General features: G+C 49.1%; 16 protein-coding genes and 1 pseudogene across 44 annotated transcripts; 11 read left to right on the plus strand and 6 right to left on the minus strand.

Moving 5' to 3' along the window:
- Positions 1-14,928: 14,928 nt before the first annotated feature.
- Positions 14,929-18,938, plus strand: SPN (sialophorin). Of its 2 annotated transcripts, XM_053894578.1 has the most exons (3): positions 14,929-15,074; positions 15,457-16,194; positions 16,246-18,938. In XM_053894578.1, the coding sequence occupies exons 1-3, from the start codon at positions 14,944-14,946 to the stop codon at positions 16,904-16,906; spliced, it is 1,530 nt and encodes a 509-aa protein (XP_053750553.1). In that variant the 5' UTR covers positions 14,929-14,943; the 3' UTR covers positions 16,907-18,938. The 2 variants fall into 2 exon arrangements, with proteins under 2 accessions (XP_053750553.1, XP_019291914.2); XM_019436369.2 differs by having other exon boundaries at positions 15,457-18,938.
- A 3,029-nt stretch (positions 18,939-21,967) lies between these two features.
- QPRT (quinolinate phosphoribosyltransferase) lies at positions 21,968-37,369 on the plus strand. The gene is made up of 4 exons (XM_019436360.2): positions 21,968-22,108; positions 35,907-36,442; positions 36,759-36,890; positions 36,972-37,369. The coding sequence occupies exons 1-4, from the start codon at positions 22,096-22,098 to the stop codon at positions 37,188-37,190; spliced, it is 900 nt and encodes a 299-aa protein (XP_019291905.2). The 5' UTR covers positions 21,968-22,095; the 3' UTR covers positions 37,191-37,369.
- On the minus strand, positions 24,667-25,252 carry LOC109258959 (40S ribosomal protein S27-like; annotated as a pseudogene).
- A 12,616-nt stretch (positions 37,370-49,985) lies between the features above and the next one.
- On the minus strand, positions 49,986-100,234 carry CUNH16orf54 (chromosome unknown C16orf54 homolog). Of its 5 annotated transcripts, XM_053894579.1 has the most exons (3): positions 100,071-100,234; positions 79,875-79,995; positions 49,986-51,836 (listed from the first exon to the last, which is right to left on the minus strand). In XM_053894579.1, the coding sequence occupies exon 3, from the start codon at positions 51,834-51,836 to the stop codon at positions 51,162-51,164; it is 675 nt and encodes a 224-aa protein (XP_053750554.1). In that variant the 5' UTR covers positions 79,875-79,995; positions 100,071-100,234; the 3' UTR covers positions 49,986-51,161. The 5 variants fall into 5 exon arrangements, with proteins under 5 accessions (XP_053750554.1, XP_019291843.2, XP_019291841.2 ...); XM_019436298.2 differs by lacking the exon at positions 79,875-79,995; XM_019436296.2 differs by lacking the exons at positions 79,875-79,995; positions 100,071-100,234 and adding an exon at positions 52,542-52,669.
- Positions 64,442-66,719, plus strand: LOC109259015 (zymogen granule membrane protein 16). Its single transcript, XM_019436301.2, has 4 exons — positions 64,442-64,465; positions 65,246-65,307; positions 65,492-65,624; positions 66,294-66,719. Exons 2-4 carry the CDS (start codon positions 65,253-65,255, stop codon positions 66,607-66,609), a joined length of 504 nt encoding a protein of 167 aa, XP_019291846.1. The 5' UTR covers positions 64,442-64,465; positions 65,246-65,252; the 3' UTR covers positions 66,610-66,719.
- ZG16 (zymogen granule protein 16) lies at positions 85,862-88,291 on the plus strand. The gene is made up of 4 exons (XM_053894580.1): positions 85,862-85,916; positions 86,825-86,886; positions 87,071-87,203; positions 87,883-88,291. The coding sequence occupies exons 2-4, from the start codon at positions 86,832-86,834 to the stop codon at positions 88,184-88,186; spliced, it is 492 nt and encodes a 163-aa protein (XP_053750555.1). The 5' UTR covers positions 85,862-85,916; positions 86,825-86,831; the 3' UTR covers positions 88,187-88,291.
- Positions 100,235-100,382: 148 nt separating the features above from the next.
- On the plus strand, positions 100,383-114,517 carry KIF22 (kinesin family member 22). 2 transcript variants are annotated; one of them, XM_053894531.1, is made up of 14 exons: positions 100,383-100,478; positions 106,532-106,727; positions 108,261-108,388; positions 108,479-108,633; positions 108,871-109,080; positions 109,161-109,391; positions 109,728-109,881; positions 110,011-110,146; positions 111,913-112,081; positions 112,602-112,770; positions 113,141-113,208; positions 113,921-114,133; positions 114,236-114,295; positions 114,385-114,517. In XM_053894531.1, the coding sequence occupies exons 1-14, from the start codon at positions 100,421-100,423 to the stop codon at positions 114,430-114,432; spliced, it is 1,995 nt and encodes a 664-aa protein (XP_053750506.1). In that variant the 5' UTR covers positions 100,383-100,420; the 3' UTR covers positions 114,433-114,517. The 2 variants fall into 2 exon arrangements, with proteins under 2 accessions (XP_053750506.1, XP_053750507.1); XM_053894532.1 differs by lacking the exon at positions 100,383-100,478 and adding an exon at positions 105,920-106,188.
- Positions 112,920-122,308, minus strand: LOC109259017 (potassium/sodium hyperpolarization-activated cyclic nucleotide-gated channel 4). 3 transcript variants are annotated; one of them, XM_053894538.1, is made up of 4 exons: positions 121,346-122,308; positions 118,749-120,660; positions 118,166-118,255; positions 112,920-113,628 (listed from the first exon to the last, which is right to left on the minus strand). In XM_053894538.1, exons 1-2 carry the CDS (start codon positions 122,069-122,071, stop codon positions 120,409-120,411), a joined length of 978 nt encoding a protein of 325 aa, XP_053750513.1. In that variant the 5' UTR covers positions 122,072-122,308; the 3' UTR covers positions 112,920-113,628; positions 118,166-118,255; positions 118,749-120,408. The 3 variants fall into 3 exon arrangements, 2 of the variants coding, with proteins under 2 accessions (XP_053750513.1, XP_053750512.1); XR_008419375.1 differs by lacking the exons at positions 112,920-113,628; positions 121,346-122,308 and adding exons at positions 117,817-118,031; positions 120,752-121,274; XM_053894537.1 differs by lacking the exon at positions 112,920-113,628 and adding an exon at positions 117,817-118,031.
- MAZ (MYC associated zinc finger protein) lies at positions 115,219-120,379 on the plus strand. Of its 5 annotated transcripts, none has more exons than XM_053894534.1 (6): positions 115,219-115,331; positions 115,975-116,061; positions 116,145-117,001; positions 117,403-117,466; positions 117,743-117,914; positions 118,729-118,931. In XM_053894534.1, exons 1-6 carry the CDS (start codon positions 115,296-115,298, stop codon positions 118,929-118,931), a joined length of 1,419 nt encoding a protein of 472 aa, XP_053750509.1. In that variant the 5' UTR covers positions 115,219-115,295. The 5 variants fall into 5 exon arrangements, with proteins under 5 accessions (XP_053750509.1, XP_053750510.1, XP_019291840.2 ...); XM_053894535.1 differs by lacking the exon at positions 118,729-118,931 and adding an exon at positions 119,265-120,379 and having other exon boundaries at positions 115,222-115,331; XM_053894533.1 differs by lacking the exon at positions 115,219-115,331 and having other exon boundaries at positions 115,561-116,061.
- PRRT2 (proline rich transmembrane protein 2) lies at positions 121,546-126,299 on the plus strand. Of its 4 annotated transcripts, XM_019436281.2 has the most exons (5): positions 121,546-121,651; positions 122,308-123,274; positions 123,664-123,796; positions 125,428-125,515; positions 126,188-126,299. In XM_019436281.2, exons 1-4 carry the CDS (start codon positions 121,635-121,637, stop codon positions 125,478-125,480), a joined length of 1,170 nt encoding a protein of 389 aa, XP_019291826.1. In that variant the 5' UTR covers positions 121,546-121,634; the 3' UTR covers positions 125,481-125,515; positions 126,188-126,299. The 4 variants fall into 4 exon arrangements, with proteins under 4 accessions (XP_019291826.1, XP_019291827.1, XP_053750511.1 ...); XM_019436282.2 differs by lacking the exons at positions 125,428-125,515; positions 126,188-126,299 and adding an exon at positions 123,975-125,232; XM_053894536.1 differs by lacking the exons at positions 125,428-125,515; positions 126,188-126,299 and having other exon boundaries at positions 123,664-123,968.
- On the plus strand, positions 125,529-128,070 carry PAGR1 (PAXIP1 associated glutamate rich protein 1). The gene is made up of 3 exons (XM_019436283.2): positions 125,529-126,394; positions 126,585-126,667; positions 127,781-128,070. Exons 1-3 carry the CDS (start codon positions 125,913-125,915, stop codon positions 127,978-127,980), a joined length of 765 nt encoding a protein of 254 aa, XP_019291828.1. The 5' UTR covers positions 125,529-125,912; the 3' UTR covers positions 127,981-128,070.
- Positions 128,071-128,190: 120 nt separating this feature from the next.
- MVP (major vault protein) lies at positions 128,191-152,250 on the plus strand. 4 transcript variants are annotated; one of them, XM_053894527.1, is made up of 15 exons: positions 128,191-128,720; positions 134,767-134,899; positions 135,083-135,278; positions 142,831-142,954; positions 143,055-143,186; positions 143,423-143,517; positions 143,816-144,052; positions 146,233-146,514; positions 147,344-147,588; positions 147,725-147,922; positions 148,739-149,125; positions 150,193-150,309; positions 150,465-150,591; positions 151,093-151,281; positions 151,988-152,250. In XM_053894527.1, the coding sequence occupies exons 2-15, from the start codon at positions 134,775-134,777 to the stop codon at positions 152,204-152,206; spliced, it is 2,673 nt and encodes an 890-aa protein (XP_053750502.1). In that variant the 5' UTR covers positions 128,191-128,720; positions 134,767-134,774; the 3' UTR covers positions 152,207-152,250. The 4 variants fall into 4 exon arrangements, with proteins under 4 accessions (XP_053750502.1, XP_053750503.1, XP_053750505.1 ...); XM_053894528.1 differs by having other exon boundaries at positions 128,191-128,688; XM_053894530.1 differs by lacking the exon at positions 128,191-128,720 and adding an exon at positions 128,773-129,139.
- A 7,470-nt stretch (positions 152,251-159,720) lies between these two features.
- CDIPT (CDP-diacylglycerol--inositol 3-phosphatidyltransferase) lies at positions 159,721-163,526 on the minus strand. 2 transcript variants are annotated; one of them, XM_019436334.2, is made up of 6 exons: positions 163,220-163,526; positions 162,991-163,125; positions 162,123-162,276; positions 161,578-161,659; positions 160,930-161,011; positions 159,721-160,784 (listed from the first exon to the last, which is right to left on the minus strand). In XM_019436334.2, the coding sequence occupies exons 1-6, from the start codon at positions 163,260-163,262 to the stop codon at positions 160,639-160,641; spliced, it is 642 nt and encodes a 213-aa protein (XP_019291879.1). In that variant the 5' UTR covers positions 163,263-163,526; the 3' UTR covers positions 159,721-160,638. The 2 variants fall into 2 exon arrangements, with proteins under 2 accessions (XP_019291879.1, XP_019291881.1); XM_019436336.2 differs by lacking the exon at positions 163,220-163,526 and adding an exon at positions 162,391-162,580 and having other exon boundaries at positions 162,991-163,079.
- A 101-nt stretch (positions 163,527-163,627) lies between these two features.
- Positions 163,628-168,304, plus strand: LOC109259032 (putative protein T-ENOL). 7 transcript variants are annotated; one of them, XM_019436340.2, is made up of 6 exons: positions 163,628-163,857; positions 164,663-164,759; positions 165,056-165,203; positions 165,470-165,500; positions 165,691-165,748; positions 168,107-168,304. In XM_019436340.2, exons 2-6 carry the CDS (start codon positions 164,667-164,669, stop codon positions 168,140-168,142), a joined length of 366 nt encoding a protein of 121 aa, XP_019291885.2. In that variant the 5' UTR covers positions 163,628-163,857; positions 164,663-164,666; the 3' UTR covers positions 168,143-168,304. The 7 variants fall into 7 exon arrangements, 3 of the variants coding, with proteins under 3 accessions (XP_019291885.2, XP_019291884.2, XP_019291882.2); XM_019436339.2 differs by lacking the exon at positions 163,628-163,857 and adding an exon at positions 164,217-164,235; XM_019436337.2 differs by lacking the exon at positions 163,628-163,857 and adding an exon at positions 164,243-164,368.
- Positions 168,305-169,911: 1,607 nt separating this feature from the next.
- Positions 169,912-188,957, minus strand: SEZ6L2 (seizure related 6 homolog like 2). Of its 4 annotated transcripts, none has more exons than XM_019436217.2 (18): positions 188,176-188,957; positions 187,116-187,247; positions 186,155-186,454; positions 185,654-185,793; positions 185,184-185,385; positions 180,626-180,811; positions 179,809-179,977; positions 178,774-178,937; positions 176,601-176,801; positions 175,974-176,112; positions 174,940-175,136; positions 174,605-174,799; positions 172,294-172,485; positions 172,019-172,210; positions 171,492-171,530; positions 171,196-171,313; positions 170,973-171,094; positions 169,912-170,495 (listed from the first exon to the last, which is right to left on the minus strand). In XM_019436217.2, exons 1-18 carry the CDS (start codon positions 188,252-188,254, stop codon positions 170,479-170,481), a joined length of 2,784 nt encoding a protein of 927 aa, XP_019291762.1. In that variant the 5' UTR covers positions 188,255-188,957; the 3' UTR covers positions 169,912-170,478. The 4 variants fall into 4 exon arrangements, with proteins under 4 accessions (XP_019291762.1, XP_019291763.1, XP_019291764.1 ...); XM_019436218.2 differs by having other exon boundaries at positions 170,973-171,069; positions 188,176-188,954; XM_019436219.2 differs by lacking the exon at positions 171,492-171,530.
- A 1,179-nt stretch (positions 188,958-190,136) lies between these two features.
- On the plus strand, positions 190,137-193,605 carry ASPHD1 (aspartate beta-hydroxylase domain containing 1). The gene is made up of 3 exons (XM_019436223.2): positions 190,137-191,248; positions 192,501-192,614; positions 193,143-193,605. The coding sequence occupies exons 1-3, from the start codon at positions 190,369-190,371 to the stop codon at positions 193,250-193,252; spliced, it is 1,104 nt and encodes a 367-aa protein (XP_019291768.1). The 5' UTR covers positions 190,137-190,368; the 3' UTR covers positions 193,253-193,605.
- Positions 193,552-206,680, minus strand: KCTD13 (potassium channel tetramerization domain containing 13). Its single transcript, XM_019436225.2, has 6 exons — positions 206,236-206,680; positions 204,758-204,927; positions 197,106-197,195; positions 196,964-197,016; positions 196,108-196,303; positions 193,552-194,385 (listed from the first exon to the last, which is right to left on the minus strand). Exons 1-6 carry the CDS (start codon positions 206,477-206,479, stop codon positions 194,149-194,151), a joined length of 990 nt encoding a protein of 329 aa, XP_019291770.2. The 5' UTR covers positions 206,480-206,680; the 3' UTR covers positions 193,552-194,148.
- Positions 206,681-243,963: the final 37,283 nt, after the last annotated feature.

The following is a 243,963-nucleotide window of genomic DNA, read 5'->3' on the forward strand; positions in this document are numbered from 1 at the left end:
GAGAGAGAGAGAGAGAATCTTAAGCAGGGTCCATGTTCAGCATGGAGCCTGATGCGGGGCTTGATCCCACAACCCTGGGATCACGACCTGAGCTGAAATCAAGAGTCGATGCTCAGGGCGCCTGGGTGGCTCAGTCAGTTGAGCGTCCGACTTCCGCTCAGGTCATGATCTCGCAGTTTGAGTTCGAGCCCTGTGTTGGGCTCTGTGCTGACAGCTTAGGGCCTAGAGCCTGCTTCCGATTCTGTGTCTTTCTCTCTGCTCCTTCCCTGCTCACACTCTGTCTCTCTCTCAAAAATAAATAAAGATGAAAAAAATAAAAATAAAAAAAGTCGGAAGCTCAACAGACCAAACCACCCAGGCACCCCGGGATAGTTCTTGATTGTATTGTATGTATGTATGTATGCATGTATTTATTAAAAGCAAGAAGGGATTTACTGGCACAGGCCAGAAGAATATGGGACATAACACCAAGGAGTTTTTATTTTTAAGTAATCTCTACACCCAGTATGGAGCTTGAACTCACAACCAAAATCAAGAGTCACATACTCTACTGACTGAGTCAGTCAGGTGCCCTTCTTGATCTTATATTCTAGCACTTTTATAATTCAGTATCACAGTTTTAATTTCTTTTTTTTTTAATTTATGTTTATTTATTTCTGAGAGAGTGAGAATGCAAGCTGGGGAGGGGCAGAGAGAGAGAGGGAGACACAGAATCTGAAGCAGGCTCCAGGCTCTGAGCTGTTAGCACAGAGCCCAATGTGGGGCTCGAACTCACAGACCATGAGATCATGACCTGAGCCGAAATTGGACACCTATCCGACTGAGCCACCCAGGCGCCCCTCACAGTTTTAATTTCTAAGAATTCAGTCTTGTACTCTATTTATTTTTCATAGCATCCTGTTCTTATTTTAAGGAAGCAATATCTTCTCAAAATTCTCCAAGAATATCAGATCTTCCTTCCTTCCTTCCTTCCTTCCTTCCTTCCTTCCTTCCTTTCAACTTCTGTTTTCTCAAAGGTTATTTTTCATTTTGTTTATATACTTATGATGCTCTTAACTACAAAAAACTGAAGATCCAACTACTAGGAAGACCACAGAAGGGGACAGGTGGTATTCAGGGCTCACTGACCTACCTCTTACAATGCCTCAGGGATCCCATGCTGTCTCCCTGCCCTGCCACTCACAACACTGTCATCATCCTAGTGTTGGTTCCTTTCAGAGCTGTTGGATGTGTCCTTAATCATGTCTAGAGGGAGAGAGAAGTCAGTGCCCTGGTTTTCTTTTAAAAGTAAGGAAGAGCTTTCTGGGGCACGTGGATGGCTCATTCTGTTGAGCATCTGACTCTTGGTTTCAGCTCAGGTCATGATCTCACCGTTTGTGGGATCAAGCCCCGTGTTGGGCTCTGTGTGCTGACAGCATGGAGCCTACCTGGGATCCCCTCTCTCTTTCTCTCTTTCTCTCTCTCTCTCTCTCTCAAAATAAATACATAAACATTTAAACAAAAGTTAAAAAAAAAAAAAGGAAGGAAGGAAGGAAAAACTTCCCAAGAAGCTTCCCTTCTTTCAGTTTAGTGGGCTAGAATCGGGTCACATTTCCCTTTCCAATCATGGGCAAAGGTGAGGGTAGTTCCTGTAGATTAATCAGACTTTCTTTTTTTATTCTTTTTTTATTTTTTATAATTTTTTTAACGTTTATTTATTTTTGAGACAGAGAGAGACAGAGCATGAACAGGGGAGGGGCAGAGAGAGAGGGAGACACAGAATCGGAAGCAAGCCCCAGGCTCTGAGCCATCAGCCCAGAGCCCGACGCGGGGCTCGAACTCACAGACCGCGAGATCGTGACCTGAGCTGAAGTCGGATGCTTAACCAACTGAGTCACCCTGGCGCCCCAGACTTTCTTTTTTTAGATATTAATTAGGGGCGCCTAGGTGGCTCAGTCAGTTAAGTGTCTGACTTCAGCTCAAGCCATGATCTCATTACGGTTTATGAGTTCGAGCCCTGTGCCGGCTCTGTGCTAACAGCTCAGAGCCTGGAGTCTGCTTTGGATTCTGTGCCTCCTTCTCTCTCTGCCCCTCTCCCACTCGTGCTCTGTCTCTGTCTCTCTCTCTCAAAAAAAATAAACATTAAAATATTTAAAATCTTAGTTAATTTATTTCTTTTTAAGTAATCTCTACACCCAACATGGGGCTCAAACTTGTAACCCTGAGATCAAGAGTTGCACAGTCTACCAACTGAGCCATTCAAGAGCCTCTAATCAGACTTTCTTCGGGAGCTGAAGGAGGGGTCAGTACCCCTGATGTGCATGGAGAGTGGGCTTCTGAACAAATTGGGGTTCTGTTAGGAAGGAGGGAGGCAGAATGGTTGCTGAGGCTGTTTCATTTTGGTGCTTTCTTTTCACCTTGCAGCGCTTCTTTGAATATCTGGTATTTCTTTAAAGTCCTTTCAGCATTCAGAGTAAGCTAATAAAACACTAATTGAGGCCTTGCTTACTGGAGTAGGGCTTTCTAACGCAGAGGCTGAATTTTCAAATCCTCCCCCCACCCCTTTTTTTTTTTGAGAAAAACTCTTGGATTAGCATCAAACTATTCATCAGCAAAATCAAGTATCCAGATCCTAGAAGAAAAGAAGATAATGCTTCTAGGTTCTAAGGAAATAATTTTTAGCCTGGCATTCTTAACCGACTGAGCCACCTAGGTGCCCCTAGCCTAGCATTCTATATCAAGCAGGTGTAAGAATGAAATAAAGACCTATGAAGGTGAAAGATTAATCAGAAAGTTTACCTTCTTCCTAAGAAGTCCCCTTTATTAGAAAATGACTTGAGGATATGCTCCAGCAAAAATGAGGGGCTAAACCTAGAAAGAGGAGGATGTGGGGTGCAGGAAATAGGGGACCCCACCTGGGAGCACAATACCACTGGTTCTAGGATAAAGCTGTGTAGCAATAGGGAGGAGCAGGGGGGCAAGGAAGCCTCTTGGAACAAGGAATTATGAGAAGCAATTAGAAACTCTGGGAAAAATTAAAAGATGTATGAGTTAGGGGAGATAATCACAGTAAAGTGTTGGTTGTGCACTGAACAAAATTATGTAATCTTTAAAAGGAAAGACAACTGATAGTTTTTCACTGTTAGACTCAAATTCTGGACGAGCCAGTGAGATGAGGCAAATATTCTACTGAGACGATGTAAATATTCTACTGAGACGATGCATATATTCTGCTGAGGTGCTATCCAGTAAGGTAACCATGAGCTACATATGGTTTTTGAGTATGTGAAATGTAGCTGGTTAGTTGCAATGGAGGACATGAATTTTAAATCTTATTTAATTTTAATTGATCGAAATGCAGATAGCCCCATGTGGCTAGTGACTGCTACATGGGACAGTATAGCTCTAGACCATGCAAAGAAGAGAATGCAAGTATAATCTACCCAGATCTTTATAGTTTTGTTTTTTTTTTTTTTTTTTTTTAATTTCAGAGAGGGAGGAAGAGGGGCAGAGGGAGAGAGAGACTCTGAAGCAGGCTCCGCCCTGGAGCCCACCGTGGGGCTCAATCCCACGACCTTGGGATGACAACCTGAGCCAAAATCAAGAGTCGGAAGCTCAACCGACTGAGCCACCCGCCCCCTACCCAGAGCGTTATCAAAGTAAATGTACGCGTAACAGAAACTGGGCAGAAGAGAGCTAAAGGCAGGGAAGACACAAAGTGACAACGGAGGATTTGTTACAGCCAACGTGGACACCGCGTACAGGTGGTTAGAGGCTCTGGTGGTGTTCCGAGCCCCGTCCGCGCTCATTTAATCCTCAGGACAAGGCCGTCTGCCAGATGCTGTTGTTGTTAGCCTCTTCTCGTGGCTGAGCAGCCTCAGACACGGGAAGGCCACATCTGTTGCCCGGAGTCTCACACTCTCAGTCAGGGGCTGAGCCCGGATCTGACTCAGGACATCTGGTCCCAGAGTCTACTCCCTGAACCACTGTGCCTCTGAGCTTAACTGATACCCCCAATGACCATGGCCAGCTGTTATTTAAAGTAACAAAAAGCAGGGGCAGCTGGGTGGCTCGGTCAGTTGAGCGTCCGACTTCGGCTCAGATCATGATCTCACAGTCTGTGGGTTCGAGCCCTGCGTCAGGCTCTGTGCTGACAGCTCGGAGCCTGGAGCCTGCTTCGGGTTCTGTGTCTCCCTCTCTCTCTCTCTGCCCCTCTTCTGCTCATGCTCTGTCTCTCTCTGTCTCAAAAAAAAAAAAAACAACTAAAAAACATTTTTAAAAAATTAAAAAAAATAAAGTAACAAAAAACAACTTTAGTTACAGTTACAAAGGGCCTAAAGAGAAGGATGTAGGAAACCTGGGAAGTGAGACAGGGCCAGTGGGTCAAATGTTCATCTATTAAGCTGGAAGCCCGTAGATTCAGGCAAAACGGATACATTAAGAAATAGTTGAATTAGCATGCTGTTTAGGGATATGGACCCATCAGAAGAACTGAGACCAGAATAAGTTAAAAGCATTAAAAAAAAATTTTTTTTTCCAGGACCATGACTTGGCAAGGAAAGGGGAGGAGGATTGCCATTCGTGATAAATCCTCTGTACTTATAATATCATTACTTGGATAAAAATTAAAAAAAAATTTTTTTTAATGTTTATTTGTTTTGAGAGAGAGAATGTGAGCAGGGGAGGGGTAGAGCGAGAGGGAGACACAGAATCTGAAACAGGCTCCAGGCTCTGAGCTGTCAGCACAGAGCCTGATGTGGGGCTCAAACCCACGAACCTTGAGATCATGACCTGAGCCGAAGTCAGATGCTTGAAGAACTGAGCCACCCAAGTGCCCCTTGTATAAAAATTTAAAAAGCAGTTGTGTTCAGTGAATGAATTAGTACGTAAACCTCTCTCTGGCTAAATGGAAATTCCTTGGAGGACAGGGATGTCTGCCTGTCCCGTTCCTGGACAGGGTGATAGATGGGAAGAAAGGGCCCCAGGTCCCAAAGCAAGTCCAAATCCTGTAGCCCTGGAGTCTGATGTGGAAGATCAGAATGGCACTTAACTCGTTTCTTATTACGTCAGCTATTAGGCATTAGGTTCTGATGAAGGGCCCCACACGATCTAATTTAATCCCCCCAAGAACTTTGAAAAATAGTATTATTTTCCCTATTGTATTGTATTTATTTTTTAAAATGTATTTACTTACTTATTTATTCATTTTTTATTGACATTCAAGTTAGTTAGCATGTAGTGCAATGATGACTTCAGGAATAGATTCCGGTGATTCATCATCCCCTGTGGATAACACCCAGTGCTCATCCCAGCAAGTGTCTCCTTAACGCCCCTTCCCCATTTAGCCCATCCCCCCACCCCAACCCCTCCAGCAACCCTCAGTTTGTTCTCTATATTTAAGAGTCTCTTATGTTTTGTCCTGCTCCTTTTTTTTATATTATTTTTGCTTCCCTTCCCTTATGTTCATCTGTTTTGTATCTTAAATTCCACATATGAGTGAAGTCATATGACATTGGTCTTTCTCTGACTGGCTAATTTCGCTCAGCATAATACCCTCCAGTTCCATCCACGTAGTTGCAAATGGCAAGATTTCATTCTTTTTTGATTGCCGACTAATACTCCATTGTATATAGATTCCACATCTTCTTTATCCATTCATCTGTCGATGACATTTGGGCTCTTTCCATACTTTGGCTGTTGTCGATAGCACTTCTATGAACATTGGGGTACATGTGCCCCTTCAAAACAGCACACCCGTATCCCTAGCAGTACAATTGCTGGGTCTTAGGGTAGTTCTGTTTTTAGTTTTTTGAGGAACCTTCATGCTGTTTTCCCAGCTTGCATTCCCACCAGCAGTGCAAAAGAGATCCTCTTTCTCTGCATCCTCGTCAACATCTGTTGTTGCCTGAGTTAATGTTAGCCATCTGACAGGTGTGAGGTGGTATCTCATTGTGGTTTCAATTTGTGTTTCCCTGATGAAGAGTGATGTTGGGCATTTCTTCACGTGTCAGTTGGCCATCTGCATGTCTTCTTTGGAGAAGTGTCTATCCGTGTCTTTTGCCCATTTCTTCACTGGATTATTTGTTTTTTGGGAGTTGAGTTTGGGAAGTTCTTTATAGATTTTGGATACTAACTCTTTACCTGATACGTCATTTGCAAATATCTTCTCCCATTCCGTTGGTTGCCTTTTAGTTTTGCTGATTGGCTGTGCAGAAGGTTTCTATTTTGATGAGGTCCCAATAGTTCATTTCTGCTTTTGTTTCCCATGCCTCCAGACACGTGTTGAGTGAGAAGTTGCTGCGGGAAAGATCAAAGAGGTTTTTGCCTGCTTTCTCCTCGAGGATTTTGATGGCTTCCTGTCTTACATTTAGGTCTTTCATCCATTTTGAGTTGACTTTTGTGTCTGGTGTAAGAAAGCGGTCCAGGTTCATTTTTCCATGTGTCGCTGTCCAGTTTTCCCAGCCCCACTTGCTGAAGAGACTGTCTTTATTCCATTGGATATTCTTTCCTGCTTGGTCAAAGATTAGTTGGCCGTATGTTTCTGGGTCCATTTCTGGGTTCTCTATTCTGTGCCATTGAGCTCAGTATCTGTTTTTGTGCCAGCACCATACTGCCTTGATGATTACAGATTTGTAATACAGCTTGAAGTCTGGGATTCTGATGCCTCCAGCTTTGGTTTTCTTTTTCAGGGTTGCTTTGGCTATTCAGGGTCTTTTCTGGTTCCATACAAGTTTTATTATTGTTTTAATGTTTATTTATTTTTGAAAGAAACAGAAGCACAAGCGGAAGAGGGGCAGAGAGACAGAATCCAAATCAGGCTCCAGGCTCTGAGCTACCAGCACAGAGCCCGATGCGGGGCTTGAACTCACAGACCACAAGATCATGACCTGAGCCGAAGTCAGACACTTAGCCGACCGAGCCACCCAGGTGCCCCTGGTTCCATATAAATTTTAGGATTGTTTGTTCTAGCTCTGTGAAGAATGCTTGTGCTATTTTGATAGGGATCGTATTGAATATGTAGATTGCTTTGGGTAGTATCGACATTTTAACAATGTTTGTTTTCCAGTCCAGGAGCATGGAACCTTTTTCCATTTTTTCGTGTCTTCTTCAATTTCTTTCATAAGCTTTCTGTATAGTTTTCAATGTGTAGCTTTTCACCTCTTTGGTTGGGTTTATTCCTGGGTATTTTATGGGTGTTGGTGCAATTGTAAATGGTTATTAGCCCTATTTTACAGATGAAGAAACTGTATGGAACCTTTTTCCATTGTTTCGTGTCTTCTTCAATTTCTTTCATAAGCTTTCTGTATAGTTTTCAATGTGTAGCTTTTCACCTCTTTAGTTGGGTTTATTCCTAGGTATTTAATGGGTCTTGGTGCAATTATAGAATGTTATCCCTATTTTACAGATGAAGAAACTGAGGCAGAGGGGATGAAATCACCGACCCTAGGCCGCACACAGAGGAGGCAATGCAGCTCAGTGCCAGTGTCCCGTCCGCTCTTCTGTGGCTCCCCTGGTGCCTGGCTTAGGAGCAGGGAGGGGCAGGCTCTCTGGTGCCAGCTCCTATCTGCTGTGGTGTCTGGCTGCAAACGGCCCCTCACAGCCCTGCAGAAGGTCGGAACTGCAAGCCCAAACACTGGTGAGGAAGGGGCTGGGAGGGAAGAGCTTATCTTCATAGAGCACAAGTTGCTCGAGTCACTTGGAAGCCTGAAACCCTTTGATGACCCGGGATGACCTCCTGGATGTCTGCGGGCTGGGCGGGGGTGGTCGCAGATCCAGACCCTTCGAATGCCCGCAGCCCCCACCCCTACCTCACCCCGTTCTGCCCTGCAGGACACCCTCTCTTTCTCTGGGCTGGAGAACTTTGCATCACCCTAGCGCCTACTGTGTACGAAGCACCTTCCAGGGTCTGCCGGGACAGCAGACAGAAACACCTTGCACCGTCACAGAGCTCACGTGCTGGTAGGGCCAGCCAGCCAGAAACAAGATAGGGAAGTAGAAGATACAGCATTCGAGAAGGTGAGAAGTGCTGTGGAGAGAAACGTGTGGGGGGCGGAAATGGGGGGGTGCAGACCAGGGGGTGGGCACAATTTGAATAGGGTGGCCAGACAGAGCCAGAAGCTATTATTTGAGCAAAAACTTGTGAGGAAAAAAAAACAACCAACCAACCATAGCAACAAAATAAACAAACAAACAAAAACCCCAATCTATGAAAAAAGGAGCCATCTAGATATCTGGGTGAAGAGCCTTCCAGGTGGGGCCATGACAGCACCAAGGCCCCAAGGCTCACATTTTTCGGAAACAAATGGAGGCCTTGGTGGTAGGAGCAGGGGGAATAAGGGCAGGAGAGGGAGGGAGGGAGGGGGGGAGGGGGGGAGGGGCAGATCAGGTATGGCCTCGTTGGCCATTCTGGGGACTTGAGGCGGTGGGCACTGTCTTCAGGTGTAGAGCAGCTGAAGGGTAGGATCAGATGTGTGATCTGGGGCCCTCTGGCTGTTCTGTTGGAAAGAGAGCTCCAAAGGAGGATGAGGTCACAGGGAAGGAGACTGGTGCATGTACCGGGTGAGAGTAGGAGAGGTTTGGACCAGGGGGTAGTGGTGATGAGGAGAGTAGGCAGACTCTGGATCTTTCTGTGTTGTTTTATTTTCGAAATTTTGGGGCCACCTAGCCGGCCTAGTTGCTGGAGTGTGCAACTCTTGATATGGGGGTCATAGGTTTGAGATCCACATTGGGTGAAGAGATTACTTAAAAATAAAAAATTTTAGGGGCGCCTGGGTGGCTCAGTGGGTTAAGTGTCTTTTTTTTTTAAAGCTTATTTATTTCGACAAAGAGAGAGAGAGCATGAGTAGGGGAGGGACAGAGAGAGAGGGAGAGAGAGAACCTCAAGCAGGCTTGAACTCATGAAACGTGAGATCATGACCTGAGCTGAAATCAAAAGTCAGATACTTAACTGAACCACCCAGGCATCTGACTCTTGATTTTGGCTCAGGTCATGATCTCACTGTACCTGAGATCAAGCCCCAAGCGTTCTCTCTCTCTCTGTCTCTCTCTTTCTCTCTCTCAAAATAAATAAACGAACTTTAAAAACAAAAAAACATGTCCCCCTGCTGTATGCCTAAGCGAATAGACGGGTGGTAGAATTACATTTTCAGTACGGCATCTGGATACATCATAAAAACTTTGTAGTTCTCAGAAGCCTCCTCTGGGTTTTTTTGTTCTTGCCCTTGGGGAAGTGTGATGACCCCATCCAGCGTTTTTGTTAATGACCACTAATTAAAAGACTTCTTCAGGGGCCTGGGTGGCTCAGTTGGTTAAGCATCTGACTTCAGCTCAGGTCAAGATCTCGCGGTCTGTGGGTTCAAGTCCTGCATTGGGCTCTGTGTTGACAGCTCAGAGCCTGGAGCCTGCTTTGGATTCTGTGTCTCCCTCTTCCCCTTCCCCTCCCCCTCCCCCATTCGCACTGTGTGTGTGTGTGTGTGTGTGTGTGAAAAATAAAATAAACATTTAAAAAAAGACTTCTTTCTCTTCTTTTATGAGTAACTGAGTAGAGAATTAAGATTTGGAAGACATTCTTTCTCGCTTTTTTATTCCATAGTTGTCTTCTCAAATCTCAGGGCAGGTGCTAAACAAATGAGGGAAATGATGGCCTAGGAAAATGTTAAAATATATGAGAATATAGGAACAGCCCCACGGAAGAGGTGCACAGGGCATCAATGAGGGAAGGGGGTGGAGCTTCTGTGCCTTCTGGGAGCGCACGGCTCTCCTCGAATCCCCACAGCTCACCAACCCAGGAGCTTCTCCACTATCTGTGAACATTTTGACACATACGCTTCATTTTTATCTCCTCCATTATTACTTTTATTGTTATTACTGTTATTTGTGTGGAATCGTTTTTTAAATTTTTTTATTAAAATTTTTTGTTTTATTTTCATTTTTTACATTTACTTATTTTTTTGAGAGACATAGAGCACAAGTTGGGGAGGGGCAGAGAGAGAGGGAGACACAGAATCCGAAGCAGGACCCAGGCTCCGAGCTGTCAGCACAGAGTCCAACGCGGGGCTCAAACTCACAAACTGTGAGATCATGACCTGAGCCGAAGTTGGATGCTTAACCAACTAAGCCACCCAGGCGCCCCAATGTGTGTAATCGTTTAAGAGGAAGTTGCTGCATTGTGCACCTTCACTCCTATGTGCTTCGACGATGTATTTTCTGCAAACTACAACATTCTCTGTTGTAACCAGCATGTACTTATCAAGTTCAGGAAAGTGAATGTGAATTCAATATTACCGTCTACTCTACAGTCTGCATTCAGATTTGCCAACTACTCCCGTGGTGTCTTTGATAGCAACTTTTCCCCCTGATTCCGGGGTCCAATCCATAATGCGTTTTGTTGTCACATCTCTTCACTCTTTCAAGATCTGGAAGAATGTCTCAGGCTTTCTTTGTCCTTCCCAATGCTGACATTTTTGAAGAGTACAGGCCTGTTATTTTATAAAATGTCCCTCAATTTGATTTGCCATATATATATATATATATATATATGTAATTTGAGAGAGAGAGAGAGAAAGAGAGAGAGAGAGAGAGAGAGAACATGAGCAGGGGAGAGGGGCAGAGGGAGGGAGATTGAGGATTCCAATCAGACTCCATGCTCAGAGCGGAGCTGGATGTGGGGCTCATGACCTTGGGATCATGACCTTGGGATCATGACCTGAACTGAAATCAAGAGTTGAACGCTCAACTGACCAAGCCAGCCAGGCACCCCTTGCCTGATGTCTCTTAACAATCAGGTTCTGCATTGTTGCTGGGACTACCACAGATGTGATTTTGTGTCCTTCTCAGTGCACCATATCTGGAGCCTCCCAATGTTGGTTTGCCCCATGACTGGTGATGTTAAGTTTGATCACTTGGTTGGAGCACCTAGCTAGCTCAGTCAGTGAAGCAGTGACTTTTGATCTTGGGGTTGTGAGTTTCAGCCCCGTGTTGGGTATAGAGATTACTTGAAAATAAAATCTTAAAAAAAAAAAAAGTGCGATCATTTGGTTAAGATGATGTCTGCTAGATTTCTCCACCGTGAAGCTGCTAATTTTCCTTCGTAATGTGTATATATCTGGTGGGGAGATATTTTAAGCCTGTAAAAATATCATATATGCACCCCGCCCCTGCTGCCCCAATTTTACTCCACAGTTCATTCTTACTTGAATCAGTTATATGGTGGCTGTAGATTGGTCATTTTAAAACTCTACATTCCTTCTACAATGATCCAGTAGCTTTTCCTACTGGAAAAGCTTTCCTACCACTCTCCCTCCTCTCTCCCATCTTCCTCCCTTCCCCCTTCACTCTGTCTTTCTGGTAGTTTCAGGAGCCATATGAACTCATGGGTTCTTTCTTTATTCAGTGCATTAATCGATCACTACACTTATTCATTTTGATGCTCGAAGTGTCTCTGCTTTGGCCCCAGGGAAACTCCTTCAAGCTAGTTCCTTGTCCCTTTGACCCGTTCCTATCATTCTTTGAGCATGTCCTTACTTCCTGATGCAACAAGATATTCCAGGCTTACCTTGTGCTTTCCCTGCCCTGGCTTTGGAATCAGCCATTTTCTTAGGAGCCCTGGTTCCTTTCCAAGGAGAGAAGTATTTAGGAGCCAAGATCTGGGTTTCAGGTGCTGGCCCCATTTTGAAGGTAGAGATCGCAGGATGTACAGACACATTAGATGTAGGGTATAAAGGAAGGAGCGGAGTCCCCATTCCTTTCAGCTTTTGAAGACATTGCTTCTCTGAAGTTTTCCCAGGCGCTTCCCAAGGCTGACTCTAGCCCTTATTTTAGCAGGTCTTCTATTATTTGAATCATTTATACACAAACATGTCTCTGCATGTAGCCCAGTAACTAAATTTCCGATCCTGGTACTACCTGGGAGATCCTTATCCTTGGCCTTGGGTCCTTAGACCAACCTGGTTTTGAAGCTCATCTCTAGCCCTTGCTGGTTGCCTGAGCCTTGACAAGTCTCTGAACTGTTCTGTTTCTTAGTTTCTCCACCTGCAGAATTAGGGGTGATGATCGGTATCTCACAGGGTTGTTGTGAAGAGTAAATACTATGTAAATGTGAAGTGCTTGGCACTGAGCCTGGCCTGTTCTAGGACAGGTCACTTAATGTCTCTGTACTTGGCCTTCTCACCTGTAAAGTGGGCTTGCTGTGAGGAGCAGCTGGGACCATGCACAGAGAACCTTTGGTTCTGTACCTGGCAGAGTGCTGCTACCAGAATTTTCGAAGTAATGCCCTTCTGTGATGTCTTTTTCACATTTTCATGATCTCTCCCTCCACCCCAAGATCTACAGTCTTTCAGATAGGTCCCTGTTTCTTGAGTGCTTCAGGCTAGAGCCCGGGCCCAGCCTGGTTCTCTCTTCTCTCCCCGGAACTGGGGCCCCGCATAGAGCCTGGGGAACATCCAACTTTGTCAGCAGCAATTTGGTTGAAATGACATTTTTGTCAAAAATGCATTGTGCTTCAGCAATTGTTTTAAAGATTCAGAAACTGGGAGTCTCTGTGTAGTCTTACAAATATTTTGGTTGATTTTTTAGAATAAAAAGAAAGAAAGAAAGAAAGAAAGAAAGAAAGAAAGAAAGAAAGAAAGAAAGAAAAAGAAAATTTTAACCTGGGCGCCTGGGTGGCTCTCTCGGTTAAGGGACCAACTCTTGGTTTCAGCTCAGGTCATGGTCTCACGGTTCGTGAGTTTGAGCCCCCCGTGTCAGGCTCTGTGCTGACCGTGCAGAGTCTGCTTGGGATTCTGTCTCCCTCTTTCCCTGCCCCTCCCTTCTCGTGCTCTCTCTCTCTCAAGATAAATAAATCGACTTAAAAAAATTTAACCTCCAAGTACTTCTCAGCCAATTGTTTGTACTTTTCTATTTGCCATAGTAAAATGTTAAAATAACCTAAATGTCTGACAATGGAATGGCTTTTTTCTTCTTTTTTTTTTCTCTTCTTTCCTTCCTTCTTCTGTTCAGTTAAGCGCAGAACAGTATGTAGAATAAGATGTAATATAATGAAATACATGCATATATGCTTGCGTAAGCACAGATGTAACACCCAACTTTGCTCTGAACGTTTATCTGGTGGCAGGGTTTGGAGCTTTTCCTCCTTACACTCTCCTGTCAGGAGAGGCAATCTGCCAGGGCGCTGAGCATCCCCGCACACTCCTGCTCGCATGCCAAGAACACAGGTCCCAGCTGCTCTACATCCGGGCCATTTCTTGGGGCTGTTCTCTGGGCTGAGTGAGGGACACAGTAATGTTGCCCTGAAGAGCAGGCTTGCTTACCACCTGCTCAAACAGGGGGAAATGCCCCAAGCTCAGAGTTCCTTAGCGGCAGGGCAAGCCCCTTGTGTGTGTCACCCTTGTGGGACGTGGGGGCGAGGGGAACTAATGCAAACATTATGCTCCTGCCTGCTCTGCTGTGAGTGATGGATTCCCCTGTCTGGGACCCAGGTGTCTCATGTATCTGTGTCAGACGAACTCCTTAGCTTGTGCGTGGCATATAACCCCAGGCCTTCACACGGACCTGTTCAATCACTTATCACGTACATATACTATTACTTTTACAACATAAAAATCAGTTTGGGGTCACCTGGGTGGCTTAGTCAGCTGAGCGTCTGACTCTTGATTTTGGGTCAGGTCCCAGGGTCATCAAATTGAGTTCCATGTAGGGCTCCGTGCTGAAAAGTGGAGTCGGCTTGGGATTCTCTCTTTCTCTGCCTGTCTACCCTGCTCATGCATGCTCTCTCTCAAAAAAGTAAATAAATAAATACATACATACATACATACATAAAAATAAACATGGTTTTGATTTTTTAAAATATTTATTTTTGAGAGAGAGAGAGAGAGAGCTAGAGAGAGAACGAGTGGGAGAGGGGCAGAAGGTGAGAGAGATGCAGAATCTAAAGCAGGCTCCAGGTTCTGATCTGTCAGTACAAAGCCCGATGCGGGGTTCCAACTCGTGAACCGGGAGATCACGACCTGAGCCGGTCGGATGTTTAACCGACTGAGCCACCCAGGCACCTCTGGTTTTGATTTTTTTTTTTCTTTTAAAGAAAGGCAAAAAGCCAAAATTACACTCATGCAGAAAGTCAAAGCTTACAAATTAGAAGAGAGAAACAGAAATAAACAAATAAATAAATAAATAAAAGAAGTGAAAAAATATGTGTATACACACACAAAAAGAAAGAGTAGGAAAAAGAAAACAATTAGAGGAAATTCAGAAAACAACAACTATCAAAAGAAGAAAATAAAGGACCCCCTACTCATACCGATCCAAAGAAACTTGGTTAATGCCTCCGTACATATTTTTCCAGACTGTTTTCCATATAGCTTCCCACATCTTTATTAATTTTCCCCCCAAATAAAATCATGACGAATGAGTGCTTCGTAACCACCTTGGTCTAGTTAAGCACCCCACAACTGGGACCCCACGTGGTGGCCCCCCAAGCCACCAGTCTTGAGATGTCATCCAGAGCCCATCAGGACTGCACGCGGTCTGCAAAGGCTTTCGCGGCCCCCCCAGCCAGAGCCGAGGCCTCTTACCCTGGTAGTTCCGGGGAGCTCTCGGGGCAGGAAAGGGTGCTACCCTGCTCTCGGGGGCAGGAAAGGGTGCTACCCTGGGTTTGGGCCTAGCAACTTGGGAACCACAAATGCAAAGGAAGCCACCCTCCCCTCTCATGTCCTCCTCCGCACCCCCTGTTCTAGAGCACGGCTTTGCCTCACACCGGCTCTGACCCTCATCCCTCTGCCAGCCTCACCCCTCGCCGTCCCGGCTCCCAGCGAGGTCCCCGTTCCAGACCTCCCCCCCCCGGCACCCGCCGTGACCCCACTTGCCTCAGCCAAGACCCCAGAGCCCCTGGCATCATCTCAGACCCCAGCAAGAGCGAGTGATGGAGCTGTCATCACACAGCAGCTGTGGGAGCAGGGCGGGTGGGGCAGGATGCCGGGGTGGGGTGGGTGGAGCCAGGGCCACTTCCTTTCCCCCTGGGGCCCATCTGCCCAGTCCTGCCCCAGCCTCAGGAGGAGTTGGAGTGGTCTGGTCCCAGCCCTGTGCCCTCATCAAGCGAGCTGGTATGGGGCGCGGCCTGGCGGGGCGGGAGACTTCGCGGCCGCGGGAGATGTGCTGTGGCTTGAAAAGGGCCTGGTAGATGACAGGAAAAGATCAGGAGCCGCCGGGGCTGAATGGAGTCAGGGAGGGCCAGGGGGCTGGCCATCGCTGGAGCACGAGCAGCCAGGGCTCAGGGAGCCCGCGGATCAGGGCTGACGGCAGAGCGGCCAGCATCTGTGCCCTTGTTCTTTCTGATAATAGTAAAAGCGAGGGTGGAAAAAGCCGTTAAGCCGCAAGTTAGGCCTGGCAGTTAGCAGGGAAGTGGGCAGACGGGGAGGAGGGCCCGGCCAGGTTCTCCCCCTCAGTGCTTTGTGTGTTGGTATCTCTCCACTTCCCCTCCCTCAGGTCTCTGCTCCTGCTCACGCCTGTGGCCATGGGAATGATCCTGCTTCTCCTCCTCTTTGGGGGCGTCTGGACCCAAGAGATGAACACAGAGCTTGTGGACATCACGACCACTTTGGGGATGTCTGCACCCACAAGACCCTCTGCTTCTTTGACCCCAACTTTCTCTGAGCCCCCAAACTTCAGCGTAGTGACCCCCGGTCCTGCAACAGCCAGGGTCCGCGAGGAGAGCAACGGCACCGGGCCCCAGATCTCCCCACCTTCTTCAGCTTCCTATACAGCCAATGAGGTGTTCTTTCTCGGGGCGTCCACTACTGCCGGTGGTGACCTCCATGTACCTGAGCCATCGGTCTCTGGGGAAGTTGCCACCAAGAAGTCATCAAACCTGGAAACTAATGCTCAATCACTAGAAGACTTTCTGGAACTTCACATTATGACTGATGGAACCACGGTAACTGGCTCTCTGGAGACCTCTGATGTCACCAGGGGGCCCTCCGCCACCATGGCGACTGGCCCTCCGGAGACCTCTGATGTCACCTGGGGACCCTCCGTCACCATGGCGACTGGCCCTCCGGAGACCTCTGATGTCACCAGGGGGCCCTCCGCCACCATGGCGACTGGCCCTCCGGAGACCTCTGATGTCACCTGGGGACCCTCCGTCACCATGGCGACTGGCCCTCCGGAGACCTCTGATGTCACCTGGGGACCCTCCGCCACCATGACGACTGGCTCTCCGGAGACCTCTGATGTCACCTGGGGACCCTCCGCCATGGCCACTGGCCCTCCGGAGACCTCTGATGTCGCCAGGGGACCCTCTGCCACCATGGCGACTGGCTCTCTGAAGACCTCTGATGTAGCCAGTGTAACCCCTCTTACCATGTCAACTGGCTTTCTGGCGAGCCCTAAGGGGCCCAGTGGCTTCCCCACCTCCTTGGCAAAAGCAACCCCCATTTCTACAGGCACAGTTAGTAGGCATCCCTCATCAGTTCCCAAGAAAAATGGCACCCTGCTGGTGGCTGTGCTTGTGGCCCTGGTGGTGTTCACAATCCTTGTGACCCTACTCCTGCTGTGGCGCCGGCGGCAGAAGAGGAGGACAGGGGCCCTGATACTAAGCAGGGGAGGAAAGCGCAACGGGGTAGTAGATGCCTGGGCTGGACCGGCCCAGGTGTCTGACGAGGAGGCCCTGACAGCAGCAGCAGGCGGGTCTGGGGGCGGGAAGGGCCCCGGGGTCTCCGAGGGGGAAGCGTCTGGCCGGCAGCCCACACTCACCACTTTCTTCGATAGACGCAAGTCGCAACCGGGCTCCTTGGAGCTGGAGGAGCTGAAGGCCAGGCCGCCCCCCGTCCTAAACGGGGAGGAGGAGCCGCTGGTGGGCAGCAAGGATGAGGCTGTGGAGGCCCCTGCTTCCCAGGGGCCAGAGGCTGGAGATGTGGAGGCCCCTCAGTGCTTGTGAAAAACAGGAGCGCAGGTCAGAATGGCTCCCGGCCTTCACCACCTTCCCTCGTATCATCGCCTCCAGCTTCCTTGTCACGCAGCATCGTCTGGGTCCTCCCCCGGTATGTTCATCCCGAGCCCTCATCCGGCTTCTCAACCCCAGGTCTCCCAGCCGGCACCCACACCCCCGGAACCAACAGACTTTCCTCATCGATCCCAACTGGTCCTCATCACCCTCTTCTCCGCGTTTTTGTCCTTGAAATCAGCTGCTGAGTCTCCACAATGCCAAACTTCCTTGGCCAATGCCTTCTCAGAGGACTCCCCAGGGACACCGGAGTCTAGGAAGGAAGATGGGGACAACCCAGCAAACTCTCGCCGAGGATTGCTCTGGAAAGTGCTTTTGGCCCCATAGATTAGGACAGTCCTACCGGCTCAGCCCACGAACTTGACACTGCGAAGTGCTCCGTGCCCAGCTACTGGCCACCAGAGCAGGGACTGGGGGTGGGGGGGCATCACCTAGCTGTGCTCTCGGATCCTAGGCTGGCGCCTGGCCCACACTCCCCACCCCCTACCTGTGGATTGAGGTGGCAGCTCCTTCTCTTCCCCGGGGCAGAGGTGAGAAAAGTTTCCCGGCCGGTGTAGTCCTCCAGAAACCCTGGCACCCGCGTGTGTCCTGTCACGGGCGCAGCTTGCGTGCAAGAGGCCAGGCCTTGGCTGCGTTTGTGCAGGTGGCGGTGAGTAGGGCCGGCGTGTGGAGGGGACGGGAGCTGCCAATCCGAGGAGCCCCTGAGAACATCTGTGTCCTCATCTTGGTTCAGGTGGGGTGGAGGCGGCAGAAGATTAAGCCATGTCTGTAGCCCAATAAAGAGCGTGGGGCTTGATGGACTGCATGTGTGATTCTTCAGCTCAGCCACTGTTTCCCGTGCCCAAAGCCTCCCCTACTCCAGCTGGCTTGCTCCCAAGGCAGAGGAGAGGAGAGCTGAGGTGGTGGGGGGGGGGGTGCTGTTACCCGTTTAATGTGGATTTTAACATTTTAATTATTTGAGAGAGAGAGAGTGCAGGAGGCAGAGACGGAGGGAGAGGGGGAGAATCCCAAGCAGGCCCTGCACTAGCCCAGTGCAGGCCTCAAACGCGGGGAGCGTGAGATCATGAGATCGATCGTGACCTGAGCCGAAATCAAGAGTCGAGAACACTCAACTGACTGAGCCAGCCAGGCGGCCCTCGTTTAATGTGTTTGTATCTCCTCTTCCACTGGGGGCGGGCTCCTTCCCTTCTCCGAGAAAAGTCCGTGAGACTGACAGGCCCATAGACGCTGGAGCTTCCCCTGCGGTTCTGGGATGGGATGGTTGGGAGCGGGGAGAAGACCCCACCCCAGGCCAGAGCCCAAGGGGCCACAGGGCGCCAGAGATAGTCGGTATTTCCCCAGGACAAAGAGGAAATTTGCAAAGAGGAAGTTGTTGAGTCAGAGGGTGCAGTGGCTGAGAGGAGACAGGTTGACCCACAGAAAGGCCCTTGGGAAGTTGAGTGTGTGACTGCCCGTGGCCTGACCTTGAGGGGAGGGGAACAGCTCAGGGGTGCATCTGTTCCTGTGGTTCGGGAAGGGGAGGGGAGAGAAGGGACAGAAAGTGGCCACGGAAGATGGGGGTAGAAAGTGACCATGGGTCCACTTGGCCACCGTGGCTTGTGCCACCTGTGCTTGGACTGGGGACAGGCTGAGCTGGGACGAATGCAGCCCTCGCCAGTCATGCCGCCATGGCTGGGTGGAAGGTGTTTGCCAGGCTGAAAAGGGGGGAAAGGCCCCCTCAGCAGAGGGGGCAGTAAACGCAAAGTTGCCATAAGGGCCGTGTGACTATGGCGCACGTTGGAATGGGTGCAGGAGATACTATAAGACCAAAAGGAGGCCAGGGTGGGGTGGGGAGAGAAACAAAAGAGAGAATTATCAAGTGTGGTAATGAAAGGGCCAAACATATCGAGTACGAAAATGTTTGTAAATGGCTTATTACACCATGTGCTCCAAAACTATGCAGTAAAACGTCTATAATATAATGTCACCGGGGAACAAAGAGCTAGTTACTAATCTGTAAATACGTATGAATCTAGATTTGTAATGAAAATGCAAAAACATGGACGTTTGTGGGAAAAAAAAAAGAACTTGAAGGAAATATCCCAAATGTTCGTTGTGGTTATCTGTCAGGTGAGAGGTTTACGAATGATTGTTACTTTGTTTCTACTTTTCTGTATTTTCCCAGTTTTATGTAATAAATACCTATCACTTTTATGATTAGAAAAAAATAGTACCAAGAAGGTATTCGCTGGGGGGATGGGGTGTCTGGTTCAAGAACATGAGGTGGGAAGGGCGGGTTGGAGCCCCACTGTGAAGGACTAGGGAGTATGGATTCAGTTCTGAAAGCAGCGGGGAGGTCACCAAACCTAAGTCTGTTCTAGACTCTTCCAGGGCCTCTCAGACCCATCATCAAACCTCACTTCTTCCTGTCTTTGCCTCTTGGGTACCAAGTCCCCCTGACTCTGCGTCCATGGTCCCTTAGAGTCTTTCCTTCCCCCAGGCCCCAACACACCTTGCCTGGGTCCTGCCCAGACTTCTCTTTGGGTTTCTTGACCATAACCTCTTCTACCCTCTGCCCATGATGCTCCCAATGACTCTTCTACAAGGGTTCAGATTCCCTCCTAATGAGGTCAAGACAGAGCCTTAGCTTGAAGATAAGACCCCTTCGAGATCTGGCCCTGACTGGTCAGTCCTTGGTGCAAACACTCTATGCCCTCCAGCCACATCACATTCCTTGTAGGTCCCTGAATAGGCCATGTGTTTTTCTTGATGTGTGCTTGAGGGTATAGTTCAAAATGTTAAAAATATTTATTTTGTCCAGACAGTAACAAGTTAATTACCAGCACATTCCAGTTTCTTTTTTTTTTATTTAAAAAAAAATTTTTTTTTAACATTTATTTATTTTTGAGACAGAGAGAGACAGAGCATGAAGGGGGGAGGGTCAGAGAGAGAGGGAGACACAGAATCTGAAACAGGCTCCAGGCTCTGAGCAGTCAGCCCAGAGCCCGACGCGGGGCTCGAACTCACATACCGCGAGATCGTGACCTGAGCCGAAGTCAGACACTTAACCGACTGAGCCACCCAGGTGCCCCATTCCAGTTTCTTAATAACAGGATTCACACACACACACACACACACACACACACACACACACACACACACGTACACATGATGTACTATACTTCATCTTATATTTTCTTTTTTCTTTAAATTTTTAAAGTTTTTTTTATTTGGAGAGAGAGAGTGTGCATGAGCATGAGCAGGAGAGGTGCAGAGAGCAAGGGAGAGAGAGAGAATCCCAAGCAGGCTCCATGCTGTCAGAGCCAACAGCCCGCTGTGGGGCTTGATCCCATGAACCGTGAGATCATGACCTGAGCCGAGATCAAGAGTCGGACGCCTAACTGACTGAGCCACCCAGACACTCCTCGTCTTATATTTTCAAATACGTTTCCATTTTGTTTGCAAAAGTGCACTCAAGATTATGGTTACAAATAAAGCTGTGTCATACAAAATGACGTTTCCAGGTGGTAAAAGGATTTAGAGAAAGTCTTGAGAAATCTATTAATGCAATTCATTTTTGCAGACAGGAGAAAGAGCCCCCATGCATTCTTCTGAGGACATTTCATTTCTGAAAAGGGATATTTACACCTAAATGTCCTCTGCATCCCTATTTCTGACCCTGGACCACGTTCAGTTCGGCAGGCGGAACCTGTGATGGGTGGGATACAAGTAGAGGTGACACCTGTCAGTTCTGAGTCCTCTAAGCCCTTGGGCTGAGGGAATGAGAAAGACCCCAGCCCTGAGCCCCAAGCTCAGTGACTGTGCCAGGAAGCAGATTAAGCCTGGATTGTTAGCAAGACCAGAGAGGAATATAACCAGAAGATGCTAAGATTCCCAAAGTATTTGCAGGAGCAGACTCCAGCCAAACGTAGAGAGAAAACTTTCAAACTCCACAAGGGTATCCTACACAGTGGGTGGCTGTTGTCCTCTAGGGAGGTTCAGGGTAGAGCTGTTAGACAAAGGAAACCCAGGGTACTTTGAAGACAGTCTACTTGCTGGGGACAATGAGCTGCAAATGGGTGCCTGTGTGCCTCAGTTTCCCAGGGTGCTCAGTCCCTGCCTGGCCAGCTTGTGGCCTCTGGATAGCCTAGCTGGACTATGGGCCAGATCCATCCCAGGAGGGCTGGTCCTGAAGAGAGCCACCTACTCAAGACTGCACGCGCTCTGCCTGAAGCCAGCCCACCCCCGGCCTGCCCCATGACGCACACATCTTGATTTCGCACCAAACTCCTCAACCGTCAAGATTCAGCTCAAATGTCACCGCCTTTGTGAAGCCGCCCTTGCCGCTTCCATCCCCAACAGACATGGTATTTCTTCCACGGCACCTCGTGTGACCGCACGACACCCGGGCTGTAACTGTGTGATGGTGTCCCTCACTCATTAGAGTGTGGCCCCTCCAAGTCCACGTGTCATCTTTGTGATTCCAGGGTCCAGGGCCCGGCACAGTAGCTACCTGATATGTGTTTACTGAATGGAGGGGTAAATGAATTAGTGAATGAAAAAATGACGATTTCAAGTACACCTGTGGCAAGCTTGGATCTGTCTTTTGGGTAAACCGGGCATCCAGGAGGATGGCCTGAAGGGAGTGCAGCCCAAAGTGAGAGCGTTATTCTAGTTCAAGTTGGATATAGTGGGGGGTATGGCCTAAGGGGGGGAAAATAGGTCAAGTGAGAAATACACTTATTCAGAAAATCAGATTTTAGAACTAATTGGGAATTGGGATCTGAACCTAGGACCCAAGCCCGCGATTTTTCCAGGGCACCCATCAAAGAAGCTTTCCAGCTGTCACCAGCAGCCTCACGGCCTGGGGAAGGCTGGCTGTGTGGAGGGAACGGGGTGAGGACTTCTGAGTAAGACAGGCAAGAGCTCTTCCAGTCCAGCAGAAAGTGGAAGGAGAAGGTGTGTACCGCCCCAGGGGTCCTGGCAGAGGGGAGGAGGGAGGGAGCCCCAGAGAATCTGGGAAGGGCTGGCTGGACCAGCCCCTTCCTTCTTCCTCTGGCAGTCCCACCCCCTCCGGCCTCCGGCCTCCGAGGAGAAGGGGAACCGAGCAGTGCACGCCGCCGGTCCTGCAGCTTCAAGCGGTCATGGACCCGGAAGGTAGAGGAGGCTCCCAGGCCTGGCTTCCCCTTCCCTGTCTCACCATGTCCCCTATCCTGCCTCCCTCCTCATCCCAACACATCTCAGTCTCTTACCCCCTTCAACTGCGCCTGCCCCCTATTCTCCTCCCTCCCCACTACTCTCTGCCCCCAACCTCTCTGAACCCCAAGCTCTTCTTCTGTCTCCAGGAGTCTACTTCTTACCCTTATTTCTCTTTCTATGGTTCCCCAACGAGTTCTGGGGAAGAAAGGGGCAGAAAGGGGCTGGAGCCCCCGGAAAGGAAAGGTCAGGGTGGTCTGGAGGAGGCCGCTTTTGCGAGCAGCTCTGGACTTTGCCCCTACATAGCTCGCGGGGGAGGAGGGGAGCAAAGTCCGGTCCTTTGTGCAGCCAGGTGGGGGAGGGGGCTGGAGCCCAGTGACTCTGCCTGGGGTGGGGGTGCTGTCGCTAAGGAGGCCGTGTGCACTAGGATACGGGCCAGGCTCTGGAGTCCAAAGGCTCCTGTTTGAATCTGGGCTTCACCAGGAACAGGCTGTGTGACGTTGGGCAGGTCACCTGACTTCTCAGATCCTCATTTCCTTGCATCTGTAAAATGACAATAATAGTTCCCAGCTCACAAACGACAGACTCCTGGAAGGTATCTGGCCAGTGCCTGAAAGACAGGAGGCCCCTTCCTGAGCTCTCTGCATTTTCTCTTTCCCCACCCTGGGCTGTTTCTCTCCGGCTCTGACCTGCCTCCCCTGGTCTGAGGTATCTGCTGGCCCCACACACCTGGCACCTCTGGGTTGGCTGTGGAGCCAGCTTTTGGGGTCCAAGCCAGCTTTTGGCTTAGGAATGACCTCAGAGTCAGAGCCTGGGTTCAAGTCCTATCCCTGCCACATGCTAACTGTGTGACCTCGGACAGAACCGGGACGCTTCCACTCACTGTGCCTCAGTTTCCTCATTGATGAAGTGAAAACACTGCCTTCGCTTGGGTTGTGGTTCAGATTAAATGAGATAATACTCATTGTGCCAGCTACACAGAAATCACTTGATGTCGTTATGCCGGTGATGGTGTTGATTCCCCATGTGTGTCTGTCCAGCTCTGCGCCCTCCCAGATTCTGGTCCCATCTTTGGAAGCCTTGTGGGGTCCATTTGCACCTGGACATCTCCCTGGTGTGTCAGACTCAAAGACCTCCCCCCACATCGGCTCCATTTCTTTCTTTCTTTTTTAAATTTTTTAAAATGTTTTTATTTATTTTTGGGAGAGAGAGAGAGACAGAGAGAGAGAGACAGAGAGAGAGAGAGAGAGACAGAGCATGAGCAGGGGAGGGGCAGAGAGAGAGGGAGACACAGAATCCCTAGCAGGCTCCAGACTCTGAGCTGTCAGCACAGCACCCAACGCGGGGCTCAAACTCACAAACCGCGAGATCGTGACCCGAGCCAAAGTTGGACACTTAACTGACTGAGCCACCCGGGCGCTCCATGTTGGCTCCATTTCTGTCCTTACCTCACCATCCTTCTACTTGACCTCAGGGTCATCTTTGCCCATCCTCCCTCGCACCCCAATATCCAGGCAGCTGCCGTGTCCTATGACTTGCCTTCACCAGAGTGTCACCTGAACCTCTTCCTTTTCTGTTCCCACCTCCCTCTGGGGGCGGAGCCTGCTGGAGGCTTCCTTTGTTTCAGTGCCTTCACTCTGGTGATGTTGGTGGACCTCTGGGCCAAGTCAGAAGGGTTGGCGGGGATCAATGCCCCGTGGAAATTAAGCCAGGAGGGAGCAGGCAAATTAAAGGGGTGAATCAAAAGCTGGGGACATGGGGGAAAGGGAGGGCAAGGACAGAGTTGCGGCAGAAGCAGGTGGCAGGCTGGTGGGCAAAGATGGAGAAGTCAGGCTCAGCCAAAGTGTGAGCAGGGCGGGCCAGAGCGGGCCAGTCTGGGTGCAGGGTGCTGGTGCTGTGTTCTTTCCTTACAGCCTTGGGGTAGACACTTCTCACATACACATCCTGGCTCAATGTTCCTTGCCCAAGCTGTGGCAACAGCCTCCCATCTTGCATCTAGGCACAATGTAAATATTTAAACGTCAAAGTGACTTCCGATCGAAAGTTTTAAGTGCTTTTCCCATTGCCCGTTGAACAAAACCCGAACTCTTTTCTGTCATTCAAGGCCTGCTCGGTCTGGCCCCTTCCTGCGGTTCAGCTCTCTACTCTTGGGTCACTCTGAAATTCTGTAGATCGATTTCCCACTTGTGTGATGGGCGGTCCCATGTGGCCCTATTTGGAGGTAATTTCTCTTTCTAGGGAGAGAAGGAGATAAGAAAAGAACTTTATCTAGAAACTGCTGTGCTCACCAGCCTCTGTCTCCATCTGGCGTTGGCCAAATGGATCAACAAATAAATAGATGGAAGAACGAAGCTGCCAGGGTCACCCACCTGGGTTCAGAGCCATCTGGCCAGGCATCGGCTCAGGCACTCTTTGTCAGTTGCTTCACCCCCTCCTCCCTGCAGCCCTGTGATTTCTTCTCTTTTCTCTTCTTTCTTTCCTTTTTTTTTTTTTTTTAATCCTAAAGCTGTTTGTTGGGATAGTTCCCCACTCATGTTGACTCAGGGCTTTTAGTACTGCTTCCATCTGAAGGAGCATCCTTCCGTGAGCCTTGCTTGTCCTTCTGTCGGCTGGCACAGGACGGTGGAGCAGCCCCCAGACAGCACCACGGTCTGCACGTGGCTGAACATGGTGGTGATTTTTTGTAGCGTCCTGGGCACTTCACGCCCGTGAAGTAGGAGTTGGGGCTCTGTGCCAGGTGCTGCTTCTTGGGCTTCCTCTCCTCCTCTTCCGGGGATGGGGGCAGGAGGTCCTTGGAGGGGCATGTTCTTGTGGGCGGATCTTCGCCTCCGGAAAACCTGTGATTTCTGCGTGAAACTGACCCTCAGGTTAGCAGATTGCCTCAGGTCGCTCAGCGTGTAGGTGGCGGAGTAAGATTCCAACCCAGGTGTTTCTTTTTTGTTTGTTACTTTATTTTGAGAGAGAGAGAGAGAGTGCACACTCACGTGCGCGCACGCACACACGAAATGGGGATGGGGAGAGAGAGAGAGAAGGAGAGAGAGAATCCCAAGCAGGCGCCACACTGTCAGCCTGGAATCCAACTCGAGACTTGATCTCGGGAACCATGAGATCATGACCTAAACCAAAACCAAGAGTTGATACTTAACCGACTGAGCCACCCAGGCGCCCCCACCCCCACCCCTGGTGTTTCTGACGCCCTGATCCAGGGTGTTCCGAGGTCAGTAGGGAAGAGCCCTGGAACCGTGGGCGTGGTTTGCAGAGCTCTGAATGTTGACGTAATAAACATATGGCAATTTCAAAATATAATTTTGTGCTAGATTATGGCAGTGTGTGGTGAGGTGGGGTAAGTGAGGGGACTCTGGAGCCATCCTGCCTGAGTTTATGATCCTGACTCCCCATTCCCAGCTGTGTGAAATTTGTGAACTTTGGGTGCTACTTGCCCTTTCAGTGCCTCAGTTTCCACAACTGTAAAATGGAGGAAATAATGGGACCTATCTCAAAGGGTCGTTGTGAGGATTGAATATGTCTATATATACATGTAAGATGCTTGGCACAGTGCTTCAGAAGGACTGTGAAAGTGTTAGCTGTTGTTTTATTTTATTTAAGTAATTTTTACCCCCAACATGGGGCTCAAACTCACAACCGCGAGATCAAGAGTTGTGTGCTTCACCGACTGAGCCAGCTAGGCACCCCCATCCTTTTTTTTTTTTTTTTTTGTAGTATTTATTTATTTTGAGAGAGACAGAGCAGGGGAGGGGCAGAGAGCGAAGGAGAGACAGAGAATGTCAAGCAGGCTCCGTGCTGTCATCACAGAGCCCGACCCAGGGCTTGAACCCACGAACCGTGAGATCATGACCTGAGCCGAAATCAAGAGTTGGACGCTTAACCGACTGAGCCACCCAGGAGTCCCCTGACTTGGGTTTAGGTGGAACACATACCACCCCCATAGCTGCCGACACAGTCCACATTGTCACACACAAAAATAAGAACACACTTGTTACACTCATCTTGGGTGTGTTCGCAGGAGCAAGTTAAACGACCGAAGGAAAGAGGAAGGTGTGGAAGTTCTCATTTTGGCCTCGTCCCTCACGACCAGGAGCCACCATCCACTTAGGGCCACACAGAAGCACAGTAAGAATCAGTCCACCGTCCAGACAAGAACAGCAAAAGTGCCCATGGGGGGAAATCTTCATATATTCTGCCAGGGTCATCGCTTTATCTGTATCTTTTTACATGATTTGTAAAGGAAAAAGGTGCAAGAGGGATGCCTGGCTGGCTCAGGCGGAAGAGTACACGACTCTTGTCATGAGTTCGAGCCCCATGTTGGGTGTAGAGATCACTTAGATAAATAAAACTTAAGGAAGGAAGGAAAGGAGGGAGAAAGGAAGGAAGGAAGTGGGAAGGGAGGGAGGAAGGAAGTGCAGGCAAGAAATATGCCATGATGCTTTGCATCCCCTCAGGAACAGGGATGCCAATTATTTTAAATTTTATGTATTTATGTACTTATGTATTTATTTTTAATTTTAAATTTACATCCAAATTAGCTAGCATATAGTGCAACAATGGTTTCAGGAGTAGATTCCTTAGTGCCCCTTACCCATTTAGCCCATCTCCCCTCCCACAACCCCTCCAGGAACCCTCAGTTTGTTCTCCATATTTATGAGTCTCTTCTGTTCTGTCCGCCTCCCTGTTTTTATATTATTTTTGTTTGCCTTCCCTTATGTTCATCTGTTTTGTCTCTTAAAGTCCTCCTATGAGTGAAGTCATATGATGTTTGTCTTTCTCTAATTTCACTTAGCATAATACCCTCCAGTTCCATCCACTGAGATCATGTGAGATCAGTTGCAAATGGCAAGATTTCATTCTTTTTGATTGGCGAGTAATACGCCGTTGTATATATATACCACATCTTCTTTATCCATTCATCCATCGATGGCCATTTGGGCTCTTTCCATCCTTTGGCTGTTGTCGATGGTGCTGCTATAAACATGGGGGTGCATGTGCCCCTTCGAAACAGCACACCTGTATCCCTTGGATAAATGCCTAGTAGTGTAATTGCTGGGTCGTAGGGTAGTTCTATTTTTAGTTTTTTGAGGAACCTCCATACTGTTTTCCAGAGTGGCTGCACCAGCTTTCATTCCCATTAATTTTTTAATGTTTACTTATTTTTGAGAGAGAGAGAGCCCATGCTTGAGCAGGGGAAGGGCAGAGCGAAGGAGACAAGATCCTAGGCAGCCTCCACGTTGACAGCAGAGAGCCCGATGTGGGACTTGGAGTCATGGAACCACGAGATCACGACCTGAGCCAAAGTCAGACGCTTAACCTACTGAGCCACCCAGGTGCCCCGAGATGCCAATTTTAATGAAATTCTGGACAGCCAATTAAGAGATCTAAGTTACAGCCCACAGGATAAAACTATAATCTCTGAAGTCTGGGCACCTTGAGAGAACTTTTACATATGACAACCGCAAGGGTAGAAGGCGGGACAGGGCGTTACAGCCGCCCTCTGGGTGGCAGTTTCTAGGCAAGGTCTCCTCTGGCAGTTGCCAAAACAGCTCTCCCTTCTCTGAAGTTCCTTTCAGTAACAGCTGCTTCCCTCAGGAATCCCTTTCGTTGGAAATGCATGGGGTGGGGAGGCTGAAGCAAACCAGAGGTATTTGTTTATTTTTCACAAACGGAACACGGAGCCTGTAACATTCTCACTCAGCGATTCACACGCCGAACGATGGATCTCAAAGGCTCCGAGAGAGTAACCCCTGCTGGCGGAGGCTTCGTGGGGTTCCCAAAGCACCCGGCCTGGAGAGGGGAGACCTGGGTCCACCCTGGTCATTGTCCTGCTTTATCATTTCCTGGCTCTGCTCTGTAGGTAGTTTCCTCTACATTTCTGGGTCTCAGATCTCCACCTGTAAATATGAGTGAGCTCGAGCTTGAGGAACTGGGGGTAGGATTTGTGACAACGTGCCAGGCCTGTAGGCACGGACCCATGGTAGAGATGATTCTTTTCCTGCACTTCAGAAGCTCTCAGCTTTACTACAAATTAAAATTATGTTACCACATTGCAGTTAGAATCTTGGGGTGGGGGGAGGGCAGCCAAGGCATCAGCATCTTGCAGAGCTCCCCAGATGATTCCATTGGGCAGCCAAGGTTGAGCAGGACTGCCTTACCCATCCTAAAAAAACTTTCCTTGGGGCGCCTGGGTGGCTCCGTTGGTTAAGCATCCAGCTCTCGATCAAGCTCAAGTCCTGATCTCACGTTTGTGAGTTCAATCAAGTCGGACATTGGGCTCTGTGCTGGGCGTGAAGCCCACTTCAAAACAAAACAAAACAAAACAAAACAACCCACAACTTTCCTTGACCCTATGTCAAATGACGGTCCTCTCTTCCCCTTTCTCTCTTTCTTTTTTCCCTTCCTCTCTCTTTCTTTTTTCCTTCCTTCTTACCTTCCTTCCTTCCTACCTTCCTTCCTAACTTTTTTCATTATAAAGATTTTTCAAACAAAAATAAACAGAAAAAGATAATGAACCCTCATGTACCCATCATGCAAGCCTCAACAACCACCAACTTTTGGCCAGCCCAGCTCAATCCACACCATTTCTACTTTCTACCTTTCAGAATTACCTTAAAGTAAAGCCGGCTCTCCAGTCTTTTCATACGTGAACATCTTGACGTGTATCTCCTAAGAACACATAAGGATGTTTCTTTTTATTGCAACCACAATACAATTATCACAACTAACTTTTCTTTACAACGAAGTTAAAAAAAAAAGATCCTTAATGTGGGGCGCCTGGGTGGCTCAGTTGGTTCAGCATCAGACTCTTGATTTCAGCTCAGGCCATGATCTCATGGTTTGTGGGGTCGAGTCCCGCTTGGGATTCTCTGTCCCTCTCTCTCTGCCCCTCTCCCCAGCTTGTGCTCTCTGTCTCTTTGAAAACAAATAAACTTAAAAAAAAAAAGTCCTTAATATTATCAAACATCCAGTCGGTGTCCAAATTTTCAGTTGTCTCATTAATGCTCTAATTTGGTTTCACTTTGTTTGAATTAGGATCCAAATAAGATCTGTATGTTGCAGTCGATTAGCATGTGTTTTAAGATTCTTTAAAAAACTTTTTTACATTTTATTTTAGTTTTTAAAAATGTTTATTTTTAAAATTTTTTTTTAATGTTTATTTATTTTTGAGAGAGATAGAGACAGAATGTAAGTGGGTTAGGGGCAGAGAGAGAGGGAGACACAGAATCCGAAGCAGGCTCCAGGCTCTGAGCTGTCAGGACAGAGCCCGATGTGGGGCTTGAACTCACAAGCTGTGAGATCATGACCTGAGCTGAAGTCAGACGCTCAACTGACTGAACCACCCAGACACCCCGAAAAATGTTTATTTTGAGAGAGAATTTTGTTTGCCAGCACGTGAGCAGGGGGAGGGGCAGAGAGAGAGAGGAGAGAGAGAATCCCAAGCAGGCTCCATGCTGTCAGGGGCTCGATCCCACAAATCATGAGATCATGACCTGAGCCCAAACCAAGAGTCAGACACTTAACCGACTGAGCCACACAGGTGCCCTTACAGATTTTAGTTTTAAGTAATCTCTGCACCCAACATAAGGCTCAAACTCACGACCCCGAGATCAATGCTCTACTGACTGAGCCGGCCAGGCACCCCTGTTTTAAGATTCTTTTAACCTTTTCTTTTTCTTGCACTGTACTTGTTGGAAAAATTAGACTGTCCTCTGGTAGAGTTTCCTATGGTCTGAATTTTGCTGGCTGTATTCCCATGGTAGAGTTTAACATGTTCCTCTGCCCTCTGGTTTTCTTGTAAATTGGTGGTTGCATCTAGAAGTCTGATCTTACTCTGGGTTGCCTATTTGGGCAAGAGTATTGCTGGGTGGTGATGTGCTCTCCTGTCAGAAACGCCCGGTATCTAGTTGTCTTTCTTCCTGATTTTCAGTGCCCAGAGTTCACTGGGGTGCAAGGTGGTGCCTGTCTTTTTTTTTTTTTTTAAAGTAGGCTCCCCAGCCAGCACGGAGCCCAATATGGGGATTGAACTCACGACCCTGAGATCAAGTCAGATGCTTAAGAGTCAGATGCTTCACTGACTGAGCCACCCAGGCACCCGTGCCAACAGGTCATTGCCATCCTTCCAACCCTATGCCATTTAGAGTTCAGTCCCAACCCCCGACAACCACTATTCTGATGTCTGTCTCTTTGATTTGCCTTTTCTGGACATTTCATATAAATGAAGGCAGGAGGTGGGGACTTGTGTGAGCACAAGTGAGCATAGGTTCTTTTTTCTTCCTCTTCTTCTTTTTTTTTTTTTTAATAATCTCTACACTCAACATGGGGCTCCAACTCATGACCCCAAGATCCAGACTCACTTGTTCTACTGACCAATCCAGCCATGCCTTGGAGCATGGGTTCTTAGCCCTTATGTGCATCTGAATCACAGGGGAAGCTCTTCCAAAACTTGGATGCCTGGGACCCACCCAGAAAGATTCTGATTCGGTTGGTCTGGGCTGGGGCTGAGCAGCAGACTGTCTGAAAAGCTCCCCGGGGAGCAGGGCCCCCTGCTCTCTCAGCTTCTGCCAAGTAGAGTGGTCACACCCACCGCCACCACTTCCTCTCCTCCCATGCACTCCTTGACCATGACCATGTGGCTTCTGCCCCCACTACCCAGTGCTAAGACTGCTCTGGCAATGGCCTCCCAGCTGCTAAGTCTTATGCCCATTTGCAGCCTTCCTTCTATTTGCTTCTGCTCACATCCTACTTCTTGAAACCCTCGGCTCCAGACGCCCACTCCCTCCTGGTGCCACTTCTCTTTTTAAATACTGGTGCTTCCCAGAGCCCTCCTCTTCTTACCTGACCTGATGATCTTACGAGTTGCTATGCTTAGTCATCACCCATGTCTGCTGGTGGCTCCAAAATCCCCGTTCCTCACCCAGTGTCTCTCCGAACTCCAGGTCCCACCATCAGGACACGGCCACGCACGTTTTCCTGCTGGCAGCGCAACCTTAACATCTGCAAAGCCGAAGCCACTCTTTCCCCCCAGCTCTGCTGCTTATTTATATGCTGTGGCACCAGGGCACGATGCAGGACGCTCCTTGACATCCAGCATCTGTACTTGTAAAATGGTAATAATTCCCTGTGGTGGGTTTCCGAGGAGAGAGCCTGAGAGAAGTGCGGTGCCCACGGCGGGCACGCGGGCTGCTGGTTTCTGCTGTCCCCATCCTCCACCCTGAACTTCTCCTTATGTCAGTTTTCAGCTACTCACGGCAGAAACCCAAGGATTCTGCATCTCATGAGCTGCTAATTCCGGTGGCTCCTACAGCTTTCACGTTTGCCCCTGTTTGCTATTCCTATGGTTCCTGCCCAAGTTCAGGGCTTCGTCTCTTTTTTTGTCTGGCCAATCGCCTCAGCCTCCTTTTGCCTCCCAACCTGTCTCCAGTTGGTGGATGAAGTTATTCTTCTAGAACAAAATCATAATTCTATAATTTTCTTGCTTGGGGCACCTGTCTGGCTCAGTTGCTAGAGCATGCGACTCTAATTAAAAAAAAAAATTTTTTTAATGTTTATATTTATTTTTGAGACAGAGACAGAGCATGAGCGGGGAGGGGCAGAGAGAGAGGGAGACATCGAATCCAAAGCAGGCTCCAGGTTCTGAACTGTCAGCACAGAGCCCAATGTGGGGCTTGAACTCGTCAACCGCGAGATCATGACCTGAGCCGCTCAGACGCTCAACCGACTGAGCCACCTATCCCGTCCTTAAATTTTTTTAATGTTTATTCATTTTTGAGAGACAGAGTGTGAGTGGGGGAGGGGCAGAGAGAGAGGGGCTCGAACTCACAGACAGTGAGATCATGACATGAGCTGAAGTCAGACACTTAACCGACTGAGCCACCCAGGTGCCCTTTCGAGCACGTGACTCTTGATCTCAGGGTTGTGAGTTCGGGCCCCATGATGGGTGTAGAGATTACTTAAAAATGAAACCTTAAAAAAAATAATAATTCTCTTGCTTAAAATTCCGTGATGGCCCCTAAGTTCTGTCCAAATTGCTGAGCTAAATAATTCAGTCCTTCTTCACTCTGGCCATCCCTTTTCTTCCCTGAAGTCCTCCCTTACAAACTTTCTCTCTTTTCTTACTTTTGAGCCTTGAACACCTGCTTTTTCAGCCTGAAATGTCTCCCCACCCCCTCCCTACCTCATAACTCTGCCTGGAAAACATTACTCATCCTTCAAGGCCACTAAAACCACCTCCCCCTTCCTCCTGGACACTTAGTCATTTCTTCATCTTTGCTCCCACGACCCTTGGTAAATGTTCAGCCACCCTTTGGCAAACACATCTGCTATGTGCCAGACAGTGTTCCCGAGGGCTTTGCAAATATTAACGCACTTAGTTTCCATACAACCCTGTGAGGCGATTATTTTTGTTATCCCTGTCACAAAGGAGGCACCCTTGAGGCCCTGGAGATGTTCAGTCACTTGCCCAAGATAACTCAGCTGGAGGCGGCTGGGGCAGTATTGGAACGCAGGCCGTATGGCCCCAGTCTGGGTTCTGGTTCCTCGAACTGGGCGGCCTCTCTACTTGGATGAATATCATTGAACACCTAGTGTGAAGCTAAATAACATGAAATCGCCAATACGTGACCATCTTTGACCTGTAAAAGCGGCACATTTGTATGGTTTGGTGTGTTAGGCACTTGAGACAGAGCAGAGAACTCTCTGGATGGACACACTTCTGTCCCTAGAGAGACAACAGTAGAGCGTGGATGAAGAACAAGGAGTCTGCGCATGTGGCCTGATTTAGGAGGTGTGTGAGCGCCCCTGCCGAGGAACTGATGCCCCAGAGAAGACCTGAAAGAGGTGTAGAGGAGTTTGGGGTGAGGGGAAGAAGGGAAGGGACTTCCAGGCAGAGGCACAGGCTTGGAACAACACAGGCTGAGGCCCAAAAGCTAAGAGGAAGAGCTGCCCATTCTGTCACCCCGAAATTACTCCTTGGCGCAGAGCAGGTGTTCAATAAGGACTTGTCAAAAAAGTAAATGAAAACGGGGGTGCCTGGGTGGCTCAGTTGGTTAAGCGTCCGACTTCGGCTCAGGTCACGATCTCGCGGTCTGTGAGTTCAAGCCCCGCATTGGGCTCTGTGCTGATGGCTCAGAGCCTAGAGCCTATTTCGGATTCTGTGTCTCCCTCTCTCTCTACCCCTCCCCTGCTCATGCTCTGTCTCTCTCTCTCTGTCAAAAATAAAAAATAAACATTAAAAAAAAAGACTAAATGAAAACAACGGAGAGAAGGGTCAGCTGGAACTGACACAACGAAAGTGGGGATCTAAGCAGGAGAGTGACGTAGTTTTTTATTGTCTTCAAGTCAGGTTTAATGAGGTATCATTACAGAGAGCAAAATTCACCCTGTTTTATGTTTAGTTCTATGAGTCTTGACAAACGCATCAGTGGTGCAGCCACCATCAGAGACAAAATATAGTTCAGTCCTATCCAAACCCCCCCCCCCACCGCCCTCCGGGGGGGGGGGGGGGCTGCTCCTTTGTGGCCCGCCCCTCCCCCACCCCGCCCCGGGAAACCACCAGTCTGTTCTCTTGCTGTGGTTTTTGCCTTTTCCAGAATGTCATGTGGATGAACTCAAATACCATGTAGCCTTTAGAATCTGACTCCTTAGAATACATTGGAAACGTGTCCCTGTCTTTTGTGTGTTTGTGTGTGTGTGTGTGTGTGTGTGAGTGTGTGTGTGAGTGCTCGGTTCCTTTCTTTGTTGCCCAGGAGAATTACCCTGCAGGGGAGTCTCACAGCTTGTTTACCATATACTCACCGGGTGATGGATTCAGATTCACTTTAAAAAGCAAACACCACTGCATCTGGTATGGATGGAGTGGGAGCTTCCGCGTCTCTGCCCTACGTCCGCTGGCTGGACGGTGAACGGTGGAGATGGAAACCACGTCTTTGTCGGTTTTACTCTAGGCTCCCAGCACCCGCCAGGGCACAGACGGTTCTGAGGGAGGAACGGAAGCCACATGGGGCAGAGTGTGGGACAGAAGGGCCAGGTGCAATCACTGAGAGTGAGGGTGGGGGGTGGGGGGCGCGGCGTGCAGATTGGGTGCTTGGCGTTGGGGGAGAAAGGCTGGGCAAGAAGGGCCTTATTCTGAGAGTAGAGCAAACCAGAATGCCTGGTCTTCGACTTGGAGCAAAATGAGGAAGCAAAACAAAACCCTGCAACGTGCTATCCAGCCTTCTCCCCCCTCCCCCAGAGGGGCCACGAGTTCTGTCCTTGGCTCGAGCACCGGAGGCTTCAGGTCTCCTCCTGGCCGACAGATGGCGATGTCGCACCGTGTCTGAGCTCGGCCTCTGCCGTCACCCACTCATTCAACAGACATGAGGGGCCCGTTAGCGGCTACACGCTGGCGGGAACTACCACCTTGTCCGCAACTCTTTTTTTTACAGGGAAAGGACTCACCCACACTCCTGAAGCTGTGCCTCATAGAGCAAGGGCTCAAACCCAATTTTCCCCTGCACCTTCCTCCTTGTACCGCCCCCATCTCTAGAGAGAGGACAGTTTGTGGAAACATCAGGCGTGGGAGGAGTCTACAAGCAAGAGAGCAAAGGCAGAGGGGCCGGGTTGGTCTGACCCTGCCACCAATTTGCTGTGTGACCTCAGCCGACCTGCCTCTCCCCAGTCTCCACATCTGTAAAAAGCCGAGCTTCCAGCTGGAAAACCCTTGGTGCTGTGGAGCACACACATTCTGCTGGAAGCTTCCACTCACAACTAATCCTCCTATGCCAGGCAGACTGGAAAGGCTGCTGGTGACTTTTAGGTGCCTTCTCTTCCAGTTGATAAATAGCTGTTGATCTAGCACTAGGTTTGACACATAAAATACAGGCCACTCAGTTAAACTTGAATTTCAGATAATCGGATAAATTTTAAGTGTAAGTATGTTCTAAATATCACCTAGGATATATTTATACTAAAAAAAGGGGGGTGCCTGGGTGGCTTAGTCGGTTAAGTGTGCAACTTGGGTTCAGGTTCATGATCTCACGGTTCGTGGGTTCGAGCCCTGCATGGGGTTCTCTGCTGACAGCTCAGAGCCTGGAGCCTGCTCTGGATTCTGTGACTCCCCCTCTCTCTGCCCCTCCCCTGCTCACTCTCTGTCTTTCTCTCTCAAAAATTTTTTTGACAAGTTAAAAACAGGGGCACCTGGGTGGCTCAGTCAGTTAAGTGTCCGACTTCGGCTCAGGTCATGATTTCATGGTTCAGGGGTTCAAGCCCTGCATCGGGCTCTGTACTGACAGCTCAGAGCCTGGAGCCTGCTTTGGATTCAGTGGCCCCAACCCCCCCCCCCCCCCCCCCCCGCACTGTCTCTCTCTCTCTCAAAAATAAATACACATTACAAGTAAAACAATTTTAAAAATTTAAAAACAAACTTGATGTTTGTCAGAAATTTAACTAGGTGCCCTGTATTTTTATTTCCTTAATGGGACAACCTTGTCCTGCCCACAAACCCCTCTTCCAGGACCCCCACGTCTTCGTCCTGATTGGCTAGTCCCCAATGTAGCTGGTTGTTAAAAGTTCTCTTTCCCCCCCTAAGGTTTTATTTTTAAGTAATCTCTACACCTAGCACTGGGCTTCAACTGGAAACCGGGAGATCAAGAGCCACAGGCTCCCTGGCTGGAGCCAGCCAGGCGCCCCACTGGTCGTTACATGTTTTGACAACCACCCCTGACTACGGGAGAGGGGGCCAAAGCATAACCTGTTCTCTGTTTTTCCTTCCCAGGCCTGGCGCTGCTGCTGCCCCCCGCCACTCTGGCCGCCCTGGCAGACAGCTGGCTCCGAGAGGACTGCCCAGGTCCCAACCACGCAGCCTTGGTGACGGGGGCAGCCCCCGCGCAGGCGGCGCTGTGGGCCAAGTCCGCCGGCGTACTGGCCGGGAGGCCTTTCTTCGATGCCATCTTTGCCCAAGTCAACTGCCAGGTCTCCTGGCTCCTCCCCGAGGGCTCCAAGCTGGCGCCCGTGGCCCAGGTGGCCGAGGTCCGGGGCCCCGCCCACTGCCTGCTGCTGGGGGAGCGGGTGGCCTTGAACGCGCTGGCCCGCTGCAGCGGGGTGGCCAGCGCCGCGGCCGCGGCAGTGGAGGCCGCGCGGGGGGCCGGCTGGGCCGGGCACGTGGCGGGCACGAGGAAGACCACCCCAGGCTTCCGGCTGGTGGAGAAGTACGGGCTCCTGGTGGGCGGGGCCGCCGCCCACCGATACGACCTGGGAGGGCTGGTGATGGTGAAGGACAACCACATCCTGGCAGCCGGTGGTGTGGGAAAGGTGCGTGTCCAGCCGGGCCCCTGCCCCGCCCCGCTCCCACCTCCCCCGCTGCAGCCCTTCCCCTCTACCTGAGACTCCCCGACCACGCCCTGGGGGGTTGGGGGGTCTGCTAGACCCCTCACGCGGTCCCCCCCCCCCCCCCCCCCCATGTAAAAGAAGCGATCCTGATGCCAGACGTTCTCTTGAACCCAAGCTTGTTATCCCCCCCGGGGCCCTTCCAACACCAGGCCCAGCTCACTGTGCCCCGTGTCAAGTGCCCCTGTCCTCGCCCTCACCCTCCCGTCCCTCTGCCCCCTCTGCCCCCTCTGCCCGACAGGCGGTTCGAGGCGCCCGGCAGGTGGCCGACTTCGCCCTGAAGGTGGAAGTCGAGGTGGGCAGTCTGCGGGAGGCTGTGGAGGCGGCCGAGGCAGGCGCAGACCTCGTCCTGCTGGACAACTTCAAGCCCAAGGTAAGGTGGGGTCTGCTTCCCGGGAAGGGGCCGCCGACCCGCGCAGTCACCTCCCCACCGGCTTGTGTTTGTGTCCCGCAGGAACTGCACGCCACGGCCGCTGCGCTTAAGGCCCGCTTCCCGAGTGTGGGCGTGGAGGCCAGCGGGGGCGTCACCCTGGCCAACCTGCCTCAGTTCTGCGGGCCCCACATTGACGTCATCTCCCTGGGGATGCTGACCCAGGCTGCCCCGGCCCTGGATTTCTCCCTCAAGCTGTTTGCGGAAGGCGCCACTCCAGTGTGCCACGCCTACCGGACCTAAAGCCAAAGAGGGGGCCCCTGGCAGGGGAATCACACGGTTTCTTGGGCCCCGGGAGTCTGCAGTACAGGACTCTCCGGGCGTTAGCCTGGGCTGACGTCTGGCTCTGCGTATGTGGGGGTGGAGGGGCTGATTTCACCTCTGCTCATCTGTAAAATGGGTCTGATAAATGATCAACCTTATGGATTTCTTTGGGTGATAATTAACACATAAGAAGTGTTCAGTAACTCTTAGAAATTCCCATAGTCCGTCGATTCTGAGATAGGCTTTTTTTCACATATTACCTTCTCCCGCATCAAAGTGCGTCTTTAACCAATGGCGTCTAGTGGTCACCGTCAGCCAGGCATCAGTAATCACATAGCCATGCATCATGGCCCTAGCATGCAGCTTGTAGATAAAACATGATAACAATCTATGTTTGAAATAAGTCCCAGACAGCTCTTTTAGCAAATACAAGAAAGAACTGGTACATAAGAAAACATTGGTCGAAGTGTAACTGACAAGTCTCTTTTCCAGTAATGTGTGTGTTTTAAGGTCAATGGCAGTTTATATTTGAGGGTATATGGCATCAGGTCTGGTATTCAGCTAGAACATTCCACTGGGTTGATGCCCGTGTTGTACTGGGTATTCAGTATGTTCCCTCTCTCCTCTGACTCCTGTTACCACCTCCTTGGAGGAGGTGAGAACCTGACCATTCACTTCCAGGGTTTCCAACCTAGATGTGTGTCGCCATTGGGTGCCGAGGGCCTTTTAGGTTCTGGTCCCATAGCACTATCATCAGCTGGGAAAGGAAGGTGGGCAGCTGGGGCCAGAGCAGAGGTCACCTGAGGGAGGAGGGATGGGGCAAGTGGAAGTCCATGTTCAGACATCAACTTTTCCTGCTAAGTCAAGACTCAGGGGTCTAAGCAGAGGATATAAATCCAGCTTCCTAAACACACTCACACACCTGAGGTATCACTCACTTGTTTGGCTACTGTACCCTCACTTCAAGCCCGGGGAGCTCGCCTCTCTCTAACCCTTCGGGCAGGAAAGGACATGAGGGGTCCCTCAGGGCAAAGCGGCTCCTGAGGTGACTTTCCAGAAGGGCTCCCTTCTGGAGCCACCTCTTCCCTCCTAGAACCCACTGTCTTCTCTGCCCTTTGCCAGGAGGAGAGAAAAACAGCTTGTCCACAAAGCCCCTTCCCCAGGGAGAGCCTGGGGGGTCCCAGGCTGCCTTGAGGGTGGTAACCTACCCCTTCCCCCCCTCGTCAGTGCTGGAGACCCCTTGCTGGGAAGGGAGCAGATCAAGAAAACAATGAGCTCATCTCAGATGTGAAAGCCCCAGACAAGCCAAGACCATCATTCACACACTAATTATGCACTGAGTGCCTGCTGTGGCCAGGCTGAGAGCACAGAGTGGAGAATAATCTAGCAAAGATGCCGGGCGGAAGTGGTAAGCTGCTGCCTTTGGTGATGCCCTGGTCTGAAGGGACCATTCTCACAGGACACAGCCCAGTCGTGCCACCTGGGGCCGCACCTGTTCTCTTTAATACACACTTCCACCCCTGGGTCCTCCTGTCCTTTCTCCAGGGAAAACAGTCATGGTCGGCTAGGCAGACTTCCCGGCTCTGGAAGAATTTAGATCTCTGAGCCTCAGATCCCCAGACCCGGAGAGGCATAACTGAAAACCGATAGAACTGGGGGGATGGGGGGGCACTTCTGAATATCAAAATAAGGAAGTCAGGATTCCTGGATGTGCTGGGAATGGGAAGGCAAAACCCTTGGGGTCCAGGAGGGAATCAGTGCCTGACAGAGGCAGAAGGGAGAAATGTACCAGGAATCTCAAACTCAAAGCCTCCGGGACCTAAGCTGATAAAATACTTGGGAGAAGCTGGAATGAGACAAAGCTGAGTGGGCGGCGGCCAACGGCCAACGGCACCCACCAAATCCCAATTAAGACAGAAAAAAGAAATCTACCAGGCTGAGTCTCAGGCTGCCTTGAAGGCAGAAATGGGTCAGCCCTACAGGCACCTCCAGATCGGAGAGCTGGGAGAGGATTCCATTACCAGAGGAAAAGGAAATGGATCCTGAGCAGGCAAAAACAACACATGCCTTCCTTGCCAGGGAGTGGATTTCCAGGCAGAGGGGAGGGCAAGGGCAAAGGCTCAGAGGTGGGAAATGACTTGGATTGTTTGGTGGAAGATTTGAAGACGGGATCAAGAGAGGCGAGATGGCTGGGAGCTGGGCTGGGTCCAGACCACGAGATGGTAGGTCAGAGGACTTGGACTCGGTCCCGAGAACAATCAGACCGAAGCTGGAAAGTGAGATAAGCATATTTGCAGTTTAGACCGAGTCCGTGGCACAAAGATGCGTTCGAGGGGGCTGCAGTGGCTGCAGGGAGCCCAGGAGGAGGCCGATGCAGCCCCTCAGAGCTCTGAATGTGGGTTGTGGCAATGCGGGTGGAGAGAAGGGACTGCGGTCAGAGGGAACAGCATGCGCAAAGGCTCAGAGGGCAGGTGGAGCCCCATGGGTTCGTGGCAGTAGGAAGAGTTGGGTGTGGCTGTGGGAGTTGGGGGGTGGGGTGGAAGGAGCGGGGGGTGGGGGGCAGGATTGGGAGAAGAGAAATCTCACACCTCACCTGATATCACCCTATCGGGTACACTTCCTTCTTGCCTGGCCAGCCTGGGATTGGGTTTGGATGATTTCTCCCAAGCTGCCCATGCCCAGTAAGACCCATGCTCATCATGGCGAGTGTGCCCATCAAATCGGGTGCTGCAGTCAGCATATAATGCACCATCAACGCTGGCTGGTGGGTGGGCGGGAACACCCATTGCCTGAGCGCAGTTGCTCAGCCCGGGTAGGTGGGTCTCTTTCCCTCAGTGCTCATGAGGGGTGGGGGTGAGCGTCTCTATTTTACCCGTGAGGAAGCTGAGGATTTATGAAGTTGAGAGAGCTGCTCAGGGTCGTACATCAATAAAGTGGCGGAGCCGGGTTTGAAATCCGTCAGCCACTCATTCAATAAATATGTATTCAACACCTACTATGGTGCCAGGCACAATTCGAGACGGTGGATATACAACAATGAGTAAACAGACAAAAATCCCTGTCCTTGTGGAGTTTATATTCTATCTGGGGGGGGGGGGACGCGGCGGGGGGGTGGGGGGTGAGGTGGAGACTAGACAATGAAAATATTTGTACCGAAGAATACCACATGTCGAGTCCCCTCTTGACCACCAGAGGGCACTGCGATCACACCGCCTTTCCTTTCTCTGCTTCCATCTTCCTTTCTGGGCTCCAAAGATACCGGCCAAGGAGGCTATGAATACACAGTGCAGCTGCTCAAAGATGGAAACGGAGGAGAGGTGTGCCACAGTTCCTTCTTCCACCCACTTCCCCAGCTTACTCCCCTCACCACATCTCCATCCGACCGCTCGAGGTCTCTCAGCGATTTTATAAGGCCCTGTGGACTCCAGAGGTTACCCAAGTGTTATTCACTCACCAACCCATCCACCCTGCTTCCATGTCCTCGTCCCTGTTCCCAGCCCTCCACCCGCCAACTGGGGCATCGAGTCCAGCGGGGGCCGGGGCCGGGGAAGGCAAAAAGGTCACACCAGGCTGACAGAGTCAGTGAACTCAGTGGGCATGAGTTTTAGCGTGCCAAGGCCAGTTAAAAACTGAAGGCATTTAAAAACGGCAGGACATTATTAGCAAACCAAACCGTATCTGAAAGCAATTCAACTTCGGATCTTTAAAAGATCCCACTGTGGCATTATGTGGTGTGGACACATGTATTAATTTATCGCCAGCCCTTCAAGACAATATAGTAGGTAAAATTCCATAAATATTTCAGTACCTGTGGACTCTGTTCCAGTCACTTCCCGAGTAATAGATCATTTTGGCAGTTACTTGGCAACATTTTAAGACCTGCTTTCTGAGGCCCTAAGTAGCTCAGCTTGTAAAACCAATCTACAAAGTACTGAAGGGAATCTGACCGTAAGGCTGTGAATAACGTCTCCATTGATCCCTGTACACCCCAGATTTATGCCAGATGATGAGGGCTTTCTTCATTTCAGGTATGTAGTGCTGTTTAGACCACTGGAATCCAGTACAGCGCTCCTGGAAAATGATCAGAAGCAGAGATCCTCAAACATATCTCTATTTGGTGGGTTGCCGGGTAACCTCTTTTCCTCTCTCCCAGCAATTCAGCTGAGGGATTCCAAAGCCTTAGACAGTACCAACAAAGAGCTACCCCGCAAGCCACTTGCTTCTTGATATTTGGTTGCTTTTTAGCCAAAGGAGAGCAGTTTTGCTCGAATAATATACCAGTATGTGAAGGACAATGCTGATTTCCTAAAGGCTGGATAAAAATCGTTCTTCCCATATGAACAAACAACAATAAAAGCCCCTTAACTGTAATCTCACCAAGAACCAAAACTATGTCATTTTTAGTTTTTGCATGATTTGCTTTGTTTTCTCGAATGTTGCGAGCCGGAAGGGGAATTTATTGAGATTTGGCAGTTTTTTAGGTAAAGGATTGTACTTGACACAGTTTTGTATTTGTGGTAAAGTAACTACCCAAATAGACGGATGATTTCGGGGGCTAAACCAAGACTTGAATTTTTTTTTAATTCCAATCTAATTAATTCTAATGAATGAAAAGTGTATTGGGGAAGACAGAGAAGGTGCAAGAAAACTGTTTTCCATGACCTGTCTGTGGCAACAATTCAGGGAAGCTCATACAATAATTAAAAGAGAACCAACAGTTAATTTATCTTCACCTTTATTTTTCATTTGTTAATTAATTCAGGTACCACGGTATAAAATGAAGAAGTGAAAATCTCTATGCACTCCCATTCCCTGGAGAGAACCACTTTTAAGAAGTTTATAATTCTTCTGGTGGCTCTCTTGAATTGTAAAGATGATCCTTTATAGCTTTTAAAGCTCTATGGACTCCCTGTATGAAGGAGAAAGAATTTAGCTTATACACACTTTTTTAATTTTTGTTAGTTTTGCTATTTTTGAAAAAATGTTTATGTTTATTTATTTTTGAGAGAGAGGGAGAGACAAAGTATAAGCAGGGGAGGGGCAGAGAGAGAGGGAGACACAGAATCCAAAGCAGGCTCCAGGCTGTGAGCTGTCAACACGGAGCCTGATGTGGGGCTCGAACCCTCGAACTGAGAGATCATGACCTGAGCTGAAGTTGGATGCTTAACTGACTGAGCCACCCAAGTACCCCTTTGTAAAGTTTTTTTTTTTTTAAGTTTATTTATTTACTTTGAGAGAGAGAAGGAGCACTCATGGGAGGGACAGAGAGAGAGAGAGAGAGGGAGAGAGAGAATCCCAAGCAGGTTCCCACTGTCAGCGCAGAGCCCGGTGTGGGGCTCAAACTCATGAACCATGAAATCATGACGAGCTGAAATCAAGAGTTGGTCACCCAACCCACTGAGCCACCCAGGTGCCTCTGAAGTTCACTTATTTTTAGAGAAAGAGAGAGTGTGCGCACATGAAAGCAGGGGAGGGACAGGGAAAGAGGGGGGAGGAGAGAGAGAATTTCAAGCAGGCTCCACCCTGTCAGCGCAGAGCCCAACGCGAGGCTCAAACCCAGAGCCTCATTTTAATTCCAATCTAATTAATTCTAATGAATGAAAAGTGTATAATGACCTGAGCCCAAACCAAGAGTTGGACGTTCAAATGACTAAGCCACTCAGAGGCCCCATACAACTTTAAATAACAGATCTAATCCCATCTTCTTGATGTATTAACTTCTGAAAATTGAGAATTTGATCCCATAAAATTCACCCTTTCAAACTGTTCCATCCAGTGGTATTTAGTATATTTATGGAGTTGTGAAACCATCCCCACTGTATAATTTCCACTATATAATACCCATTCCCTATTCCCTCATCCACTGGCAACCTTTATTCTACTTTCTGTCTCTATGGATTTTCCTCTTCTGGACATTTCATGTAAATAGAATCATACAGTGTATGGCCCTTTGTGTCTGACTTATTTCACCTGGCATATTTCCAAGGTTCATGCACATTGTAGCACACATCAGTAATTCATTTCCTTTTGTGGCTGAATAGTATTTCATTTTGTGAGTAGACCACATTTTGTTTATTCATTCATCATTGGTGCACATATGTCTTGCTTCCACTTTTTTGGCTACTATGAATAATGCTGCTGTGAAGATTCATGGGCAGGTTTTGTGTGTGTGTAAACTTATGTTTTCAATTTCTCTTGGGTATATACACCCAGAGAATTTCTGGATCGTGTTTAACTTTGTTGTTGTTGTTGTTGTTTTAAGTAGGCTCCATGCCCAGCATGAATGACTGAATTCACGACCCTGACATCAAGACCCGAGCTGAGATCAAGCGTCCAACGCTTGACCAACTGAGCCACCCGGGCGCCCCAATGTTTAACTTTTTCAGGCACTTGTCAAACTGCTTTCCAAAGCTGTTGAGCCATCATTTTACATACCCACTAGCAATGTACAAGAGTTCCAATTTCTCCACATCCTCACCAATGCTTCTTGTTATCTGTCTTTTTTGTCCTAGCCACCCTAGAGGGTATAAAGTGGTGTCCTTTCCAATCTAGCCTGGACTATTTATGTTTAATGTAATCATTGATATGGTTAGAATTGAATCTATCATCTTGCTACTTGTTTTTTATGTGTTCTTTGTTCCCCTTTTCCTCTTTTGTTGCCTTTAAAACATGTTTTTAATGATTATTTTCAAGAAAGACAGGGACCGAGAGCAAGCAGAGGTGGGGCAGAGACAGAGGGAGACACAGAATCCAAAGCCGGCTCCAGGTTCTGAACTGTTAGCACAGAGCCCGACGCAGGGCTTGAACTCATGAACTGTGAGATCATGACACAACCCGAAGTCAGATGCTTAACCGACTGAGCCACCCAGGTGTCCCTCCTTATGCTTTTTGTTGGAGGTATTTTTTAAAATGTTTTTTCCCCCTCCTTTGTTGAGCTATAACTCTTTGCTTGTGTGTGTGTGTGTGTGTGTGTGTGTGTGTGTGTGTGGTTGCTTTAGGGTTTATAGCATTCATCTTTAACATTCATCAGTCTGCTTTTGATGGGCATACACCACATCATATATATTATAAAAACGTTACAACTGTAGACTTCCATTTCTCCCCTCTTGGCCTTTATGCTATCATTGTCATGTATTTAACTTATATATATATTCAACCCCCCACGATATATTATTCTTTTTGTTGAGAAAATCAATTATCCTTGAAAGGCACTTAAATAATAAGAAAATAAGTCATATATGTGCGCGCGTGTGTGTGTGTGTGTGTGTGTATCCATATGTCTACTATTTACTTTTTTTAAGATTTAAAAAAAAAATTTATGTAATCTCTATATCCAATGTGGGGCTTGATCTCACAACCCAGAGATCCAGAGTCGCATGGTCCACTGACTGAGCCAACCAGATGCCCCTACATCTAAGTTTATTTATTTTGAGAGACAGAGAGAGTGGAGGAGGGGCAGAGAGAGAGAGAGGGAGAGAGCGAATAGCAGGCAGGCTTTGCGCTGTGAGCAGGGAGCCTGAGGCAGGGCTTGAACTCACAAACTGTGAGATCATGACCTGAGCTGGAACCAAGAGTTGGACGCCTAACCAACTGAGCCACTCAGGCGCCCCTACAATTTCTACTATTTCTGATGCTTCTCATTCCTTTTGTGAATCCATATTTCTTCTAAGATTATTTTTCTGCTGCTCAAAGGATGTCCTTTTACAATTTCATTGGGTGTGGGTCTTCTGGTTCAGCTTTTGTAAATCTGAAAATGTCTCTTTTTTGCCTTCACTTTTTTTTTGAATTGAGATGTAATTGACATAGAACATTATATTAGTTGAAGTGTATAATGTGATGATTCGATATCTGTGTATATTGCAAAATGATTACCACAAGAAGTCTAGTTAACATCCATCCCCACACCTAGTCACAGTTTTCTTTTCTTGTGATGAGAACTTTTAAGATCTACTCTCTTAGCAACTTTCCAGCATAGATTACAGTATTGTTAACTATAGGCACCACATGGTACATTACATCATCAGGACTTATTTATTTTGTGACTGTAAGTTTGTACCTTTGACCCCCTTCACCCACTTTGCCTACCTCCCACACCCCACCTCTGCCAAAACCAATCTGTTCTCTGGATCTATGAATTTGGGCTTTGCCTTCTTCTTCTTCTTCTTCTTCTTCTTCTTCTTCTTCTTCTTTCTTCTCCTTCTCCTTCTCCTTCTTTTAAGTAGGCTTTATGCCCTGCACGGAGCCCAACATAAAGCTTGAACTCACAACCTCAAGCCCAGACCCATGCTGGGCTCCACACTGAGCATGGAGCCTGCTTAAGAGTCTCCCTCTCTCCCTCTGCCCTTCTTCCCCACCAATGCGCGCTCTCTCTTTCTCTATAGAAAGAAGAAATTTAAACAATTTTAAAAAAGTGATCTCCAGCTGATGGGTCATGAATCACATGTGGCCCACAGCCTTGCTTCATTTGGCTTTGGTGGTATGAGGCGTGGCAGCCTGTTCCCAGATGGTCTTAAATCAGGGGTTTCCCCACCTTCACAGTATTGACTTTTGACCCAGATAATTCTTGGTGGGGGGAGACTTTCCTGCATGCTGTGGGATATTCAGCAGCCTCTTTGGTCTCTATCCGCTAGGTACCGGTAGTATCCCCCTCGATGTTACAGCCAAAAATGTCTTCAGACACGCCAAGTGTCACCTGGGTGGGGGGAAGGGGAACAAGAAACCCTGATCTATCTATACCTATATCTACATCTAAATCTATATCTATATAAAGTGACCAACATTTTCCTTGATTTTTACCTAAAAATCTGGATTCTAGCTTCTGCTGGAAAATCAAGACAGACGTGATCAGTAGAGCCTAGTGGCTGCTGTCCTACAGACAGGCATATGATCCCTTCCCACCTCTGTCCCCTGGTCCACTTGGTCACCTATGAGCGCGATGTGGGGCTCAAACTCACAAACCGCAAGATCATGACCCGAGCTGAAGTCGGACATTTAACCAACTGAGCCACCCAGGCGTCCCTCTTTCTTTCTGGTTTTATCCTGGGGATGAATACTGACTCTGTACCCAGGGATAGCTGTGGAGTGGTTCTAAGATAATCCTTTAGTTGATCGTTCTGTCTCTCCACCGCTGTTACTAGGAGTTGGGAATAATGGCAGAACACGGACCGTATCTGCCGCCGTTGGAGGTGGAGAATCAGGGACTCTCAAGTATGAGACAGATTGCCCAGGGGAAGTGCGTCAGACATCAAAAGCAGTCCAGGACTGACCTCCGAAGAACACAGACCACAAAAAGGCCAGAGAGGATGGCCAGAGGGAGGGAAGGGAGATCAGATTGTGTGAGGAGTCACAGAAGCCAAGCGAAGAAAATGCGTCAAGAAAAGAATCAAAATGTCTAACGCTGCCGACGGGAGCGTATCCAGTGCCCCTTCATTGAAATATGCAGGCCGTGATTTTGGTGAAAGCGGCCTCCCTAGAGTGCTGGAAGCAGGTGGGAGCCTGCAGCAGGGCGCAGGCGCTCCGGAGAGGAGAAAATGTAGGCAGTTAGGACAGACAGCTCTTTCTGAAAGTTCGGCTGTGCGGGAGGTGGGAGGCAACGTGTGGTGAAGGATGGAGAATTAGAGGCTGGATTGGTTGGTTGTTTTATGGTGGAAGAGATTTGAAGTTGTTCACAGAGGAAATAGTCTGGGCTTTGTGATATTGTGAACGGTATAACCTGACAAACACATGCCCACCTTGACGCGTTTAGAAATTCAGCATAAAATCAAGTAAACATCCTTAAAAATGCATAACTGCGTTTAGTAAGGGGAATCCCCGCCCACAAAGAGGAAATTGAAAACCAGAGCTGTGAGGGGGCTGTGTGGTTGTGCAGATCTTGGCAATGCAGGGGCTTGGGTTTTATACCCGCCTGGAGATTGGAGATGAGGCCCGGCCTCGTTGGGGCATTGAAAACCGAGACCCTAATTTAAAGCTCAACCCCTTAAAGGGAGACACCTTCAGTGAAAGAACAGACTAGAAATGGAGCAGCTGGGTGGCTCAGTCGGTTGAGCGTGTTCAACTCTGGCTCAGGTCGTGACTCCGGCTCCCACGGTTCGTGGGTTCGAGCCCTGAGTCAGGCTCTGCGCTGGCATTGAGGAGCCTGCTCGGGATCCTCTCTCTCTCCCTCTCTCTCCGCCCCTCCCTCACCTGCGCTCTCCCTCTCAAAATAAATGAGTAGACTTTAAAAAACCAAAAGAGTAGACTAGAAAAAAAAAATCTTTCCATTTCCATCAGCTTAGCGAGTATAAAAGAACCATCTGGTTCACCGAGATCTGATGGCAATAGAAAATCTCTGCTGAGAATCCATTACCAGTGGCTTGTCCTTACCTGGATCACCATCTGCATAAAATGATAAATTGAATCGTCAGCCCTGATAAAATGAACAAATAACATAGCTCGGGGTTCATAATACTTTTGAAGCATAGGTAAGGCCCTGCTGACTCTGAGTTCACAGCCCCAAATTAGAAAGCACAAGAGGAAACCATCTGTCATGGATGAGAGTAAGTACCCTCGAGCTCCAGACAACAGAACCATCAAGCAAAGGACGGTACAGTGAGTGTATTTTAAGCACCGAAAGACTTAAAAGAAGGACTCCATGCGCGAAAGTAATTAACAGGTGTTAAAAATAAGCGGCAGAGAGGTTTAAAACAGAGAAAGCAGTGGGGCTCCTGGGTGGCTCAGTAATTAAGCGTCAGACTCTTGATCTCCGCTTGGGTCCTAATCCCACCGGTCGTGAGTTTGAGCCCCAAATCGGGCTCTGATGGCGCAGAGCCTGCTTGGGATTCTGTCTCTCCTTCTCTCTGCCCCTCCCCCACTTGTGCACAAGTGCTTTCTCGTTCTCAAAACAAACAAACAAACAAAAAAAACCCAACCAAATAAACAAATAAACTTAAAAACAACAACAACAGAAAGGAGAAAGGGTAAAACTAACTCCTCTGTTAATCCAACCCTCAGTCATCTGTTCATTTTTTTGGGCTGCTAGTAACATGTGGCCCCTGGTCTGGGTTTGGGAATGGAAGGGGACTCTGGGCTCCACATCAGGAAGATCACTTTCAGCACTGTGGGCACACACCCCTCTCTCATTTTTTTTTTTAAGTTTATTTGTTTTTGAGAGGGAGACAGAGAGACAGAGGGTGGGGGAGGATCAGAGAGAGGGAGACAGAGGATCTGAAGCAGGTTCTCAGCCGACAGCAGAGAGCCTGATGCAGGGCTCGAACCCAAGAACCTGATGGTGACTCACAAACCTCGAGATCATGACCTGAGCCGAAGTCAGACTTAATCGACTGAGCCACTCAGGCACCCCACCCCTTTTTCATTTTATAGCATCCTTAGAGGTCACAGCTAGAAAAGTTCCCATAGGGCATCCTGTTCACCTTTCGACTTTCTCGTACAGAAAAAGAATGTGAGTCCCAGCAACGTAAAAATCACTTTTCTGAAGTCTCTGAGCGAGTGGGCGGCAAAGCCAGATGGAGAGCCGGAGCCCTGCCTCTGCCGAGCGCTTGGCAGGCCAGCATCTAAGCTCTGAACACTGTATGTCTGTTTCCCTGGTGGGCTGTGTGTTTGCTCCTATGGGCAGAGTCCCCACAACCCAGTCCCGTCAGCTGATGGCGACAATGAGAAGCGACAGCCTTATCCAGCTCCTGAGTGACCGAGATGGGACGGGGGCTCTGATCTCTATCTTGTGTCAGTTATGTGTCTCTATCTTATGGCACCTCCTTCAACCCCTGCTCCTGTCACCAGAGAGTCTGAGCTCCTTGAGAGCCGGGGCAGGCTGACGCCTCCACCCCCAGGGCCTGGCTCAGAGACGGTGCTCCGGTGTTACTTTGACTTCTGGCACCCAAAGAGCGAGCGGGAGGTCCAGGCCCTCCTGAGCAGGAAGGAAGAGCTGACTACAGGTCCCCGCCCAGCAGCATTTCCTGCGTGTGAACTTGGGAGGTTCCTGGCCATCAAATAGCACAGGGTGGTTGCTCCCCGTGGAGAACTCTCAGTCTGTCTCAGTACTTCCGGAGGAATGTCTCAGGATGGTACTCGAATGTCTAACACTTTCTTAACACTTGCTGACCCATCAATTCTCTTTTCTTTGAACATAGAAACAACACGGGGCACGTGGGTGGCTCAGTCAGTTGAGCATCCAACTTTGGCTCAGGTCATGATGTCACAGTTGTGAGTTCGATCCCCACAGAGAGCTCTGTGCTGACAGCTTAGAGCCTGCAGTCTGCTTTGGACTCTGTGTTTCCCTCTCTCTCGGTCCCTCCCCCACTCACCTTCTGTCTCTGTCTCTGTCTCAAAAACAAATAAACATTAAGAAATTAAAATTAGGGGCGCCTGGGTGGCTCAGTCGGTTAAGCATCCGACTTCAGCTCAGGTCACGATCTCATGGTCCGTGAGTTCAAGCCCCGCGTCAGGCTCTGGGTTGATGGCTCGGAGCCTGGAGCCTGCTTCCGATTCTGTGTCTCCCTCTCTCTCTGCCCCTCCCCTGTTCATGCTCTGTCTCTCTCTGTCCCAAAAATAAATAAACGTTAAAAAAAAAATTAAAAAAAAAAAAAAAAAAAGAAATTAAAATTAAAAAAAAAAAGAAAGAGCAGACCTCTGGGTCAATGAATGCTACTAGCAGGGAGGGAACAATATCTACTTAGAACATAATATCTTTGTTTAACCTTGTATTTATTTTCATGTTTTACTTTCTATTTATGGCACGTGATAACTGGTTTTCCATTTGCAGAAGTGATACAAAAAATGTTCCTTCTAAAATAAATTTATTCGGCAAATAGGAAATCATCTTAAGGAAAAATATGAAGTAAATAATAGTACAGGTGGTAAAGTGATAAGGCAAAAATCCTAACATTCGTGACTGAAGTTTGGGAAATCGGGCCCCCCCTTCCCTCCCCGTGCCGGGGCTGCAGCTCCTTTACCTCTCCCCAGCTCCTGGCTCTCCTCCCAGGGGGCGGCCAGCTGATACAGATGGCTGTGGAATCAAGGACCTCTCTGGGCTCCATTTCTACCGGGTGAGGCATTATAAATAAGCCTGTCATGGGGCAAATCTGTCTGGATTGATCCAGCAAGCTGGGAGGGAGGATGGCCAGAGGCCGCACACCGGGAGCTGCTCTTCCCCAGGGACAGTGTTCCTTTCCACATTGGATCAAACTCCGATCGCTTCGGCGGGCCTCCCTCACCCCGGAGGGGTCAGAGTCAGCGGGCTGCCATCTTCAACCTTAATGGGACGGCTGCCCCCTGACCTCCCTTGACTCGAGGTCCTAGCTGGAGGCAAGGAGGGGCCTCTCCAATTTGGCTGTCCAAGTTTCCTGTGGCAAGTTGGGGGTCAAAGCTACAGTTTGGATGTAATAAGACGCTCCTTTGCCTGGTCTTGACCTCTGTCTGTGTTTTCCTGGAGGCATGATCCGTGGCTCTGGGAGGCTGGCTTCCTGTCCTCTCCTGCTGGCAGGACTGACCCTGGTCATCTACACTCAGTCTGTTCTTCGGCAGCCACAGGACCCCTGCACGCCGATGTTGGCATCTTAGGTGCACAATGAAGGTGGAAGCTTCTGTGATGATGCTATTTCCTACCTGTTTGGTAGCTTGAGATCTTTCTTAATCTAGAACATGATTTTGGCGACTTCTGGCCCGTAGTCGGCCCCACCTCCAATTGTCTGTGCCGAGACCCTGGGCAGCCAGAGAGATACTTCTGGGCTTCCCCTGCAGCACAGGCTCTGTCCATGCGGTGCCTGCCCAGCCCCAGATCCAGGGAATTGAAATCCAGATGTAAAAGGCCTTGGGAGGGGTGTTCTTCCTTGTGGGCCCAAGTATGAACTTGGGCTCTTAGGCTGGAGCCTCAGGGTCTTAAGGCCTCAGAGAGACCCTCTGAGGTAAGGCCTTCCTCAGTGTCTCGGAGAGGCCAGTCCTCCAGGCCCTGGGGAATCAGAGCCCCACGCTGGTCCGACCTTCACGCCTCCAGAAAGCAGAGATCTGCTCCAGGGTGACCCGAGGTTGGAGGCCCCACTCCAGATCAGAGCTCCCTAGCCGCTGCCTCCGGGTCTGGGGGCTCCCCAGGTGCATGCTGGCCTCTGGCCTCTGTTCAGGCTCAGCCCAGCTCACCAGGCCTGGAGAATAGGGCCTCTCCTCCAAGGCCTGGGGCCCCCAGAAGGTGCTGCGGACTGGGGCCCTGGGTGGGCTCTGGAGGCCCAAGGAGCTGGGAGGGGAGAGTGGGGCTATAGGGGCAGGTGGGGCTGTGGCTCGGGCCTCCAAGGTGCCTCCAGAGATGGGAGGGTCTGGGGCCCCATCCATCAGCAAGGGGACCGCAGAGCCATACCAGTCTTCTGAGCGCTCTCGGGGGGTGCCCCTGGGCTCGATCCACAGTTCTCCTCCGGGGCGCCAGACCAGGGTGGGTGCACGGTTGCTGGGGTCTGGGTGCAGAGAGCGGCGGAAGAGGCGTTCGGCCAACACAGCTGTCGTTATGAGGAAGAGGGCGGCGAGGGAGGCCAGGGCCAGCATGATGGGGATGCAGGGCCCACAGGGCAGCGGGGGCCATGTAACCAGCTCCGACTCAGGGAGTCCCTCCACATGCCCAGAGGGCTGCTCTGGAGTTGAAGGCATCTGAAGAGACAGGGGGTCAGGAGAGGAAGCACATGAGACAAGGTCAGCACAACCTACAGGAAGAGAGAGGCAGCGTGTGTCCAAACAAGAATGAGGAGAGAGACAGAGGCCCGAGGGGCTCCGCATCCGGCCTGGGAAACAGACCCCGGCAGACAGAGGAACAAAGAGGGCCCAGAACGGCGAGAGATAGGCAGAAGGTTGGAGAGCCAGGATCCCACCTTGGTCAGCAGCTGGCCCTCCTGCTCTGGCTCCTGAACCTGCTTCCAGAAGCCCTGTCCCCCACCCCTACTCCCGCCGCCCAGACCCCAGGGTGCCTCAGACAAAACTGTAAGGGCCCCCAGAGATTCTTTCCTGCTGTCTAGGCTCCCCCACGTCTTGTTTGGGCCTCAGAGGAAGTGGTGGGTGCAGAAACGAGAAGCTCCCCTCCCGACTCCCACCCTGCCTGTGCGCCCCCTCCCACCGCTTGGCTGGCACCTTGGGTGCTCCTGGGCCCTCACGACTCTCCTTGGATTTGGTCTTGCTCTCTGCAGGTTCCACTGAGCTTGCTGTCCTGCCAGGTCCCGGGCGCCACCTCTGCACCTGTCCCCGCCTCTCCTCTCCAGCTCTGGCCCCGGGCCTGGCCAAACGTGCCTCCCTTGTTTGACTCTGCCTGCTTCTCTCTGCCCCCCAGGTCCGCCACCTGCAGGGGTCCTCACCACGCCTCACCTTAACTCAGGGCGGCCCCAGGGCTCCTGGCTCTCCCTTCAGAGCACTCCTCCTTGTGCAGGGTGTCAGGCAGTTGCCTCAGATGAGGCCGGAAGGGAGGGCACCACCTGTTGCTGGGCAACAGTGCCCCAACTCCTCTTGCCCCTGGGGAGTGTTTCCAAGGCAACCTGGGGGGATGTGGTCAATGTGGTGGGGAGGCGTTTCCTGGCGAGAGGTGGGGCCGGAATGGGCAGTGGTTGTGTTGAACTCACTCTCACCCCATAGCCAGGCCCCAGGCCCCTCGCTCTGCCTGATCTCCGAGGGGTGGCCCTGGCCCTGGCCTGCCCACTGCACCCCTCCGAACCCACCCCTGCCATCCAGCCCCCTCCTGCTTGACCCAGCCTTCCCCATACTTTTCATGAATATGCATCTCTTCGTCTTTAGGCCAGTTAGCCTCAGTTTTGGTTGGAAGCCATCTGTGAGGTGAGGCGTGGGCACCAACAAAGTAGGCCTCTTGGGAGAATCCTGTCTCCAAGACCATGAACATTTGCCCTCCGGCCTCCCTTCTCCTGGAGTGAGGCTCGGAGGAACCTGGGAGCAAGGAGTGAGGAGGGAGTGTTGTTCAGCCACTCGGATCCCTTCGGAGATTGTCTAGTTCCACTCGCTTGCTGACAGATGACAAACAGGCCCCGCACACAGGCGACGTTGTGCCCAAAGTCACACAACCCTTGTATACGGGAGGGACCGGAGAAGCATAGGTATAAATTCCTGGTCTGGCAAGCAACTGAACACAATCCTTACCAGGTATTAATATTTGCTTTTGCAAAATGACAGCCATTTCATGAGAAATGCTACAAAAATATGTTGCAATGTTAGTGTCTTACAAGATGGTCACAAGGGCAGCCTGACTCACATTGGTCTGTCCCGGTGGTTTTGAGGAAAGGGCCAGAAGGAGCACAAAATGTGGCATGGGATGGGGGTAGGTGGAAATGGAGAGTCCCGAGGCTCCTGGCTTTACGACATATGCCGAAACCTGATGTGATTATAATTCGATGAGATCATAAGCCTTAAAATAAAACTGGAACTTGGGGCGCCTGGGTGGCTCTGTCGGTTGAGCATCCAACTTCAACTCAGGTCATGATCTCATGATTTGTGGGTTTAAGCCCCACATTGGGCCCTGTGCTAACAGCTCAGAGCCTGGAGCCTGTTTCAGATTCTGTGTCCCCCCTCTCTCTCTCTGTCCCTCCCCTACTCTCTCTCTCTCTCTCTCAAAAATAAATAAGCATTAAAAACTAAAATAAAATAAAAAATAAAACCTGAACTTGATACCACTGAGATGGACACAAAAAATGGTTAAGATTGGGGCGACTGCCTGACTCAGTCGGAAGAGCATGTTACTTTTGATCTTGGGGTCATGAGTTCAAGCCCCACGTTGAGTGTGGAGATTACTAAAAAAAATAAACTTTAAAAAAAAAGGTCAAGGGAGCACCTGGGTGGCTCATTCAGTGAAGCATCTGACTCTTGATTCGGCTCAGGTCATGATCTCCTGGTTCATGGGTTCAAGCCCCAAGCTTGGGATTCTCTCTCTCCCTCTCTCTCTCCCCTCCCCCACTTGCTTGCACACACTGTCTCTCTCAAAATATATAAATAAAGTTAAAAAAAGGTTAATATAATAAATTTTGTTACATGTATTTACAACAATAAAAAATTTTAAGTCTAAATAAATAAGTAAATAAAATCTGAAAATTATGTATGTTCTGTTTTAATTAGTGATCCCTTAAAAAAACAAAACACTAAGGGCACCTGGCTGGCTCAGTCGGTAGAGCCTGTGACTCTTAATCTCAGGGTTGTGAGTTCAAGCCTTATGCTGGGGGTGGAACCTACTAAAATAGAATTTAAATTTAAAATTTAAACAAAACAAAACACTAGAAGGGTAAACATTATTAAAACCAGGAAGATCCAACATGATCTGGAATCCAAATGGGATGTTTTTGATTCTTAACTATCTCTTACCACTTAAAAAATAGCTTAACATTTTTGGAGGGTGCCTGGGTGGCTCAGTTGGTTAGGCATCCAACTCTTGATTTTGGCTCAGGTCATAATCTCATGGTTCATGAGCCCCGTATTGGGCTTTGTGCCAACAAGTGGAGCCTGCTTGGGATGCCTTCCTTCACTTCTGCTTAGATCCCCCTGTCCAATCTAGCCACCTGTATACCTTAACAGTTCTCTGCAGCCAAAGCTCACAGGCCCCATCGGAAGATAAAGGGACCTGGGGTACCTGGGTGGCTTAGTCGCTTGAGCGTCTGACTTTGGCTCAGGTCGTGATCTCACACTTCGTGAGTTTGAGCCCCACATCGGGCTCCTCACTGACAGTGTGGAGACTGCTTGGAATTCTCTCTCTCTGCCCCTCCACCACTTGTTTTCCCTCCCTCTCTCTCTCTCTCTCAAAATAAATAAATAAACTTAAAAAAAGAATAAGAAAAAAAAAGAAGGTAAAGGGACCAGAACGATCTCAAGGAAGCTAAGTATGTGTAGGGGCGACTTCCCACATGGCCACTTGTGAATGGCACATGGGTCCCTTTTCTCTGCCATGATGCCACTTGGAAAGTCACTGAGGTCCATTCTATACTGAGGCTTTCTGTAGCCAGCATCTGACCCCACACCCTGTGATACATGGCCGCCCACCAGATGTTCCCAGGAGAAAGGAGGGCCCAAGGGGCTGCCATAATTTTCCCAATTCCTACATGAAATGGGCCTGCCCGTACGAAGGTTCTTAGTCTGATTCTGGTGGAGATGGGTGGTCTCAAGAAAATGTTAAGCTTCATCCCCTCCACAACATACTTGGCTGTCACAGCCCCATTCATCACAAGGGTTTTACTACCTCCATGGGCAGTTAACCACTGGTGATCCAATTGGAGGATCCACTTGTAGCCTGGGTGTGGGAGACTCATCCCCATCCAAACCCACCCATTTTCTAACACCCCATCCCAATGCCAAAGGATATCAACAGGAGCCTGAAGGCATCACTCCACTGCTGTACTTTCTACATGCACAGGACTCAGTGGCCAAACTTCGTTTATTATTATTTCTATTGAACTTCACATGCTATGAAGTTCACCCAGTACAGTAGTAGTGGGTTTTAATATATTCATAAGATTGCACAACCATCACCACTATTTAATTTCAGGACATTTTCATCACCCCAGAAAGAAACCCTGTACCCATTAGTGGTCACTCCCCATTCCCTCCTCCCCCAGACCTTGGCAACGCTGTTTTCTTTTTTCAAAATATTTCTAAATGTTTATTTTTGAGAAAGAGAGAGAGAGAGAGAGAGAGAGACACAGCAGGCGAGGGGCAGAGAGAGAGGGAGACAGAGAATCCAAAGCAGGCTTCACGCTGTCAACGCAAAGCTGGATGTGGGTCTCCAACCCGTGAGCCGCCAGATCATGACCCGAGCTGACGTTGGATGCTCAACTGACTGTGCCACCAGGCGCCCCAACAACTGTCTGTTTTCTGTGTCTATGCATTTACCTCTTCTGGACATTTCATATAAATGCAATCACGTAACCTGCAGCCTTTTGTGCCTGGCAGCTTTCACTTCACATAATGTTTTCAGGGTTCATCCATGCTTAATGAATCAGTACCTCATTCTTCCTTTTTTTTTTTTTTTAATGTTTATTTATGTTGAGAGAGAGACTGTTGGGGAAAATACAAAGAGAGAGGAGAGAGAGAATCCCAAGCAGGCTCCACACTGTCAGCACAGAGCCAGACACGGGCCTCGATCCCACAAACCATGAGATCATGACCTGAGCTGAAGCCATGGGCCAGGCGTTCAACCAGCTGAGCCACCCAGGCGCCCCAGTACTTCATTCTTTTCTTTGTACAAAAGCTGAATATTTTAGTGTATGGCTATACTACATTTTTATCCATCCATCAGTCGAGGGACACGTGGATTGTTTCTGCTTCTTGGTTATTGCAAGTAATGCTGCTGTGAACAGTCATGTATAGGTTTTTGTGTGGACATGTTTTCATTTTCTCTTGGGTCTATAGCTGGGAGTCAGACCTCACAGTCGGATGGCAACAGTGTGTTCACCTTTTTGAGGAAGTGTGGGTGACCAATTTTACAACTGCTGAGTTCATCCACCTCTCCTTACTCTCTGCTCCGGGCCCACCCTCTGACAGCAGCAACGGTTCCACAACTTCTTCCTGCACCGTGTTGGGTCCACCGTGCACTTGGCTTCTAGGAAACGTGTGGAGGCCACCAACCTCAGGCAAGAGGAGAATCGACCGTCAACAGGCATGAGGGAAGACAACCCTTCAAGAAGATGGCTGCGGTCCTTCCATGCTCATGCCACCTGTCCTGGCTGAAGCCTAAAGACCTCTTCTTATGCAATGATACTGTGACCAGAGTTCTAGGTTTTGTGTTTCAAGCTGCCTTCATCCACGCACACCCAACCCTTGTCTCACCCCTGCCTGTGGAGCATGGTGTGCTCCGATCTTGCCACGCTCCCCTGGTGACAAGAGGGAGTAGCCAGGAACAGTAGGGGAGGGGGGCAAGTAGAGGAGCTCATGACTTGGGGTCCGTGTCACAACATGAGTTACAGTCTGAGGTCTCCAAGCAGAATGTCAGTAAAACGTTGCTTTGCAGGGGCGCGTGGGTGGCTCAGTGGATTGTCTGACTTCAGCTCAGGTCATGATCTTGTGTTCTGTGAGTTTGAGCCCCATGTTGGGCTCTGTGCTGACAGCTCAGAGCCTGGAGCCTGCTCCAGATTCTGTGTCTCCCTCTCTCTCTGCCCCTCCCCTGCTCACACTCTGTCTCTCTCAAAAATAGACAAAAAAAAAGTTGCTTTGCACTTCAGAAGGAGGCTCCAGCGGCTTCAGTGGATGAAGGAGCATACAGCCAACCTATCAGCCAACATCTCCTGGCCAGACAGAATTAAATCGTGTTCTCTGCTCTTGTGTTATCTGAAAGGCACAACCCCAGGTGGTGAGGAGCAGAGAAGCAGACAGCCTATAACCACATTTTATACTTGGAAACTGAGACTTAGGAGGATTGAGTAGCCCAACCGGGGTGACCAACCATTCCCATTGTGCCTGGGGCCATCCTTATTTTTATTCATTCATTCATTCATTCATTTTAAAATGTAAGCTCTATGCCCAACGTGGGGCTTGAACTCATGACCCCAAGATCGAGAGCCACATGGTCTACTGATGAACCAGCCAGGCACCCGGGACCGTCCTGGTTTTAGCACTTGAAGTTCCACATCACAGAAAACACTTTAATTCTGGGTCAACTGAGAAAGTTGGTTGTTGTCATCCAAAGTCACACAACTCAAGTCCCAGAGCTGAATCGGAACCCAGATCTGACCGTCTCCAACCTCCTGCTGCTGAATGAATGACTTAATGAGCAGGTCAGTCATAAGAAACGCCTTCAGAGTATCAACAGAAAGGTCCAGGCACTTCCGGTTGTTCTTCCCTTCACCCTCACCCCCTCTGCAGTGGGGTCTACCCTGCTGAGAGTCCCAGCCCTCACCCGGAGCTATCTTGCTGCCAGACAGGGGATAAACACAGGGCTGAGCTCAGGAGCGTTTTGTCACTGCTCAGGGCCTGCTGGGTGGCACCTACTGGCTGCTCAGGATCCCAAGAGTCAGAGATTCCAACCTTGAGAGCTGTGAAAAATGATAAGATTGGGGGTGCCTGGCTGGCTCAGTCAGAGGAACATGCAAGTCTTGATCTCAGGGTCGTGAGTTCAAGCCCCACGTTGGGTATTAGAGATGATTTAAATAAATAAACTTTAAAAAATGATAAGAATGAATTAGAAAGTTCCCAAGTGCCACCTGCGTGGGGAAATCGGGGAAGGTGGAAAGAATCCGGGCTTTGGAACCAGGCAGCCCTGGGATTAAATCTGAGGTTCCTAGCTCCACAGCTGTTGAGACCCTTGGCAATCTATTCGATTTCCATTTTTTCATGAATTCCCAACTTGAAGGGTTGTTGGAGGGTAATACTAGATAGTTTATATAAAGCACCTCTTAAAGTAGGCATTCAGCACTTCTGTCCCCTTCCATCTTGGTCTAGCATTGTTGCTCATCTTTGAAAGGCCCTAAAGGATCTGTCCCTTCACATCTGTTCACCCACCTGAAATCTTGTTACCACTCAAGATTGTTCTATACCAACCATCAGATTCCCCCAGGCTCTGAGCCTCCCTCCCTCTTCTCCCACTCCACCTGCTGGTCCATCCCATTGTACTTCTTTTCCTGGAGCCCACATCCTGGAGTCCCCTCCTGACTAGCCCTACCCAATCTCACTCCACTTCCTCTATAACCTTGACTTTGTGCTGTATTGTTCCAACCGCTCTCTTCCTGGCATTTGCCATTCCTTGGCATTTGCCTGGCATTTGCCATTCCTTGTCCCCCCCCCCCCCCGCCCCCACATACACACCTTCCTCATAAAGCTTCTGCCTGGAACCAGTACAACTACTTCCTTTTGTTCTGTTAACAGGTTGGTGAGCCACATTGGAGAAAATCACACAACTGACCACGTGTAGTGCCCCCACCTCCACCTGGTCCCTCAGTCATGTTGTCATGTGGATCTGGGCAACGCTCTCTCTCTCTCCCTTCCCTACCAGCTTTGCCCAACCTCGACTCTAACCATCAGCGGATACACTTTCTCTCTCTTGTGCAGAAAGCTGAGGCCTTCAGGCAGGAGCTCCAGCTCTCTGCCTTGTTCATTCTCAGCCTCTGAGAGTGGGGTTGGCCATGCTCACTCTTGGTTCTGTTCATGGCTTGCCTGGGGATTCTCACTGGCTTCCTCCAGTCTCTGCGGGCCCTGTCTGCCCTGATACTTTCTTCCCTCAGTGAAGGATGGTGTGGCCCACTTACTTCGTCCTCTGTGCTGATCTTCCTACTTTGTTCCAATGTCTCTATTCCTCCTAAGCTACTGCTCCTGGCCAAGGCGCTTCTATGTGCCTAGCAATTTACTAACCCCTCTTCTCTTCTCTTTTCTTCTCTTCTCTCTCTTTTCTTTTCTTTCCTTATTAAGTAATCTCTATACCCAACATCAGGCTCAAAGTCAAACCCAGAGATCAAGAGTCAGATGCTTCACCAACTGAGCCAGCCAAGCGCCCCTAAGCACATTGCTATGTCTCATTTAATCCTGTAAAGCAACCCTTGAAGTGGATCTTATCCTTCCTTTTGCAATGAGGAAACTGAGATTCAGAGACTTTAATTTGCCAAGGGAAAGCGGCAAAACCAGGCCTCAGCCCGCTTCTCTCTTTTCACTGTGCAATTCTGGCATCTGTGACCACACTTCCTGGCCACAGCCAGGATCCTTGTCCCCTCCTCTGGGTTTGACTGAATCCCTATGCATCCAGCTATGCTCCTTCCCTGCACTCTGAAGACCAGCTTGATTAGGTTTGCCCTTCAGGAGAGTGTGAGCCCCTCCAGGGCAGGACACTTCATTTCCATTTTCTCAGGGCCCTCAGTAGGTGCTTTTGATGTTCAGTTCAAGCTACACTGGCCTGTGTATCAGTATTCTCCGGTTACTTGACCATTTTGCCCTTACTCTTTTATAAGATGCGTAGACATGATGAGGTGATGATACCAGAGAAGACACGTGACATCCTCATAACCTTGATATGATAAGGCCAGAGTTGAGAAGTACTAAAATCAGCAAGTCTGGCCTCAGGTGGACACACACCTTTAGTTTGCCTGCAACATATTCAATTGGGGGGCGGGGGCGGAAAACCAAACCTCACAATGTTAGCAAATGTATGGAAGGCTAGGAAAATGTGATTTAGGTTTACAACTAAAACATGAGGGGTATTTAGGAATTTTATGATTTTCTTATTTCCACAGGATGGAGCCACTCCTTAGATGATGAGAAACAGAGAACTTCCTTGGCATCAGGCGGTGTTCTGGAACTTTACTTCCATTAAATATATCATAACCACAGCAACCTGAGGAGGTAGGCAAAATTATTGCCTTTTTGTTTATGTGTGTGTTTTCAGACGAGAACAGAAGCAGAGAGAAGTGAAATACCTTGCCCTAGGCGCCCAGCTTCTGAGTCCAGCCCCGTCTGTGCACCTCTCAAACACTCCACCCCGCGTCTGTCTTAAAAATAAACAACAACAATATGTGTGTGTGTGTGTATATATATATATATATATATATATATATATATAACAGGTTTCCAAGTGACTTTAACTTTAGTTGTCCAAATCAACCTACACAAATAGCTTTCTTTGAGGGGTGCTTGGCCGGCTCAGTAGGACAAGCATATGACTCTTAATCTCAGGGTCGGGAGTTCAAGCCCCATGATGGGTATGGAGATTACTAAAAAAAAAAAAAAAGCATAAACTTAAAAAAATTCTTTTTGCAGGGGGGCGCCTGGGTGGCTCAGTCGGTTAAGTGTCTGACTTTGGCGCAGGTCATGATCTCACAGTTTGTGAATTCGAGCCCAAATCAGACTCTGTGCTGATAGTGCGGAGCCTGCTTCTGATTCTCTGTCTCCCTCTCTCTCTGCCCCTCCTCCACTCGTTCTCTCTCTCTCTCAAAAATAAAGAAATAAACATTAAAAAAAATTCTTGTGTCAAGTTGTATGATGCATTTGACAAAGATCTCCAGGATCTGAACTAAGCTAAACCATAAAAATAAAGCTAACTGCAAACGAGAAAGAAAGCCCTTGCTCCCTCATCAACCTTATCTGAAAGAAATGAAAAAGAAAGACCATATTTTGTGAGAATTGAAGACAGAGAAAAAAATAAACATTTACTCAGTACTTATGTGTGCTAGATCTGTGCCAGGGGCTTGACACAAATTGGTTAGACTCATTATCTCCTATCGCAGATGAACAAACTGAAGTTTGAGGATCATGGAGGAAGGGCACGAACCAAGCTTTAAGATAAGTCTCTTGCTGGGGTTCCTGGGTGGCTCAGTCGGTTAAGTGTCTGACTTTGGCTCAGATCATGACCTGGTGGTCAGTGAGTTTGAACCCTGTGTTGGGCTCTGTGCTGACTGTTCACAGCCTGGAGCCTGCTTCGGATTCTGTGTCCCCCTAGCTCTCTGCCCCTCCCCCACTCATACACACACACACACACACACACACACACACACACACACACACCCTCTCTCTCTCTCTCTCTCCCTCTCTTTCAAAAATAAATAAACATTAAAAAAATAAAAATCTTACCCTTTGAGAGAGGTAGGTTTTTTTTCAAGGATTTTTTTTTTTTTAACAGCAGTTCAGAATAGGGAAGAACCTTTTATATTGTGAGTCAGTACATGCAGTATAGAGTATTTGACTGAAACAGTATTTTAGGAAATAGTATTTAGTCTTGTTACATGTGATGCTCTTACTTTCTCTATTTCACTTTTCAAATGTGTTGGTCTTGGGGCACCTGGGTGGCTCAGTTGGTTGAGCATCCGATTTGGTTTTGGCTCAGGTCATGATCTCAGGGTTGTGGGATTAAGCCCCGAGTCTGGCTCTGCACTAAGCATGGAGCTTGCTTAAGATTCTCTCTCTACCCCCCCCCCCCCCCGACCCGACTCACTCTTTCAAATTAAAAAAAAAATGTTGGTCTTGGGGCACCTGGCTGTTCTAGGGGCTGTAGGTTCGAGCCCCACGTTGGGTATAGACATTACCAAAAAAAATAATAAACTTAAAAAATATATTGGTCTTGAGCCGTTAAAATGATTTTGTGGTCCACTAGTGAGTTAAGACCTACAGTTTAAAAAGCACTGTCCTGGGGCGCCTGGGTGGCTCAGTCGGTTAGGCATCTGACTTCGGCTCAGGTCATGATCTCACGATCCGTGAGTTAGAGCTCTGTGCTGACGGCTCGGAGCCTGGAGCCTGTTTCGGATTCTGTGTCTCCCTCTCTCTCTGACCCTCCCCCGTTCATGCTGTCTCTCCCTGTCTCAAAAATAAATAAACATTAAAAAATTAAAAAATAAATAAATAAAAAGCACTGTCCTTGAGGATTTTGGTTGATCTCGAGTCCTTTAACTTCTCATGTTCCAAATGCAGAAATATAGATTCAAAGAAATAGTGACTTCTGTTTTTTAAAAATGCTTATTTATTTTTGAGAGAGACAGCATGCATACAAGTGGGGGATGGCAGAGAAACAGAAAGGGAGATACAGAATCCAAAGCAGGCTCCAGGCTCTGAACTGTCAGCACAAAGCCCGATGTGGGGCTTGACCACACGAGCGGTGAGATCATGAACTGAGCCAACGAAGTCAGATGCTCAACCACCTGAGCCATCTGGGCGCCCCTGAGCTGCCATCTTTGATATCCAGTGTTTGGTTCCATCCTGTGGGATATACTCCTCATAAGGAAGACAAAAGACAGACAGTAGTAAGAGGAGACAGAGGAGAGAATTAGAGAGAGAGCTTGGGGGAGGAGAAGAGACAGAGAGAAGAGACAAAAGGAAAAAGGTATGGAGACAGTGAATACAAAGAACAACCCTTAGAGCAGGAGATGATGGGGAAAGATCAAGACAAATGGAAAGAGAGAAGTAGGAAGGAAAGAAAACCAGAGAGGACAAGAGAGACAGAACAAAACAGCTGGAATGAGGAAGTTATCTCACCAGGACATGCTTGTTTTGAACTTGAAGCAGAGATCAAACAATGGAACCCTGGCTGCCCTCCTTGCTCCTGGAATCTCCAGGCCAAGAGCCCTGTCCTATTTCCGGCTCCTTAGGTTGGGGCTCCCTGGCTTTCCTGGGAGGAGTCCTCAGTCCTAGATGGTCTATGAAGGGTGGATACTCTATGTGTCCAGCTACTAGTCATTAATCACCAAGGCTAATGACTCCAGCTCTTCCCTGGGCTCCACCCATCTCTCTGCTTGGGAGGGCCCGCTGACTCAGAGGGTTAAAGAGCCAATCCTAGAGGAGTCAAGAAGTAGGACTCAGGAGTCCATCCTAGAGACTTGGGTGGAAGAGAAGAGCCTCAGAAGAGAAGAAATCTATGACATCAAGCTAACCTATGGGAAGGAGCTGTTGCCCTGTGTGGGCTTTATCCCCCAGAAGATTCAGCCATGGCTCCCAGGAGCCCCGAGGGCCTTGAGCCCAGAACTTCCCCCAAGGAAGGAACCATGTACCGTTACTTCCTCAGCGTCCCACATGCCTATTGGCCTGACTGCCTGTCTCTCAGGAGGGAGATCGACAGGTGTTAGTTGTCCACCTGCAGCAACACATTACCCTTCTCAGAAAAGTTTTGTAAAGTCTGGAAGATTGAGGATGGATAGATGGGGAAAAAAAAGCCAAGTACGGCAAAATATTAACCATGGTAGAATCTACGTGGTGTGCATATGAGTGTTCACTGTACATTTCTTTCAATTTTTCCCTATGTTTGGATTTTTTTCATATAAAATAACAGGAAAGAGGAAGAAAAAAAATTGTCTGGAAAATAGTAGACACTCCTAAGTACAGGGCATAGGGTGTATCATCCCTTCTCACGAGAGTTTAGATTTCAAATGTAGGACAATGAGGACAATGTTTCTCCTGAAAGATGACAGATTGCAGGTAGGAGCACCTGTAGAACACCCAAATAGGGGGGTGACAACCTTAGACTACACCCAGAAGAAATTAGTAACTTTGGCCACCCAAAGCTGCTGGCTGTTCCGTTGGTGACTGTTTCCTCAAGTTTATTCTGTCCATCCTGATACCTGGGCCTTGGCCCAGAGAGGACACCACTCTGACAACTGACCCCACGAGGCTGATCACGTTTGCTCAGGAGGTGAAGTTCACACGATAAAGAGCAGGGGGAGGGCTTGAACCTGATATAAAAGATCTGGAAGTCTCAGGGGGGTTACTTTGCACCTGGAACTTCCAGGGGAGGGGTGACAGAGGGCTGAGCTAAGGGGTGAAAGTATTGGCTAGATTTGAGTTAGGGGGAATTCAAGCAGAGCTGGACTGCCTGGAGTGAGTGGCAGGGGAGACCTGTGTGGCAGGTACCTGGGGCATCTGAGGGAGGTACAAAGATATCTGGGTCTCAGAAGAAAGACTGGAGATACCTGGGATGCTCGGGGTATCGATACAGCCAGATTTGTGTTAGTGGAGAAAGAATTATGACAAATAGACCAGGCATCTGGAATCTGATATCTTGAGCTGTGGTCCAAACTCGTTGTGCAGTTTCTCAACTGTTCCGATGCTGGTATTGGCAGTCTCATCTATAATCACCCTCACTGCCTGGGTACACAAAGACGCACCCCTAAAATGCTCCTTTCCTTCTGATTTGAGACCTGGCTGAAGCTAGGAATTTGACCTCTGTCCCGGAGATCCCCCAAGCCGGGCCCGTGTATCACAGGCAGGTTGCAGTTAGGTTTTGCTCAGAATCCTGGTTTGGTAAACTCAACCATCTCTATGGTTTGGAGATGGCTTCCACTTCTTTGAAACTCTTTTCCTGCTTTGTGCCAGGAGGGACCAGGACTTACACGGGTTGGTCCAGACAGAGGCTTAGGATTGATCTTCTGACTCAGGATGGAACAAGGGGGTCGGCTACCTCGAGACCAGGGACGACAGAGGGGTTAAGGACACCGTACCTGCCAGGAGCAGGACTAGAGACTAGGGGCAATCCTTTCTGAGCCCAAGACTGGGTCAGTTAGGTCTGAGTTGAGGGACAAAGAGGGCCAAGTCTCAGTTGGAGGTCTAACCCAGGGAAGCATGGGTAAATGAAGTCCAAAGGAAACAGAGTGAATGAACATTGACGTTCTCCTTTCTTTCCCCTCCAGCCCCAGAATGTTGACCATTGCTCTTCTTGCCCTTGTCTGCGCATCAGCCTCGGCCAATGCCAGTAAGTGAGAGGCCAGGAGCCCAGTATTAGCGTCATGGGAAGACAGCTTCCTGCTCTGCCAGTGGCCAAGGCTCACAGGGGCTGGCTTGGGGTGGTGGACGTCGAGTTGTGGGAGGTGTAGGAGCGGTGAGGAGGGACTGGAGCTCTTGAGATCTCTCCTTCTGACGCCTACTGTCCCCTCCAGTTCAGGCTAGGTCCTCCTCCTACAATGGAGAGTATGGAGGCGGTGGAGGCGAGCGATTCTCCCATTCTGGTTACCAGCTGGAGGGTCCCATCACTGCCATCCGTATCCGGGTCAACAGATACTACATCGTAGGGTAAGATTCTTTGTGTGTCTGTGGTTTGGGGATCCTCTCCGATCTTACCACACTGGAAAGTTCTCAGTCACTTTGGGTCACATTTGTTTCAGTCAACAAGTCCCAGGGATAACTTGGGATGTGAAAGGTATCAGGAAGCTGGGGTCTGAGGCTGGTGCTGCTACAGCCCTACAGCCCCCAGTGTGCACGTCTTGGGCAAATCTGTAGTACAGCCGCTGAGGAGCTGGGAAGCTGGCTACTTTGGCCCCACCTGAGGTGTAGGTCCCCTCGGGCATCCTCCATCTTGGCTGACGCCTCTCCCCAAAACATGTATCCTTCTGATCCTGGGGCAGCAGAGTCTCTTCCCTCATGAAAGCCATCCAGAAAGGCCCGTCTGCTTCTTTCACGTAGGGGTTGGGGGCACAGCGGGAACCTAGATTTCAAACTGAAGCTCTACCACTGGCCGGGGGGCTCCAGCCAAGCTACTTTTCCTCTCTGAGCCTGTCGGCAAAAGGAGTTGAATTTCCCAGTAGGACCTCAAGGCCTCCCTCATCCCTCACACACCTTGGGACTGGCAGGGGACCTGTCATCTCTGCCACCAGTTTGCAGGTCTCTCGGCTTGTAGGCCAAGAGGTCCTCAATTCCAATCACCCTGCTCAGTCTTCCCTCCCTCACCACCCCCCCCCCCAGCCTCCAGGTGCGCTATGGCAAGGTGTGGAGCGACTATGTGGGTGGCACCCAGGGAGACCTGGAGGAGATATTCCTGCACCCCGGGGAGTCAGTGATCCAGGTGTCTGGCAAGTACAAGTACTACCTGAGGAAGCTCGTCTTCGTGACTGACAAGGGCCGGTACCTGCCTTTTGGGAAAGACACAGGCACGAGTTTCAATGCTGCCCCCTTGTACCCCAACACCGTGCTACGCTTCATCAGCGGCCGATCTGGTGCCCTCATCAATGCCATCGGCCTGCACTGGGACGTCTATCCCAGCGATTGTGGCAGTTGCTGAACTGCAGCCTTGCTCTGGGCCGGGCACTGCAGTGGGGCTGTGAGAACTACCTTACCACCAACTCCACCTACAGGGTTCAATAAAAATAATAATAAAAGGACATAGCTGACGCTGGAGTGTATGTGGGTGTGTGCAGCTGGGACCCGCCTCCTGACTCTGGCTGTGGATGTGTGAATCTCCTTTCTGGCTATCTGTTGGATGTCTCTCTGGTGAAGAGTGGGAGGGAGAGAGAGAGAGAGAGAGAGGTGTAATGTCTCGGGCTTTTCTTCATAGTTTATTGAGAAGAGGAAAGATTCTGTCTTGCTCCAACTCTTTTTTTTCAAGGATGGCTCCTGACACTAGTTTATCCAAACTGGGGCTCCAAGCCTGAGAGTGCGGCCTAGCTTACTGCCCAAACCCCAGATGTCCAACTCTCTAGACCATGTCTCCCTTGAGATAGTGTCTCCCCACCAAAAGCTGTCACCTGGCTCTCTTGGCATTAACCCACTTGCTGTCTCTGAGTGGCCTGGGCCATTTTCTTTCGTGCTTTCTCAGAATCCACCTGACTCCCGAAGCTTGGCCCACGTTTGTGTCAAGAAATCTGTCTCTTACTCCAGCCTGGTTCCTCCCCACCTTTGCCCATAAGCACTGATGCTCCCTGCTTAGCTCAGCTCGCTCAGAATTGGGCTTCTTTCCCTAGGAAGCCGCTACCTCCTCAACAGCTTCTACTCTGCCAATACCATCCTCAAAAATGGGCATTCCAAGAGGGATAGATGTCCATGGTGGGTTTCCATGAACGTCGGGGGTTGGTTACCATTCAGGGGAAGCAACAGAGTGGCTGGAGAGATTCAGCAAGGATATAAAGTTGCTTTGGAAATAATTCTTGGGACTCTAGTGCCCAGTCCTAAAATTACCACAGTGTTTTGTTTTTGCCTTTTGGTGGTGGTGGTTGGGGGTGAGGGAAGTCACTCATTGCTCCCCAAAGATTTATTCACATCATGGGGAATGCCAGAGTCACATCTCTTCCCAATGAGACAAAGATAACAATTGTTTACATGTAATTTGAGGAAGAAATATTAATTAACATTACAGAAACAAACTCATGCCTAGAGAGTTTTTAGAACAATTCCTTTATTTCTCTCAAAGAATTCCATGGGATGGAGTATCATGTCAGAGTAATTTGTTTTGAGATATAAAGTACATAAAATTCACCCATTTATTTATTTATTTATTTAAGTTTATTTGAGAGAGAGCATGAGCGGCGGAGGGGCAGAGAGAAGAGAGTCAGAGACAGAGAGAATCCCAAGCAGCCTCCACACTCAGTGCGGAGCCCAAAGCGGGGCTCGATCTCACAAACCGTGAGATCATGACCTGAGCTGAAATCCAGAGTCAGCCACTTAAGACTGAGCCATCCGGGTGCCCCAATATTCGACCTTTTAAAGTGTGCCATTTCTGACGTTTTTAGTACATTCACAGATTGTGCAACTATCACCACTAATGCCAGAATTTCGTCATCAGCTCAGAAAGAAATCCCATCCCCATTAAGCAGTTGCTCCCCATTCCTCTCCCCCAGCCCCTCGTAACCACCCATCTACTTTCTGTCTCTATGGATTTCCCTGTTCCGGGCATTTCATGTAGATGGAATTTTACAGCAGTGTGGTCTTTTGTGTCTGGATTCTCCCATTTAGTGTATTTTCAAGGTTCATCCACATGGTAGCATGTTCAGGACTTCGTACCCTTGGCGGCTGAATCTGACACATCAGATACCTGGTCAACTTCAGGATCAGCTTTGCACCAGCGGGTCTCACCCTGGGCCAGTGAAGTCGCTGGCACCTGACAGGCAGCTGCCGCAGAAGAGGACGAAGTCATGGGATTCCCAGCTTTTGTGTAGTCGACACATTAGGCTTTTGTAAAAGATTTTATTTAAAGAAAACTTTCCTTTCCTTATAAAGTTCTAAAATTGCTAAATTGAGCTAATCATACGTTTATCAAATGCTCTCTGCTAGGTGCTTGGGAGTACAAAGACCACTGAAGAATTGTTTCTTTTCCTCTAGTCAAAGGGAAGACTTGGTGAAGGAAGGGGCATGTGTGTGTGTATGTGTGTGTGTGTGAGCGTACCCATGTGCGTGTGTGATAGGGGCACAGTACTGGGCTCAGGCCACAGCCTATGCAGAAATATGAACACATTACAACGACAATTGCACAGTTAAAATGCAAAGTTCAACTGGGTACAGACGAAGTCTCACGGAAAGGCAGGGACCATGCATGTCATGCTAAACTGTTGAAACTTTATTTTATGGGCTACAAGAAGCCACTGAACCAAGATTTCACCCAGGGGATTGATAAGATTTATACGAAAATCATCTTTTCTGGTATAAGTGGGGAAAATGGATTGATGGTGAAGCAGGATGAGATAATAGTTAAGAGACTAGGTCTAGATCAGAAATGATGGATGTTTGAACAAAGGCAGTGATGTGATGAAAAAAAGAGAGGGAAGAATTTGAGAGATTTGGGAGATTTGAAGACTCAGAAAAACTTGATAAAAGAACACATGAGGGTGAGTGAAAGAGGAGAGTCTAGAAAACTATCATGTCTAGTATGGGCAACTGGGAAGAGAGAGATCCTCTCTAAGATGAGGACTACAGGAGAAGAAATTAGCTTTTGGACCTGTTGCATTTTCAAATAATACTTATTTATTTTGAGAGGGAGGAAGAGAGAGAAAGAGAGCAAGAGAGCACAGTAGCAGGGAAGCGAGAGAGAGAGAATCCCAAGCAGGGTCCGTGCCACTAGTGCAGAGCTTTATGCAAGGCTCGATCTCACAAACCTGAGATCATGACCCGAGCCGAAATCAAGAGTCAGACGCTTAACTGACTGAGCCGGACAGCTGCCCCAAGGACCTGTTGCATTTTGATGTTTCTGTGGCACATCCTGATGGAGACCCAACATTACACAGAGGACTATTTAGCAATAAAGGCTTGGATACAGCTTTCAGGTAAGCCTTAGATTCAGGAGTCACAAGCACAGAGACAATGGACTTCCAGTGATGGATGTGGAAGAAGTCACGTGGGAAAACTGTGGGCATATAAAATGAGAAGAAGGCTGGCGTCAGAGGATTGGAGAATACCAAAGAGGAATTGGTTAGAGAAAAGAGACGGGAGGGGCCGGGGAGGGAATGCACTCAGGGGCAAGAGAGAAATTTCATGGAGCTGTTACTGCCATCTAAGCAAGAAAAGGACGGACTTGAGATTCTTTGCCTTTGGCAATCAGAAGGTCATGAATAATCCCGAAAGAGCTTCGGGGGGATGGGAGGAAGCTGAAACCAGGCTGCAGTTGGCTAAGGAATGAATGAGAAATGAGGAAATACAGGCAGCAAGACTTGAATATTCCAAGATGTCTGGCTCCAGAAAGCCAGAAAATAGGCTAGTCACAGTTATGGGGGATGTAAGGAAAGAGAGATTGGGTTTTTTTCCTAGACAGGGGAGACATGAGCATGTTTATATGACGAAGAAGGAGTCAGAGGGAGGAAGAGGCTGAGGATTCAGGAAAGACGAGGGAACTGATGGAACAAGTTCTCGCAGGAGATTGGGGGGATGTTTTACGTAGCTGTTGGGGCAGGAAACCTTAAGAAAGAAGAAAATGAAGATGAGTGAAGGTACAGGTTAGTTTGTAGAGGGAGTGGGTATGGAGCAAACCTTGAGGGAATTAATACCCAACCTTGACTTGTTCGGTTGCATAAGTATACCTGCCTGTTGTATGAGTCACATTCTTCCAGAGGAAAACCAGCAGGAGACATACGTACATATATACATAAAGAGTTTTTTTCTTTTAAGATTTCGTTTCATTTTATTTATTTAAATGCTTTATTTTTGTGAGAGAGGGAGAAAGGAAGAGCACAGGAGGAGGAGCAGCAGAGAGAGAGAGAAAGAGAAAGACAGAATCCGAAGCAGGCTCCAGCTGTCAGCACAGAGCCCACTAGGGCTTGAACTCGTGAACTGCAACATCATGACCTGAGCTGAATTTGGATGCTTAACCGAAGGGGCCACCCAGGCGCCACTTTAAGGTTATTTATTTATTTAAATATTTTATGTTTATTTTGAGAGAGAGAGAGAGAGAGAGAGACAGAGAGAGAGAGAGAGAGTGCACACGCTAGCAAGCGTGAGTTGGGGAGGAGCAGAGTGAGGGAGACAGAACCCTAAGTGGGCTTCAGGCTCTGAGCTGTCAGCACAGAGCCAGACATGGGGCTTGAACTCATGAACTTGAGAGCATGACCTGAGCTGAAGTCAGACGCTTAATTGACTGAGCCACCCAGGCGTCCCTTCTTGTGCCTGTTGTTGGAGGTATTTTTTAATGCTTTTTTTTTCTCTTTTGTTGACTTATGAGCTATAACTATTTCAGTGTGTGTGTGTAGTTGCTTTAGGGTTTATAGCATTCAACTTTAACCTCTCTCAGTCTGCTTCTGAGAAGCATTACACCACATCATACATAGTATAAAAACCTTGCAACTGTAGACTTCCATTTCACCTCTCCTGGCCTCTATGCTATCATTGTCATGTATTTAACTTTTATATATATTGTAACCTCCACAGTATACTATTCTTTTTTTTGAAAAAAATCAATTATCTTTGAAAGGTACTTAAATAATAAGAAAATAAGTCATACATATATATATATATATATATACACATATATATGTATATTTATGTGTATATATATATACACATATATATCCATATGTCTACTATTTTTTTAAATTTTTAAATTTTTATATAATCTCCATATCCAACGTGTGGCTCGGTCTCACAACCCAGAGATCAAGAGTCACGTGGTCTACTGACTGAGCCAGCCAAGTGCCCCTATATCTAAGTTTATTTATTTTGAGAGACAGAAAGAGCAGAGGAGGGGCAGAGAGAGAGAGGGAGAGAGAGAATACCAGGCAGGCTCTGTGCTGTGAGCATGGAGCCTGATGTGGGCTCAAACTGATGAGCCGTGAGATCATGACCTGAGCTGGAACCAAGAGTTGGACCCCTAACTGACTGAGCCACCCAGGCGCCCCTACAATTTCTACTATTTCTGATGCTCCTCATTCCTTTTGTGAATCCAGATTTCTTCTAGGATTATTTTTCTGCTGCTCAAAGGATGTCCTTTTACAATTTCATTGGGTGTGGGTCTTCTGGTTCAGCTTTTGTAAATCTGAAAATGTCTCTTTTTTGCCTTCACTTTTTTTGAATTGAGATGTAATTGACATAGAACATTATATTAGTTGAAATGTATAATGTGATGATTTGATATCTGTGTATATTGCACAATGATTACCACAAGAAGTCTAGTTAACATCCATCTTCACACATCGTTTCTTTTCTTGTGATGACAACTCTTAAGATCTACTCTCTTAGCAACTTTCCAGTATAGATTACAATATTGTTAACTATAGGCACCACACGGTACATTACATCCTCAGGACTTATTTATTTTATGACTCTACTTTGTACCTTTTGACCCCTTTCACTCACCAATCTGTTCTCAGGATCTATGAATTTGGGCTTTGCTTTTTTTAAAATTTTATTTACTTATTTATTTATTTTAAGTAAGCTTCACGCCCATCATGGAGCCCAACATAAAGCTTGAACTCACGACCCCAAGATCAAGATCCGAGCTAAGATCAGGAGTTGGATGCTTAACCACTGAGTTGGACACTTAACCATCTTAACCCCATTAAAGATTTACTTTTGTTTATTTTAAAAGTTACTTACTGTTGAGAGAGAGAGAACATAGGGAAAGGGCAGAGAGAGGAGGAGAGAGAGAGAGACAATCCCAAGCAGGCTCCTCACCATCAGCATGGAGCTGGACTTGGGGCTTGAACTCATGAACTGTGACATCATGACCTGAGCCAAAGTTGGAACTTAACCAACTGAGCCACCCACCCAGGTGCCCGTAAAGATTTTAGTTTTTAAATAATCTCCATACTCAATGTGGGGCTTCGGGCTTGAACTCACAACCCCGAGCCCAAGAGGTGCGTGATTTACTGATGAAGGCAGCCAGGTGCCCCTTTGGGAGTGCCTCGGTGGAGATTCTTGTGGGTGAGATTTGTTGAGCTTCTTGTATCTGTAGGTTTATAATTTTCATCAAGCTTGGAAATTATTCAGCCATTAGTTCTTAAAATATTTTTCCATCTCTCTGTCTCTCCTCTCCTTCAACTCCAATCATTCACACACTAGGCCACTTGAGGTCATCCCACAGCACAAGGATGCATTTTTCATTTAAAAAACTTCCTTTCAGACCTATGGTGGGGAGGAGCCAAGATGGCAGAACAGCATGGAAGTTTTTTGTGTGTCTCGCATCCATGAAATACAGCCAGACCAACACTAAACCATCCTGCACACCTAGAAAACTGACCTGAGGCTTAACACAACAATGTGCACAACCTGAACCACAGAATTCAGCAGGCATGCAGCACAGAGAGGTGAACTGGGAGGTAGAGAGCCAAGGAGGGTAGGGACCTGCTTTTGTGTGTGGAGAGAGGATGGAGACATGGGGGGTGGGGGGAGGAGGTGAAAAGCACCCCCCTCAAAAGCACCTGGAGAGAAAGTGGAAAAATGTAAACAGCCGCAGGGAATGAACTAAAAAAGGAGAAGGAGAAAGGAGAGGGTTTAAATTCCATTAAGACTCTACAAACAGGGGGAGTGCAGAGGCTGAAACTCCGCAGCTGATACCTGGTGGTGCTCTGGTGGGAAGGGCGAATCTCCAGGAGCAGAGTGGAGTCTGGGGTTCTTCAGGCCACACGGGAGAGGCGGTTCCCCTGCTGGGAGGACACCTGTGTGGTTCCCAAAGGCAAGGCCCCAGTGGACCCGGGAGAACAACCACATTCGCTGGTACTAGAGCAGGGTCGTTGGGGGTAAAGCCTGGTGCCAGACACGTGTTGTGATTTTTCCATAGTCCCTGAAATGCTGCTGCTACACTATAGTGTGAACTTTATCTGGGGCAGGCTGGCACCCGGCCGCAGTCTCTGGGCATCAGCAGCAGCACGGTCTCTCAAACGTTCCTGGGTGCGGCTGGCACCAGGCCATTGCTCGGTGAGACCCTCCACAGAGGGCAGAACGGGTCAAAGCCCCAGTCCCTCAGAAGTAAGGGGCCAGGAAAAACAACCGCATCAGAGACAAAATTCAGGAGGGAGGTGCTGCCTGGGGCTTGGTCACGAACTGCATAAAAGCGGGGAGTGGATGGAAGCCAAATACAAAGGACGGGTGTGCGATTGCTGATCGGGGAGAACAGAGTTCTGATACTAGAGAATGGGTGGCTGGGTGACGTCATTTTCACCACTCCCGTGCATGCGCAAATGCACCTACAACAAGCGCCACAACCGTCCACCCCAGCAAGCTAAGCAGTGCCATCTACTGGAGAACGGAGCCATTACACTAAGTTCCGCCCAACTGGGCCAACCTCGCTCTTCAGGAACAGAAGACTCTCTGCCTGCTTAGTTTATGGACTATAAAGTGCTTCATAGTTTGACTACTAGGAGAAAACGAAATAATTTCAGTCGTATTTCAGTCTGCTCACCATGCCATTATTCAATTTTCTTTCTTTTTGTTCCTTTCTTCTTTATTCTCTTGTTCGTTTCTTTTTCTTGAATACAGAAAAAAATAAAAATCATGTATTTTCAATTTTTATTAAGATATTTTTCTTTATTTTTTCTACTATATTTCTTAATTTTCTGTATTTTTTTCTAATTCTATTTTACTTCCATCATTTCATTTTAGTCTACTTCAGTGTATTCATTTTTTCAAATTTTCAAATGATTTCCTTTTTTTTTCCTTTCCCCTTTTTTCTCTAATCTATCAAGCCCCTTTCAACGCCCTGACCAAAACACACCTAGGATCTTGGATTATTTATTCGATTTTGTGTGTGTGTGTGTGTCTTCGTTTTTAATTTTTTAAGTTTAATATTTTTTAATTTTAGTATTTTTAAAATTTTATTTTTTTACCTCATTCATTCTTTTTCTCCCTTCAAAATGATGAAACGAAGGAATTCAACCCAAAAGGAAGAGCAGGAAGAAACGACAGCCAGGGACTTATCCAACACAGAAACAAGCAAGATGTCTGAACCAGAATTTAGAATCATGATAATAAGAATACTAGCTGGAGTTGAAAATAGATTAGAATCCCTTTCTGGGAAGATAAAAGAAGTAAAGTCTAGTCAGGATGAAATAAAAAATGCTATAACTGAGCTGCAATCTCGAATGGAGGCCACAGCAGCAAGGATGGATGAGACAGAACAGAGAATCCGTGATATAGAGCACAAACTTATGGAGAATAATGAAGCAGAAAAAAAGAGGGAGATTAAGGGAAAAGGGCACGATTTAAGAAATTTAAGGGAGGGAAAGAGGGGTAGAAGGGTTATGTGAGCAAATCATAGCGGGAAACTTTCCTAACCTGGGGAAAGACACAGACATAAAAATCCAGGAAGCACAGAGGCTCCCATTAGATTCAACAAAACCGACCATCAACAAGGCATATCAGAGCCAAATTCACAAAATACTCTGACAAGGAGAGAATCATGAAAGCAGCAAGGGAAAAAGAGTCCCTAACCTACAAGGGAAGACAGATCAGGTTTGCAGCAGACCTATCCACAGAAACTTGGCAGGCCAGAAAGGAGTGGCAGGATATAGTCAATGTGCTGAATTGGAAAAATATGCACCCAAGAATTCTTTATCCAGCAAGGCTGTCATTCAAAATAGAAGGAGACATAAAAAGTTTCCCAGACAAACAAAAATTAAAGGAGTTTGTGACCACTAAACCAGCCCTGCAAGAAATTTTAAGGGGGACTCTCTGAGGGGAGAAAAGATGAAACAAAAAACACAAATAAATAAATAAAGACCAAAAGCAACAAAGACTAGAAAGGACCAGAGAACACCACCAGACACTCCAACTCCACAAACAGCATAATGGCAATAAATTCATATCTCTCAGTACTCACTCTAAATGTCAATGGACTAAATGCTCCAATCAAAAGACACAGGGTAACAGAATGGATTAAGAAAACAAGATCCATCTATATGCTGCTTACAAGAGACCCACTTTAGACCTAAAGACACCTTCAGATTGAAAGTAAGGGGATGGAGAACCATGTATCATGCTAACGGTCAACAAAAGAAAGCCGGAGTAGCCATACTTATATCAGACAATCTAGACTTTAAAATAAAGACTGTATCAAGAGATGAAGAAGGGCATTATATCATACATAAGGGGTCTATCCACCAAGAAGACCTAACAATTGTAAACATTTATGTGCCAAATGTGTGAGCACCCAAATATATAAATCAATTAATCACAAACATAAAGAACCTCATTGATAGTAATACCATAATAGTAGGAGACTTCAACACCCCACTCACAGCAATGGACAGATCACCTAATCAAAAAATCAACCAGGAAACAATAGCTTTGAATGACACACTGGACCAGATGGATATAACAGATATATTCAGAACACTTCATCCTAAAGCAGTGCAATATACATTCTTCTCCAGTGCACATGGAACGTTCTCCAGAATAGACCACATGCTGGGACACAAATCAGCCCTCAACAAGTGCAAAAAGATCGAGATCACACTGTGCATATTTTCAGACCACAACGCTATGAAACTCGAAATCAACCACAAGAAAACATTTGGAAGGGTAACAAATACTTGGAGACTAAACAATATCCTAGTAAAGAAAGAATGGGCTAAGCAAGAAGTTAAAGAAGAAATTAAAAAGTTCATGGAAGCCAATGAAAATGATAACACCACAACCCAAAACCTCTGGGATGCAGGAAAGCGAAATTAGTCAGTCAGAGAAAGACAAATATCCTATGACTTCACTCATATGAGGACTTTAAGACCCAGAACAGATGGACATAAGGGAAGGGAAGCAAAAATAACATAAGAACAGGTAGGGGAACAAAACATGAGACTCTTAAATATGGAGAACAGAGGGTTACTGGAAGGGTGGTGGGAGGGGACATGGGTTAAATAGGTAAGGGTCATTAAGGTATCTACTCCTGAAATCTTTGGATGTAAATTAAAAACAACAAAACAAAACAAAAGAAAACAAAAACTTCCTTTCTCTGTGTGTTTCATTTAGATAATTTCTGTGGCTATGCCTTTAGCTTCACTAATCTTTTCTTCTGCAATGTCGAATCTACTGTTGATTCCATTCAGTGTAGTTTTCATCTCTGACACTGTAATTTTCTGTATTTTTTTAAGATTTTAATTTTTTAAGTAATCTCGACACCCAACGTGGGGCTCAAACTCACAACCCCGAGAGCAAGAGTTGCGTGCTCTACCGACTGAGCCAGCCAAGCGTCCCTGACATTGGAATTTTCATTTCTTTCTTATATGTCCATGTCTCTATTTAACTTTTTAAAAACATATGGAATACCATTATAATAGCTGTTTAATGTCCTTTTCTGCTCCCTCTAGCGTTTGTATCAGTGCTGGGTTGGTTTCAATTGATTGATGATTCTCCTCATTCTGTGTCATGCATAATCTGTGGTTGCTTGGCCAGCGTTGTGAATTTTACCTTGCCGAGTGCCAGATACTTTGGTAATCTGTGTGATTAGCTAGGCAGGTGCATAGTAGTGTTCAGCTTAGGGCTGATTATTCCCCACTACTAAGTGAAACCCTTCCTGAACACTCTGCCCTCCACTTTGTCACATTGTTAGTCGGGCTGGTGAGAAAAAGCCTTGAGCACAGCCACCTGCAGAGATGGCTCTCACACTAGTGCCTCAAAGGACAAATCTCGCTTGTTTTCCTTTCTCTCTGGGATTGTGAGGCATCTGTTACTGTCTTTCATTGCTTGGTGTCCACTGTTTTGAAAACCGTTGTATCGTGTGTTTTGTCTGGTTTTGTTGCTGTGGTGGTGGTAGTGGTTTCTGGCGGGAAGGTAAAGCTGGTCCCTGTGACTCCACCTTGAGGAGAAGCAGGGATCTTGGTGTGTGTGTTTCTAAGAGCTCTCAGGTGATCCAGGGTGCAGCCAGGTGAGAGCCACTTTACAGACCTGTTTTCTCTGCTTGAAATGTTTTTTTTCTCAAATAGAATCTTTGATTTTCTCCTCTCCTCCATTTTCTTGGTGCTCTCTGGAACTTCTGTTAGATTAATATGGAATAGATTGGCCCTCCATCTCTTAACTTTTCTTTCATATTTTCCATTTCGTTGTCATTTTGTTCTACATCCTGAGAGATTTTTCAACTTTTCGTCTCATACCTTCCTTTGATTAACTTTTTCTTTTTTCTTTTTTAACATAAGTAGCCTTCATGCCAAGGATAGAGCCCAACGCGGGGCTTGACCTCACACAGGTGACGCTTGGCGATGTCTGGAGACATCTTTGGTTGTAACATCTATGGGGTTACTACTGGTACCTAGTGAATAGAGACCAGAGAGGCTGCTAAATATCCTACAGCATACAGGAAAGTCTCCCCCACCAAGCATTACGTGGGTCAGATGTCAATACTGTGAAGGTGAGGAAACCCTAGTTTAAGACCATCTGGGAGCAGGCTGCCACAACTCACACCACCAAAGGCCAAGGCAAGGAGGGATCCTCCATACCCACTTCAGGAGACTTCCTGGGCACGTATTCAAGTTTGTTTAAAAGAGCTCGGGGCACCTGGGTGGCTCAGTTGGTTAAGCGTCCGACTTCAGCTCAAATCATGATATCGTTCATGGGTTTGAGCCCCATGTTGGGCTCTGTGCTGACAGCTTGGAGCATGGAGACTGCTTCAGATTCTGTGTCTCCCTCTCTCTCTACCCCTCCCCTGCTTGTGCTCTGTCTCTCTCTGTCTCTCAGAAGTAAATAAACATTACAAAATTCTCCAAAAAAATTAACAAATAAATAAAATAAAATCTTAAAAAAAAAAAAGAAGAGTGCTTGGGTGGCTCAGTCAGTTGAGTTTCTGACTCTTGATTCGGCTCAGGTTATGATCTCCTGTTTTGGGGGTTCAAGCCCCAAGTCCTGCTCCCCACTGAGGGTGGAGCTTACTTGGGATTCTCTGCCTCCCTCCCTCTCTCCCCTCCCCCAATTGCTTGCTTGCCCGTGCACACACACTCTCTCTCAAAATATATACATAAAGTTTTAAAAAAGGTTAATATAATAAATTTTGTTACATGTATTTACAACAATAAAAAATGTTACATCTAAATAAATTAATAAATAAGTAAAATCTAAATATTATGTATGTTCTGTTTTAATTAGTCATTCCTCAAAAAAAAAAAAAAATACTAAGGGCATCTGGCTGGCTCAGTCAGTAGAGCCTGTGACTCTTAATCTCAGGGTTGTGAGTTCAAGCCTCATGCTGGGTGTGGAACCTACTAAAATAAAATTTTAATTTAAAATTTAAACAAAACAATGGAAGGGTAAACATTATTAAAACCAGGAAGATCCGACATGATCTAGAATCAAAATGGGATGTTTTGATTCTTAAGTATCTCTTATCACTTAAAAAAATAGCTTAACATTTTTGGAGGGTGCCTGGGTGGGTCAGTTGGTTAGGCATCCAACTCTTGATTTTGGCTCAGGTCATGATCTCATGGTTCATGAGCCCCGTATTGGGCTTTGTGCCAACAAGTGGAGCCTGCTTGGGATGCCTTCCTTCACTTCTGCTTAGATAGTCCCTGTCCAATCTAGCCACTTGTATACCTTAACAGTTCTCTGCAGCCAAAGCTCACAGGCCCCATCAGAAGATGAAGGGACCTGGGGTACCTGGGTGGCTTAGTCGCTTGAGCGTCTGACTTTGGCTCAGGTCGTGATCTCACAGTTCGTGAGTTTGAGCCCCGCATCAGGCTCCTCACTGACAGTGTGGAGACTGCTTGGAATTCTCTCTCTCTGCCCCTCCCCACTTGTTTTCCCTCTCTCTCTCTCTCAAAATAAATAAATAAACTTAAAAAACGAATAAGAAAAAAAAGAAGGTAAGGGGACCAGAATGATCTCAAGGAACCTAAGTATGTGTAGGGGCGACTTCCCACATGGCCACTTGTGAATGGCACATGGGTCCCTTTTCTCTGCCATGATGCCACTTGGAAAGTCACTGAGGTCCATTCTATACTGAGGCTTTCTGTAGCCAGCATCTGACCCCACACCCTGTGATACATGGCCGCCCACCAGATGTTCCCAGGAGAAAGGAGGGCCCAAGGGGCTGCCACAATTTTCCCAATTCCTACACGAAGTGGGCCTGCCCGTACGAAGGTTCTTAGTCTGATTCTGGTGGAGATGGGTGGTCTCAAGAAAATGTTAAGCTTTATCTCCTCCACAACATACCTGGCCAGGATGGAGCCTCTCCTTAGACGATGAGAAACAGAAGAACTTCCTCGGAGCTCGCCTTGCATCAGGCAGTGTTCTGGAACTTTACTTCCGTTAAGTACATCACAACCACAGCAACCTGAGGAGGTAGGCAAAATTATTGCCTTTTTGTTTGTGTATGTGTGTGTTTTCAGATGAGAACAGAAGCAGAGAGAAGTGAAATAACTTTCCCCAGGGACCCAGCTTCTGAGTCCTGCCCCGTCTGTGCGCCTCTCAAACACTCCACCCCGCGTCTGTCTTCCTGTGTTTGTAGAACGTGCCAACTGCAAGAGCAGGTGACTGTTGGAGCCTCAGTCATATATGAAGGAAACGAAATCAGCTCATACTTTCAGCTGAATTGTTCCTGACACAAAGCAAGAATGACCGTGTCCTGGTGGAATGACCTCACCTCATTCCCATTTGATATTGTTATATCAATATTTGATGTTATATTGTTTTATGTTCTGGAGAATGCTCTTTGTGAGGAGGAAAACAAATAGGGGAAACAAAGGAAAAAATAAGCAAAGCAACTTTTGCAGTTGCATTACAATTGATCAAGCCTTTCGGTAAGAGATGTGGAGGCTGAAGGCAAAAAAGATAGAGGTTAGGGGCACCTGGCTGGCTCAGTCTGTACAGCATGTGACTCTGATCTCCGGGTTGTGAGGTTGAGCCCCATGTAGGATGTAGAGATTACTTAACAATCAGATCTCAAAAAAACCAACAACCACACACAAAGGCTAAAAAAAAGCCACCATGTAATCATTGCGCAATAAACGGAAATTAAAACCAGGTTCCAGGGCACCCAGGTGGCTCAGCTGGTTAAGCGGCTGACGTCGGCTCAGGTCATGATCTCACAGTTCATGGGTTCCAGCTCCACCCTGGGCTCTGTGCTCACAGCTCAGAGCCTGGAGTGTGCTTTGGATTCTGTGGAACCCTCTCTCTCTGCCCCTCCTCCACTCGTTCTCTCTCTCTCTCTCTCTCTCTCTCTCTCTCTCTGTCTCAAAAATAAAGAAATAAACATTAAAAAAATACTTGTGTCAAGTTGTATGATGCATTTACAAGCTCTCCAGGATCTGAACTAAGCTAAACCATAAAAATAAAGCTAACTGCATGGGGCGCCTGGGTGGCTCAGTCGGTTAAGTGTCCGACTTCAGCTCAGGTCACGACCTGGTGGTCAGCGAGTTAGAGCCCCACATCGGGCTCTGTGCTGATTGCTCAGAGCCTGGAGCCTGCTTTGGATTCTCTCTCGCTCTGCCCCTCCCCGTCCCCGCTCACCCTCTGTCTCTCTCTCTCAAAAATGAATAAACATTAAAAAAAAAATTAAAGACATGTCTCTTACTAAGGCACCATTCTATGCATGAATTCTTGGCAGGTTGCTATAGGTTTCTGACTTTAAGAAATGATTAACGTATTTTGCAATATATACATATGTCGAATCAGCATGTTGTAAACCCTGAAACTAATATAATGTTACGTGTCAATTCCATGTCAAAAAATAAAATAAAATAAAAAGATTATCAACATATTCTTCCATACCTGAGTCTGGGTCTCAGGAGCTGCTCTAATCATTACCCTAAAGGTGTCCCAACCCACTCTGGCCTGGCAGTTTTGAACTGTGTTGACATATAAAAAATCGTACCCTTTGATAGAGGTAGAGTTTATTTTTCTCAAGGATTTTTTTTTTAAGAGCAGTTCACAACAGAAAAGAACATTTTATATTGTGAGCCAGTTACCCGTAGGATAGAGCATTTGACTGAAACGCTATCTCAGGAAATAGTATTTAGCCTTGTTACATGCGATGCTCTTACTTTCTCTATTTCGTTCTAAAATATGTTGGTTTTGGGGCACCTGGGTGGCTCAGTTGGGAAAGCATGAGACTCTTGTTGTAGGGCTTGTGGGTTTGAACCCCACGTTGGGTAGAGTGCTTACTAAAGAAAATAAACTTAAAAAAATACGTTGTTTTTGAGCTGTTAAAATGATTTCATGGTCCACTAGTGAGTTAAGACCCACAGTCTGAAGAACTCTGTCCTTGAGGATTTTGGTTGATCTCGAGACCATTTGCTTCTCATGTTCCAAATGCAGAAATACAGGCTCTAAGAAATAGTGGCTTTTTATTTTTTAGCGCTTATTTATGTATTTATGAGAGTTTGGGAGAGAGAGCCCACACAAGTGAGGGAGGGGCAGAGAAAGACAGAGGGAGACACAGAATCCGAAGCAGGCTCCAGGCTCCGAGCTGTCAGCACAGAGACCGACATGGGGCTCGAACTGTGAGATTATGACCTGAATCGAAAACACATGCTTAACCAACCAAGCCACCCAGGCACCCTAGTGACTTTTTAAAAATCACATGGCTAATGCGTGTTGGAATGGAGGACCTCAACCCACAATTCCGTCTTTATGTACAGTATGCTACCGAACAGGGTTTCACCAGAAGGTTCAGAAATAGGAAACAAGAAAACCCAAATTCAAGCCTGCCAGAAGAGAGACACTGGCCTGAAAAGACAAAGGAGGAGTATTTAATGGAATTCGCACTGCAGACAAGGCATGTGACAGTCATTTATGGGGCACCTGTAATGTGCCAGATGGGAAGCAGGAGCCTGGAATTCAGAGTCGGACAAGACAGGCCTTCCGCCTTAGAGTGGGCTTGGGGTTTGGTGGAGAAGGCTTCTGTGTACACAGATAAAGTACAGCGCAGGGTAATCAGAGCTGAGCTGGGGAGGTAGCAAACACAGTTGGAGGCCAGAGAAAGGAATTCTGTCTGAAGTGGAGGGGCTGGAGGGAGACCCCTATGATAGAAGCCCTAGGGAGGAGTGCAGGGGGTGGTGCGTGCAAGGGGTGGTGGTGGTGGGGTAGGGGCTGAATGTCTTAAGGGTAGAAGATGGGCAGGTGAGCAGGACAGGAGAACATTTAGGCAGCCAGAGTGGCAGGAGCAAACAGCTGGCTAGTGTAGGGACTGGCACGTGGGTTACGAGGGACAGGAGGCAAGGTGTGGTGTCCCGATCAGATGGGGGCCCCCAAATGTGCAGTGACCACCTGGTGGAGGCTGGTGGCTTGGGCCGTGAAAGAATTCGCCTGAGGCAGAACAAAGGAGATAGAAGCTTATGGAATACACCGCAAGGTTGCAGAGGAGAGGCTGTCTGAGAAGAGGCAGTGCGGGGGATGGGGGACTATTTTGGAAGGGGGAAGGTGAGGACTTATGGAGATGTATGGAATTCTCCCCTTTGGTGGTGACTGTGCCTGGTTGTAAGCAGCCCATTGGTCAGTTAGAGCCTATAACTGATTCATGGAGGTGCCCCCACCCATGGGCCTGTCTGTATTCAGCCAGGGGGTCGCCGTGGCTCTTTTCTTTTTTTTTTTTTAAGATTTTTTTACTTTATCATTTTTTTAATTTCATGTTCTTAAATTTACATCCAAATTATTTAGCCTATGGTGCAACAATGATTTCAGGAGTAGATTCCTTAGTGCCCCTTACCCATGTAGCCCATCCCCCCTCCCACACCCCCACCAGTAACCCTCTGCCTGTTCTCCATATTAAAGAGTCTCTTCTGTTTTGTCCGCCTCCCTGTTTTTATATTATTTTCGCTTCCCTTCTCTTATGTTCATCTGTTTTGTATCTTAAAATCCTCGTATGAGTGAAGTCATATCATTTTTGTCTTTCTCTAATTTCGCTTAGCATAATATCCTCCAGTTCCATCCACGTAGCTGCAAATGGCAAGATTTCATTCTTTTTGATTGCCGAGTGATACTCCGTTGTATATATATATATACACCACATCTTTATCCATTCATCCATCAATGGACATTTGGGCTCTTTCCATACTTTGGCTATTGTCGGTGGTGCTGCTATAAACATTGGGCTGCAAGTGTCCCTTCGAAACAGCACACTGTATCCATTGGATAAACACCTAGTAGTGTAGTTGCTGGGTCGTAGGGTAGTTCTATTTTTAATTTTTTGAGGAGCCTCCATACTTTTTCCGGAGTGGCTGCACCAGCTTGCATCCCATCGCTGTGGCCCTTTTCTACCTCCTGTCACCCAAGCCTGTTTGCCTACAAGTGGCCTCTACAGCAGGGAGTGGAGGGACCCTCTCTGCAGCTTAGTGAGGTCACTTCTCTCTCAAGACTTTACTTTCTTCACGGGAACCATGAAGGGTGAACAGAAAAGCACTGTTCACATTTGCTTTTGTGGTAAAACCCTTTGTTCAAATGAAACCACCATTTACCCAAGGCATAAATGAGGAGACAGAGAATTTTTTTTTTTCTTAACAGGAAACAGATCTGCTATCATTTGGAAATACATTTTGAAAAATCAGTGATGGGAGTCAAGGGGCAGATTCTCCCCCCTGGGGTGTGAATTTGCACCAGGATTTAAGAGGCTTTATCTGAGAGAGGAAATAGTCCTCTGAGCAGGGGCCCCTTGAGACAAGGGTTGGGGGGTATGAGAGCTCACACTGTTCCTGCCTCCTGAGGTGGGCTCCCCCTCCCCCTTCCCCTCCACACACCCTCATTCCCCACCCCGTCCATTCTCCACTTTTAAAAGTGGAACGAAACCACTTGGTGGCTCCCCTCACCTTCAGGAGGAATCCAAACTCCTGACCACATCCTCCCAGGCCCTACCACCAGCTGCTACCCACACCTCCCCTCCGCTGGCAGCCACACTTCCCAGCAGCCACCCTGCCCTCCCCGCACACTGTTCCGCACACTTCCTGTTCAGGGTTTGCCTACTCGTTCCCACACCAGGTCCAATCTTCACCCAAACATCTGTAGTCTCTCCATCACTTCGGTGAGGTCTTCGCAAATGTTACCCGAGGAGAGGGGGGGCCTCCCAGGCAGAGGGACAGCTTTCCCAGCCCTTCTCCTGGTTCACTCTGCCTCTTTTCCTCCTGGCCTAGCCCATGGGAACGAGTTGTTCAATTGTCCGACCCCCCACCCTGCAGCGAAAGCTCCAGCAGTACGATTTGACTTCCTCTGTGGCTGTCTTTCCAGCATCTAGAATGGTGCCTCCAACATACAGATGCTCCATAAATGTGCGGACTCAGGAGTCCGTCTAGAGACTCCGGTGGAACAGAAGGGCCTCGGAAGAGAAGAAATCTATGACACGAATCTAAGGCCTATGGGAAGGAGCTGTTGCCCTGTGTGGGCTTTATCCCCCAGCAGATTCAGTCACGGCTCCCAGGAGCCCCGAGGGCCTTGAGCCCAGAACTTCCCCCAAGGGAGGAACCGTGTACCGTTACTTCCTCAGCGTCCCACATGCCTCTTGGTCTGACTGTCTGTCTCCCAGGCGGGAGATTGACAGGTGTTCGTTGTCCACCTGCAACAACACGTTACCCTTCTCAGAAAAGTTTTGTAAACAGTCTGGCAGATTGGGGATGGATAGATGGGGCGGGGGGGTGGGGGGGAAGGCAAGTACAGCAAAGTATTAACCATGGTAGAATCTATGTGGTGTGTATATGAGTGTTCACTGTATAATTTTTTAAATATTTCCTATGTTTGAATTTTTTTTCATATAAAATAACGGGATGAGAAGGAAAAAAATTGTCTGGAAAATAGTAGACGCTCCTAAGTACAGGGTGTTGGGTGTATCATCCCTTCACAAGAGAATCTAGATTTCAAATGCAGGACAGTGAGGACAAGGTTTCTCCTGAAAGATGACAGACTGCAGGTAGGAGCACCTACAGAACACCCAAATAGGGGGGGTGACAACCTTAGACTACATCCAGAAGCACTTAGCTACTTTGCCCACCAAAAGCTGCTGGCCCTTGGGTTTGTGACCTTTTCTCAAGTTTATTCTGCCCATCCTGAGATCTGGGCCTTGGCCCAGAGTGGACCCACCCTGCCACATGAAACTCTTGTGGGGAGAGGCAGGATATGGTATTCCAGGCCCTGCCTGACAACTGACCCTAGAGGCTGACCATGTTTGCTCAGGTGGTGAGGTTCACACAATAAAGAGCAGGCAGAGGGCTTGGACCTGCTATAAAAGATCTGGAAGTTTCCAGGTGGTTACTTTGCACCTGGAACTGCCAGGTGAGGGGTGACAGAGGCCTGGGCTAAGGGGTGAAAGGGATGACTGGATTTGAGTTGGGGGGAATTCAAGCGGCGCTGGACAGCAGCCTGCCTGGAGTGAGCGGCAGGGGAGACCTGTGTGGCAGCTACCTGGGGCATCTGAGGGAGGTGCAAAGATATTTGGGTCTCAGAGGAAGGACTGGAGACACCTGGGATGCTCGGGGTATCGATACAGCCAGATTTGTGTTAGTGGAGAATGAATTATGACTAATAGACCAGGCATTTGGAATCTGGTATCTTGAGCTGTGGTCCAAACTCGTTGTGCAGTTTCTCAACTGTTCCGATTCTGGTATTGGCACAGTCTCGTCTATAATCACCCTCACTGCCTGGGTGACACAAAGATGCACCCCTAAAATGCTCCTTTCCTTCTGATTTGAGACCCAGCTAAAGCTAGGAATTTAAACTCTCCCCCGGAGGTCCCCCAAGGCAGGCCCATGTATCACAGGCAGGTTGCAGTTAGGTTTTGCTCAGAATCCTGGTTTGGTAAACTCAACCATCTCTATGGTTTGGAGATGGCCTCCACTTCTTTGAAACTCTTTTCCTGCTTTGTGCCAGGAGGGACCAGGACTTACACGGGTTGGTCCAGACAGAGGCTTAGGACTGATCTTCTGACTCAGGATGGAACAAGGGGGTCGGCTACCTCGAGACCAGGGACGACAGAGGGGTTAAGGACACCGTACCTGCCAGGAGCAGGACTAGAGACTAGGGGCAATCCTTTCTGAGCCCAAGACTGGGTCAGTTAGGTCTGAGTTGAGGGACAAAGAGGGCCAAGTCTCAACTGGAAGTCTAACCCAGGGAAGCTTGGGTAAATGAAGTACAAAGGAAACAGGGTGAATGAACCTTGACGTTCTCCTTTCTTTCCCCTCCAGCCCCAGAATGTTGACCATTGCTCTTCTTGCCCTTGTCTGCGCATCAGCCTCGGCCAATGCCAGTAAGTGAGAGGCCAGGAGCCCAGTATTAGCGTCATGGGAAGGCAGCTTCCTGCTTTGCCAGTGGCCAAGGCTCGCAGGGGCTGGCTTGGGGTGGTGGACGTCGAGTTGTGGGAGGTGTAGGAGTGGTGAGGAGGGACTAGAGCTCTTGAGATCTCTCCTTCTGACGCCTACTGTCCCCTCCAGTTCAGGCTAGGTCCTCCTCCTATAATGGAGAGTATGGAGGCGCTGGAGGCGAGCGATTCTCCCATTCTGGCTACCAGCTGGAGGGCCCCATCACTGCCATCCGGGTCCGCATCGACAACAACTACATCATAGGGTAAGATTCTTTGTGTGTCTGTGGTTTGGGGGGGTCTTCTCCTATCCTACCACACTGGAAAGTTCTCAGTCACTTTGAGTCACATCTGTTTCAGTCAACAAGTCCCAGGGATAACTTGGGATGTGAAGGGTATCAGGAGGCTGGGGTCTGAGGCTGGTGCTGCTACAGCCCTACAGCCCCCAGCGTGCACGTCTTGGGCAAATCTGTACCACAGCCGCTGAGGCGCTGGGAAGCTGGCTACCTTGGCCCCACCTGAGGTGTAGATCCCCTTGGGCATCCTCCATCTTGGCTGACGCCTCTCCCCAAAACCTGTATCCTTCTGATCCTGGGGCAGCAGAGTCTCTTCCCTCATGAAAGCCATCCAGAAAGGCCCATCTGCTTCTTTCACGTAGGGGTTGGGGGCACAGCGGGAACCTAGATTTCAAACTGAAGCTCTACCACTGTCTGGGAGGCTCCGGCCAAGTTACTTTTCCTCTCTGAGCCTATCTGTCAGCAAAAGGAGTTGAAGTTCCCAGTAGGACCTCAAGGCCTCCCTCATCCCTCACACACCTTGGGACTGGCAGGGGACCTGTCCTCCCTGGCCACAGTTTGCAGGTCTCTTGGCTTGTAGACCAAGAGGTCCTGAATTCCAATCACCCTGCTCAGTCTTCCCTCCCCCCCCACCCGCCCCCACCCCTAGCCTCCAGGTGCGCTATGGCAAGGCGTGGAGCGACTATGTGGGTGGCACCCAGGGAGACCTGGAGGAGATTTTCCTGCACCCCGGGGAGTCAGTGATCCAGGTGTCTGGCAAGTACGACTACTACCTGAGGAAGCTGGTCTTTGTGACTAACAAGGGCCGGTACCTGCCTTTTGGGACAGACATAGGCAGGAGTTTCAGTGCTGTCCCCTTGTACCACAACACCGTATTACGATTCATTAGCGGTCGCGCTAGCATCCTCATCAATGCCATCGGCCTGCACTGGGGCTTCCACCGCGGGTATTGAACCAGTTGCTGAACCGCTGCAGCCGGCTGTGAGAACCGCCTTACCACTAACCTCACCTACAGGGTTCAATAAAAATAATAATAGAAGGACATAGCTGACGCTGGAGTGCATGTGGGTGTGTGCAGCTGGGACCCGCCTCCTGACTCTGGCTGTGGATGTGTGAATGTCCTTTCTGGCTATCTATAGACGTCTTTCTGGTGAAGAGTGGGAGGGAGAGAGAGAGGTGTAAAAGCCTTGGGCTTTTCTTCCTGGTTTATGGAGAAGAGGTAAGATTCTGGATTGCTCCAACTCTTTTTTTCAAGGATAGCTCCTGAGACTGTTTACCCAAACTGGAGTTAAGCCTGAGGGTGCAGCCTAGCTTCCCCCCCAAACCCCAGATGTCCCAGTCTCTAGCCCTTGTCTCCCCTTGAGATAGTGTTCCCCCACCAAAAGGCTGTCACCTGGCTCTCTTGGCATTAACCCACTTGCTGTCTCTGGGTGGCCTGGGCCACTCTCCTTCGTGCTTTCCCAGAATCCACCTGTCTCCCGAAGCTTGGCCTAAGTTTGTGTCGAGAACTCTTGTCTCTTACTCCAGCCTAGTCCCTCCCCACCTTTGCCCATAAGCACTGATGCTCCCTGCTTAGCTTAGCTCGCTCAGAATTGGGCTTCTTTCCCTAGGAAGCTGCCACCTCCTCAACAGCTTCTATTCTGCCAATTCCATCCTCAAAAAAAGGGCATTCCAAGAGGGATAGATGTCCATGGTGGGTTTCCATGAACGTCGGGGGTTGGTTACCATTCAGGGAAAGCAACAGAGTGGCTGGAGAGATTCAGCAAGGATACAGAGTCACTTTGGAAATAATTCTTGGGATTCTAGTGCCCAGTCCTAAAATTACCACAGTGTTTTGTTTTTGCCTTTTGGTGGTGGTGGTTGGGGATGAGGGAAGTCACTCATTGCTCCCCAAAGATTTATTCACATCATGGGGAATGCCAGAGTCACATCTCTTCCCAATGAGACAAAGATAACAATTGTTTACATGTAATTTGAGGAAGAAATATTAACATTACAGAAACAAGCTCATGCCTAGATAGTTTTTAGAACAATTCCTTTATTTCTCTCAAAGAATTCCATGGGATGGAGTATCATGTCAGAGTAATTTGTTTTGAGATATAAAGTACATAAAATTCTCCCATTTATTTATTTATTTAAGTTTATTTGAGACAGAGCATGAGCGGCAGAGGGATAGAGAGGGGGGGGAGAGAGAGAGAGAGAGAGAGAGAGAGAGAGAGAGAGAGAGAGAGAGAGAGAGAGAATCCCAAGCAGCCTCCACACTCAGTGCGGAGCCCAGGCGGGGCTCGATCTCACAAATCGTGAGATCATAACCTGAGCTGAAATCCAGAGTCAGCCACTTAACTGACCGAGCCATCCGGGTGCCCCAATATTCGACCTTTTAAAGTGTGCCATTTCTGACGTTTTTAGTACATTCACAGATTGTGCAACCATCACCACTAATGCCAGAATTTCGTCATCAGCTCAGAAAGAAATCCCATCCCCATTAAGCAGTTGCTCCCCATTCCTCTCCCCCAGCCCCTCGTAACCACCCATCTACTTTCTGTCTCTATGGATTTCCCTCTTCCGGGCATTTCATGTAGATGGAATCGTCCAGTAGTGTGGTCTTTTGTGTCTGGCTTCTCCCATTTAGCGTATTTTCAATGTTCATCCACGTGGTAGCACGTGTCAGGACTTCGTACCCTTGTGTGGCTGAATCTGACACATCAGATACCTGGTCAACTTCAGGATCAGCTTTGCACCAGCGGGTCTCACCCTGGGCCAGTGAAGTCGCTGGCACCTGACAGGCAGCTGCCGCAGAAGAGGACGAAGTCATGGGATTCCCGGCTTTTGCGTAGTTGGCATTTTAGGCTTTTGTAAAAGATTTTATTTAAAGAAAATTTTCCTTTCCTTATAAAGTTCTAAAATTGCTAAATTGAGCTAATCATACGTTTATCAAATGCTCTCTGCTAGGTGCTTGGGAATACAAAGACCACTGAAGATTTCTTTTCCTGTAGTCAAAGGGAAGACTTGGTGAAGGAAGGGGTGTGTGTGTGTGTGTTTGTGAGTGAGCGTACCCATGTGCGTGTGTGATAGGGGTATAGTACTGGGCTCAGGCCACAGCCTATGCAGAAATATGAACACATTAAAATGACAATTGCACAGTTAAAATGCAAAGTTCTTCTGGGTAAAGATGAAGCCTCATGGAAAGGCAGGGACCATGCATGTCATGCTAAACTGTTGAAACTTTATTTTATGGGCTACAAGAAGCCACTGAACCAAGATTTCGCCCAGGGGATTGGTAAGATTTATACGAAAATCATCTTTCCTTGTGTAAGTGGGGAAAATGGATTGAAGGTGAAGCAGGATGAGATAATAGTTAAGAGACCAGGTCTAGATCAGAAATGATGGATGTCTGAACAAAGGCAGTGATGTGAGGAAAAAAGAGAGGGAGGAATTTGAAAGATTCGAGGGGGAGGGGAGACTTAGAAGAACTTGATAAAAGAACCCATGAAGGTGAGTCAAAGAGGAGAGTCTAGAAGAACTATCATGTCTAGTATGGGCAACTGGGAAGAGAGAGATTCTCTCTAAGATGGGGACTACAGGAGGAGAAATTAGCTTTTGGACCTGTTGCATTTTTAAATAATATTTATTTTGAGAGGGAGGAAGAGAGAGAAAGAGAGCAAGAGAGCACAGTAGCAGGGAAGCGAGAGAGAGAGAATCCCAAGCAGGGTCCGTGCCACTAGTGCAGAGCTTTATGCAAGGCTCGATCTCACAAACCTGAGATCATGACCCGAGCCGAAATCAAGAGTCAGACGCTTAACTGACTGAGCCAGACAGTTGCTCCAAGGACCTGCTGCATTTTGACGTATCTGCGGCACATCCTGATGGAGACCCAACATTACACAGAGGACTATTTAGTAATAAAGGCTTGGATACAGCTTTCAAGTAAGCCTTAGATTCAGGAGTCACAAGCACAGAGACAATGGACTTCCAGTGATGGATGTGGAAGAAGTCACGTGGGAAAACTGTGGGCATATAAAATGAGAAGAAGGCTGGCGTCAGAGGATTGGAGAATACCAAAGAGGAATTGGTTAGAGAAAAGAGACGGGAGGGGCCGGGGAGGGAATGCACTCAGGGGCAAGAGAGAAATTTCATGGAGCTGTTACTGCCATCTAAGCAAGAAAAAGACGGACTTGAGTTTCTTTGGCTTTGGCAATCAGAAGGTCACGAATAATCCCGAAAGAGCTTCGGGGGGGATGGGGGGAAGCTGAAACCAGGCTGCAGTTGGCTAAGGAATGAATGGGAAATGAGGAAATACAGGCAGCAAGACTTGAATATTCCAAGATGTCTGGCTCCAGAAAGCCAGAAAATAGGCTAGTCACAGTTATGGGGGATGTAAGGAAAGAGAGATTGGATTTTTTTCCTAGACAGGGGAGACATGAGCATGTTTATATGACGAAGAAGGAGTCAGAGGGAGGAAGAGGCTGAGGATTCAGGAAAGACGAGGGAACTGATGGAACAAGTTCTCGCAGGAGATTGGGGGGATGTTTTAGGTAGCTGTTGGGGCAGGAAACCTTAAGAAAGAAGAAAATGAAGATGAGTGAAGGTACAGGTTAGTTTGTAGAGGGAGTGGGTATGGAGCAAACCTTGAGGGAATTAATACCCAACCTTGACTTGTTCTGTTGCCTAAGTAAACCTGCCTGTTGTATGAGTCACATTCTTCCAGAGGAAAACCAGCAGGAGACATACGTACATATATACATAAAGAGGTTTTTTTTATGATTTTATTTATTTAAATGCTTTATTTTTGTGAGAGAGGGAGAAAGACAGAGCACAAGAGGAGGAGGGGCAGAAAGAGAAAGAGAGAGAGAGAGAGAGAGAGAGAGAAAGACAGAATCCGAAGTAGTCTCCAGCTGTCAGCACAGAGCCCACTCAGGGCTTGAACTCGTGAACATCATGACCGCAACATCATGACCTGAGCTGAAGTCAGACGCTTAACCAACTGAGCCACCCAGGTGCCCCTTTAAGATTTTATTTTTATTTATTTATTTACATTTTTAACACTTATTTATTTTGAAAGGGGTGGGGCAGAAAGAGGGAGACAGAATCCATATCAGGCTGCAGGCTCTGAGCTGTCAGCACAGAGCGGGACTTGGGGCTCGAACTCATGAACCGCGAGATCATGACCTGGGCAGAAGTCGTACACTTAACGACTGAGCCATCCAGGTGCCCTTAAGATTTTATTTTTAAGTCATCTCTACCCCCAGTGTGGAGCTTGAACTCACCACCCCAAGATCAAGAGTTGCCTGCTCTAGTGACTGAACCAGCCAGGTGCCCCTATACATGAAGAGATTTACTGCAAGGGATCGGCTCCTCAACCGTGGAGGTGGGTGAGGCCAGTGTGACGTCTGTAAGGCAGGCCGACAGTCTGGAAACTCCTGGGCAGGAGTGGGTGCTGCAGTCCAGAGGCGGAATTTACTCTTCCTAAGGGAAACCCCAGTTTTGCCTTTTCTTCCTTGTAAATTAATTTATCATCAAAATTTACACTCTAGTAACTTAATTTTCTTTAGAAATTCTTTTTCCAGCTTTATTGAAGTATAAATGACAAATAAAATTGTAATGTTTAAGGTGTACAACGTGATGATTTGATACCTTGTGAAAGAACTCCCACAATCAAGTTTATTAACACATCCATCACCTCAGAGTTAGCTTAAAAAATTTTTTTTATGGAAGAATAATTGACATACAATATTGTATTAGTTTCAGGTATACAACACAGTGATTCAATATTTATATACATTATGAAATGATCACCATCTGTCACCATATAAAGTTGTTACAATATTATTAACGATATTCCCTATACTGTATATTATATCCCTATATCTTATTTACTTTATCAATTGTTACTCTTTTATTTTACTTATTTTAATTTTTTTAGAGAGAGAGAGAAAGCGCACGTGAGCTAGGGAGAGGGGCAGAAGAGAGAGTGAAGCTTAAGCAGACTCCATGCTCGGCGCAGACCCTGAATGCAGGGCTCGATCCCATGACCCTGGGATCATGACCTGAGCCGAAATCAAGAGTCAGATGCTCAACTGACTGAGCCACCCAGGCGTCCAAATAGTAACCCTTACTTAAAAAAAAATTTGGGGGTGGGGGAAGCCTGGGTGGCTCAGTCAGTTAAGCATCTGATTCTTGATCTCAGATCAGGTCTTGATCTCAAGGTTGTGACTTCAAGCCTCACATTTGGGCTCCATGCTGGATGTGAAGCCTACTTAAAATAATAACAAAAAATTAAAAAATAAAAAAACGGGGGGGGGCACGTGGGTGGCTCAGTTGGTGGGGTATCTACTCTTGATCTTGGCTCAGGTCAAGATCTCACAGTTCATGGGATCAAGCCCCACATCGGGCTCTACACTGACAGTGCGGAGCCTGCTTATGATTCTCTCTCTCTCCATCTCTCTCTTTGCCCCTCTCCTGCTTGCATGCTCTCTCTCTCTCTCTCAAAATAAATAAACATTTTTTAAAAATTAAAAATTTTGTGAGAATGCTTAAGATCTACTCTCTTAGCAAACTGCAATCATACAGTACAGTATTATCGACTATAGTTACCATGCTACACAGTGGAATGTCTGTACCCTTTTACCAACTTTCCCCATTTCCTATACTTCCCAATTCCTGGTGACCACCATTCTACTCGGTTTCTACGTGTTCAACTTTTTTTTTTAAGAAATACATTTTTTTTTTAAGTAATCTTTATCCTGAAGGTTGGGCTCAGATGCACGACCCTGAGATCAACAGTCACATGCTCTACAGACTGAGTCAGCCAGGAGCCCCTGTGTTCAACTTTTTGATTTTAGATTCCACACATAAGTGACACCATGTAGTATCAGTTTTGCTTTTAAGCCTTTGAACTGCCTAGATGATGCCCACCCAGCTTACCCAGGATCATCACTTAAAGTCAAATGATTGTAGATGGTAACCACACCTACTAAGCCTCTTCACACCAACACCTAGACTGCTTTTGACTTAACACTCTACTACAGCCTAGCCCAACTGACACAAACTACTTGTTGCACCTGAGAAAACCTAGGAGGGCTGGGGTGGGGAATCAGGACAATGGCAGGGAATGAAGGAGTTTGCTGACCAAAGTCAGATAAAAAGATTACTGAGGAATGCTGGGAACTTAGCTAATAGCTATTAGAGGTCACAGTGGGGTTGTAGAGTATTGCACAGGGACTTGGGAAACCTAAGTCCTACCCTCCACTCGGCTACATGGCCTCAGTCAAATCTATTAACCTCTCTGGGTTTCAATTACCCATTTGTAAAAGGAGCTTCTCTGGGTCACACGCTCTGTATGACCTATCCAGCTCACACATGGTAGAAATCTAACAATTTACTGTTACATGAAAATAACTGGCCTCACTGTGTGGTGGTTGAATGTTAAATAGGGATAACTGAGATATGTGTAGGAAGGAGGTCCCAGGCACATAGCCTGAGGTGGCCTGGAATGGGGGCATGTCTGAGGCCTTTCCAAGTAGGGAATACTCTGGAACATGCCTGGAATGAAGGGCCCAAAGGCCCACAAACTACAAAGAGAGCCCACAGCTTCTCTGATGGCAACTGGAGATGAAAGGCAATCTCTCAAAAAGAAGAGCCCACCCCCGGCTAGGGGCACCTGGCTGGCTGTTGGTAGAGCACTGGATTCCTGTACTTGGGGTTGTAAATGTCAGCTCCATGTTAGGTATAAAGGTCAGGAAGAAGAGAAAAAAAAAAAAAAAAGACCCTTCCCACCCTACCCTGACCCTCCCTACAGGAGGTCACCAAATTAACTGGGTGATATGACTACTTCCCGGTTTGGACCATCATGGACCCCCCAGTGGCTGGTACTGAGTCCTCAAGCTCCCACTGCAGAGTGGAGCAATGAAAGAGCCATTTTAAGGAAACGCAGGGCCAGGCCTCTTGAGCAGTCCCAGAATAGAGAAGCCCCAATATGCACAAGCTGATGCAGTCACCCAGGAGACAGCTAAGCTCAAATCCCTAAACAACCACCACCCACAAAACAACCCAACTATCCAAGAAAGAGAAGACTCGCCTTGGACTACAGTTCGTGGGTTTCAAGAAAGTTTTGAGCCCAATAAATTCAAGTCCAGCCAATGACACGATGTGATCCTTGGCGCTGTCACGTGTAACGTGATGGGGAAGGAGAGCAAATATAGATCGATTACTAACACAGCACATATGAGAGAACGTTTAAGGATCACTTCTGGTAGGAAGTCTATATTAGCAGTCATACATGTTTTGGGGCGTGGTTATTTCAAGCAAAATAGTACAGAGAGACGAAAAACGGAAGAGGGACTTACATTTATTTTGCATCCATTGTGACTTCAGGCACTCTGCAAAAAGTACTTCATTTATTTATGACAACAATCCTATCGGAAGGTAGTAAGCATGGTCTCATTCTTCAGATGAAGTCACCAAGACAGAAATCAGTTACGTCTGTGGGTGGCTTAAGAGTTACAACAGCAGATGTCCAAGGCCTGTTGTGTCTCCTCCCCCTCCAGCCTTAACCCCCTGCTTATTCCCCAGTAGGTGATAACCAAGCAAACCCAAACAGAAGCATGCTTGGTTTTTTCTCTGCTTCGGTTTGCCATTAAAGGAAACTCACCCAGAAACCCTCCAAATCTTGGTGGAGCAAATGAAAGTGAGATTTCTTGGAGTTAGTACAAAGTAGAGCTCTGGAAAATTACATGGCTTCATTCAGTCATATTACAAATATTCATTAGGTGCCTATGTGTCAAGCACTCTGCTAAATGCTGTTACTTGTCCAAAGTCACGAACATAGCATAGAGCAGAGTTAGGACCGAACCCAGGTCTTTCTGACATTGAAATGTGGGCATTTTCCACATGTCTGATTTTCAAACGTCTTAGAAACAAAGTCTGGGACAAGATTTTCCAGTCTGAAGATCCTACAGTTAGAAAACCACGCCATGATGGGGCGTCTGGGTGGTTCAGTTGGTTGAGCTTCCGACTTCGGCTCAGGTCATGATCTCACGGATCGTGAGTTCGGGCCCCGAGTTGGGCTCTACGCTGACAGCTCAGAGCCTGGAGCCTGCTTCAGATTCTGTTTCTCCCTCTCTCTCTGCTCCTCCCCATCTCGTGCTCTGTCTCTGTCTCTCTCAAAAATAAATTAACATAAAAAAAAGAAAGAAAACCATGCCATGCTTCTGCACATGAGTCCTGACAAATATATATGCCTGTGGAACCCAAACTCCTCCATCAAGATACCATCATCAAGATGTTACCATCACCGCCCAAAATATTCCTTCTGGGCCTTTCCCAGTCACTTCTTGCCGTCAACTCCCAAAAGGCAACCACTCTTCTGACTTTTTCACCATAGCCTAGTTTAGCCTGTTCTGCATTCAAACTGTTGTTATATATTAGACAGCATGGAGCACTTGGAAAACTTCACTGTATGCCCCTGAGAGAATGAGTGAAAAGGCAAATAACATCTTTGGTATCATGAAAATTGCTTTAACTCTGTAGAGGCCAGGGGTCCCCAGACTACATTTTGAGAATCCTTGCTCTAGGGATTACAAGATCTTATTTATTTATTTATTTATTTATTTAGCACGCGTGTGCTCTAGGGAGAGGGGCAGAGGGACAGAGAGAACCTTAAGCAGGCTCCATGCTCAGCCCCTAGCCTGAAGCAGGGCTCACTCCCACGAACCTGGGATCATGAGCTGGGCTGAACTCAAGAGTCTGAGCAGCCAGGCGCCCCATGCTGTAAATGTGAATGTGCCACTCCGTTTTGTCTTCTCGAGGCGTCCTCTGCAGTGAGCAGGTCACACTTGCCCATGCACAGCAGCCCTTCAGAGCCCACCTCCGTGCCTTCAGTAAAGGACCTGCGGTTCCTTTTAGGAACCTCCCCCCAACCCCTCAACCCCCATAGCTCTTATACAGAGTCTATGACGTGAAGGAAAAGGATGTCCACCTGGTAGACTGGCAAGGCTTCCTGGCCACCCGTGTGCTCTGTTATCTCTCCCAGGAGTCCTTCCCCACCTGGCCCCCCAGATCTGGTCTTTTCCAGCGCCAATTCCCTTCTTCATCACTGCTGCTGTGTCTCTCACCCCAGATGATCCTCATTTATATCTTCCCAGGCTTAAAGGACAGAACCTTCTTCCTCGCTAACTAGTCTCCTTCCTGTTGTTATGGCGTAAACTCATGACTTTCCTCTGTTCTGCTTTGCTTCCCAAGGGTCTCATCCGGAGATTAAAAAAAAAAAAAAAAAAATCCACTGCTTCTTTCTCTTCACCTGTCAGGTATTTCAGAACCTAATTTCCACCAGGCAAATGCACATCCTTAAAACCCTAGGAGGCAGATTCAACCATTAATCCCTTTAACCACCTCAGGAAATGGAGGCAGAGAGAGGCTAAACGCCTACCCTGGGTGGTCTGATACAAAGCCCTGTCCCTAAGTTATTTATTCAACCTAGGAAGTCCTGACTCCCTGACCTATGCTCTTTCCACTACTTCCGGCAGGTATCTTACCAAATTTCTGGGGACCGGCAACAAATGTGAAAACCTGAAGAGCCTTTTCTGAAGTGTGGGGGGAGACCAAACTGCCAATGGTGTAAGTCCATAGTTTCCCAAGGGTAGTCTAGGAGATTCTGAAAGTGTCTCGTCCAGGGTGGGGGTGGAGGGGGGGAGGGAGTGTCCACAAGGCCAAAACCATTTTCATAATAAAACTAAGATGCCATTTGACTTTTCTCCTTGCATCCTTACAGTTCTCGAGAAGCTATATGATGTACTGATATCACAACATACGGAATGCAGAAGCAGGTATGAGAATACAGCTATTTTCTCTTAAGCCAGACATATTTGTAAACAACAACAACAACAAAAAAAACAAAAACATAAAACAATGCCACTCTTCTCACTATTGTTTTGCTTTGGAAAAAATTTCCAAATTTATTTTTGGGGCGCACTTGGGTGGCTCAGTTGGTTAAGCATCCGACTCTCGGTTTCGGCCCAGGTCATGATCCCATAGTTCATGAGTTCAAGCCCTGTGAGCAGAGCCTGCTTAGGACTCTCTCTCTGCTCCTCCCCACTCACTCACTCTCAAAATAAATAAACTTTAAATGGTAAATCTTATGGACATTTAAAAACTAGTTATCTTTAAAAGTAAAATGTTATTTATCTTCTGTGTAATAGGTTTGTTATTGTAATTTTGGGGGAAGATTTTTAAATGGAGGTACAATTCACTTATCATTTTTAAGTATATACTTCAGTGTTTTTAGTATATTCACCATGCTGTACAACTATCACACTAATTCTAGAACATTTCTATCACCCAGAAAGAAACTCTATACCTAACTAATAGCAATAATCCTAATTCACCAACACTTCACCAACTTCTGATCTACTCTGTCTCTATGGATTTGTTACTGCAATTTTTAAGTGCATTAATAAACATTTAAAATTTGTTTTCTTTTTTGTAAAGTTTATTTATTTTGAGAGAGAGAGCAAGAGGGGTAAGGGCAGAGAGAGAGAGAGAGGTGGGAGAGGAGTGAGAGAATCCCAAGCAGGCTCCACACTGTTAGCACCCATTCCGGGCTCAAACTCACTAACCCTGAGATCGTGACCTGAGCGGAAACCAAGAGTTGGGAGTTTAACCACCAGAGCGGAGCCACCCAGGCACCCGTTTTAATTTCGAATACAATAAGTATGAAGACACAACCCATATAAACAAAAGATCTCTTGGGCCTCAATTTTTAAAAACATTTTAAAATTATTTTTAAATTATTTTTATGTTTATTCATGTTTGAAAGACAGAGAGAGACAGAGCACAAGCAGGGGTGGGGCGGAGAGAGAGGGGAACACAAAATCTGAAGCAGGCTCCAGGCTCTGAGCTGTCACTACAGAGCCCGATATGGGGCTGGAATTCAGGAACCGTGAGATCCTGACCTGAGCGGAAGTCAGACGCTCAACCGACTAAGCCACCCAGGCGCCCCTTAAACTAACTTTTAAGTAATCGCTACACCCACCCTGGGGCTGTTATTTACAACTCCAAGATCAAGAGTCGCAGGCTCTACCTACCTACAGAGCCAGCCAGCTGTCCCTGAGGCCTCATTTTTTTTAACAATGTAAAGGATTCCAATGCCAAAAAATTTGAGAACCGCTAGTCTAACACTTGTTTTGTTTAATAGTCTAGACATGTCTAACCCAGGGCTCTATCAGGAGCTCAGAGATGGGACATTCATCCCTGGTTAAGCTTCCAGAAGGGACAGGGACTTCACAGATGGCTGAACCCTTGGACACTGGGACAGTGGATGAAGCTAAGTAACAGACTGAACATGCCTTTAAGGCTCACTCCGATATATTGAGTTACAAAGCAAGGAACATCCGAGACCAGACCCCCTCCGCTCAGATTTGACGTAAGAGGAGACATGTCACCTGGTATCTGCATGGTGATGTGGGCTTAGCAAGAGGGGGAGTGTAACGCGACTGTCTACAAACCAGACAGCGCAGGTCAGACCTACAGAAGTGACCAGACGGTAAAGTACCGTGGACTGGCACTGAGTTCCAGTCCGAGAACCCACAAACCCACGAACCCACGGAGCGCGAAACAAGCTGAAGCAAGAAACTGCTGAAAGTGAAACTCGCTTTGAATAACCCGTTTCCACGCACGTCTCCCTTTTTCATGTAATCACCTCTTCTGCCACTAAAACAGCTAAAATTGTATTCAATTCAGGGAAATCTGGGAGTAAATCGATTAAGTGCCTTCGATCACTGCATGATTAGTACCAAAATTCGTGGTTGAGGGGGAAACACGAGGCGAAAAGTCTGGACTTACGCAAATCTACGACTCGAAATCCGAAAGCCAGAAGGTACAGAGAGTCCAGTGCCCAGCGGCGCTCAGCAGCTCCTCCGACCGCCACCGCCGCCCAAGCCTCGGGCGCCAGAGTTCAAGCCACGACGCGCGCCGGAGCGTCCACGGCTGGGTGGCCATCCTGCGCGCATGCGTCCTCCGCCAAGGGGAAACTTTTTCTTGCAGGACCCTGAGGCGAGCCCTAGAGGGCGGGATGTTTGCGAACCGCCGGCAGGGGCTTCCGGTAGCGAGTAGCCGTGATTGGTGGAGGCCAGGACGGGGGGCGGGGCACCGGGAAATTCGAATGGGAGAGGCGGGCCAACGGAGGGAGCGGAATGGACGCGGGGGGTACCGCGCAGCTGAGGCGACGCGAGATGGCGGCGGCGATCTCAGGTACGCGAGCCCGGCCTGGGCAGGACGCCGAAGTCTGGAACCTGGTGGAGTAATGTGCCGGAGCCTGGTCCGGGTTCTGCGGGTTGTCGGGGAGAGGCCGAAATGGCGCGGGGGCGGGGAGGGGAGGGGAAGGTGGGAGTCTCGAGCTGGTCAGCGCACCTCGCTCTTCCCTTCTCACTTGTTTCCAGCCCTCCGTGCGGGTCAATTGACCGTGTTAAAACACCCAGTTCCGATATAGAGCTTTGTTTGAGCCTAGCGCACTTTTCCTCTGTGAGCTTCCAGTTTCTTTGTAGAATGGGGACAGTTACCCCATCTCGGGAGATTATGTGAGTAAGCGAGCGAAGAGTAGCTGACACTGACCATAGGGACCAGACGAAAGGAGCTGGATGCGCATTTTGCGAGGGGAGGGTTCTGTGTATGACGTGCTGTTTGGGTGAGCGGAGATCCCTGGGAGACGCTGGAGGGCAAGCCGAGGCACAGCAGCTGGGTGTGAGTTGACAGTATAAGATGTGCCCAGATCACAAATAGGGGGAATAAGGGACTGTTTCCTTTCGCTCTAGCCGTGGAAGTCGGTGCCATTTTAGGGTTGGAAAGGCTGTTGGGACATTACGAATCTTGTATGTTGTGAGTGTTTGTTTACAGATGTCTCTGCTCTCTTCCTGTCCACTGAATTCTGGTCGTTGATTTACGGTAGATGCCATAGTAATTGATTTGAGTCCCCTGCTGTTGGTCAGGCCCCGTGGAGAAACAAAGCTGTCTAGCGGAATGTCAAACACATGTTGAGCCCTTGCTAGGTGCCAGGCACAGTTGTAAGCACTTTGCGGTGATGAATCGTTTAATTGCTACACAATGCGATGAGGTGGTTGGTTGTTATTGTCCCTGTTTTACAGATGAGGAAACTGAGGCATAGATGGGTTAAATAGCTTGCTCGAAGTTAACACAACTAGTGAATATTGGGGTCTGAATTCTCACTCAGGCAGTCCTACTCTAGCGCCTCTGCTCTTAACCATTATGCCCAAGCACATGATACTCCTGCTTTCGGAGCACAGCCTCCCTCCCCTCACTTTTCCGACACCCACTGTGCCTGGTACATAGTAGATATGGTTAAAATGCTTGAATGAATATTGACCCTTCTCCCAGACAAGTTTATAATCTGTTTCAGTGGATAATCGTATAAATATATGCTATCATGAAAAGCAATGAGAGATATGTATAAACTGTGATAGAGAGTGTAAAATCTGAAGTAAGTAAACCCTTGGATATCCTGGGAGGACCTGATTAAGGGAAGTGATATTTGAAGTGGGTTTCAAGGGTCGGATAGGAGTTTATCAGGCCTCAGCTGGACGAAAAGACCACCGAGTGATTTATTTATGATGTATAAAGAGGCCAATGATGCTGTCCTTGGCTCAATTTCCTCATCAATAAAAGAGGAGTTAAACCAAATGAAGTTGGGGAATTGTGAGAGGGAGGAAATTAGAAGAAGTAAGTGCTAGCCTTGCCCAACCCTTAAAGTTGCTTTTATGACGAAAGGGATAGACTCTTGTACTATAAGCACTTGTATACGTGTGCCTCTCCTTTCCTTCTCCCTTGGGCTGTGAGCTTTGGGACAGGAATGGCAGGGAGCCATTTTTATGAAGAAAACAGGAAACAAGACAATGCTTTATGTTCATTCACCAAAAATTTGTTCAGCAAATATTCCTTGAGAACTACTCTGTGCCAGGCACTGGGGATATAAAGGTGACCAGAGTAAGACTTGTTGTCACCGAGTTCGCAGTCAGATGGAGCACAGAGACACATCTACAGTTACAGTGGGATGTCATGAGTGCTTGGATGGAGGAGCCAGAGAGCCATGGACACAACTTCATGGGAGAGTAATTTTACAAAAGAGGGTTTTTTAGAGGAAGTAAGGTGTATTTACCTCAGTCACATGGCGAGTGGTGGTGAGAAGGAAGATACTTCAGGGAGAGAGGATAGCATGTGCAAGGGCCCAGAGTTGTGAGAGAACTGGGCATGTTGTAGGAACTGTAGGGAGGTCATTGTGGCTGAGAGCTTATAGTGCAAGGGAGGAAGTGGGAAGAGAGCGACTGGAGGGGAGTGAAACTAGAGGAAGGAAGACCAGTGTGGGAGACTGTTGAGATGATGGTTGCCTTTGCGAAGATTGTGCAGTGGGGTAGAGAGAAGTGGAGTCCTCTAAAAAGGCAGAGTTGACAGACACTGAATAACTGATGTAGAAGGCGAGAAAGAAGCTGGAGTTAAGGAAGACTCCCGTCTTTGGGGTTGGTTCCATTCATTTACACTAGAGAGCATAGGAGGAGGACCAGGTGGCAAGAGAGATGGGGAAGGGTTCAGTTTGGGATAGGTGGGGTTTGAAGTACCTTACGACTTCAAGAGGAGGTGTAAGAGGAGGTGGGGGGGGGGGTGCAGAATGTTATTGGCATGTGTGTTTAGCATAGATGTGCTAAACACCCTATAATGCACAGGACAGCCTCACTACAAAGAATTATGTAGCCCAAAATATTAGGGCCAAAGTTAAGTGACCTCAGGCTAGAGAAAGGATAGAAGGAGCCTGGAAAAATATTTAAGATTGGCAGAAACTTAGAAGGAGTAAGCAGAGAGCTGTTCACCTTGGCCCTCTGGCATGGAAACTAGGGGAAAGTGTATTTTTCAAAGGAAGGCAGATCGAGGGTGTCCGATCTTACTGGGAAGTCAAATAGGTTGGGGACCAGGCATGTCCACTGGATTTAGCATTAGGGAGGTTGTTAGTGACCCTGCCGAATGGTGAGGGCTGAAGTGAATTGCTACCTGGAGGAGTGGGTAACAAGAGTAAATAAGTAAAAGTGTAATAACAACAACTACTATTTACTGAGCCCCTGATGCCACCCACTGTGCCAAACATTGTATGTACATTCTTTTTTTGACTTCTCACAATCTTATGATACTGTTATTTTATAAAGAGAAACTGAGGCTTGCAACAGTGAAGAAGGCTTCCTAAGCTCACACAGCTACTGGGTGGGTGGAACTTGTCTCTGACTCCAAGGCCCATGGGGATACAAAGATGAGCTGAGAAGGTCTGGGGACTCATACAATGAACTTCAGAGTTAGACCTTCATTTGAAGCTCTGTCACTAGGTAGCTGTTGACCACAGGCAAGTTAGCCAACCTCTCTATACTGAGGTTTCCACATTTGGAAAATGAAAGGTGAATAGAAAATAAAACACCAAGGCTTTTACCAATGTACCAAATGCCATTCTGAGCACTTTGACATGAATTACCTCATTTATTCCCTTAGCAACCCAGCGAGTACATATTTATTCCCATTTTACAATTGTGGAAACTGAGGCACAGGAATAGACCATTATGTACCCGTTTCCTTGTAAGTGGCAGTGCTGGGCTTTGAACCCAGGCTATCTTACCTTGAATAACGAACCTACTTATTGTGTGCTGGTTACTGTGTTGGTATTTTACATGTTACTTCTTTTAATTCTCATTAAGCCTCTCCGAGGCCCACCCCACCCCATTGTATAAACAAAGAAAACCAGAGCACCTGGATGTTAAGTCACTTGCCCAAGGTCACAAGCTAACAAGTGTTAGAGCTGGAATTGAAATTCAGCTCTGTCTGACCCAAGTACATCACCACAGACTTCCCCTTCCCCTTAAACTTCCTTAAATGTGTCTGTATCTGCCAACTTTCTCTGTTCTCCCCCAAACCCTGGGAAAGATAGGCAAGGAGAAGCCCCTGCACACATTTCTGACAAGTCAGTGAACCTCTCTGCACCTTAGTGTTCTCACCTGCATGGGTGCATCTGCAGGTTTCTCTTGACTTGTTACGGACTTTCAGGACTCCTGAGGATCGAGCGAAAACTAGATGCCCAAGTGCCTTGTAAACCATGGAATGAGAAGGGGTATTACTGGCTTCGTTTGTCAGATTAGGGAGCAGAAGCCCAGGTTTTGTAGGCCATCCGCTTATGGGCATGCCTTATGTGTAAGATTCTCAGCAAGGGTAGTCTGCCCACCTTTTCATCTTGCTGTTCCTGCATTGGTCACACATACCAGCCTCTTGCCTTCTCTGAGGCCTATGGCCCTGACAACCAGCTGTAACCACTAGAAAAAGGGAGAGAGTCAGAGATGCCAAGAACTTTCCCAATAGGCAATATGGCATCCTCACTGAAAGCAGATTTTTGGAGGCAAAGAGATCCAGGTTGGAATTCTGCTGTTAGCTGTGAGGTACTGTGTGGTATCCTCCACCATAAAATAGAGAAATGCCCTCCTCATGAGATATTTTTTAGCTCATTCAGTCCTCATGAAAATAAGGAGGCTATTTGTTGTTGTTAAATTTTTATTTTTTTTAAGTAGTCTCTATACCCACTGTGGGGTGCGAACTCACCACCCCAGGATCAAGAGTCTCATGCTCTACTGACTGAGCTAGCCAGGCACCCCAAACAGGCTTTTTTTTTTTTTTTTTTTTTTTTTTTTTTTTTTTTTTTTAAAGTAAGCTTCCCGCCTAGTGCAAAGCCCAACATGGGGCTTGAGCTTATGACCCTAAGATCAGGGCCTGAGCTGAGATCAAGAGTCAGATGACGACGAGCCACCCAGGCGCCCCCCTCAAAACAGGCTTTTTTAAAAAAGTTTTATCTTGTGTTTTCTGATAAAAATATTTATAATCTCTCTTTTTTTTAATGACTTAAATTTAATTATTGGAAGCAAACTAAACAGAAAGCTTACAACAGAGGAGGATTGCATGTTAATGCCTTTTGCAGACTGAGCTGGGGCAGAAAGGGACTGGGCTGCCTTTCAACCTCATCCCTTCCAAACAAAGGTGTCCATCCACAGTGTTACTTATTTTTTTAATGCAAACATTAGAGCATCACAGAACTGGGTAACAAAAGAAACCCACATAAGCTCCATCAAGAGAAAACCATCAGTTTTGTGTACGTAACACACATGTACAGGTAAGTGTGTGTTGTAAACCTCAGGTGAGAAATAGCACAGAAGAGTCAGGCAGTTCATTGACTGGTTTTGGGAGGGGCAAATGTCAACTCTTTTAATCCTTACAAGATGCTGGTCTACAACACCTTGGCAATCCAAAGCATGTCCTACCAGCAGCATCCACACCATCTGGCAGTTTGTTACAAATGCAGAATCTCAGGCATCATTCCAGGGACGGAAGTGAAATCTGCATTTTAACAAGAGCTTCCAGGTTACTTGTGTAAACATGACAATCTACTCCCCACTGGACTTATTTGTAGAGCAAGGAAAGAACTGGGCCAAGTTGGGGACACCCACAGTACAGCCAGGGTGGAAAGAGCTTCCCCGAAACGAGCTGTGGCCCCTGGCCCTCCCATGGTGTCCCCACGACCTTAGCCTCCAGTCCATCTTCCCTGCCCCTCTGTCAAGGTTATGTGGGTCTCTAGTCTACTTAAGATGCTGGGGTTTTGTTTTGTTTTCAGGCTGTGCTTACTCTTTCGAGGAGCAAAAAGACAAAATGTAGGCTATGAAACAAGGTGCGACAGCCACAAGGCCCCAGGTGTAAAATGCCGACGTGCTCAGGAGAGCTGCTGCACCTCCATAAGCCTCTTTGTTGGTAAAATGGCACTAAGAGGGGACACCATGGGACACCATGAAGATTAAAGTGTACCTGACATGTAGCCAGTGCTTACTGTTAATGTTTGCTAAGTACATGATATGGTTTGCAACCCCTGACCTGTATGTAGGTAATCTCTGTCCTCCAACCCCCACCGTACTCCTCCTGAGACCATGTATCTGATTCATCTTTGTCTTCCATCCTGCCCTTCTCTGCTCATCCTCACTAACAGAACACAGAGTCCCACCTCACCAGTTCTCCAGGGGGCCATGCTTTCACACCATCATGCTTTTGCATATGCCATTCCTTCTGCCTGGAATGCTGGGCAAGCTGCTATTCATCCGTCAGAGCTCAGCTCTATCAAGTAGCTCTTCCTGTGAGACTCCTACCGTTGCCTCTCTGCAAAGCCGGCTCCTGCAACTTCTGTGCTACCACCGTATTTCATGCCTAAAAACTTCCCTTCTCTCCTCTAGGAGCTGGTCGCTGTCGGCTAAGCAAGGTGGGGGCTGGCCGGCGCCCACCTCCAGCTCGGGTAAGGGTGGCCGTGAGGCTGCGACCATTTGTGGATGGGACAGCTGCAGCAGGTGAGCCCCCTTGTGTGCGGGGCCTGGACAGCTGTTCACTAGAGATTGCCAACTGGAGGAACCACCAGGAGACTCTCAAATACCAGTAAGGTTCAGGCCACTCTTCCCTCCTGTCCCTCTCCTCTCTCCTAGCTCACGTTATCACTTGCCCAGACAGTTTCTCAGACGTGCCTTTTTAGAATCTCCACCTTTCATAGCACAACTTTGTTCCCCACACCTTCGTTTGGGCTTTCAGAAATGTTCATAGGTGCCCACTTGTGACCAGTGTTCTGTAGGATACTTGGGGAAAGACTGGCAGCTGAACCAGATTTATATTACTATTCACAGTCTCATGGGGGAAATAGGCACAAAGTGGGGAAGGAGTAGCAAGGGTGACCAGGGGAGCCCCAGCTAGGATCGGGGAGGTGTGGGAAGGGTGGGAGGAACATAGACCAGCCAGCCAGCCCAGGCTGCAGCTGGATGTGACAGAAGCCATCCGGATTTGGGGACAGAACTCACAAGGGCAGCTACCTTAAAACCCCACTGGAGGTAGAAAGTTGAGACTTTTCGGCCTGTCGTTCTAGGCTAGGGGGTGGCAAACTACGGCCTGCAGGTCAAATCTGACCAGGAGTCTTTTTTTGTAATAAAAGCTTTATTGGAACAGAACCACACGTGTTCATTTGCATATGGTCCACGGCTGCTTTCTGACTATAATGACAGAGGTGAATAGCTGCAAAAGGAATCCTATGGCTCACCAAGCCTAAAATATTTATTAGCCGGCTCTTTACAGAAAAAGTTTGACAACCTCATTCTAGGCCCTTGGCAATTGGACTTGTTTCTTACCAGCCTCATTCCCCCCAACACAGGCTATACTCCACTTAAAATACTAATCTCTGCTGTGGCCTCAGCCACGGCTTCTCTACCGGAGTATAGAGAGTAGACTGCAGGTGAGTGGAGTCTCTCCGAGTCAGGAGCAGCATCCTCTGCGCCATCGTGGTGTACCAGTACTGCTTCCTATATACACTGTGTTGGGGGAAAGATCAGGAAGCCCTGCTCTTTCACACCATGCCTTCTCTGTGCTATTTTTTTTTAAGTTTTGTTAATGTTTATTTATTTTGACAGAGAAAACACGAGCGGGGAAGGGGCAAAGAGAGGAGAGAGAATCCCAAGCAGGCTCCCTCGCTGTCTGTGAGATCTCACGAACAGTGAAGATCATGACCTAAACCAAAATCAAGAGTTGGACACTTGACTGACTGAGCCACCCAGGCACCCCTGTGTGCTCTTTTTGATACGTGGAATATCTTTCTCCTCTGTCTCTGGCAAAATCCTCTTTGCTCAAGCAGACTCACTTATTCTTTCTAGTGTGTCCTCCTCTTCATTTCCTGAATCACAACAAAGGATGGGTATCTTTCTATCCCACCAGACTACAGAACTCCCAAGATCAGGGCATCAGATTCATCTCTTTATTTCTAACACCAGTACAGAGACAGGAACAGGACAGGTGTTCAGTGGGTGCTTTCTAAGGTCTTTATGCAAGAAAAGGGATAGAGACTCTTTTAAATCCGTGGCTAGTATTACCCTGTAAGTCTGGGTGAGAATGGAACCCTCCACTAATTCCCTCCATTTTTCCTGCCTGCAGGTTTGATGCCTTCTATGGAGAGAGGAGCTCTCAGCAGGACATCTATGCGGGATCAGTGCAGCCCATCCTGAGGCACTTGCTGGAAGGGCAGAATGCCAGTGTGCTTGCCTATGGACCCACAGGGGCAGGTGAGGGAGCCAGATAGGGAATAGCCATGGGTCAGAAAGGGCTTCAGAGTGGGGAGGAAGATCTCACAGCGATCTCCACTCTTTCCCCAGGGAAGACGCACACAATGCTGGGCAGCCCAGAGCAACCTGGAGTGATTCCCCGGGCTCTCATGGACCTCCTACAGCTCACAAGGGAGGAGGGCGGCGAGGGCCGGCCATGGGCTCTCTCTGTCACTATGTCCTACTTAGAGATCTACCAGGAAAAGGTGAGCACCCCCCCCCCCGCCCCCCACTCTGGTTGGGGAGGGAAGAGACAAAAGTCAGAATAAGATCCAGTTCTTAAGCATGAAGCTCTGCTCTAGCAAGGAGGCAAGACCCGGAAAAACAGGTTGAGGTAGCAGATGGTACAACTCTGACAGCCCAGCAGAGAAAAGGAGACTGGTGCCCAGGAAGTAAGTGGCCTGTGTCTGCAGAACTCGCCCTACCTCTCACTGCTCCAATAGGTATTAGACCTCTTGGACCCTGCATCAGGAGACCTGGTGATCCGAGAAGATTGTCGAGGAAACATCCTGATTCCGGGCCTCACACAGAAGCCCATCACTAGCTTTGCTGATTTTGAGCGGCACTTCCTGCCAGCCAGTAGAAACCGGACTGTAGGAGCCACCCGGCTCAACCAGCGCTCCTCCCGCAGTCATGCTGTGCTCCTGGTTAAGGTGAGGCCCGCCGACAGGGTGAGGACCCGGGAAGCCCCTAGAACCTGAACTAAGTTGGGGGTCCTTGCTCTTAACTCCAGGTGGATCAGCGGGAACGTCTGGCCCCATTCCGCCAGCGGGAGGGTAAACTCTACCTGATTGACTTGGCTGGTTCAGAGGACAACCGGCGTACGGGTAACAAGGGTCTGCGGTTGAAGGAAAGTGGAGCTATCAACTCGTCCCTGTTTGTACTGGGCAAGGTGGTGGATGCGCTGAACCAGGGCCTCCCTCGTGTACCTTACCGGGACAGCAAGCTCACTCGCCTGTTGCAGGTCAGGCCACCCACCTCAGGGTGAAAAGGGGCTGGAGAAGGAGGTTCTTAGGTGTGCTGGGAGGGTGGGGAACAGCAGTCAAGAAATGAAAACGTTGGGGGATGCCTGGGTGGCTCAGTTGGTTGAGCCTCCAGCTCTTGATCTCACACTTCCTGGGATCGAGCCCTGCTGACAACAGCAGAACCTGCTTGGGATTCTCTCTCTCCCTCTCTCTCTGCCCCTGCCCTGCTTGCACTCTCTCTCTCTCAAAATAAATAAATAAACATTAAAAAAAAAAAAAAAAACCAGAAATGTGGGGTTTCTGATCTGCCTATCCTGCCCATCCCCATCCCTCAGGATTCTCTGGGTGGCTCAGCCCACAGCATCCTCATTGCCAACATTGCCCCCGAGAGACGTTTCTACCTAGATACAGTCTCTGCGCTCAACTTTGCTGCCAGGTCCAAGGAGGTGATCAATCGTCCTTTTACCAACGAGAGTCTGCAGCTTCGTGGTGAGGACTGGGGTTGGCAAGAGTGGAAAAGCCAGATCTGGACAGCTGGGGAGTTTGCGGACTCTGCCAAGCATCAGCATAGAGGCTAACCGCTACCCCCCCCCCCCCCCCGCCCCACATCTTTCCTAGTCTTGGCACCCATTAAACTGTCTCAGAAAGAACTGGTAGGCCCATCAGAGGCAAAGAGAGCCCGAGGCCCTGAGGAAGAGGAGATTGGGAGTCCTGAGCCCACAGCAGCTCCAGCCTCTGCCTCTCAGAAACTCAGGTGAGCGGAGTGGGAGGGGCCTTGGGTATATTCCCTGTTCTGTTGTGTCTGGGTTGGGTGCAGGGCAGTAGTGGGTTTAGCCTGTGAACTTGTTCCTCATTGAATTCACCCCAAATCCTACTCTACCGAATTCACTGAAGTGCTAAGGTCAATCTCTGTCCTTGGTGCTGCTGCCCGGGGCCTGAAGGAAGCCTCCTCCTTGAGTTCCTAGCCCCTCCCTTTCCATTTTCCAATCCCTTTAGGCAGTCAGCAAAACCTCACATTTGGGGGCAGCTCTTTCTGGTTCAAGAAGTAATCTAGATCAGGTCTTTCAGGTCTAGAGGATAAGTGCAAAGCAGAGAGACAAGGAGGAGGTGAAGAGCCATGTGTCCCTGAGACCTCTCAGTCTGTGCGTTAGAGTCCAGCATCTCCAGGACCCTACAAGGAGCCCGTTGCTATCTAACTTTGCTTCTAACCTCAGTCCAGAGTCACTGAGTCCCTCCCTTCTGTGTGTATGGCGAGTCTCCCTAGTTCTGATGGCCCCAGCTCATGGCCCAGTATGCTTGAATCCTTAGGTCACTGCTGTTTAGTGGTCTAGCTTTCTGTGTCTGGCCACCTGGCCCCCCCTAATAATTCTAGGGAGCCAGCTGCAGTTTTTACTTTGCCCAGTTTCTACCCAAGCCCAAGTACAGTCTCTCTAAACTGTAAGTCTAAAGACTAGTGAATAGGGGTGGCCAGAGGTCAAGGATTAGTACATCCTCTGCCCTGGGGAGGCTGCTGTAGTTGAGGATGGATGGCATATAGCAACAGGTGCTTGCTTGCTTAGAACTCCATGTCAGTTTTGTCTCTCTCAAGCTATTTGTCAGCAGAAATGTACACCCCTGCACATGTGAATAGGCAAAGCTCAGAGATGGGGCACATCAGACCTATTCAGACCTTGACCTCGGGCTCTAAAGGAAAGAAGACTAGAACGTCAGTATATGATGGAGGGTAGGTAGTACAGGGTGCAGTAAGGAAAGAGGAGCTGCTTCTGTGAGAGCCAGGAAGGAAGAAATGACTTCTGGTATTCACTCATATTTTCTGATCCTGCTCTTCCTAGGCACTTGCACACAAAGAACAGGGCAGTCCCTGTCCTTGAGGAGCTAGTTCACAGCATAGGAAAGAAGATATACAATCAAGCTGGGTTTTACGGGAAAGGTGATATCAAATTGACTTTTGAATGATAATTGTGAGGGGAAAACTTCCAGGCAGAAGGAACAAATGTTAGGCATTATGCTCAGATTAAGTCAGGACTCAGCTCAAATATGCCTTTCCTACTGCCCATGGGAAGAAGGCTTGGCATTTGAGGTCTGCAGTGGCTTTCAAAGCCCTGCTGAGGATGACTTCCTTTGTGAACCTTTCCCCACATGCTCCTCCAATAAAGGCACACAGCCCTTGCTGTCACCTTATCACAGTCTCTTCTTCCCCATTAGACTGTGAGTGCCTATAGGGCAGGGAGTGTCTTAGAGCCTGAACACCTACAACTCAAGTGTTCATTAAATACTTGTTCTCATCGGATCTCCTAGCATCCCTGAGAGGTTACCTGGGCAAGTAGTGATTGATCCTCACTCACTTAATGAAGACACTGCACCCAGAGAGTCTGAATGACTTGCTCAGGGTTGCCCAGCAACTTAATAGCAGAATCTGGAATCACAGAATACACCAATTTAAGGCATAATGAAGGGAATCCTGCTGTGGAGAGGGCGATAAGAGGAGAGGTGGGTGCGGAGTAACCTTTGTCTGCTCAGCCCCCTACAGAAGCTGAGCAGCATGGACCCAGCTGTGCTGGAGCGCCTCCTCAGCTTGGACCGTCTCTTGGGCTCCCAGGGGAGCCAAGGAACCCATGGGCTGAACACCCCGAGGCGAGAGCGGATGGTGCTCATGAAGACCATGGAAGAGAAGGATTTGGAGATTGAGGTAAGTGTTGGGCAGGTGGGGGCTGGGATTCCTACTGGCCTTGAGAAGCAATCTGAGGATCTTCAAATAGGGAAGGACACTGAAAGGCTGGACCAGCATCCGATTTCTACCTAACCGGGAATCCCTGTTCTTCAGCTTCGGCTTGAATGTCCTTAATGTGACTGGACTTTGAAAATAATTGATCAGCTGTGAGGAGGTGAGGGGGGTGGAAATCCAGGTAAAAGGAACAATAGAAGAGACTGTCATTTTGTAACACCAGCTCAAATTAAGTTAGGACTTTTGAACGGTCTTTCCCTTCAGTGTTTCACAAAGGGGCCCATTCCACCTCTGAGCATCCCTGATCATTAGAAAGCCCTTAATTACCGTGGGCTCCAGTTGTCTCCTGGTAGCTTCTCTCCTTGGTCCTTGCCCTGCCTGCTAGGGCGTCAGAGCCCTGTACTCACTTTCCTAATCCACTGCTATTCAAGCTGCCTGAAAGTTGTTGGTTCTAGGTGACATGTCCCTTGATCCTTTCCAATAGAGGCTGAAGATGAAGCAAAAAGAACTGGAAGCCAAGGTTTTGGCTCAGGAGGCTGTAGACCCAAAGGATAAAGAAAACTCCTCTCCTGCAGTGCTCCGACCGCTTGCACGCCGCACAGTCACAGTAGCTAAGCCCCTCAAAAAGGCTGTGGTGATGCCCCTGCAACTGAGTAAGTGTGGCGGTGGGGACCAGGAGGGCCAGATAACAGCTCTTGGAAAGGGAAGAGGTGTTTGGAGCAGCTTTCATCATGCCATTTGTGTGCTCCCACTATGTTGCAACCCCAGGGAGGGGTGAGGACTGTCTGAAACAGAGCTTGAGTGTTCTGTTCTCAGGCATTTAGTATGTTAACTAACATACAGACTAACAACAGACTACTTTCCAATACAAGAAAGGTCACATGGAAACAACAAAAGAAGAGGTTAATTTGGGATGGAGGGGACCGACCCAAGGAATCAGAAATGGGAGAACCAAGTGGCCACCAGGGAGGGTGAGAAGAAGTAGCCTCTGCCATGATTCTGGTTCACAATTCTTGCCTTCAGTTCAGGAGCAGGCGGCATCCCCAAATGCTGAGATCCATATCCTGAAGAAGAAAGGCCGGAAGAGAAAGGTGAGAGCAGCTGGAGGCTTCGGCTACACTTAGAGCGGAAAAGGGTGGGTGGTAAGCTCTAGTGAGAAGAGCACTGGCCATGGAGTCAAAACACGTACCAGCAATTTACAAGTTATTTATCCTCTGAATATGGAGATACCTCATAGGGCACTTAGGACGAAATACAGTATGTACCTAGCGGAGAGCGTGTCCAACACCTGTTACTCCCCTTTCTTCTTGATGGCTCTCACCCTCAGTCAGTAGCTACTTGATAGGTACATTGGGTAGCCTGAGTCCCACTCTCTACCAACTTAAGAGCCCACTTAGGGAAACATGACCTAAGCATTCAAGAAATGAAACAACACTGAAAAAATATCTAAAAACTGAGATGATATGTTGGGGGCATGGGTATCATTTATCACGTGCCTTCTGTGTTCCTCCCTAGGAGTGAAAGATGATTTTTGGAGATGATGCAGATTTACGAGCTTACTATGTGCTTTGTCCTCAGCAACAGTCCCCACTCTTTCACAAATCAGATAAAATGAGAATCAGCCCAAAGAGTGACCGGGGAGGAGGGTTTTTGGACAAACACTTGAAGGAAAGAGAGGCTAGGAAGGGCGGGGAGGTAGCTGCTGTTAGGTTCCTATCCTTGGCAGAGGAGTCTAAAGCAGTTTGCTGCCACAGGCTGAATAGCAAACTCTGTTTCTGTCACTCACCTCCCCCTGCCTCATAGCTGGAGTCCCTGGATGCCTCAGAGCCAGAGGAGAAGGCTGAGGACTGCTGGGAGCTACAGATCAGCCCAGAGCTACTGGCCCATGGGCGCCAAAAAATACTAGATTTGCTGAATGAAGGCTCAGCCCGGGATCTGCGCAGCCTGCAACGCATTGGCCAGAAGAAGGCCCAGCTCATCGTGGGCTGGAGGGAGCTCCACGGCCCCTTCAGCCAGGTAACGAACGGCCCCGCGAGGGTGGCCTGGAATGGGGGGCGGCAGAGAAGCGCGGCAACCCCCCTCCTCCCCTGCCCCTTCCTATCGCTGCTGTCCTGCCAGGTGGAGGACCTGGAACGCGTGGAGGGCATATCCGGGAAACAGATGGAGTCATTCCTGAAGGTGAGCCCACGGCCTGGCCCCCTCCTCTCCCTGGCCTGTGCCCCGCCCCCAGCTCTAACGCTGCTCTCCTCTTCCCTCCTGTGTTGCAGGCGAACATCTTGGGTCTCGCCGCGTGTCATCGCTGCGACACCTCCTGACTGCAGGCTCCTTTCCTCACTTGGCCATTTTTTTTTTAATTCTCGTATAACCGCGTGTCGTGTAAATACAGTTTTTACTCTGGTGCTTCAGCCTGATTCTTGGGACTACGGGGGTGGGGCCAGGGGTATAATTGCCCTTGGGATGGGCCACAAGCTCCGCCGCGTAACCTCTTTCGGCGCCATCTTTGGGAAGAGCAAGCAGGAAAGAAGCGGGGCAGGATTGTAAATAAACCGCTGGAATGGGGGAGAGGGGAAGGACGGTGGCCGACAGGAATCAAAACACTAACGCAAAAGCCCCAGGACGACGACCGTTAGGCGGGCGCGCGCTTCGTGTTTAGCCCCGCCCCATCCGTACCCCCGGCGCGCGCTCCCCTGTTCTCCCGCTCAGCGACGACAGCGGTTTTATGCGCGTGCGCGCGAAATAACGGCCGCTGGCGGAGGGAGGAGGGGGGTGGAATCTTTGAAGGGGGGGGAAGAGAGAAGCCGCCCTGTCTCCCGCGCGCCCACCACCTGCGCCATCGTCAGCCAATCAGCGGCCGTCTCAGGGGTCTCGCGCTTGGGGCGACTCGGGCTGCTGGGTGGCTCCCCCGTCCCTCCTCCCGCCAAGAGTCCCTCTCGTACCTCCCCCCTCCCGCTGGCCTCGCGCGCGCTCGCGCTCGCGCCCGCTCCAGCCTCTTGTGTGTCCTCGCGCCCCCCGCCCGCCCTCCCCGCGCGCAGTGTGCTCCGCTCCCCCCACCCTCCTCCTCCTTCCCCCCTCCCGCCCGCCCCGCGCGCCTCCTCCCTGGGTTCCCCCTCCCCCACCGCCGCCTCCTCCTCCTCCCGCCCCAGGGTGAGCTCGAGCCACCTCCCTCCCTCCCTCCGCCATGGATCCCGGCAACTGGAGCAGCTTCATCTTCCAGGTAACAACCCCCTCCCCCCGCCCCCCCACCCCCCCTTCCCACACCCCCTCCCGCCCGCCCTCCCTCCCGTCCCACCCCCCCTCCGCGCGCCCGGTGCGCGCGCAGCTGTCCCCCTCCCTCCCTCGCGCCCTCCCCCGCCCTCCCCGAGGCGCCGGCTGGGCGCGCGCGCGGCGGGGGCCGAGGCTGCTCCCTCGCTCCCCCCACCCCGCCCCGCCAGGCTCCAACCGCCGCCGCCGCCGCCGCCGCCGCCGCCGCCCGGGCCCCCGCCCCCTGCCCCCGGCCCCCGGCCCCGCGGGGCCTCCCGCCCCCACCCAGGGGGCGTCGCCGCCGCCGTCGCCGCCGCGCTCCGCGGCCCGCCAGGCGCCCTCCTTCCCTCCCTCCCGCCGGCCGGGGTGCGCGGGCGGCGGGGCGGCCCGCGGGCCATGCGTTCGGCGCGGCCCAGCCCGGCCGGCCGGGGGCGGCGCCCCGAGCCCGGGCCCCGCGCGGCCCGCGCCCCCGGCCCCCGCTGAGCCCCGGGGGCCCCGCCGTGGCCGAGGCCATGTTCCCCGTGTTCCCTTGCACGCTGCTGGCCCCCCCCTTCCCCGTGCTGGGCCTGGACTCCCGGGGGGTGGGCGGCCTCATGAACTCCTTCCCGCCACCTCAGGGTCACGCCCAGAACCCCCTGCAGGTCGGGGCTGAGCTCCAGTCCCGCTTCTTTGCCTCCCAGGGCTGCGCCCAGAGTCCATTCCAGGTGAGTAGGGGCCGGCCGTGGCGGGCCGGGCCGGGAGGGCGCCGACCCGCGGCCGCGGCCCACACGGCGCCTTGTCTTCGCAGGCCGCGCCGGCGCCCCCACCCACGCCCCAGCCCCCGGCGGCCGAGCCCCTCCAGGTGGACTTGCTCCCGGTTCTCGCCGCCGCCCAGGAGTCGGCCGCCGCCGCGGCCGCCGCCGCAGCTGCCGCCGCCGCCGCCGCCGTCGCTGCTGCGCCCCCGGCCCCGGCCGCCGCCTCCACAGTGGACACAGCGGCTCTGAAGCAGCCGCCGGCGCCCCCGCCGCCGCCCCCGCCGGTGTCGGCGCCCGCTGCCGAGGCCGCGCCCCCTGTCTCTGCCGCCACCATCGCCGCAGCCGCGGCCACCGCCGTCGTAGCCCCAACCTCGACGGTCGCCGTGGCCCCGGTCGCATCTGCCTTGGAGAAGAAAACAAAGAGCAAGGGGCCCTACATCTGCGCCCTGTGCGCCAAGGAGTTCAAGAACGGCTACAACCTCCGGAGGCACGAGGCCATCCACACGGGAGCCAAGGCCGGTCGGGTCCCCTCGGGTGCTATGAAGATGCCCACCATGGTGCCCCTGAGCCTCCTGAGCGTGCCCCAGCTGAGCGGAGCCGGCGGGGGAGGGGGAGAAGCGGGTGCGGGCGGCGGAGCGGCCGCCGTGGCCGCGGGTGGCGTGGTGACCACGACCGCCTCGGGAAAGCGCATCCGGAAGAACCACGCCTGTGAGATGTGCGGCAAGGCCTTCCGCGACGTCTACCACCTGAACCGACACAAGCTGTCGCACTCGGACGAGAAGCCCTACCAGTGCCCGGTGTGCCAGCAGCGCTTCAAGCGCAAGGACCGCATGAGCTACCACGTGCGCTCACATGACGGCGCTGTGCACAAGCCCTACAACTGCTCCCACTGTGGCAAGAGCTTCTCCCGGTGTGCACGGGGCCTCGGCCGCCCACTGGGCGGGTGGGGAGGGAGGGACGGCTACGGAGGTGGCCTGGCCTTGGCTGGCGGGGAGGGAGGAGGTTTCTGAGGACGGAGACCGGGAGCCACTCCCCGGGAGGAGGGAGGAAAGCCTCTCCTGGTTACCAGGGAGCAGGGGGTGGTACTTAGCCAAGGAGGTGGGTCCTCCGGTTGTAAGAAAGCTTCGCGTGGGAGGAGGACCAGCCCGCCCTGCGTCAGGGGGAGGGATTTCCTGCCGCGCCAGCGCTCCGAAGCCTTGGGCTTGGGCGAAAAGGCAGGGATCTTTGGAAAGGCCGGTCGTGCTAAGTTGGGTAGAATTGGGGGCGCGTCCGCTCCCCAGGCCCCTAACCCCAACCCCAACGTGTTCCCAGGCCGGATCACCTCAACAGTCACGTCAGACAAGTGCACTCAACAGAACGGCCCTTCAAATGTGAGGTAGGAAGCCCGCCGCCTCCTGTCCCGGTTTTCATGATTTTGATCCTCATTGTAGCTGTCTGAGCTCAGCCTCTCAGACCCCCTTTTTCTCTCTCTTCTTTTTGCTTTTTCACTCCATTTTCTCATCTCTTCTTCAAGACCCTGTCATCTCACTCCCATTTCCTACAGATCAAAGATCCCCAAGGCTCTGATTCCTTTAACCTCTTGCCCCCCTCTCCCCACTCCCCAAAGCTTTAACTCTCCTGACACCCCCCACGCCCCTCCCCCCTTCCCCAGAAATGTGAGGCAGCTTTTGCTACGAAGGATCGACTGCGGGCGCACACAGTACGACACGAGGAGAAGGTGCCATGTCATGTGTGTGGCAAGATGCTGAGCTCGGCTTATATTTCGGACCACATGAAGGTGCACAGCCAGGGCCCTCACCATGTCTGTGAGCTCTGCAACAAAGGTACATGCTGAAGGATGCTGGGAGGGCCAGGGACAATGGGTAGGGGACAAAGCCAGAGGCCCTTCCACAGACGTGGGTTAAAGGTGTTGTAGTCCAGAGCTCATGGCATCTAGAGCCCTTTAGGAAGCAAATGGAACAACATCAGGAGGACTGAACCTCATTAAGTTTTGAGAGGTGTTGACTGGAGGAGATGACCTACCCGGAAGAGTCAGTCTCTGGGGGTGGGTAGGGAGGGTGGGAGCAGGACTCACTGCCGTGGGGAAGGAGTGGTCAAGAGCCAGTTCCCAAGGGTTGGAAGCCAGGATTTCAGCTGTGTGGCCACATGTTCTGCTCTTCGGCTCCTGGGGCAAGCAGAGCGCGTTGGCAGGGGTTTAACAAGCTCGCGCCCTGCCCCAGGAGCAGAAAAAGCTGCTTTTAAACAGATTCACATATTCACGGAGTAATTGGGCTGAGACTGTATGGGGCCCTGGAGGGAGGGGACACAGCCGTCTCTGCTGAGGGTCAACTCTTCAAGTGGCTAGGAATCAGTGCGCTGTCATCCCGGAAGAGGTCCCCCAGCCACGGAGAATAGGCTCTGTGGGCACCAAGGCTAGGAAGCTGACACCACTCAACCAGGCCCCAAACTTAGGGAGGGAATGTGCCCCACCAGCCCCAACAGAGTAGCTGGCCCCAGGCTACCAAGGATATGGTGGGAGGAGGACAGGGCCATCTGAGCAGGGCGTCCCCAGCCTAGGAGAACAGCCCCGTCTCTGGGGTCTCCACCTGGCTGACCCCCCATCCCCCATCCCAATCCACCCCCCCCCCCCCCCAATAGGCTTCACCACAGCAGCATACCTGCGCATCCACGCGGTGAAGGACCACGGGCTCCAGGCCCCGCGGGCTGACCGCATCCTGTGCAAGCTGTGCAGCGTGCACTGCAAGACCCCTGCCCAGCTGGCCGGCCACATGCAGACCCATCTGGGGGGGGCCGCCCCCCCTGTCCCGGGAGACGCCCCCCAGCCACAGCCCACCTGCTGAGGGGGACCCCCGCACCCACCAGGCAAGGCGTGGGGCATGGCTGGGGGGGGTGGGATGGGTTGTGTGGGACGAGGGGGCTCAAAGGGCCCAATAGGGGATCTCAGGAAGGCCAGGGATGCCCATCCATCACTGAAGTTAGGGAGACTTCTGGGGACAGGGAAGGCCCTTCAGGACAACTGGGTAAGGATGCAGGCGGAGGCCTCTGGGGACCAAACAGGAAGTGAGCAACGGCTGTGTCCCAGGGGAGGGAGTCTGGGAATGAGTCTGGGGCAGGGGGCGAGGCTCTTGCCTTTCAGATTGTACTGTGATCTCCTGGTGTTTCTCGCTGTGCAGGTACCGGTGAGGTCTGTCCTATGGCGGCGGCGGCGGCGGCAGCTGCAGCGGCGGCGGCGGCAGCAGCGGTGGCAGCTCCCCCGACAGCTGTGGGCTCCCTCTCGGGGGCCGAGGGGGTGCCCGTGAGCTCTCAGCCACTTCCCTCTCAGCCCTGGTGAGCTCCAGGTTGGTGGCGGGGAGAGCGGAAAGTGGAGGAAAGTCCCTTGGTACCGTCTCCTCTTCCCCTCTCTTCCCACCAACTCCTCACTACTTCCCCACCAACCAAGGAGCCTCCAGAAGGAAAGGAGGAAGAGATGTTTCTTAGGGGAATTCGCTAGGTTTTAACGATTTGTTTCTCCTGCTCCTCTCTTCTCCCTGTCAGACCTGACCCCACACAAACACCTGTCCCCTCGGTTGTGTTGAAGCTCCCTGGACAGTGGGCAGGGGTGGCAGAGGACAGGAGTGGCCACTGCCCTCACCCCCTCTCCTCTCTGTAACCCCCTGCCCTGCCCTTCCAGGGATCTGTGAGCCTTCTCCTTGATGGTCCTTGCTCTCCTCCTTCCATCTCCCCCCACCCCCCACTACTGTCTGCTGCCCCTCCCTGGGGAGTTGGTGCTTTTTTTTTTTTTTTTTTTTTTTTTTTTTTCAGGGGGAGGGAGGAGAGGAAGGAGGGGAATCAAAGATTCTGTCCCGGAGGGGAAAAGGTGAGATTGGAGAAGGGGCAGAAGCAGGGAAGGCAACGGTAGTACCTTCATAAGGTGGGGTTGTTTAGGGTCAGGCCCTAAACATTGTCCTACTTAGAATCTGTCGGGGAAAACACGTCAAGGGGAGCAAAAGAAGGAGCCACTAGGGCCAGAGGCAGGATAAGAGATGGAATTTTAGGGTGCCAGGGTAAACGGGGGGATCCAGGGACTAGAGGTGCTTCCTGGGGGTGGGGGGAATGCAGTCACAGTGTCTCCCCCGTCCCTCTTCCACCCCAGCTCCAGCCCTGGCCTTTTCTTTTCATCCCTCTCCCCCAAGACAGAAGCTGTGGCCCTGGCCATGTCATCGTGTTCCTGTGTCCCCTGCATGTTCCCCACCCTTCATCCCCTCCTTTTGCGCGGACCCCATTACAATAAATTTTAAATAAAAACCTGTCTCTGACTCTGGATTGGATGAATTGCTCTCACCAAGCCCTCTGTCCCCACCCCCAAGGAGTTTCTTCCCCGCCGGGTGTCAGTCCCAGCCTTGCTCTCGACCCAGCGTGGCTCTGGGGCGCTGGCTCCTCCCTCACCGGAGGCAGCACCAGTGGCTGCAGTCCAGATCCAGGGTGGGGCCGAGGCTCCAGTGACTCGAGAGCAGGTTCCAGGACTCCCAGGTCTCCGGGGAATACCCAATCTGGGCAGGCCCAGAATAGCCACTGGAGGTTTGAAGACGCCTGGGTTAGAAACCCAAACAGTTACCAGACAGAAATGCTGCTCTCCCCCCATCCACACCCCGTGCCTGCTGCTGAGACCCCCGCCGAATACCTGCACACCCTCAAGGCCCTAAGAGGTGACGGCGGGTGGTGGAGTTGCAGAAAGGACGGGGGAAGTCAGCCCCGGGACTGGGAGCAGTGAGGGCGAGAAGAAAAACCGCACTGCTCCCCACCTGTCCCTTTCACCCTAGGCGTGGCCCATTCTGCGTTTGCGGGCTCCGCGGCCCCAGCCCCCTCCCTGTTCCAGACTGCCCCTGCAGCCTCTGCCCTGGAATTCCCTTCTGAGTCCTGCTCCAGGGGCCCTGGAGCCTTCCAGCGCCCATTTCTGCTGCTGCTTCCTCGAGGGTAGAGGGACTTCCTGTACTGCAGGCTCCCCTCTCTTAAAACCCCACCCTGTTCCTCCTGAGCAGCCTCCCTAAGTTTTGCCTCATCTCCCTTCCCCTCTTTCTGCTTGTTGGGGTGCCACCACCGGGTCCCGCCTGTCTCACAGGTCCCGTCTCCTCGCAGACCCCTCTTGGTTTCCCCCGGCCCCCTGCCTCTGCCAGGACCCCCGGTGACCGTTGGCGGGAGGGGCCCGGGGCTTGGGAAGGGGGCACCCCCAGGAGGCGCGCGTGGGAAGGGGTAGGGAGGGGGCGCGAGTGGTTACCCGGCCGGTTGCCCGGGTAACGCGGGGCCTGGCACGCGTGGCTCCCTGGGGCTGGCCGGGAGGGGCGGGAGGCGAGCTAGGGGCGGGGGCGGTGCGCGGCGGCAGCGGAGCGTAGGGGAGGGGACCTGAGAGGAGCGAGAGGAGGGGACGAGCAGAGGGGAGGGGAGACCCGCCGCCTCCCTCCCTCTCTCGCTGACTCGCTCCCTCCCGGGCTGCGGCTGCTGCAACGGGGCGGCGGTGGCGGCAGCAGCGGGAGCAGTCTAGAAGCCGGCGTCGAGGTGAGACGGGGATGGACAGAGGCTGCGGGTAGGAGTGCGCGGACAGACGGCGGACGCCGGGAGGGCTGCACCGGAATGCGGGCGTCTGGCGGACTGGCTGGTGGTGCTGGGCGCGCCACGCCGATGGGAGGAGGAGGCGCCGGTTCCCCGGGGGTTGAGGGAATCCCTGAGAGAGGGGCTGAGAAGGGGCGCAGAGGAAATGCCCAGGTCCCCCAGGGAGGGGCGGGGGCGTCTGCGCCCCAGACGCGCAGTGAGAAAACTGCACCGGCGGGGCACCCAGGGAGGAGGGGAGGATGCAGAGGGAGTGGAATGTGAGTATCGGTCCTCTGCCCAGTGTGCCTGTCGGAGTGTTACGAGCGTCTGCACAGCTTGTTGATTTCGGGGTGCTGGGGCATCTGCTAGGATCTGAGAGTCTGGCTCTTAACGGGTGGACCCAGGAAGAGACCATGGGGAGGGTCCTGTTTTCAAAAGGGTTAATCTCCCCGGGGCTCTCCCAGCAGAAGACTTTGAGCAGAGCAGTCCTCCCCAGGGATGTCCCACCCTAAGGCAAAGGAAACCCCAACTTTTCTTCTTCTCCCCAGAGGCAGCCCAGGGCTGGCCCTAAGACAGGAGCATAGCCCTCTTGGGCTGCAGTGCCGAGAGCCACCGCTTTCCTCACACCAAACCTGTCTCCTCCTCTTCCAGGACTGCTGCTGTCTCTGCTGCTCCATCCACTCCATTGAGGTCCTCTCCTCTCTCCCCTCTCAAGATGGCAGCCAGCAGCTCTGAGGTCTCGGAGATGAAGGTGATAGAAGAGGGTCCCCAAACCCAAGGAGAAGGGCCTGGCCATTCTGAAGCCGAAACTGGCCCTCTCCAGGTCCCAGCTGGGGTCCCAGATGAGCCAGAGGCCCTGCAGCCCGGCCCAGACGACACTGGGGCCCCTGTGGACTCAGAAACCAAAGCTGGACTGGCTCCAGAAACCACAGAGACCCTAACTGGGGCCCCAGGAACAGCCCAGGCCAGAGACCTCAGCTCAAGTCCAGGAGGGGAATCAAATGCCAACCCCAGCCCCAAAGAAGCACGCCAAGAGCCGGCACCCAAACCAGAAGCAAATAAAGAGGCCACTGCAGACCAGGGGTCTGATCTGGGGTCTACAGCCCCACTTGAGCCAGCCTCAGAGTCTGCTCCTCAGCTGGACACCCAGTCAGACCCTCAGCCAGACTGCCAGCCAGATTCCCAGCCCACCCCCAAGTCAGCTCTTCAGCCAGAGCCCCCTACCCAGGAGGACCCCACCCCTGAGGTCCTGACTGAGAGTGTGGGGGAAAAGCAAGAAAATGGGGCAGTGGTTCCCCTGCAGGCTGGCGATGGGGAAGAGGGCCCAGCCCCTCAGCCTCACTCGCCACCCTCAACAAAAACCCACCCAGCCAATGGGGCTCCTCCCCGCGTGCTGCAGCAGCTGGTTGAGGAGGATCGACTAGGAAGGGCTCACAGTGGGCATCCAGGATCTCCCAGAGGTAGCCTGAGCCGCCACCCCAGCTCCCAGCTGGCAGGGTCTGGGGTGGAGGGGGGTGAAGGCACCCAGAAACCTCGGGACTACATCATCCTCGCCATCCTGTCCTGCTTCTGCCCCATGTGGCCTGTCAACATCGTGGCCTTCGCTTATGCTGTCATGGTGAGCCCCATGGGACCCTGGCCCAGGCCTGCTGTGGCTCCCAGCTTCCTGCCAGCACCTGGACAGAACCCCGGGAGTAGCCTTGTCTTCCCCTCTCCTCTCTGCATGGATCTCACTTCCCAATTATGGGGATTTTCCCGGCCTCTCCCTAGGACTTTACCGTCTGAGCCACCACTGCCCTACCCCGTCAGGTGGGAGGGATGCCAAGACGTGTTTCACACCACCTTGCTGACCTGTGCCCTCCTCCCCCTGCCTCCCCAACCCTCTTTCCTCCTTTAACCACTGTCCACGGGGCCCGCCTGTCTCCTCTGGACAACTCTTTCACCTGATCCCTGCTGGGCTGCCTTCTGACCTGGGCCATGGTGCCCCACCCCTCACCCTAACCCCAGTCCCGGAACAGCCTGCAGCAGGGGGACGTGGATGGGGCCCAGCGTCTGGGCCGCGTGGCAAAGCTCTTAAGCATCGTGGCGCTGGTAGGGGGGGTCCTCATCATCATCGCCTCCTGCGTCATCAACTTAGGCGGTGAGTGGGGGTCTGGGACAGGCTGGGAGGAATGGAAGGGTTGGCAAGGGCAGCTTTACTAACCCCTACCCCTGCTCTCTCCTGTCTGTCCTCCCTACTTCTCCTTTGTCTCTCCTTGTCTCCCCCTCCCCCCCCCCCCCCACTGTCTCTGTCTGTCCCTCCCTCTCCTCTCCCACAGTGTATAAGTGAGGGGCTCTGCCCCGCATTCCAAGATTTTTCTTCCTGTTGGGAGCTGCCTTGGGCCCATCCTCCCCTGGGGGAAGCCCAATCGATGGCCCAGGCCCGCACCCATAGGGACCAAGGGAGCCTGAGCGGCCTTGTTTACAGCCAGCTTCTTTCCTGCTCCTGCATCCTGCCAGGCTCCTGTGCCAACCGTAGGCCTCTCTTCTTCCTGCACTGTTTCCAACCTCCCTGCACTTCTGCCTGCATCCTCTCCAGCCTCTTGGCCTCCCTATCCCTGCACTTCTGGAAACCTCCCTGCACTTCTGGAAATCTCCCTGAAGGTCTCACAAACTCTCTCTGCTCTCACCCTCCCTGCACTCCTCCCAACTTCCCGAATTCCCTGCACCTCAGCCCCAGTGTCCCTCTTTCAACTTTCACTGTCGTGGCATATTTCTCCATTCCTTTCTTCCTTCTCCCCGGTATCATCTCTCCTTCCCCTTTCACACCTTCTTCCCCCTTCCTGCCTCATCTCCCCTCAGCATTTCTTCCTCCCCTCAGGATCCTTTCCTCTTCCCTCTTGCCACCGTTTTCTCTGCAAAAACTCCAGCACGTAGGTCAGGCTGGGGGAGGGGAGCGGTATCAGGGGAGGGCTCCCCAGCCTGGGTTCCGACTATTTTCTGCTGGGCCCACCCAGGTCCTGACGCCCCCGGGGCGCCTCTGGGTCGCAGAGCTGGCAAGCCAGGCCTTGTCTGGGGACTTGTGCAGGGTGTCGTGCACTGTTGCTAGCTCTGTTCTGAACACGCACCTGCGAGGAGGAAGGGGCGTGGCTGTTGACCCTCTCCGGTCAGCCCGAGTTGACCTGCCCCACCTGGGCTTTTTAACCCGGTCAGCGAGTTTCTTAAAGGCGTCGGGACTGGGGTCATTCACGTGCTTTGTAGCGAAAGAACCCCGAAATAGATCCAAAGCTCCCAGATGCAGGGAGCAAATGAGGGGCGGGAAGCTCTATAATTATTTTCCAAGAGGACGAGAGAGGTTTGTTGCACGCGACAGTCCGCTAGGGAGGCGGGGACCGAGCTATGACGCTGTTTGGAGTTGGCGGGTTTTGTTTTCTTAAAAAAAAAAAAAAAAAAAAAAAAAAAAAAAAAAAAAAGGCGTGGGGGAACACTAAAAGTCTTTAAAAAAAAAAAAGATACATCAAACAGATTCTCCCTCTTTGTATGCCGGATGCTGCATGAGTCTGAAACACCAATAAACGGAGACTGCATGAGACTCGCCTCTAAGCCTCAGTTGGTCCTTACGTCTGTCCGCCGCCGCCGGGGCCCGTGGCACGGCCCTCTTTCGGGCAGAACCTACTGGGTGGTGTGCGCATGCGACGACCCGGTGGCCATCTTTACTGTGGGCCGAAGCCAATTGTGCCCGAGCCTACCTGCGCATGTGCAATCCTCCCCTTGCTTTCCTTTTCCAAGTAGCTTTGGCTAGAGCGGAGCCTTCCGCGCCATCTCTGTGCGCCTGCGTACTGTGACCCTGCGCAGCCCGGGAGGCGGGTCTTAGCTCCAGGTGCGTACGGCGGCTGAAGTGGCGGAACTGCGAGGTGTGGGGAGAGGGCGTCGGATCCAGGTGTGGAGAGGGGCGGTGTGAAGGCGTAAAGAGCGGCTCCGCCCCTCTCTGGCCCGGAAAGTGGTTCCGGTGATCCCTGGGAATCTTGGAGTACCGGATCTGGATCCGTGGGGCGGGGTCCTCGGAGGGGACTCAGCGCCCCCTCCTGGGAACCGGCGGCCTCGTCGCAGGGACCGTTGTTGGAGCCTGATTGGTTGCAGAGACAATCCCTAAACTCCTGGGCAGCCCAATCCCTTGGGGGAGGGGGACGGGAGGCCCCCCCCCAGCCCCCCCTCCCCCCTCCCGGCTTACTACTCCTGCATCCCCTATCATCGCAAGGCCCCTCCCCTAGTAGCCTATGTCCCTTGTTCGGGGTCATGGCGACATTTCGGCCACCACGGCGGCGCCTCTGTCTGAAGAAGGGGAAGTGACCTCTGGCCTCCAAGCTCTGGCCGTGGAGGATACCGGAGGCCCCTCTGCTTCGGCCAATAAAGCCGAAGAAGAGGGGGAAGGAGGCCGGGAGGAGACGGAGCATGAGGGGTCCGGGGCTGAGGAGGTGCAGGGAGAAGCCCCCAGTGCTGACGGGGAAGAGCAGACCAAGGGAGAATCCGAAGACTGGTACGTGCCCTGCAGTGATGAGGAGGTGGAGCTGCCCGCGGATGGGCAGGCCTGGATGCCTCCCCCCTCCGAAATCCAGCGGCTCTATGAACTTCTGGCTGCCCACGGTACCCTGGAGCTTCGGGCTGAGATCCTGCCCCGCCGGCCACCGACGCCTGAGGCCCAGAGTGAAGAGGAGAGATCCGATGAGGAGCCTGAGCCCAAAGAGGAGGAAGAGGAAAAGTGAGGGCACACCCTTACACCTTGTTCCTGGGGCTTGCTTCCTTTGATGCCCGGAGGAAATTGGGAGGGGAGGTGGGACCCTGGAGCATGGAAAGTGTTGGCACAGAAGGGGGGGGTGGTGGGAAGACCGTCAGGGTGGGGTATTTGGGGAGACCACCCTCACCCTTCACCCTCTGTCCACCTCTCCCAGACCACACATGCCTACAGAATTTGACTTTGATGATGAGCCAATGACACCAAAGGACTCCCTGATTGACCGGAGACGCACCCCAGGTACAGACAAGGGGGGCGGGGGGGGGGGGGTGAAGAGCCTCTACTCCCACTGACCTAAAAAGTGACTGCCTAAAAGAGGCTTATGCTTGGTGCCTTGGTTGCTACACAACTTGTAGCTGCAGGAACGAGCATTTCACCCAGTGGTGACCTCCTTCCGGCTTGGATAGATACCTTATCTTCCTTTACGAAACTTTCACGAATAATTCTATAATGGTCCCCATTCCTTTTATCTGTCTCCCTAAAAGTTCAGGTCTTTCTGGTAATTCATTATTATCTAGATCCTCATCCCTCTACTACCGCGTACATCTCCTAATCTGACCCAATTTAACACCCCATGTGCCTTCCTAGAATTTACCCTTAGAACCATTCTTGATTTTCTTTCTCTTACCCCAACATTCAAGCCAGCAGCAAGTTCTGTTAGCTCTCTACCTCCATGTTTCCAAGTTCATCTGCTACTCTCCGCCTCCAATACCACACCCACATCCAAGCCATTATTTCTCTTGCCTGGATATTTGCAGTGGCTCCTAACTGGTCTCCCTGCTTCCATTCTCAGCAACTAGAACAATCCTATTAAAATATAAATCACATCACTACTCTGTTTAAAATTCTCCAAAGGATCCCATCACTGGAGGAAAGAGCATGTCAAGAGAGAATCCATACACTGCAACTCCCCTCCCCTGTCCCCCTCCCCCCAACTCTGCCACTCCCTGGGTCACCAAGGCTTCCAAGGACATTTCCACTTAAACGGAGAGATCCAAGCCACTCCTCATGACTTTGGCCTGTGAGTCGATTCTTTGGGCACATCTTTCAGTCTCCTCCCCCAGCTTTCTATCCTCTTCTTTGAACAGGCCTCCCTGCTCCTGCCTGGGGCCTTTGTACTTGTCCTTCCCCTGCCTGGATACCCTTCCCTGGTCCGCACGTTACTGGCCCCTTCTCATGGTTCAGACCTTCACTGCTTACCCCATCTGAGGCCGAGCCCTAAACCTCAGAACCTCCATGACAGAGGCCTGGAATTCTCTATGTTTAATGAGCTCCGCAAGTAATTAATTAGCATCCGGACAGGTCTGGTGCACACTGTTTCCCATCCACATTTCTTACCTTACTTTTCTCTAGGGAGCTCAGCCCGGAGCCAGAAACGGGAGGCTCGCCTGGACAAGGTCCTCTCAGACATGAAGCGGCACAAAAAGCTGGAGGAACAGATCCTTCGCACTGGCAGGGACCTCTTCAGCCTGGACTCCGAGGACCCCAGCCCCGCCAGCCCCCCACTCCGGTCCTCAGGGAGTACTCTCTTCCCGCGGCAGCGGAAATACTGACTGCCGCTCCTTCCGCCACCTTTAGGATGCAGGGTGTACACGTCCTGGGACCTGGGCCCTCCCTCCCTAACCCAGGGCACTGGGGAAGAGGACAGAGACTCCCAAGCTCCCAACACCGCACCTTGCCAGAAGGAGGACATGTGTGTATTTACGTTTTCTGGTGAACATCTCTTTGGAGAACCTGGGTTGACTTTTCTGAATCTAAAATAAAAAACACAAAGTTATCTTCTCTTAGGGGCTGGGCTGCAGCAGGAGCCCAAACAGTTGTGGGGTGGCAGAAACATATTCAGCCAGATTGGGAAATGAAAGTCACGTGGGGCAGAGGTGAACTCGGCACCTGCCCCTCTGACCCTTCCCGGTCTCATTCCAGCACTGCCAGCTGGCTCTGAGGTGGGACCTCAGCGAGAGAGCCAAGAGGCTGCAGTGCCTTCAGCTGCAGTAGAAGCCGCCCAGAGGAGGAAGAGAGAACCAGCTGCGAGGGCCCTTTAAATGGCCAGGCCCCACCCCTGAGTGCCTGCCCTGCCGGGAAGTGATCCCTAGGGCTGGGCCTGGGAGTTTCCCCCTCTGAGGGGTCTGGGGCAGGCAGCACTCCTTCTGGGTGTACTTCGTACAGGTCCCAAAGCCCCCAAACAGTTGGTGGGACCTTGTGTCCCTTAAGGCTCGCCTAGCCCCGTCCTGCCTTCTAAGGCCTTGCTTCTGCCAGGGCAGGTAAGACATCTCTGAACCGGAGGAGGAAGAAGGTGGGTAGAGGCTTGGCCGTGGGAGGTTTTGCTTTCCTTGCTGGATTTTTTTTTTTTTTTTTTTTTTTTTTGTCTTTTGAAGTAAACGTAGATCAACTTGTTATCTTGCGAACACTCCCCCACCCCCCAAATCGAAGGCCTCTTGACTTCAGGCTCCCACATCAGAAGTTAGGGCAGAGGCAAGTTGGGTCCATTCGCACTCTCTCCTGGGTCCCTGCTGTAGGCCTCTGCCTCCTCCTCCTAAGGACTTCGGCTCTGGCCTGTCCTCTCTGAGCTTTTAGAATGTGATTCCCGCCCCCCACACACTGAGATCCTTCATCTATGCCAAATGTTGAGGATTTCCCACAGCCTCACTTAAGGCTATGCTGACCGTGATCCTAGCAGGCCATTTGGGAGGTGGTTAGCAAAGTGATCTCAAGGTAGCTTGACTTCTAGAAGGCTTGGGGGTTGCTGAGCAAGGCTCTCTCATTTTCTCTTTTGGGGGGGGGGGGGCTGAAATCAAGAAACAGGAAACTCATTTGGACCCGCCAGTCTGTGATTATGGGGATCTTAGAGCTGGCTCTCAGGAGTGAAGTATGGGGGTGGGAGATGATAACTGAGGCAGATGTCCCCTGTGTTGTCTGTTTTCCGCCTGGGTGGTCCCCTGGGTTGTGAGGGGGGAAAGCTGGCTGTTACATGGGGTGCCAGTCAGTGGGCTCCCTGGAAACTTCTGCCTGTTTCTGCCCTTGGCAAACAGGGCACCCAGCCTGACCCCGGGTGAAGCTTTCTGGGTGGGGCAGCTCTCTGGAGTAGCCAGCCGATAGAGCAGCCACCCTGAGTGGATGGCCCAGGGACAGCCTGAGGGCTCCAAAGTGACTCTGGCCTCCTTGTTGGATGGAGGAGTTCCCTCCCCCCCAGCCCCCCTCCCCTTGCAGAAAATGCTCGGCTGTGAAGTGCCATTGACCCTGTCTCCCAGAGAATAATCTGCCCCACCCGGGTCCTAAGTTCTTGTTCTGTGCTTCCTGGTTTGGGAGCTCTGCAGCAGCGATCCCAGGCTGAGTTCTGGCTCTGTCCTTTGATCATTGCGTGATCCTGAGTGATGTTGCTAACTAATCTAGGTTCTTGTGAGGATTAAATGAATGAATTAAAGGTCCTTAACACAATGCCTGGCACAGTTTAAGTTCCTAATAAGTGGGAGCTGTTATTTGGGGGACTCTTGCCAAAGACACACATTCTAGAGTCTCCTGGAAACTTTGGTGTGGTGGGGCTGGATGAGGCCTGGGAATCAGCATGAACAGGAGCAACACTCTCAGCTGGTTCCTGTGATGGAGCAAGTTTAGAAAACATTGATCTAGATCAGGGGTTCTGAAGCCTGGTTCCTGGGTCACTTCTCAACTGGACAACCTTCATCTTCAATGAGTGGCATTAATTGGCAGCATCCAGGAAGTAGGGTGAAGATAGGGCGAGGAGCATCCTGAGCTGGCAGAACTGTTCTGTCCCCAGTGAGGCCACCAAGCTGCTCCTCCTCCCACAAGGTAGTTGAGCTGGAGCTCAGAGAACACTTTCCTAGGAAGAAAAGTTCCCAAAAAGCTGCTCTTAAACCTGATTGGTGGGAGACAAATTCTTGAATTTCCACTCTAGTCCCCCTATAGTAGGAAATAATCTCCCTAAACTGGGAAGCTGGTAAATAAACAGCCTCTGAGCAGTCCCTGAGTAATGTGACTCTTGCATTCTCCAAAGACTAGAATGTTTACACAGGGAAACGGCAACGATGAGCCCCTGTGTATGTTGAGCGTCCTGTACATTTCCCTAAACCTGAGCTTGATCGGGAGGATGGTGGCAGGCTGAGTCACTGACTTCCCCTCCAGCTTCAGGTCTGCTTGGGGGCTCCTTGGACCTGCCATGGACCAGGCTGAACGAAATGCCCTGCCCTTGAGCAGTCTGTAATCTGAGCTCATTTTATTCTCCCTCCTCCCAGCCACCCTCTGAGCTCCTGTGCCCTAGAGCCATCCTGTAGTCACTAATCTCTTTAGGCCCAGGAAATAGTCCTTCCTTTCCATTTCTCGGTCTAGGAGACTAAGGCTCAGAGCTAGCAAGTGGCCCCAGACTGACAGAGCTCAATCTTTGCTGTGTATCAGGGTCAGTGGGAGAGATTTTAAATCTAGCCATGTCTGCACCCCACCTCAGGCCACTGAGGTCAGAATCCCCAGAGATCAGTGCTTTTCGAAGACTTCCAGGTGACTCTCAAGTACAGCCAGGACTGAGAGTGGCTGCTTGAGGCTGGAGTTGCTGGTACTTTAATATGTGCCCAAATCACGAGGGATCTGGTTAAAATGCCGGCTGATTCAGCAGCTCTTGAGTGGGGCCTGAGAAGCCCCCTTACTAACAAGCTTCAGGTGATGCCGATGTCGCTCACTACAGACCAGTACACCATAAAGCTGGTCACTCAGACATCTGTTTGAGTCACTGTGCCAGGCACTCACAGTTGACCCTGAAGATTTCTGACAGGTAGTGACCAGAGAGGCTCATTGAGTTTTGCTGTAGTGTAAGTTTCCTTTTTGTAAGTTTCCTTTGGAGCCAAGACACTGGTCTATAGCTGCGTCTTAACTAGCGGATGAAGCAGCTTCTGCCTACAGGTTTTGTTCTCTGCCCTTCCACCCACTACCCGCCCCCCTTCTTCGTGGGTGTGGTGCAGTGTCTGAGACTTTGGGCAACAGCTGACGGATTCCTGCAGGAAGCTCATGACATCTGGGGGAAGTGTGATCAGACCAAGCTGGGCATGTATGCAGAGAGCAGACTAGGGGGCAGATCCTGGAAGCAGGCCCCGAAGGGGAGGGGATGAGTGGATTTGGAGTGCCGGGGCCAGCCCCAAGGTCTAGGCAGGACCTTCCAAAGGCCAACATCATCCTTAACCATTGTTTTTTGAGGGGCCTGCCTTACTGGAAAGACAATGTTCTGACTATCCATGTCATCTGGTACACCCCAAAAGTGTAAATCTGGGACTTGTCACAAACAAGCTGCCTGAGTCAAGTGGTTTCCCTGGCTCCCTGGAGAGGTCATACGTGGAGGCTTCTTTTTACAGATAGCAAGAGGATAAGAGCAAAGTCTGTTCTGGGGTGAACAGCAGGTGGTCTAGGTGGAAGGCACAGCTTTAGGGTATGGTAGTGGGCAGTCAGGGGGGATAAGATAGGGTCCCAGTACTGAAACAAGGGCTTGGCTTTGGAACAAGGCAGAAGCCCAGCCAGATCAGCTATAAGGATGATTCTCAGCTGAGTCACTGAGCTGGGTGAGGCTCTCAGCCCCCCTGACTGGGCCCAGCTGGGATGACAGATGGTGGAGAGGCCTCAGCCATAGGGAGTGGGGGATTGTCCAAAAAGGAGTCATTGGAGGCTGTTCCTGGGGCCTGCTTCCCAGCCCTTGCATGGCCTTCTAGAGTTCAGATCTTCCCTAGGGGGTGCCTCACGGAGCCCTGTCCACACCTCCGCTTATAGCCCTAGCCCTTCCTCTCCCCCATCTGGCTTCCTGGCCAGGCTTCTACCCTGCAGAGAACCTGGCAAAGGCTTCACTTAGCCTTCAGATGCCCCTTCTTTGCTGCCATTCTAGCCCCACAGCTGGGGCGACACAAGACTTGCCAGCTTTCTGACCACTCAGCAAGGGGGGTTAAGGCCGGGTGGGTTAGGGGGTCTCTGGTGCTAGGCCACATCCCCTAACTGATTAAGGGAGCTGGGCCTCAGGCTATTCCTGCCTCAGCAATAAGTAGCATAGTGCTTCTGAAGAGTCGGGCTCTGTTCCAAGTACTTTATGATTACCTCAGTCCTCATAACTCGGGTAGATGCCCTATCCGTTCACAGTTTACAGGCCGGGAAACGGGTATAGGGAGGGCAATGGACTCGTCTGAAGTTACCCCATCCAGTAAGGGATGCAGGTACTTCCGGCTCCTGGGGGCTCTTTGGGGGCTTCCTCAGGAAGCCACTTTGGAAGCACAGCAGAGAGAGACTGGGCAGTAGGGAGGAAGGAAAGAGAAGGTCAAGATAAGAGTGGGGAGGAGAACAGATCAAGGAAAGCAGAAAGGCAGCCCCTGTATTTTCAAACACTGCCTAAAAACAACAGAAGAGGGAGCCCTGACGTCAGAAAAGCCACTCCTACAAGTCCCGGGGAATTAACTTCACATAAACCAGAGCAACAAAAAAGTATCGAGGTCAAATCCCATACAAAGTTGCAAGATAGAGAGCAGAACATTCTTTTGATGTGGAAAGTGTACCAGGAAGACAGGTGAAAACTGTAACCTTTCAAAATGAGGTAAGATGTTAAGGAAACAGTACAAGGCAGGGAATCAGAACCGTAAGACCGGGCAGTCTGGCTGAATCTGTGCCCCTAACCACTGTCCCATGGCTGCCACCAGAGAAGGACAGGACCAAGCATTCCATGGGGATTCTCATCCCACTGATTCGCTGCGTGGCCTCTAATGATCCATAGTCCCTACCTGGGACTCAGCTACTTGGAGGTACACTGTAATGTGGGACTCACCAACCTTATTTGGCCACCTTGATGGAAATTTAATATTTAGTTCCTCAGTTCCCCTGGTCACATTGCAAGTATTCAGTAGCCGCCTGTGACCAGTCCAAAGAATCCAGATTTAGAATATGTCCATCATTACAGAAGGTTCTACTAGATGACGCTGAGTTAGAGACTTAAGCAGGAGCCAGGCAGGTGTCGTTGAGTGCAGCAGCCTAGGTAGAAGACAACAGGAACAGCACGTGGGGATTGTGGTAAGTGCACGATTGGCGGGGAGGGGGCAGGCGGGCCTGGGCGGTGGGGGGGTGTCACATCTATAGGCAGCAGCTATGACTTGACTCTAGCCAGTTTTGCTAGGTGGAAATGCAGGGTGTAGCTCCTAATTCTTCAAGAGAAGCAGGAATCAGGAGGTTGTGGAAACTCACAATTGCTAAGCAAAAAAATAAATAAAAATTTTACAGAGTGTGTAGGTTAAGTAGAATTTTTGTGCCTTTCCCTGGCTTCTGCAATTTTGGGGCTTCAGCCTCTTTCTCCTGCGCTAAGCCACTCCGTCCTCGCTCCCGCTTCTCAGGTTAGAAGTTAGTTGAATGGTGGGGCAGATGAAGTGTCCCTCCTTTTCTGCTGGTGGCTTCAAAATGGCCTGACCAAAGTCTCAGAGGGCAGGGCTTTGAATTGTCTAATAAACTTGGTTCCCTCTGTGTGACCCCAAGGGATGTATCGTCCAAAGTCCAAGGCCTGCTGGAGGCAGGGACGGGGGTTCAGGCAGGAGGCATGACCTTCCTGAACCACCCAGGATTCAGAAGCAGGTAGGATGGGGGTGGGTGAGAGACGCACTTGTTCATTCCCTTTCCCTTCCCACCCACCCCTACCTGCAAACACAGGAAACCAAGAGTGACCACAGACCAGAGAGAACTGGGGAGAAAAGGACTAATTTGGTTGGGGTTTGCAACCCAGCTGACTCTATGGGAGCACCAGTTCCGCCAGGGATCCCTTCCTTGAGAGGTGGCCCGTGTCTGAACAGTTCATCCCAGATTGCTGAAAATGTGTGTGGGGGGCATGGGTGCAAAGATAGTGTAAATATTCTTAGGCTGTGGGCTACCATTGCAATACAGCTGGGTCCCGGGATCCCCTGAAATAAACAAGCCTGTGTCTGGAGGACCCGGGGAGCCACCCAGTCACTGCTCCTGCTCTGCTGGTGAAGGCCACCTCCGGCACCTCCAGAGTTTTCATCTAAAGCCCCTTCCGGTGCTGCAGGCAGCTTGGGGAGGGAAAGGAATAGGCAGAGAACAACCTGGGCTTCCGCGGTTAATTGTGTCAAGCAGGTCTCGGCAGGGATGAGGTCTGGATGGGCTGCGTGCCCTGGGTGGGGAGAACAGAGGAAGCGGCTGGCGTGGGGCTCAAAAGGGTGAAATAATCCGAGCTGGAGGAGGACAGGCCCACTCCCCCATCTCCAGCCAGTCCTCCGGCTCGTGCTGGCCCCGTGCCGGCCCCCTGTGCTCATCTTGTTGGATCTTCTCCCCACCTGTCTATCCCCCTGCTGCCCTGGGCTCAGGAGTCACCATGGCAACCGAAGAGTCCATCATCCGCATCCCCCCATACCACTACATCCATGTGCTGGACATGAACAGCAACGTGTCCCGCGTGGAGGTCGGGCCAAAGACTTACATCCGGCAGGACAATGAGAGGTTGGTGTTGGGACCGTGCCGTGGGGTGCCTGTTAGTCTGGCTGGCGTGACCGTCCATCTCCTTCCTGTTCCCAGGCAGGATTGGCCCTGGGTTGGGTGACGCTTTCTCTCCCATTCACTGTCTCCTTCAGAAATGAGAACAGGGTCCCCCAGGTCCTCACACTGCTTCTCACCCTCCTACAGGGTCCTGTTTGCCCCCATGCGCATGGTGACTGTCCCCCCACGCCACTACTGCACAGTGGCCAACCCGGTGTCCCGGGATCCCCAGGGCTTGGTGCTGTTCGACGTCACAGGGCAAGTACGGCTCCGCCACGCTGACCTAGAGATCCGGCTGGCCCAGGACCCCTTCCCCCTGTACCCAGGGGAGGTGCTGGAAAAGGTACTTGGCTTGCTTCCTCTATAATCATTCTGCCTGTTCTGCCGCCTTGTCCTAGGGCTCTGCGCTGCCTTCTGGAGGGAAAACAAACTGGGGCTGTGGGAGCGGGTGGGGGCAACATTTGCAGGTTCTCCCCAAGGACAGAATTACTGCTTCCTTCCTTCCTCCTCGCATGCCCACAGCAGACCCGCCCCTCCTTTGAGAGATGTCAGCCCATCTCCCCTCCTGACCTTCCAGGCTCTGGAGCCTGCTAGAAGCTCCCGACCACTCTGGTGCTAAACAATTATGCCAAGTGTGAGCATTTCATCCACTCAAACGGTGCCAGACTGTTGGGCAGTCTGGTGGGCAGTGACCGCAATGGTGGACGAGATGAGTTTGGGCTTGGAGACTGGTGACCGTTCCTCAGGAAGGCATCACAGGCCTGCGCTTGTGGCCTGGCCCTCGTTTACGTGGCCCTCAGGCCCTGGCCTGAAAATCCCCCATACCCAGGTCCTACCTCGGATCAGCTCAGTCCCTCTCTGGGTGGGGAGTGGTTGGGGGGGCAGGGGGGGGGCAGTGTTGAAAGCTCCCTAGGTTCCCCAGCCCACAGCAGCTCTTTCTCTCAAACCCCACATCCTCCAGGCCAGGAGGACAGGGCCTCTCCCTCTTTGGAGCCCAATGTCATGGAGCCGTTCCTTTTCCTCCCTCTCTGCCCACACCTCTTCCCTTCTGGTCTCCACTGAGAAGGTGCCTGCCTCAGGCCTCCCTCTCCCTCCCCTTCTGACTCATGGGAGCCTCACTAATGTCCTTGTGATGACCTTGTCAATGACTTGGCCTTCTTGACCTCAATTCTTCTGTTCTGCTGCAGCCCCTCCTGGTGCCAGTCCACTCGGGACCTGGTTATTCTCCCACCTCCCCCACCTTGGAAACTCAATCCCCGCCTCCTCAGTTGTCATGACCCCTCAGGGCTTTGTCTTCTGTCCCTCAGATTCTCTTCCTGGTCTCTTTCCTACACCAACTGGAGGTTGTCATCTTAACAGTCTCTTATGTGCAGGACCTGTGGCCAAAGCCGGTCCTGGATTGCTGTGACCCCAACCTGTCCTTCCTGTCCTCATACCCAGGAGGGGCTTCCTGGCCATGGGGACAGATCCACAAAGATGACAGTATTACAAGTAGCTGATGGGTCAAGTGGCTCATTTCCAGGCCAGCTCTGTTCAGTGGTTCTCTTCCTTCCTAACCAGCTTTCTCTCCACTTTTTTTCTGCATGCCTCTAAATATTTATCATTTTCCACTCCCTTCCTATTTTCTATCCTATTTTTTAGTAGCATTTTATTTTATTTTATTTTAATTTTTTTTAATGTTTATTTATTCCTGAGAGAGGGAAAGACAGAGTGCAAGCTCGGCAGGGGCAGAGAGAGAGACACAGAATCTGAAGCAGGCTCCAGGCTCCAAGCTGTCTGCACAGAGCCCGACGCGGGGCTCAAACTCACAAACTGTGAGATCATGACCTGAGCCGAAGTCGGACGCTCAACCGACTGAGCCACCAACATTTTATCTTAATTTTTTTAATGTTGAGAGCGCCTGCGTGTGCATGAGTTGGGGAGGAGCGGAGACAGAAAGGGAAAGAGGACCCGAAGCCAGCTCTGTGCTGACAGCCCAATGTGGGGCTTGAACTCACGAACGGCAAGATCCTGACCTGAGCCAAAGTTAGACACTCAACCAATTGCGCCACCGAGGTGCCCCTTTAAGAAGCCCTTTAAAGTTTATTTATTTTGAGGGAGAGCACATACGAGTGGGGGAGGAGCGGAGAGCGAGGGAGAGAGGGAATCCCAAGTAGGCTTCACGATGTCAGCCCTGAGCCCGACTCAGGGCTCGGCTCAAACCCACGAAACATGAGATCATGACCTGAGCCGAAATCAAGAGTAAGATGCTTGACTGACTGAGCCACCTGGGTGCCCCACTCATTCTTAAACAACTTTGCCACATACTTAGAAGTCCAGGCCATCTGGCAGGATCTGGGTCTGCATTCCCTTCCCTTATTTTATATCTGTGCTCATCTCCTTTGATGAGGCCTGTTGGGGCCTCCATCAGGTGGCCCCGGGAACCTGGCTTATCCTTCTGTGTCTCTTTTTAATTTTATTTTATTTTAATCCCAGTGTAATTAACCTACAGTATTAGGCTTGGGTGTGCCATAGAATGCCATATGCTTACTCAGTGCTCATCAGGATAAGTGTACTCTTTACCCCCTTCACCTAGTTCACCCATCCCCCTCCACCTCCCCTCTGGTAACAGAGTTTGTTTGTTCTCTGTAGTTAAGAGTCTGTTTCTTGGTTTGTCTATTTTTCCCTTTATTCACTTGTTTCTTAAATTCCACATATGAGTGAAATCATACGGTATGTCTTTAACTTACTTCGCTTCCCATTATGCTCTCCAGCTCCATCCATGTTGTTGCAAATGGCGAGATTTCATTATTGTTATGGCTGCGTAATATTCCATTGTGTGTATATGCCACATCTTCTTTATCCTTTCTTCTGTTGATGGACACTTGGGCTTCCACCATTTGGCTATTGTAAATAACGCCGAAATAAACAAAGGGGTGCATATATCCTTTCGAATTAGTGTTTTCACATTCTTTGGGTAAATACCCCTTAGGGTGATGACTGGATCATACAGTAAATCTATTTTGAATTTTTTGCAAAACCTCCATCCTGTTTTCCACAGTGGCTGTACCAGTTTGCATTCCCACCAACAGTACACAAGGATTCCTTTTTTTCTCCACACCCTCGCCAACACTTATTGTTTCATGTGTTTTTTATTTGAGCCATTCTGACAGGTATGAGGGGATATCTTCTTGTGGTTTTGATTTGCATTTCCCTGATAATGAGTCCTGTTGAGCATCTTTTCATGTATCTTTTGGCCATCTGGATGTCTTTGGGGAAGTGTCTATTCATGTCTTCTGTCTGTTTTAATTTAGATTATTTTTTGATGTTGAGTTGTGTAAGTTCTTTATATATTTTGGATACTCTAACCCTTTTGGATATGTCTCTCCCATTCTGTAGGTTGTCTTAGTTTTGTCGGTTATTTCCTTGGCTGTGCAGAAGCTTTTTATTTTGATGTAGTCCCAATAGGTTGTTCTTGCTTTATCTCTCTTGCTCAGGAGACCATACCTAGAAATATGTTGCTATGGTCAATGTCAGAGACATTACTGTCTGTGCTCTTTTCTAGGATTTTTATGGTTTCAGGTCTCACATTCAGGTCCTTAATCCATTTTCAGTTAATTTTTTGGGTATGGTGTAAGAAAGCGGTACCCTTGCATTTTTTTTTTTTTTTTTTTTTTTTTTTTTTTTTTTTTGCATGTAACTGTCCAGTTTTCCCAGCACGGTTTGTTGAAAAGACTTTTTCTCATTGCATTCTCTTGCCTCCTTTACCAAAGATTAATTGACCCTGTAATTGTAGCTTTCTATTCTGTTCCATTGATCTATGTTTATTTTTGCCCCAGGACCATATTGTCATGATCACTACAGCTTTGTAATAGAACTTGAAATCTGGAATAGTGCTACCTCCAGCTTTGTTTTTCTTTTTCAAGATGGCTTTGGTTATTCTGGGTCTTTTGTGGTTCCATACAGATTTTGGGATTGTTCTAGTTCTCTGAAAAATGCTGTTGGTATTTTGATAGGGATTTCATGAAATCTGTAGATTGCTTTGGGCAGTATGGACGTTTTAACAATATTCTTCTAATCCATGAGAGTAAAATGTCTTTCCATTTGTGTCTCCTTTAATTTCTTTCATCAATGTCTTGTAGTTTCAGGGTACAGGTCTTTCACCTCCTTGGGTAAGTTTATATACTTCTATCTTTTTTAAGTTTATTTATTTATTTTGAGAGAGGGAGAGAGAGAATCCCAAGCAGGTGCCGCATCATCAGCGTGGAACCCGATGGGGGGCTCGAAGTCCTGAACATGAATGAGGTCATGACCTGAGCCGAAGTCCAACACTTAACCTGTAACCCCACCTGGAGCTTCTCTTTCCTCTGTCTTTAATTTCCCCACTACTGCTGCCTTTCTCTTGGCCAATAAATATGCTCTGTCTCTTCCATCCTTCTCTGCCCTTAAAGGCTTACTTGCAGAAGCTTTCATTCTAAAGAATACATCCAGAAGGCTGTAAGGTCCTTCGTGACTTCTGCCCCCAATCTCTACTCACCATTCGCCAGAGCCCTCTACTGTCATCCATTCAGGGTCTGTGCTTCCAGATATGTTTATGCATTAACATAAGTATGTGTAAAAAAAAAAAAAATCATATCAACTATAACCTATTTGCATAAAGCTATCACATTGTCACTTGCCAGTGTATTTTGAATGAGCTTCTGCATATTGTTATGTAAGTCTCATTTGTTCTATGTAATTCCAGATGATGCTAAAAGCTCAGCCATTTTCCTGTTGAGTATCATTCATGGTGTTTCCGATTTATAAGGAAAAACAGTGTTGCGACGAGTATCCTTGTCTGTGTGTCCTTGTTCATGTTTCTGTTTGCTGTTTGTGTGTGTGTGTGTGTGTGTGTGTGTGTGTGTGTGCTTAAAAACATTTTTTCAAGATTTTTTTTAATTAAAAATTTTTTTAATGTTAGTTCATTCTTGAGAGACAGAGTGTGAGTGGGGGAGGAGCAGAGAAAGAGAGGGAGACACAGAATCCAAAGCAGGCCCTGGGCTCTGAGCTGTCAGCACAGAGCCCGATGTGGGGCTCGAACCCAGGAGCCGTGAGATCATGACCTGAGCCAAAGTCGGACGCTTAACCGGCCATCAGGGCCTCTCAAGATTTTATTTTTAGGGGCGCCTGAGTGGCTCAGTCAGTTAAGCGTCCAACTTCGGCTCAGGTCATGATCTCACAGTTTCTGAGTTCGAGCCCCATGTTGGGCTCTGTGCTGACAGCTCAGAGTCCGGAGCCTGCTTTGAATTCTGTCTCCTTCTCTCTGTGCCCCTCCCCACTTGTGCTCTTTCTCTCAAAAATAAATAAATAAATGTAAAAAAAAAAAACAAAAAAAAAGAAAGAAAGATTTTAAGTAATCTCTGCACCCAACCTGGGGCTTGAACTTACAACCTTGAGATTGAGTTCCATGTTCTACCAACTTAAGCCAACCAGGCACGTATAGTGTTTGCTGTTCTTTAAGAGTAGAAACTATTAAGAATTGCTGGGTCCCAGGATACGCACGTGAAATTTTTTTACATTTATTTATTTTTGAGAGACAGAGCACAAGTGGGGGAGGGGCAGAGAGGGAAGGAGACACAGAATCCGAAGCAGGCTCCAGGCTCCGAGCTGTCAGCGCAGAGCCCGACGCGGGGCTCGAACGCACAAACCGCGGGATCATGACCTGAGCTGAAGTCGGACGCTCAACCGACTCAGCCACCCAGGCGCCCCTGAAATTTAAATTTAAAAGTAGGAACTTTTATGAGGGCCCTATATATAAATCCAGTTTCTAGCTATTTACTGCTGCTGCTTTCCTTTCATACTTACCCTTTGATAACTGCTTGATGTCCTCTGCCCCATTTCCTCACAAGCCCCTACATCTGGCCCCTGCCCCCGCCCCCCACCTCCACTGAACTTGCTTTCACAAGGCTCCAAGGCCTCCCAACTCCTAATTCCTAACCTGGGTGGACATTCTGTGTCTCACGGGTCTTCTTAGCCACAGCCATTGTTGACCTGCCCTGTTATTAAAACTTGTCTTTTTGGAGTGGCTCCCTTGGTTGAGTGCCTGATTTTTTATTTTGGCTCAGCTCACCATCTCAAGGTTCATTAGTTCAAATCCCGCACTGGGCTCTGCGCTAAGGGCGTGGATTCTGCTTGAGATTCTCTGTCTCCATCTCTCTCTGCCCCTCCCCTGCTCACTCTCTCTCTCTCTCTCTCTCTCAAAATAAACACTTAAAAAAAAAAAACTTGTCTTTTTTTCCCCTCCACCCGACCCCCCACTAAAACTTATCTTCCTGTTTTACTCTGTGGATATCTCTTTCCATCTTCTTCGATGTCTCCCTCTCCTCTCCTGCCCTCTGCCTTCAGATTCTGTCCTGAACCTCCTGTGAGCCCTCTCATGCTCCCGTGGCCTTGACCACTTCGTCTATGTTAGACATCCACCCCTGTACCATCGCTGGGAGCTGCTGACCTGTGAGCCCCTAGCTGCCTGTGGGAGGCTCTCTCCTGGATGTCCCGCTGCCAGTTCCTACTGGACGTCCAAACCCGACACTTTCCCTTCCCCCCAAATCTGCTCTTCTCCCGCATTCCCAATCTTATGTGGCGATACTACTGGGTACCTAGTCACCTGAGCTGGAAGCCTGCAGTGGCGTGGGGGACAGACAGGAAGGAGACCAGGGTGGCCGCCAGGAGACAGATTAGGAAGATCTTTCCATTATCCAGGCAAGAGATGGTGACTTAGGTGAGGGGAATGGCAGCGATAAAGGTAGATGTAGCTTTCAGCGGAACAGGGAGAAAATGATGATAGAGTAGATGTGGGAGGTGAAAAACCCCCACGATCCTTCCAGAAATCTCACTTTCTCCTCTTCCTGCACCTTTGTATCAAAAGCCAGCTCTTCCTTTGAGCCCCTGCTCAAAAGCCACTCCCAGAGGGCTTTTCCTGATGTGCCCTAGGTTTTTGCAACCTCTGTCCCTTGACACTGTCCATGGTGTACTTGGAGACAGGGGTCTGTATCTGTCTTATCACCTGCTGGACACTTCCAATCCAGGAAGATGGGTGTGTGTGTGTGTGTGTGTGTGTGTAGCCTGCCCCTACCACAATCAGCCAGGTGCTGTGCCCATTGAAGATGCACAAGGAAGGGCTCGCCTGCCTCCAACCCAGTGTGTGGTCAGTGGGGAGAGAGTAGAGCTGCTCGACCTTTCCGCACTGGGTCACTCTGGTCAGAGAAAGGAGCGGCAGGCAGCTAAGCTTCACTAAAGACTGAGGTTCAAGTCCGGATCCCGTTCATCACTAGTTGTGTGACCTTGGGCATATCTCTTCCAGCCTCTCTGAGCCTCTTTCTCTCCTTTCCTGCCTCCCTCAGATCAAAGACCAAGTGAAGTTCTACTCTTAGAAACCTTCCTACAAACTTCTAAAAGGTTTGGATGCTTATTGCCAGGTCCCCCTTCCTGATGAAAAGAGACGTGATGGCTGGAGCACGGTGGCCATCTTGTGACCATGAAGCGACCCTGATGACAAAGCCACGTGCCAAAGCATGCCTGTTACAGCCGTCCAGGCTTCCCACTTCCTTACTTTCCGCACTTCCCCGGGGCATACTAGGCCTTGAGGTGTGTCCCAGTTTCCCAACCTAGGTTTCTAATTCAGAACCGCTTCTAAGCACTTCCTACAGAGGATCGTGTGTTCTTGGCTCATTGGTAGTGGCTTCCTCTTGCTCGGTCAGCTGTTTTAGTTCTTCAGGTCACATGGCTTTGGGACTACCCCTACCTTGTGCATTCCACTTGGCAGCTTTTGGGGGGACCTATAAAGATGGATGCTGCGGACTCTGACCTCCAAGGTATTGGGCATGACTCCTGGAGTCACAGTACTGGATGTCCCATGACCTCCCTTCTTCCCTTGTCAGGACATCACTCCACTGCAGGTGGTTATGCCCAACACTGCCCTCCATCTTAAGGCGTTGCTGGATTTTGAGGATAAGAATGGAGAGAAGGTGGTGGCAGGAGATGAGTGGCTATTTGAAGGACCTGGTAAGTTCCTTCCGTTGGCCGGAGTCCGGGTCAGAGGCTCCTGGCCTTTCCACTATAGCTCTGATACCTGCTCACCTCCAGCCTCTTCTCCCCTCCCCAGGCACATATATCCCCCAGAAGGAGGTGGAGGTCCTGGAGATTATCCAGGCCACAGTCATCAGGCAGAACCAGGCCCTGCGGCTGAGGGCCCGCAAGGAGTGCTGGGACCGGGACGGCAAGGAGAGGGTGACAGGTGGGGTCGATAAGGGGTGCTGATGGGGGTGGACAGGCCGTGCTCTGCCCACAGGGTTGGGGATGGCCACTAGCAGCCTGGGAGGAAGTACTTCCCTGGGATCTCTCTTATAAGCTTTTGGGGGCTGCCCACTGCTGCTTTCCCTAACCCCGCCCTGTGCGGGCTCTCCCCTGACCCTGCTGTCATGTTGACATGGCTTCTCCCTCCCCCCAACCCCCACCCTTCACCCGACCCAGGGGAAGAATGGCTGGTGCGTTCCGTGGGGGCATATCTCCCGGGAGTGTTTGAGGAGGTTCTGGATTTGGTGGACGCCGTGATCCTCACAGAAAAGGTCTGTGCTCTGGGGGGTTAAGGGACCCTGGGGTAGGGATCACTCTGAGTGGCAGAGAATAGTGGCAGAGGACATGAACGTGAAAGAGAAGCAATATTTCTAAGGCCACTAAAAGAAAACTGCAGAGGTCAGTTACCTGAGGGGTATCCTGAGTCCTCTGAGAGGGTTAAAATGCCCTCCTGGGTTGGTGGAGACTGGCGGTCAGGCCTGGGAGCACTTAGTGGCCAGTGGGGCTCCCAGGTCCCCTGAGGAACTTGGAGATCGGTTTCCCCAAACGCCCCGACCTCTTGTCCTACAGACGGCCCTGCACCTCCGGGCTCGGCAGAACTTCCGAGACTTGAGAGGAGTGACCCGTCGCACGGGGGAGGAGTGGCTGGTGACCGTGCAGGACACGGAGGCCCATGTGCCAGATGTCTACGAGGAGGTGCTGGGGGTCGTGCCCATCACCACCTTGGGCCCCCGCAACTACTGTGTGATTCTCGACCCAGTGGGCCCGGATGGCAAGAACCAGCTGGGGCAGAAGCGTGTGGTCAAGGTGAGTGCCTCCATTTCACCTGGAGCTCTGCTCTGGGAGGGTGAATGCCCTTGAGTGGAGGCCCTCGGACCTCTTCCTTCCCTCCTCCCACCCCAGGTACATGTTCTAGAAGCACCAAGCTCGTTCTGGCTCCCTCTGTGTCCTTGCACGTCTAGTTCTATCTTTTGAGACAGAGTCCCCCTGATCTCCCTGGTGGCCCCCAACCTCAGTTTCCACACAGTTTCTTCTGGGAGCACCTCCCGGGTCCCATCCGTACCCGCTGTTCTGGAAACCTTGTCATCATGCATAAAACAAACCTCTTGGTTTATGCTTCTTCCCACCCCACCTCACCCCTCTCTTAACTATACATGGGACTACCAGGGATCGACATACTTTTCTGTAAAGGGCCAGATCGTAGATACTTTGGGCTTTGGGAGCACATTCCACTGTACTGTTGGAGCAAAAGCATAGACAGCTTGTAAATGAACGAGTGCCTCTGTGTTCCTGTAACATTTTACTTCCCGAAATAGCCCAAATGTCTAGCAGTGGATGAACAGATCACAAATTGAGGCATATCCACACAATGGAATATCCTTCAGCTATAAAAGGAAATAAGCACGTACAGATGCTCGTGTGCTAATGATCAGCATTCAGGGCGTCTGGGTGTCTCAGTCGGCTGAGCGTCCGACTTCAGCTCAGGTCGTGATCTCAGAGCTCGTGAGTTTGAGCCCCACATCGGGCTCTGTGCTGACAGCTCAGAGCCTGGAGCCTGCTTCGGATTCTGTGTCTCCCTCTCTCTGCCCCTCCCTCACTCACGTTCTGTCTCTCTCTCTCTCAAAAACAAATAAACATTAAAAAAAACTACATTAGTATTTCAGCTAGTACTTGGAATTGTTTAATTCCATTTATTTTAATTTTTAAAATGTAGTTTTTGGGTGGGGGAGGGGCAGAGAGAGAGAGGAGAGAGAGAGGATCCCAAGCAGCCTCCACGCTTAGTGCGGAGCCCGATGTGGGGCTTGATCCCATGACCTTGAGATCACGACCTGAGCTGAAATCAAGAGCTGGATACTCAACTGACTGCGGCAGCCACGCACCCCTGTGTGGTTCCGTTTATACAAAATGTCCCAAATGGGTAAATCCGTAGTGATAGAAAATAGATTAGTGGTTAGAGGGGGTAGGGATGGACAGAGAGGAACCGCTAATGAGTTTTTCAGGGTGATGAAAACCCTGGGATTAGATCCTAGAGATGATCGGACAACTCTGTGGATATGCCAAAACAACTGAATTGTAGACTTTAACCGGAAAAATTGTATGGTATATAGATTATATCTCAAATAGATTGTTAAAAAATAATAACAGTGGCCAGATTTGGCCCAGAAACTGAGTTTGCCAATGTCTGGACGACACCATCCCAAGAAAACAACGCATGGGAGAAATGAGCAACAAGAGGGTCATTCTTATTTTTTTTTAAGCTTTTTTTTTTAATGTTTAGTTTTGAAAAAGAGAGAGAGAGAGTGCATGGGAGGGACGGGGGTGGTGAGGAGGGAGGGAGGGATGGAGGGAGAGAGAGAGAATCCCAAGCAGGCTCCACACTGTCAGCACAGAGCCAGATGCGGGGCTCAAAACTCCCAAACCATGAGATCACGACCTGCCCTGAAATCAAGGGTTGGACACTTACCTGGGTGGCTCAGTCAGTTGGGCGTCTGATTTTAGCTCAGGTCACGATCTCGCAGTTAGTGAGTTTGAGCCCCGTGTCGGGCTCTGTGCTGACAGCTCGGAGCCTGGAGCCTGCTTCGGATTCTGTGTCTCCCTCTCTCTCTGCCCCTCCCCCACTCATGCTCTGTCTCTCCCAAAAATGAATTAAAAAAAAAAGGGGGGGGGGGGCGTTGGACGCTTTAGCGACTGAGCCACCCAGGCCCTCCAAGAGGTTTATTCTTAACGGTTGAGCTTGTGAGGGTCCAGGTCCTGACGGTTTACAGGATTTATCAAGGGCGGTTTGACCGGATGAGATCTGTGGGCATTTGTCGAGAGCCTCATGGTCCCGATAATGCTTCGCTGTATTACGGTGGGAACGTCAGGAGGGTCTTTTGGGGCTCCTGTCCTCATCACAAGCCTGTGGCCACAGGAACCAAAAGAGGCGCTATCAGAGGCAGTCACGACTCTGGGTGGCAACCGCTTCTAACCCCATGTCTTTCCACTAGGGCGAGAAGTCTTTTTTCCTCCAGCCTGGAGAGAGGCTGGAGCGAGGCATCCAGGATATATATGTGCTGTCAGAGCAGCAGGGGCTGCTGCTGAGGGCCCTGCAACCCCTGGAGGAGGGAGAAGAGGAGGAGAAGGTCTCCCACCAGGCTGGGGACAACTGGCTCATCCGCGGGCCCCTGGAGTACGTGCCCTCTGCCAAGGTAGAGGTGGTAGAAGAACGTCAGGCCATCCCTCTGGACGAGAATGAGGGCATCTACGTGCAGGATATCAAGACTGGAAGGGTAACAGCTGAGGGATGGGCACCCTTACTGTTGTGCGGCCACGGTGGTGGTCTGCTCGGGGCTGACGGGGACAGGTGCGTGGTGGAGATGGGGGAGGAGACTTCGACAGCCTTGGTGGTGGCATCCGAGCAGGCCGGCATCCCGTGGAGTATCTGCCTTCCCTTTGTCGTAAATAGCGAAGTGCAAACTTGAGAAGCTCCCCAGGGAGAAGATGAGCCAGGTTTAAGGACAGGGACTCTGTCTCCACTGCAGAACTGGCCCCAGCATAAAGATCTAACTGGGGAGTGGCCTGGGAACAGCAAGAACCAAATTCCTCCCCCATCCCCTTATCCAGGTGGAATTTTTCCTCTTTGCCAACCCCCGCCCCCCCCCCGCCCTAATCTGAAGCCTTGACCTTGGTCTGACCTAGGACCACATCTCCAACCTCTTTCTCTAAGACGCCAACCTGAAAGTAGAGCTCAGAATCCTAGGAAGTGTTAGCGAATGTTACCTAGGTCCTAGGATTGATGGCATCTGTCCCTCCGATGCCCTCCAAGCTGCCCCCAGAAGGAAAGTTCCAGAAGAAATCCTCTGAAGCCCTTACCACGTGCCAAGTTCTCAGCACTAGACATCTGAGATGTCATTCATTCCTCAACCCTGTGCGGATGAGGAACCAAAGCAGGGGTGCGCCCAAGACGACCGAGCTAGCAGCCGGTGCATCTGAATACAGCCTCGTTCCAGAGACCATGTTTGGCCACAGCGCCAAGCTACCCTCCCCCACCACCGGGCTGCCGGCTGGGTCCTTCCCCCTTCCCTTCCCGGGTGACGTCCCTCCCCGTTCTCTCTCAAGGTACGAGCTGTGATTGGAAGCACCTACATGCTGACCCAGGACGAAGTCCTGTGGGAGAAAGAGCTACCTCCTGGGGTGGAGGATCTGCTGAACAAGGGGCAGGACCCGCTGGCAGACAGGGGTGTGAAGGAGATGCCCAAGACCCCCCAGCCCTCCCCTCTCCGGAACAAGACCCGCGTGGTCAGCTACCGGGTCCCTCACAACGCTGCTGTGCAGGTGTATGACTACAGAGAGAAGAGAGCTCGGTGAGGGGCCATTCGGGGGGGGGGGCAGTTGGGGAGGCTACTGGGGGGGAGGGGGGAGGCGGGAAGGGCCACCGGGGGTGAGGGGGACGAGGCGGGAGGGGTTCTCCGTGTGTCTGACTCCCGGCTCCCTCTGCAGTGTGGTCTTTGGGCCCGAGCTGGTGTCGCTGGGTCCCGAGGAGCAGTTCACCGTGTTGTCCCTTTCGGCCGGGAGGCCCAAGCGTCCCCACGCCCGCCGCGCTCTCTGCCTGCTGCTCGGGCCTGACTTCTTCACAGACGTCATCACCATCGAAACAGCAGACCATGCCAGGCTGCAGCTGCAGCTCGCCTACAACTGGTGAGGGGTGGGGAGGGCCCGGGGGGTGGGGGAGCCAGGAGGAAGAGCCCTGGGTCCCGCAGCGCTGGGCTCACGTTCAGCCAACCACATAACTGCAAGGTCGTGAAAATGTCGGTTGGACACACCCAGTGCGAGTGGGCAGATGTCCCCAAGCACAGGCTCTGGGGCTCGCTGCCTGGGTCCCGGCCCTGCCGTTTGCTAGCTGTGGACCTAGGCCAGTGACTCGGTGCTTTCCTCCATCTCCCAATCTGTAAAATGAGAGTGACAACCGTCAGCCTCACGGGGCGGTCGAAGGGATGCGGTGAGAATTGGAACAGTGCCCTGTACGTAGTTAGAGCTCAAATGGCGGTGACCGGAGAGGGGGGAGGGGAGTCCCATACGGCGGCTGTGCCCCACCACACCCACCTCTGGGCGGAGTGGCCAGGACTGTGACAGGGGCAGATGGGGGCGCTGACCTCTCTGGGGCGGGGGGGCACTGCAGCATGGTCGCTAAGAGCATAGACCCTGGAGCCACGCTGCCTGAGTTCACCTTTCTGGCTTGCCACATATGATGTGACTTTGGGCCTGTCACTTAACCTCTCTGGGCCTCTCTTTCCTCATCTGTAAAAGGGGATAGTGCTCATCCCCACCTCCTAGGGTGGCTGGGAGAATAAGATGGTCTCTCACCTGGGCCCATGGTGGGTAGCAATTCTCGTTCTCTGTCGTGGGAGACCCTGGCCAGTGACGGGGGGTGGGGGCCGGAGTCCTTTTCAAAGACGAGAGTTGCCGTTTCCTGGAGGAAGATGGCTTCCCTGTTCTGGGCCTCTCTGTTCACAGGCACTTTGAGCTGAGGGACCGGAAGGACCCACAGGAGACAGCCAAGCTCTTCTCAGTGCCTGACTTCGTGGGTGACGCCTGCAAGGCCATCGCGTCCCGGGTGCGGGGGGCCGTGGCCTCCGTCACCTTCGATGACTTCCATAAGAATTCTGCCCGCATTATTCGCACTGCTGTCTTTGGCTTTGAGACCCCAGAAACCAAGGGGCTCGACGGCAGGGCTCTGCCCCAGCCCCGGGACCGGGCCGTCTTCCCCCAAAACGGGTTGGTGGTCAGCAGCGTGGACGTGCAGTCAGTGGAGCCCGTGGACCAGAGGACCCGGGACGCCTTACAGCGCAGCGTCCAACTGGCCATTGAGATCACCACCAACTCCCAGGAGGCAGCTGCCAAGTGAGTGAGGCCTGGGGGCAGGGCTTCCCCACTGCCCACAGTGCCCACTGCGGGCCAGACCTCTCCCGAGTCCTTCCCTCGGCCCACTGCCACGACCTGGGTAACAAGGTGCCCTCCCCCCGCCCCCGCCTACGGACGGCCTGCGATCACCCTTAGCAGATGGCATGGCCCACTGAAGAATACGACTAGGACAGGGCGCCCAGGTGGCTCAGCTGGTTAAGCGTCCGACTTCGGCTCAGGTCATGATCTCACGGTCTGTGAGTTCGAGCCCCGCATCAGGCTCTGTGCTGACAGCTCGGAGCCTGGAGCCTGCTTTGGATTCCGTGTCTCCTCTCTCTGCCCCTTCCTGACTTCTCTCTCTCTCTCTCTCTCTCTCTCTCTCTCTCTCTCAAAAAAAAAAAAAAAAAAAAAAGTAAAAAAAAAAACGTACCACTAGGTGCCATCCCCCTCCTGTGGCTTCTCACCTTGCTTGTGCTAGAACGCAAACTTGTTCCGTGGTCCTTCCGGGCACCGGGGATCCAGGCCTACCTACCCCACCTCACCTTCCAGCCTCTCCCAGGCTCACGTGCTCCAATCCCACCAGCTCCTTTCTGCCCCTCAGATGCACAGCCGTGCTCCCCGCTTCGGGCCCTCTGCGCTGGCTGTTCCCTCCGGCCAGAATGCTCTTCGCCTAGAGCGCTTCAGCCGGCCTCCTCCTCGGGCCTCAGCCCGAAGCTCGCCTCCTCGCAGAGCCCAGTTCTTTCTGCCCCAACTGAAGCAGCACCCGCTCTGCTTGGTGTCCCGTCACCCACTTTCAGGGAACTTGTCATTGTCCGAAATCAACCACGTCCCTTTGTTTCTCCCCACTGGAGGGTGGGCTGTGTGGAAGCGGGGGCCTCGGGTCACAAGTCCGTCCCTTCCCCTGCGCCTGCAATCGTGCCAGGCTGTTAGCGCGCACGCCGTGCTTCCGTTGGCACGTTGAGTGCTTCCCGCGGGCACCCCCAGCAGACTGGCGGTCCCTGCCCTTGGAGAGCTGGCTCGCATCTTGGAAGATGGCCAGCATCTTCCCAGTCCCCTCTCCCGTCCAGGCACGAGGCTCAGAGACTTGAGCAAGAAGCCCGCGGCCGGCTTGAGAGGCAGAAGATCTTGGACCAATCCGAAGCTGAAAAGGCTCGCCGCGAACTCTTGGAGCTGGAGGCTCTGAGGTGGGTTGAGAACCAGAGGAAAAGAGGGCCCGGTCTTGGAAAGCAGCTGGTGGAGGGACTGAGACGAGTGTGACTTCTGCTGCCCAGAAGTGAGGGTGGAGGAGGGCAGGGCTGGGCTTCCTCCTGGCGTCCCCTGACCCCCGCCGCCCCTCCAGCACTGCCGTGGAAAGCACGGGGACCGCCAAGGCGGAGGCCGAGTCCCGCGCTGAGGCCCTGCGCATCGAGGGAGAAGGCTCCGTGCTACAGGCCAAGTTGAAAGCCGAGGCCTTGGCCATTGAGACGGTGAGTGGGGGCGATGCCTGTGGAAGGGGGTCTGGAAGAGGCCCCATCACTGCAGCCCTGGAGAGGAGTGGGAGACCAGGTGTCCCGATGTAAAGCCCTATTTAAACACTCCGTGGTTCATAAAGTCCTTTGCCCTGTGTCTATTCGCTTAACCACCTTTCCCCTCCGGGCATGATGACCTCTGTCTTCTGTGTAATGTGCACTCACACGTTGGCCAGCTTTGTGCAAAGTGCTGCACGTGTCTTACACGCACGGTCTTATTTAATGCCTGAAGTTCCATTCAGGCGGCAGGTACTGTCTCCATTTTACAGATGGCAGAACCAAGGCTTGGATTGAGGACTCCCACCAGTCGCCAGCTACAAGGCAGCCTGGCCAGGAGTCACCTGGCAAATTGACTGTCCATTTACGGTTCCATCCCTTTGGCCTCTGTTCTCTCTGGCTTGCTGGGACAGTTCCCAGGGGCCACACAATGCTGCGTTCTCTCCCCCCACCCCCTTCCAGGAGGCTGAGCTCCAGCGGGTACGGAAAGTGCGAGAACTAGAACTGGTCTATGCCCGGGCCCAGCTGGAGCTGGAGGTGAGCAAGGCCCAGCAGCTGGCGGAGGTGGAGGTGAAGAAGTTCAAGCAGATGACGGAGGCCTTGGGCCCCAGCACCATCAGGGACCTTGCTGTGGCTGGGCCAGAGATGCAGGTCAGAGTGGGGAGGGGGCTGGTGCGTGTGTGTGTGTGTGTGTGTGTGTGTGTGTGTGTGTGTGTGTGTGTATGTGTGTGTTGGGACCATATCTGAAACCAAGAAGGCAGAGCTGGGGCAGACATATCTGGAAAGATGATGCTGGGGGCGGAGGGGAGAGGAGGTGAAACTGTCCCCGTGTCCCGGCCTGTAGCACTTGTGCACGGTGGCCTCTGCCAGGCACTGTGCTAGCTTCGGCAGGGAGCTGCAGCCCCTGGGGCGGATGGTCATCAAGTGGAACCCCAGTCCATGGCACGTGCTTTGAAGGAAGTCGAGCCAGGGATGCTGGCTGGTTTAGGGAGAGTCCCTCGGAAGAGGGGATACTTGAGGCCGATGTAGAGTTGACGGGAGCTTCCTGGGAGAGGCTCCATGTGCAAAGACACAAGGACGACAGAACTCAGTGCGTTTAAGGAACAGAAAGGACTGAATGGCCGCGACCGAGGGTGGAATGGTGAGCTTCTGGAAGCAGCTACAGTGGGGCCGGGTCTTTCAGGCCTTCTAAGCCCCGGTGAAACCTTCAGTCTCCCCTGATACACCTCGCTTATTGTCCGCGACTAATCCTAGGAGGATGGCTCGGGTGACAGCTGCAGAGTGCGATAAGTGTGGGTGGTGGCCAAGGAGACAAGAAAAGGAACAGGGGACTGACTCTTCCCTCTTGCTCCTCAAGGTGAAACTGCTCCAGAGCCTGGGCCTGAAATCAACGCTCATCACCGATGGTTCCACCCCCATCAACCTCTTCAACACAGCCTTGGGTCTCCTGGGGCTGGGGTCGGAGGCCCAGCCCCCAACCAAAAAGGCAGCCGGCATGCCCAGCCCCCAGGAGGGCTTGCTTCTCCGGTCCCCTCCTGCCCCTCAGTCTCTTGGAGACAACCATGTTGTTCCTTAGCGCCGTGCTGCAACCGACAAATTAAACATTTCTGGGCATTCTAACCTTGGGCCTCAAGTCTCTGTCACAAGGGAGCACTGTGGATACCCCTGAAATCTCAAGGTAGCTACTAGAGACTATCCTCACCTGTGAGGTGGAGAGGAAACTGAGGCAGGGAACAGTCACGCTGATGGGAATGTGACCCCAAAGTCTTACTAGTCGCACTTTTTTTTTTTTTTTTGATGTTTGTCTTTGAGAGTGAGAGAGACAGAGCACGAGCAGGGGAGGGGCAGAGAGAGAGGGAGACACAGAAACCAAGCGGGCTCCAGGCTTTGAGCTGTCAGCACGGAGCCCGACGTGGGGCTCGAACCCGTGATGTGATATGATCTGATATGATCTGAGCTGAAGTCGGAGGCTTCTCCGACCGAGCCACCCAGGCGCCATGGCCAGTCAACTAGTCGGACTGTCTTTGGTGGTCAGCTCCCTTAGACCCCAGGTGGGGGAGCTGATACCACAGGGGAGAGAATGGGGCCCCGCCTAGGCAGCCTCCCTGGGATGGCTCCTGCACTAGCTAGGTCTTTCCTCACTGGTAATTCCTCCAGGAAACTGCAGGCTGGGCGGGTTTTGGAATCTAGCCCTCAGGCTGCAGGTGCACCCACCCCTGCATCCCCTCCCCCGCCTCCCAGCACTTGGGAGACTCTCTCTCTCTGGCACCACCTGCTGGTCCCACCGCATAGCCGGCAGGCCTGTGCACTTGTCCCTCTCAGATGGGATGTCAGGATCCTGCCCAGGGGCCACAGGAACTGGAGTGCCTTTCTGGGCTTCTGATATGGGCTCTTCCCAAGCATCGAGGGAGGAGTTCCCTCTTTCCACCCTCCCCCGCAACCAGTGCAGAGCTCTTTCTGGGGGAAGGATCCAGGCATGATCAAATTTGCAACCAGTGCAGAGCCCTTTCTGAAGGAAAGATCAGGCGTGATCGAATTTGGCTGCACACAGGAGGCTGCACCAGCCCTTTGCCCAGGTAGAGCCGTAGGTACTAGGTTGATAACTAAGTAAAAAGATCCTGGGGAGAGAGAAGCTTGGGTTTACTTTCGGTATAACTGAGGAAGGCAACTTCTCTGATCTCCTCTGTCCGTGAAAGAGGCCAGGAATTCTCCTCCTGAACGGGGCTGATGCTTGGTTAGGGCCTTCTTCCTCTTCGTGCACTGAGGCCTGACCCTACGAGCCTGGTCTCTTTCCGAGTTGAGGTGCATTTGTGTGGCCAGTGGCTCCACTCAAGTCTGAGCTTGAGGCCAGGGGCTGACTGTTGAGCCCACAGCACTTGGTGGAGCTGGCTCAGAGTTGATGGGACAGGCAAGTGAATTGGCCCCTCCAGCCCAGCTTCCTTCTAACTGTCCTATATTGTCCCTTGAGAGAGGTAATGAACTTAACATGTGCCTGGTACCAGCCGAAGAGCTTTACATGCTATGTTAGCACAGCTTATGGCCAAGGGCCTCTGGGGATGGGTGACAGCAGGCGAGGTGGGTACGTTCCTACCCCTCAGCAACCGGCTCCTATGGCCGTCCCTCTGCTTGTCTTTACTAATGACCATCCCACTTCTGCCACCAACAACTGCTGCCTCACTCTCACCTTCCAAAAACCATTCTTTCAGTGACCTTGACCACCCCCTCAACATTGACACTCACCCTTTGCATGTCTGGGTAATTCACTCACTAGAAACCTCCCTCCTTAACTCCACCCTCCCCATCCCCTGGGCTACTTAGCCCTGTCCCTCCTTAAACCATCCACCGCCCTCCCTGCCCGCCCCTGCCCAGCTGCATGTTGCTGGGGGAGGTACAGCCCACATGCTGACTGATCTCATTTTAAATTCCTGGCAACACATCTCAAGGGAGACCTAGGGCCTCTGACTCCGCTTCTCCTGCTTGTGCAAGATCTCCTTCAGAACTACCACTCACACCTCTCCCCTCAGCTTCCCACATCCCCACCCACTTTCTCTCACCTCTGAGAGAAAATAGAAGCACTTTGGGCAGGAAGCCCCCCCCCCACCCCCGCTTCCCAGCAGCAAATCTAGCAAACTACCAGCACCTGGACTCCAACCGCCCCCCCCCATTCCCACTGGGGATGTGTCCCCCTGAGCCCCACTCCTCCCCTTGAGCTCTACAACCCACCAATCTCAAGTCCCTGAGTCCACTCCTCCACGGATCACCTTTCTGTCCCGCACTGTCAATCTCTCCCTCTCCCGGCTCCCTGTCACCAGCAGGTGTGCTCTACTTTTTGCCACACAGACTCAATGAGTGAGCTCCCCCTGGGCCCTCCCCTCCCTCCCGCTGCACCCCCTCCTCTATTTTCCCTTCGCAGCCACATTTCTTAGTTTCCATCCTCACCTCTCATTATCTCCTCATGTCACTCCCATCAGCTGCTGTCTCCACCCCTTCCTTCATGGAAACTGCTCTTATTGGCATCACCAATGACATCCCTGTTGCTAGACCCCTCAGTTAGATTCTCTTTGTTCAGCCTCTCCTGTCATTCGGGACAAGGGCCATCCCTCTTCCACACTGGGCTCCCATGACATGGCCTCCACCTCAGGGGCCACTCCTGTTTCCCTGGCCAGCTCCACTCCCTCTGCTCCATCTCAGTCACAGGTTGCCCTGAACCCCATTCTTAGTGACAACCTTGGCCAGTCCCATGGCTTTAGAGCATCTCTATCCCCCGGACTTCAAATGTAGTCCTCTATCCCTGACCTCACCCCTGAACTCTGGACTCCTTTCCAACTGAGTTGATGTCTCCACATGGCTCTCTGATGGCCATTGGGCTTGGCTGTATGACTTGTTCTGGCCAGTGAAATGCAAGGGGAAGTGGCATCACTGTCCTCTCCTTTCCCTTTTCCGTGGTGACAGGCAATATTCCAAACAGAGGCTGTTCTGTCAGTGTGGGTTCCCGAGAGAGAAATGGCATGAGGCAGAGTCACAGCTGACCCACAGTAGACCTGCCACAGGGACAGGAAATGTTTGCTGTGTTAGGGAACCGAAGTTGCGGGGTCGGGGGTGGGGGGTGCTACCATAGAGTAACCTAGCCTATCCTGACCACTTCTGTGTACCTCACAAAGTTGTAAAGTCTGGTAAGGTAATGGGGGAAGCTGTTCTTTAAATTGTACACATGGGGCGCCCGGGTGGCTCAGTCGGTTAAGTGTCCGACTTCAGCTCAGGTCGTGATCTCACGGCCCTTGAGTTCGAGCCCCGTGTCGGGCTCTGTGCTGACAGCTCAGAGCCTGGAGCCTGCTTTGGATTCTGTGTCTCCCTCTCTCTCTCTGCCCCTCCCCGGCTCATGTTCTCTCTCTCTCTCAAAAATAAATTAAAAAATAAATAAATAAATAAATAAATGTACGCAGGAAGACGGGCCCAGTACTGATTGTAGGGTGAGGGAGACCGGATATACCCCAATGACAGGAAAAGGGGCTTCACTGGAGATAATGTGGAGTTCACATTATCTGGCGTGAGCCGGATGTGAGCCTGATTCTAAGCCAGTCCCTTTGGACTAAATTGGACTAAATTTACCCTTGAGAGTCCCTTAAATTGCCCATAAAATACAGAACACTGTGACCTCTGATGAAGTTCAACACAACCTGTTTTCCTCCAGCAGTCGAGCAATTGGCTTTTCTTTGCTTGAATACCGATAAAGTAATTGACTTAAGGACCCTTTGAGTAGGAAAGATCTGTGTCTGGGCGCCTGGGTGGCTCAGTTGGTTGTCTGTCTGGATGTCAGTTCTGGTCATGATCCCAGAGTCATGGGATTGAGCCCAGCACTGGGCTTTGCACTGAGCATGGAGCCTGCTTTAGATTTTCTCACTCCTCTCGTTCCTCTGCCCCTCTCCCCCCCCGCCAAGTTTATTTTATTTTATTTATTTATTTATTTATTTATTTTTTAAGGACATGGTTTTTTATTTTTTTTTCAATATATGAAATTTATTGTCAAATTGGTTTCCTCTAAAAGTTTAAAAAGAAAAATGGAGCACCTGGGGTGGCTCATTTGGTTAAGCTCCCTCCCAACTTCAGTTCAGGTCATGATGTCGTGGTCTGTGGGTTCAAGCCCACAAGCTTCAGAGCCTGGAGCCTGCTTTGGATTCTGTGTCTCCCCCTCTGCCCCTTCCCCTGCTCGCCCTCAGTCTTTCTCTGTCTCTCAAAAATAAATGCTAAAAAAAAATTTTTTTTTAATTTAAAAAGAAAGAAAAATCTGCATCTTTAAATTTTTTTTTTTTTCAACGTTTTTTATTTATTTTTGGGACAGAGAGAGACAGAGCATGAACGGGGGAGGGGCAGAGAGAGAGGGAGACACAGAATCGGAAACAGGCTCCAGGCTCCGAGCCATCAGCCCAGAGCCTGACGCGGGGCTCGAACTCACGGGCCGCGAGATCGTGACCTGGCTGAAGTCGGACGCTTAACCGACTGCGCCACCCAGGCGCCCCAAAAATCTGCATCTTTAAACAGTGAAATCACACTCAGCGTGGTAAAATGTTTACCCAGTCTATTTTCTTTTCCTCCTAAGCCCACAACTAATCTCTATTTCCCAACCTCCCTTGCATAGAGATGTGGCTGCATGACTGAGTTGTAGCCAATGGAAAGTGAAGGGAAATAGACGTGCCAATTCCCTGGCTTCCCGTAAAAGCCATCCTCAGACAATCCTCCAGGCCCACCTCCCCCGCCTAGCTAACGCGAGGGTGGAATGTTCTTGGAAGTCCTGTGTTGAAAATGGCGGCTTCCCTGAGTCTCAGCTTCAGGAGAGCTGCTTCCCAGTCGGGAGCTCCTGATGAGGACTTAACAGGAGTCAGAAATCAACTTCTGTTGTGATTGAGCCACTGTGCATCTTGAGGTTGTTACAGCGGTGAGGCTTACCGGAGGGAAGAACAGATTCACGGTGCCCGGGCCGTGCCCTCCCGGAGGCTTGAGCCCGTTGAGTGGAATGAGCAAATGGAATGTCTTGCATGGTGGTTATTCGTTTATTCTGAAAGCATATACTTGAAATCCAGAAAGTTCTTACTGCACATATGATGTCTTAGTCCATTCGGGCTGCAAGATACCACAGACTGGGGGGCTTGTAAACCACAGTCATGCATTTCTCACAGTTCTGGAGGCTGGAAGTCCAAGATCGAGGCACCACCGGCACAGTCAAGTTCTGGTGAGAATTCTCTTCCTGCTTCTTCCTGCCGGCACCTTTCACTTTGTCCTCACTTGGTGGAAGGGGCAAGAGAGCTCTCTGGGGCCTCTTTTGTGAGATCCCTAATCCCATTCATGAAGGCTCAAGACCTTATCACCTCCTAAGGGCCCCATCTCCAAACGCCATCACGTCAAGCATTAGGTTTCAACATGAATTTTAGGAGCATACAAACAGCCATGGTAACATATGGCTCCACCACGTTCCTTAAAATTTTTTTTTCTTAATGTTTTTATTTATTTTTGAGACAGAGAGAGACAGAGCATGAGCAGGGGAGGGGCAGAGAGAGAGGGAGACACAGAATGTGAAGCAGGCTCCAGGCTCCGAGCTGTCAGCACAGAGCCCGATGCGGGGCTCGAACTCACAGACTGCAAGATCATGACCTGAGCCGAATTTGGATGCTCAACCGACTGAGCCACCCAGGCGCTCCTCCACCACGTTCCTTAGATCAAATTCAGCCTAGACTTTCCCCGCTGGCCTCCTGCAGGCCACTCTGCTGGGCTCAGTCCAGCCACTGGACATGGGACCAAAGGCACAGGCTGACCTCCAGGCCCTACCAGGGGAGGGGACTCACGAGTCTTTGATGCTGGGGCCTCAGGGGTGTATTCTTCTGAGTGGAGACACTCACACTCCCCTGCCCACCTCTCCCTCTTTTTTAGGCCATGGTTTGCTGGGTTTACGTAAGTTAGAGACTCCTGGTGTTGCTGTAAATGGTGAGGGTCGAAGAGCCAAGGAGGCAGGGCCGGCGGTGGAGGGAGCCATCTTGAGTGCTGAAAGGATGCATCCCTCTGGAGGGGACAGCTGGTTCACGAGGGATGAAGGACAGTGGGCAGACAGATGGGAATCTGGGAGCAGGCCAGGCAGGGGGACCCCTGAAGCATTGGAATGGCAGCTGAGTAATGTATACTAGCTTCAAGTATAAATCTGTCCCTGCCTAGACAAGTGCCCTCCAAAAGAGGGCACAGGCGATTTGCCACAGCCTCATTTGTTTTGGTGGCAGGACCTGGTGAAACAAATAATGGAATTCTGTGCCACCATTAAGCAGGCTGCCGACGTGGACGGCTGCTGGCGGTAAACGTTAAGGGTGCAGGCTCTGGAGCCAGGCCAAGCAAGATGGACGCCTCTGAGGGCCTCGACCTACTCCCTGGAAAATGGGCACAATAAAAGGCTTGTCGTGCTGTCTAGTACACAGGACAGCGTAGGCGTGGGGCGAAGTGAGGGAACAGACGCACACAAAAAGCACTTGGCACGAGGGTGGCTTGGGACAGTGGAACAGCACACCCGCAGGATGAGGTTTACGATATGGGGATGTGTGCGTGCAGACGTGGAGAATTTACCGAGACAGACATCTGAGCTCTGAGTAGCCCTGGTCACCTCTGGGGAGGAGAGGGGGCTTAAGGAGGCAGACTTGGTCACGATTTAGTATCTTTGCCGCGCGAATATTTTACCTATTATTTGGAAAGATTTCCTCGGTGGCTCCATGTGGCCCTCAGGACAAAACCCAAACGCCCTACGGGACTCCTCGGGCTGCCCCGCTGGCTTGAGGGCATCTCTTACCCGCCCCCCAGCCCCCAGCCCCCAGCCCCCAGCCCCCAGCGCTGAGTGTTCCAGGCACATCGATCTGTTTCCATTTCCCTTTCTGCAACTGCTCAGTGTGCTCTCTGGCCTCTCCAGGCTCCCTGCGAATCCACCCTCTCTGATACATTAACCCTTCCCACCCCAATCCCTGGCAGCGGTCTAGACACCCACCCGCTTCAGCCACACCTAAGCGCTCCGGGACTTCTGGACTTCCTTCTCCTGTCCCCTCCTCCAAGCACCACCAGACCACCCCCCCCCTGCCCCCAGCCGCCGCTCACATGCTCGCCTGTGACCTCCAAGAGGGCTGACCTAATCCCCTGGGCCTAGCACAGGCGTTGAGGCTCAATACCCATCTGCTAAATTTCAGCTCTCCGGGACACGAAGGCCTCCTGGCCAAGCTATTATAAGGATGAAATGAGTGGCATCCGCAACCCCCCAGCACAGGATCTGGCATATGGTAGGCTCAATATAGCCTTAAAAAGCAAGCTGGTGCCAGACAGCAGAGAAAGCTCAAATGGCAGGGCTAGGTAGCTATTAGGGACAGATGCCCAGAACAATGTCTACTACAGCAGGTGCCCAGAACTGTTTACGAAGGAACAGTGATTCTCAACATTATGGGGAAGAATCGGTCACCCGCAGTGTATTAAACTTGCGGACCTCTGGGCCCATCCCTAGAGATTCCAACTCCAAAGGTCTGGCACAAGGTCCGAGCAGCTGAATTTTAAACCAACTCTCGAGAAACCAACTGATCTGTTCGTGAATATTTATTAAGTGGCTATGATATGCCAGGTTCAGGTTAATCTTCATTGCGGGGACAGAGGAAGAACAAGAAAAGTCTGTGCCCTCAGGGAGTTTACATTCTGGTGGGGATAGAAAATATGAGGTATACAAATAAATGGAGACAGCCAGTGACGAGGTCATCAAGAAACTAGGCAGAGACAGGGTACGAGCTTGGGTGGCAGGGAGGGCCTCTGTCTGAGGTCACTGTGGAACGACAGGACAGAGCCAGACAGTAAGCAACTAGGGGAAAGCATCCAGATGAATCTTCTTTTTCCCCAAGCTCCCCTCAACCCAGGCCTTGGTCCAACTGTATCTCAAAGGAAACCAAATCCTGGAGGGTGACGTCCCCCTCCCCCTTTATTACAGAGGTTTTCAGAGCTGGGATAGACCAGACACAGGAGGCTGGGATGGGAAAGGATCTACTCGGCTCCTTCTCTCTTGGCCGTGGGACCGCAGGCTTCCTCTGGCCAGGGGCACAGGCCTGACTCCCTGCCTGTCGAGAAACCTGGCCCCTACCCCATCTCCCTCATTCAGGTGTCTCTGAAGCCTCAGGCCAAGCCAGACCCCAGAGCTGAGCCAGCAGGTGCGACAATGCCCGGCTCTCAGACAGGTCTCTTGGTGCCCTAGGAGCACTGCCCGTATGGGCGGGGCCTCCTGAGCATCCTTCCTGATTTGAAGTCCAGGTCCTGGGGAATCCTACTGGTGGGACTGGTCCTCAGGATTTCAGAGAACATGGCATCACCAAAGAGGCCGACGCCCTTCCCAGCAGGCCGGACAACACATTAGGAAGACGTGAGCCTGGGACCTCGCGGGAGTGAGAGGGGGAGCCGCATGGCACAGCGAGACTCCCAGGGCAGGTGGGCAGCCAGGGGCTGGAGGTTCCGGGGTCACTTCTTCCTGGCACGGTCCGCGGCGTCCAGGGCAGCCATGTTGCGGGCGGCTGTGATCAGGTGGACGACACTGATGAGAGACTTGAGCACCGCGATAGGGGCGGTGACCCAGAGGCCCACTCGGAAAAGACCCACAGAGCCAACTGCAGAAGGGAGCACGGGGGGGATACAAAGAAAATGGGAGGCAGGTGAGGGAGAGGCCTGGGAGCTGGCGGCCTTCAGGCCTTCGTCACCCCGGGGCAGGCCAGGCCCCCCTCCCACGCTCCTGCCCAGCCCCTCGCCTCCTACCTAAAGGTCCCTCGGAGAAATTGAACAGGTAGAGGAGACAGTAGAAGAGCTCGTTTCCAGCACACAGGGTAAACAGAGCGGGCTGCACAAACAGCAGATCGGCTGCTTCAGCAAGGGTAGTGCCACCCCTCCCCCTGCGAAGGGAGGGGGGACCAGAACCCTCTGCGGATGGGTAGCCGCCGGGAAGAACCAGACCCGGGAAATGGGTGTGCAGGGTGGGGCAAGGGTGAGAGGAAAGAGCAATCTCAGCTCTCTCTTTATTGCTTCTCTCTTGAAACATCCTTTCAGACACGACCTCCGCTTCCAGAAAAAAGCCCACACTTGACGGCCTAAGACTCCTTGCGCACTGGCTCCACAGGCCAATCTGGCTTCGCTCTCTCTCCTTCCCTCCCGGGGAAGGTTCCCCCTCTCTGGATGCACCTGCCCCTCTCTGGGTGCACCGGGCCTCCAGCCCACCTGCTGCCTGCACAAGTCCTCCTCACCAATCCTGCCCTCCCCTTCGTGCCTCAGCTTACAGGCCTCCCCTGCCCCCTCCGGAGAAAACTCTGGGTTGGTTCCTCCCTCCCGACCCCTAAGGTAGGACTAGGGCTGGGCCCCCGCAGGAGCTGAGGGAGCTGGGGGAATAAGGGAGGGGCAGGAAATGCTCACCCTGGAGGTGTAGTAGATGCGAAGCACGGGATTTCCAGACAGGTCGATCATCTTGTGACTCTCACTGCCTCGGACCACAGAACTTGGGGAGAAAGCAAGGGGAATCCATGAGCACTCCTGACCACTAACGCCCATCTAATCCTCCTATCCACCCTCACGACGTAGGTGCTGGGATCGTCCCTGCCCTACAGAGGAAGTGGGGCACAGCTGAGGACCACAGTCTTGCCTGAAGCCACACAATTACCTCGTTGGTAATTACCTAGCAGAGTCAGGATTCGAAGGCTGTTTCAAAAGCCCCCAGCTGTTATCTATTTGGAATTCTGGGACCATCCGGTCTGAAGAGTTTTAGGGATTGCTTAATTCAACTGTGAACAGGACCAAGAGCTTACCGACAGAGGATTTGCCCAGGGTCCTTCAACAAAGGAGAGCTGAAAGGGAGACCTCCCAGGAAGCCGGAAGCCGTCCCAAACACCCTCCCAGACAGCCTCCCCCCCTCCCCACTCTAGTTTCTTCTTCAGCTGGCCGGCACCCCCAGAATCACAGACCTGTGGAGGTGCAGCCAGTGGCTGGCCACATCCAAGCTCATGCTGAGCTGGAAGAGAAGGGTGGCCCGTGGGTACAGCAGGGCCAGGTTGACCAGCAGACACATGGTGGAGCAGCGGTCCGTCAGCATGTCCAGCATGGCCCCAAACCGGGTCCCTGAAAAACGGGGGCTGTTAGGTGGGAAGGGGCCATCAGGGGCAGGGACCAGGTTTGCTGTGTCTTTCTGATGCAGAGTCTAAAAGAAGCCTGAAAATGTCAGCACCTACTTGCCTGGGGAGGAAAACAGGCTGCTGCTATCTGTGCGGTGTGAGGTCAATGGACAAGGGTCACCATGCAGGAAATGCAGAGACACAGGAGCGAGTAGCAGGGCCTGAGAAGGCTAGGTCTACAGCTCATCAATCCCAGAATCAATGGTCCGGGACTCAAGACAAGCAGACTTAAAGTCTTAGGGAAAGTCTTGCTGGTGGGTTTGGAGAACAGAATAAAAAAAATCAACCCTCCAGAAACCATCCGTCTTCCTTCTCCATTCTCCCTCTAAACATGCCTTCTGGAACCCCTATTCCTTGTGCCTGGCACACAGGAGACCCCCCAGCAAACACCTGTCGAGTGGATTTTTATTCAGAGAGACCTTCAGCACTGCCACTGCCACCTCGTCTTGCTTACCCCACACCCTATCAGTGAGTTCTTCTTCAGAGCCCGCTAAAATCCCTTCGGTTACAAAACCAGGCCATTCTGTTCTGCCTTCTAGAGATGGGAATGACGGAGCCCTCTGGTTCCGAGTACCCGCCCGCCCTAAGGTCTCAGGAAGCAGGAAAAGGGGACCGAGGGTTGTCGGGCCCCAAGGCTGGTTGGGAGGAAGGTGTCAGTCACCTTGATTAAGGGCTCGAGCAGCGTGTCCATCGAAAGCGTCCAGAAGTCCGCTGAGCAAGTAGAAGGAGGAGGCCGTGAGGGGGCAACAGGGCATGAAGTAGAAAGAAACGATGGCAAAGACAATCCGGGCATAACCTTGGGATGGACGGGGGCAGAGAGGGTGGAATCAGAAACCCCGCCCGAGGCCCCTCACCCTCCCGTTCGGCCCGGAGCCGCGGGCAGCACTCACCGATGAGGTTAGGCACAAACAGGAAGATATTTTCGCCTGGCATCGCGGCGACCCCCTTGCAGCCCCGGGCCCGATCTGGAGGTGGCAACTGAGTCCCAGCCCCGCCGCGCGGCCTCCCCCTCCGGCCCGGCGCACCCGCAGCGCCAAGAGCGCGCAGCTCCCCGCTGTCCCCGCCCGGCCCCAGGTGTTAGAGCTCGCAGCCCGCCGGAGCACCGGCCGGCCCAGATGTGCGTCGGGCGCCGGGGCGCGCACACGCCGCCCTCCCCGGGGGGGCAGGCCCTCGCGCCTCCAGCGGCCGCCCTCGCCACCCCAGCTGAGCCCCACTGGGCAAAATTGGAAGAAAAAAGAAAAAAGAAATAAAAAGCTTAAAAATGGCTGCGGCCCCTTTAAGACCTGCCCGCTTCCTCTTCCCTTTCCTCCCTCCGCCCCTTTCCATCGGCGCGTACCAAAACGCAGAGGGAGGAGGGGGCAAGGAACCCATGACGCCGAGGAGGGAACCGAGAAGGAGAGGTCAAAAGAAAAGGAGGCCCAGGGGAACTGCTTCCACTCTTCCCTCTCCGGAGGGTATAGCTTCCTGGAGACGAAGACACGGAGAAAATATTCCGCCCTCCTAGACCTACGCGTCCCTGAGATACAAGGTTATTTAGTACAGCCCACATGGTTTCTTCCCCGCCCCTGTCTCGCCCTTGCTCTCGCAGGCTCCAGGGAGCGAGAGAATGGCTAGAGAGGTTGGAAGGCGGCCGAGGGCGGGGTTGTTTCTTGCGTGCCCCTAGTGGTAGGAGGACTGGGTCCCAGGCACTACCTGTGATCTTCCAAAGTTTTTCAGACTTCTGGTGCTGGGCCCAGCATCCCCAAGGAGGGACCCAGAAGGAGGTGGAGTGGAGACCAGAGGAGCGAACGCGACATGCTGGGAAAATGCTCCCCGTCCCCGGCCCCCGCCTTTGGTTCTAGAATCCCTAATATCCTGGCAACCGGGCTGCAGAACGTCCGCAGACACCAAGGGTTTTATAGCGACGGTAGCCGCACCACCCCGGTCCCCCCCTCTTTCCAACCTTCCTCCCCAGCGCCTACTCCCCGTCCCCTGAGACCTAAATAGGAGCTCCTTAGCCCTCTCCGTTTACCTCTTCCCGAGACTTCAACTCCTGCCAGGTCTGGGCCGGCAAGCCAGCTGCCTTGATTTGGGAAGGGCCTTAGGTGGGAGGAAGGAGAGTGTCCCTGGGAGAAGTGGGGGTGGGGAGAGGATTGTTGTGAGCGTCCCTATTCCACTCCCTCCCCCCAGGAAGATTTAAGGCAAGGATTTCCCCCACCCAGGGAGAGAACTGAGACAGCAGGATGGTTCACCTAAAGGCCTTATTTAAATCTGGCCCCGAGGAATGGTGGTGGGATGGGTCTGGGGGAAGTGGGCTGGTTTCTCAGCCTAACACAGGCTCCACCTGTTCCCAGGAGGATGGCGTCCACACCTACCAGGAATGAGGAGGAAAAGGGCAGCAGGATGTCCCAAGCTGCAACCTCCTTGGGTGGAGGTCCAGTGAGCATGGGGGTGAGATGGAGTGGAGAGCTCCTAGGCCAGGGGTTAGAGTCTCCAGCCTTGAGAGGCTAGCTTCAACCCTGAGCCCATAGCCCCCAGCACTAGGCCCTCAGGTCCTCAAAGAAACTCCCCCCCCCCAAAAAAAAAACAACGCCCCCCTACTTCCAGGGCCGCCTTTGTCAAATCTCAAGACTCAGCCCTCCAGTACCAGACTCCTTAGACCCAGAGCCCCAGCCTGGGAGCCCCCAGACCCAGGACTCCCATGTGGGGACTCCTAGGCTGAGTCTCTCTGATTTCCCCTTTTGCAGGTTTCATTATCCCGTTCTGAGGAATTCCTGACCCAGATCAGCACAGAACTTACTGATGAGGCCTTGTTTACCGCTGGCTACGGCACGAACCCTGTGCCCACCAAGGAAAAACAGACCCAAGACCGAGGGACTCAGATATCCAAACACGGTGACCCCACCTCCAGGACCACTGTGTCCAGAGACCCCACCATACCCCTAGTTCCAATCCCTGACCCCTCCCAACCACAGCTGAGCTCTCCAGCAATCTCACGTCTCACAGCCCTCCCTGGGACTGCTTAGTGCTTCCCCCGCACAACTCACCCAGTACCCACTCCCCACTGCTGGCCAGGAATCACCTCAGCCCCTTCCTCTCTAGCCACATCTCTTTCTGGCTACAGGGGTAGGAAATTCTCTGACTGGGGCTTCTACTTCTAGTGTTCTTCAAGACCCGAGGCACCGACACCCCGTGAGTAAATCTTCAATGGAGATGCCCTTTGTCCTGGGAAAAGGATAAGGAGCCTGGAGGGGAGAGAGGGAGGGTTTGACAACATCCTAGCGGGGCAGCGGGATTTTTAAACCGGGAAGTCCGATTCTCTTCTGGTCTGATCCTCAAATTCAGACTTCTCAGCCCTCCCCTTTCCGTCCGCCATCTCTAGTTCTGACAGAAACCGTACCCGCACCAAGACCCACCTCCTGCCATCCCCTCGTGACAAGGTTTGTACCGAGTCCATGAATGACAACGCCATTCAGTATTAACCGAACGTGTGGAGTTCACAGGCTATGCGAGTCCCCGTTTCAGGAGGTTGGGACCCAGAAACGAACGATACGGTCTCTGCCCCTGAAGAGTTCACGGTGTCGTGTGGGACCGGTCAAGTAGATGGTCAGTTACAGCATAATATGTATAAGAGCCCTGTAATAGAAGTGTAATAGAAGTGGAAACAGTGAGAAGAGCCCTTATCCCAGCTGCAGTTGGAACAGCAAGGAAAGGAATCATGGGACTTCCTGGAGGGGGTGACACCGAAAGAAAGAATCTTCCAGGGGGAAAAAAAAAAATGGATTGGTCAGTGTATTCCAAGTGGTAGGGCTTGCTTGGGCGAAGACACAAAGGCGAGTCTCACTAGATGCTTAGGGCAGGGGAGAGGGTGGGGCCAGAGGCAGTTTAACCACGGGAGGACTCAGGCAGGGTAGCCAGGGACTATTCAGAGACCTTATGTGTGCTTATTAAGATCAGAAGTCACTGAAGAGATTTGAGCAAGAGAGGCTGCAATTTTAGATCAGTCACTCTGGTGGTCAGTGGGGAGAATGACCTGGAAAGGGAAGACCGGAGGTGGAGGCCAGTTAGGAATTGTGCCAAGAGACTGAGTCGGTGATGATTAGGTCTCGAATTGTCACAGTGATAGTGTCGATGAGAAGAGGAGCAGATATGAGAAATAAAGACCAGGAAGACTGAGTTTGGTAATTGATTAGAAATGATAGGGGAACAAATAAAAGAGGGAATCAGATGACCCCTCCCTCCCCCCAGGTTTCTGACTTAGGTAACAAGTCTGATGACCTCATGCTTCTGCTCCAAACTCCACACTAGTTCCCCGTTTCAGAGTAAAAGCCATAGCCCATCATAGCTTATAAGGCCCTACATGATCTCTGTCCTTCCCCTTGTTTGCCCCTGTTCCAGTCATGCCAGCCTTCTCACTCTTCTTGGAGTATGGCAGCCATGCTCCCGCCTTTGGACAGATCCCACTCCGTGTGGAAACGTAGTGTAGATAGTTGGAAATACGGCTTCAAAACTCACTGGAGACATCTGGGCTGGCGACAGAAATTGGATTTCGGAGGGAGTTGGCAGTTGAAGGATGTGTGGTTGCCCCCAGAGGTGGGGGTTATGCAGAGTAAGAAAAAAGAGGACCCTGAGGGCAGAGCCCTGAAGAGTGTCTCCATGTAAGGAGTTGGTGGAGGAGGAGACAGGGGTCATGAAAAGGAACTGACAGCAAATATTTATTGAGTGTCTTGTTCGTGCCCGGTCCACCAGGTCTGAGGGATAGTCATTTCTCCAGGGCTGCTGCTTCAAATGTTCATGACCAAGACCAGAAGCACAAGAGAGCTGAGAACAATCCACTGTTCTTATCCTCAGGGAGCTGGCTTCCTAGTGCCTTTGGGACACTTGAGGTCTCCCAATTGGGCTTTGGTGTTAGAAGCAGCTTGAAGTAGCAGAAAAACCCTGGGTTAATCTGGTGTCAACCTAATAGTTAGCTTAGATAGGAAGCAAGTTGCTTTCTTCCTCCCCATGTGTCAAATGGGAGCCTTGGACAAGATGCTCTGTAAGGGCCCTACCTGCCGGTACAGTGGTTTCCTGCTTCTTCCCAAATGGCACTTGATTGAGAATTTCATCCTGAGCCAATACCCTCTCATCCCCCTGGGCAGCACCCCATGGTCCCAACGGATTTTTTCCTTCCTCAAGAAAGAACGTGGAAGCCTACAGACCTTTGAATTGCCCCTTGAAATATAGGTCATTGTAGGTGATCGAAATGTTGAGTGGGGGGATGGGTGAGTGGATGGAGAGGGTAGGCAAATGGATGAATGGATAAATGGTTAGGTAAATTCACTGAATGTTCATTGGACACTTTCTATGTGCCAGCAGTGCCATAGGGGCTGGAGGCTAGAAGTGGGCAAGATAGAGTCCCTGCTTTTGAGAAGTTTAAATGAGGGTGGAGTGATTAGGTGGAAGAGAGGTGAGTGAGTGGATGGATGAATGAGGGATAGGTGGATGGGCAGACAGATGAGCAGAAAGATTGATGAAGAATGATGGGTTGATATGTGGATAAATACGTGGATGGATGGATGGTGGGTGGGTGGGTGGGTGGATGGATGGATGGATGAGTGGGTAAATAGGGAATAGTGGTTGCATAAATAGGTGAGTGGGGTATATGGGTTAGATGGATAGGTGAAGGATAGAAGGATAAGAAGACATGAGCCTTGGGTCCAAAGAATCAGAAGGATTCTTAACATCTGAAGGATGACCCCAACCCTCTTCGGTACTGCTCTTGGCCTCTCAAGTCCTCCCCTATTCTGTCCTTCTAGAACGTGCATCAGAGCTCCTCTTTCATGAGTCATTAACACTTCACTTTGCTGGGACTTCTGGTCATGAGCAACATACCCCTGGAAGCTTCCTAGGTGTTCAGGAACCATCACACACCTCTCCCCCTCAACTGGCAAGAACATCACCAGAAATCAAAGGCTTTAATAAAAAGACAGAGGTCCTTCCCTCCTCCCAACCCAGGTCATGCTCTGGAGTGACTTCTCTGGGGTGGGGATATGAGAGGGTGGCCCTGTCTCCCCCCCTGCCTTCCTTCCTTCCCTCCTTCCTTCCTTTGTCTCCTCCCCCCTCCTCCTGCTCCTTTTTTTGTTTTGCCAGATGTGTGGGCATATTGGTGGACAGGAATATTCCATATTATTGGAATGGCTTTAATATAGGCAGTTAACAAACTGTTATCAGTCAACCTGTTGGCAGAGATGAGTTCATGGATCCAAACCCGGCCTCCTAGCCAAACTCCAACAGCTTAAGGTCTAGGCCTCTGGCATCTGAGAAGATACACCCTTGCTTCTGGCATCTGAGGAGCTTCTCTGCCACTAATGGCAGTGCTGAGGCCTCCCCTCCAAGCTCTGGGGCCTCATGCCTGGGGGAACAGGTCACACCCATTATAGCCAGCTTTGTAGAGTTTGCATTTAAATCTGAGGGGGGAGGGGGTTGGGGTGCACCTGGGTGGCTCAGTTGGTTCCGCATCTGACTCTTGGTTTCAGCTCAGGTCATGGTCTCACGGTTTCATGAGATCGAGCCCTATGTCAGGCTCTGCACTGCCACCGTGGAGTCTGCTTGAGATTCTCTCTCTCTCTCTCTCTCTCTCTCTCTCTCTCTCTGCCCCTCTCCCACTCGTGCTGTCTCTGTATCTCTAAATAAAATAAAATAAAATAAATAAATAAATAAATAGAAACTTAAACAAAATAAATCTGGTCCGGCCACTTATTGGAGCCTCATGAGGAAGTCCATTCATATCTCTGAGCCTCAGTTTTCTTGTGAGAAGAATGGGAATAGTTGTCCCTGTCTCACAGGGTCCTTGTAGGGGTTAAAAACATAATGCATAGAAAGTGCTTAGCACAATGCCTGGCACAGAATAAACGCCCAGAAATGCAGGCTGTTATTACTAGTAAGATCAGCTTGCATCATGTTCTCCTAAATTCAACCTCCTTTTGAGTATTTCAGTGTCCTTTCGAGTGTCCTAAGAGTGTTTATATTTAAATATAAAAATCTGAATTAAGTGAAATTCAATTAATTCGGAGATTCTTTAGACAAATGGGCTACAAATTCCTTATAATGTTCAAAAGTGGATATGCCGGAAAAGGAAGCCCACAGGGTAAAAAACAAGCTCATTCTTTGTGAAATGCTACAAATTTGACCCTTCCTTAGTAGATGTGTAAGAGCAGATGAGGGGACAAAAGAATGGTATACTTGGATGGATACAAAAGTTCTCAAAAGGAGCTTGCATTTTAGGTACACTGGTTATGAAACAAATGGAAAGCTGTTTGCCTCCTGCCTACTGTCCGCCATCTCCTGACTAGGTGCTTCTATACGAGCCTAGAAGCACCAAGCCCTGGCGGAGAGACAGCTGAGGCCCAGAGGGGGCTCAGCTTCCACAGAGGGTGAGACGAAAGCCAGGCTTTTTGACCCCTAGCCAGCCCGCCTTGACATTGCCCTGTGCCCAGTCTTGGAATGCCATCTTTTTTCCAAATTGTTCCCCTTTCCCCAGGCCTCTCTCCAGATGGGCCACCGTCACTGTGTCCAGCACTCTGTGACCCACCTTCCCACGCCCCACCAGCCCAGTTACAAATGGTGGTTTTCTGTTTATTGCTCAAAAACAAAAATCCATAAGCAAAGGCGGGGAGATTGTGGGCTGGGAGACGGCATGAAGTGGGTAGGGGCCTTGTCCCTGTTTTCCTCCTACATCTCTCTTCCTGTGACTCTCCAGAGCCCAGGGGTTAGGCCTGGGGCCAGAGCGTCTGGGAAGAGGCTTCATGGCCAAGGGAATGCAGAGCTCTCAGGCAGTCCTTTGGCAGGGGGCGGTGGGGGGGGGGGGTTGCCCTGGGCTGGAGGGGTCCCAGGAGTTGCGGGGGGGCCGAGTTCCCCTCCCAGGGTCCAAAAGCCAGTAGGGCCAGAGGGGAGGGGCAGGCCCCTTGTTTGGCAACTGAGAAGAGGAGGCTTGGGCGGCAGGATGCTGGTTTATTTACTGTAGGGTCCCCAAGGGCCATCAAAGCCCCCTCGTGGGACCAGGAGACTATTTACACATCAGGGAGAAAGGGAGCCAGAGGCAAGGTCCTGTACTCCTCCCTGCCCAGGAGGGAGAGGGGAAGGGCGTCCTGGGTCCTGCGGCCTTAGTCTTGGGGTTCAGATGGAAACTTCATACTCCCGTGTATCCTGGAGACAGAGAGGTGGGATCAGTTGCTGGAGTGGGAGGGGGATGGAGGAGGGAACAAAGTGAGAGGAGGCACCCACAAGGAAGGGGAGAGACCGTGGGCTTTTTAAAAATAACATGGATCGCGAGGTTTGGGAGCCAGGGGGTGGGAACAGCCAGGGGATGTTCGGTTTATCTTATAGTATCTTAAAATCACATACAAAATCAGAGTTTCTGGATTGTCTCGACCAACTGGAAGATCTGGCAACTGCGCCCGAGTCTCCACTACGGACCCGATGGGGTGCAAGGTCTCCATTTAGCCACAGTCCTCACCACCCTCTATTGTTCACACCTGACTTGCTTTGTTCATTGGCGTGGCCTTGGTAGGCAGATGAGGTTGAAATTCCCCAGACAGGTATTACAGAGACTTTGAGAGAAGGTTATGGAGTCCTGGGGGAGCTGAGAGGTGTGGCGCTCCGGGGGGCAGGGGAAGGGCTCACCCCAGCTTCGTACAGTGGATTGCTGAAGTCTGACTCCACAGTGATGGGGCTGTAGGAATGGGAGCCCGAGAAGCCGAAGAGGGATTTTCCCTGTAGCCTGGGAAAGGGAGGAGATAGAGGGGCTTATCGAGAGGTGAGCCCCCAACCCCCCCTCACCCAGGCGTCTGTGCCAGGCAGGCAGGACGTCTGCCCTGGCTCGAAGCTTCCCGAGTAGGGTACTTACTTGGTGTAGTATATGTAGACGCCGCTGCCGAGGACAATGACCAAACCCAGGGGCAGCAGGATAGCCAAAGCCAGGTTCCCGCCCTCCAGCTGACGCGACGGATCTGTGGTCTGGGTCACTGGGGAGAGGAGAGGCCAGTGAGCTGGGGCTGGGCCCAGCCCTGGGCTCTCCCAGCCTCCTGCCCTGGGCCTCGAACCCTGGGCCTCACCCCTCCGGGGCCTGGCCTCCTGCCCCCGGCCTCTGCCTTGCCCCCCCGACTCGGCCAGGCCTGGTTCTCCACCTGTGCCCTCACTGACCTTCCAGTTTTCGGTTGTCCAGGAGCTCCTCATAGGCCACTGCAGGGAGAGGAGGGGGAGGGGACGGGGTCTGAGCCAGGGAGGGGAGGAGGCTGGGTAGAGGCCGGGAGCCCAGGGGGGCTGGGCTGGACAGCCTGGGTCTCTCTGCCCTCTGCTCACCCTAAACTTTATCCTTCCCTTGGCGGGGGCGTGGCAGGAGTAGTCAGGGCAGGGCCTTCTTCCTCCTTCTCCAGACCCCTAAAAGTTCAGCCTTCTGGGGCAGTCTAAATGAATCGGGTCTGTGGAATTTGTCAAAAGTAGGGAAGTGGAGACTGCTCCAGAGGGCACGGGACTTCCAAGCCAAAGCCCCCTCTGCTCCATCATCCTTCAGGACAATTCTGTAATACCCGTGAGGATCAGAGCCCTCCGTAGGTGAAGGGGGAGCTCGGCAGGGTTAACCGCTGGTCTCAAATTCGCTTCCTGACTTTCCCAGCCCTGTCACTCCCCAGATACTGCTGCGCCCCCTCCGGCCCTGTCTGCCCAGGCACCTTTGCAGAGTGGGGGCTGGCTGGTCCACTGGGAGGGGTGGCCGGGCACACAGGTGATGGTGACCTCGCCGATGAGCTCAAAGCCCTCGTAGCAGAAGAAGCGCAGAGACTCGCCCGCCTGGTAGTGATGTTTATACAACGTCTGATAGCCATTCTCTGGCACCCCTGGGTTCAGGCACGGCTCATACTTCACTGCAGGGCACATGTCAGTCACAGGCCAGCTCGCTGCTGAGCAGGCCACCCAGCCACCCTTCCCAGGGTGTCCCCAGACTCACAGGCACACTTGGGGACCCGGTCGCTCCACTTGGGTGTGCCTGTGTCCCGGCTGTAGCAGGTGAGTACGGCCGCCCCCTCCAGGCTGTACCCGGGCAGACAGCGGTACTGGACGTGGGAGCCAACAGGGAAGCCAGCGTCCGAGGTGGTACGGTGCCCATTGGTGATCTCACCAGGGTCGGCACAGGTCATGACTGTTGGCAGGAGGGCAAGGTCAGGGGGAACTCGGCCCTTAAAGGATCTCCCAGAAAGCTTAGGGCTGAGCCGTGGGCCGTCTTCCCTCTAGGCAAGCCCCCCTCTCCCCCTATTTCCTCTGAATGAGGAGATCAGAAGCTGGAAAACCCTAAACCCCCATGCATTTTAGGTTTCAGGCTTCTTCCAGAAAAGAGTGGTGGAGGCAACCCAGGCCCTCACCCTAGGGTGAAATTTGAAATATGGTGGCCCCTGTACCAGAGCAGACCAGCTACATCCCAGCACTGCCAGCCCTGCATGGTGGATCTTGGGCGGGACAGCAGCTGCTCTCTTTAATTTTATTTTTGAGAGAGAGAGGGAGAGAGAGAGACAGGGGGGCAGGGAAAGGGGGGAGAGAGGGGGAGCATGAGCCGGGGAGGAGCAGGCAGAGAGAGAGACGAACAGAGGGTCCAAAGCAGGCTCTGTGCTGACAGCAGAGAAGCCAGTGTGGGGCTCGAACTCACAAACTGTGAGATCATGACCTGAGCCAAAGTCGGACGCTTAACCGACTGAGCCACCCAGGTGGCCCAGTAGCTGTCCTCTTTAGAGCCCTCCTGCTCAGCTCATCACTGTCCTTCCCAGCCCCTTGTGTGCTCCTACAGCCCGCCCTGCAGGTGCTTACTTACTTGCAAGAAGTAACAATCATAGCCATTTCTTGTACTTAGACCTGCACAAGGCACCCTGTTAAATGTTTTACATCCACGGTATCCTACACCCTGATGGTCCCGAAAGGCCAACGTGTCTCCTAGGGCTCAAGGCGGTCAAATAACTGGTCCACGGCCACTCAGCCAGGTCACAGCCCCATAACACTGGGCTGAGATTCGGAGACTTGAGTCTCAGCTCAGCTTCAGGCTCAATGTGCTGCCAGGCCCTTGGCCAGGCCCTATCCCCTGTCCCCTATCCCCTCTGGGTCCTGCCTCCGTCCCTTCCTGTCTCTGTCCCTGTCCTGTCCTGTCTGGGTTTCAGACTGGACATCCTGTGAATCCTTCCAGAGATGGGGAGCTGCGTCCTCCAGAACGTTTTCCTTGTGCGCAGCCCAAATCTGCCTTCCTGAGCTTAACCTCATCGGGCCCACCGTTGCCCCCAAGGACCAGGTAGAAGACCTCCCATCCCACGTCCTCGCGGCCGGCTTCCCCAAATTTGAAGAAAATGACAGCAACCACCCCTTTCTGCTATTCTAAGAGATAAACACTCCCAGCTCCTTTCAATGTCACCTCCTCTGCGAAATCTCCTGTCCCATCCCTGGAACAACGACCCCCCCTTCCCTTCCCTTCTTCATATTTATAGCAGCTACTACTTACTGCTGCTGACACGCGCGCTGTGTGAACTTGATTTGCTCTTCACAGCCCCTTTTCCTATCTCACGGATGAGGCAGCCAAGGCTCAGAGATGTTAAGCACTTTGCCCCAAATCATCCCGCAGTTACCACTGTGCAATATTCTGAGTTGTTTAAGCGTCTGTCCCCCTTCTGGACTGTGAGCTCCGCCAGGGTCGGGAGGGACCCCAGACCCTCTGCATAACCCTAACCCCGCATGGGGCTTCAAAGCCTGCATTGAAATAAACCGAATTCTCTGACCAGCCTCGGCCCTAGTACAGTGACTCCCCGTAAGGTCAAAGGTTAGGGACTGAGAGACTGGAGCAGGGTCTAGAACGAAAAGAGCGAGCGGGAGCTGAGAGCTGACCCGGAAGGCCGGGAGGGGTGGAACTCGGCCTCAGCAGAGGCGGGGCCAGTAGGCTGTGGGGCGGGGCCGCGAAAAGGTGAAGCTGGACCCAGGGCACGCGGGGTCAGAGCCCAGAACAGTGCACTTGAGGGATGCCGCCCGGAGATGAGAGTGGGTCCAGAGGGGACAGTTTTGGGACACCGAGGATCGGAGGAATGGACCCCAAAGGGAAAGGGGGACGGGGCCTGAGCAAGATCTGGGCAGAATCCAGAACGAAGGGATGAAACGTGGCCGGGATAGGGGCGGGGACACAAAGGGACCGAAGCGGGACGCAGAGGGGTCTGGCGGCGCCCAAGCTGAGCCGCGAAACCCAGATGGGGAGGGGCGGGGCCATGAGAGATGTGGGCGGGGCCCGAGCTCACTCTTTTGGCAGGCGGGCGGCGCTGCGCTCCAGGACAGGTCCCACTGGCAGGTGAGAATGTCGGAGCCGAGGAGCTCGTAGCCAGGCTCGCACTGGTAAGTAAGCACGGTGCCCCGGATCAGGTCCCCGTGGGAGGCCGTCCTCCAGCCCCACTCCGGGGGTGGCAGCTCGGGGCACGTGTCGTTCCTCGGGACCTCTGCAGGGGAAAGACAGAGAGTTTGGATGCTACCCTGCGAATGACTCGGGGAGCCCTTCCAGCCTCGGGGACCTCGCGCTCCTCCCGCGATCTCTGGCCTACCGGACCCCTCCCCATTTCAGGACCTTAGACCTCGGTACCTTTGAAGTGCAACACGAAACCCTGCCCCAGGCCCGGGTTTGGGGGCCCTGGCGGTGCCTGGAACTGCAGCGTGAGGTCGGGCCCAGAGGAGAGGAGGCGGCGGCGCGGTTGGGGTCCCCGCAGCTGGGCCAGGACTCGGGCGCTGGGACCGTCCCCGTCGAACAGTGTCAGCATGTCCCCTTCGCGCACATTCAGGCTGCGGGGAGTGGGACCAGATAAGGGGGCTGGATTATGATCGGCCCCTCCTATCCGGTTCTGCCCAATCCCTAACTCAGTTCATTAGTAACCCTACCTACTCTCCAGCCCTGCCCACATTCTTCCATCCAAGGCCCGGCCCCGCCTTTTGACCAATTTTGGGCTTCTCTGTGCTAACCACTCCAGGTTCCACCTGTTCTGTGGCTCTTCCCAGTTCCTGCTTCCCCATTCCCAGTCCAACTCCTTGCGAGCTCGCACTCATTGGTCCCTCTTCCATCACGCGGTGAGCCACAGTCTCGCACAAGCCCCGCCCTGACCAATCACAGGCCATGTTCATTTACCACCAGCCCAACTCCAGGCCCCACCTGAGTATCTGCAGGCCCGCTTCTGGTTCGTCACGTGACCACCTCACACCAAATCAGCTCACTGGATTCTCCCCACACCCACACGCCCCTTGGGTGCTGGTGGTGACACAATAGCTTGGGCCTGGGCCCCTGGAAGTTACTCCAGGGGCGGCCTCAGAAACAGCCAAAGAGTGGGAGACTCCAGGCCAGAGCCCCCTGTTCACTATACCCCCCCCCCCCCCCCCCCCCGCCGCAGAAGACTGCATTAGCCCATTTCCTTGTCCAAAATCGCCTGGCTAATAATTTGTACCTAGGTCTACCCGACAACGCACTCCCCCATCCTGAACCCTTAGTTGCCTCTTTCATTAGGTCGTATATTCACCAAATCTCGTGTAGACGTGCAAGCCGGCCAGGCTCAGAATGCAGGCTAGGCTGTTGTCATACCACACTTCACCGACCCACGCCCGCCGCACCCCTGCAGCACCCAAACGTACATCTCCACTTGGAGCAAGATGCGCTTCTCCTCTTGGACATGTAGGCCCCACACGCAGTCCTGGCCGGGGCTATAGCTCTGGGGCCAGTCAGGAGAGAGGACCACACCAGCTGCCTCTGACAGCTCCCCTCCACACATGGCTAGGGTGGAAGGGGGGGGTCAGATTCAGAACCCAGGTGGGAGGGCGGTCTCCAGTTCACCATAGACCTCACCTCTCCCAACTGCATGCACTAGACCACCTCACAGGTTTCCTGTTATCTATTAAGACACCTGTTTCTTGATGTACCCAGTCCTGTTGTACCCAATCCCCAGCCCTGCTGTCAATTAGCCCTGCCCATGCTCCAGCCTATGCATTACCGCCCCCCCCCCCCCCCCCCCCCCGCCAACCCATAACTTAGTTCTATTTCTAGCTCTTCAAGACATTTGGGTTGTGACCCCTAAGTTTTGTAACAAACCCACCAGTTATTTAGTTAAGAAAACTATTTCTGAAAGGGACAGGGATTTGCCCAAGGCCTGGGTTTATTAGGTTTGAAGAGGCAAGTCTCCTCCCTGAATGGCCTTCCTAAGATTCCCAGCCCCGGGGGGAGTCTGTAGACTGAAGGACCTCCTGGCGATGTCGAGGGCTCACCCTTGCAGGCTGGCTCTGTGTCGTTCCAGTGGGGCTCTGTGGGATCCACACACTCGATGGCATTGGGGGGGCCCGGGGGCTCTAGGGCATATCCTGGGAGGCACGAGAAGGTGGCCAGTGCCCCTGGGCGGTACTCAGGGTCCGTGGTGGTGACATTGCCATGTGCCAGGAAGGGGGCAAAACAGCGATCTTCTTCAAAGGCTAGAGAGGAGTCAGTCACAGAAATTAAGCATTAAGATAGGTCTCAGGGGTCTCAGACTGGGGGGACTTAGGCTGAATTCAAGTGTCGTTTGGCCATTCCGTGGTCTGTTTACAATGGAATGCTTAGGGCTTAACTTTCACTCTCCAGACTCCTCCAAACCCTAACACTTCTCATTTACACATTTCTGTTACCTTCCTGGCCTCTGGAGGAAAACTGCTAGGCTAGTCAAATCCCAGCTCCCATTCTACAGATGAGGAAACTGAGGTCCAAGGACAAAAAGTCACTTGCCCAGTGTCATACACTAGGGCAGTGGCAGAATCAGGTCTCAGACTCACATGGCTTGATTCCCAGCTAGAGACACTTGGTTTTAGAAACTGCAGAGGAGGGAGAGGAAAGGGTGCCTTTGGAGAACTGGCTCATGTAAGTGTGTTCTCCCCTCAAAAATAACAGATTCTGATTACCCCTGATCATCCATGCTGTGGCTAGAATCCAAAAGTGCAGTGAATGCAGAAGCTACTCAATTTTGATTTTGGACTAAGTCAGCAAAAATAAACATTTGGAGAGCATTTTAGTTTTGGCCCACGTGATCATATCTTAGCTGCAAAACTATACGTGAAGAGGAATCTGAAGCTCATGGAACAGCAATGACCCACAACTAGGGAGGCAGGCCTTAAACCTGGAACTCTTTTCACATTTTCAAAGACAAAATGCAAATTATTTTTTAGATCCACTGTTGTAGTTTACTGTTATTTAACCCGATGAGGTTAAGTGTCATGTCCAAATCCTATGCACCCATCAGGGCCCAGTGCCAATTCCATTTCTCCCTTGATTCATACCAGAAACCAGCCCCTCCCATCTCTGAGCATTTCATTTTCTTTATCTCTCTCCTGCTACTGTTTGCACAAATCCTCTGCTCCAGTCACACTGAAATTTCCTGTTTCCCAAACATACCAGGCCTTTCTATGACTCTTTACTATTGCTCACACTGTTCCTTTCACCTGAGATGCTCATCCCTAATCTCCCTCTTTTATTTATTTATTTTTTTAAGTTTATTTATTTATTTTGAGAGAGAATGAGTGGGGGAGAGGCAGAGTAAGGGAGAGAGAGAATCCCAAGCAGGTTCCACACTGTCAGCACAGAACCCCACTCAATGCTCCAACTCACGAACCATGAGATCATGACCAGAGTGGAAACCAAGTCAGACCCTTAACCGACTGAGCCACCCAGGTGCCCCTAATCTCCCACTTTTAAAATTCTCTCTATCCCAGAGCCTGGCCAGTAGGTAGAGTATGAGACTCTCAAAATTCTCTCTATCCTGTAAAGGTGTTCAAACACCTCTTCTCCCATGGTCGGCTGACCTCCTTGTTTCTACCTGTCCAGCATCCGGTCCCCCTTCTTCTGTTTACAGCACTCCTTTTTTCATTTTGGGATACATGCCTCCCCGGTCAATGAGGTCCGGTTGGGGCCAACTCTGGATGGTTATGTGATGTGGATCTGCCAATCCTAACACCACTTGACCCTAGCTTTAATGAGGCTCGGGTGTAGGCACATGACCTAAGCCAGGGAAATGAGAGCCCTTCTTGGCATTTCTGCTGAGAAAGTGCTATACTTTCTCTTTCTGGTTGACTTACTAAGTTGGTGGTTTATCAGTCAGAACTGCTAGGTCCACCACATATGAGAGCCTGACAATGAAGCCAACACAGAGCAAAGAACTGAGAGATTAAGGTAATTGGACTCTGGCTGTGTATCTAGAGCCAGCCATATATGAAACTTAAAGAGAAAAAGCCACTTCAGGAATTAGAAGGGGTCCATCAGAGGGGATTTTTAGAGTTTTGGGGTGGTAAAGCAAGTTAGGTTCCAGGGATCCAAACACAGAGATGAACAGGGACAGTGTTTGTGCTTGTGACTGTACCTGGCCATCAGGAAGAGGGGAGAGTGCAGGAGTTGGGGCCCCGAGAGGAGGGCGGTTACCTTCAAATCGGAGGCTTAGCAGCAGGGGATTGGCAGGTGTCTCTGAGAGCAGCTCCACATACAGGGACTGGGCATCACTGATGAGACCCCGCTCTGGGACATCATCCATGTCTGAGTCATAGATGACTGGGGAGAGGGGACTGCCCCCTGAGCGCACCATTAGCCTGAGATGGACAGAAGGGTCGTCAGGAGCTCAGTTTCCCCTCAGAAGCTGCCCCACTTCTTGCCAGGCTCTCCTCACTCATTTTCAAGCTATTGTTTTCAAAGGTCGACTACATGCCAAGTATTCTAAGCCTTTACACATTTCGTCTCATTTTCTTTTCTTTTTTTTTTTAAATTTTTTTTTAACGTTTATTTATTTTTGAGACAGAGACAGACAGAGCATGAACGGGGGAGGGGCAGAGAGAGAGGGAGACACAGAATCAGAAGCAGGCTCCAGGCTCTGAGCCATCAGCCCAGAGCCCGACGTGGGGCTCGAACTCACAGACCGTGAGATCGTGACCTGGGCTGAAGTCGGAGGCTCAACCGACTGAGCCACCCAGGCGCCCCTCTCATTTAATTTTCACAAGAGCCCTTGAGTGGGTACTCTTTATTACTCCTTACTTTAGAGATGAGGACACGGAGGCCCAGAAAGAGTAAATAACCTGCCCAACATCACACAGCAACTCGTGGCAGAGCTGCGATAGCAGTTAGATAGAGGGGGCACCAATGATGATGAGGATGCCAAGCACATTTACAGTGCTCTCTGTGGGCCAGGCACCCTTCTAAGTATTTCATGTGTCTTAACATGTATCCTCGCAGAAACCTTCAAAAGGAGGTCCTATTATTGCCACTCTACAGGAGAGGAAACTGAGGCACAGAGAAGTTCAGTGATTCATCTAAGTTGACACAGCTATACTGCCTAAGAAGGGGAAGGACCGATCTGTATTTGACACAAATTTTAACTGGGATCCACCCCAGACCTGTCTGACCACCCCCTGCAGCCTCCCTGTTTCCCAGAGGTGGGGACCTCTGACTCAAGGCGCAGATCCTCACCGGTCATTGTCCTCATCCAGTGAGACCCTCTCGAAGTGCAGGTGAAGCCGGCGTCCCTCAGCTGCTTCAATGACCCAACGGCAGGTGAGGTTGGGCCCTGCCGCTCCCCCAGGCTCAGGGGACACGATGCGGCCCAGTGTAGCATTGTGGATGGTGCCACCACAGGATGCTGTGGGGGGGGGGGGATATGTTAAGGTGACTTGTCCTCCTGTCTTCAGAGCTGTTACATCCACACCTTTGGTTGGGACCTGGCCTCAGGGTGCCCTACAGGCTCACGGCAGAGGACAGGACATTTCCAGGCCACCATTCAGGTAGGGAACCAGCCCTAAAATAGGAAACCCCAGAATGGACACCTCCTAGGATGGAAATCCTGCTAATATGAACACTCTCCAGATGTGGATACCCTGGCATCTGGAGTTATGGGGGATCCCCCAAATTGAAGCCCTCAAATGGAAAATCTTCCAGACGGGATCACCAGGATGAAGACTCTCCAGGATAGAGACCCTCTAGATATGGACCTCAAGAATGGTTTCCTTGAGGATGAGGAGTCCCTAAGAGAAGAGGCAGCCAGAATGGTGACTCCCCAAATGGAAAGCCTGTAGGCAGGACATCCCCAGATAGAGACCCCCAAGAATGGAGATTCTCAGAGGATAGGGACATTCAGTGTAAGGAGCTCCAGATGGAGACACCAGGATAGGGACTCTTCTAGGCAGAAACCACTTCAAGATGGATGTTCCCCAAAGATGGAGATGCCCAAGATAGTACCCTCCCAATGGGGCTCCCAGGACAGGCCCCATTTAGCATGCAGGAGACTCACCCATACAGCTGGGGGGTTCACCACTCCAGGCTGGCCGGGTGCCATTGAGGCAGATAAGGGTCTCCTCACCCTGCAGCTGGTAGCCCGAATCACAGTGGAAGGTGGCAGTACCCCCAGGGTGCAGGTCTGTCACGCTCACATCCCCATGGGTCGGCCGGGGAGGGAAGCCACAGCTCAGGAGATAGGCTGGATAAGGCAGAGCAGGGAGAAGGACTCTTTTCTCCAGGCCACTCTCACCAATCACCCAGCACTTCCTTCCCCCTTTCCACATCCCCCTGGAGGCACAGACTGGCTCCTTACTGGAGTTTTCACATGGCTACTTGGTCTAATGAAGAGATAACTTCAATATCTCTTATCTCCCCTAATCTTTGTAATCTACCCACTTTGGCTTCCATTTTACAGATGAAGTATCTGAGATTCAAAGACATTCTGACTGTGGTACATATTTGGTGTGTGACCTCAGGCAAATCAGTTGACCACTCTGAACCCATCCAGCTCTAATAATAACAAATAGTATTTCCAGAGCCTGTTCAGCTGCTAAGGTGAGTTTATGCAGCACTTTTGAGGTAGCCAGAGTAAGACTGCGATACGTTTTCCAGATGTAGAAATTGGCTACTAAGTGCCTCATCATGTTTTCTCCCTCCTTTAAAAGCATTTTTTTAAATGTTTTATTTATTTTTGAGACAGAGAGAGCACGAGTGGGGGAGGGGCAGAGAGAGAAGGGGACACAGAATCTGAAGCAGGCGTCAGGCTCCATGCTGACACGGGGCTCAAACCCACGAACTGTGAGATCATGACCTGAGCCAAAGTCAGAGGCTTAACCAAGTGAGCCACCCAGGCGCCCCTATGCTTTCTCCCTTCTACACATACAGACTCTCTTCCACGGAGGTGCGTGGTAGTAGGATTCCCTCAGCTTTCATCCAGAGGAGCCACATGAAACTCCTTTAGGAACTTTGACCATCTTGTCATTAAAGACCTTCATACTCAGTGCCCCCTAAATGAATCCTCCAGTGAAAGTGAAGTGCTAGGGAAAGCTTTGCTTTCCTTTGTTTCTCTCCTCCTCTCTTGCAGTGAGAACTATCCAATCTCTCTTTTTGTGCTGGCTGCTAAGACGCTCGGAACCAGATCGAGGCTTGTCCCTAGCAACAAGGGCCTGTCCATCCACGTCTATTTTTTCATCTTTAATACGCACTTCCTGGCACCAATTTTCTTCTTATTTTATTTAATTTTGCTGTGTTCTTTTTTGAAAGCCTCCTGAAAACCTTGTGGAATCCTATGAGAGAAATAAATAGAAAGTGACTTTGGGGATGCCTGGCTGGCTTAGTCAGACGAGCATGCGACTCTTGATCTCAGGGTCATTAGTTTGAGCCCCATGTTGGGTGTAGAGATTAATTAAATAAGAGAAAGAAAGAACGAAAGAAAGAAAGAAAATAGGAAGGAAAAGAAGGAAGGAGGAAAGAAGGAAGGAAGGAAGGAAGGAAGGAAGGAAGGAAAGAAGGAAGGAAAGAAGGAAGGAACAAAGAAAAAGAAAGGAAGAGACTTGGTAGTAAACAATGGACTCTAAATTTGGTCCTGACACAGTTCTGTGTGTCTGTTTCAGACCAGTCACAGTCCATCAAGAAGGGCTGCCAGGCGGAGGTGCACCAAAGCTGGGTCTCTGTAGCAGGGGTAGGCTCTGGGTAACCGTGCTTGGAAGGTACCAGTTTGCCTGGGCCTTTGTTTTTGCTAACTCTCCAGCCCTAAGTGATTCTGTCAGAGACCTGGTCTCTCCCTACTTCAAAATTCAATAAGCATTTCCTTGGCTGGGCGCTGGGCACAGAGAGGCAAAAAGGGCCCCCAGGCTTTGCCCTTCGGGAGTTCACAGTCTATGAAGATAAACACAAAAACCTTCCAGAATACAGTGCTTTAAGTACATATTAGCCTCTTGATGACTCTCCACAGTTAGCAGAATCAAGTCCAAATGCTTTGGGTTGACATTCAAGTGCCTTCCATAGCTGTGTCCAGCGCAACACTCCCAGCGTCAGGTCTTAGCACCCGCAATCCGTATATCCTACCCAATGTAATTTTGTGACTTCCGTATCTTTTCACACCATTTCCCCCACCTGCAAGGCCCTCTTCTCGCCCTTTTTCATTTCTCAAGGAGTAACTTAAGAACCACCTCTTCCAGGAAGTCTTCCTCACCCCTCCCCTTTCCAATTGAGTTCGTTTCTTTCTTGCCTCTCCACATGCACCTGCATAATCTTATCATCACATTGACTGCTGTCTATTGCCATGATGAGACAGAACCACGCCTTATTTATTTTGTCTCCCAAAAGCCTAGCCTAACTGGTCCACTGATGCAGCGGCAAAGAGGATTTTTGGAACAATACACAAGAGCACTGGATTTGGAACCGGGCAGACCTGAGTTCTGGGTCCAGCTCCAAGACTTATTAGCTGTATGACCTTGAACAGGTGATGTCACCTCTAGGGCCTGTCACCTGTAAATGGCAGTAATAACCGCTATCATTGACAACTGGCCTTCAGGTTAAAGGAAAGAAACACGCAAAGCACCTGACACATAGAAAGTACTCAGAAAAGCTTAATCACTTGCCACTCCACCTCAATTAATGAATGCCTCAGAGTCAGGGCTGGGGACTGACTGCTGACTCTGCAATGAACTTACAGGTGGTTTAGCATCCATCTGACCTTTCATCCTCTCAGAGCTGGGGGTCACTCTCGGGGGTGCTGGGAGATGCAAAGGAAACCACAGTTGGCGCAGGGGTTTTGTAAATGGGAACGCTCGCTGGGCTTGGGGCGAGCAGTGATGGAGCCTTTGGCCTTTCAGAGAAGCTAATGAGGCCACTTTGGACCAGAGGCCCCGGCTAGTGCAGACTGGGGAGCGCTTAAACAGGGCCTCGGTCCCAAAGGTGCCCTGAGAAGCTGCAAAGCAGGGAAGACCGAGGCAGGTAATGAAGGCCAATTTATGCAATAGCCCTGCTTCCCCAAATGTTCTACTTAGTCTAAAGAGTCCTATTTTCAATGCCCTAGGGAAGTGGCTGCTTAAGAGAGCCAGCAGGGAGCCATTTTGTAAAATCGGAAGTCCTGCCCTGGGCCCGGGCCCTGGGCCATGCCCTTGCTTCCTGCTGATCCGACCACCAGTTACATGGCCCCCACCTCACTGGGTTCTCCGCGAATAGGTCTCTCCACCTTGCACACATGAGCCCCTGGGGCTGGGCAGAGGCCTCAGGAGAAACTCAAAAGGGTGTGAGGAAGGGGTACGGGTGGTGTGTGAGTTGGATAAAGCCCACAAGGGAAACGGGGGGCAGCAGGGCACACAAGAGGCAGGCAAGGCCATGAGGTGATGTAAATGGGGACATTGGGCCCAAACATAGTGCCCTCTCTGTTTTCCAAGGAACACAGGGACTTTGGAGATGGCAGCAGGGTCCGGAATGGGACAGTGGGCTGGGACTGTTGCCTCATACACACGTGTATGCTAGAACATACCCTTGCACTGTGGGAAGGTTCCCGTACACACGGGTGAGCACCAATGTCCACCTGTTTGTAGGCTGTCCGTGGGTGGTTGCTCATGAATGCAGTTGTGCCTCTTACGCCCCCCAAACCCAGCAGGATCTTTCTAGGTCACATATCTGAGGCTGTCACTATCTTGCTTAAAACCTCTCAATCCGTGCCCCTTGCAGGATAAAGTCGTCTGTACTCCTTACTGAAGCTGATAAGGCCCCTCATGATCTGAATCCAACCTACCTCCCAGTCTGGTCTCTTAGAGCCTGCTTCCCGCCCACCACTTTCTGGGTTTTTCTGTAGCAACAACTGACATTGCTGAGCTCTCACTGTGTACGAGACACTATTTTAAGCACCTGACATGTATTAGTTAATTTGATCTTCCTAATAATGCCATGAACTAAGTATTATGATCCCCACTTTTCAGGTGAGAAGTGAGGCACAGAAAGGTTAAGTAACTCCCCCCAGGTCACACAGCTAAGACAATTCTGTCTTCCATGCTGAATCACTTCAACTCCTCAAGGAGGCCATGCTTTTTCATCCGTCAGGACACTTGCCTCTTTCTCCCCCTCCCACCTTCCCCTAGCAGCTCATCTTTTAGTTCCCAGCTTAGTTACCTCCTCCAAGAAGGTGTCCCTGTATCCCTTAGGAGAAATTTAGGTCCCTTTGAAATTTGTTCCCTCTGCCTGTGTTTCCTTCATCATAGGGATATAGGTCCGAATCTCACTGAATTATAATCATCCTGATTACTTGCCCATCTCTTTACCTAGATTCTGAGTTCCTTGATGATTTACATCTAGCTTGTTCATTTCTCCCTCCAGGGATAACACAGGGCCGGTATGAAACGGGTGCTCAATAAACATTTGTCGAGTGAATGGGTGAACTGCCACCTGGATGTGTGCACACCCAGACACAGGTCTGTGAGTGTGTGAAATAAGTGTATGTAGATCTCCTCTATGGGCTCTGCCCCCAGGGTCCTAGCCAGGAGGAAAGGCTCCTGGTGATGTCCCTTGTGCCCAGTGTGGCCCCTCCCCTTTCACCAGCACCCCAGACTCCTCACCCTGATAGTGGATCCTGAAGCCACCGCCCCTTGGGACCCGTGGACTCTGGAAGTGCAGGAGCAGTCGGTTGGTTGGACTCCTAAGGACCTGTCCTTCTCCCAGCATGGAGGAGTTGGCCAGGAGTCGGGGGGCCAGGCCTGGGGACCCCCCACCAGCCAGCACCAGGAGTTCCTCCTCCCGAGACAGGTTCAGCGTCTGCACCTAAAGAAGCCAGACCCAGACCCCCCGGGACAAGTCAGTGAGGGCGGGTGACCCCTAAGTCCCCCACCCCTCGCCTTCCCCTCCCTTGCGCGTGGCAGCCAAATATCACTGTGACATCGGTCAAATCATAGAACTCTAGGAGCGTCTTTGAGATCCTCGGAAAACAGGCCCGCTTCAGTTAGGAAACAGGTTCTCTGGTTCCCAGGCCAAACCTGTGCACACCCCTGGGCCTAGAGGAAAGGGCTTGGGGGCTTCAAAGTCCAGTTACCTGGATCTCAATGCCGTAGCCAGGGTAGACATGGATGCTGTATGTGCAGTCCAGGAGCCCCACGGTGCGGCTGGCTGCGCTCCCCAAATCTGGAGACTCCACGTGCCCTTCGCCCTCAGAGATGTTGTTATTACACAGAACTGAAGAGATACAAGTGGCTGGAGTTGGGAGAATCACTGGATTCTTGCCCTCCCAGCCAAGCAACTCCGGGGGTCCTCACCTGTCTTGGCCCCAGCACCCCTCACCACCTTCCGGTGCTCCCTCTCCCCCCTCGCCCTCCCCCGTGCCCACAACTCCCTTCCCCAACCATAATGGAGATAAAACACATAGAGAGGTGCTGGTACATAGCAAGGGCATATGAATGCCAGCCTTTATTATTATTGAGCGGAAGCCCAGACCCCTTCTTCCACACGTTCCCAGCAGCCTCTCGCCCTGCACACCCGCTCCTCTCCCACATTCGTACTCCTGCACACTGTCCCCATCCCCTTTCCCTCGCCTCACCTGGGCTGGTCACCGTGGTGGTAACAGTTGTCGTGGTGATGATGGTGGTCGTGGTCTCCTCCTCTCCTCCCTCGGGCCCGAGGGGTGGGCCTGGGGAGGCGGGGCCAGGAAGGGGCGGGGCCGTAGTTCCTGGGGGCGGGGTCAGCAGCTCTGGTGCGGTGGGGCCTGCCCCCCTGCCCCCTTTAGAGGTTACGGCTGTTGTCAGAGGCCCTGTCCCTGGCTCAGTGGCCCGTGGCAGGGAGGGCGCTGCAAGAGTCTGGCCGGCTGGAGGGGTGGCTAGTGTGGGGTCTGGATCAGATCCTGGGACAGTGCAACGGAAGTCAGGGCACAGAAGGAGCAAATCGGGGGGCCATGGGTAGGGAGCAGGGCTGAGGGAAACTGGGGGCTCCCCCACTGAACCCCAAAGACCTCCCCCACAAGGTGCAGCCCCCCCCCACGTCTCCCTTCCCCACCCGAACTTTGAGCCTCCTCCCAAGGCGTCCACAGCCTGACCCACCATCCCTCACCACCTCTCCGCCCAAGTCCTTCCACTCTGACAGTCTCCTTGAGCCTCTCCATGCCTCCCCCTTCAGATCTGGCTCCCCTTCCTGTGTACCCCTTTCTCTCTCCTCTCTCTTTCGCTCTCTCTGGAACTCTTCTCTGTTTAGTATTCCCGTGGCTCTCTGACTTTATGAGTCTAAATTTGCTACTCTCTGCATTTCTCTCTTTCTGTGTCTCCCTCCCCCCTGTTCCTCCGAGTCTGGTTCTCTGAGTTTCCCTCTATGTTTCTCTCTGATGGTCTGTTTTTCTGTCTGGCTCTGTCTCTTGATCATTCTGTCTCGATTTCCCTGGGTCTCTGTCTATGCCCAGTTTTGACACTCTCTAACCATCACTCTCTGAACGTCACTGGCTTGGGTTCCCATCTCCCTGAGTTTATTCCCTCCCTCTCTGTATGCCACTCGTGCCACTCTGGGGGCCTCACCCGGCAGGTAGCCCATCTCTGGACCCCTCCTCAGCAGGGCCCCATGGAGCAGCTCGGCCAAAGCCTCGGAGGCTACTGTGGGGGCCTCACTTCCGGGCTCTGGCAGTACCTCTTCTTCCTTCAGGGGCAGACCTAGGAGATGAAGTTGTGTGAGCCCTTCCACTGCCCCACACTCTTTCCTTCTCCAGAAAGATCTTTTCCAGAGCTCTTCCCCTCTCCCCAGTCAGCAGGGCCTGCAGGAGCTCAGAGGGTCCCAGACTGGGCTGAGAGCCAAGATTGGAGGAGGGGCTCCCAGCTGCCTCACACACTCCTGCACCTTCCCCTCTCCCCCCACCCCCCAGGCTGAGTGGGCCTTCAGTGAACCCTGGACAGCGCCAGCAGCGTGGCCACAGTGCTACCTTCATTTTCCCCTCACTGGTGCTCTTCCCCAACCCTGGAGCTCTGCAGAGGGTCTGGCAGTACCTCCCAGCCCTTGCTTCCGCAGTGCCCAGCTTTCTTTCTGGGTTTCTGTCTCTGCAGTGTGGTGTTCTCTCTCTCTCTCTCTCTCTCTCTCTCTCTCTCTCTGTCTCTCTCTCTCCCTCTCTGCAGTCTCTGCCAGCTTCCCTGGAGTCTGGCGAGGGGTCAGATTAGAGAACTGAATATTTGGTCTCTGGTCTCTGAGCACTGCCTCTGTTCATCTGTCTTTGTCCATTCGTCCAAGAGCGTTTGTGTGTGCAGTGCCTGGCGTTTCTCCCACCACCTCCGTGTCCCACCCAGGTACCCTGCATGCTTCATGCCGCCTCCGCAGACATCCCCCCAACTCCCCCAGCCCTTCTTCCTGGATTTAACAACCCCCCCCCGGCTCTGGTAAAAGCTCCCCTCATTCATTCCCCCACCTCTTCAGTATTGGGGGTTAGGGCTCCAGGCACCAGCGAGAAAGCCCTGGCTTGCCCCTTCCCCATCAGCTGTACCCCTCCCCTCCCCCAGAAGCTCAGAAAGCCCAGGATGTTCAGAGAAAGGATGGCAGAAGACCCAGCTGAGGACCTTCCCCGGGCCTACCCCCACGCTCCCATGTCCTTACCCTGAATCCAGGGACAGCTCAGCAGAATTAAGAACAGCAGCTGGGGAGGCGGCGGGTGCTGGACCCTGGGAGTCCCCATGGCGACTCACACCGATTTCTCTCCTCTGCGTCTCTCCTAAATAATCTGTCACCTTTCCTCCGTCTCCTTTTATCTTTCCCTTTCCTTATTTATTTTTTTCCCTGCTAGCATGGAGCAAGAAAGACAATTTCTCTGCCCCTTGGGTTGGAGGGGCAGAATTGGGCTGGAGGTTGCCTGGATCCCACCCCTCCTTGCCCAATCTCCTCTGTCTTCTGCTCTCGGGTCTGTGGGAGAGGGGGCGCGGCTCCGGCTGCAGGGGGTGGGACCAAGAAGCCCGAAGGGGCCGGGTCGCTTGGGTTACCCTCTCGCTCGGGCGCCTGGGTCCCCCCAGCTGGCTGGATCCCAAGCTGGGGGAGTGGGGAGAGGCAAGGCAGCTTCAGGGGGTCTGGGGTGGGGTCGAGGATCAGGAGGGTCCCTACTGTGCTCTAGCGGGGCTTGGCGGGGAGGGGAGGGGGTTGCGGAACCTGGAGAGCCGAAGCTCGGGCACAGGAGCTGCGGGAGGGAGAAGCTGAGAAAGGTGTCGAACCCACGTCAGATCCTGGGGACGGGCGAAGGGAGGGGCCAGGATTTATTTGGGGGCGACGGGGAGGGGGGAGGGAGAAGGAGGAAGTGCAGATGGAGGAAGGAGGGACCACATGAGCCAGACCGTAATCCTCACTCCCGCGGCCCCTAGGGGAGGCAAAGGAAACTCTGGTCCTAGCTGTAATTACAACCTCTTCCCCCAGCCTTTCCAGCACATCTGGAATCTGAATCTCCTCTTCCCAGGGTGCCGAGGGGCGGCACAGCTGGGTTCACGCTTGGTCGGCTTCCCAGTATGCCCCCTACCCACATCCAGGACCCCCACCCCCCACAGGACTTCCCTTTCTGTTTTACAATTCATGTGCAATGGGCTCCCCTCTTCCAGGAGAATGGCAAGTTTACACGTTTATGAGAAGTCGCAGGGGCGACAGGCCGGGATCTGGGGAGGGGAAACCCCTTCTCTTACATTCACGACCCCGGCCAGCGGCCAGGCAGCTTCAACTTTGATTTTTTTTCTCCTGGCCTCTGTCACCACGCCTCTGGGGCGCCCTTTTCAGCACCACCAGCCAGCGGACAGCTCTTCTCGGCCCAGCCGGAGCGGGCCCGGCCCCCCGCGCCGCCGGCGATTGGCTGAAGCCACCCTCACTATCAATCAGGCTCCCGCCGGGGGCCGGCTCTAGTGAAGGCGGAGGGGGAGGGGAGTCACAGGCCGACTGGTCAAGGGATCTGCAGACCTATGGACGGGCCGCAGTGTCCCTGTCCTCAGTCCGCGAGCGCCGGCCTTGTCCATCAGTCCGCGCGCCCGCCCCGCCCCTTGCCTTGCCACGCCCCTCCTCAGCCCCCGCCCCTTCTTTTCGCATTGCGGGGCGGCTGGAGGTTGGCACAGTGCCCCCTGCGCCCCACGTGGCGCCCCGTCGGGGCGGGGAGGCAAATCCGGAGACGACCCCCCCCCTCCCCCCATCCCGGCTGAGATGCGGCTGCCACTGGGTGGGGGCGGGGGTAGCTAAGCTGAGAGGACTGTGGGGATGGGTGACGTCAGGGTGAGTGGGAGCCAAGGAAGGAACGAGTAGGAGAGAGGGAGGGAGGGGGGAGAGAGAGAGAGAGAGAGAGAGAGAGAGGAAGAAGGAGAGAGAGAGGGAGAGAAGACCCGCGGGTCGGGTCGAGTGAGAAGCGAGGGCAGAGGGGAGAAGGGGGAGGAAGGAGAGAGAGAAGCCGCTGCGGAGGACGACTGGTTGCGGGTTCCCGGGGCTGCGGGTCCAGGTGGGGTAGGAACTGCTGTCCGGGGAAGCTAGAAGGGAGGGAGAGCTTAAAGAGGGGCGGGGAAGGGAGGGAAGAGAGGAGAAAGGAGAGGGGGAGACAGAGAGAGTGGGGAAAGGAGAGGCTGAAGGGGAGAGAGGAAACTGCCGGAAGGAGAAAGGAGAGGGGGTTGGGGAGGAGGAAGAGGAGAGTGTTGAAGGAGAAAAAAGAGGTAGAAGGAGAGAGAGATAGAAGGGAAGAAAGAGAAAGGAGGGTTGGAGGTATTTGAAGGAGGTGAGAAAGAGGAAGCTAGAAGGTGAAGAGAAGACCTCAGAAGGAGATAGAACCAAGAGTGGGAAATGTGGAGGGGAAACAGCCCAGGGGGTAACCCTGGAGCAGCCACAGAGGGAACCGGTGGAGAACTGGGGGGACAGGGGAACTGGGGTCTGGAAGATGCCCCAGGCCTCCTGGCCAGGGCCTCCCTGCCCATCGTGCCTGCGTGGCCATCGCCCCTGGCCTCCTCAGCCCTTACCCTGCTCCTTGGAGCCCTCACTTCCCTTTTCCTCTGGTACTGTTACCGTCTGGGCTCCCAAGACATGCAGGCCCTGGAGGCTGGGGGTCGGGCTGGGGGTGTCAGTGGAGGGCCTAGGGGATGCTCTGAGACTGGCAGGCCAAGCCCTGGGAGCTCTGGGGAGCCTGGGGAAGGACTCAGGACAGAAGGCCTAGTGAGCCGTCGCCTGCGGGCCTATGCCAGGCGCTACTCCTGGGCGGGCATGGGTAGGGTGAGGAGGGCAGCTCAAGGTGGTCCAGGCCCTGGGGGAGGGCCAGGGGTCCTGGGCATTCAGCGCCCAGGCCTGCTTTTCCTGCCAGACCTGCCCTCAGTCCCCTTCGTGCCACGGGATGCCCAGCGGCATGATGTGGAGCTCCTGGAGAGCAGCTTCCCTGCCATTTTGCGGGACTTTGGGGCTGTGAGCTGGGACTTCTCAGGGACAACTCCTCTGCCTCGGGGCTGGTCCCCACCCCTGGCCCCTGGGTGCTACCAGCTCCTGCTGTACCAAGCAGGCCGGTGCCAACCCAGCAACTGCCGCCGGTGCCCGGGGGCCTATCGGGCACTGAGGGGGCTGCGGAGCTTTATGAGTGCCAACACCTTCGGCAATGCTGGCTTTTCTGTCCTCCTGCCTGGGGCCCGGCTTGAGGGTCGCTGTGGGCCCACCAATGCCCGGGTCAGATGCCATCTGGGTAAGTAGATGCTGCCTACAGACAACCTGTTTGCCTTCACGATTCCTCCTCCAGACTCTTCTCTGCCACCAGAGCTTTCTACACTATGGTTCTGATCATGCCTCTCTTCTCAGAAATCTTCCATGACTCCCTGTTGCCCACAGCAGCATTTCCTGAGCTTCAGTTACCTGCGAACCATCTTCATAAGCTTTGCCATGGTCATTTTCCACCTGTACTGTTTTTCTCGATACCGATTCTCCCTACATTTTGTCTCGCTTATTTAAAAGGAATCTTTAGAGAACAATGATAATCAGTATTACTTGCTCCAAATAGAAAGGACTCATAAAAACAAATTTAAACTTAAAGAAAGAAGCAAGCTTTAAAAATCCCATCTAAATACTCTAGTCTCTCTGAGGCTGAAGCCTCCACTCTGTTCCTTTAGAAGGGAGCAGTGTTGGTGGGGTGTTAAAGTTATGGTAGCACCAAACTGAGAGTCTCTTCTTCATGTTTTAAAAGCTGAAAGAAAATGGAAAAGGAAACATTTTTTTGTTATTTAATGTGCTGTTACTTAAAACCTTGTTTTGCCTAAAAGCATTTTGTGTGCCACCAGTTTGACGTGTCCTTCACTTCGAAGCACACCGGTCTCAGGATCAAGTCCAGATTCCTTCTCTCCTCATCTCCCACCTGTTCCCTTCCTCCCCTTCCCTCCCACCATGTGTTAAATCATGAGAGCTTTCTGGCTGATCCTGGCAGATGCCACACTCACGCTATCCTCAGTCTAGAATGTCTTTCTCCCTTATCACCTCCTGGAAAAATCCTACTCAGCCTTCAGGACTCCACTTTCAAGTGCCGCACCGCCTCTGGGAGGTCTAACTATTCCCCATCATTGGAGTTGGTGCCCACTTTTCTCACAGCACTCTACTGTGTTGTGGTCCTGGGGCCAAAGTGGATCCATCAGTATTATACTAATGAGGGCCAAGCACACATTAAGTAGCTTCTTGAGTTAAATTGACAGAAGCCCAAGAAAAGATGTCACTTCCTCCAGGGAGCCTTCCCTTTTCTCTGAAACAAATATTGTGCTTTGCACTGCCTTTCCTGTATCTCCCAGCACTTCAGCTGCTACTATATCGTAATTACATTTGGGTCACCTTCCAGACAGCAAAGAGGGACACTACATGGGGTGCTTAAGACTTGCAATTCTGCATTTTGACTAAATGCGGTGGGCCCATTTGACGGAAGCAGGGGTGTTGGATGCCCGGGTCTCTTTCCACAGGCCTGAAGATTCCTCCCGGCTGTGAGCTGGTGGTCGGGGGCGAGCCCCAGTGCTGGGCTGAAGGACACTGTCTACTGGTGGACGACTCGTTCCTGCACACAGTGGCTCATAATGGTAATGGGCTCCCGTTCTGCTAGGAGGGATGAGAGACTGAGTGAAAGGGAATAGAGACTGCAGAATCAAGCCCAACCGGCCTCCTGTCCTAGCACCATCATTTTCCAGCTGCATGACCTTGAACGAGTCCTATAACTTCCCCAAACACCTGTGAAATGGGGCATCACCTTCTTTATTGGGTGACTGCAAGGATTAAATAAGTTAATGTAGGTGCATAGCCAAGTGGTTAACAGCACAAGAGTCTGGGCCTGAACCACCTGGGTTCCAGTCCTACCTCTGGCACTTACTAGCTGTGTGATCTTGGGCAGGTTACTTAATCTCTGTGCCTCAGTTACTTTGTATAAAACGGGAATAATTGTGGTACTGACCCTCAAGTTTGTTCTGATGATGAAGAGTGAACACATACAAGGGGTTAGAACAATGCCTGGCACTCATTTACAAAGTGTTTGCTGTTAGGAGCACCTGGCGAGTGCTCTGGCATATAAATAATGTCAGCTGCTCTCTTGTCTCCATCCCCATGTGCCCTAGGCTCCCCAGAAGATGGGCCTCGAGTGGTCTTCATCGTGGACCTTTGGCACCCCAACGTGGCTGGGGCTGAGCGCCAGGCCCTTGACTTTGTCTTCGCACCAGACCCTTGAAGGAAGGGGCTCCCTTCAGACATCTGGGCTGCTGCACTCAGGGATGGCTTGAGTGGTAGCCAGGACTGCCTCTCCACTGCAGGGGGTGGGGTGGGGCTGCGGGTGGGAACGGACCAGCCAACACTGAAATACAGATTTTAAATCCTCTCCTAACTCCTGACTACCTTTTTCTAGCTACCAGCCCAGTTCAAGGCTTTGGGCAGGAGCTCCTGGCCTGTCCCATCCAACTAGCCAAGTACCTCCTTAACACAAGCCATCTCCCCGATCCTCTCCCTCAGAGCCAGCACCAGACCCTCAACTCAACTTTATTCCAATAATTTAATAGAAAATTAAAATAAATAATATGAAATAGATTGAGAAGATGGCTGAGCTGGTGCAAGCCCAGGCCAGCCTAGTACAAAGTTAAGGAGGTGGGGGGGGGGGGGGGCTGGTGGGGGAAGGACAAGGGAGGGAAACTACCCTGCACGGTGGTGGGGAGGTGGCTCAGAACATGGTGGATGTCAGTAAGGGCTGGCTTGACACTTTGGCGTGTACAATGTGCTGAAAAAGCGGGGGGGACGGGGTGGGGAGAGAGAGAGAGAGAAGGGGAGAAAGGAGCTCTAAATCACTCTAAACCAGCTGGTGAGGGAAGAGCAGGACAAGAATGGGATAAGGGAACAAATGCAGGCCTCCTGAAGGGCTCTGACCTAGGGAGGGGGCTGGAATGTACCGTGCTGTTAGCAGTGAGGTGGGAATGAATGGAAAAGGGCCACAGTGAACTGTACCATGCAATGAAGGGACAGAAGATGGGCCCACGACTTGGCCAGCAAAGCCGGGGCAAAGGTATGGGAAAAGGAGGGAAAGAGAGAGGAACTGGGTTCCAGTGGCAGGAGGAAAACAGGGAGAAAGGTCAAAGGTCAGTCCTTGAAGACAATCTGTTGGCCATGAGGACGCTCGTCGTGGGTGATGTGGCGCCGGACATGGATCCTGCGGACACGGTGCTCTCGGTTCTCCTCATCCTCCCCTCGGCCTGCCCCACCACCTCCAGCTGCACCCCCTGTGGCCTCCAGGAGGGCTGGGTCTGGGCCCCGGGGAGTCTCGTAGATCAGGATGTTCAAGGTCTCCTCAAAGATCCGGGCCTCTGGGAACTCCACCTGCAAAAGGCCAGCAACCCCCAGCTGCAACCCTCTGATCCAGATACACAGACGTGCCCCTCCCCCAGCTGGCCCTGCACTGGCACACCCCTGAGCCTTTGCAATCACAGGTTCTTTGGCCTGGACTATCTTCTTTGCAAATTTTTTACTCAGCAAAGTCTTACTTATCCTTCAAGGTCCAGCTCTAAAGTCAGGCAGAGTTATTTGTTTTCTCTCCTTTGCTGCCAAGTCTTCTTGGTATGTTCTTTCATTTGACAAATTTTTACTGAGTGACTGCACTGTACCAGGTATTGTTCTAGACATTGAGAAGATAGCAGTGAACTAAACAAAGTTTCTATCTGCAGGAAGTTTACATTCTAGGGGGAGGACACAGACATACAAGTAATAAAAAGGGGGCGGGATTGTCATGGCCAGGAATGTTACAATTTTAGAGAGGGAGTTCAGAGAAAGTCTCCTGGAAAAGGTGACATTGAACCAAGAGACAAAGGAGGAGGGAAGGAGCCGGGTGGATAAGCAGAGAAAGAGCAGTCTGGGGAATAGGCAACATCAAGTGCAAGAGCTCTGGGGCAGGAGTGCACTTAGTATAGTAAGGAGGGAGGGAGTGGAGAGAGTGGAAAGGAGTGAAGTGAGGAGGTGATGGAGGGTCTCTTTGTGTGGCCTGGAGGGATATAACTAACTCTTAACAAGCTGCATTCTCATTACTGGTTTATCTTGTTTTCCCAATTACAGTGGAAACTTCTTGGAAGGTGGGTTGGTCACTCATTCATTCATGCATGCATTCAATGAATGTTTCCTAGCTTTGCTGTGTGGCAAGTGCCTGTCTAGTACTAGAGAGATAGGAAGAAAAGGTAGACCCCCTACGCTCAAGAAGCTAACCCCTTGCTGCTGGTGTGATAGCCCCCTATCTCCGCCTCTGCCTGCTGCAGACTAAGAAGGAAGTATGATCAACTCTGGGGTTGTGGGGTTGAAAGTTCATGAGCGAAGGTGTCCCAAAGAAAGCTGTGCTTGACTTGCGTCTTAAAGATTAAGCACAAGTTCATTAGGCAGACGGGGCTGAGGAAACAGTCTAAGAAGAGGGACAGTGTGTGCAAAGGTGGGGAGGTATGAGATAGCACTGGGTGCTCAGAGGGTGTGTCTGAGGCTCTTCCCTCATATCAAGGGCAGAAGGAAGTAGATGCCATGACAGAGCGCTGGTACTTAACCAGACATTTCATTCACCTTGATTTGAAGCCTGGTGCAAAGCTTAGTGCAGAGTAGGTGCTCAGGAAGTTATCTGCTGATGACTGTCATGTTAATGACTCAGGAATTATACACTCACTTGTTCTAAGAGACCTGTGTGTTCTAAGGTCCTGAGGTTTTAAAAGCCTATTTTGAGTCATGGACCCTTCTGAGATTCTAACAACTATGGTCTTTCTAAATGGAAAGATGCATACACACTCCCAAACTTGCAAACCACTTCCAGATCGCCTGGAGACCCAAATGGCCTAGGTAAAGAATCCCACTGTAATCCAACACCTTCATTTCATGGCAGAGAAACAGGCCCACAGAAGTAAGGTGACATGCCCAAGGTTACAAAAGACCCTGGAACTCGGAACTGCAGCCCTAGCTCCCAGTAACGGACTCTCCGCTGCCTGGTCTGCTGAGCTGCCTTTGTCCAGTCCAGGGTCCTGGTGCTGCCCACCACCACAGCCCTCCCTGATCAGACTCTGAACCCCTTCTGACCTTGGTCTGCTTCTTTTCCGTGGCATAGACAATGGAGGTGCAGCACACCTCGGCGATTTTGCGGCCCTGCCCGTAGAAGGACCAGCAGCAGATCTCGTCCCCCAGTACATCCTTGAGGAAAAGCAGCCGCCCATGGAAGCGCAGGGCCAGTTTGTCAAACAGCTCGATGTTCTTAAGTAGGTTGTCATCTGAAGTGCTGAGGACCAGGGGCCAGGAGGCCTCAGTACACTGGCTTCCTGCCCACTGTTCCCCTAGCCTAGGGGCCCCCCTACCCAGCACTCTGGTCCTGCCCAGGGGTTTGGTGCCCAGCAGGGAGCTTCCTCCACCCCTGGGGCCAGGCTAAGCGGGCCTCAGGGAGGACCAGCATCTGCGGAGCAAATCCCAGCACAGCGGAGTGGCTCCCAGTGCAGGCTCTGGGGCTGGGCTGCTTCACCTAACGTCCTAGACCAGCTGCTTTTTAACTGAGTGACACCAGGAAAGTTACTTCACCTCTTGGTGCCTCAGTTCCCTCATCTGTAAAATGGAGATCACAATAGTACCGACCTCAAACGACTGTGAGGATGATGGGAGTTAATACGTGTGAAGCACTGACAGCAATGCCTGTTACGGAAAAGCACTTAGTAAATGCCAGCCATTATCATCTAATCCTCACCTCAAGCCTGTTTACTGGTGATCACATTGAAGCTCAGGAATGAAAATGACCTGCCCAAAGTGCCCAGTGGGTAAGTGGCAGAGCTGGAACCCTGGTCTAGGCAGGCCTTCTCTTTGTCCCTCTGTCCCTCCCCCTGGGCCCAGACCTGGGCTGTGCTTGAGCTCAGGACTCCACCCGGTGCACCTCCCGCCCCGTGGTGGTCACCTGGTGTAGGAGTACTTGTTGTTACTGCGGTTGTGCAGGAGCTTCACCACGGGCTGTGGGCGGAGAGAGCATGGAGAAGGGTGGGGGTCAGGCTGCAAGGAGAGGCCCCCGGCCTCCACCCTACAGGGCTCAGGGGCCTCACCTTGGAGGTGCTGGCCAGGAGCTGCTGCTCCTCCCGGGGAGATGTCACCGTGGGGATGAGGCACAGCGGGGACAGGTTCTCCCTTTTTTGCTGGAGAAGAAGCGGAAGGTGGTTAACAGCACAACCAAAGGTCACTCACTCCCCCACTTAAAAGCTGTCAAAAGTTGTTGTTGCCTTTGGGAAAAAAATTCAGACTCCTTAGTGGTCCACAAGGCTCTGCAGGATTCAACCTCTCGGATCTCATCTCTACCACTCTCCCCTACTTGCTGGGCTTCAGCCCCACCCATAGCCTGTTCCTTGTGCCCACCCAGGCCTTTGCTGTTCCCACTGCCTGGAATGGTCTACACTGTTGTATGTATGGCTGGCCCCTTCATACCATTAAGATAACTCAAACGGTACCCCCCAGAGGGTGCTGGTCCAATTCCTGAAGCTCCCTGACCACTACTAGAGTAAAGTAGGCTCCTCTACTTCCTTTTCACATTAACAGCTCATTCTTCATGGCTCTTAGTTCTTCACATTTTCTCACTTTGGGGTATGTTTGCTTATGATCTGGTCTCTTCTCACCTAGGGAATTCCTAGTATACAGTGGATGCTCAGTGTCTGTTCAGTAAATGAACTTGGTTGGGTGGGATGAGGTCTGAGGCAAAACCAGATACATGGGCTTCTTTCCTCTTTCCTGTCTTTAAGAATCTTTATGCCAAAACCCCTCTCACCTCTCTCAACCAGAAGATCTCTTAACTAGAAATTCCACAAGATTTTTAAAAATTAGGGCACCTGGGTGGCTCAGTCAGTGAAGCGTCTGACTCTTGGTTTTGGCTCAGGTCATGATCTCACCCGGTTCATGTGTTTGATCCCCACATCGGGCTCCGTGCTGAAAGCACAGAGCCTGCTTGGAATTTCTCTCCCCTCTCCTCTCTCTCAAAACAAATGAACAAACAAACAAACATTAAAAGAAAAAAACTCATATGACTTTTTCTAAAATTAATATGGAAAAATAAAAGTCTATTACTTAGGTCAATTTTTAAAAAGAACCAAGAGAAAAGACTGAATCTATCATATATTAATGTATCCTACAAAGCCATACTAAAGAAAACAGTGTGGTTTTGGTTTGGGGGAACAAACAAGAAACCAATGGAACACAACAGAGAGTTTGGAAATGGGCTGGTATATATATGAAAACATATTTATAAAGAGGACACCACATATCAGTGGGGGCAAGTATGAAGTATCTATTGGTTACTGCTGTGTAATGAACTATCTCCAAACCTGGCAGCTTAAATCAACAATAAAGATTTATTATCCTAGTGTCTGTGGGTCAAGGATTCAGGAGTGGCTCAGATGGGTCGTTTTGGCATAGGGGTCTCCCTTGAGGTTGTAGTCATGTCACCCAGTGCTGCAGGAATCTGAAGACATGCCTGATTTGGACGGTTTGTGTCTGAGAAAGCTTATTCATATGGCTGGCAAATTCATGCTGGCTGTCGGCAGGAAACATCTCATCCCTGTCATCTGGACCTCTCCATAGGGTTGCTTGCGTGTCCTCACAAAATGGCAGCTGGCTTCTCCAGAGCAGATGATCCGAGAGACCAAGGTGATGGGCTCAATGTCTTTCATGACCTAGTTTTGTCAGCTCTGTTCAGTGTGGAAGGAAACTACATGAAAGAATGAATACTAGGGAATAAGAATCACCGGGGACTGCCTTGGAGGCTAACTAACTCTACAGGCCACCTTCTGGCTCCTTTGATTCAACTCCTTCCCATTGAAAAACACACTTCCTCCCTCCCAAGATCCTCCAAAGTCTCATCCCATTTCAGCGTCACTTGAAGTACAGAATCTTATCTAAGTCAGTGTAGGTTGGGATGAGGCTCCTTAGGTGTAGTTCCTAAGTATAGCTCCATAAACATTTCCACTCTATCTGAAGACCTGTGAACTAAAGAGACCACTCATCTCTCCCATATACCTACTATGCAGTGGTGGAACAGGCATTAGCACAATCACCGGGGCACTCTTGTTCAAACGGTTGGGGAGGAGGTAGGTGGCACACAGAAGTCACTGTTTCGTATCAATTCTGTAATCCAGTTGGATGAATACTGGGAGCTCTCTGATGCCTACTCTTATTCAGAAATGATTCTCTATGGCTCTTGGCTCTGCCCTGAGTCATCCTCCCTTTTCCATGAAAGATAATCCATGCTTGCAGCTCCATGGTTTCCTGCCAGTAGAACTCTGGGGGTCCAAAGGTCTTGCACGGTCTGTCACTTTTGGTCCAAGCTGGCAGTGTTTCTGCCAATATAATTCTCTTAAAAACTTAATGGGTGTCTTGTGAGTCTTGGGGTTCAGTTCATTAGACGAATGCCACACCCACAAATCTTCGTGAGATAAGCTGTCCTCTACTTTGGGCTTGTGCTGAGACTGCTGAGGGGTAACACCCTTAAGTTTCTTAGAAGCACTATTATTTGATTCAAAGGTTCTCTGAGGCATCTTGGATATTTCTGAAGTCTTAACAAAGGATTTTACAATCATATCCTCAGTTTCATCTTTAGATCATGTTTTACTGAGAATGCCCTATATTTGATCTTTTCCTGGAAGCCATTTGTTAATTTTAACATCATGCGTTACCTGGAAAGGCTGGGGACTTTCAAACCCAGTAATACCTGGCTCCTTTGTGTTCAATTGTTTTTCCTCTTGCTTACCCTCTCCTCTTCTATTTTACTATCAGCAACAATAAACCCAGTGGCACCTTCAACATTCTTTCTGGAAATCTCTTTAGCTACACCACCCAGATCATTAGGTACATTTTCCACTTTCTACATTACTGTAGGAGACAGTGTTGTTAAACTTCTGCCACTACATAACAAGGATCCCCTTTACACCAGTTTCCAGTAACATTTTCATCCCAGCAGCCTACTCCAAGGTCATCAGACTTCTGTGAACAGACCCTCTCAAGCTCTTTAGGCTTTTATTAATATTCTCCTCAAAGCCATGCCAGCTTGTGCCCACTTCCCAGTTCTAAAGCCACTCCTACACTTTAGAGTTTTGTTACCACAGAACCCCACTCCAGATACCCAATCTGTTCTCTACTGCTGGGTAACAAATTACTACAAATTTAGCAGCTTACAACAATAAACATTTATTATGACACAGTTTCGGTGGATTGGGAACTTGAGATCACCTTAGTTGGGTGGTCCTGGCCCAGGGTCTCTCATGAAGTTGGAGTCCAGACATTGGCCAGGGCTGTAGTTATCCGAAGACTTGACTGGGCCTAGAGAATCTGCTTGAGATAGTTCACCCATATGGCTGGGAGTCTGTGCTGGCTATTGGCAGGGGGCTTCAGTTCCTCACCAAGTGAACCTCCCTTGTCCTCGTGTGGCAGCTGGCTTCCCCCAGAGTGAGTGACCCGAGATAGGCAGAAATGGCAATGTCTTTTATGACTTGGCTTTAGAAGTCATACACCATCACTTCTGCAATATCCTACTGATTACATAGGTCAGCCCTATTCAGCGTGGAAGGGAACTAAACAAGAGCATGAATAAGGAGGAAGTAAGAATTGCGGGTGGGCATCTTAGACACTGGCTACCACAGAATATTTAGTAGGTGGCACTGGGAAAACTAGTTCACTCTATGGAGGACAAAAAATAGTTAAATCCCTTCATAATTTACATTTATAACAGTGAATTCCATTTAGACCCATATATGAAAGATAAAACCATAAAGCTAATAAAAGATGTAGAATGGAAAAAACAAACAAAAAACCTTTTTAAGCAAGACCCTGAAAGGATATACCATTAAGGGGGGAAAAAAAGGAGCAGGGAGGAATTTGACATTAAAAATCAAGAATTTCACAGGAAGCCTGGGAGGCTCAGTCAGTAAGCAGCCAACTTTGGCTCAGGTCATGATCTCGTGGTTCATGAGCTCGAGCTCCGCATCAGGCTCTGTGCTGACAGCTCAGAGCCTGGAGCCTGCTTCGGATTCTGTCTCCCTCTCTCTCTGTCCCTCCCCCACTCACACTCTGTTTCTCTCTTTCTCTCTCTCAAAAAAAAAAAAAAAAAAAAAAAAAATTAAAAAAAATCAAGAATTTCTCCAGTTAACAACAGAAAACGTGACTTTACAAATAACCCCAGGTCATAATGTTGAAGGAATAATAACAATTATAATTACTCCACAACCCTAATGAAACTACTGATTCACATAAGGATTCTCAACTGGTGTGTGGCTGATAGATAACTGCCATTCAGACAGTGCATAAACATTACACAGATTGCTTTACAGCTGGCACGAAGGAAGTGTAACTATAATGGAGGGATCTGACCATTATCATCTGAATCTAGGAGCCAATTCTGAGCATTACCAATGATGGGTCATATTAACAATATTATGGGTCACTTCATATAACACAGTATGAAATACATAAAATTACCTACAATGTATTCTAACCAAAATGTTTAGTGTCAAGTCTTTAAATCTACAGTCTAGTTTATAGAAAACTCAGAATAGGGTATAGTAACAAACCAAATGACACCACAGGTAAACAACCACACAAATTTGGAAAGTGGGTCACTGTGCAAGACAGCTGGTGGTCTCTTTAACAAGTCAGCATGAACAAAAAAGGGATGGTTTTCGGCTGGAAGAAGACTTAAAGAACATAATAACCAGATGTAATGCAAAGATCTAGACTGGATCCTGGTTTAGATGAGTCAGCTATAAAAGATGTTTCTGGAACAAATGGAGAAATTTGTATACCCTGGATGTTAGATAAGAAAACATTTTATTGACATGGAAAGATGGCAATTATTAACAAATAAACAAAAAAACCAGACTACAAAACAGCACATACAGCACGACCATAATTTGGCGCGCACACACACACACACACACACACACACACACACAAATAGACCCGGAAGGCTATTTGGTGCTTTTATTTTTTTTGATTATCTGTGTTTTCTAAATTTCTACAATACATATATATATACTGCTTTAAAAATAATAAATGGTTATTTATAATAAAAAAAATCAAGGATTTCTATTCAACAACAGGTGCCACAGACAGGTGACATTTCAAGAGAAAATACTGGCCACAATTAAAACTGACTAGAAATTATCTGAAACAGATTTTCTCAACTAGGATTCCTCACCCAAATCGCAAACCCAGCAAATAAATAATTTGAGTAACTATTTTCTCAATTCTTCCAAGGATGATAAGCAAATAGTACCATTCTAGCTGCACAGGAGGAGAATAAACTTATTATGTACAATATATGCCTTAGGGCTTAATTCTCCCCAGGAACTAAACTAAAATATGCAAGGCTCTTCTGCAAAGCAACAAGAAAAAGATAGGAAACTCAGTAGAAAATTTGGTAAAGAATATGAATAGGCAATTCACAGAATGGGAAACCAAAAAAGTGAGTTAAGCATATGAAAAGATGCTCAATTCATTAGTAATCAGAGGCATGCAAATTAAAATGAGATCACTCCATACGAATCAGATTTGCAAAATTAGAACACTGGATAATGCTGTGTGTGGTTGAGAATATGCAGAAACGAGATCCCTTAAGCATTGCTGATCAAGAGTATAAAGTGCTACAGTCAATGGGGAGAGTAATCTGATGATACTTGCTGAAATTTATTTGTATGTGTTCTGTGACCCAGCAATTCCACTCCCAAACATGAGAAACCCTGGCCCAGGATCCACACTCACGGTGGCAGGTGGCACTGTTTGTAGGGGAAGGAAGAAGTAGGAGGCAATCTAGGTCTCCAACCTCAGGGGAATGTATAAATAAAATATGGTGAATACAAGCCATAGATTCTTGTGCAGCAGTCAGAAGTAAAGAACTAAATGTACATAGAGCAACATGAATAGATCTTGAAAAAAGTGTTCAAACAGAAAACACAATCGATAGCTCAATGCCATTTATGGATATTTAAAACATGTACATATATAAAACAATGCTTTTAGCTTTTCAAGGGTACAAACATAATCCAAGTATATGTATCAAAACATTAGAATTGGAGGGCTATCTATGGGTCAAAGGGAAATGGGCAAGGGACTGGGAATGACAGGGAAAAAGTAAAAAGAGAAAAGATTTGTATACACCAATAATGATTAAGTACCACGCACTGAGGAGTATGATGAACTCAATTCTCTAAACCCAAATCTTAACAAAAACAAAACCTCCAGGCAAACAAGAAAACTCTGAGTGGGGTGAGGATGGGAATGGTGTCAGGGAAACCTGGAAAGGAGGCAGCTGGAGTACAGAGGAAAAAGCACTGCACCTGGGAATCTGAGCTCTGCAGCTTACTGGCTCTTTGACCTCGAAGGCATCCCCAACTTCCCTCCTTTATGTGGAACAGGAGGTACAAGATGTACACACAAATAGATAGCAGAATTGCTCCTGACACACAGTGGGTGTGAGGTAACACTGGATAAATGTAGAACTACAGAGCAGGAACCCACTTTCAAGATCATTTAATGCAATGGTTTTCAAACTGCAAGTGGTTACTCATTAGTGGGTCATGAATAAGTTTAATGGGTCCCAAAAAGCATTAAAAAGAGAACAGAATATATCAGTGTGTATTTCACTAAAAGTATCATTTCATATAACTCTTATTTAAGTTATATATATGTGAGTATAAAATGCATTTTTTCTTCTATGGGATGCAGTTTGAACAACATGGATATTGCCCAAAGGAACTCTATATTTTTGGATTTCCAGAACCAGTGAGTATTCACCAAGACAACAGAAAGTTGTTAATAGTTGCCACTTTTTAACACATAAAGGGCATTAAAAAAAACCCTCATTATCTCCTATTAATATTGTATCATAAAAGAAAGGACATGTTTAACATTGTAAAAGTAGAACAGAATAAAAGGCTTATGTAAAACTCACTACACTGTACATATTTTTCTTGTTTCCCTATCTTTTGGAACATGAGGACAGAATGCCAGAGGTAGGAACTGATTCAATCAAGGTCATTCAGTGAGCTGTGGGAGAGGTGACACTTAACCCACAGGTCCTGGCTATGCCTTCTATCTCCTCGGAATCCTAAGAGATCCATAGAAGAGAAGCCCAGCAGTTGGGGCTCTGGAACCCCCAACCTGTTGTATTGGGAGCAGTTCTGCTTCTAGGATTTCAACGCTATAAAAAAAAAAAAAAGTTAAGAAAAGGAAAAAAAACCAAACCTGGTTGGAGGTGGAATGCTGCCTCCCAGGACAGAACCAAATCACACAGGTCACTATATTCTAGTTTAAATTAGTTTTTTGTTTTTGTTTTTTCCTAGTGGCACATGGAGTTATTTAAGATTTCTGAGCAAGGAGGAGAAGAGATTGGGATTGTGTTTAAGGACCATCATTCAGGTGGTAGTGTGAGAGCTCCATTAGCCGGGTAGGAACAGCAAGAAGAGAGCAGTTATTTAACAACTACATTAGTCCTGGCATGAGGTGGTGAAAGAGGTCCTTCTTGAGGCAGCAGGGATACAGTGGAAAGCACCCCCAAATTTTCTGTGGTCATGACCAGTCACGGCCAGGCCACGGGCAGCATCTCTGGACAGTACCCCATATGCCTCTTCTCTCTCTCTCTTTTTTTTAATGTCCTAGTATCTAACTGCTTGGGCAGCTCTCCCAGGGACATGGGCATAGGGTGGGACCCAGAGACCCTCACCTGCAGTGCTAGCTGGCAGTCCTCAATCAGGCCCTGTACCAGGTAGTAGCGCGCTTCGCCTAGTAGCTCCCCCAGCTCTCTGGTACTCTCAGGCAGTGGCACGGACCCATCCCGCAGGTAGTTGAGGATTGTACCAAAGTGACGGCCGCTCCGGTCAATCAGCACCCAACCTGGTGGGGTGGAGAGAGGCAGGAGGAAGGCTGGCTTTGCAGGTGGCTCCGGAGCTGCTAAACTTTTATGAAAAACAGATTTTCCCTCTTCGAGTCTGAATACTGATCTGTCTCAGACCGCTGCCATCCCCAAGAACATCCCTTTTAAAAATCTCCAGGGAGTTCTCCCATAGGCCCCTTTTTAACAACATATTGCAGACACAGAGAATTAACTCCCTTCCAAGTCTGTCCCATGTTGAAAAACCTCTCACCGTGAGAAAGTTATTACAGATTACCGTATCAACAAACTCTAACCTTTGGTGTTAATTCTGACCATCCTACTTAATTAAAATGTCTACCCCATCCTCCAGTTCACTACCATTTTAACGTTTATATTATTCATAGAACTTATTACTATCTGCAATTACATGTATTTTTTGCATATGTACTTGCTCATTATTTTCCTCCTGCTCCCACAAAAAAGTAAAGTCCACAAGACTAATCTTGTTTGATTCATTTACCAAAGTATCTCGGGCACTAACTGGCGCTTTACAAATAATTGCTGAATAAATACATTCTTCAATTTCAGATATTTGAAGACTGAACTCCACCTCTGAAATTTTAATTCTCCTGCTCTTACAATCCTCGTTATATCCCTCTAAATCCCCCCCCGGCCCCTCACAAAAACTTTAAGGTTCCACCGGGGCATGTGTGTCCAACCCTGAAGGCAACACTCCAAGAACGTAAGGTTCACTTGCCAAAGAGAACTGTCCACCCTCCATTCTGGTGTCCTTAGCAAACCCAAAGCAGCCCTTTTCTACAATCTGCATTTACAGATGAATCCCTAGAGTGTACAAGGACCTGTGTTATAAGAACACGCTAACAGACAACTCCTCCCGGCTGGTGGTTAGCAGTGCTGAGGTAGAGAGGCAAACATAAGGCTAAGCAGTTAGAAGGAACCTGAAGGTTGCCTGGAAGGGCGCTGCTGGCAGAAGGGCTGGTTCCCAAGTCGTTTGGGCAGAGGAGTAAAGGGTGGGAGAATTGGAGGGAAGTGATAATAAAAATTCTGAAGTGACATGTTGAATCACAACCGTAGCACCTGTTGCGGGGGGGGGGGGGGAGTGATGTTCCATAAACATTGGTTATTTGCAGGGGGTGAAGGACTGAGGGAGATTATGGATGAGAAAGGGGAGATAAGACGGGATGTGGGGCTGGAGGGAGGTGAAAAGAGTTGAGTGGACGATAGAGACGAGAGAGGGGGTAGGAGGAGACTGGGCGAAGGCAGACGGGGATCTGGAAGACCACACAGGTGAGGGCGGCGCGGCGTACCTCCCGCATCCGTGAGCACCTCTGCGCGGCCGCTGAACATGGCCTTGAGCATGGTGTCCTGTCCCGTGAGGGTGCGCAGCGTGGTGTAGTGCAGCGAGCCGCCCACGTTCAGCTTCACGTACTTGCTGTTCGGGGTCAGCGGTTTCAGACCGTAGGCGGCGGAGCCAGGCTCAAGACCCGAGGGCTTAGGCGCTTCCAGGGACGGGGCCTCGGCCGCCGCCGGGCCCGAGGCCTCGGCCGACATGCCGGGGAGTGGCGGCGGACGGCTATCCTAGGCTCTCTCCGCACCCTCCGGCGGCTCCCAGGTACCCGGAGACCCAAGCCCTCGGGTCACACCACCCGGCCCGCGCGACCTCACGCCGCCGCTATTCGGCGGCACTGGCCCTCAGCTCCATCGCGCCGATACCGCCCGGAAGCCGGGGCCGAGCAACTGCGCAGGCGCCTCAAGGTCCCGCCCCCGACCTCGCGGGCCGGCGGAGCATGCGTGCTGGCCTTGGGCCGGGTTGGGAGACAGCGCTCCGCCTATGGCGGGGCGGGGCCTTGTGCAAGGCGGGCGCCCCTCCGCGAGCCCGGGACCCTGAGTGTAGGAGCCCCCCCCCCCCCCCACTCCTCCCCCGCCCCGGTCGCGAGTCAGCTGTGGAAAACGAGGTCTCCTCCGCGTCGTTGGGTCTCTGCCCTCAGAGCGCTTCGTGGGCGTGAAGGGCAAGGTTTCCCGCCTCCCATCGCCGCGTTTTTGACAAACCGAGAAGAGCTGCGAACAAAGCACCAAGGGAGATTCTTACAAGAGACTGCTGTGAGGTGGCCTTCTAGGGGAGGTGACAGGAGTGCTAGGGCACGCAGGGTGTGAGTAGGTAAGGTCTAGAGGGAGTGCGTCCCTGAGGAGGTGATGCGGGGCCGAAGCAGAGAAGAGGCGGCCACGTGGAGGTGTGAGGGACAAGAGTTCCGGGCTGTGGGAAGGGCACAAACACAGACTCCAGGCCAGAACGCGCTTGGTGGTTTTGAGGAGCAGAATGAATGTCAAGGGTGGCTGCTGCAGCCAGCCAAGGGTCTCAGAATCCCGGCTGATGTCACGAGACAGCCAATCCTGAAAGAAAGAAGGAATAAGATCGGAACACCTTGTTGACAAGAGCGTGTGTTTTATCTGACTAAATCTACTTTCCTTCTAGAAGCTGCTACTTCAGAGATTTAATAATGGGCCTTTAATGTCTAGCAGGGAAAAACGGAGTTGTAGTTTCCACCATGCTCCCAGTTCACGGAGTGATCCTAGGCAAGCCGCCTCTCTCTGGGCTTGGTTCCTTTTTTGCTCAGCGAGGGGTGCAGATTTCAGTGCCCGGGGACGGGAGTGTAAATGAGTGGGGTGGGCCATTGTAAGGCACTGGGGAGTAATGGGGCCTGGGGTGACCTAAAGAGTTCATGTTTTACCAGAAGGGATTGTCGATTGTGATTTTACAAGTGTAGCTGGTGAAAAAGAGAAAAGCAGCCCATCACAGCTGAGAGCTGGTGGGCACTCTCCCTCTAGAAGCCTTGGTATTGCCAGGAGCTGGCCTAGCACTGTCAGCCGGGCTGTGGTGTTGTCCTTTTGAGCATAAACAATTTCACAGAACTCCCAACATCAGACAAAGGCAGTCTCTGATGGATTGAAAGACCGTTGCATAATCATGTCTGAACACAAAAACAAGAACATTGTCCCAACCACAAAAATGACCAAACATAACTCTTTCTCCCCCCCAGTTTGAGTGACTGCCTTTTTATTTTTTTACCAAGTACGGCTTTAATCCTTGATCCGTTCCTCCTAAATTCTAGATAAGAATTATTAAGATAACCAAAAAGAATTACCCCTACCTCCTGACAACTTCCAACCTAGCGCAAATCTCCCGTTTCTCAAACCCTCCTTGAAAATCATCCAACACAAGCCTAAATCCTGTAATAAATAAGTCCTTCCTAACACACGCTTGCTGAGATGTCCATGATGGGGTTCCCCGTGGTGTGCCATTGCCCCTGTTTAACTACAGGTGTGTTCCCGTTGATCTTTGGCTGGAGGGCATTGTCAGAAATGGGGAATCCACAGAGATTCAGCTAAAGCCCTTACCACCGTGGACTGGAACCCTCCACTCTAGTAATAATGTACACATCTGAGATCCCTTGTGTCTCAGAGGTGCCATCCTGTCCATGACCAGGAGCCAAGTTCTCACTATATTGAGCTCTAATATTTTGTTAAGACCCTTATGTGTTAGGATTATTTTGTTTTCCTTGGTATAATGTCCCCGTTGGTTTTTTGGTTATCCAATTCGATTTTTATTTTTCCTTGGTAAAATTGTTTTCGGGCTTTTTATACCTGCTGTTATGGTCTGACCTCCTGTCTAGTGTTTTGAATGCCATTTGTCTATAACAGGAAACGTTTCTAGGGAAAGGACAGGTATACAGTCCTGGATGTCTAAGGGCATCACAAACCTGTTACTGCTCAAACTCTAATGATTGAACGTCACTTGTCCCTTTAAGAAGCTGGAGATGCCAACCACTCAGGGGTCATATAACTAGTTAGCATGCTGGAGTGTCATTTATTACCAGGATAAACCAGACAAATCACTCTATCAACCAATGCCCAATAAGTCTGTACTATAACGAGTCTTAGAGGCTATGAAATTCAAAAGGTATCCTCGGACCAGTGTCTTTTGGGTAAACTTTGCAGCAGATTGCCATTTTAAATTGCTATAAGGTCTTCTTCCTCAGTTTTGTTTGTGTCCCTGCAAACTTCTTTGTTTCATTTCTTCTGACCAGAATCAGGACATTTTCTCTGGTCCCTGTCAATGAAAATTGGCCTTTGGCAAAGTTCTGCAGATGCAAGGTTGCACAGCATCCTTATGGATCCTTGTCTCAACTAAGATTGGGCCAAATACCTGCTTCCTTCTCACAATTATACTAACTTGTACCCTTATCTCTCTGACACAGTCTCACTAGGGACAATTTAGAATTGCAGTGGCCCCTAACAAGATTATTTATTTGAGAGGTACCTTAGAACAAAAAAAAGGAAGAAAGTCTCCTGAGGAGATTATTTGTCTTATTTGTCAAAAGGAGAGATTATCTTATGGGGTGCCTGGCTGGCTCAGTTAGTGGAGTGTGCAACTCTTGACCTCAAGATTGTGAGTTCAAGCTCTGTATTGGATGTGGAGCCTACCTAAGAAAGAGAGAGACAGAGAGAGAGACAGAGAGAGAGAGAGAGAGAGAGAGGTTATTTTGTTTAACATAGGTGATTATTTCATTTCCATACTTTGGAGATTAATAAATGCTGACTTTTTAATTGTATAGCTGTATTACATTGCCAAGTGCCTCATTTATTTTTTTTTTAAATAGGCTGGAATATCACTGTGTGTGTGTGTGTGTGTGTGTGTGTGTATTATGTCAAAATGCGTTTTGTTTTTTTTTAACATTTAAACTGTTTTCCTTCTCCTTGCAGGAAAAACATGAATTAGCCTTTTAGAGTGATAATTTTATATTTGCCTTAAGTAGCTACCTCTCACCTTTTTTGCTGTCCATTTTCTTCTCTTGGAAAACTTTAGGGAATTATTCTGTTGAATGTGTGCACTCTAGAAATATCTAATCTAGTTAAACAAACATGTCTAAACTAATTGTTAAACTATATATGATTTCTTCAGTGTGCACTGAAAAGTATATTTATGTAATAGGCTTTGTTATTATAGTACAAGATAAGAAAAGGCCTCAGTTCAAAGATAAAGGAAGAGCTTTTGGCATAATCCAATGTCTTTAAATTTAAATTTGCCATGTAAAAATAATACCAGTACGATATTTTGGTTTGTATAAGATCAGTGTCAGTCTTCTTGTGATTTAAACCTTCTTATATTTTATATTGATTTTAAAAGTTAAGTAAATTATCATAGTTTTCAGATACTATTTTCCTTAAAATATTTTTCTTTTAAAAATAGTCACCATGTTGGGGTGCCTGGGTGGTTCAGTCAGTTGAGTGTCTGGCTCTTGATTTTGGCTCAGGTCATGATCCCAGGGTCATGGGATCGAGGTCCACATCAGGCTCTGTGCTCAGCATGCAACCTGCTTAAGATTCTGTCTCTCTGCCTCTGCCCCTCTCCTCCACTCACTCTCTCTCTCTCTCTCTCTCTCTCTCTCTCCCTCCCTCCCTCCCTCAAATAAAAATAAAATAAAATAGTCACCATGCTGTACATTACATCCCCAGAACTTATCATATAATTGGAAGTTTGTACCTCTTGACCACCTTCATTCATTTCCCTTTCCCCAACCCCTGCCTCTTTCAATCACCAATCTGTTCTCTGTCTCTATTAGTTTTGCTTGTTGTTGTTTAGATTCCACATATAAGTGAGGTATTATGGTGTTTCTCTTTCTTTAATTTATTTCACTTATCATAGTGCCTTCAAGTTCCATCGATGCTGTCACAAATAGCAGAATTTCTTGCCTTTTTATGGCTGAGTAGTATTCCATTGAATATACATATCAATCACATCCTCTTTATCCATTCATCTATCAGTGGACACGTGGGTTGTTTCCATATCTTGGCTATTGTAAATAACCCCTTGGCTTCAATAAACATAGGGATGCATATGTCTTTTTGAATTAGTATTTTCATTTTCTTTGGGTAAATACCCAGTAGTGGAATTACTAGATCATATGGTATTTCTATTTTTAACTTTTTGAGGAGCCTCCACACTGTTTTCCACAGTGGTTGCACCAATTTATATTCCCAATGACTGTGCACGAGGGTTCCCTCTTTTCCACATCCTTGCCAACTCTTGTTTTTTCTTGTCTTTTTGATATTAGCCATTCTCACTGATGTGGTGTGATATCTCCTTGTGGTTTTGACTTGCGTTTCCCTGATAATTAGTGATGCTGAGAATCTTTTCATGTATCTTTTGGCTATCTGTATGTCTTCTTCGGAAAAATGTCTATTCAGGTCCTCTGCCCATTTTAAAATCAGATTTTTTTTTTTTTGGTGTTGTATAAGTTCTTTATATATTTCAGGTAAAAATATCATTATTGGAGTTTTTTTTTTAATGTTTATTTATTTTTGAGAGAAAGAGAGAGAGAGCGGGGGAGAGGTAGAAAGAGAGGGAGACACAGAATCCAAAACCGGCTCTAGGCTCTGAGCTGTCAGCAACAGAGCCCAATGTGGGGCTTGAACTTATGAACTGTTGAGATCATGACCTGAACCAAAGTCAAACACTTAACTGACTGAGCCACCCAGAACCCTAATCCCATCATTGGATAGTCATTTACAAATATCTTCTTGCTTTTAGTAGGTTGCCTTTTTGTTTTGTTGATAGCTTCCTTTGCTGTGCTAAAACTTTTTATTTTAGTGTAGTCTCAATAGTTTATTTTTGCTTTTGTTTTCCTTGCTTGAGAAAACATATCTAGAAAAATGTTGTTAAGGCTGGTGTCCAAGAGGTTACTGCTTTTATGTGTTAAGAAGTTTTATTATTTCAGGTTTCACATTCAAGTCTTTTTTTAAAAATTATTTTACGTTTATTTATTTTTGAGAGACAGAGAGAGATAGGGAGAGGGGCAGAAAGAGAAGGAGACACGGAATCCAAAGCAGGCTCCAGGCTCTGAGGTGTCAGCACAGAGCCCGACGCGGGGCTCGAACCCACAAATTCCGAGATCATGACCTGAGCCGAAGTCGGATGCTCAACCGACTGAGCCACCCAGGTGCCCCTCACATTTAAGTCTTTAATCCATTTTGAGTTTATTTTTGTGTTTGGTGTAAGAAAGTTATCCAGTTTTGCATGCATTTGTCCTGTTTTCCCAGGATAAACTGTTGATTGATGAGACTGTCTTTTCCCTATCGTGTATTCTTGCTTCCTTTGTTGTAGATTAATTGACCATGTTAAGTGTGGGTTTATTACGAGGGTCTTTTCTGTTCTGTTGATTTATATGTCTATTTTTTGTGCAAGTACCATACTGTTTTGATTACTATAACTTTGTAGGATAACTTGAAATCAGGAATTGTGACACCTCCCACTTTGTTCTTCAGGATTGCTTTGGCTACTTGGAGTCTGTTGTGACACCATAAAAATTTGGCGATTATTAACTCTTGGTACTTTATTTTTTTTAAGTTTATCTATTTATTTTTTGGGGGGAAGGGCAGAGAGGGAGAGAGAGAGAATGCCAAGAAGGCTTAGTACTGTCAGTACAGAGCCTGACACAGGGCTAAATCTCACGAACCATGAGATCATGACCTGAGCTGAAATCAAGAGTCAGATGCTCAAACCAACTGAGTCACCCAGGCACCAAGTATCTCTTTTCTTTAGATATTTGTTTCCTGTATATTGTTTCCTCTACAACTATTCTTGATTTTTCCTTTCCTAGATTCAGTCCTCAAAATTAGACTAATAACACTATTAGGATATTTTTTATGCCTAAATTAGCTTCGATTTTCTAAAAAAGCCATTAGGTAACACAGAGATCTTCTCCTTTACTTTATAAAATGAAGAACAATAGGAATCATTAGGTTTACCAGGAATTCTCCAAACTCCTCTTCTCCAAATTCTCCTATTAGTTTGAATTCATTAAATAAGAACTCTTTTGTCTTCTATACTCATAATTAAAAAATAATAAACCAAAGAGTTTTCTTCCTAAGTTATTTACACGTGACTAAAGTGTAGGTTAATGTAAATATCTGTCAATGATTATATGCTTTTTAGTAAAAAAAAAAAAAATCATAATCATTTTTTTAAGTTTTTATTTATTTAAGGGGAGAGAGAAAGAGAGAGTACAAGTGGGGGATAGGCAGAGAGAGAGAGAGAGGGAGAGGGAGAGAGAATCCCAAGCAGGCTCCACACTACCAGTGCAGAGCCCAATGTGGGACTCGAACTCACAAACTGCGAGATCATGACCTGAGCTGAAGTCGGACTCTTAACCAACTGAGCCACCCAGGAGCCCCAAGCATAATCATTGTTAAACACAAAAATTGGTGTGATAACTACAAAAAGATCAGTTTCCAAGATTTTAGTGTCACAGCATCTTTCCTTTATCTTCATGAAAAGTCTGAACAAGGGGCTCCTGGGTGGCTCAGTGGGTTAAGCGTCTGACTTCGGCTCAGGTCATGATCTCACAGTTCATGGATTCGAGCCCCGCGTCGGGCTCTGTGCTGACAGCTTGGAACCTGGAGCCTGCTTCGGATTCTGTGTCTCCCTCTCTCTCTGCCCCTCCCCTGCTCACGCTGTCTCTCTTTGTCTCTCAAAAATAAATAAATGTAAAAAAAAATGTTTTAATAATAAAAAAAAGTCTGAACAAGCATTAGGAGTACTGGTCAACTTTCAGATGGGGGTCATCAGAGGCCTACTGCTTATTTCAGTTTTTCATTAGATCCAATAGCCACGGCATACCTACCTTGTCTAAGAGCTATAGAAACAACAGCAGAATGCATACAACTTTCCATTGATTTATTTAGTTCTAAGGTCTCTGCTAACTATGGTTCCCCATTCTAAAGACTCTTCTACTGACAGAAAACACTCAACACTTCTCAGCTGGTGGCCTATCTCCCTATGAAATACTATTATTTTCCCTTTACGTGTCATTGTCCGTCACTGCAACCCTGTAAATCAGACACCCTCCTTTTCTTACATGGAGGAGGAGAAGCCCATGGTTGTTTTTCTCTCTTAGGGAACTCACAAATCCTGGAAAGACCTTCTAGAGATTCCCTTGTACCCTTGCTTTAATTGCGTTTGTTGATTAATCTTACTTTAAAAAGATAAATACCAATACCAGACATAATGGAGCTTAATGAGGAAAGACTGAAAGCTTTTCCTCTAAGATCAGAAAAATAATGAGAATGCCTACTATTGCCATTTGTATTTAACATAGTACTGGAAGTCCTAGCCACAGCAGTTAGGCAAGAGAAAAATTAAAGTCATCCAAACTGAATAAAAATGTCATCCAAATTGGAAAGAAGAAGTAAATTTTTCTTTATTTAAGGATGACATGATCTTATACGTAGAAAGCCCTAAAGATTCCACAAATCCCACTAGAGCCAATAAAGGAATTTTAACAAAGTGTGCAATACAAAATTGACACTCAAAAATCAGTTGTTTCTACATACTAACAATGACCAATCTGAGAATGAAATTAAGAAAACAATTCCATTTACAATAGCATCAAAAATAATAAAATACTGGAGCACCTGGGTGGCTCAGTCATTAACCATCTGACTTTGGCTCAGGTCATGATCTCACTGTTCGTGAGTTCGAGCCCTGCATCAGGCTCTGGGATGGCAGCTTGGAGCCTGGAGTCTACTTCTGTCTCTGTCTCTCTACCCCTTCTCTGCTTGCTCTCTCTCTCTCTTTCTCTCTCAAATGTAAAATAAAACATAAAACAAATTTTTAGTAGTGAAATACTGAGGAATAAGCTTAACCAAGTAGACAAAGGGCTTGTACACTGAAAACTATAAAATGTTGCTGAAAGAGCTTATGGAAGAACCAAATAAATAAAAAGAAATCCAAGTTTATGAGTTGGAAGACTTAATATTGTTAAGATGTCGATACCACCCAAATTCATCTACAGATATGTGCAGTCCCCTATCAAAAGCCCAATAGTGATTTTTGCAGAAATAAGACAATCCATCCTAAAATTCATATGGAATCCCAATGGACCCTGAATAGCCAAAATTGTTTTGAAAAGTAACAAAATTGGAGATCTCACAGTTACTAATTTCAAAATGTACCACAAAGCTATAGCAATTAGAACAGTGGGGCACTGACATAAGGATAGATAATATAGACCAATGGAATAAAATAGAGAGTCCAGAAATAAACCCTCAAACATATGGTTAAATGATTTTCAACAAGGATACCAACATCATTCAATGGGGAAAAGCTAGTCTTTTCAACAAATGGTATTGAGAAAACTGGATATCCACATGCAAAAGAATGAAGTCGGGCCTTTATCTTACACCATATACAAAAATTAATTCAAAATGCATGGAAGAACTAAATGTAAGACCTGAAATTATACTCTTAGAAGAAAACATAGGGGAAAAGCTTCATGATGTTGGATTTGGCAATGATTTTTTAAATAAGACACCAAAATCACAGACAAAAAAAAAAAAAAAGAGAGAGAGAGAGAAGAAAATAGATAAACGGGAACTACATAAAAAATTAAAATTCTGCGTATCAAAGGACACAATCAACAGAGTGAAGAGGGAACCTGTGGAATGAGAGGAAATATTTGCCAATCCAGTATCTGCTAAAGACTTAATATCAGGAACACGTAAAGAACTCCTACAATTCAACAACAGCAACAACAAAAAATTAACCTGACTAAAAAATGGGCAAAACACTTGAATAGATATTTTTCCAAAGAACATATACAAATGACCAAAAACACATGAAAATATGCTCAACATTACGAATCATTAGGGGAATGCAAATCAAAACCACAGTTAGTTACCACTTCATATCTACCATATGACCCAGCAATTCCACTTCTGGATATATACCCAAAAGAACTGAAAGCAGAGTATCAAAGAGATATTTGTACACCCGTATGTATACAGCATATTCACAAGAGCCAAAAAGTAGAAAAAACCTAAGGGCCCATCAACAGATGAATGAATGAATAGACCAAATATGGTATCTGCATACAATGAAATATTATTTAGCCTTAAAAAGGAAGGAAATTCTGACATATGCTCTAATATGGTGAACCTTGAAGACATTATGCTAAGTGAAATAAGCCAGTCACAAAAAGACAAATACTGTATGATTCCACTGATATGAGGTACTAGAGTGGTCAAATTCATAGAGACAGAAAGTAGAATGGTGGTTGCCAGGGCTTGGGGAAAAGGGGAAGGGGAGTCATTATTTAACGAGAACAGAGTTTCAGTTTTGCAAGATGAAAAAAGTTCTGGAGATGGATAGTTGTGATGGTTGCACAATGTGAATGTACTCTTAAAATGTACCTTAAAAATGTACTGAACTGTACACCTAAAAATGGCTAAGATGCTAAGCCATGAGATTTACTTTATGTGTATTTTACCACAATTAACAATTTAGAAAAGAGAGAAATATATGGGACACCTGGGTGGCTCAGTCGGTTGGGCATCGGTTGGTTTTGGCTCAGGTCATGATCTCACAGTTTGTGGGTTTGAGCTCCATGCTGGGTTAGGCGCTGGTGGTGCGGAGCCTGCTTTGGACCCTCTCTCTCTCTCTCTCTCTGCCCTTCTCCCCAGCTTGTGCTCTCTTGCTCTCTGTCATGATAAAGAAATAAACTTAAAATTTTTTAAAGATTTATTGGTTTTCGAGAGACAAAGTGTGAGTGGGGGAGGGGCAGAGAGCGAGGAAGACACAGAATCTCAAGCAGGCTCCAGGCTCTGAGCTGTCAGTACAGAGCCCAACACAGGGCTCAGAATCACAGACTGTGAGATTATGACCTGAGCCGAAGTTGCACACTCAACCAATGAGCCACCCAGGTGCCCCAATAAAGAAATAAACTTAAAAAAAAAAAAAAGAAAAATTAAAAAATAAATCCAAGCAGCCTATGTTATCACAATCTTGGATTTATCCTTGTAAGCTTGTTCCAGATGTTAAATCAGTTCAGATGGTAAATAAATTACCTTCACCCAGGCCTGCAAACTGATGAAAGATAATAAAACAAATATTCATACCGACAGTGGGTTTACACTTTTAGGTCAATTCCTGACTTCAAAATGCATCGGAAACAGACATTCTAACTTAGAAAAATGGTGTGGCTTCATCTCATAAAATTGAACACTCATATATGCTATTGTGCAGGTTCTGGGCCTATTTGCTCTTGGAGCCACTCCTCATAGTCCCCTGCTGTGCTCAGTTTTATGGCTGGGTGACTGCTACAGGCTATCCATCTCAAGCAGCCATGTCAGCTGGCTTCCAATTGGGTTCAAGCAATGGAAGGCAATGGAGGGAGAATGTAAAGCAGAAGAAAGGGAGGAGCCAGGGTATTTCTCTACCAGCACCCTCCCCCACCCTCACTTCCTATTCCCATAGTATACCCTATGATGGCTGTAGCTATCACATCTCCCATGGGAGAGGCTGGCCATAATTCCAACTTCTACAGGTGACCCTGACCCTAGGATCTGGTAACACTAAACTTTGTCCCTCCATCCTAAGAGTGGTTAACAGCTTTCAGCTATTGTTAATTTTTGGAGAAGCTTACCACCTCCTGTTAGGGTTCTCAGCCATTGGTTATCATACTACTCAGCAATAAAAAGGAAAAAACTATTGAAACATGCAACGACTTAGACCTCAAGGTCACTTACATAAAATTATTTAAAAATTTGTGTGTGTGTGGGGGGGGGGAACTTGAGCGGGGGGAGCAGAGGGTGAGAGAGAGAATCTCAAGCAGGCTCCTGTATCTTGATGGTGGTGGTGGTTACATAATTCTACACATGATAAAATTCAGTATGTACACAGAACTGTATATACACAGACACAAATGAATGCATGTAAAACTGATGAAGTCTGAATAGTCTGTGGATTGTACAAGTATCAATTTCCTGATTGTGACACTGCACTACTGTTATGTAAGATGTTACCATTGGGATTGTTACCATTTCTTTGGGTGAATGCCCAGAAGTAGAATTACTGGAATTACTTGTGGATATGTTATTATTTCCAAATAAAAACTTATTAAATTTTAAAAAAGAAACAGATTTCCTGACATATCCCTCTAAAATGGACAGCAAATTAAGAACTTTTAGATGTTTGGGGTGCCTGGGTGGCTCAGTCGGTTAAGCATCCGACTTTGACTTGGGTCATGATCTCACGGTTTGAGTTCAACCCCCACGTTGGGCTCTGTGCTGACAGCTCAGAGCCTGGAGCCTGCTTTGGATTCTGTGTCTCCCTCTTTCTCTGCTCCTCCACCGCTCATGCTCTCTCTCTCCTTCAAAAATAAATAAACATTTAAAAAAACTAAAAAAAAAAAAAAGAACTTTTAGATGTTTTGCTGTTATCTAAGAGGTAAACATAGTCAAAATGGAGTTTAGTATAAATGCTTCCTGATACTGCCCATATAGCAGAGATAAATTAACAACACTGAACCAACATGTGTGGGGGTAACTTCCAGGGTCTTGCAGAGGATGCTTCCAATGCATGCCCTAATTGCCAAGGACATATTCCCTGCAAGACTATAAAGGTAGGACATGAACAGGAACCAAAGCCTCCCAGGCCCTGTGAACACCTCCAGATGAACTATGAGTGTTCTGGTTATTGTGGTTTATTCTCACGATGGATTAAGTTTTTCTCTCGCTGGAGAGCTATGTACGTACTAGTGGAGAAAAAATCACTTGGTTTTAAAATTCCCGACGTTGGTGGTGCTGGGGCGGGGGGTGTCTCAATTTATCTCTCTAGTAACAGAAACACATGCACTGGTACCATTATTTTCTTAATTTCTTTTACTCAGAAAATAAACTCTCCATATCATCCACTATCTTCAGCAAAAATAAGAGAACTAAAGGAATTTGAAAGCTCATAATTATCAAAACTCTCAGAAACCCCAAGCTTTGCCACTGCACTTGGTACCACAAGATCAATTCCTTCCAGGATTCACAATTATTTCCTACTGAGTTAACGGCCCCATGCATTTGGGAATTACTTCTAATCCTAGACTGATCCTGTTATAAACTTATATGACTAATTTCTGCAGGGACTCATATAATACCTCCAGACTTACCACTGATAAGTATTTCCAAAACATCCACCTAAGCAGCTCTGCATGATCTGATACCTAGAGATTTGGTCTTCTGGAAAGGAATGAAAAACAACAACCACAACAACTGCCCTTGATCCTCTAAACAAATGACCCTTAACAAATAACTGATACGATAATAAACTCCAAATTGTTGACCCTGAGGCTCATATTTCCCAACTAAAAAGACATATATCACTTTCTCCTGAATACTGGCATCTAGTCCAATAGGGGACCTCAAAATGAGGATTCTTGGCATTTCTCTAGAAATTGCTGACTGTGGGCAGCTTCTGTCCCAGATGATGGAACAGGATGCTAATGGAACAGCTTCTACAGAAGACAAGATTAATTTTTTGGTTCTTCTGTACCCTTTTCCATACCCTTTGTTCTACTAGTAATTCTACCTATTATTGTCTTTAACATCCCCTCTTTAATTGACTAATATTTTCTTAATATGATCTTCTGTATCTTCATTCTGTTACTTTTGAACCCCAGTGGTTTCTTTTTGTTACTTAAGGGGAAAAAAATGCTGGTGCATATTTCTCAGACCTTAGCTACTGCTCTGAATTTTCTTTCACAGATAGGTAGGCAGTGTTTAATTATTTTACAATGTGCACATTACAAAAACATTAAAATCACATTTTAAATGTTATCTATCACTAATCTAAGTAAAGTACAACATTCCATTAAAATTTTTTTCTATTTTTAAAATAGAAATGACACACAATGTTATTACATTAGTTGCAGGTGTACAACATAGTGATTGGACAATTCTATACATTACTCAATGCTCATCACTATAATATGGTGTAGTCACCACCCAACAGTATTACAGTATTATGAACTGCATAATTACTGGCTACATTCCCTATGCTGTTCTCTTCAACTGCATGGCTTATTTATGTCATAACTGGAAAATTTGTGCCTCTTAATCTCCTTCACCTAGTTTGCCTCCACCAGCTTATTCTCTGTATTTATGAATCTGCTTCTGTTTTTTTTGTTTGTCCATTTACTCTGCTTTTTAAATTCTACATATAAGTGAAGTTATATGGTATTTGTATTTCTCTGTCTGACTTATTTTACTTAGTATAATACCCTCCAGGTCCATCTATGCTGTTGCAAATAACAAGATCTCATTCTTTTGTATGGCTAAGTAATATTTCATTATGTATATATACCACATCTTTATCCATTCATCTATTGATGGACATTTAGGTTCTATATCTTGGCTAGTGCAATGCTGCAATAAACATAGGGGTACATATATCTTTTCGAATTACTGTTTTCATTTTCATTTTCTATTTATTTATTTACTTATCTATTTATTTATCTATTTGTTTATTTGTTTGTTTTTAGTTTTGAGAGACAGAGAGAGACAGAGCATGAGCAGGGGAGGGGCAGAGGGAGGGAGACACAGAATCTGAAGCAGGCTCCAGGCTCTGAGCTGTCAACACAGAGCCCGATGTGGGGCTCAAACCCATGAACTGTGAGATCATGACCTGAGCCAAAGTCGGATGCTTAACCAACGGAGCCACCCAGGCGCCCCAGTGTTTTCATCTTTTTTGGGTAAATGCCCAGCAGTAGAGTTACTGGATCGTATGGTATTTCTATTCTTAATTTTTTGAGGAACTGCCATCCTTCTTTCCACAGTAGAAAGCACATTTCCAATTCACATTCCCACCATTCACAGTGCATGAGGATTCCCCTTTTTTTCATATCCACACCAACACTTGCTTTTTGTATTGCTCTGAATTTAACTCATTGCTGGACCTGTCGCCTCTCCAGCTAATCTTGCTGACAAAAAAACAAAAGCAAAAACAAAAAACTTCCAGAAGGTAAAATTCCTTCCACAAGTCCTTTCCAGTCTTGAGTTCTCCTTACATAATTAATTCCAAAATTTAGTCCTGTAGAAATTGGACCTGAACAAAATGTTTTTGCTGAGGTCATTATAACCCTACTAGTAAAACCTAGGTTATCGGGAATGGGAACTAATGTTGGGGCTATTCTTGCTACAGACACTCTAGCCTACTTATAGTAATTATGTAATCCCACTCAAGGAATCTGTCTACCTCAGGAGTTCAAAAGTTGGATACACTTATTTTGATACATGATATTTATCTCCCAATACAACCTATGCCTTGCTGGGGTCATACTTCTTGTTCAGACATCAAGCTCTTACTTGCTGCTACACACTAACTTATCCTACAGATTCAGGGTAACTGTTAGAGCCTTTCGGGTATTTTCAACAACCACCTTTCCAGTGGATCATGTTTTCCTGAGAATGGTACCTAGAAATCTCTGAAATGAGACAAGAATAGGCTACTCAGATAAATTCCCAGGAGGGATAACCTACTCCCTAATCATGCATGTGATATGAGCTTCACTTCCCAGAGAGGGAAAATACTACTGGAAAAGAGGATGCAAAACTTGTCTGTAACCTCAGCAGACATCATAAGTGATACATCTACTCAGAAGCTCAACAACCAACTTAAACTTGAATTTGTTAACCAAGGTGAAAGTTATGCTTCTGTAAACACTTGTTGCTGCACCTGCAAAAATACAGGTCAAGTAGAACAGTCTGCAACTGTGCTAAAAGAAGTCACTTGAGGGGCACCTGGGTGGCACAGTCGGTTAAGCATTGGACTCTTGATTTTGGCCCAGGTCATGATCTCACAGTTGTGGGATCGAGCCCTGTGTGGGTCTCAGTGCTGGGCATGGAGCCTGCTTGGGAATCTCTCTCTCCCTCTCTCTCTGCCCCTCCTCCTCCTCCTCCTCTTCCTCCTCCTTCTTCTTCTTCTTCTTCTTCTTCTTCTTCTTCTTCTTCTTCTTCTCTCTCTCTCTCTCTCTCAAAATAAATAAACATTAAAATAAAGAAGAAGTCACTTGAATCTCTAAAAAAGACAAGCTGGGCTTTTGGACATGGTTTCATTGCCTGGGTTTGATAACCTGGGCCACTGTCTTGAGGACCTATTACAAGAAGTAATAGTTCAATAGAAACTAGTTTGTTTTTGGTAATTTCCTGTAACGTAGTTGGCTGATGTACCATTTTCAGAGTCTTTCTTAAAAATATTTATTTATTTATTTATTTTGTGAGACAGAGCAAGAGTGAGTGGGGTAGGGGCGGAGAGAGGGAGAGAGAGAATCCCAAGCAGGCTCCGTGCTGACAGTGCAGGGCCTGACGTGAGGCTCGAACACACAAACTATGAGATCATGACCTAAGCCAGAATCAAGAGTTGGACACCCAGGGTGCCTGGGCGGCTCAGTCGGTTGAGCGTCCCACTTCAGCTCAGGTCATGATCTCATGCTTCATGAGTTCGAGCCCTGCATCGGGCTCTGTGCTGACAGCTCAGAGCCTGGAGCCTGCTTCTGATTCTGTGTCTCCCTCTCTCTCTGCCCCTCCCCCACTCATGCTCTGTCTCTCTTTGTCTCAGAAATAAATAAACATTAAAAAAAAAATTGGATGCCCAACCAACTGAGCCACCAAGGTGCCCCTTGTCTTCAGAGTCTTAAATGCTACTGTGTAACCAAAATCATGTCAGAGGATTCAACAACTCTTGCTGTAACAAAAGGAGAAGGTGAGACTGACCTAAACTGAACTATAGGTGTTCTCTTGGCAATCTCCTAATGAGAAAAATCTTGGCAATGGCAAAGAGCTGAGTAGTAGACTAAAATCCTAAGTCCTGATTCCATCTGCCCTTGGCCAAGAGGGAGACTGAGAAAGAGAAAGCATCCTCTGACAGCCTGGAGACTGCCTGACACTATCATCTAGGCTTTGGTGTTGATCGGAATTCGTATGACACTCACAGCTAGACTGTGGGTTTCCCTTAATAAACATAAACAATTTCACAAAACACTAACATGACAAGGCTACCACCGTGAGGGATCAAGGCAAAAACAATGCCATTCTATCATGACTGAACACCGACAAAAACGAGCATCATCCAAACAGAAATGACCAAATATTCTCCATCCTGGCTAATATGAGAATTATGCTCCTTTATCAATTATAGCTTTGGTCTTGCTCCTTTCTTCCCACCTTTAATTTATTTTTTAAAGTTTACCTTTAAATTTATTTTGAGAGAGGGAGAGCGAGGGCAGGGCAGAGAGAGAGGGAGAGAATCCCAAGCAGGCTCGGCACTGTCAGCACAGAGCTCTCTGCAGGGCTTAATCTTGTGACCTGCAAGGTGATGACCTCAGCCCAAATCAAGAGTCAGATGTTGGGGCGCCTGGGTGGCTCGGTCGGTTAAGCGTCCAACTTCGGCTCAGGTCATGATCTCGCGGTCCGTGAGTTCAAGCCCCACGTCGGGTTCTGTGCTGACCGCTCAGAGCCTGGAGCCTGTTTCAGATTCTGTGTCTCTCTCTCTCTGTGCCCCTCCCCTGTTCATGCTCTGTCTCTCTGTCTCAAAAATAAATAAATGTTTAAAAAAAAAAAAAAAGAGTCAGATGTTTAACCGACTGAGCCACCCAGGCACCCCTCTTCCCACCTTTTATATAAAAAACTTTAAGATTCCCAATCATGGAACTATCCCCATTTCCTCATAGCATTCAAACCAGAGCAAAGCCCCTTTCCCTGGGTCTTCTCCAGAAACTTAACCCAAGCTCAAGTCCTATACGAAGTCATTTCTAACATCTTCTTATACTGAAATGCTCTACAATTTCCCATCTTGTGTGGTCTCCCTCATTGCAATGAGTCAATAAACCCAACTTTGTTCAATTATAGGTGTGTTCTTGGTTGCCTTTGACAGGAGGACATTGCCACTGGAAATTGGCTTTGTTTGTTTGTTTTCACTGAAAGATACTGATTTTTTTTTAAGTTAACTCAAAATAAGTTTTAAGAAGTCTGAAATCATACACAACAGGTCTACGGCTTGATTTGGCCCGAGGGCTGCCAATTTGCAACCTTTCTGTTGGAAGATCTCCCTTCTGGATGTAAAGATTAATATTATGAATAGTTAACAGCCATTAAGTACCTAAGCTGAACAAGGGACTGAACACATACTTTCACATGTACTGTTTTATTTAATGTTCTTTTCTGCATAAGTCATTCAGAACTCCCTGAATTCTATTCATGCTGTGCCATTTGCAAGGTCGCCTGCTGCATGTTTGACTATAAATGAGGTCAAATCCCTATTTTACAGGAAAATGCTAATGTATACCTGCTCCCTTCCCACTGTGAGCCTGTAGCCATAGGAACTGTGATCAAGTACACAATAACATCTCCGTGATCAAGTCCCTGAGGAACAAAGTTCATTTGAATGAAGCTGGTCTGACTGCAGAGCAATCTGAGGGACTTCCTGGGCTTCTCAGCAGTGTGCCACCTCCTAACTTCCAGCTGGCTTTGGAGGAAGAGAAAGTGGAGCTGTCTCAGGTATGGGCTTCTTATTGGGAGCTAGGTCTGGGGCAGGCAGAAAAAGGCTATGGGGAAAAATCCTTTGGGCATGCTTCTTCGGAGGAGAAAGAAGGAGAAAGGGGCTTGTATACCAGGTAGCATGGTCTCTGAGGGCTTTACCAGATCTCTGAGTGTATGAATTGTGCCTAGAGTATAGAAGGATTCTACCATCACCCGGGGCATTGGCTAGAATCTTTAAGGATCCTTCCAGCACTGGAATCATAGGAGCAAGGGACCAAATTCTATGACATCTTTGGTTTGTGAAGATGGGAGAAAACAGAAAAAGCTTTAGGCTAAGTGCTCCTACTAACTCACTTCCCTTTCTGTATCCTTGCCATTTCCCACACCATATGTCCTTCACTCTATTCTCCAAAAAGCCCAGGGACCTATGTCTTCCTTTGACTGCCTAAGGTGAGCCCTGGGAGTCTTAAGCCCATAAAACCCCTGCCTTTCCCCTTTTCTCTGCTATGTGGGCCAACGTTTCTGCCTCAATTTCCCCGAATGACAAAACAGTTTCCCCAGGACTGGCGCTAGCTCCCCTGGCCAATGCTGGCCCTTGGAGTCAAGACCGTCTTCCTATGCTCATAATGTCAGGCTGAGCCTCGTTGTAAGAAACTGATTACTCAGAACCACATTCTGAATATAGCCACTACAGAGAGTATTTGACTGCCTCTCGGGTACTATATGGATCTGAACAGCCTGAATCAAGATGCCTTGGACACAGTCCTGTGGCTCATGGCCATATCTCTCAAGGAGTGGCTCTGTGCAGGACCAGGTTCCCAGCCCAGGTCTCCAGCCCCAGTCTTGTCCTCTTTCTCACCCTAACCATGCTACTGACAAGATGTCTCTCTGGCCAAGCTGCTCATTTTGAAAGAGATGACAAAAAAAAAAAAAAAAAAAAAAAAGATGAGATAAAGACAGAGACAGAGAGAAAAGGAGAGGAGAGAGATGTGTTGGGGACAGAGGCTCCTAAAAAAGATCTGTCGTTTTTCAGTCGATCAATCAGTCACCCAAGGCATAATGGAGGGCTACATCTCTTCTCCATCCTTGTCCAATATGCACCTTTGGGTCTTATTTTATTAATTAGGACATTTTTAATTCCTATTGAAAATATGATACACATGATAAAAAATTCAAACAGTAATAGAGTATGCAGTATAAAATTCATTTCCTCCCCCACCCCCGACCCTGACCTCTAGTTCTCTTCTCTAGAGGCAGCCCCTGTTTCGAGTTTCTTCTTTATCTTTACAAAACACACTATACATATATAAGCACGTGTGTATCTAATCTCCTTTTTGTGAAACACACTAATTAACATACTATATGTTTTCTTATATTATACTGTTTTCACCTAAATAAGCTCCACTTGGGACTTATTTCAGGTCTGTACATGTAGATATGTCTCAGCAGCTGCACCATATTCTATTATGGCCCTACTGAGGGGACAATTCCAGTGGTGTTCTTTGTTTTGATGGTATAAACAATGCTGCAATGAATATATTTGTAATACTTCTTGAAATACATAAATAAGTTTGTCAGATAAATTCCTAAGGGTAAAGGTCAAAGGTTATGTTCATCTTGACAGATATTTTCACTTTGTCCTGCAGAAAGTTTAAATCAATTTAGACTCCCATCTACACTGAAGGTGGGCCTATTTTCCCATCCCCCCACCAATAGGATATTTCCAGACATTCGATCTTGGTGCAGCTTTATTAGTTTATTCATCAAAATGATGCATATTATTGTCAGGCCCTGAGTTGAGCACAAGAATGTAAAAATGAAAAGGACAAGTCCTGAACTTTGCCCTCATAATTGAGACATGCAAACTACAGTATTATCTGGAAAATGCAACAACGGTACAAGGTACAAAGGTAGCACAACAAAGGGAGAGGTTAATTTCATCTGTTTGAGGGACAGTGGGGTTTGTTCACAGTCAGGGAAAACTTGGCGAAGAACCAGATATCTGAGATAATTTGTGAAGAATTCATTTATTTAACAAATATGTGTTAAGTGCCTGCTATGTGCCAGGCACTGTTCTGGATTCTTAGGCTGTATTAGTGTCAAAGATTCCTGCTTCATGAAACTTACATCCTAGTGAGTCAATAACTAGTAGATATAATAAATAAGTAAATTATATCACACGTTACAAGGTGATGCGCATTATGAAAAGATAAAAAAGCAAAATCCGGTAAGGGGAATAAGGAGTATCTTTGGTAGAGGGGGATGTGAATAGCAACATTAAGTAAGATAGTCAGGTAGACCTTGTCAGGGAGGTGATTTTTTTTAATGTTTTTATTTATTTTTGAGAGAGAGACAGAGCGTGAGCAGAGAGGGGCAGAGAGAGGGAGACACAGAATTTGAGGCAGGCTCCAGGCTCTGAGCTGTCAGCACAGAGCCTGATGCGGGGCTCAAACCCACAAGCTGTGAGATCATGACCCGAGCTGAAGTCAGACACTTAACTGAGCCATCCAGGCACCCCATCAAGGAGGTGATTTTTGAGCAAAGATCTGTCAAAAGGGAGTTGGTTAGGAAATATCTAAGGAAAAGCTTTCCAGGTAGTCAGAACACCCAGCACAAAGGCTCTCGGGTGAGTGTGGGCCTGACATATTTGAAAAGAAGCAATAAGGCCAGTGGACTGAGGGAGGGGAAGGATGGTAGGAGAGGGAGGTCAGAGAGATGATATGGTTCACAGCTTGTAGGGCCTTGTAGGCCACTGAGACAACTTTGGTTTTTCCTCTAGGTAAAATGAGAGTCACTACATGGTTTTAAGCAGAAGAGTAACATGATCTTCCTTAAAAAAATTTTTTTTTCCCTTTAGTGGCTCAGTCAGTGAAGCACCTGACTCTTGACCTCAGTTCAGGTCTTGATCTTGGGCCTGTCAGTTCCGGCCCCACACTGGGCTCCATGCTGGGCCTGAGGCCAACTTAAAGATAAATAAATAAATAAATGAAATATAAAAAATTAAAAGAAAAAATAAAATAAAATAATTTTTTTATTTGAGATAGAGAGGAAGAGTGAGTGCACACGAGTGCACCATTGGGGGAGGGGCAGAGAGAGGGAGAGAGAGAGAATCCCAAGCAGGTTCTGCACTGCCAGCTGGGAGCCCCATAAGGGGCTCAAACTCCAACCATGAGATCATGACCTGAGCTGAAGTTGGACACTCAATCAACTGAGCCGCCCTGGCACCCCTAAAATAATTTTTTTAAAGATTATTCTGGATGTAGGGCGACTGAGTGGTGCAGTCAGTTAAGCGTCCAGCTCTTGATTTCCGCCAAGGTCATGATTTCATGGTTCGAGCCCGCATGGGGCTCTGCATTGATGGTGTGGAGCCTGCTTGGGATTCTGTCTCTCTTTCTCTCTGCCCCTCCTCTACGTATGTGCTCGCATGTGCATGCACACTCTCTCTCTAAATAAACAAACTTTAAAAAATTAAAAGAAAAAGATTATTCTAGATGTATTTAGAGCAGACTGTGGTGGGGTATAGGTAGAGGCAGAGAGACCAGTAAGTCAGTTGTGAGATGATGGAGGCTTGGACCAACGTGATTGTTGTGGAGGTTCTAAGAAGTGGTTGGATTCTGACATGTATTTAAGGTGGAGCCACAGAATTGGAAGTGGCATGAGAGAGGAAGAGAGGAGTTAAAAATGACCTCCAGGGTTTTGGCCTGAGCTACTGAAAAAAAAAAAAAAATGGAGTTACCCTCAATGGAGACATGTAGGCTGAAGGTAAGAGAAGTTTCAGGGGGTAAGATGGAGTATTCAGTTTTGGATATTTTAAGTTTCTGAGACCTATTAGACATGTAAGTGGAGATCTCACATAGGCAGTGAATGATATGAATGTGGACTTTGAGAGAAAGGTCTAGACCAGAAATATAAATTCCACATGTAAATGATTAATAGGGGGTTTTGAGGCAGATAAGGGTGTGGAGTGATCTAGTGAAAGAAACAGCTTGAGCACAGGCATAAATATTTGAATTAGCAACTTATGTCTGGGAACCATAAGTGTTCAGTTTTCACTGGGGTTTAAAGTACAAGGGGGGTTACAGCAACAGAGGATAGCCCTGCAGAGGTCAGCAGGAGCATGACTGCCAAGGGTATGGGACAAACCAAGAAACTTCAACTTTACCTTCTTTATTTAAAAAAAAAATTTGTTAACGTTTGATTTATTTTTGAGACAGGGAGAGACAGAGCATGAACAGGGGAGGGTCAGAGAGAGGGAGACACAGAATCTGAAACAGGCTCCAGGCTCTGAGCTGTCAGCACAGAGCCCGACGCGGGGCTCGAACTCACAGACCACCAGATCGTGACCTGAGCCGAAGTCGGCCGCTTAACCGAGTGAGCCACCCAGGCGCCCCAACTTTACCTTCTTTAAACTTCAACTTCTGAAACTGGTATTTCAGAATGATCATTCTTCATCTGAGAGAAAGGATTCTGGGGAACAAGTCTGGAAATGGTTTCGACCAGGCAAGAGAGGTGTTGAGGGCTGGCACCAAGGCAGTGGCAGTGGAAAGGCAGAGGGAAGAGTGAATTTGAGAAATACCTATAGGGCGGTAGAGTTTCAGATTGATTGGATAGGAGGGTTCAGGAGTCAGGAAGAGGCAAGGATGGATTCCAAGATTTTGGGTTTGATAAGAGTACAGGTGGTGGTGTCAATCAAGACAGGGAACAGTGGAGGTAGAGAGGAGCAGTTGCAGATAGAACACGAGCTCATCATGAGTCCTTTTAGATATGTTGAGTTGGAGGTGACAGTTGGATGTTAGATATATCAACCAAAAGGTTTGCTCTTAGGATTTTGGATCCCTTTGATAACTAATTGTTATCAAAGGATAGTTAAAACCATGGGTATGAGTGTGTTTGGGTGAGGGAAGGGAACCAGTAGAGGATAGTCTTAGATTTCTCTCTTTCCCTCCATCACCAAGTCCTATTGCTTCTGGTATCTTCAATTCAACCACTTTTCTCCAACCCCATGTGATGACCTTGGTACTAGCTCATCATATCTTCCTTGCACTTTGGGAATTTTTCCTAATTTCCCCTTTCCCTCTATTTCCTCCTTTCAGTCTATTCTCCTTCCAGAGGCCAGAGTGATCACTTACAAATGCATATATTATCATATTATTCTCCTTTAAAATCCCCATTGGCTTCCCATTTCTCTTTATAATAAACTCCAGTCTCTTTACAATGGTTTACAAGGCCCCAGCCCTGGAGTAGCTCTCCAACTTCTTTTCATACCACCCTCCCCTCCTTCATGTTCTGGTCACCCTGACTCCCTACAAGCCAGTCCTTTCCTCTCTGGGTTTATCACTGCTATTCCTTCTACTTGGAATGATCATCTGCCAGACTTTCACACAGCAAACTTCAGGTATCAGCTCAAATGTCACACACACACACACACACACACACACACCCCAAAAAACACCCCCCCCAAAAAACACCTATCTGACCCCCTTATTTAAAGTGACCCATCTCTTATTCCCTGTATCTTCATATTCATTTCCTTCACATCCATTTCAAAATTACTTGCTAATGGTCTATCTTTCTCACTACAATGGAAGCTTTATGAGGTCTGGAGCATTATCGAACTTGTTCCCCACTATAATCCTAGCATCCAGGCACATGGGGTTGCTCTGTAAATTTTTGTAGAATGAATGCAGGTGGAAAAGGAGAGAAAGATGTTGGAGAAAGCACTGAGAAGTTGAGAGGGGATCTGGAGCACAATGAGGGGATTGGCCTTGGGCTGGATGAGGGACACATACGTGCTCCTCTGTGACAGAGTCAGGGAGAAAAGCTTAGATGGGTATGCAGGCAAGTGTGTTTGTGGGGTATGGTGGGTGTGTGGCAAGGGCATGGAGTCCAAGGATTTCATGGCTGATGGCTTCTTTCTGGTCACCTGTTGACAACTCAGATGGAAGTTTCAGAGGTTCGGTAAAGGATTTGAAGGAGAGTGGGAGAGCCTTGGAACAGTTACTGAGGAGAATGGGAGAGGGAACTCCCCAACATTTTGAGACTACCACATGCCAGCTACCAGATGAGTGTTGAGGTATAAGAGATAAGGAGGATGTGAAACAGTCTTTGCTTTCAGAAATTTGCAACTCAAAGGAGATAGACTTTCTACAAGAAGGTTGGAATGCAGGATGCTCTGTATGGTAATGGATGGAGTGTTGCAGAGAGGCATGATGAGGGTGGGGACTCTTGAGAGTAGGAAAAAAACATTACAGAGGTTGTGCCCTTAGAGGTTGGTCTTGAAGAAAGAAAGTGTATACCAGGTAGAAGTAAGTAAGTGTGTTCCAGGAAGACAGAACAGTGCTAGCCAAAAGTATGGTGGTGGGGAATAGCAGAATTGCAAGACGTTTATGTGGCTGGAGTGGAAAATGGAAGGCGTTGTTGGAAAGCAGGGTTGAGGCTAGGTTGTAAAGGATCTTATATGTACCAGGAATTAGAACTTTCTCCTGGAGTCAGCAAAGGTCTTTAGCAGAGCAGTGGAATCTTGGGATTGTTCTTTTAGGAAGCTAACCCAGTAGGCAATGTGGCTGATTGTTCGAAGGGAGGAGAGACTGGAGGCAGTGAGAAGGGTGAGGAGACACCTGGCTGCTGTAGTCCCAATGAGAGCTAATGACAGCCTCAAGAAATCAAAGGCAGTAGGCATGGAGAGAAGGGGAGGGATTCCAGTTTTGATGATGGATGGAGTGTGGGGGGTGAGGGGGAGGGTGGCGTCAAGGTTGACTCAGAGGTTTCTTGCTTTGGAGACTGGGTAGATAATGATACTGTTACTTGAGATGAAGATACAGTAAGAGAGGTATACTAAGCAAAAGTAATAAGCTCAGTTTTTTTAAAAATTATGGTAAAATACATATAACATACAATTTTAACCATTTTAAAGGGCATAATCTGTGGCATTAAGTACATTTACAATGTTGTGCAATCATTACCTCTATCTAATTCCAACATATTTTCATCACCCTAGGGGAAATCCCACATCCATTAAACTGTTATTCCCTAGACCCCTTCTGCCTAGCCTCTGGCAACCACTTGTCTACTTTCTGTCTCTATGGCTTTGCCTCTTCTGGACATTTCATATAAATGGAATCATACAGTATGTGACCTTTTGTGTCTGGCCTCTTTCACTCAGCATAATGTTTTCAGGGTTCATCCACGTTGTGTCACATGTCAGTACTTCATTCTTTATTTCCCCATCTTTTTTATTGTGTTAAAAAATATATAACATAAAGTTTACCATTTTATCCATCTTTAAGGGCAAGGTTCAGTGGCATTATGTACATTCACATTGTGTAACCACCACCACTGTCCACCTCAACTTTTTTCATTTTCCCAAACTGAAACCGTACCCATTGAATAATGACTCCCCATTCTCCTTTCCCTCGAGCCCCTAGCAACACCATTCTACTTTCTGTCTCTATGAATTTGGCTACTCTAGTACCTCATATACGTGGAGCCATACAGTATGCGTCTTTTTGTGACTAGCTCATTTCACTTAGCATAATGTTCTCAGGGTGCATCCATGTTGCAGTCTCCGTCAGAATGTCCTTCCTTTTTAAGGCTAAATAGTATTCCATTTTATATATCCATCATATTTTGTTTATCCATTCATCTGCTGATAGACATGTGGGTTATTTCCACCTTTTGGCCATTATGAATAGAAACACTGTGAACATTAGTGTACAGATTTTTGTCTGAACACCCGTTTTCAACCTTGGGGGGTATATGCTTAGGAGCGGATTTGCTGGGTCATATGGTAGTTGTATGTTTAATTTATTAACTTCCTCAGTGGCTTCACTGTTTTACATTCCTACTAGCCATGTACAAGGTTCCAACATCTCTACATCCTCACCAACATGTGTTATTTCCCTTTTATTATTATTATTATTATTATTATTATCATTATCATTATCATTATCATTATCATTATCATTATCATTATTATTATTATTATGGCCATCCTAGTGAATGTGAAGTATTATCTCATTGTGATTTTGATTTGCATCTCCCTAATGACTAATGATGCTGAGCATCTTTTCACATGCTTATTGGTCGTTTGTATATCTCCTCTGGAGAAATGTCTATTCAAGCCCTTTGCCCATTTTAAAAATTGGGCTGTTTTTTGCTGTTGTTGAGTTGTTAGGAGTTCTTTATATATCCTATATTAACCCCTTATCAGATACATGATTTGCAAATATTTTCTCCTGTGGGTTTTCTTTGCACTCTCTTGGTGGTGTTCTTGAATACACAAAACTTTTAAATTAAAAAAAAGTTTATTTTGAGAAAGAGAGAGAGCATGTGCATGTGCACGTGAGTGGGGGAGGTGCAGAGAGAGGGAGAGAGAGGGAGGGAGGGAGGGAGGGAGGGAGGGAAAGGGAAAATCCCAAGCAGTTTCCATGTTGTCAGTGCAGATCTTGATGTGGGCCTCAATCCCACAACCACAAGATCATGACCTGAGCCGAAATCTAGAGTCAGATGTTTAACTGACTGAGCCACCCAGGTGCCCCACAAAATATTCAAATTTTGATGAAGCCAATTTATCTTTAAAAAATAATGTGTTGCTTTGCTGTTAGTGTTATACTCAAGAAATCATTGACAAATACAATACCACAAAGATTCCCTCCTATTTTTTTCTGAGATTTTTATAGTTTTAGCACTTAAATTTAGATCTTTGATCCATTTGAGTTAACTTTTGCGCATGGTGTAAAATAAGGGTCCAACATTATTCTTTTGCATGTGGAGATCAAGTTTTCCTCTCCCCACTTATCAAAGGTTGGTCCTTTGTCCATTGAATGGTCTTGGCTCCCTTGTTGCAAATCAATTGAACATGTATGTAAAGATTTCTGGGTTCTTTATTCTATTCCGCTGGTTTATCTGTCTATCTTTATGCCAGTACCACACTGTTTTGATGACTGTACCTTTGTAGTATGTTTGGAAACCAGGACAGCGAATCCTTCAACTTTGCTCTTTCCTTTTTTTTTTTTTTTCAAGACAGTTTTGGCTATTTGGGGTCCATTGAGAGTCCATATGAATTTTAAGATAGGTTTTTCTATTTCTCTAAAGAATGCCATTGGGATTTGGTAGGGACTGAATCTGGGGGTTGCTTTGGGTAATATTGTCATCTTCACAATATTAAGTCTTCCAATCTATGAACAGGGATGTTCTTAGGTCTCCTTAAATTCTTTCAGAAATATTTTGTAGTTTTCAGTATATGGTCTTTGACCTCCTTGGTTAAATTTATTCCTAAGAATTTTTTGGATGCTATTTCAAGTGGAGTCATTTTTTTAAAATTTCTTTTTCAGATTGTTTGTTGCAAATATGTAGAAATACAACTGATTTTTATGTGTTTTTATATACTGCAACTTTGCTGAATTCATTTATTTGCTCTAAAAATTTTTTGTAGTCATCTGTAGGAAGACATAAATTTACTTTTTACATTCCAACATGGAAGTATTTTGCTTCTTTTTCTTGCTTAATTGCTCTGGCTAGGGCTTCCAGTGTGTGTTGAAAAGCAGTGGCCAAAGTAAGCATCCTTGTCTTGTTCCTGATCTTAGGGGAAATCTTTCAGTCTTTTACCACTCAGCATATTGTTAGCTGTGGGTTATTCTTCTATGACCTTTATAATTTTTTTGATGTTTATTTATTTTTGAGGCGGGGGGAAGGACAGAAAGAGAAAGAGACACAGGATCCAAAGCAGGCTCCAGGATCTGAGCTGTCAGCACAGAGCCTGACTTGGGGCTCGAACTCATGAAGCATGAGATCATGACCTGAGCTGAAGTCGGAGGCTTAACCAACTGAGCTACCCAGATGCCCCGTTCCTTTTTTTTTTTTTTTAATTTAAATTCTAGTTAACATATAGTGTAGTGTTGGTTTCAGGAGAATTTAATGATTCATCACTTACATATAACACCCAGTGCTCATCACAAGTGCCTTCCTTAATGCCCATCACCCATTTAGCCCCTCTCTCTACCCACTTCCCCTCCAGCAACCCTTAGTTTCTTCTCTGTATTTAAGAGTCTCTTATGGTTTGCCTCCCTTTTTATTTTTATCTTATTTTATTTTTCCATCTCTTCCCCTATGTTCATCTGTTTTGTTTCTTAAATTCCACATATAAGTGAAATCATATATTTGTCTTTCTCTGACTGACTTATTTTGCTTAGCATAATACACTCTAGTTCCATCCTATTTATACTTTATATTTGTATATTTGTATCTATTTATTTAATGTGGTATATTACATTGATCAATTTTTGTATGTTGAACCACCCTTACATTCCTGGGATAAATCCAAATTGGTTATGGTATATAATCCTTTTAATATGCTGCTGGATTTGATTTGCTAGTGTTTTGTTGAGGGTATTTGCATAATTATTCAAAAGTAATATTAGTCTGTAGTTTTCTTGTGATGCCTTTGTCTGGGTTTGGTATCAGGGTAAAGCTGGCCTCACAGAAAGAGTTAGGAAGTGTTCTCTCCTCTTCTCTTTCTGAAGGATTGGTGTTCATTCTTCATTAAATGTTTGGTAACATTCACCAGCGAGGCCATCTGGTCCTGGGATTTTCTTCATGGGGAGGTTTTACTTTTTTTTTAATTACCAATTCAGTCTGTTTGTTATAGTTCTGTTCAGATTTTCTATTTCTTTTTCATCAATTTTGATAATTTGTGTTTCCAGCAATTAATCCATTTCATCTAGGTTTTCTAATTTGTTACTGTACAATTGTTCGTAGTATTCTCATAATCTTTTTTCTTTATTTTTTAAAAGTTTGTTTAAATGATCTCTATACACAACATGGGGCTTGAACTCACAACCCCAAGATCAAGAGTTGCATGTTCTTCTGACCAAGCAACCAGGTGCCCCTTTTTTCTTTCTGTAAGATTGCCAATAATGTCCCCACTGTCATTTTTTATGTTAGTAATTTGAGTTGTGTCTCTCTTTTTTTCCCCCTTAGTCAATTTAGCTAAAGGTTTGTCAATTTTGTTAAACTTTTCAAAGAACCAACTTATGTATTCATTGTTTTTCTCTATTGTTTTCTATTCTCTATTTTATCTCCACTCTAAAATTTATTAACTCCTTCTTTTTTTTAGATTTGTGCTTGGTTTGCTCTCCTTTTTCTAGTTTCTTTAGGTATTAAAATAGGTCATTAATTTGAGAACTTTTTTTTTTTTTACTGTAGGTAGGTGTTTACAACTATAAATTTTCCTCTGAGCACTGCTTTCTCTGCATCCCTTATGGGAGATGTGAAACTTAAATTTTGAAATACATATATATATATATATATATATATATATATATATATTTCCATATATATATTTCCATATATATATTTCCATATATATATTTATTTCCATATATTTATTTCCATATATATATTTATTTCCATATATATTTGGGAATGTATATATTTCCATATATTTTTTCATTTTCATTCATCTGAAAGTATTCTAATTTCTCTTGTCATTTCTTCTTTGAATCATTGGTTATTTATGTGTGTGTTGTTTAATTTCCACACATTTGCGAATTTTCCAGTTTTCTTCTTTTTATTGATTTCTAGTTTTATTCCACTGTGGTTGGAGGATATACTTTGTATGACCCTAATATTTTACATTTGTTGAGATTCGTTTTGTGACCTAATATACAGTCTATCCTGGAGAATCTTACACGTGCACTTGAGGAGAATGTATTCTACTATTGTTGGGTAGAAAGTCTCAATGTGTGTTAGATTTAATTGTTAAATTAAAACGCTGTTCAAATTCTCTATGTCCTTATTGATCTTCAATTTGTTCTAGCCATTATTGAAAATATAGAGATTTCCAAATATTATTTAAACGCCGTTTCTTTCTCCCTTCCATTTTATCAATTTTCGCTTCTCATATTTTGGGACTCTGTTGTTAGGTGTGTATAATCTTTGTAATTGTTGTATCTTCTTGATGAATTGACCCTTTCATCAATATGTAATGCCCTTTGTCTCTTGAAACAATTTTTTACTTAAAGTTTTATGTCTGATATTAGCAGAGCCACCCTGCTCTCTTTTGATTACTATTTGCATGGAATATCTTTTTTTTACATTTATTTATTTATTTATTTTGAGAGACACAAAGAGAGTGAGAGTGGCAGGTGGCAGAGAGGGAGAATCTCAAGCAGACTCCACGTTGTCAGTGCAGAGCCTGACGTGAGCTCAAATGTGGGGCTTGTGAGATCAAGACCTGAGCCAAAATAAAAAGTTGGATGCTCAACGAACTGAGCCACCCAAGCACCCTTGGAATATCTTTTTCTATCCTTTTACTTTCAACTTTGTGTCTTTGGATCTAATGTGAGTCTTTTGTAAATAACACATAGATGTTTTCCTTTTTTTATTCATTCTGCCCATCTCTGTCTTTTAACTGTAGAGTTCAATTAATTTACATTTAAAGTAATTACTGATAGGGAAGGACTTACCTGTGCCACTTTGTTATTTGTGTACTGTATGTCATATCTTTTTGGTTTCTCAATTCCTTCATTCTTCTCCTAACTTCTTTTTAAGTTTATTTGATTTTTTTAAGTAATGTAACATTTTGATTCCTTTCTCACTTCCTTTTCTATTTTTTTCTGATTATTTTCTTAGTGGTTGCCTTCAGAATTACAATTAGCATCTTAAACTAAGAGCAACCTAGTGTGAATACCAATGTAGCTTCAATAATGTGCAAAAACTCTGCTCCAATACAGCTCTCCCCCTCCCTTTTATGTTGTTATTGTCACAGATTCTATCTTTATACATTGTGTTGATTAATGTAGATTTATAATTACTGTTTTATGCATTTGCCTTTTAAACCATATAGGAAAAAATAAGAGTTACAAAATAAAAAATACAATAATACTGACTTTTATTTATTTTTTATTTTTTTTATTAAAAATTTTTTTTAACGTTTATTTATTTTTGAGACAGAGAGAGACAGAGCATGAACGGGGGAGGGTCAGAGAGAGGGAGACACAGAATCTGAAACAGGCTCCAGGCTCTGAGCTGTCAGCACAGAGCCCGACACGGGGCTCGAACTCACGGACTGCGAGATCGTGACCTGAGCCAAAGTCGGAGGCTTAACCGACTGAGCCACCCAGGCGCCCCTAATACTGACTTTTATATTTACCTATGTAGTTACCTTTCCCAGTATTCTTCATTTCTTCAGATAGCTTCAAGTTACTGTTTCATGTCCTTTCATTGCAGCCTGAAGGATTCTCTTTGGCACTGCTTGTAAGGCAAGTCTGCCAGTGATGAACTCCCTCAGCTTTTGTTTGTGTGTGAGTCTTAATTTCACCTTCATTCTTGAAGAACAGTTTTGTGAGATATAGAATTCTTGCTTGACAATTGTTTTTCTTTTTGCACTTTAAGCATGTTATTCCACGGACCACCAAGTTTTCCGATGAGAAAATGGCTGTTAATCTTATTGAAGATCCCTCATACACTACAGGTGGCTTCTCTTTTGCTGCTTTCTAGATTTTCTCTTTAGCTTTTGCTTTTGACAGTTTGATTACAATGTGTTAGTGTTGATCTCTTTCAGTTTATTTTACTTGGAGTTCATCCTATGTGGAGTTCATCAAGCTTCTTGGATGTGTAGATTCATATCTTTTTTTTTTCTTTTTAATCAAATTTGGGCAGTTTTCAATCATTATTTCTTCAAATATTCTTTCTTCTCCCTTCTCTCTCTTCTCCTTCTAAGACTCCTATTATTTTTATGTTGGTACAATGGATGGTGTCCCACAAGTTTCTCAGGCTCTTCTTATTTTCCTTCCGTCTGCTCCTCAGATTGCGATCATTTTATTTGACCTATCATCAAGTTCACTTACTCTTTCTTCTGTCTGCTCAAATCTGCTGTTGAACCCCTCTAGTAAATTTTTCTTTTTTGTTTTATTAATCATTAAAAAATTTTTTTTTCTGTTTTTCCTGATGCTTTTATATATGGAGACTTGCTAACCTGAGAGAGACCACTCTTCCCAGGGCTAGTCAATTCCTAGGAATAGTAAAGGATTCATCTGCAAGTGTGCTTTTCATATGCAAACCAAACAACCCAAAGCCCATATCCCCAACCACCTCCTTTACCAACCGCCTACATTTCAGGCCATTATGCCCCTGCCCTAATCACCCCAGGGCTAGATACAACTAGAGACAGTATCAACACTCCAGGGCCCACTGAAATTATTCAAACTAGCCAATCCTAAGCATGCTTACCCTGTCTTACCCATTCCTTCCCATGGGTAAAACCACAATAAAGGCACTTGTCCTGGTACTTCTCCATGTTGACCTGTATATTGTGCTGTGCCTCCTGCTTCTAGGTATCTCTGAGTGTAGAAACTTCTTCCTTCATGACTTTAATTTCAATATCTTATCATACCTGATAAAAACAAATTCTGTGTACATTTTAAAATATCATTGTACTTAAAAAAAAATTGGGGCACCTGGGTGGCTCAGTTGGTTAAGCATCTGACTCTTGGTTTCAGCTCAGGTCATGATCTTGTGATTTTGTGGCTTGGAGCCCCTCATCGGGCTCTGTACAGAGCCTGCTTGGGCTTCCTCTCTCCCTCTCTCTTTGCCCCTCCCCCACTCTCTCTGTCTCCGTCTCTCTCGAAATAAATAAACTTAAAAAAATTTTAAGAATTATTGTACTTTTCAGTTACTAAATTTCTATTTGGTTCTTTTTTATAATTTCTATCTCTTTATTGATACTCTCTATTGTTGAGATATCATTCTGGTTTCCTTTAGTTCTTTGTCCATGGTTTTCTTTAGCTTATTGAATGCATTATAGACAGTTGATTTAAAGTCTTTGTTTAATAAATCCAAAGTCTGTGCTTCCTCAGGGACAGTTTCTATTACTTTCTTTTTCCTGTGAGTGGGCCATATTTTACTGTGGGCTTTTTTTTTTTTTTTTTGCATGCTTTGTAATTTTTTCTGAAAACTGAACGTTTTGAAAATATGATGTGGAGAGTGGAGAGAGGGAAGGAAGAAGAAAAGGAGAGGAGGGGAAGAAGAGAGGAGAGCAAAATAAAATTAAAAATACTTTCCAGGTCTTTGGAGATTGTCTCTGTGTTAGAGCACTCCTTCAACACTTAGCCAGGCCACTCACAACTCTGCCTCAGGCTTCACTTACTGCTTGTGCAGAACCTAAAGACCAGCCAGAAGTGAAACTTATGGTCTTCTCAGGTTATTTTCTGAGCCCTGGAGGTGGGAGCTTTTCAAAGCCCTATATTCCAAAGAGTCTCACTTCCTGTTTTTTGTTTTTTTTTTTTTCTCTCCCTGGCTTTTGGTATACCTATAGTTTGCCTCTCCCATTATCTTTCCCCCCAGTTGGCACTGGCTTGTTAATTTAGCTTTTACTGTGTTCTGGGAAGGTCCTCCTACACTATAGCCACTTCTCTGTCCTGAGAGTGTTCTGAATTAGACAAAACAAGTTCATCAGTCCTTCAGGGGACCCATAGGCAGGTCAAAACACAAATATAATTCCTTAGGAATGAGATCCATTCTCTTCCCTTTGGGACCAGGTACCCACACCAGAAACACAATCTTCAAGACTGTCACTATGCAGGATGGGGATGGAGTAACATTAACGTTAAAGCACCACAAAGTTCTCCTACCTGGTTTCTGTGACCTTTCTTTTGGTTAAGCATTCACATAGTTGCTGTAAACCTTTGCTATCGTCCAGACTTCTGATATGTTCATTCTGACAATTGTTGCTAGTTCTGGGGAGAACGGGCTGCTAGAGGTCTCTACCCTGCCCTTCTCACTGATGTTGTTCCATGTGCTCAGTTTAAATGTACTAAGTGAGGTGCCTGTATGACACCAAGAGTAGACAATGTTATGAACTCTTGAAGCCAGAGATCTGTCCACACCATTAGATCCCCAGAACTTAGAAGTTCATTGTACAAGGGGACACTCAACAAATGTTTGTTGAATGAATGGGGATTTTAAGAAGACATTTGAAAATATGAACCTTAAACTTGGCGTCTGTATGACCTAAAGATAGGGATTTTTGAATCATCAATGTATAGATGGTGATTGAAGCCATTGATGAAACAGAAGCTGTTTTCAAATTACATCAGTATTAAAGAAATTCTTTTTTAGGACAAACAAAATTACTACTGTCACCTGCCCCCCTAAAGTTAATGACTGGTCCTGTGCCCTGTACTATCTATTTTTACTATATGTGTATATAATATATATATATATATATTTTTTTTTTTACATAAAATGTGTGTACATATATAATTTTATATAAAACTATAACTTATATTGAGGCACCGGGGTAGCTCAGTTGGTTAAGCATCTGACTGTTGATCTCGGCTGAGGTCATGACCTTACAGTTTGTGAGTTCAATCCCCACTGTCAGTGAGGAGCCTTCTTGGGATTCTGTCTCTACCTCTCTCTGCCCCTCCCCTGCTCTCTCTCACTCCCTCTAAAAATAAACTTTAAAAAAAGTATATCATATATACACAGATATTTGGCAATAGCTTTTTAAATATTTATCTTGGAAAGATATCAGCAAAGTTTATATGATATATTCAAGATATTATTCTAGACACAATATACTACAGATGTTAAAAACACAGATCTAGATTTAGACTGCTTCAGTTCAAATATTTGCCCCAACACTTATTAAATGTGTAACTTTCATAAATTACTCTTACTTTCTTCATCTATAAAGTGGAGTGCTCATAATAAAGAGTTTATTTCTTGTGTAGTTTTTATTTGAGATTTAAATGAAACAATCCCATAAAAAGACCATAGCACCATGTTTGGTACATAGTAAACTTTCAGTAAAAGTTGACCATTTGGAATGAACAATCTGAAAAGCAAGTCAAGAAAACAATGCCATTTGCAATAGTATCAAAAAGAATAAAACAATTAGGAATAAGTTTAACCAATGAAGCACAAAACTTTTACACTGAAAACCACAAAATACCGGTGAAAGGAGACCTAAATAAATAGAAAGGCATCCTTGGATTGGAAGGTCTTGGATTGGAAGACCTAACATAGTTAAGATGACAATACTAATCAAAGAGATCTCTAGATTCAATGCAATCTCTATCAAATCCCAATAGCATTTTTTTTTCCAGAAGTGGAAAGGTCAACCCTCAAATTTATTTGGAATTACAAGAGACCCCAAATAGCCAAAACAATCTTGAAAAAGAACAAAGTTAGAAGACTCATACTCCCTGATTTTAGAACTTCTTATAAAGCTACAGTAATCAAGACAGTGTGGTGTTGGCATAAGGATGGACATATAGATGAATAGAATAAAATTGAGAACTCAGAAATAAACCTTCACATCTATAGTCAATTGACTTTTCACACCATCGAATTATCTATTTTTGCATGTTTTATACAATAAATAATGTATTAGTAGAGCAATATTGTAAAAACTTTATAAGTAAACAAATACATATGTATTAAAGGTATAGGTTCAAAAGTTCTTCCTAATAGAAGTGTACAATCAAAAAAGATTTAGACAATGGTGTTGTTGACAGGGTGGTTTTCATAAAAGGAATTCAGGGTTGCTTTGTTTTTATATTGTTAATGAATAGAGATAAATATTTGTATGTAAATTAAATGAAGCCAGTGAGAAGGTAGATGACAAAAAACTTTCTTGTAGTAAAAAAAAAAAAAAAAAAAAGTTGTGAAAAATGATTAGATCCGTATTTTGCAAGTCTTGAAAATTGGCTAGTGGCCATGCCTCTGTATGGTTAACTGATTTTAAAAAATTTTTTTTTTTTTAATTTTTAACGTTTATTTATTATTGAGAGACAGAGAGACACAGAGCATGAGCAGGGGAGGGGCAGAAAGAGGAGGAGACCTAGAATCTGAAGCAGGCTCCGGGCTCTGAACTGTCAGCACAGAGCCTGACATGGGGCTCGAACTCACAAACTGTGAGATCATGACCTGAGCTGAAGTCAGACGCTTAACTGACTGAGCCACTCAGGCGCCCCAAAAAAAAAAATTTTTTTTAATGTCTATTCATTTTCTGAGAGAGAGAGAGAGAGAGAGAGAGAGAGCAAGCAAGGGAGAGGCAGAAAGAAAGGGAGACACAGAATCCAAAGCAAGCTCCAGGCTCTGAGCTATCAGCACAGAGCCCAATGCTAGGCTTGAACCCATGAACTGTGAGATCATGACCTGAGCCAAAGTCGGAAGCTTAATTGACTGAGTCACCCAGGTGCCCCTGGTTAACTGACTTTTTTTTTTTTTTTACAAGAGTGCTAAGATCATTCAATGGGGAAAATAAGAGTCTCTTTAAGAAATGGTGCCATAAATGCAGCCACTCTGGAAAACAGTGTGGAGTTTCCTCAAAAAATTAAAAATAGACTTACCCTATGACCCAGCAATAGCACTGCTAGGAATTGACCCAAGGGATACAGGAGTACTGATGCACAGGGGCACTTGTACCCCAATGTTTATAGCAGCACTCTCAACAATAGCCAAATTATGGAAAGAGCCTAAATGTCCATCAGCTGATGAATGGATAAAAAAATTGTGGTTTATATACACAATGGAGTACTACATGGCAATGAGAAAGAACGAAATATGGCCCTTTGTAGCAACGTGGATGGAACTGGAGAGTGTGATGCTAAGTGAAATAAGCCATACAGAGAAAGACAGATACCATATGTTTTCACTCTTATGTGGATCCTGAGAAACTTAACAGAAACCCATGGAGGAGGGGAAGGAAAAAAAAAAAAAAGAGGTTAGAGTGGGAGAGAGCCAAAGCATAAGAGACTGTTAAAAACTGAGAACAAACTGAGGGTTGATGGGGGGTGGGAGGGAGGGGAGGGTGGGTGATGGGTATTGAGGAGGGCACCTTTTGGGATGAGCACTGGGTGTTGTATGGAAACCAATTTGACAATAAACTTCATATATTGAAAAAAAAAAAAAAGAAATGGTGCCATAAATACTGGATATCCACATGGTGAAAAATGAAGCTGGACCCTTATGCCAAATACACAAATTAATTAAAAGTAGATAATAGACCTAAATGTAAAAACGAAAACTACCAAACTCTTAGAAGAAAATATAGGGATAAATCTTCATGACCTTGGCAATGATTTCTTAAACATCACATCAAAGCACAGGCAACAAAAGAAAAAAAGTAGAAAAATTGGACTTAATTAGAATGAAAAACTTGTAGATCAAAAAGGGCACCATCAAGAGAGTGAAAAGACAAAACACAGACCGGGAGAAAATATTTGCAAATCACGTATCTGTTAAGAGATTCATTTCCAGAACATATACAGAACCCTACAACTCAAATGACAAAACCACAAACAACCTAATTCCAAAACGGACAAAGGATTTGATTTATTTCAGAGAACATGTACAAATGATAAATACGCACATGGAAAATGCTCAACACCATTGGTTGTTAGGGAAATGCAAATAAAAACCACAACAAGACACTATTTCCAACACACTAGGATGGCTATTATCAAAAAGATAGTAACAAGTGTCGCTGAGAATGTGGCAATAGTGGAACACTTACACATTGCCGGTGGAGATGTAGTATGGTGTAGCCATGGGGGAAAACAGTCTGGCAGTTTCTCAAAGAGTTAAACACAGGATTACTGGGGCGCCTGGGTGGCTCAGTCGGTTGAGCATCCGATTTCGCCTCAGGTCATGATCTCACAGCTCGTGAG

The sequence above is a fragment of the Panthera pardus genome, unplaced genomic scaffold, assembly GCF_024362965.1.
Source record: "Panthera pardus isolate Hobbes unplaced genomic scaffold, ASM2436296v1 HiC_scaffold_5, whole genome shotgun sequence".
In the NCBI taxonomy this organism is placed as follows: Eukaryota; Metazoa; Chordata; class Mammalia; order Carnivora; family Felidae; genus Panthera; species Panthera pardus.

Bases quoted from the DNA above. Each gene is read 5' to 3' on its own strand.
- SPN (XM_019436369.2), top strand. From the start codon at position 14,944: ATGCCGGGGTGGGGTGGGTGGAGCCAGGGCCACTTCCTTTCCCCCTGG. The intron at 15,075-15,456 runs GTATGGGGCGCG...CCCCTCCCTCAG, and splicing joins TGCCCTCATCAAGCGAGCTG to GTCTCTGCTCCTGCTCACGC.
- QPRT (XM_019436360.2), top strand. The intron at 36,443-36,758 runs GTGCGTGTCCAG...TCTGCCCGACAG, and splicing joins CAGCCGGTGGTGTGGGAAAG to GCGGTTCGAGGCGCCCGGCA. The intron at 36,891-36,971 runs GTAAGGTGGGGT...TGTGTCCCGCAG, and splicing joins TGGACAACTTCAAGCCCAAG to GAACTGCACGCCACGGCCGC.
- CUNH16orf54 (XM_019436298.2), bottom strand. From the start codon at position 51,836: ATGCCTTCAACTCCAGAGCAGCCCTCTGGGCATGTGGAGGGACTCCCT.
- LOC109259015 (XM_019436301.2), top strand. From the start codon at position 65,253: ATGTTGACCATTGCTCTTCTTGCCCTTGTCTGCGCATCAGCCTCGGCC. The intron at 65,308-65,491 runs GTAAGTGAGAGG...TGTCCCCTCCAG, and splicing joins ATCAGCCTCGGCCAATGCCA to TTCAGGCTAGGTCCTCCTCC. The intron at 65,625-66,293 runs GTAAGATTCTTT...CCCCCCCCCCAG, and splicing joins AACAGATACTACATCGTAGG to CCTCCAGGTGCGCTATGGCA.
- ZG16 (XM_053894580.1), top strand. From the start codon at position 86,832: ATGTTGACCATTGCTCTTCTTGCCCTTGTCTGCGCATCAGCCTCGGCC. The intron at 86,887-87,070 runs GTAAGTGAGAGG...TGTCCCCTCCAG, and splicing joins ATCAGCCTCGGCCAATGCCA to TTCAGGCTAGGTCCTCCTCC. The intron at 87,204-87,882 runs GTAAGATTCTTT...CCCCACCCCTAG, and splicing joins GACAACAACTACATCATAGG to CCTCCAGGTGCGCTATGGCA.
- KIF22 (XM_053894532.1), top strand. From the start codon at position 106,095: ATGAAGATTAAAGTGTACCTGACATGTAGCCAGTGCTTACTGTTAATG. The intron at 109,882-110,010 runs GTGAGGACTGGG...CATCTTTCCTAG, and splicing joins CGAGAGTCTGCAGCTTCGTG to TCTTGGCACCCATTAAACTG. The intron at 114,296-114,384 runs GTGAGCCCACGG...CCTGTGTTGCAG, and splicing joins AGATGGAGTCATTCCTGAAG to GCGAACATCTTGGGTCTCGC.
- MAZ (XM_053894533.1), top strand. From the start codon at position 115,870: ATGTTCCCCGTGTTCCCTTGCACGCTGCTGGCCCCCCCCTTCCCCGTG. The intron at 117,002-117,402 runs GTGTGCACGGGG...ACGTGTTCCCAG, and splicing joins TGTGGCAAGAGCTTCTCCCG to GCCGGATCACCTCAACAGTC. The intron at 117,915-118,728 runs GTACATGCTGAA...CCCCCCCAATAG, and splicing joins CTGTGAGCTCTGCAACAAAG to GCTTCACCACAGCAGCATAC.
- LOC109259017 (XM_053894538.1), bottom strand. From the start codon at position 122,071: ATGGTCTCTTCCTGGGTCCACCCGTTAAGAGCCAGACTCTCAGATCCT. The intron at 120,661-121,345 runs GTAACCACTCGC...TTTCTAACCCAG, and splicing joins TTACCCGGGCAACCGGCCGG to GCGTCTTCAAACCTCCAGTG.
- PAGR1 (XM_019436283.2), top strand. From the start codon at position 125,913: ATGTCCCTTGTTCGGGGTCATGGCGACATTTCGGCCACCACGGCGGCG. The intron at 126,395-126,584 runs GTGAGGGCACAC...CACCTCTCCCAG, and splicing joins AAAGAGGAGGAAGAGGAAAA to ACCACACATGCCTACAGAAT. The intron at 126,668-127,780 runs GTACAGACAAGG...ACTTTTCTCTAG, and splicing joins TGACCGGAGACGCACCCCAG to GGAGCTCAGCCCGGAGCCAG.
- MVP (XM_053894527.1), top strand. From the start codon at position 134,775: ATGGCAACCGAAGAGTCCATCATCCGCATCCCCCCATACCACTACATC. The intron at 143,187-143,422 runs GTGGGGTCGATA...CACCCGACCCAG, and splicing joins CGGCAAGGAGAGGGTGACAG to GGGAAGAATGGCTGGTGCGT. The intron at 151,282-151,987 runs GTCAGAGTGGGG...TTGCTCCTCAAG, and splicing joins TGGCTGGGCCAGAGATGCAG to GTGAAACTGCTCCAGAGCCT.
- CDIPT (XM_019436334.2), bottom strand. From the start codon at position 163,262: ATGCCAGGCGAAAATATCTTCCTGTTTGTGCCTAACCTCATCG. The intron at 161,012-161,577 runs GTGAGCATTTCC...CTGTTTGTGCAG, and splicing joins GCATCTACTACACCTCCAGG to CCCGCTCTGTTTACCCTGTG. The intron at 160,785-160,929 runs GTAGGAGGCGAG...TCCCTTCTGCAG, and splicing joins TTTCTCCGAGGGACCTTTAG to TTGGCTCTGTGGGTCTTTTC.
- LOC109259032 (XM_019436340.2), top strand. From the start codon at position 164,667: ATGGCGTCCACACCTACCAGGAATGAGGAGGAAAAGGGCAGCAGGATG. The intron at 165,204-165,469 runs GTGACCCCACCT...TTCTACTTCTAG, and splicing joins GACTCAGATATCCAAACACG to TGTTCTTCAAGACCCGAGGC. The intron at 165,501-165,690 runs GTGAGTAAATCT...CGCCATCTCTAG, and splicing joins ACCCGAGGCACCGACACCCC to TTCTGACAGAAACCGTACCC.
- SEZ6L2 (XM_019436217.2), bottom strand. From the start codon at position 188,254: ATGGGGACTCCCAGGGTCCAGCACCCGCCGCCTCCCCAGCTGCTGTTC. The intron at 176,113-176,600 runs GTGAGCCCTCGA...CTTCCACCCTAG, and splicing joins CACAGAGCCAGCCTGCAAGG to CCATGTGTGGAGGGGAGCTG. The intron at 175,137-175,973 runs GTACGTTTGGGT...CACTCCCCGCAG, and splicing joins ATCTTGCTCCAAGTGGAGAT to CCTGAATGTGCGCGAAGGGG.
- ASPHD1 (XM_019436223.2), top strand. From the start codon at position 190,369: ATGTGGAGGGGAAACAGCCCAGGGGGTAACCCTGGAGCAGCCACAGAG. The intron at 191,249-192,500 runs GTAAGTAGATGC...CTCTTTCCACAG, and splicing joins CCGGGTCAGATGCCATCTGG to GCCTGAAGATTCCTCCCGGC. The intron at 192,615-193,142 runs GTAATGGGCTCC...CATGTGCCCTAG, and splicing joins GCACACAGTGGCTCATAATG to GCTCCCCAGAAGATGGGCCT.
- KCTD13 (XM_019436225.2), bottom strand. From the start codon at position 206,479: ATGTCGGCCGAGGCCTCGGGCCCGGCGGCGGCCGAGGCCCCGTCCCTG. The intron at 204,928-206,235 runs GTACGCCGCGCC...CCACCCCACCAG, and splicing joins GGTGCTCACGGATGCGGGAG to GTTGGGTGCTGATTGACCGG. The intron at 196,304-196,963 runs GTGACCACCACG...CCTGGTCCTCAG, and splicing joins AACAAGTACTCCTACACCAG to CACTTCAGATGACAACCTAC.